This window comes from Bacillus rossius, chromosome 13, assembly GCF_032445375.1.
Source record: "Bacillus rossius redtenbacheri isolate Brsri chromosome 13, Brsri_v3, whole genome shotgun sequence".
Taxonomy (NCBI): Eukaryota; Metazoa; Arthropoda; class Insecta; order Phasmatodea; family Bacillidae; genus Bacillus; species Bacillus rossius.
The window spans coordinates 39,919,839-40,158,324 of NC_086340.1; the positions used below are offsets into that span (position 1 = coordinate 39,919,839).

Genomic DNA, 238,486 nt, shown 5'->3' on the forward strand with positions numbered 1-238,486 from the left:
AAAATACACTGAATTAAGGGGTGGACGGTTGGAGACGGCCAACCCCGTATACGAATGTCTCTACGCGGGTGTTGTGCCCACTGTGGTGAAACACGCACCGCAATTAAGTTTGTCCAAGCTCCCTTGCGGGTTTGTGGTCAGCGCCGTGCGCGTGACCTTAATTAAAGTTCTGTGAGTTGCGGGAGGCGGCCCGTGCCGTATACTGAAGATCAACCCCGCTGACCAAGTGTGGTGCGGGGTGTCTTTAAACTGATGCGGTCGGATTAGGTCCTGGACCGAAAAAAGGGACAGGGTACTCACGGAGAGGTTAATTAGAAAAAGGTTCTGTTAATTAGTGACTATATTTACCGGACATTACTTTCGATGAAGACAAAGGCTGTTGCCCCTCCGTGGGACGTAGGTCCGCCCCGGTCCGTGAGCTGTGGTGAACTGCCGAACTGGCATGGCGTCCGAGGGAGGCTCGGCCTCTCTCGCGCCAGGCGTGACCTCATTACGCTAGACTCCAAACGGGTGTGTCTGGAAGAGACTTTATTGTCGCTAAAATCCTAATTTAATGTTCCAGGAGGAATGGGTACCTACGGTTCTTCTCTTGTCTACTCAGGTTTTCGCGGGTTTGCCTTTTATTGCTGTTCGGCTCGCCTGACTCGGGTGGGCCATGGCCAGGGGTGTGTTCCGTTAGCGGGAGCGTATACTGGCGGGTGCAGGTCGGGCTCTGGGGTGGTCGTCGGCTGGACGACGTCAAGGTTACCATACATAATTATACCGAAGTCAGAAAACCACCCTTTTTGAAATGTAAACAAACATTCAAAAAATTAAAAAGACTTAATACTCGGGGAAACACAACATCGTACACACGTAGGACATATAAGTTTCATGACTATTGGCAGGCCTATCACTCTGTCGTAGATTATTTGTTTGAAATTTATTTTATTCCTAAAAATAAAATTAGAGATTATCTACTTGCATTGCCGTCACCTGGACTCTGTAGAAGGCCCGGGAAGTACCTGACGGGCGCTACGGGCGTCGCGGTGCTGCTGTAGTCCGAAGGCGCCAGGCTAGTAGAACACTAGGCCGTTGGTGATGGGTAGTGGGTACTCTGCCCCCACGTGCCCCGCCAGGTACGCGGCTTGAAATCTAACCTGAACTTCCCTATTTGGTTGTGAGGCCGGCGATGCGAAATAATCGTAAGCGACACCGGATATGTTAATTTGCGTTTAATTAACGGACTTCTACGGTGGTACGCATGGGTAATCGGTTCTTCCTATGCATACTCTACGCGGTGGCAGAATCGCTACAAACATTACGCGAATGCGCTATGAAGTGTCCAAGCCGTTGTACAGTTACATTAACATACGCTGATTACAGAACAAAACACGACGCTAATATAACACTATGAATTTGCCGTGGCAGTCTCGTGTGTCACGGTTATGAGTGCACCGGAGACGGCCAGTACCGAAAGATAACTGTCTTAGGGTGGCTCAGTGAGCGTGATCTTAAAATACACACACTTACTTGAGATTGCAGCCGGCAGGCGAATGCGCGGCAGTCTAGCATAAGCGTGTTGGCTGGAGTCGGCCAGTGCCGTAAGTGGTGTGGTCAGCGACGTGGCGTGGAACCACTAAGGAAAACGGTCGAAATAAGCCCGAGTCCGCAAAATACACGCCGAGTCGACGTGAGCAGCAATGAAGTACAAGAAAAGGTTTAAATATTAAAGTGACTACAGAATGAACGATCGGTGGAACAAAGTGGAGGGCTGCTCATGGACCCACGTCTTGACCCGGCGCAGAGTGGTTGGAGACTGCCGAACATGGCCGCCTCGCAATGGAGGGAAACTTTCACCTCCTTTGTGAGTCGGCACCAAAAACTTACTGACGTCGACCCAAGTGTCTCCCCGGCTCCTTCAGGCCGTTATGCTTCGTCAGCGTCCTCTCTTGCATAAGTGAAGTGTAGTGTGGTGGTTACGATCAGGGACGCACCCGTGTGCGACCTGGAACGTCCGTAAACGAATACGTTTTGTAAATAATTCCTTCTATCTTAATTATCGTGTCAGTGTATTTCCTGTTGTAAAATACGTTTTGTGTAATACTTTGTAATAGTTCTTAACTTGTGTTTACATCTATTAAAGTAATTCATAATGTTTCGTATGTCTTAAATAATATGCATTTAAATATTTTTGTATATATTTTGCAGTGCCAATGTTATCATGTAGAACCGCAAGCCAAGCCCGCGGCGCGGGTCGCATCTCCCACGCTGGCCTGTTTCCCTTTCCTCCCCTCCGCTTCCCGCGCGGGTGGGCGGCGGAGTGTCAGTCAGTTGCTATCAGGCTGCCGCGCGGAGCAGACCTGCTTCACTTCGCTCTGCTCCGCGAGAAGTAGTACGTTACGGAGTCGGGGCGCAGCGTGGATGAAACGTCCGTCAACCAACGTGGTCGTCCAGGCTGTGACAGGATTTCCAAAGGTAAATCTCGTTAACAAGATCGCGTTTTCTTCACTTCGCAATTCGCTCCGCTCGAGATGCACGCTGTGCACGTCTGAACTTTCATAACCATACGTTTCGTCACGGGACTGCCTCCGCAGTCACATCGAGTCGTGTTCCAGTTGTTTCCAGTATATTTCCGGGAGTCCGGGTTGCGGCGAGGGAGGAAGCTCGTCCCGCAACGCGTCGGCCAGGCTGCGATAGGGCTTTAAACGGAATAAAGGAGTTCGTGACCTTGCAACCTTCTACATTTCCTTCTTACCTATACACATTTCCCTCCCGGTCCCATGTTTCACGGTCCCGGCCACGTTGGCCTGATCTCCACTTTCTCTCCGACTGGAGCTACGCGGGCAAATCAGGGCGAGTCTCAGGACAATTCGCAACATGTACTTAGGGACCGCAGGCCAAGGGACATCATTACATTAACTTAATTTGCTCTATTTTAAGCTAAAAACACGTTCCAGATGTCCAATTAAAAGGAAGCACCTGGTAATTGGGTGCTTAAGGCTTAACAATTGTTTTAGAGTACCTATTTAATTGTTTGAATTGTGGCATCAAGTTGGTGACAGTAAATTTATTAACACATTGTCTCCCTGTGAACTGTATTAGTGGGATTTCTACTAATCCGACTTGATCATTGTCACGGGCACTTTAATTAAGGCCAGTGGCCGCTGTGAATATTAATGAGGTTCGTTGTCCGCTCTGTGGTTTTGCGGTGCTCGCACGGAGTGGCTACGACACACTTGTTTAATGCCTGTGAACTAATAATTGCATCCTAATCTTAATTGTTTTATGGGTTCGAACCCCTGGAGTTCCGTGCCCTTAGGTTTCTTTGAGTTGTGGCCAACTCCCCTTATACCGGGGTAGTTGCACACGCCCGCACTCACCACGCCAGTCCCGTGTACGCGTCATCACTGACATACTGATACTGAGAGTGTAAAGAAATTAAGTTTAACAGCTGCGCATCGACTGGTCTAACATTTGGCAAGTGCGCAAAAAAAAATATTAGCATACTAAATTTACCGACAGTCCTGGAAACTCTATCGTGATAGGTATAATAATGAATTACCAAATATAAGATGCTCAAACTTAAATACTGTAAAAAGGTAAAGGGACTTAAAAGGTACATTCTAGGTATCATTTAAATTGGTATAATTGAATTCAAGACATGTAGCGATACAGGCACTCTTGCACTATAATTAATTCTTATCCAAAGTCCCAAAAAAGTCTATTACGTAGGAGGGGGGGGAAATAATGATGTTCTTCAGCCTAATTAATCCTACCACTAAATCCCGTCGTCGCACTCTGTTTTCAAAACACATCTTCGCTAAGTCATACCAGCCGAAGAAAAAAGGTACAAAAAATCCAGTTCTCACACTTACTTGTTACTGAAGCATACCTCTGAAGCCGGTGACTGCCAGGGTCGGGTGTAAACCCGACTCACCTTTTTGCGCCTCTTGCATAGCACCGCTTCTGTGGCCCGTGCACTAGGCACACACTATCGCGCTCTCGTATACCACCACTTATTTCGCTTCGCCAAACGTGTCATGGCATTACCGTCGTATTGCCGTTAATTCTTGTTCACATAACGTAACACAACTTGCCCGTTACTCGGAAGCGATTTCTACTCAGCACGAGCAGTTCCCGGCCGGCGGTCAAACACACACTCTCCTCGCAAAAACTGGCAGCCGCCTCCCCTCGTCACGTCAGCTGACGTCACCCCCCTCCTCTACTACCACCCCTCACTCCACTAGATCGTTCTGGTTCCTTCTTGTAGGTCCCACTACAGAATAAGAGTACTTAACGTAAAATAAACCAAGTATACTATTAAAAAGTTACAATAAATAAATATTAACATACACCATTAAATAATATAAGCACATAAATAGTGTTATAAAAAATAACTCATCTTAAAATAAACTTTACGCAAAATAAAAGTAATAATAATAACCAAGACGACTGAGGCCGCCACAAGTGGCCTCAACCACCCCGACAAAAAAAAAAAATAGATAACTTCCTTGAGCCCTTTAACTATCAGGTCCGCGACACGTAAAGCCACCTAAAGAAACACGTTCAAGAGTAGAAAGAAACGCGAAAAGACTAAGAGAGAAAACTAAAAAGAAACTCGTAAACAACAGTAAGTAGACTCGAAAGCACAAAAAAAGGGAAAAGGCACGACCTATAGCCAAAGTCTCAAAAAAGTTTTACATCACCCAAAAAAAAAAAACTAAATTGAAATTTAAACGAGAAAAATACTAAATAAATTGATTATTACAGAATAAGAACTTACAGTTTATAAAATCTGGAATTACATTAAATGCTTTAAAGCTACGATCCTAAAGGCTACTAACTTCCAAAAAATCCGTTCGGAAAACTAACCCTTTTAAACAACTGCTGTAGCAATCCATAAAATCTTATCAAAAATATACGTATATAAAATGGCTAATGCAAAAATAAATGCAAAAGGCAAAACGTATCCTAAACATTACATACTATAAATCTAAAATTCTAAAACACCAAAAAAGGATAACAATAAGTTTATGCCACATAGTTCCTTAACTTATTAAACCAAACATTACAATGTACATCTTTTAGCAATTGAAGACACACGAACTCAATTAACTGCTTTTAGATGGCTAATGTGTGCCTTCTTTACTCTTAAGTTCTCACCTACTTTCTGTAATAAGACCGTCACTGGCCCCAAAAATTTGATTATCCGATAAGGCCCACCAAAGGCAAATTCCAACTTGGCAGTACGGAATTTACTTTTATCACTCAAATTATGTTCACGACACCACACCTCCTCCCCCACCGCGAAAGGATTTGGAGTCCGACCTTGATTATACTGTGAGCAAATTTTCTTTCTAGCCTTTTCTAAATTCATCGCTACATCTGTCCATACCTCTTCCAAACGTCTAGGGCTATGAATACTCAAAGTTTCCGGGTGTATTCCCCATACATTTAACAGAGGATGGCTCAAATCTCTCCCTAAAAACACCTCCGCGGGAGTATGCTGGGTGGAGTCGTGCTTATTCAAATTTAAGGCCATATTCAAAAATTGCAGATTTTCATCCCATCTCCGATGCTCCTTTTGACTAAAAATAGTCAAAGCAATCTTAATATTTTTGTTTACCCTTTCCACCTGATTCGGATTGGGGTAATAAGGGCTCGTAGTGAAGTGTTTGATACCCCAACTAAAGCACAATTGCTCAAAAACCTGGCTCGTAAAATAGGTAGCATTATCAGTGACTAAACTTTCAGGCGCACCGAACAAACCCCATACTCTCTCAATTAAAGCACTGACTACACGGGCGCTAGAAGTACCACCCAAAGGTAAAAAAAAAAAAAATAAAAAAAAACTTACTAAACCCATCAACCAAGTTCATCAAGTATACATTCCCTTTTAACGACCTGCGTAAAGGCCCAAAGATATCCAGAAAGACACGTTCCCACGGACGTTCAACCCTTTCCACCGCATATTCCCCAATTTTAGTGGTACGTGGCTGTTTTGCGGCCTGACAGATTTGACAACCTCTGACATACTTCTCCACATCTTCCTTCATATCGGGCCAATATAAGGACTCAGAAATCTTCACTAAGGTTTTCTGTATTCCCCCATGTCCTCCTACCACAGAATCATGATAATACCGTAGAACTAAATTTACTACTGATTGGGGCACGAAGGCCCTCCTCTTACCATCTTTCACATAATACAACAATCCTTTAAAAAAAAAACAAAATTCTTATACCGTGATTCTAATATTCCTTTCTTAATTTTCTTTACTTCCCCATCCTCCTCTTGCCACTTGCGTAAGTCTACAAAACTTTCTGGAAATTGCCCCAATACATTGCAACATTCATCATCTACTACCCCTTCTTCCTCATCCTCATCCCCTTTCTGAATAGGCTCATTCGATTCCTCCTCTTGCAGTCCTTCGGCCTCATACATACGAGATAAGGCATCGGCGACAGGATTCTCGTTTCCTTTAATGTGCTTAATCTTAAACCTGAATCTTGTTAACCGCATTACCCATCGACCTATTTTTCCTAGTTGGCGAGGATGGGTAAACAACCATGTAATAGCTTGATTGTCGGTACACAGATCAAATTCGTCATGCTCAATAAAATTTTCAAAACGCTCCAGGGCGTAAATGCATGCCAATGCCTCTTTCTCGTATACACTATATTTCTGCTCGTGTTTATTGAGCGTGCGGCTTATATACATCACAGGATGTAATCCTTTCTCCCCTTCTTGTAAAAGCACCCCCCCTAAGGCAAGGCTCGAAGCATCTACCTGTACTACAAATCTTTTGGTAAAATCGGGCAATGTCAAAACCGGAGGATTAGAGATAGCTCTTTTTAACTCTCTGAAGGCGTGATCCTGCTCTTTACCCCATTCAAATACAACTCCTTTCTTTTTTAGGTGATTTAGAGGACTGCTTAATTCAGCAAAATGGGGGATGAAACGACTAAAAAACCCAATCATTCCAAGAAACCTCATCACACCCTTTATATTTTTAGGTGGGGCAAATTTCACAATTGGGGCTATTTTTTGGGGGTCCATCTCCATCTTTCCATCTCCTGTGATAAAACCTAGAAAGTGTATTTTCCTTTGCGCCCAACAAATTTTTTCGGGGTTCAAGGTGAAACCTGCTTCCCTTAGTTTACCAAGTACGACACGCAAATGTTCCAGGTGTTCATCAAGGGAATTTGAATATATGCATATATCATCTAAAAAGCTCATAGCAAACTTGTATTGTACATTCTGAAGTAGTTTCCCCAATATTCTAGATAAGCATTGCGCCCCAAAATTCACCCCAAAAGGGACCCTCTTCCACTCATAGTGCCCCCATTGGGTTGCGAAACCTGTGTACTTTTGACTAGCGGGTTGCAGCAAACATTGATGAAAGGCGGCATTCAAATCTAGAATGGTAAAATATTTGGCTTGGCTTAAATATTGAAAAATAACATCAATTTTAGGCATGGGGAAAGGATCTACCCGGATCTTTTGGTTCAACATTCTATAGTCAAGAACTAAACGATATTCGCCAGGTGTTTTCTTTTTCACTAAAAAGGCGGGAGAAGCATAGGCGGAGTTAGATTCGGTTATGATATCTTGTTTAAGCAAGTCCTTAATTATAGCCATAAAGGCTTGCATTTTAGGCGGGGCGCATTGGTAAGGGGCACACTTTACTGGGACTTCATCGGTGACATTAATTTCATAAGGCTCCATAACACACTTTCCTACTTTCTTGGTAATAACGTCCTGAAACTCATTAATAATTCCCTGAATTTTCTCAATTTCTTTTTCACTAAGCCTTTCTCTCACCCCTTCAATTCCACCACAAATCACCTTACTTTTCCCCAAGGGTTTCACTAAACCTACTTTAAACCGGGGCTCAAAACCAAAACACAACTGTTGTTTCTTACAATCGATTACAGTTCTGGTGTCGCTTAAAAAATCCAAACCTAAAATCATCTTACAAATAAGGTCGGGGATTACATAAAATTCACGATCCCACGAAAATTTCTGAATTTTTATATGTAATTTAACCCTCCTATTACTTTCTCGCACTTTCCCATCAGCTAGCTGGATGGTTATACCCTCTTTAATAAGGTCACTTCCCTTTTTAACTAATTTGTTTTGTTTACAATGCTGATAAAACTCCCAACTTATGAAACTCTTACTCGCTCCCGTATCGACTAAGGCCTTTATCGACTCTGGGCCCACTTTAACAGAGGCATAGAAATTGGTAGATTCCCGCATAACCATTACTCTATGCTTATCTTTAAATCTAAAAAGATTATCTTGCCGTTTTAGCCTACACATCCGCGACCTATGGCCGCTTTTCCCACAATAGACACATAATTCACATTTCCGCCGTTGTTTACCACATTCTTTACGAAAATGTCTAAATTCTCCACAATAATAACAAATAACCTCTTTATTTTTATTGTTACTGTTATTCTTAATATCCCCGTCCCCCATAGATCCCTTTGAACGCCGCCAACAAAACTGTACCCAATGCCCTTTTTTTTTATACAAAAGACACATTCTTTTTTACTGCTCTCCCCATCTCTGTAGTGATTATTGCCTTTAATCACTTCAACCTCATTTTTAATCCCCCCCATACAAACCGTAGGATCAGGAACCGACTTGGAGTAAGGATCATCACCTGTCACTCTCGCATACTCTTCCTGTACAAATTTTATATTATCGACTTCTACAGCCCATTCATGTAATTCTTCTAAATTGCGTGGCCTCTTAATAAAAGAACATTCTCTCCTTATATCCGGACGCATGTTTTCAATAATCATATCAATGATTTCCACTTCAGAAAATTCTACCCCAAACAACTTTATATGTTGTAACACATCCAACATAAACACAACCACCTTCTCGTCGGGTTTCTGGAAACGTCCAACCCGTTTGTGTATTAATCCCAACTTGACCCGCCTAGGACATAAATTCCGCCATAATAACTCTTTAACCTTTTCCCAACATAACTTATCTTTTACACCACGAGTAATAATATGACGTGCTAACCCATAGCTTTTACCAATTAAGCTCCTCAACAACTGCGAATCACTATCAAAAATATAACTTTCTTGCACTCGATCCACTTCCCAGCAAAACCTAATTAATTCATCAATCATATTTTCTTTCAACACCGGAAACTTATCTAAGTCTTTACCAAATGAATCACACACAATCCGACCAGCCAAATCCTCCGCGGGGGGTTCTACCGCACATTCCGATACCAACATATCTCGCTCCATTTTTAAATTATACTCCGCCCATAGCAATTCTAAAAAAGGTACATCATCATCAGTTGTTACATTTAATCCCACTTTCCGTAAACATACTACCAAATCTTCGCGTTCCAAACTTGAATTCAAAGGTTTATTTGAGGTAGCCATTATGCTTGAAAACGTAATTCTCGCTATCACTGCAAAAACTAACAACAAGACTGCCCAAGCAGAGTGGCGCACTTGTGGCCAACTCCCCTTATACCGGGGTAGTTGCACACGCCCGCACTCACCACGCCAGTCCCGTGTACGCGTCATCACTGACATACTGATACTGAGAGTGTAAAGAAATTAAGTTTAACAGACGCACATCGACTGGTCTAACATTTGGCAAGTGAGCAAAAAAAATATTAGCATACTAAATTTACCGACAGTCCTGGAAACACTATCGTGATAGGTATAATAATGAATTACCAAATATAAGATGCTCAAACTTAAATACTGTAAAAAGGTAAAGGGACTTAAAAGGTACATTCTAGGTATCATTTAAATTGGTATAATTGAATTCAAGACATGTAGCGATACAGGCACTCTTGCACTATAATTAATTCTTATCCAAATCCCAAAAAAGTCTATTACATTGTAGAGGGGGGGGGGGAAATAATGACGTTCTTCAGCCTAATTAATCCAACCACTAAATCCCGTCGCCGCACTCTGTTTCAAAAAACACATCTTCGTTAAGTCATACCAGCCGGGGAAAAAAGGTACAAAAATCCAGTTCTCACACTTACTTGTTACTGAAGCATACCTCTGAAGCCGGTGACTGCCAGGGTCGGGTGTAAACCCGACTCACCTTTTTGCGCCTCTTGCATAGCACCGCTTCTGTGGCCCGTGCACTAGGCACACACTATCGCGCTCTCGTATACCACCACTTATTTCGCTTCGCCAAACGTGTCATGGCATTACCGTCGTATTGCCGTTAATTCTTGTTCACATAACGTAACACAACTTGCCCGTTACTCGGAAGCGATTTCTACTCAGCACGAGCAGTTCCCGGCCGGCGGTCAAACACACACTCTCCTCGCAAAAACTGGCAGCCGCCTCCCCTCGTCACGTCAGCTGACGTCACCCCCCTCCTCTACTACCACCCCTCACTCCACTAGATCGTTCTGGTTCCTTCTTGTAGGTCCCACTACAGAATAAGAGTACTTAACGTAAAATAAACCAAGTATACTATTAAAAAGTTACAATAAATAAATATTAACATACACCATTATATAATATAAGCACATAAATAGTGTTATAAAAAAATAACTCATCTTAAAATAAACTTTACGCAAAATAAAAGTAATAATAATAACCAAGACGACTGAGGCCGCCACAAGTGGCCTCAACCACCCCGACAAAAAAAAATAGATAACTTCCTTGAGCCCTTTAACTATCAGGTCCGCGACACGTAAAGCCACCTAAAGAAACACGTTCAAGAGAAGAAAGAAACGCGAAAAGACTAAGAGAGAAAACTAAAAACAAACTCGTAAACAACAGTAAGTAGACTTGAAAGCACAAAAAAAGGGAAAAGGCACGACCTATAGCCAAAGTCTCAAAAAAGTTTTACATCACCCAAAAAAAAAACTAAATTGAAATTTAAACGAGAAAAATACTAAATAAATTGATTATTACAGAATAAGAACTTACAGTTTATAAAATCTGGAATTACATTAAATGCTTTAAAGCTACGATCCTAAAGGCTACTAACTTCCAAAAAATCCGTTCGGAAAACTAACCCTTTTAAACAACTGCTGTAGCAATCCATAAAATCTTATCAAAAATATACGTATATAAAATGGCTAATGCAAAAATAAATGCAAAAGGCAAAACGTATCCTAAACATTACATACTATAAATCTAAAATTCTAAAACACCAAAAAAGGATAACAATAAGTTTATGCCACATAGTTCCTTAACTTATTAAACCAAACATTACAATGTACATCTTTTAGCAATTGAAGACACACGAACTCAATTAACTGCTTTTAGATGGCTAATGTGTGCCTTCTTTACTCTTAAGTTCTCACCTACTTTCTGTAATAAGACCGTCACTGGCCCCAAAAATTTGATTATCCGATAAGGCCCACCAAAGGCAAATTCCAACTTGGCAGTACGGAATTTACTTTTATCACTCAAATGATGTTCACGACACCACACCTCCTCCCCCACCGCGAAAGGATTTGGAGTCCGACCTTGATTATACTGTGAGCAAATTTTCTTTCTAGCCTTTTCTAAATTCATCGCTACATCTGTCCATACCTCTTCCAAACGTCTAGGGCTATGAATACTCAAAGTTTCCGGGTGTATTCCCCATACATTTAACAGAGGATAGCTCAAATCTCTCCCTAAAAACACCTCCGCGGGAGTATGCTGGGTGGAGTCGTGCTTATTCAAATTTAAGGCCATGTTCAAAAATTGCAGATTTTCATCCCATCTCCGATGCTCCTTTTGACTAAAAATAGTCAAAGCAAACTTAATATTTTTGTTTACCCTTTCCACCTGATTCGGATTGGGGTAATAAGGGCTCGTAGTGAAGTGTTTGATACCCCAACTAAAGCACATTTGCTCAAAAACCTGGCTCGTAAAATAGGTAGCATTATCAGTGACTAAACTTTCAGGCGCACCGAACAAACCCCATACTCTCTCAATTAAAGCACTGACTACACGGGCGCTAGAAGTACCACCCAAAGGTAAAAAAAAAAAAAAAAAACTTACTAAACCCATCAACCAAGTTCATCAAGTATACATTCCCTTTTAACGACCTGCGTAAAGGCCTAAAGATATCCAGAAAGACACGTTCCCACGGACGTTCAACCCTTTCCACCGCATATTCCCCAATTTTAGTGGTACGTGGCTGTTTTGCGGCCTGACAGATTTGACAACCTCTGACATACTTCTCCACATCTTGCTTCATATCGGGCCAATATAAGGACTCAGAAATCTTCACTAAGGTTTTCTGTATTCCCCCATGTCCTCCTACCACAGAATCAAGATAATACCGTAGAACTAAATTTACTACTGATTGGGGCACGAAGGCCCTCCTCTTACCATCTTTCACATACAACAATCCTTTAAAAAAAAAAAAAAAAATTCTTATACCGTGATTCTAATATTCCTTTCTTAATTTTCTTTACTTCCCCATCCTCCTCTTGCCACTTGCGTAAGTCTACAAAACTTTCTGGAAATTGCCCCAATACATTGCAACATTCATCATCTACTACCCCTTCTTCCTCATCCTCATCCCCTTTCTGAATAGGCTCATTCGATTCCTCCTCTTGCAGTCCTTCGGCCTCATACATACGAGATAAGGCATCGGCGACAGGATTCTCGTTTCCTTTAATGTGCTTAATCTTAAACCTGAATCTTGTTAACCGCATTACCCATCGACCTATTTTTCCTAGTTGGCGAGGATGGGTAAACAACCATGTAATAGCTTGATTGTCGGTACACAGATCAAATTCGTCATGCTCAATAAAATTTTCAAAACGCTCCAGGGCGTAAATGCATGCCAATGCCTCTTTCTCGTATACACTATATTTCTGCTCGTGTTTATTGAGCGTGCGGCTTATATACATCACAGGATGTAATCCTTTCTCCCCTTCTTGTAAAAGCACCCCCCCTAAGGCAAGGCTCGAAGCGTCTACCTGTACTACAAATCTTTTGGTAAAATCGGGCAATGTCAAAACCGGAGGATTAGAGATAGCTCTTTTTAACTCTCTGAAGGCGTGATCCTGCTCTTTACCCCATTCAAATACAACTCCTTTCTTTTTTAGGTGATTTAGAGGACTGCTTAATTCAGCAAAATGGGGGATGAAACGACTAAAAAACCCAATCATTCCAAGAAACCTCATCACACCCTTTATATTTTTAGGTGGGGCAAATTTCACAATTGGGGCTATTTTTTGGGGGTCCATCTCCATCTTTCCATCTCCTGTGATAAAACCTAGAAAGTGTATTTTCCTTTGCGCCCAACAAATTTTTTCGGGGTTCAAGGTGAAACCTGCTTCCCTTAGTTTACCAAGTACGACACGCAAATGTTCCAGGTGTTCATCAAGGGAATTTGAATATATGCATATATCATCTAAAAAGCTCATAGCAAACTTGTATTGTACATTCTGAAGTAGTTTCCCCAATATTCTAGATAAGCATTGCGCCCCAAAATTCACCCCAAAAGGGACCCTCTTCCACTCATAGTGCCCCCATTGGGTTGCGAAACCTGTGTACTTTTGACTAGCGGGTTGCAGCAAACATTGATGAAAGGCGGCATTCAAATCTAGAATGGTAAAATATTTGGCTTGGCTTAAATATTGAAAAATAACATCAATTTTAGGCATGGGGAAAGGATCTACCCGGATCTTTTGGTTCAACATTCTATAGTCAAGAACTAAACGATATTCGCCAGGTGTTTTCTTTTTCACTAAAAAGGCGGGAGAAGCATAGGCGGAGTTAGATTCGGTTATGATATCTTGTTTAAGCAAGTCCTTAATTATAGCCATAAAGGCTTGCATTTTAGGCGGGGCGCATTGGTAAGGGGCACACTTTACTGGGACTTCATCGGTGACTTTAATTTCATAACGCTCCATAACACACTTTCCTACTTTCTTGGTAATAACGTCCTGAAACTCATTAATAATTCCCTGAATTTTCTCAATTTCTTTTTCACTAAGCCTTTCTCTCGCCCCTTCAATTCCACCACAAATCACCTTACTTTTCCCCAAGGGTTTCACTAAACCTACTTTAAACCGGGGCTCAAAACCAAAACCCAACTGTTGTTTCTTACAATCGATTACAGTTCTGGTGTCGCTTAAAAAATCCAAACCTAAAATCATCTTACAAATAAGGTCGGGGATTACATAAAATTCACGATCCCACGAAAATTTCTGAATTTTTATATGTAATTTAACCCTCCTATTACTTTCTCGCACTTTCCCATCAGCTAGCTGAATGGTTATACCCTCTTCAATAAGGTCACTTCCCTTTTTAACTAATTTGTTTTGTTTACAATGCTGATAAAACTCCCAAATTATGAAACTCTTACTCGCTCCCGTATCGACTAAGGCCTTTATCGACTCTGGGCCCACTTTAACAGAGGCATAGAAATTGGTAGATTCCCGCATAACCATTACTCTATGCTTATCTTTAAATCTAAAAAGATTATCTTGCCGTTTTAGCCTACACATCCGCGACCTATGGCCGCTTTTCCCACAATAGACACATAATTCACATTTCCGCCGTTGTTTACCACATTCTTTACGAAAATGTCTAAATTCTCCACAATAATAACAAATAACCTCTTTATTTTTATTGTTACTGTTATTCTTAATATCCCCGTCCCCCATAGATCCCTTTGAACGCCGCCAACAAAACTGTACCCAATGCCCTTTTTTTTATACAAAAGACACATTCTTTTTTACTGCTCTCCCCATCTCTGTAGTGATTATTGCCTTTAATCACTTCAACCTCATTTTTAATCCCCCCCATACAAACCGTAGGATCAGGAACCGACTTGGAGTAAGGATCATCACCTGTCACTCTCGCATACTCTTCCTGTACAAATTTTATATTATCGACTTCTACAGCCCATTCATGTAATTCTTCTAAATTGCGTGGCCTCTTAATAAAAGAACATTCTCTCCTTATATCCGGACGCATGTTTTCAATAATCATATCAATGATTTCCACTTCAGAAAATTCTACCCCAAACAACTTTATATGTTGTAACACATCCAACATAAACACAACCACCTTCTCGTCGGGTTTCTGGAAACGTCCAACCCGTTTGTGTATTAATCCCAACTTGACCCGCCTAGGACATAAATTCCGCCATAATAACTCTTTAACCTTTTCCCAACATAACTTATCTTTTACACCACGAGTAATAATATGACGTGCTAACCCATAGCTTTTACCAATTAAGCTCCTCAACAACTGCGAATCACTATCAAAAATATAACTTTCTTGCACTCGATCCACTTCCCAGCAAAACCTAATTAATTCATCAATCATATTTTCTTTCAACACCGGAAACTTATCTAAGTCTTTACCAAATGAATCACACACAATCCGACCAGCCAAATCCTCCGCGGGGGGTTCTACCGCACATTCCGATACCAACATATCTCGCTCCATTTTTAAATTATACTCCGCCCATAGCAATTCTAAAAAAGGTACATCATCATCAGTTGTTACATTTAATCCCACTTTCCGTAAACATACTACCAAATCTTCGCGTTCCAAACTTGAATTCAAAGGTTTATTTGAGGTAGCCATTATGCTTGAAAACGTAATTCTCGCTATCACTGCAAAAACTAACAACAAGACTGCCCAAGCAGAGTGGCGCACTTGTGGCCAACTCCCCTTATACCGGGGTAGTTGCACACGCCCGCACTCACCACGCCAGTCCCGTGTACGCATCACCACTGTCATACTGATACTGAGAGTGTAAAGAAATTAAGTTTAACAGACGCGCATCGACTGGTCTAACATTTGGCAAGTGCGCAAAAAAAATATTAGCATACTAAATTTACCGACAGTCCTGGAAACTCTATCGTGATAGGTATAATAATGAATTACCAAATATAAGATGCTCAAACTTAAATACTGTAAAAAGGTAAAGGGACTTAAAAGGTACATTCTAGGTATCATTTAAATTGGTATAATTGAATTCAAGACATGTAGCGATACAGGCACTCTTGCACTATAATTAATTCTTATCCAAATCCCAAAAAAGTCTATTACGTTGGAGAGGAGGGGGGGAAATAATGACGTTCTTCAGCCTAATTAATCCAACCACTAAATCCCGTCGCCGCACTCTGTTTTCAAAACACATCTTCGTTAAGTCATACCAGCCGGGGAAAAAAGGTACAAAAATCCAGTTCTCACACTTACTTGTTACTGAAGCATACCTCTGAAGCCGGTGACTGCCAGGGTCGGGTGTAAACCCGACTCACCTTTTTGCGCTTCTTGCATAGCACCGCTTCTGTGGCCCGTGCACTAGGCACACACTATCGCGCTCTCGTATACCACCACTTATTTCGCTTCGCCAAACGTGTCATGGCATTACCGTCGTATTGCCGTTAATTCTTGTTCACATAACGTAACACAACTTGCCCGTTACTCGGAAGCGATTTCTACTCAGCACGAGCAGTTCCCGGCCGGCGGTCAAACACACACTCTCCTCGCAAAAACTGGCAGCCGCCTCCCCTCGTCACGTCAGCTGACATCACCCCCCTCCTCTACTACCACCCCTCACTCCACTAGATCGTTCTGGTTCCTTCTTGTAGGTTCCACTACAGAATAAGAGTACTTAACGTAAAATAAACCAAGTATACTATTAAAAAGTTACAATAAATAAATATTAACATACACCATTAAATAATATAAGCACATAAATAGTGTTATAAAAAAATAACTCATCTTAAAATAAACTTTACGCAAAATAAAAGTAATAATTATAACCAAGACGACTGAGGCCGCCACAAGTGGCCTCAGAGTCTATTGGGGTCACGCCCGAGTCGCTCGCCTGACTCATTCCGGCTGGGCTGGGGGTGCACTCCGAAAAGGGATCTGGTACTAGCGGTGCGGAGCACGGGCTTCGAGGACATGGTCGGGTCGACGTCATAATGTAAACATTTGACGTCGTCCGACCGAAGGCTACCCTAAAGCCCGACCTGCAACCGCCAGTATTCGGCCCCGCTAATGGAACGCACCCCTAGCCATGGCCCACCCGAGTCAGGCGAGCTACCAGCAACCAAGGTAGAACCCGGCCCCCTAATAAACAGACCGACATTACAGCCGACCACGTTGCAAAAACAAACACAGAATATTAAACAATATTATGTATAAATTAAAAGTTGATTAACGAAAGTGCGACGTAGGAGTGCCCGGGCACTCGCGTGTGTAAATACGTCGATACGTGTGTGAGTGTCCCCCTGGCGACCTTCTGCCTAGATTAGTTAATTAACCATGTGACATAATTATTAGCCCCTTGTGTTCTTATTAACCCCCACCAGAGCAGTCCGGCAAGAGACGAACAGTCGCTGGTGTGACGTATAATTTAGAGGACATAATCCGTAAACATATGACGTCGTACCGACGCTACCCTTAAGCCGGTTTCACCCGATCAGTGGCAGGTTGCCCTTTCGGAGCGCATCCTCTCCAAACCCCGGACGAGTCAAGTGAGAGCTCCGCCACGGGACCTAATTCGATGCATAACTTATAAACATAATATAAGTACAATGATCAGTCCCGTTAATTTCAATCACCACCAACACTTTAATTACTTAGTTAATCAATGCGCATCAGTGTAATTACGTGTAAACAACAGTCGTCCACTGACTTATATTTTCAAACAGTTACTTGCTAGTTTGTCATATATCAAGCCCTCAGCAATTAGTTTCCAGATACTAATTTGTAATTAAGTACCTGGAACGATTTTTTTACTTAAACTTATAGTTGTAAGGTGATATAAGTGTCTTGGCGCGCGGCGCGGGGTGGTGGGGGTAGCCCGGAAGCTACCCCGCGCGGCGGCCATCTTCCGGCAGTCTTCTCCAAGCTCAGGCCCGGGGCGCAACTAACGTTCCGTGAGCGGCCATCATCTTTGAATTCAACGATCACTCATTCTGCCATGTGAGTAATTACCCCAAAACTTCCTTTTATTAGCTGCCCACGTGTCCCCGAGCCCTTTTTCCGCGGATCCGGGACTATCCCGACCGGCTTAAAGAGCATCGAGTGCAACTGCGCCACTGGCTCCACTTGCGGTACTGGCCGTCTCCAGTGAACTTTTTAATTAACATGTCGTGCAAATGCCTGCCGGTATCACGAGCGAATAATTTGTAACGCCAAGCTTCGTAACGCCATCACGCGACCCCCCATGGTAACATACGGCACTGGCCGCCTCCAGTGAACTTTTAACCCGCAAGACTGCCGCGGAGTTAGATCGTAGCGTAATAATTAATTAGTGTTTTCATTGGGTAACCCGGAACTTGTACCGTGTACCAACGTAACTTGTCATTCGTGAGTAACGACTAATAAAGTTACTCAGAAACGTCCCCGTGTGTAATTTCAGTGTTCTTGTAATCCCATCAGCCAGGCATGCAACCCCCTATATTGCTTAGGGCGTATCCAGCACCAACACAGTAAGTTCGTCGTCATCGTAAGCCGACTTATCTAGCGGACCACGCTGGGGCAGAAAGAACCCACGATTCATCTCATGGTCTAGTTCAGGCTAGCCTGGCGCCCACCGGACATTCAATCCACATACACGTCACTGCAACCCGCTAGATATTCCCCCTCAGCTCCCACAGAGAGACGGGCGGCGGCAAATGGCGCCCCTGCGTGGTGCGTGACAAGAAAAACGAAATCAGAAAAATTCGAAAAATTCGCAGGAAAAGTAGGAAATTACGACGGAGAACGACCATTTTTAGAAAGCGAAGGGCGAATAGTCGCGGGCGTGACGTGGAAGGCAGACAAAGGTTTTTCCACCCCCCACCCCCTCAAGATTCAACATTCCAGCAGGACGTGCGACGCGGGCGGGCGACGTCACACTACCCCCACTCCGCGGCGACCGTTTCGCTCTCTGCTTTGTGCGGTGTTCCGGGCATTCCTCCTGCCCACCGTTCGTTCTCGCTCTTCGCTTCACACAGCCGGCGCGGCAGCCCCTTCCACCGACGATTTGGATCGGCGCGCGCAGCTCCAGCTGCCACCATTATCGGCCTCTGTTATATGCGACAGTCCGGGCACCTAGCTCGCGACCCGGCGTAGCGCGCACGCGGACACGCAACAAAACAGGCACGTACAGTGCGTGTCATCACACGGCCACGCATACGAGACGAAAGTTACGTGTTAACACTAGACATCATGTCATACCAGGGCGGCGGATTACCGGCTAATATGGATTTATTAACCGGACCGGAACCCGCCTGGGTACAATTCCTAAGTGGAAAGGGGAAAACGGAACCCACGACACAAGTTAACAACGGACTCACCGCGCCCGGAGCGACGGCTGTTTGCCCAGCGGCAAATCACGCCGAACACGTGCCCCAGTTACAAGACACCACGCGGTACATACCTGACTGGGCCACGGTGACCACACTCGCACGACCGAGCACTGGCCAGGCGATGTCGCTACCCGAATTCGGAGGGGCCCCACACGAGGACCCAAGCATGTTTCTCGAACAATGCACATCGCGGCTAACGCATAATGGCACACACCCTGCCGAATGGGCGGAGAGGGCCAGCGGGCAGCTACGCGGCGCGGCGCGGACTTGGTGGACCAGGTGGGGGCGCTTCGGAATGCCGTGGTCCGAATTCGCCGACAGCTTTACGCACCGGTTCGATACCGGATGCCCACTCATAGACTGCTCGGCGCAGTTTTATGGGGTTAGACAGCGAGAGGGTGAAGATGCGGAGGCATTCGTAGCCAATAAGATCAGGCTGTTTCGGCGAATTTCGCCTAACCAGGATCCCGCCCAAGCACTGCCAGTCGTGACCAAACTGCTTAGGGACGACCTACAGCCATTCATGCGGCTATACCAAACCACGTCCGTCGTGGACTATGCTCGACAAGCACAGGCCACGGAAAACAACCTCGGCGCCGGGAACCAGCGTCATCAGGCGTCCACGACCCCGCGACGACCTTCGATACTACCCCCACCGCCTCAGGCGACGCAAGATGTTCGCGGGCACGAGGAGCAGTCACGCGGGACAGCCGGACGAGCGCCAGACGTTAGGGTAACCGAAGCCCGGGCCCCCCAGTGCAGGTTAGGTTGCCCGCGCGGCACGTTCCATTGGCACAACGACTGCCCCCGGAGGAACGACTCACCCGGCCCACCGCCACCCACAGCACGACCGGACCCGCCCCCGCAGCGACAGACACCCCCGTTCGCCCCCACCATGTCGGGAAACGGGCCCCGGGGGGACCATTACTGAGTCCCCCGGCCGTGGCACCAGCTGTCCCGCCGAGCGCCCATCAACCCCTACCGACCCTGGGGCAACTGCACAGCCTGCCCGCCGGTCTTATGCGTGTGCTCGTGGAGGTCAACGGACACCCAGCCACCGCACTGATCGACACCGGAGCAAGTGCGGTCTTCGTGCGCCCCAACCTGGTGCCGCCTGGCACAATGCACCCGGAGCAGGGCGAACTACGCCTGGCCACCACCGCCCACACCGGACGGATGATCGGCCGCGCGGATATCAAGGTAAGCCTACGGGAGCTCGACACCAGGGTAAAGGCCATTGTAGTGCAGGATCTGAACGAGGAGGTCGTGCTGGGCATGCCGTGGTTAATTGACCAGGACGCCGTGCTTGAGCTACGTCATGCCCGACTCAACCTGGGCCGGACGGAACGCTACGTGGCTTACGCTATGGGACAGACGCCCGTGCCGGAAGGCACCATCACGACGTTAGCCGACATCCGTCATAATGTCCCTCCACAACACCAGGCCGACATAAACCGAGTGCTGTCGGGACGACCGGGCGTCTTCATGACAACAGGCCCGTTGAGACGCACCACGGTGGCAGAACACCGTATCCCGACCACCTCTGATCAACCAGTGTACGACCCACCACGAGGTTATGGTTTCCACGAACAGCGAGCCATCCGAGAACAAGTCACTGAGATGCTACTGAGCGGCGTTATCGAGCCATCACACAGTGCCTACAACTCCTGTGTCGTTCTGGCCTCCAAGAAGGACGGTACGAACCGGTTCTGCGTCGACTTCCGCCCCCTGAACGCCGTCACTGTTAGTGCCCCGCCCCCTCAAATCAGCGTCGAGGCCGCCGTGGCCGGACTGGGGAAAGCGTGTGTATTCAGCACGCTAGACTTAAAGTCCGGTTACTGGCAGGTGCCGATACGGCGCGAGGACCGGGAAAAAACGGCGTTCACGGTACCCGACGGACGCCGATTCCAGTTCCGAGCCATGCCCTTCGGACTGAAGTGCGCCCCAGCCACCTTCCAGACCATGATGACCAGGGTCCTGGAGGGCTACATCGGGGAGTTCGCCCTGGCATACTTAGATGACGTCATCGTGTTCTCGGAGTCGTGGGAGGACCACTGTCGACATCTGGCGCTGGTGATGGAGAGACTGGCCACCAATCACTTGACCGCTAATCCCGCAAAGTGCCACATTGGGGCGACCGAAGTCGATTTTCTGGGACACATAGTTAGCGAGGACGGCAACAGGCCACAACCGGGTCATCTCCGGCAGATAGCTGAAGCGGAAGTGCCACGCACGCGCAAACGGCTACAGCAATTCGTCGGTCTTATCAACTGGCTGCGAAACTATATACCTAATTTTTCGCAACGGATCGCGCCGCTTACAGACTTGTTGTCGCCCCAGACTCGTTATCGATGGACCCCGCCCGCCCAACTGGCCTTCGACGAGATAAAACAGGAGTTCACCCGATGCCACACACTAGCGCGCATAGACCCTGACCGGCCCTTGGTCCTACAGACCGACGCCAGCGCCCTCGGAACCGGCGCTGTACTGTTCCAGGTCGACGACCAAGGGGAGCGGCAAATAGTGGACTATGCTAGCGCTAAGTTTGGGGCAGCCGAAACACGCTACCACAGCAACGAACAGGAATGTCTCGCCGTCGTGTGGGCGATTAAGAAGTACCGCCCACACCTGGAGGGCCGTCCGTTTACGCTCCGCACGGACAACCGCTGCCTCACCTGGCTGCATACCATGCAGGGGCGGAAGGGGAAACTGATCCGCTGGGCACTGCTCCTACAGTCCTTCGACTTCGTCGTTGAGCACGTGCCCGGCGTCGAGAACCAGCTCCCCGACCTGCTCTCCCGTGAACCCGACACCAGCGAAGGGGTGGTGGATGACCACGACTGGGAAGACGTCCTGCCCCCAGACTACGCCACGGCACGAGGCGCCCAACAACCCGCCTACGCTCAGAACATCGTAGGCGAGGCCACGGACGACGCGCCTCCGAACACGGCCGCCGACGTAGACCGCCGCGTCTTAGAGGCCCAACAGCGATCTCCTGATGCCCACCGCCGTCGGCAATCGGCCGAGAGAGTGGGGCAGACGACCTGGCTCCTCCAAGGGGACAGGATAATGAATAGGTCTCCCGACCCGACGGGAACATGGAGGACCTACGTGCCACCGGAGGCCCGCGAGGCCGTGTTGCTGTTTCACCATGACCACGACCTCGCGGGACATCCGGGGGCAGATCAGACCCACCGGGCCATCGGGCAGTACTACCACTGGCCCGGGGTAGCTCGGGACGTCCGTGAATACATCAAGGGGTGCGAGGTCTGCCAGCAGCGCAAGGCTCGGCGTGGGGACGGGGTGCAACAACAACAACCCCGCCTACCGTCGACGCCATTCCAGACCATCGCCCTCGACGTGATGGGGCCCTACCCGCGCTCACCACGTGGCAAACGGTTCCTGATCGTCATCACGGACATGTTCACCAGGTGGACCGAGGCCTACCCCTGCGGCAACTCCCGGGCGGCAACCATCATCGGCCTACTGACCCGCGAGTTCCTTCCTCGTTGGGGCTACCCCCAATCCGCACTGACGGACAACGGCAGCCAGTTCCTGGGTGCACGTTGGAGGGACTGGTGTCGTGAGGCCCACATCGACCACCACACGACGCCCTCCTACCATCCAAGGGCGAACCCCACTGAGCGCCGGAACCAAGAGCTCAAGATCCAGCTACGACTCCGCCTCGGGGACGATCATGCTCAGTGGGACAGCCACGTCGCCGACGCGCTCTTCTGCGTCCGGAGGCGCGTGAACGCCGCCACCGGCATGACACCTGCGGAGATGGTACAGGGCCACAACCTCCCTCTGCCCGGCGAGTGGGCCACCCACGGCGTCCCCCACCCCGAGGAGCGAGGGGGAGAACGCGACCAACGGCGCACAGCTGAACATGATGCCGCCCGGCAACAGCAGGAACAGTATACCCAACATATCACCCCCCAGACCACCAGGGCACCACCCCCTCTACGGACGGGAGACCTGGTGTTCGTGCGGGTCCACCCGCTGTCCACCGCCCCGCGGAATTACTGCGCCGGACTCGCACCCCGTTGGCGGGGGCCCTACGTTGTCCAACGCCGCGTGGGAGCGACCTCGTACCGGATCAACCTGGGTGGTCGCCATGTCCGGAAAATTCATCGAGACGACCTCCGGCTAGCGGCCGTACCGGGTGCCCCGCCGCCCGATGGAGCGGATGACGACGGCCCAGTGGAACCCCGAGACGACGATGAAACAACTCCGGCCACCATGAGCCCGACGCCGCATGGGATGGGCCCCGCGGACGAGCCCCACCCCAACCCAAATGGAACCCCGGACCAGGCCGTTACCCCTCAAGGGGCTCAACGGGGCACCACGCGCCCCAAGAGGCTCTGCTTCGCCCCCACGACGGCAGGCGAAGAAGGCCACGGAGCTGGGCCCGCGTCTCAGAGGGGCGAGGGGTCGCCTGGCGAGAGAGTAGACCGCCCCCGCCGAAGACGACGCCGCCCTGCTCGGCGTCGGGGCTGTGTCCCCGACCGCGCCCCCGACGGGAATATGACGAGTCCCACAGGCGAAGTCCGCGTGACACGCCCAAGCGACGGCCCGGGAACCAGCACGGACAATCGGCTCGGCACGTCCGGCCCCGGGACGCCAACGCCCGGGACCCCCCCATCCGACCCGGCCACGGTCTTCATGGGCCCCGACGGGGATTCCAGCCGGAGCACGAATAGGCCACGACGGGAGCGCCACCCTCCGACGTGGCTCCAGGACTATGTGCTCGACGACGGCGAGCCAGGCGCCGCAACGCCGCCGCCCGACCCGGCAGCCACTGTCGCGTCGCCCCGCAGCGAACCCGCCGGACGTGAACACTCCCCAAACCGGGAGAGCTCCATCGCCCACGACGTGGCCCTACAAGGGGGAACGGACCGGGATTGGTCAGGCCAGTGTCGAATTACGGAGGCGACGCCGTCGGAGCTCAGGGACCTTGACGGGAACATGTCCGACGCGAACCCCGTCATCACGGAACCAGACGAGCCACTAAGCATTGCTACGGGAAGGCCACGACGGGAGCGCCACCCGCCGACGTGGCTCCAGGACTATGTGCTAGACGACAGCGAGCCGTGCGTCGCGACGCCGCCTCCCGGCCCAGCTGACATCGCAGGGATTGGGGCGGCGTCCCCATGCGCCGCGATGCTGCCTCCCGGCCCCGCTGCCTTCGCAGGGACTGAGGCAGCGTCCCCGTGCGCCACCGCTTCGTTCATCGCGACGCCGCCTCCCGGCCCAGCTGACATCGCAGGGATTGGGGCGGCGTCCCCATGCGCCGCGATGCTGCCTCCCGGCCCCGCTGCCTTCGCAGGGACTGAGGCAGCGTCCCCGTGCGCCACCGCTTCGTTCATCGCGACGCCGCCTCCCGGCCCAGCTGACATCGCAGGGATTGGGGCGGCGTCCCCATGCGCCGCGATGCTGCCTCCCGGCCCCGCTGCCTTCGCAGGGACTGAGGCAGCGTCCCCGTGCGCCAACGCTTCGTTCATCGCGACGCCGCCTCCCGGCCCAGCTGACATCGCAGGGATTGGGGCGGCGTCCCCATGCGCCGCGATGCTGCCTCCCGGCCCCGCTGCCTTCGCAGGGACTGAGGCAGCGTCCCCGTGCGCCACTGCTTCGTTCATCGCGACGCCGCCTCCCGGCCCAGCTGACATCGCAGGGATTGGGGCGGCGTCCCCATGCGCCGCGATGCTGCCTCCCGGCCCCGCTGCCTTCGCAGGGACTGAGGCAGCGTCCCCGTGCGCCAACGCTTCGTTCATCGCGACGCCGCCTCCCGGCCCAGCTGACATCGCAGGGATTGGGGCGGCGTCCCCATGCGCCGCGATGCTGCCTCCCGGCCCCGCTGCCTTCGCAGGGACTGAGGCAGCGTCCCCGTGCGCCACCGCTTCGTTCATCGCGACGCCGCCTCCCGGCCCAGCTGACATCGCAGGGATTGGGGCGGCGTCCCCATGCGCCGCGATGTTGCCTCCCGGCCCCGCTGCCTTCGCAGGGACTGAGGCAGCGTCCCCGTGCGCCAACGCTTCGTTCATCGCGACGCCGCCTCCCGGCCCAGCTGACATCGCAGGGATTGGGGCGGCGTCCCCATGCGCCGCCATATCTATGCAGCACACGTTCAAGTGCTGTATTTGGCTGAAGATACCAAGTGACGTCGGAGACTAATCGGCAAAACCGGGCTTCTCTAGGGGGGGGCGTTTGACGTCGTACCGACGCTACCCTTAAGCCGGTTTCACCCGATCAGTGGCAGGTTGCCCTTTCGGAGCGCATCCTCTCCAAACCCCGGACGAGTCAAGTGAGAGCTCCGCCACGGGACCTAATTCGATGCATAACTTATAAACATAATATAAGTACAATGATCAGTCCCGTTAATTTCAATCACCACCAACACTTTAATTACTTAGTTAATCAATGCGCATCAGTGTAATTACGTGTAAACAACAGTCGTCCACTGACTTATATTTTCAAACAGTTACTTGCTAGTTTGTCATATATCAAGCCCTCAGCAATTAGTTTCCAGATACTAATTTGTAATTAAGTACCTGGAACGATTTTTTTACTTAAACTTATAGTTGTAAGGTGATATAAGTGTCTTGGCGCGCGGCGCGGGGTGGTGGGGGTAGCCCGGAAGCTACCCCGCGCGGCGGCCATCTTCCGGCAGTCTTCTCCAAGCTCAGGCCCGGGGCGCAACTAACGTTCCGTGAGCGGCCATCATCTTTGAATTCAACGATCACTCATTCTGCCATGTGAGTAATTACCCCAAAACTTCCTTTTATTAGCTGCCCACGTGTCCCCGAGCCCTTTTTCCGCGGATCCGGGACTATCCCGACCGGCTTAAAGAGCATCGAGTGCAACTGCGCCACTGGCTCCACTTGCGGTACTGGCCGTCTCCAGTGAACTTTTTAATTAACATGTCGTGCAAATGCCTGCCGGTATCACGAGCGAATAATTTGTAACGCCAAGCTTCGTAACGCCATCACGCGACCCCCCATGGTAACATACGGCACTGGCCGCCTCCAGTGAACTTTTAACCCGCAAGACTGCCGCGGAGTTAGATCGTAGCGTAATAATTAATTAGTGTTTTCATTGGGTAACCCGGAACTTGTACCGTGTACCAACGTAACTTGTCATTCGTGAGTAACGACTAATAAAGTTACTCAGAAACGTCCCCGTGTGTAATTTCAGTGTTCTTGTAATCCCATCAGCCAGGCATGCAACCCCCTATATTGCTTAGGGCGTATCCAGCACCAACACAGTAAGTTCGTCGTCATCGTAAGCCGACTTATCTAGCGGACCACGCTGGGGCAGAAAGAACCCACGATTCATCTCATGGTCTAGTTCAGGCTAGCCTGGCGCCCACCGGACATTCAATCCACATACACGTCACTGCAACCCGCTAGATATTCCCCCTCAGCTCCCACAGAGAGACGGGCGGCGGCACATACTAACTCCAATTTGTAGAAGGGACGAGTGATGTTAATTTAGCCTTAATAATTAATGTAGGAATTTAGCACCCTTAAAATCTCTTATTAACGTGTCACATTAGAAACTAACATAATGAGGTCAACCCTGGCGCGAGGGACACCGAGCCTCGGCCGGGCGCCATGAAATCACGCCAGTACAGCGCGACTCGTGGACCGGGGCGGACGCACGTCCCACGGAGAGACATCATCCATTGTCTGCATTGAACTCACTTCTCGTAATTATAGTCACTTTCTCGAAACCTCTTTTTACTTATCTCTCCGTGCGTACCCGGTCAAATTTTCGGTCCAGGACTTAATCCGGCCGCATAACTTTTAAAACCCCCTGCACCACACTTGGTCTGCGGGGTAGTTTCAGTATACGGCACGGGCCGCCTCCAATCGCCCTCACCCCTCTTTTGAGTAACCAGGCTCAGAACCGCCTAGTGCCACGCTAATACGTAATATTTAGTAACTTTGTGCGACGCCTTGAATCTAGAACGTTTTCTTTTGTAAACTTGTGCGATGCACCACCGCGTAACATTCAATAAACTTGTGCGACGCACCTTCGCGTAACATTTTTTGTGAACTTGTGCCACGTCTTATTACGCAATTTTCAAACTAACTTTGTGTAATTGTGTAACTTCTGTATTGTGTGACGTCACCCTCTGTACGACGTGGCATGTAATCAACGGTATTACACCAAACCCACAGTCGCATGAATAAACGACGCACGTCATTTGTTGCATCACTTCAGCATCTGATTAATTAACCATACGACTCCCAACCACCGCCAAGTAGGGAATTCCCCATAACCCACGCAACACCGCCGACGGTCCTAGTGGGCCACGCAGGGCAACCGACCCCACGACCCACCTATCGACTAGAAACAGAGCTAGTCTGGCGCCCATCCGGAAACAATACATCGACAACAGCCATTCCCGCTAGGAGCCGCACCGGGACTCGAGCCCGAGACCCCGGACGACGGCACATTAACTGCAAAAGTGACTAATGATTAAGAGAAAACACAAAAACTTAAGAACTACTTAATTAGTTTAATAGTAATAAAAAATATAAAAAATACATAGAAAGGGTTCTATTTATAATTAATATTTTTGAGTATGATATGTGTTATTTCTATTGTAATTTCTTATGACTATTACCGCTAAATATTACAAGAACGATTATGAAACCCTGAACATGTTTGTAATAATCATCGATATTACTGTTATTAGTATTCGACGTGTGTGGTAAAACATAATAATAAATGTGTATAGGCTATTTTGATATTGATAACCATACGGATACATGTGTTTATTTTGTTGTTGTTGTTGTTGTTGTTGTTGTTAAGATATTGGGGTCGTTACCACAACGCCGAAATACCATAACGCCGAATGTCAAAATTGACCACAACGCCTACAGCTAGAAAACTGCTGTGTACCACACCATTTTCTCATATTACAATGTTTGTTTATCTTTGGTCTGTTGTGAATCATTTGTTTAACTCACTTGAAGCGATTGCAACAGATGTTTGAAAGTGTTTTAATGTTTTTGTTCTGTATTGTAAAGAAATTGTTATAAATACATTGGTTTTTTACTAGAGTAATTTGCAGTGAACGGGTTTAAAAATGAGAATATGTCTTGTTTCGAAAGTGTACATGGTTGTGGTTGTACTCTTGTCAGTTATAAACACTTCGCTAAATGCTGTTTTGAATCTGGAAACAAAGAAATTATACGATGACTTAAAATCTGGACGGGGACTTTATACTGGTGATGATAAGGTCATTGTTCTCAATTCCACAAGTTTTAAATCGTCTGTTTTTGGATCTAAGAATGCTTGGCTGGTTGAGTTTTACAACAGTTGGTGTGGATTTTGCCACAGATTTGCACCAGTATTGCGCTCTTTGGCAGCTGATATTTATGGTAGGTATTCATTACAATTACTATCCACAATAAATATTAAATAATAAATTGTGTAGATACATTGTTTTAGGTAATTTCTTAACCAACCGTTCAACCACTTAGCAGTATTTTTAATGTAACTAAAATAACCTTACCAACCATTATCACTATTGATGGTTTGTTAGCTTTGATAACATTAAAAACTAAGCAATCTAGAGTAGACTGTTGGTTAGTTTAGGTTTAGCTACATTAAAAATACTTAAAAATATGTTTTGATGGTTGGTTAGGTTAGCTTGTAAAATACTGTAAAATAGTTTGCATATTTTGTAGCAATGAATTGCTGTGATACTAAAATAAATAGTTTTAAGTATAGTTCTACAAACTGAACATCAGTCTGTAAACACTATTTTAGTAGGTTCTGATTACTTATGCAATTTTTTAGTAAACAGTAACTAAGGAACCCCAAAATACATTTATTAAAATTTTTTAATGTAGATTTATTGCAAGGATCATTTGGGTCAAGTTCAAAACTGGCCTTACTATTGGTCAGAAATAAAGTAGGGGAAATGTATGATGTCATGAAAGTTGGCTTATGATTACAAAACTGAAGTAGCACCAATTTTTGATAGTGCAGTGGAAACATTTTTTTTTTTTTTAGTGAGTTTTGGAGGGATTGTAGAACGAGGAGTTAATAAGTAGAATAAATGATGTTTATGAAGTGAAAAAACGAGAACTCAATAAGTAATATGTAGGTATGAGGATTTTATTGGATATGTGTGTGTAAATAAGTCATGAGAAAAGAGCAAGGTTGTGTTTGTTTATATTAATATAACGTTGCAGTGTAGAGAAAGTATGTGTGATTATACTAAACAGGAAAGCGATGGTTCATGTTTTGCGATCTAGAAAAAATAAAATGGAGGAATGGCAATTGTTTTATGTGTAAGTTTAATATCTACAAGAGAAATATTGACTGTAAACGACTATTGCCATAAAGCTAAGATGTTAAGTGGTTTTTAAAGGGTGTTAGTTTTTTGCAATTTGGAGTTGTGAATTTGTATTGATGTGTTAGCTGAGAGATGTGTTGTTTGTAATGTTTGGTGAAATAGTTTATTTAGTTAAGTGAATCATAAAATGTAGTAGGTAATGTTAAAAATGGCCATGCTTATGTTGGTCGCACTTAAGTTTTAAGCAAGTAAACTGTGCGCACAATCGTACAAAATAAGGACTCTATCAAACGTTTATATAGGTCTGAGGCTGTTGATTGTACTAGCGGGAATATATTTGACATTAGATACGGGAAAAGGTTGTCAAATGAATGTTGCAATGAAAAAAAAAAAAATCATTGGTCTGACAGAATTGGTGTGAACCAAGTGCTGATACATGAATAAGCACTTTAATTTTTGAAAAATTAAAATGGAAATATCCGGACAGTAATTTCAGTTTCACTGCCACTAAAGGATGGTTTGGAATGTTCGTGTAAAGGTACGCAACGTGAGTTGAAGGCCATGCATGCCAACCAGCCGACTGCCGATAAGTAGATAACTACTTATCTCCTGTTACGTGCTGATGTATTTGTCAGACAAAGCATTCAATGGAAGGCTTATAAAGATAAATGGTGTGACATATTTATTTTTAAGTGTTATTCTATTCATTTATATTATGTAAAGAATATTTCCTTACACATTTTGGAACACATTAAGTAAATTAACCTTGCTATTTATAGAGACAAATGCTTCAGAATATGCAAACTCGAATAACACAAACATTTTTAGGAACATGTTAGTTGTTCAAAGTGAGGGTTTGGTGTATATTTATGTTTACATCCTGATATGGTAGGGATTTTGATGAAGTCAACAATAAGGTTGTGCTGAAGTAATTACGATCTCTACGTTCTTACGGCACAAGTGCGAAAATGGGAATTTTGGATTGAGAATATTCATATGCTTGTTTTACAAAAGTTGGTGTTGATGAGAAAAGTAAAATAGTGTACAGAATATATTTTCTGTAACGTGTTTTCTGTAAAATGTGTTATCGCAAAATATAATTAACCGGGCAGGATTATAGTGTATAATACAATACCGTAGGAAATGAATCTTCAGTATCATGTTCAATACTTAAATATATAGGACTGAAGTATAGAACAGGGTACCGTGGAAAATATTACTTTGGTATCATGTCCTATACTAGAGTAGGTAGGACTGAAGTATAGAACACAATACCGTGGGAAATATTAATTCAGTATCGTATCCTATACTAGAATAGGTAGGGCTGTAGTATAGAATATGATACCCAAAAGTTAGTTTGATAGAGAAACGTGGTTTGTTCAAAACAATCATGTGAATGTTCCGAGCCCAAAACCCCCATATTCCCGTGCTTTTCCCATAAGAATGTAGTAGTGGTAATACGTCAACGTCGCCATGTTGGAGACGTCATCAGTATTGTTCAGTATCGAGATCTAGACTGCTAGTCGCTTTTTTCTAGATAATTATGATTATTTATTTTAAATCAGGAAATACATGAGCAATGTAATAGCTCGTCAATTTTTGCCACCATGCGATCAATGAGAATAAACAGTTCTTGACTCCCGCCAAATGCCACCCTACTCGTCTCTTATTGGTTATTGTGTCATTCATCCGCAATAGAAGTAAATTATATTAATTTCTCTCCTATGCAGATGACTGTTCTACCAACATGTAGTTTGTGAATTTTTAGGTTCGAATTCATGACTGTCAAATCTTGTGCACAAACACATTTTCTGTGTTATTGTTATTTTTAATATTATTAATTCACTTTTAATTTTTTTTTATACACAATTCTATGCATAGCAAATCCTTCCCCGCTGCCAGAGATGATTCAAACACGTGGCATCCACTCTGTTTTCTCCCAGAATCCTTTTGGTTATTGTTGTTTCTCCTCTGAAGGATATGGGCCATTCACACTTATACATGGCTATGTGGGGCAGTGATGAACTTTTCAAAATAGCTATTGCCCTTGTGATTCTAGTTGTGGTAGATTTTTTTAAGTTTTTAAAATTTGTCTGTGTTATGTGTAAACATATCTTTACTGATAGTAACTGCCTGTTAAAATGTTATAAATTTTTTTAACACAATATTTTTTTTTTTCCTGTGGGAAAAGTAAAACATCTAATTTTACACATTATGTAGGTATTTCGTTGCATTTTTCAGGTTTCGTAAATGTGATTTTAATGTTTTTCAGTATTTATATCTGCACCTAACATTTTAATTTGAGCACTTGGATAGGCCTAACTTGTCTAAATATCACAGCTTTATTATCAGGGTGTCTGCAGGTTATGGAAGTCAGGAAAAAGTAACGAAACTGAAGTTCTGGTTACTACTCGCGAAGTTACATTAAGTAAGTAATGACTGACTGATCTCGGTGGACACTTCCTGTTTGGCTATCAAGCCAGAAATTATATTCAGAAACATTCAGTTGCTTCTTTCGTTAGTTCAATTTGAGGCATGCAGTATCATGATCTCTATCCAATTTGAATTCCAAGCCAGAAATAAAAGTAATGTGTTTGATTTTGAAAGCTACATGTGTATTTATTAAATACATTTTTTAAAAACTCCTCGACCATTTTTTCTCAAGCACATCTACCTAAAAATTCCATTGGCCATACCTGCTTTCCTACCAAACAGTTGGACAGTTATCATCGGACCAAGTCACAAACATACAAACGCGGATTGCTTTAGTTGTTGTGGAGACCTCACTTCGCAGTAATGGGTGCTGAAAAACACAAAACATGAATTTCCACCAGCTTCTTACTAACTTGGCATTTTGTTATTTTTGTTATTTTTGTTATTTTTTTGCCCCTCACTTCAGTTTATAGTTGCATATCAAATATATAAATAGTTGAAGAATGAAGAATGTTCACTTAAAATTTGCACATTCCTGCAAATGGTAAATCTGTTTTGTACTATGTATAATTTTTGTTATATTAAAAAATGACTGTGATATAGGCTAAAATGTTCATGAAAATGTCTTGAAATTGGTTCACCAGGTAATTGTAGACACCCTGGTTTTTAGTCTTATTTTCTATACATACAGTAAAATATTGGGTGGTAATTTTCTAGAGTAGATCTTTAAGAAAAAATTTCTTAAACTGGTATTTTTGAGTTTCTCACATTTTATTTGATTATTTTGTAAAATTACATTGTAGTACTGGTAGTTCACTATTTTGAACATTTAGTTTTGTTATGGAGGCTAGATTTCAATTACTGTCAAACCTTGTCAAAATATTTATAATGGTGTGATCGATTAGCTAGATTTATAGTTATTTAAAGTGCTATTTATTGTTTTTAACTGTTGATTGGGTCAGGTAACGGACATTCAAGGTACTGAATGGTATTTTTTAGTGACAACTAGCACTCAAAAAACACCATTTTCGGATGATTTTTTTATAGGCAAAATTACGTGGTATTCAAACCTGTGTAATTTCGAAATTATTTAATTTACTGTATACAATTTAGTGTAGTATTCAACATAAATTTTATCAAATTTGTTTTGAAAAGGTTTTTAACGTTCTAACACAGAAGTGGGCATGTTCGTGCATGTTTATCGTATGAAGTAAATGACCCTGGGACATGAAGAAGCGGTAGGGAAGTGTGGTTGATGACGTGCTGGGTCTGTGCGGCAGCGTGGCGGGACGTGCTGAGCGTGGCCGCGGTGGACTGCTCCACCGACGACAACAACCCGCTGTGCCGCGAGTACGAGGTCATGTACTACCCCATGCTGAAGCTGTTCCCGGCGGGCGCTCGGCCGGCCGCCCTGGGCTCGGAGGTGGACAAGGGCAACACCGTGGACAGCATCCGGGGCTCCCTGGCCGGGCTGCTGCGGAGGGAGCAGGTGGAGGGGCGGGGCGCGGGCTGGCCCAACATCACCCCCTACAGGTGCGACGCACTTGACCGGCCCGGCTATGTGGTCGCTTGAGGAGCAACACCGCCCGGGGCGACGCATTCTGTTGGATGTTTGGCGAGGTCGCTTCGTGAGAAGACACTGAATGCTTAACTTGATGTAAATTTTGGACATACTCCATTGCTAAGCTATTTTCTTTTCCAAATTCCTCAGAGAAATACGCATACCGGTTCCATACCGGGCATTGATATTATCTTTGAAAGATTTGTGCAATGGGAGTGCATGACTTGATGTAAGCTTTTGGATATACACCATTGCTAATGCTTACTTTTCCACCGAGAAAATATAAACCAATTTTAAAAAAAATTTCGAGCAGTGTTGTGTCTCAAGCGACAATATCTTAGATACAAAAGGGGTATCTGATCTGTTTAAAAAATAATAATTATTGCCTTATTAGGTAGAAAACTAATATCTAACCTGTTTGTCACCTAAATAGGCAGTAATAATGTATGTTTTGCATTCTGCAATGGGGAAAAAAAAGTATATTTGCTAGGCAACCATGATAAAAAAAAATTGTTTGGTTAATAAACTGTACATCTGATTTTTTTTACTAAGATTAATCAAAATTAAGTGATTGAAACTACTGTGTATTAATTTGAAACAAATTTTTGTTTGAAACAATAATAGTGCTAATTTTAAATTGTGTAAGAAAATCTTTTATATTCAAAATTTGCATACCTATATATTTATATACGGAATGAGATGGTTTCCAGTACTGTTGATCACCTTGACGACACATAATAATTATTACTAAGTGACAATAAGTGACAAGGTAAACGAGCAAGTGAAAATAGTTACAGTAAACTCTCGATTATCCGGGCCTGGATTATCCGGTTTTCGGGTTATCCGCGCTTGATTTTTTTATGAAATTGTAAAAAAAATGACGGGGTGTAGCTACGCCGTGACTGCGCTGCACTTTTTTTTTTTTACTGCTGTGTCAGAAAGCTATTTATAGTAGGGCCGCGACGTCTTGGCGGGTCGACTCCCTAGAGCTCAGCGACCTTGTAATCGACACGTCCCTCCTTGTCTGCTCCGCAGATAACAACGGCCTGGAAGTCTCCATGCCGTTCCGAAAACATTGGTCGAGAACAATCTCACGTACGGTGCAACACAGCGCAGATCTTAATGATACAAAGATGCGATAATGATTTACGGTAATTTATTATTTAAAGGTAGTGCACCATTTGCTCGACTGGGCAGCTTAGTTAAACATAGTTAAACATAGCTATACAATTCTTTAAAGTTAAGAACTAAATTTGTAATTGTGGGTTGCTGTAGGAAACACAATTAATTAAGACTTGCATGTAACTCCCTCGCTGATGCTTACTTTTCCATTTGGTTTGGCTGAAATGTGAAGACGATCGACATGACACTTTCACGCACTTCAAGAACCTTACCACTTTTATGCACACGGGTTGGTATTTTTTCCATAACAGCACTCTGAAAGAACCATTTTAGTAATTTCGAGGGGTCCGAAAACCATATTTATAACAAACCATCCTCGCGTATTTTATAGTCTTCTGTTGTTGTGCTTGCTTTATAAACAAGATAGGCTCCAGGAAGGAAACCCTGCCTAGAACCAACGCTTAAAACTATCAGTCTGTGCGCTGCATTTCCTGTTGCCATTACCTACACCTTCAACGTCACCTTTCTTTTGCCAACATTTCTGAAAGGTTAAATTAGTGTCAACCCAGGATTCATCCATGTCAAATATATTCTTCCCAGCCTCCCTGCACTGTTTCATCTGAGTCAGCTACCGTTATCGCCAAGCAACAACGTCAGATCTTTCGAGAAGAAGCATTCGCTTATTTTGGCTTCTTCTCCACACAAAACCCATTTCTTTGAGTATTTTACGCAGCGATGTCTTTCCCTAACTCCATCCGATTTTTTCTTTCAAAACTGGCAGTAGTTTCCTTGTCGTTTTTTTTACTGCATAAAATTCGTGGCTAGTGTCTCTGATCACTCTTCTATCAAAGTCATCAACTGACAACAAACGTTTCCCAGTTTTTTTTTTTTTGGCTTGAAATGAATAATTAAACATGAGAGGCTGTTTAACGGTCAAATAAAGGAGTGATATATATATATGTAAATATAAACATATAAATTGTAAATAAATAATGTATTAATATAATATACATTAATATATATCATAAAATCATATATATCATAAAATATATAATGCAATATATAATGTATATAATATAATATAATATCATGTAATATAATGCAATATAATGTGTAGCAATATCGGCTACACTTGTAGATAAAAAATATTCAAATAAGCGGTGCAGAAAGTTTGGAAAATTGCCAAATGCAAAACAAACAAACCGCGGGTGAAATTACGGGGAATGCGTTGAAAAACTTATAATGTTGTTGTTTGTTTTTTATTTGGCGTCTCTCTGTTATGTTTTCAGATGCGCGAAACTGATCTTTGGCTTATACCTGTGTATCGCGCAGCTCTTTCGGTTGCATTTGTTAGAGGTACTAGCAGACATTTGTTGGCAGCTTCTTCATCACAACACTGGATTACACTACTTATAATTTCCCTCTCCCCACTATGTATTACTTTATTGTATCTTGAACGTCCTGCGTCGGGCTCCATTGTTCAATTCAGACTGAGAGCGTGGCGCCTGATGTTTTTGCTATGAACCGCATAGCGGCTGATGTGCGCGCGCAGCTGCTTCCCCTCTCATTAACTCTTCCCCGCTTCCCCGCAAAACGACACGCCAAGACGTCGCGGCCCTACAGTACCTGACCCTTCAGACCCTCATTCCCCCGCCACCTTCACCCGTCAATTTTTCACACTTTAAACCAAAAAGGAATGCCTTGACTGCTGATTCCGGCTCAACTCGCCCCCCCCCCCCCCCCTGGCCCCCTTTTCTTTTTCTTTTCAAGCGTTCTTTTCACAGCGCCCCGCTACGCTAAAAAAAAAAGGTCCCTCTACCTCTTTTACCTTCCCACACTCCTGACGGCTGGAAGAGGCATTTTTCACGCAGTTATTTACATCAGTTCTCCCAGGCACATTTGTTTTTGTAATCATGTCTGGTAATAGGAAAGGTAAAGTGCTGACAATAGCAGAGAAGTTAGAAGTTGTGGACAGGTTAAAAAAAAAAAAAAGAGAAACTGCCGCGCAATTAGCACAGGAATATGAAATTGGAATCCAAACCGTGTGAGACATTAATAAAAGTGAAGAAAAACTTTTGCAGTTTGCTAGTAGATCAGACAGTGTGGCAGGGCCTTCTAAACGTAAAAGCATGAAAACATCTACCCACGCAGATGTTGACAAAGCTTTGTATGTTTGGTTTAGGTTGTTAAAAGGGTGGAGGGAGATGCTGAGTTGGGACTGCCATAGCTCTCCCTCCCGTAGCAATAAAGGGGACAGGAGAAGGATGGTGGCAACACAGTGCCAGTGTTGTTTACGGTCCAATAAGCTGGGACACGGTATACAAAGACTTTGCTTGTACTCATAGAATTCTACTGAACAGACACTCTTTTGCCAGTAAATACTCCATTTTTAAGTGGTGAAGGATTATCCGGGTTTTTTTATGGGCATTCAATTATCCGGGCATCGGAAGGTCCCAATTAACACGGATAATCGAGAGTTTACTGTACTATCATTTCACCTGAACTGTCACTACATTGTGTGTGTATGTGTTGCCAACTGCCTGGCACACCCATCAGTAATCACATTCATACAACATAACACATGTCAAACAAATGCAGTGACTCTTAGCCAAATACTAGACTCTAAAAAATAACACTCTTTTCCGTACAGTAACTAGCAAACTAATCCATTAAATAATTTAAATATATATACAGTTATGCAAACCATTTAATGTTAAAAATGCTAAAATATATTCATATTTAATATAAAGTTTAAATAATTTAAAAATACAGGTTTGCAAACCACTTAATATTTAAAATGCTAAAGTAAGTTTCAGTATTTCTATTTATGTTAATTACTTTACTAAAAGGTAATCTACCTGTTACAGGAGTTAGATTTATTGTACGAAACACTGATAGTGATACATACATAAATTCAGAAATGTCATTAATTTTCTTTGTTTCCGCAATAAATAAATAATACTCCATAATTTCGTAACTGGGTCGCAAATCAGTAATAATTACGTGAAATCTGTAAAACTTGGCAGCACTGATATATGTGTGTGTTTTTAATGTGTTTTAATACACTGTGTATTATAATATACTTGTAAGTTTGTTAGAGGGATTGAGACAGGGAAAACAGGGAAACTGACTGAATTAAGAGTGTGGGAACCCTGAGCAAGAGATTGGGAATTATAATCTCATAATAATAAAAACAAATTTTAAAAATATTGAACATCAAAAACAAAAAAAATGGCACATGGGCTAGAATACCTCCGTTGCATGTATGTCGTGTTTGTGTGGCAAGGCCCACTTGTTTGCCTCAAGTTTACTGACATGAATGGATAGCCTAGGCCCTAGGGCATGTCTGTGGTAACTTAACGTTACACATTAACAATTTGTAATGTGAGAGACCGGGAAAATTCGCGGTTTCAATGAACTTCAGGATAGACTCCAATATCCTCTTCACACTCGGGCAAATGCTTACTGTTCATTGGCTGCTGACTTGTGCGTCGTCTCGACTGGGTGGCCTGTGATTCGACACTTCTATGAGTGAGAGTCTCTAATTGGACCTCAGTCCTCCAGATTAACAGTGAACCAATGACAGAAGCAGCACTAAGGTATAATTATTTGAATTTTAGCTTAACACGAAATGAACCCGCAAATTTTTCAGGTCTCTTTGGTGGGAGTGATTTAATGAATATGGTAGTCATTTTTCTCTCCAAGTACACCTCATCACTCTATACAGCCAATGAACTCTTACTTTTCCTGCAGCTATTATCATTTCTTCAATCAGCTCATCCGTCCCTGGACCTGTGCCATTCTTCATCCTTTTCAGTGCTTCCTCTGCATCTTTCCATGTGATATCGTCATCATTCCTGCTCGTGTTTCTTCTTCCTTCTCATTTCCATCTGTGTTCAGCAGCTTTTCAAAATAATTACCTACAGTACCTTTCCTGTTCTTCCATCTCTGCCATTCTTCCATCTTCATTTATCATTATTTACATGTACCAAATCATATCTATCGTCTGCCATTTAAGTTGTACCTTCAAACGTATCTTAATGTTTATTGAGATAATTTATATTAAACCTTGGATTTGGTTTAATGGTATATTTTTATCAGGACAAAGAATGTCTGGGTAACAAATGACTAAGCATATGTGCAGTTTATTGTTAAAATTTATAATTTATGTGGAGTTATCATATGGTGAGAAAGTATGGTCATAAACACCATTGTAAAATATTTGTCTGTAGCAAAAAACAAAACTGGTGACCTAAATTTCTCAATGGATTTCTTCACACACTTTGTAGCAAACTGGATAGAAGAATTTATCATTACTTGTTGTCTTCAGTTACTTTGGGATGCAGTTTTTGTACTGAATGATGATATTAATTAAAAAGTTTGTTAATTTTTTTTTATGTCGTGCAACACGCTTTATGTAACCTAGATAAAAATCACGGGAGATTATAATTTTTATCTCAATAACGCAGTCTTAATTTTTACATTTTCAAAAATTGCCTTAAGGGAAACTGGCCCTTGAAAAAAAAAATTGCTTCAGTGTGAATCCATCGGAAAGTAATTTTCATCATTCTGAAAGTTTTGCAGTATTGGTGTAGGAGGTATATAATTATTTTGGGAAATAGGTAAAAGCTTATTTTTTGGCATGGGTGAATTCTTGAAATTTAATTTAAAAAAAAAATTGCTAACTTAATATTAACTAATTTGATTTGAATAAATGTATACATTTGTAGTTGGATACCACTGAAGTGTATATATATTTTTTTTCAGGAGCAGTGATACTGCCAATTTGTGGAAAAATGTACCCGGAAATGTAAAGTACATTTTTTTGATCTTCGAACAAGCTGATTCGACAGCGGGCATAGAAGCCATACTGGATCTTCACTCCGTCAACAGTACTCAGATAAGACACGTGACGAGTGAGAATGAAGGCTTGGCCAAGTTGATGGGTGTGTCCATGTTCCCCAGCCTTGTTGTGTTGGATGCCAGCTCCACCGTCACTCCTCTCAAGGTCAGCGACGGCACCAGAACCACGTTTCGGCAAGCCATCAAAGCATTCCTGGAAGCCCACGACATCCCGGTGCCAAAAGAACAAAGTATCGTAGATCCGGGCGACTGGCGTCACATCAAAGCTCCCGATCTCTCGGAGATAATCAGAGTGGCGGAGGAAGAAAAAAAGACAAAAAAAAAGAGCGAGTTAGTCTTCCAAGCTGATTTAGAGAAGGCGGTGAAGTATTCGCTGGAGCACGAAGTGTCTATGCGTAAGTTAATATCAGGTGCTGCTCTCACGGCTTTACAAAAGTACCTCGCCGTCCTGGCCAAATACTTTCCCGTGAGGTCGGAGCACGGCAAGAGCTTCTTCAGCGACCTCCGTGCCAACCTGGACGTGCCCGGCGTGGAAGGAGAAGCGTTCTCGGCCGGCGTGAAGTCCGCGGAGAAGGGAGGGTCTCCCTTCGTGATCTCGGGGTCGCAGGACTGGGTGGGCTGCAAGGGCAGCGCGGAGCACTACCGCGGGTTCCCCTGCGGCATGTGGCTGCTGTTCCACACGCTCACGGTGGCCTCCGTCTCGCAGAGGGGCGGGGAGCCTGGGTTCGACAGCCTGGAGGTGCTGGACGCCATGCTGGGGTACGTCACACACTTCTTCGGCTGCCGCGACTGCTCCCGGCACTTCCAGGAGATGGCGGCGTCGCTGAGCAGCGAGGTGACCAGCCCCAACGCCTCGGTGGCGTGGCTGTGGCGGGCCCACAACAAGGTGAACCTGAGGCTGGCCGGGGACCCCTCGGAGGACCCAGCACACCCCAAGGTACAGTTCCCGTCCCCCGAGACCTGCCCGCCGTGCCGGGACCCCGCGGGCGCCTGGAGCGAGCCCCAGATGCTGCAGCACTTGTTCCGCGTCTACGCTCCGGAGAACATCGTCGTTCCCCGCGGGAAGGACGGTCGCCCAGGTAACACTCCGGGCTGGAATTTCAATGTGTTCGACCTGAGCTTGTGTGTTATGCTGTACATGTTCTCTGCTTCCATATGTATCCTGGTATGTATAAAGTTTGTAGTGAAGAAGAGGTATAGGAAGAAATCCTACGTCCACGACTTGTTTGGGAAAGTCTAACCTACTTGCTTCGCTGTGACTAACCAGTTTCTATCTTTTCTAGTTCAGGTCATGCTGTTGGCATTTTCATTTGGTACAGTCCACAGAAAGAGCCCAGGAAATATACCACGAAGACCACAGTGCCTTAAATTACACGTGTATTTGTTTCACTATTACGTGGTATTATTTACTGTTATAACATTTCCACTTTCACCTTGGATGCGCTAACGAGGGTTGAACAGGCCTAGTTTATTTCTTATGGTTATATTGGACTTAAAATTAGCCTTTTGTATACAATTTTTAATTTTTCTGACTGTTGAAAATAGTTTAAGAGGTCATCTTGACTTAAAATTATGTTCCAACATGGAGGTCATTAGTGAATGATTGAACAAACTTGCATGAGCTTGAAGCATGAAGTGGTTTTGCCATATTGGTACTACATCCAGAAATGAGTGAGTTGAGGTTAAACTTAAGCTTGCAAAGTCTATACTGTTTCCTTCACAGGGTGGTAACTTATATTGTTTTTCCTGTTCTCTTGCTAGGCATCTCCGACACGTCATGATATGTTGGTAATCATCTTTAAAAATTTATTGTTCTTCTTCCTCAGCCTGAAGTTGTAACTACTAACTAGTATATCATTGAATTACAAGCTATTCTTTGAGGTTTTAGAATTACATAATATTTTTTTATGAATTATAGGATGCTTAAAAAATTTGTCTTGCTGATTGCAGTTGAATTAGTAATTGCCAAGTGAGTGAAGAGTCAGTGAGTAAGTTAAATGAGATTTTGAGAGCTACGTTACCATGAAAAGAACGGGCGCTCATATTGATTATTATTATTATCATCAAAAACTACACCAATCCCTCACTTAGCACGACTAATGTGTTCCTAAAAACATTTGTGTTATTCGAAATCATGTATTCTGAAGCATTAGTCTCCATAAATAGCAAGGCTAATGTAATTTGTTCCAAAATGTGTATTCTTTACTTAATATAAATGAATGGAATAACACTCTACCTTAAATACGTTACACCATTTATCTTTATAAGTCTACCATCAAAAACTTTGTATGACAAATATGACAGAGCGTAATGGGAGATAACTATCGTCAGTCGGCTGTTTGACTTTTCCGCAAACTTTCCAAACCATCTTTTATTGGCAGTGAAACCGATGTAATTGTCCAGATATTTACATTTTAATTTTTCAAAAATTAAAGTGCTTATTTGTGTATCACTGCTTGGTTCACACCAATCCTGTCAGACCCATGATTTTTTTGTATTGCGCCATTCATTTAACAAGCTTTTCCATGTAAATCACCTGTTCATTTCTGTTCCGGTATCTATAATGTCAAATATATTCTTAACAGCATCAGACTTATATAAACGTTTGATAGAGTCCTTATTTCGTACGATTGTGCGCAGTTGACTTGCTTAAAACTAAAGTGCAATAAACATAACTGTGGCCTTCATGTCATTCTGCATGTCTCATAATACTTCTAGTTTTGTCTCAAATACTTGAACACGATACATTACGCTCTCACTCGGAAGCCATGATTCCAACTGCAGTTACCGGCAGACGAATAGGCAGACGTTGCTTGTTTTCATGCTAGTTCCCTGCCACTGGCTAGACTGAAGTTCATCACGGCCTGGTCTGTGGCCGGGAGACAACGGTACGGCACGGCGGCATACACGCGGACGTAAAAACATTTGGTCCTTTACACTCCATAGTCGCAACTTAACTTGCTATAGCTGATGTCTACACAACAGCCTATAGCGTAGACAGACTTCCCCCTTTGTATGGCCAACTGTATGCCACGATGCATCTGTTGTTTACCGAGTTGAGGCATACTTAGTGTCACGCCTGACTTTTTTTTGCCTGTGGTGATTTCGTGCTAAGTGAAATTTGCAGACATCATATTCAAGACTGGGGCAGTAAAATTAACATCATGCTAAATGAATTTGCACAATTTGAAGACATGCTAAGTGAGGGATGTGTGTATTTATACTAAAATTTAATAAAGTTAATTGGTGTTTAATGTGCAGTAGAATCATGAACTAAGCTGTAAATACCTGAAATTATTTCTGAATTCCAATTCCCTTGGTATTTCATTACCATTTATATACTGCTCATGAAGTCTTTTACAATCATGCTTGCACTAATGCTTTTATTCCTATTTTATTTCTTTGCTTTAGGGGAGCTTTCAGAATTTTTTTTTTTTAAGTTGGTGACATGTGTAAAGTTTACCTTCATCTTTGGCTTAAAAGTTTTCAATGGGTAACCCATTTTGGTACTTCAGTTGGCTGTTTGCCACCAGTTTCGACAACTTTCGATGCTGTGCATGGTCAGACTAGAGCCAGTAGACATGAAGCCAAATTGAGTGAACTGAATTTGTTTAGAGTTTTAATCACTATCCGGCGGAACTGTGTTGGCATTCCGGTTGTGTGCAGTTGGCAGGGATGTTGGTGTTGTCAAGTTATTCTCTTTGGCGCTGATGACAATTACTAACAAAATTAAATAAAATAAAATGTAACGAGATGCAAAAAATTCTCCCCCACCCCCAACAATCCAACTAAGAATACATGTATTTATTTTAAGGTTCTGTCAGACAGTTTGTGCTTCAGAAAGGTATTTCAAGCAAATAAATACATACTGGACAACACCCCATCAATTTTAACTTCATGCAAAATTTTTAAAAGTATTCTATAACTCTTTTCTAGGTAAAAAGCTATCAATATATATGGATAATTTTTTGTTTATTACTCACGCACTACTTTATAGTAACAGAGTGCAATTGGATTTGATCTATATCACTTTGAAAGGACGCTTCAACCTGCTAGTCACTGCACCCGACAATGGGCCAGCAAAAATAACAATATAGGAAAAGGGGGGTTCTTCTAGTAGAACCTGTTGCAGCTAGTTTAGAGGTGTACATCAAAGAGTATAAAATTAGACGGGATCATAAGGAACATGAGACTAGTATATTATTAAGTATCCTTATACACACACATATATTTATATTCTTTGGAATAATGAATACAGGTGAAAGTGCACAAGTACAAAAACAAGTTACTGATTATGAAGGTACATCGTGCGCCACAAGTGGTACTACTGAGCAAGTTAAACGCGAGCATAAATGAACAAATTTAAAGTGAGCACCTACGCTCGGACCAATTCATCACATTGTGAAAGCGCGTATAATTAGAAACAGTAAATATTGTATATTTCTTCCCTGCCGCGACGGCGAACCACGCAGTAGAGTCAGTGAGTGAGGTTTCCCGAATTGGGCCTCTGAACTCCGTGCCAGACACGTACGTGAGGGAAAACAAAGCTAATTTAAAAATGGCAAGTTTTGTTGCTGCATCTCGTGTGTCCCTGTTACGTTGTCCATGTGCTGTTTTATCACCTTTCAAAATATGATCTAGGAGTATTAATATTAAGTTTTAACCAATTTTCCAGAGGACAGTTACATTGTTAAATTATATAATAGCAAGTAGAAAACCTTATAGGTATGTATACAGTTTTCACCTAATTTTAACACCTTATCTATGCCACGTGGTAAATAATAATTTCACTTCTCTTTGTTTATGCTCTTGTAATACTTCAAATTTACTTTGCAGTAGTAATTTAAGTTCTGCGCTCTTATTAAGAATCTTATTCCAAAAACTGTTGATATGTAATGGTTCCTCTTATTTTTGAAAATGTGTGGTGCATGCTTTTCACTTTTAAAATCACAGCTCGACTCTTGTTCAATATCATTACCAATCTCCCATGGAGTCAATAAATTTAACTTTACTTTTTTTTGTCTTTAAATCCAGACTCATGCGTTAGGCTTCACAAAAGTTACAGTTTGTAATGTTGTTAGATTTAAAATTTTGAAGTTTTACCGTTCTAATGCTCTTTCTGTATAATCTGGTTGTATTATGAAAGTTTTGCAAATTACATTACAAATGGCTGGTATTTAAGGGTGCCTGAGAACCTAACTCTCCAATTTAACATTGATTTTATGGCATATATGTAATACAAATTTATTTCACGACTTTGCCTTCTACAATGTTAGAGCAGGACTTACTGTATGTGTCTAACGTCCTTTGCTCTCCTGCTTTTTATTAACGTATCCTATTTTAAGTTTTTGTTTAAAAAAATTTAATCCAGTGTTGTGATAAAAGAAAATCAGGTAAATTTATCTTACCTTTGCGGTTATTCATTTCTATGTTTAAATAATTAAGTTATTTAAAGTTTAAAATCTTCAAAATATGATATTAATCTGTTTCTTCAGAGTATGTCCCTAGAGATTTTAGGAGAATTTACAATTGGTGTACTGCATGTTATAAATACATTAATAGGTACATGAAGAAATAACAGTAGTGCAACAATAGCTGTTGGAATGATTGGGGGGGGGGGGGGGGGGGGGTGTTGGAGTAAGACTTTAGATGTCATTCATAGAGACATTTTATTCAATTTGTCGATTATTTGATTTTGCACAGTCAACATTTTAAATGATGTGCTACATAACAAAGAAATTTTTGAACTCTGGAAGTAAAAATGTTTTTAATAATCAGATTAGATATGTTCAGTATGGTTAAACAGTAGCTGTTCCAATTTAAAAATGTTATTTTCCCTAACAATGAAAGGCTGTAGTTATTACTCACAATGTCAAGTCACCTGCAGCTGATGTCAAGGCATCTGAGTACCAATGTTCACCCTCGTTAGATGTCTGTGTCATGACGCGCATTGAAAATATTGGTTCTGTTTATTTTTGAAGGTTTATTTGTCACAATCTCTTTTTATGTACTCCTGTTAAGAATCTACTTACCCACATATAGATACCCAAATATTTCAAATCAGATTTTTTTTTTCTATAGTGCAGGTAATACTGTAAAATAAATTTTATGCTTCCCAAAATGCAAAATTTTAAAGTTGCATGAACGTGGATTTTTCAAGTTTATAAATGAGCATGTGTGGATTTTATACTTCCGCATTGGTTTTTACTCAACTGAAACACTACTATGGCAGCTTTACGTAGCAAATCTATTCCAACAGCATGATACTGCGTGGTGTGCTCTGATAGGTTACTGAGCTTGTGGTGTGTATGGCTGGCAGTTTGTGTGTGGCCAACAGTAACCACGACGATGATCAAACAATGAACAAGTTTCTTATTGTGTGAATTCTGTTTGAACTGCTTGCTCGTACGGTTACACTGTTTTCCAACATTGACATTAGTTTTATGTTAAAACAGTTTTGACTGATACTCGAAAAATCATGAATACTTAATTGAGGTTTGTGGAAAACATGTGTCTATATTAAGTAGAAGTGTTGAAATACAATGAAAAATTGTAATAATATATGTTAAATGTAAGTTTTTACATTGATTAATTTTTTTTTACTTTTTTATACATGATTCTTTCATGCTACATTCCATCTTATTTTTGTCCAAGTTACAGTGCTTTTATTTATTTGTTTTAAATATTTGTTCATGCATCTAAGTGCTTGATTAATGTTAGTATTCTGTACTCAAGCAATGCCACGCTATTTTCAGAATTTTTTTTGTTTAAAATCTGAATTTTCTATATTTTTATTTTGTTCTTAAGTACTATTGTATAAAAGGCATTTAATATAGGACTTCCAGATATATTCAGAAGTATTAAATGTTTTTTTTTACAATTAGCATTGTTATTTGGTGTAATTAGTAGGTAATAGATTTTGAATACAATCATAGATTTTGAATAGAATTTTAAAGTTTATATTATATAAAAGTTTAAATTAGTTATACTCATTTTCCAAAAATTAGGCTAGCTGTGAATAATTGAAGGTTGTTTTATAATGGCTCATGAATAAAGACTCAAGACTGTATATTTTGAACAATGTATATAAGCATCTGGGTGATGTAGTGTAAATACATAATGTTATTGTGATTTGTGTGTGCACTTTTGCATGAGAGCTGGTTATAATTAAAGTTGGTGATTTATTGTTCCTATTCTGTGTGGTGAATCAAGAATTAATTTTTGTCATGAGTATGTTAGTTAATAATTTCATCATAAGTTGTATATACATATTTTTATATTTTCATTGATTATTTATTTATTTGTTGACAGCTACATCATCAGATAAAAACGTAGCTCCTGGAATGCATTGAACAAAAAGGAACAACATTAGCAGTTAAGTAGAGAGTGGATGTATTTTATGTAATTACTATACAACATTATCTTTATTGAAACTAGTTAGTGAATTGGGTAGCACAACTGTATGCTGCTACTTCTTGTGGAAGTCAGTAGATATTGAAAAGTGCTATAAAATTAGGGACAAGATTATATGGTGAATCGTGGTAAAACTTAAATAACATCAAAATGTAACTAAAAATATGAAAAAATTAGTAGTTTGACAAAACTAAACTCAAACTATAATATTTAATATTATACTATATACTATGGTAAATACAGTGGATATAATTTATTTATCTATATTTTGTACCAAAATGTATAAACTAAACAGCTTGGAAAAAATCAATATTATGTTGTTTGATCTTGCATCTCTTTTATAAACAACATGTTTTTACAGTAATGATGTTTGCACATTTTTCAAATAGACAAAAACAAAACTTAGCTGATATATTTTTCTGAGTAGTTCTGTTCTAGACAGGGTTATTTTATTACAAATGATTTTTTTTGTATAAGATAATCATGACTATCGGTGAAAACATAAATAAGTTCTAAGAAATATTTAAGTTTCATATTCGTTAAATAGTACATTATTTTTATGAAAAAAGACAATGTTAAAAATAAAAACAACACTGAAATCTCCTGTTTTACAAAAAAAAAATTATCTTATAATAAAATCATAAAATCTTGTCCTTAATTATAATCACTGTGACTCCTCAAGAATAATTACATAATTTTTTTTTGTTCTATACTTTACACAAAGCGAAAAAAATAAATAGTACAATTTAAAAGTGTGGCACTGTGACTTTCCTGGCGGTGTGGATTTTTTTTAAATGTGGAACAAACGACTCACTTGAAAAGATAATGGTTAAAGTGAAGATGTGGTAAGTGAACATGTAGGTTGGTAGCAGGTCACGAAGTAATTTATACACAATGTTCGATGTATTACCTGTTTTGAATTTCTACGAAATTCTTACTTCTGTTCCCACGGCGCAGCAATTTTCTCTCTCTCTCTCTCTCTCTCTCACTCTCTCACACACACACACTCACTCCAGTGACAGTGACTCACACGCCTAGCGTGTGAAATAAAGCCTCGGTCGTGGAAATAACGAAGGAGAATTACGTCAGCATGTCTTCCCACTCAAAGAAGACCGCAAAAAATAAACACTTCAAAAATAAACATATGCATTTTAAAAAATTAAAAAATAAACCCGGTGAATTACGTTCACAATAACTTCTAAAAGGAAAAACTTTACATCTAACCTGAAATATGACAGAAAATTTATAACAAATTATTATTACTGGATTGCATGAGGAAGGCTGTAATATGAGTTGTTACAAGTAAGTTACATAAAAATAATTTAGATAATTTGTTTGTTTTGCAAGCTTAAAAGCAATTAAATACCTCTATTTGTATGATTAAACTTTCTTGTTAAATAATTATGTACTTTTGAAACATAACTGAATTTATTTTATATTTAATAATTAAGTTTTGAAGTTTATTAGCTATTTTTTATAGTAATTACTTGCATGCCTACTGTCCTCTTGATATTGGTTTTTTTGTAAAATCACCAAATATCTAGATTGTGGGCTATAAATGTGTCATTACTATTATAATAGTTCTTCCTGTTAATTTACAGTATTATGATTCGTCACTTGATCACGAACTTGGCCATCAAATATTTATTAAAAGAAAAGTTATTTGTGAACTGTAAAATGTCATCCAAGTGATCATAATTGTGAACATTTGTGTGACCTTTAGCTCTTCTAGATGGCTTGTGGTAAATATCTGGTGATAAAACTTGGAATGAAATACAAAGTAATAGAGAGCTATCATGATAAATTTACGGTAATAGTCCTTTAATAATAGAAATGAGAAGAAAAGAAAATAACCAACGTTACATACGAGACTGTGCCTTAAATGTATTTTTTTACGATTGGAAGGACTTAATTATTTATTTATTTATCATTAAGCTTTACGTATTGTTGACAGCACGGTCATTGTAAACAACTCGCGACAATCATGGATATTGAGGAATCAGTCAACCATGACAGGACAAGATTATATGGTGACTTGTGACAACCAAAATAACACCGAAATGCCAGTTAAATCATAAAATTTTGCATTTTTTTAGAATGAAGGAAAAATTAATTTGCTTTGATTATTTGTCTCTTTTTGAGTCAATACTTTCTGATTACGACGTAAATGTATTTCTGCTAAGTGAAGTTTCAAACTACAGTAGAACTTGTTTAATTTAGTCTATAAATAAATAAATAAATAAATAAATAAATAAATAAATAAATAAATAAAAAAGGGAAAATAATTTTGAATGACTTAAAACCTGGAGCTACAAAGGGAAAAACATTTTCTTCAACTAAAGCAATTTTTAAAAATTTAAAAACCATTCACATTTGTTTCCGCCAACAGGTTTGCTTATTTGTTTCTTACTAAGCTAACTGCTATTGCTACTGAAGTCAGAGCTTTGCCTGGAGTGCACTTGAAAAACAGTGCAGTTGCACCTAGACTCAAAACAAAGAGCATGGAAATGACAAGACAGAACCTCGGAACTGTGAAATTAGGCGTAACACCGCAATATTGACTGTGGGACGACAGTTCTGGGAACAAACATGAAAAATATCCAACGTCTTTCCATCTGTGTACCATGCAGTCAATCACATTGTATTTCCGTGAGTCTTTTTTTTCACTACTTTAGACACAATTTTTTCCTGTTTCCTGACCATGTAACACATACAGGTTCAGATAGCAACACACCTGTGAAACATAACACACAAAGTTGGGAAAAAAAAGTGAAAAAATCTTAATGGCGAGCTTGCAAGTGACGTTTGAGAAACATCATTTTCACACCTGTTTCGATGTTGGCAGCCTAACATGGTGAAAACTTTGTCGTCTTACTGTATTAGAGCGTGTGGCTCAAGATTAAAGAAAACAAAGAAATAAGCGGACTTCCTGACTATGACAGGTTTGAACACATTTGGTCAGAGTTTATCCTTTATAAAAAAAAAGTCTGCAAGTGGTAAACAGTTTGTGTCCCCTTCATTGAAAACAGAATAAGTTGCCTCCACAGAAATGTAGCATGCTTTACTAGATTTTCTGGGCATTTTACTTTGAATTACCCAAATAAAACCTTGAACTAAACTAAGAAATTTAATTTAGATTAGATATTAAATTCAAGGGAACCAGTGAAACTTTCCAAAACATCTATTCTTTTGAAATAAACTAAACTGAGTTAGGTTCTAACATATTAAATTTTGTCAGTTCTGGTTTCTGACTAACTTACCACCATTCATAAATTACGTAGAGTACTGATACAGATGCAGTATATACATACTAAATTTAATGTATGATAATTGCTATATATCTCTTTAAATACAAAAACTTCTTTATGCCTTAAGTGGTTTATTATTTATGTTGTTAAATTTATTTTAGAGAAATAATATTATGTTTTATTTTTCGCTCAATTTTTTTTCTATTAAAATGGAAGATGGTTTTATTATTACAGCTTAAATGCTGTTATTTATTAACATGGTGCAACGTTCAACATACAGTATGTTAAAATCTATTATTTCAGTTTTATTGTAATTCATAGTAAAATATTATTTCTAGTAATTGTTAATATGTATCAAATGTTTTAAACAATTTTTTCTATTTTTAATAATAAGTAATCAGTGTACAGTGATGAAAATTTTGTTAACAGATACTTCCCATATCATACCATTGTCAAGAAAGTCACACTGTCACATAGAAATGTTTTTATGTCTAGTAGTCAGTGGAACAAAATAACTTGAAGCTTTTTTTTAATTTTAGTTGAATGAGTAGTTTAAGTACCGTAAAGGGGGGTTACATTGTGACACTTTTTGAAGTTTTACCAAAATATTTCCGAATACATACTTAGCTGTGCAATATTATATAATCTATTCAAGAGCCGTATCCTTTCTCTACAAGATGACGAAGAGAAATACACGATAAGACAAAACACTATATGTAAAGTACATCTGAAATTGTCACAAACTCACCCCACATTTGGGGGTGACTTTGTGACAACAGTAACTGTTATAAGAATAACACAGAAAAGTGCAAAAACATAAAGTCACCCCTTATAACTGTGATCTCAAACTTAAACTAGATATTTCCCACATGTAATATGTTGAAAATTAAAACATTTTAAAACACAAACTGGGTTTTACTTCACCATACATCTTCACTGTAAATGTTTGCTTCAAGCACTCTGAAGACACCCCGGGACCCCATTTGCTTTGGAGTGTTAATTAGCTGGACAATTTCATCTAGAGAATACTCGATCACATCCGGTACTGTGAGCCATTTCCAATTTTTTTTACTTTTCACCATTGCCTTAACCATGTACCCATTGGCAGTTTTGCTGGTGATAATCCCTGGATACAGACGATCCTCATGTGTAACCAGCACATATTTTCCTGGTTGTATGTCCACCTCATCAACATGTTGTTTGTTGGATGTACTGGTAATGGTTCTTTCGTCACTTGGTTCATCAGAATCATCCTGAAATGAACTGGTGTCCATGCCTTCATCGCTATTGTGCACAGAAATTTCTCTACTGCTTTTGTCGCCATCAAAGGAGTCCTTTTCTCGAATGTGTACTGATAATGCTCTCGGACATGTCATTTCACTAGTGCGATGTTGACTTTCAACATTTTCACATGCTGTGTGCGTGCTGGCAGGTACATCACTACACCAATATCGCTTGAGCCAATACTTTTCCCAGGAGGGACATTCAACTTCTTGCGCCTTTGTACTGTTCTTTTTTGTGTTGCTGCATTTCGTGTGTCTTCAAGCTTTTGAAGGAAACTATCTCCAATGACACCTGTCACATGATCCAATTCGTTCAAAATGTAAGATGGCATTCTCCTAAGGACTTGAGTCCTATCCAAAGAATATATATCTCTGACTTTTTGAAGCTTGCTTTCAAATTTGACCTACTGTTTCCAATGGCATCAATTAGGCTCTTAAGTAGTCTTGGGAACTGATCTTAGGTATGGCCGCACACTTACTACCATATGCACTCTGTTTCCAATCTGCAAGAACCTTTCGCCATTGGCTTTTCATAGGACGAAAATATGCCACATCTAATGGCTGTAGCAAGTGTGTCGAGCTAGGTGGTAGAGCCACAAACTTTATGTTGTTCTCTTCGCATAGACTTAAACCTCCAGGTTTATGTGTGAGCTTAAATTGTCACCGATGATGACCTTCACACCTTTTTGTTTTTTAAGAATGGGCAGGAAGAGTGATGTGAACCAATCTTCAAATGATTGGTGATCAAAGCAACCAGATTTCGTCCTGTTGTAGCGCGCACCTTCTGTCCATGTTGACCAGAGCTTTTCTGCTTTGTAGTTAACATATAATGGTGCTACAAAGCCCTCAGAATTACCACAAACCATTATCAATGTGCAGGTCTTTGATGCATTACATATTTGTTCCGGATACTTAGTCCCCTTTTTGTGAGAATTTTCTTGTTGCCTGGATCATCTACAAGATTTGTCTCGTCATAGTTCCAGATATTTGAAGCAGGAACATTCTGGACCTCTTTCTCAAGATTGTCGAAACAGTTGTTCACAACTTCTTGATCTGTTGCAGCTCTGGAATAACTTATATTCTTTGCTGTTAGTTGGGAGATTACATTTTTGTGTCTCTTCATTAATGATATTGCCCAATCACGGCCAGGAAAATTGTTGCGGAAACAAGCTACAGTCCTTCCACTGCGGTCAAGATACGCTGTAGCAACACACCTAAGATAAAATGATGTCACTGGGAAACCATATGTAGACATTGCAATTATATGTGACTCCAAACACTGTTCTTCCACCTCACTAAACACTGTTTGACCTCCGACAGTCTTTGTTGCTTTCTCCTTGGTTTTTAGCCATAGTGTGTTTCTGTGTATGCCATACCTGCAAACATACCACAATCCCGAAAATTAACAAAAGATACTTTTTGTTAGAATAAGCAAAAGACAGAGAATTTGAGATGGATACTTACTTCTCTGAGGGTAAATTTTTTTGATCTTACAGCATTCACTGCTTCTTCACGGTGATTCTGCGTGTAATTTTTATATGGCCGGGCACCCAGTCGTCTTTTGTAAGTTTGTGGCATGTTCCAGCCTACTTTACGTGTACTGAAAAGGAAAAAAAAATAATTGCATGTTTGAAAACATTTTGGGGTGACTTTGTGACAAGCAGTTTTTGTCACATAGTCACACCACAAAGTCACAATTTTTTGTTCCATCAATCATAAAAATTACAAACCTTGTGAGAATTAGTGCTGTTGTATTGAAACCTTTAAAAAAATATGTATATATTTCAATCTAAAATACCCAGTTTTACATATACATGACAACATTCATTGCCAGAGCGTAAAGTTTCCAAAATATGTAAACAATAACGAAAACTAATAAAGACATAGAGTGGACTGCTGAAGAATTGAAGTATAGGGTGTCTTCCAAATTTTTCCATGCTGGTGCGCCAGGTTACAGCGCAAATTCTGTAACAGCTGCAATGAAATATCTATGTATTTGAGCGCCATATAATTTTTATTACTGATTTTCACAAAGTCAACCCACCTGTCACAAAGTAACCCCTTTTTACGGTAGTGCTGTATATCTCTCTTTAAATACAAAAACTTCTTTATGACTTACTACTAATGGTTTATTATTTATTTTTTAAAATTTATTTTAGAGAAATGATGTGTTTTATTGCTCGCTCAATTTTGTAAACACTTGGCTAACAGTAAAGACATGTGTTCAGTTTATGTCAGTCAGTCAGGATTTCTAGATCATCATGAAATTACAATGTTGTAATCTTCCACTAAGAATCCTGTGTCGAACATTGTCTACAAATGTCATAGTTATGCAGTAGGGCTGGGCCGATACCATTTTGGTGATGCTCTTAGTACTGATACTGTGCTGCCAATACACATTGCTTGGTCCAAAAACCAAATTCACAGAACGTTCTTAAATACAACTATACTCCAAGATAGTTTCGCAAAAATAGCATGATTTTTATAAAGTAAACTAAATATATGTGAGGGTATCATCGTAAGGTCTCCGCAAAAATTTTTTCAGATGCTTCCGATACTGATAATCTCACTATCTGACTATATTGTAGTATTTTACCGGTCCAGCCCTAATATTGAATTCAAATTGTAAAGAAGTCATGTACAATAAATCTCTCTGAAAAAATTTAGCACTAGACCTATAAATACCTTATAATAAGTAAAAAATTTTTAAATACTCAGAGAAACTACTTAACAGAGATTTACTGCACTTGGTAATGAGTTACAATGATTTTAAACTTTTACACGAAAATGCCCTTCCATCTTGGATTGGTAATAGTTAGTTGTTATTCCTATTTTGAAACATCCATCCTATATGTTGGCACTACGAAACCTTATCTTCTGAAGATTATTTTGCACCATTATTTATGAACAGACTAGCATGTAATGACTGGGAGAAAAATCACTTATTACTTCACAGTTACGTCGGGCCGTAGCGGCATGCCTTCCACTGAAACCGTAATAATTTTCAGATTTTCCCCTAATTCCTTATCATAGTTTACCAAAATTTTACTGCAGTGCTATGAATAATAGGACATTTTTGAACCACAAATAAAATGTACTAAATATTTCAATTCTAAATGTACTAAAACTGTGCTAGAAAATTTTGGTTTGGCCGTCATTCTAGATCCGCTCTTGCTCCAACCAGCGCGTGGTTTGTCGAGCCGTGAAATTAAATGACACGTCTGTGTTCCGAGTCGGTGGGGCGTGATCTCCCCTCTCCGACGGTCGCAGCGAGGAAGCTTCGGCAGTCCCGGGTCCAGCCTCCACTCAGCGTCTGACGACTTGCTCGTGACGAGGCGTGAAGCCTGCATGTTCCATGCTGCGGACACTTAACCCTTTCCGAACCACGCAGTGTTTCCGTGTCATTTAGAAATGAGTCTGTGAGGCCGTGCGCCCAAATTTTATCTACAGATAATCGGTTTGGCCACAGTGAGATATGCCCTTATGATAGCAGGTCACAAAAATAATTTGAGGGCAGTACATAACTTATGCTTCAATTAAGAGAAAACTGGAAAACCTTATTCAGCCCATCAGTCAATAATTAAATATTGTCTGCTTGGTATCCTTTTGCAAAACTATTACTAATTTATGTTTTCCTCAAAAATGGGACATATCATTATAGGTATAGATTTATGCTTTAAGGAATGCAACCATTAGTGTTAGAAACTTCATGACATATGATGCAAATTTTTTGTAACGTAACCTTTTTTTTCTATTTCCGAGATTCATTGTATATTTGGGCGTTGATATGTTAATTAATTCTCAGTATTTCAATAAAAATGTATTGTTGGTCTGTTTTTTTTTAATTTGATTTTTTTTTTATTCAGTTGAGCAGCTTAAATGATGGTTCAACTGAAGGTCTCCTAAGACAAGTTGGTTTTCAAGTCATCATTTTCTATAGTATGGTTCTAGGGAGTGTTTGCCAGGAATTTAAAATAAATTTTAAAAAAAATCCAGAAGGATGGTTTCTAGCAATTGTAAGGGCTTGTTAATGTATTTTGATAGTAAAGTTAGAGAATTGGTTTGAGTCATTATGTTTGTTCATTAAAACACAAAGAAAAACCATGTGTTAACAGTTTAAAAATGTTTTTGTTTGTGTGATGCAGACTTGTTTTCTTTTCAATACATTATATGATGGTATTTTTCAAACTAATATTGTTCAAGCTTTATTGTAACTTGGTAAAATAATTCTCGTACAGAGTGGAAAAATTGTATTGGGTGTAGAGATTTACTGTATGTTCTACTTGCTAGACTATGTATTGAAAGATTGTGTGCATTGTTCATGTGTAGCCCAGATAAATGATAAATAACATGGTGATAAAGATAAAATATGCTTTTTTTTTTTTTGTGCTTTTTCGTTGTTTGTAAAAAAATGTTTTGACAAAGAGTATAGTTTGAAAGCACAGGCAGTGAAACTCCTGTTAGAGGCTCTGTGCAGTACCGAGATGGGAAGTGTGTGGACGCACCAATCACGTCCAATAACCGTCTGATCTGTGATGTAGTCAGTCATCCACTTAACATAATTGACTAGTAGCAAGGTCCTTGGGAACAGTTGTCTGAAACATCGCTGCCTCCCCTTGAAACCGTGCCACCGTGGTATTACCAACTTAGTCGCATAAAAACATAAATATTTTTATCACTTAAATAAACTTAAAAATATATTTGACTGGCCAATGATTCAATTGAGTTTATCATTTCATATAATTATTTTAGGTATGGTAAATATATATAAATCAAAAAAGTACTGATCACATTAAATGTTTATAAATAGATCCAACCAAAATAATTTGTATGTAATATTATTCCTTTTCCCTATTGTATAACTTGCATAATAGAATGAAATGGTCAATAAAAAATAAAATATGTATGCTTTAGTCACTTAAGTGGACAGGTTTCTTAACACTAATTCAAGTGCTCTGTGAAATAACAGACCTTTTTTCTTCACAAGAAAATCTTTTTTTTTTTAACTTTTATAATTCAGTCAGCACATGCAGTTAAATTTTATGGCATAGAAATTACAAAATTGACAGGTTTTGGCTATCCCATTTAGGAAAACAAAAAGTAATTTGTGTCCCTACTATCAGAGACATGGCAGTAAATGTAAACACATTCGCATGATATATCTTGTAAACATGCTAGTGACATGTCATGTAACAATGGCCAGTGATTGTTCAGACTCAAGTTTTGAAGTCTACCACTACAAATAGTGTTTACTATGTGCATAAGTCAAATAACCAAAAAAAAATTTAAAAGGCTGATTGCAGACGTGTTTCATAGTGAACTCCCCACACGAATGTCCTTGGCAACTTCAGCAAACCAGAGGACTGGAGTACTGTGTGACTTCAAGGATTTATATAAGCGGAACAATTACTACCACTCTTGCCAGTCGGGTGGCGTGAGGTTTAACTTTCATCAAATTCATACATTTTAAACCACAAAAATGACAGTACTATAGATTTTATTCTTAAAAAAAAATTAATTATTAATATGATTTTTTTACCTCTAACCCCAATTCTTCCATGTTAATTAAAAATTAACATATTCACATTTTCCATAAAATAATTACAAATGTATTTTATTATATTAGATTATGTGCTTTCTGTTTCGGTACTATGACCTAAGTAACCGAAACCCCCCAAAAAAAAATTTCTAGTCATCTTGTATCTGTACCATTCTAAATGTGAAAACTGTATTGTTGATGGATGTTTGCTGCTGTCCGCAGCGGCTGGCCGTGCAGTGTTGCGTTACACGACACAAACAGCATCGCAGGGAATCAAAATAGTTGTATAAATTGATGCAATGCCATTAAGGGTACTCGTACATTGTGCAGCAATTCAGAAGAACTCACACAATTAAAAAAAATTAGCGTGTGACTGTTTACGAAAAGCCTTTCAGAATATGCTGAGAGCAGATAGGTGGTAGAACTGTTTCTGTATTTTGATTTTAAACTGTATTTTTTAGAGAGTTAAAAAAATGACTAAAACAAATGATGTGAGTCAATTTTCAGGCATGAAACTCCCAGTACAGATTCTTGAAACTACTCAATGAACTAGCAGTCCACCTTTATCACCGTACCGCTCAGTTCTCAAGAGTTGCGCTCAGAAGCGACACCGCGCTAGAAGCACCAGCGAGCGTCGCACTTATCATCCCACCTCACTAACACACATACACCCCTGACTAGGAGTGTCTCTAAGAACAGTGTGCTACAGTAGCAGAGGGCAAGGTGAAGTGACGATGGTGGGGATCGTTCACACGTGCTGCGAGTGGCGGGGGTTGAGGGCTCGCCCAAACTTACGAGCTCCAAGTGGTTCTGAGACCACCGTAGGCCTCTGTGAATAATTGAGCTTCACCTCAACTAAAGTAGCTCAAGTAAATGATTTCACACTTGGTTCTGTGTGAAGAAAAATGTGCAAGTTTCACGCTGAGAAAAAACCTTTCTTTACCCTGATAACATTAAATAAGACTTTTAAAGCAGACAGTGCCTTAAACAGTAGCAGAGTATACTTGTAAATTTTGTTGAAGCACGTAAGGCTCCAAGTGTTAAAGTGTTAATCAAACTGGATTAATAAAATGTTTTGTTAAATATTAAAAATTATGAAAATTTACTAACCCATCAAATATTTATATACATATTTAATAGAAGCCACGGTAATGCAAAATAGGTTTTCTGTTTTGCTTGAATTAAAATTTGCTGAATGTACAGCATTTGTTTATATTGAAAATACATGAATTTTCAGTAATGAAATTTTTTTTTATTACGTTGAACACTGTAAGAGATAACTTGAGACATGTTCCTAAGCCTGCAGATAAAGAATGTGACAAAACTATTTCACCTTAATGAAATTTTGAACTGTTGGTTATGTTATGTTTGTTATGAGGTCTTCACTGTTTGTAAGAAGAACTAGAGCAAGAAAATGAAGATGGCTCCCTCAGCAATGCATGGGCAGAATCATAGTTGCAGCCATACTTGAGCAAGAAATCTCTGAAGACAGTCCTTCACATAATGTACCTACAAGTTGATGTTCAGGAAGTGTTCAGCATGTTTGAGAAGTGTTAGTGTAGACGTGAAGTGTGGTTGCATGTCTGACTTGTAGCGCTCTCTGTTATATGTGCAACTATCTGCTTTCTGCTAGTTTAGATTTTAACAGCATCCTCGAATGTGCCCAAAGGTTTTAGAAAACTGTAGTGCATCGCATGCTATTCACGGAATGCCTGAAAAATGCAGAATGGCTGTAAGTATCTGTATTGAATATCAGTTAATTCTATTTAGTTATTTACTTAATATTTTATTATTTTATGGTTAATCAATAGTAGTTAACTCCAGTTGTTAGGTAACAATTCACAAATGGTGTTATTTTTGTGTTTATTCGGCTAGTTAGTTATTTAAGTTGAAATCCATGACTGGTTGATACTTGCAAGATTGGTTAGAAAGTGATCCGATGATTTGATTGTTGGCTGTGTAGAGCCAGCTTCGCAGCACTTGACAGATAATCACTCCGGCAGGGGCAAACATTCTATGGAACCAAAACCTACTTTCAGGATAGGTACTGAATACTCAAATACATTGTTTCAGTACAATTGCTAGTTTTCAAACAGACGCACTTAATTTTTGAGATGACGATCTTTCTTCACTTGCTCTTAAATGCCACGATCCGTTGTCTGTTGTCCGCTTGCCACTTGAAACTCAGCTCTGTTATCTTCGCGTATCCCGATTGTACCTGGGAACCAGGCCAGCGCTGTGCTTCCATTGTGCCAACAATGAGAGTGTTTACAATGGTCATGTTGTAAAACCATTGACTTTATAACATATTACAACAAAAGTCTAGATCCTCAATACACCAAAATATGGTTGAAGAAGTAGTGAATAATGTACACTTATCCCTTGAGACTCTTCTCTGAATTTTACTGACAAACATTGGCTGCAGGTGCATCACGATAAAATAAAATGAAAACATCGGCAACTTATTGTATTTTATTGTAAATAATAGAGAAAGTAAGCTATAACACTCAGCACCTGAATTATCTTTTAAGGGAATGAAGTTCCTCAACCACCATGAATTTTGTTGTAGTAAAATTATTTCATTGGGAGCAACACCTTTATTTTCCACGTATCTTCGCGACAGTCCGCTGCAACATCCACAGCCCGGCCGAAACACTACACCTGCTTCATGACGGGTTTCCCTTATCAGCTTGGCTCTTTTTACCTTTCGTGTGTTTGATGAACAATACTGATATTTTATTTATGCTCTGTAGACTAAGATATACAATGAGCAAAATTATACTTTACGATTTTTGTGGTTGCAAGAACCATCTCACACCAAAACTACATGCCTTACAGTGCAGTCCAGGTTTTTCACTTCAAAAATTCTGAAATAAAGATTTCATTTTCCCTTTTGACTTTTTTAATGGATGTGTTTCGGCACCAATTAACCAAAATATGAAAATGAACTGGTGTGTCCACTTTGTTCTTATATAACAACCGTGTGACACCTTATATTCAGTGCTTAAGTAGCTACTTAGCAGAATGTGGTTTTGTTTCGCTTGCCGGATCATTAAACGGCATGAATAAAAATTCACTGCAGAAACTATTTGTTTCTTCATTTGTAATTGGATTTACCTGCTTTATGTTGAAGTGATATCCATTTCACCCTCCCAAAAGATAATGGGTACTGTAAAGCGTCGTATGAGCGATGTGTTTCTGAAACTCATTGAAATTGTGTTGTTGCGACGGTTTAAAATAATGTCACGTGCTTCAAACTCTTCACCAACATTTACTATAGCCACCTCATTTATTGTTGGTGCATTAAATCGTCTTCCATGTTGTCCAACAGGTCTTTTATCAGATCTAATAATAATGCGATAATCGTCAGCTGACATATTCTCTATTGCTGTTTTAAATAACTGAATGAACTCATCGTGTTCATGAAATATTGTTTGCAAGGAGGCAACAATTTCTCGTTTTGTACCAGGATTGTAGTTAAAACATTGATTGATTTGTTGTTCATCATCTCCCATAAAATAAATTTGAAGAAATTTGTCTTTGAATTTTGAATGTTGGCATAAAATTATCATGTACGATAGTGTTTGCACCAAGAGAAGTTATTTGAAAATATTAATTGTATTTACGAATGTTTGTTAAGAAATGCTTTGAATTTTGTGATACACCAGAAAGCAATGATGATAATGGTTATGGTTGTGAGCATAATATTGGCAACATAATCTTACCGTTTGAACAACACAATCCCAGTGCTTCACCGCTGAATTTTAACGCATTACAATATATTCAAATTTTATTCATTGGACCAATAATACATTCAGCATGTTGACTGGTCAATGGTGGTGTTGTAATTAGGTAAATGCGAGACAATCAAATAATGGCATGTTACGTCGTATTAAATTTCTTGAAAGATTATTTGCAATTCTTTGTTGTCAATCAATATTTTTGTTTGCTCTTGCCTGAGATACTGCAATACAATTATTTTCATTACGTAATTCTCTCTCTCTCTCTCTCTGTCTGTCTCTCTAGAGCGTAATTCATTTGTATGTTGTTGATTTGCAATTAATTTTATTTTGATCTTGAGATTCTGATGCCCTTGTTTGTCTGTTTCTTATTCTGGTGCTTTCATTTCGTAGGGCTCGTACTTCATCACTTTCTTATTCTCGTCAGTCTCATCCTTCTAGCAGCTTGGCTGTCTTGGCCAATTGATAGTTTTTGGCGTGGCATCGCAAAATTAACCTGTTAAAAAATAAGCTTCGCTATCCAATTAATATCCAAAATCAGAAAACCAATTGTGGTTACCAATTGTTTATTTTAATTCTGTTGTTCTTTTGTTATACATAGTGAGATTCAAATAAATTGGATCTATGATTCAAAAATTAATTAATTTAACTAAACAGCACAAAGCCATCTATCAGTTACCAGTGTAACCATATTAGTTGGTGTTCCAATGCTGCCACATGCATATATACAAAATTTCATATCAGTTTGACCTATGGTCCAAAAGATAAAAATCACAGCCACCAGCGCCACCAATCCGGCACTAACGTAACTATGTTTGTTGGAGTGGTCATGTCGCCCTGTATATGTGCGCAAAATTTTGATTGCACGTGGGGAATAGTAATGTACATGGTAGAGGAGACGGCAGGGGAGAGGTATAAATGACGCACCACACTTGCATACTTTCGCAATAGCATAATTTAGCACTTCCATCCTTGCATCCATTGTATATAATAGTATAACAGGCAGGCAATTATGTTACGCGTAGACTCCACGTACACATTATTTTTAAAGTTAATTATGAACAGATCTGTCATTGATCCAATTTATCTTCCTTTTTTTTTAAAAAAAATCCATCCAAAATAATATTGTGCATTCAGATCTGTAATGAAAATGTATTTTTTTTCGCCTGTTTTCAAATTCGAGTTTTTTTAAAATAACTTTCAAGGTATAAGCTGATTTTCCTTCAGCGAGAAACATTTTTATAAACGATACACCGTGGCAACACAGACGAACAGATAAAAGTTATAACGTTTAAAAATGTCTTTAAAAGAAAATTACACATGAGACTTCATATTTCCTTTAATTTAATTAGAGGTAATTTCCGAATAAATATTATATTTATACTTTCAAATACATTGTTTTATATGAAAAAGATACTTACACAAAGCGCTGGAAATCTAATAGCGGCAGCTAAATATAAATAAATATCATAGTTGCCATTTGTACGACTAGAATACTGTGCGCCAGTTCAGATATCACGCTAGAAGCACCCGACCAGACAGGGCTCTCTACGCCAGTAAAAAACAATCCAGCTTCAGTGGCATTGATAAGTGCAAGTAAAATAATCAAGGGTTTTACTCAAGTTGTGTTCATGAATCCTCTGTTGATTTACATAGCTAAAGATAAATACAGTAAGAGCTCTTTTTGACCTGTAATATCTAGTGTTTCTACCAACCCTGGAAAACCTGAAAAAATCAGGGAATATTGTAACCAGGGAATTTTTGTTTGGTAGGTTTTAGTTGGCAATACATTTTTTGTTTATTGATCAGCTTGCATTGACGTAGCATCTAGCGTATCCCCTCCCATTTTTATTTTTGAATGGTAAATAATGAACAGTTCCCACGTCCATTTTCTTTCATTTACCTTCGGATTCGGAAGTGGCGTCAAATCACGTGATACAAACTGGTTCAAGCTGGTCTGTTATCCTGCTGACGTACGTACTGCAGCATGTGCTTCCCACGATCTGATTATACCGACAGGTGCATTTCATCTATGGATGCCCTCAATGTAAACTGGGCATTTTTGTTAGCTTTGAAAATATGTATCACAGACACTTTTGGTGATGATTCGCCATCATTGCTTTAAAATTGGTACCTGTGGGCTTCATACGGTCCTGTAATTTCTGCTACACAATGGGACTTTGGTTAGTTTTTTTGAGGCACAGTTACTATTTGTTTAAGCATGTACCTGCAAGGAGGGCAGATTACATTAGAATAACTGGATCAGAGCTTTTTCCCAAGAAATTTTGTGCAATCAGATGGAATACTGCAGTTGCTGAGCATGCCATGAAAACGTTATCCCACCTAAAGAAATTTGTTAGTGAAGTTTATATTTCATCTGTCTCTTTCAGTGTAGTGAAAAGTGCTCTTGAAGATAATCTTCTAGAAGTAAATAATCTTCTAGAAGTAAAATTGACGTTCTTCCACTCTTTGGCATCATAGCTGGAGTTGTTTCTCACAATGTTCCAAAGTGAAGCACCCATGGCACCTTTTCTCTGATTCACTGGTAGGCATTTTATTAGCTTTGGCAGGAAAGTTTTTTAAACCAGAGGTATTGAAGAGCTTTAGAAAAAAACGCAATGTATCTTGATTGGATGAAGATAACCAGGAAAATCTATCGACTGCTAACAATATCAAGTTGGGTTATGCAGTACGCCATGCCATCAAGAAACAGAAAGTACCAGAAAAGTCTGTCCTGTTACTGAAAAATGTTAGGACTTGTCTAAAGGTTATGGTAAAAAAACTTCACGACAAATGTCCCCTGAAGTACAAACTTACCTGCTTATGTCCGTCTGTGGCTTTAAATTCGGGTGAGGAAACAGTTTGTGAAGTACAGTTTAGAATGTTGTCTTCAAAACAGGTGGCTATCAGGACAAGAAGCTGATAACATTGAGTGATCATATCAGTTGGTATGTTCCTCGCAAGATTCTGAAGCACTGGTCTCGTCTTTTTCTCGAGAAGATGGGCGCCTTGATCACTTGTGGGTGCTCATTCTTAAGGCACATACAGTAGCTGCTAAAACAGGCCTTCTAAAGTTTGTGAGGATGATGTTGGTACTTTCCATGGAAATGCATCATTGGAAAGAGGATTTTCAGTGAATTCTAATCTGCTGAATGAAAACTCTCAGGAAGAAACACTGATTGCACAAAGACAAGTGTACGACTTAGTTCAACGTTCTGGAGGTGTAGAGCACGTTGATATCACTAAGTTCATGTTCAGGGTGGCCACCCATTTGACATTTTGAAATTCCTGGTTTTTTCCAGGTTCTCTCAACTCACTGAAATTGCATGGCAACAAACTTGAAAATTATAAATCACAACAAACAATGGCTGTAAAATATTTTTAACGCCGTAAAATTATTGAACTACATAGGAATTATTACAATTAGGTATATACACTTAGAAGATAGCAGGAAATGGATAACTTACTTGTTACTTTCTTTTCATTGAAACCTCATCTTCAATTAATGTAGCTGCTTTTGCTGCATCTGCTAGCAGTTTAGCCTTCTTGGCTTCCAATTCCTTAATTTCTAAGGCTTTCCTTTTCTTTTCTTGGATAGCAACTGACTCTTCATGCTTTTGTTTTCGCTTGATTTCTGAGAGTTCCACATATTTCGCATGAGCATTCCGGCACGAATGGATAAGACTTTTATCAATTAGAACTTTTCCTATGCCCCCTAAAATTGATACAGAATCATACACCTGTCTTAATGCTATCAGGCTCTCTTCAAGTTGATTTTCAACAAGGCATTCTGCATTTACTGAAAAGCCCCTTTCCACCGATGCATTTCCATGGGACATAATCAGCATCATTTTAACCAACAATGTAAGATTTGGTGAAAGCTTATCAACATCAACCACTTGCATCCAAAATTTATCCAACCTTACTTCATTTCTTCTGTACGATTTTACAGATTCCAGCAGATATGGTAACTTGCATAGCTCCTCCCTAAATTCACTTTTTATTTTGTCTGCTAACAAACCAGCCAACCACCTCTTCTCAACAAGTGCTTCTAAAAGTTTTTGCATCCTGTGTTGAGCTAATGTGGGACTAGCACAAATTACTGCTGGATCCAAGCAGGATACATTCTTTGATAACCTAAATGAGAGAGGCGACTTAGAAAGAATCTTTTGTACAAATGATTTGTAGAATTTGACACAATCATGTTTGAAATGAAGAATATCTACTTCTTTCACATGTAATTTAGAGTTCTTTAATGCATCTTTTGTGGAAAATCCCAAGTCAACATTCTTTGCAAATATAAGATTGTCACTGAGTGTTAGATCTATCTTCGTGATATCTTTGTTCTCAATTATATCTCCTTTCACAAACCTTTCCATTACAGATTTGACCATCAAATGAAGAGCACTATACAGAAAAGGAGCCATTGGAGCTTCATTCTGAAATTCCTAAGGAAAGGCTCCACTTCTGCTGCCATGGCACTAAAAAAAGCTAATTTAGGCCCAAGAAGTTTGTCATTTAAAAATTCAGAAACAATTCTGTAGCTTTCACAATCTGGAACTTTCTTTTGTTTGGTAACATTGCTAGTGTACAAAAGTAAGTCAGGTAGCATAGCCTGAGCCCTGGATGCCAATTTAGCATTTTCCACCCATCTAACTGAACAGAACTTGTGGGGGAATCTGGATGAGTTTGGGTAACTTATAAAATCTCCTCTCCTAGAAGGTGAATTTTTGAACAAATTGTACAATGCCCTTAAAAACTGAACCAACTTCCAGCCTGTAGATGTAACACCTGTCTTAAAAGCATTATGCACAGTGTGCAGACCACATGTTCCTAATTGAAGAAAGTAAGGAGCATCAACATTCCCTTTATGTAAAACATATTCAAGGTCTTTAACTACTTTAAGATTTACATTTGGCCCATCCATAGAAATTTGAATGGTATTCTCAAGAAGCTGAGGAGGGACTAATTCTTGAATAGCTCCCAGAAGGTCACTAGCACAGGCCTTATTAAGGAAAGCAGAAGTGAAGTATCTACTAGTTACCTCATTGTTATCATCGTCCCAAAATTTGACATGAATGTCCATTTTCTGACGTTGGGAGATTTTATTCAAGCTTTCATCAAATGCCAAAACAACATATGGACAACTATTTAACTTATTTTTTAGTTTTTCAGTGAAATAAGGAGCTATTCCATGTACTACTATGTAAGCTAACTTTGTTCTCTGTATCTGCAATTTACTAGCTATGGTACTGTCAGCAAACATGATGGGTAGCAAAGATGCCAAACCAGCAGCACTCCTAAATGACAAATGAAACATAACACTTGCTAAACACCATAAAATCTCTGCCTTGGACGTTTCTTCGTTAACAAGAAAAGTTTTTAATGCCGGAACTACACTGCTCGAGCAAGGCAAATCTAAAGATGGTGTAAGTGTTACAACCGAAGATGTAGGCTTTAAATCTTGTTTTTTCTTAACAAACACATCTTGCAACTTTAGCATGACTAAGGGCGGTTCTACCCATACTACTAATATTGATTTTTCCATTACACAATTTGCACAATGCATTTGTACTACACTTGGGGTCCCTTTCCACCCACTCAAATTCATCTCTGTACTTATCATTGTACGTGGTAACGGAACACTTCGGCATATTAATTACACACTGTTGCAGATCACATAACCTTACTGTACAGAAAATAGTTATATTTACATCATAAAACAAATAGTAGTTACATCAAACTCTTTCTGTTGTTCACGTAAATAGGATATATTCATCATAAAACAAATATATGCAAAATCAAACTCAAATGCGGCGATTAATATTAAACAATTACTGTAAACATAAGACGGACTTGAGCCACGCACAAAAATACTTCAATTGATAAATCCTCAAATGCTGCGCGTATGGACTTCTAAACGTAATATTCCAACATCTAACACACTTCACTTGCGTAGAAAATTGTATAACCTTGTCCGAGCACTAAAACTGTACAACAAAGATGGCGAAGCGCGCGTGCGAACGAGGAAGCAAACAAGTCATGTGACTTGACTGCTAGAATGCATGCTGGGAGAAATATCAATCGATCGCTGTGCGCGTGCGTACCTGCGCAAGCACTCTCGTCACATTTTTTTTAATAGACATCGAAAACTGTGGTTACTCGCCATCATAATGCGTTATTTTAACTTACATTTAATAAGATAATTATTATTTAAAGAGTTTATACAACAAATGTATTGGAAAGTTAAGGTTATTTACTGCTGATGCGTATACATTTCATGATGAAAAATCCCGCACATACACGTTCCGACTCTCTACGAAAATTCCTGGCTTTTTCAAGGTATTCCCGGTGCTCACGAAAATTCACGGTTATTTCACGGATTTCCCGATTTCCCGGTTGAGTGGCCACCCTGATGTTACAATATGTAATAAATGCTAGTTGTAGGCATAAGGAAGCCCTGCAAACAAAACAAAAAGAAAAGGAAGCTACAGACAAGCCAGAAAATAAGAATAGTTGAAGAGATCAAGGCATTGCAGTTGAAGAAGGCTCGAGTGTTGGATTTGGCTCAATCTGAAGCAAATGCAATAGATGCAAAAGTTGAGTCACTGCGAAATTGATGGGAGCTTCCTTTTACTAATGTTTTGGCAAAAGTGTGTGAAATATTTGTAGCAACATGTTTTATTTGCCATCAATTGAGTCACTTTGGCCACGTCTGGAAGAAGGTAATTTTTTTACTAATTTAAGTGAGTTGAAATACTTTGAAACCAGTCAATGTACTGTTATGCAGTTTTTTCAGTTTCATGGAATGCCGTAATTGTGTTAAAGAAAACCCGGATTAATTCAGTTTTAGACCTGGAAAAATCAGGGAATTTCATTTACTAGATCTGGTAGGCACCCTGTATCTATCATATACATTTTTCACAATTGTTAACCTTAGCAATGTAACTGGAGGATATAACCATTTAATTAACTTTAAAAATAGACCTAGAATTTATATTGAAGCTAACACCTAGTGCACTTGGACCAACCAGCTTTGTGCAAGAGTTCTGGTTTCTAACTTCTTAAAGGGAAATGGTCGTATTAACTCTCCTTAATGTAGACTAGAACTTTAGGTGTATATTTTAGTAAAATAGTCATTTTAGAACAAACGATTAGGGGTAAAAATTTACAGAGAACCCTTCTATCTTCTTGCATGCTTTCTTATAACACCATATTAAAGTCGTGACATTTTCCCCTTACTGGTTAAGTTTCACAAATGATGCATTTTCTGCTTGACATTTGCTTTCTACTATTAAAATTAAATTTAAAAAAAAATTGGTTGTCTGTAAAGTCGGTTTACGGACGATAGTTTGTGATGTCATAACAAAACATTGATGAAATGATTGATCCAGAAGAAAAGGAAATATCATATTCGGCCTGAGACTGAGCCATAATAGGTTTTTGCAACGAAACCATTTAGGCATTAAAAATATTACCGTATTGGCCCGAATATAAGGCGACCCCGAATATAAGGCGACCTGCAGTTTCAGGAGGCCAAACAAATGTAAAAATAATTTTTGGTAGAAATTAATGTGAAAATTCATTAGACATACATTTTGTGTTGATAAATCGTTTTTGCATTTATGTATAACAATTAATTTATATTTATCACTTTACTTATTTAAAATAAGTTTGAATGGCCTACCCTAAAAGTCAAAAGAAAACAATTAGAAAATATTTACACTTTTAAATATTACACTAGAAATTTTTTCGTGTTTACTCTAATGAAGCTGCATAATTGTCATATTCAGAGCCTTTTATTTGTCTAGAGCTCGTTCCCCGCCGTTCTACCGATGTGTGATTGTTCATTTTTCACAGTTTACTGTATCTACGAATTTAAAATTTTTACAATGGCTATTAATCACTCTTAAAATACAGCATTTAACTTTCCGTTTGACTTAAGCTACGTATTACCACAGAACAAGGTGTATTACTATTTAGTAGTGTGTTAAACGTAAAAAAAGCAAACAAAGAATGCATCTTGCCGGAACAAAACAAGAGGCTAGCTGACATGATGAAGCATACGGCCATGAATAACTTCGGTTACGTGACCGCGTATATTTGTCCATATTACTCTCTGACAGAGAGAGTCTGTTCTATGAATTTGAAAGAATAATCTATTATAATTATGAAAGGTTTTTACATAAATAAAGAGTGGATTATTAAAATAGCTTTTGAAGCAACGTACCAAATTCCTGTTAATATGGCGTCTTCGAGCGTGTTCGGCAATGTTCGTTTTACAACAAAGAAATATTGTGGAAAGACAGTTGGCAGCCGTGAATTTCCAAACATTACATCCGAAATGTTTGTAAACGTAAACAATCGTTCTGAAAATAACTGTGATATTTTAGTACAAATATTTCAGTTAAAAATCTGAAGATAAATTACCGTAAATGTTAACACGCGATTGTACACAAAGTACAAATATGAATTGTGAAATAAAAGGTTGCCATTTTGAGATGCTTCAACATTCACGTTTTTACTCAAGAACAAATATTTTAATTTTCAACTTCAAACAATTGTAAATTACTGCAATATTAGGTGGATTTATTGTTTTTCCCCGTGTGAGGTAACAAAGTTTTAGTTAATATAAAAAATCGTGAACGTTTTGTTAAACAATGTTTCTACTGTAGCTTTCAGCTTGGAACTAATGTTTGCGGTTCTGACGTCTTGGGTGCGAAAATAAGGCGACTTCCAATTTTTGCATCTCTCGTTTATGTAAAAATGGTCGCCTTATATTCGGACCAATACGGTATATTCTTTGAGGAAGAATTTTTTTTTAATTTTCCAATCTTTTGCATGATAAAATCTACCTCTGCATACTTTTATGAATAAAAGTTAATCATTTTTATTGAATTATCACTATTTTGTATGGATACAAAGGAGTGAAATGAAATGTGCAATTGAATTAATAAATTTACTTTTATTTGCATTTATTAATTCAAATATATTTAATACTTTTGAAATGTTGCGTGCGCCATATTTATTTTTACAAGTACAAAAAAATTTTTCGCAGTTGCCGGGTTTCGAACAGACAACCTTTAGTTTAAGAGTTAGGTACGCTAACCACACACCCACGAGGCCATACTAAGGTAATGTTGTTTCAAATGTTAAATATATATATTTATAAAAACTTTGTTCACGGTAGGGGTATAATATTAACAAGATTTTATAACAAATACGCATCCCAAATACACCAAACTTATTTATAATGTGTTACAATATTTTTTAAAACATTGTGCAAAAGATCCCGGGTGTAATTTGAATTATATTGTTGGTTCAAAATGTATTTGAATTTTCAACATTACTTTTAAATAACCGTACCGATTGTGCTGAAAATCGGTGGTTGTTCCAATCGAGTGGAATAGATGCCACGCATGCGTACAATGAGCAAACGGAACACGTCCGAAGTGGGACACTTTTCGTGTGTGCAGCCGGCGTTCATTGATTTATTAGACGTCACGTCAAAAATATTTAAAAACTGAAATATTCCAACACTTACTACTTCCTGGCTTCTGATGTTGCACCCCTATCTCTGCACACCTTGGTGCAACAATTAACAAGGGCAATTAATTACTATTAGTTTCATTCTAATTTTATATTAAAAAGGTAGTTAACATTTCTTTCAAAGTAAATAATAATTACTGCTGATAAAAGTGTGAATCATAACATATAAACTGGAAGAGACCAGTGTTTGCCAAAAAAATAGCAGAAATCCATTCTCAATGGAAACTGACAGTTCAGTCAGACTATGCAAGCAGTATGACAGTGACCACACATGTAATATCAATTAAAAGTTTTCCTCATAACCTATTTACCCATATAGCAATATTTTTAATTACTTGTTTTGATGTGCCCTAACAATTCTGACAGCAAACAAAAGCAATTAAATATCCAGAAAACAAAATGTTTCAGAGAATAAAGAAAATGAGGTCTTTCTTTAGTTTACTTGAAAACCTGTATTTCCTTAACAATGCTAGGAAATAGCAAGTGTTTACGAACAATTGTACATGTTTCATTGCCTTAACTCATGTAGGCATACTTCAGAAGTGAAAGAAAGTAAGCATCTCTGTAAATGGTGGAAAGAACAGCAAGCATATAAATAATTTGCAGAGCATCACTGTAGTAATTAAAAAGATCCCACAATGTACTTTTCAAGTGAGTGACTTATTTAAGGATAACCTTCAGCAGACTACTCCATAATCTCACGATTCTTTTGTTGACAGGCACGTATTCAACTGGGGGTGGATCTCTTCATGCAACATCAACTGTAATTATCTTGGTGTGTGCAACAGTGCAGACTGCATGGTTTCACTGAGCTGCAGGCAGCATCTAGCAAGTTAATGCATTTATGAACATTCGTAGAATTGTGAAGTACTACATTTAATACAAAATGAGCACTGCTGGTACGTGATTTCAAACCTGCCGAGTTGGAATAGCTTTTATAATAACAAACCAATCCATTTTGACGTAAGTGTTTAGCGAGTTTTTTTTAAACAAATACATCCCAATACACAGCCATATTTATTTAAATAAAACTAGCACATTCCTACTGTAACAAATCATTTGGTAAATTATTAATAAAAAAACCTTTTCTGAAGGTGATTCTTAGACACAAGCTCTGAAATATGGGTGATTCCATTTGCAAATGGACTAACCAGCTTTTTTTATAATAAAAAAACCACCACCTGTATAACATTTGTAAAGTTTAATCCCTAATATTTGAATAACAATAGTGTACAATTCATATATTATAGACTTAGAACAATGCATTTTCAGTTCATTACAGTAAATTCCTGTTTAGAAATTTAGACTTATTGAAAAGTGTAAAATTGTATGTAATTTTGTCAGAGCTAATTTTATAAAACTTACTGCACTGGGAAAGAGGTGTAAAGGCTTTGGAAGATGTGACCTGTCATATTAAAAACCAAATAGTATTATGCAATGAAAAAAAAAATTTTGATTAATCTAAAATAAAGAAAATTTATTTTGTTTAAAGATTTGTTTTGGTTACAACACTTGCAAGAAAGTGTGATTTTCATCATGCAAGTACATCTCAGCTTGGACAAGCACACTCCCAGCACCAACTAAATGTTCAAACGTTTAGCTGATTTAACCTACCCATTCACTCGCAGCAATATTTCACTTTTCAAAATTTGACAACCGGAATTCAAGACCGATTGTTTGCAGGCAACCCTATACCACTGTGTTCATTATGAAATAATCTTTATTTTCATTTAACTTTAATTCAATAATCGGACTGGTACAAAATGCTAGTATCGATTTACCTGTTTATGCCTGGCTACCCCGAGAGTTGTGACTGGAAAATAGGCAACCTAACATTTGCATTTTCCATGGGCTTCATACTTTCGATTGGTATGGAATTTGTCTAATAATAAACCGGTGAAATGTTTAAAAAAAAAAAAAAAATGAATTCTTTAAATTATTAATTAATCATATCCTGGACTGAAATTTGCTAGGCACCCATATGCAAATTATTTATTGAAATATTAAATTGAATATGAAATACGTTTCATCAAATAAACATCTCAGCAAAGGTCGTTTTATATCAGGATCCTAGAATATGAGGTTTAAACCCATTCTCGAGGCACAAGTCAACCTTCAGTAACTGGTAAACATTGTGATTTGTGCTGGGTGAAACAATTGAACACTGCTTTTCCAAATCAGAAAAATTGTATCATTTAGAGCTTTACGCTACGATTCTCCACCTGCATTGATCGAATACTTGCTGCTCCAGATCGTAAGTGTGTCAATGCCGAAATCTTACGTCATGCTATTTTGACACTTTACCTTCAACTTCCTTAATTATTAAAATTTGTTTGGAACTGTGAAAGTCTTATTTATATCCACTCATCTTGAGAAATTAAATGTCCAAAATCATAGCCACAAAACGTAAACAAGTCAACAGAGCAATCGACACCAAATGTAATCCAAACTCAAAATCCAATAACAGCCACCTTCGTAAAATATTTCCTTAACCAAACAAAGACTAAGTGACAGTTTTCAGGACCAAATAAAGGGACACGCTTCTAGCTATGCACTGCACACGATTGTGCAACAGAGGAAGTGGTGCGAGTGTTTACCGGGAATGGACTATACAACCTGGCTGTTGTCGGGGGCGAGGAGCACGTTGACAGTTTCAAGCAGAAGGTTGCATGAGGGGAGGGTGAGACAAGATGGTTAGTTTTTCCGGGAGGACTGAGCCTTGAAGAATGTACAACAGGGGAGGGAGACGTTATGCTGCCACTGCTACCACCATTTTTAAACAGAATGTTAGAATTTTTCCCCTCTTTATTATATGGAACATTAATAAGAGAATTTAAGCCCAAACAAAATATACCGTATTTACTCGTGTATAGCACGCACCACGATTTTTGCAACTAATTCCAAAGAAAAAAAAATTGAAATTTTTTTTCCCATAAATAAATTTTACTAACATTTTGTGGTACCTGATTATTTAAATTGATGTGTGGTGATGCGTCAGGAAAATACATAGACTCTGCTGTGTAAACGGAAGATGAAGAGCTATATCGTCACAACTGGTACGTGGAAGGAAGGAAGGAAGGGAGGCGTGCCGCGCTACGTTGCTAAGCTGGCGCAGAGAACTAGATGACTCACCGGTGAGGAATGGAGGAAGCGAAGAAGGTGACGGGGGGGGGGGGGGGGGGGGGGGGGAACTGGTGTCAACATTCTCTCTCTCTTTCTTTTTACTAGCTTCTGAGCTGGCTTTCAGTAAAGGGGGGAGGTCTAAAAATAAACAAGAGACCATGATGTGCGAGCTTGCGTGCGTGCGTGTGTGTGTGTGTGTGTGAAAGAGAGGCCTTGTTGCTTGTGCGTGTGTGTGTGGGGGCTGGCCAGAAACATCACCCGGCAGTTAACTATTTTCACTCCCCCGCCTCCCCCCATCAAACTTTTTTTTTCCGTGTATAGCGCGCATCCTTATTTTTTTCCTTTACTTGAGGGGAAAAAAGGGCGCGCTATACACGAGTATATACGGTATGCTGCACAATAAAAATTTTTTTAAGCCTTCATTGTGATGTTTTCAATAATTTTGTTTTTATTTATAGTTTAATGTCAAAATTTCATACTTTTTGACGATCCTAATAATTTATTCATAAAATTGGGGTTCTAGTATATGTACTGAAATTTCATAATCTCATCCAAAGGTAATTTACTATTCATATTCCTTTCAACTAAAAAAATAGAAAAGTATTAAATGGTTTGCTAAAACTTTTTTAATTATACAAATGGCAATGCAAAAAAAATCTAACAATGTACAAGTAAAAAATTAATATAATTTAATACTATAACTACGTACAAAATTTCACAAATATTACAATTGTCAAATGGCTACCATAAAACCACAAGCCAAATGCATGTCTGAACACACACACACCACTGTATTAAAACGCATAGCGAGTTCTTATGTCTTCTAGTTTCTCTGAAACTTTGCTAGGAGTTCTGTCCAAATCATCAGCAATGCTCTTTTGCTTTGATACGTCAATAGAGTTGTACTGCTCACATAAATCTCCATCCAAGACATTCTGGAAATAGATAAAACAATTTTTTAAAACATGCACAATAATCTAAAGAGTAGTACATGAAAGCGCCAGGAGTGGGCGGTCACCTTGACGGGGTAGTAGTAGGAGCGGAACGACAGGTGGTCGCGGCCGCACAGCGGGGGGTTCTCCGACCGCATGTGCATCTCCAGGTGCTGGAAGAAGTCCTGGTCCTCGTGCGAGGTGAAGGGCACCAGCACGCCCACCGTGCCGGACAGCGTGGTGTACACCAGGGACTCGCTGCCCCCCGGGATCCACGTGGCCTTCTGCAACCAGCCATACACACACCGCTCACCGTCTGACTGCATCAGCAGTACATCCTTGCAGAGCTGCCAACCTCAAATCACACTCATCAGTAATGGCAATTAGGTATATGAAAAAAGTACGCGTAAACCATGCACGATAAATTTTTCCTGAGGCATTATAACACACACTCAAGATAAAACAAGGACAATAATATGCAAAAGAAAAAGAAAAATATGAATACAATGCAAATTAATGAATAAAAAAAATCTATTTGAACAATACAATCATCTGAATATGTAAGAAATATTAATAATTTTACTGGATATTTTGAATCTTCAATTCAAAGTATTCAAAGTTAAACTATAAAGCAACTGTCTTTTTATTTGCTTCTTTTTTATCCTGGTTGGATAAGAAATGTCATGTAAACAAACAAGAGACACACAAGGACTTGTAAACAATAACTGCGTTCGTTACTTTCGTTTCTTCAGATGTAGCAAAAAAACGAAGATATAGATTTATTGCTCGTCACGGCTTTAAAATGTTCTGAATGTTTCTTTGATTCAATATGCCGTCTACAGTCATCCCTTCCACCATGTGCAATCGAAAAGTCACACGTGCATACATTACAAAACCGTGGCGTTCCAAACATTTGAAAACGACAAGCATGGCCATTCTTTTGAATATTTAAGTCGAAAGTTCTGAAGACTTGCGTGTTTTTTTTCCCCCAGATACACATTATTCTGTTACACGCTTCATTTCTAAAACCGGCACTGAAGAACACAACACTATCGAAGAACATAAAAAACATTTCAAGTCTGTAGACACGACAAAAATGATGAAAAAAATAGCTTTCAAGAAATAAATTAACACAACACAGGCTAGCCAAAGTACCGTACAAAAATTATCGTGATTTAAGTAGCCTTCAAACGATAAGTCCGAGAATATGTACTAGTTGTATCGTATAACGGACGTAATACCATCCCATTATTATTTGAAAACACGAGAATTAATTTACTTATTTCGACAGTACATCATCGTACATGCGCACACTTACTAGTTCCGTTATTTGTGCAACCAAGCGATGTATTCAAACTGCGTTTCACGAAACAAGCACAGCAGAAACGGAATTTTCTCCGTTACCATGCAGCACAAAGCCTCGTTTCCGTAATAAACCAGCGATGTTCCGTAATTCAGGGTTAAAATCAGTAATAATTACGGAAAATCCGTAATGGTTGGCAGCTCTGTCCTTGTAACAATCCAGTGTAGTTAGTGAATAGAAACTAAATAACAAATTTTACCAATATACATATAAATGCTAGATGATTGCTACCAATATACTTGATAGGTTTTCTTCAGTATTGTGTAATGGCATTCACTCTGGTGGTTACACTACTACTCTCATCTCACAAGCCACAATTAATACTCATTAACAGACCTGCCAACATTCAAATTTAAAAAATCATGAGGTCCTCAATAAAAATTTTCAGGCCCATAAATACAGGTTAGATATAAAAAACAACAAATGAAAATCTTTAAATTTAAGTGACATACCTGTACATATGTTACATGGTCTCTGCTTCAAAATTTATTTCAACAAATTATAGGTTGCAGATTTAATTAAGTTGAACATAATTTAGCGCTGTTGTGTAGTGATCATACAGGGCCGCAACTAAAAAAGATGTAAAATAACATTCTGCTCGTGTAACATTACTATCACTGTTCACAGCAAAATTAATTTTTTTTTATTGGAAGCAATACACTTCACGTTAGTTGTATTTTTTTGTAGCGACATGTTTCACAATGTCTCCTCTTCCACTATGCGAGATAGAAAAATCAGCACGGCACACGCTACAAAATGCAAAATTGCTTCCTTTACGTGACTCGAGTATTGATGGCAACTAGTTACTGTAAGCTTTCGTAAAACTTGTTTTGTAACTTTTACAAACAAAATCTTGGGGCCCCAAAAAATCGTGAGGAAACACTATTTTGGCGTGAGGGCGTGAGATGGACCTTAAAATCGTGAGCCTCACTCCAAAATCGTGAGAGTTGGCTGGTCTGCATTAACTACAACAAAACATATTTTTATGAATTTGCTCTGCTCAAGTGTATCCTTTCTATGACATTCTTAGGTACCAGGGAAAAAAACAACTCTTAACAATTTTAAAGGAAACTTATAAGGAAACCTGATCGTACCTGCAATGACATGCATATCTCCCCCACGTGGAAGTTGGCTATGACGCTGGCCTTCTGCGAGGCGCCGTTGAGCAAGCCGCGGTCCCACAGGGCCTTGTTGCCGGTCGGATCCTCGTCCACATCGTCGGTGACGTTGCTGGCCAGCCGGATCACAGCGATGTTGCCGAACTTGTCCGCGGTGGCGACCGTGTCGTAGTCCAGCATCGTGGCGGCCGTCACCCAGCGAGGGTGAGTGTCGTCCGCGAAGATGATGAGCTGGTTCTCCTGTCGCTTGTAGCGCACGAAGTAGAGGCTCTCCTGCACGTCCGACACGAACACTCGCTGGCCCATCGCCTGGATGTTCACGATCAGGTTGGGGATGTGCTGCCAACATAACACACCACCATTCACCTCGTTGGACATCTTGCTTTCACCCGTAACTGCACATTAGGAACTGTTAAGTAATTCTACTTTAATATACTCTTTTGTTATACTAAGAGACCTCATATATAAAATTAGCAGAAATTGTATAGCACATTTAATGCTAATGCTTTCAAAACCATAAGCTGAGACAGAACAAAAACTTCACTTGTATTCTAATGCAGGCAGATATATGGTGCGACATATTCAAAGGTGACCCTTACGATTTTTATGACCCAAATTATAGGTGCAACCCATAGGAAGGTAGCACTCTACTGCAGGTAAATACGACTTATCTTTATTTTCCAAACAGGAATGACCATAAAAGTTTGGTTTTGCTGTTATCTTATAACAACATTCAAATTCAATTGACACTGCACATGATCAGAGATAGTTTGCATCAATTTATTCAGCAGTCTAACATGTTCAAAGCATCATTTCATGTGTAAGTAACAAAGTTTACCATCAATATGTATCTAACCTCAAGTCAGGTCTACGATGAAAGAAATGCACAATGAACGATTGTCAATCCAGTATGTTTGGGATCCTGGCTGTACCAGATAAGCGATTGCAGGATTATCAAAGTTTAAGCTGGATTACTTAAAAAATTAAATAAACGGTGCTAATGTGCATATGACCTAAACTCCTAATACATTTAATATCTCACTTCAAAATATTTAATACCATCACCGATATTATACACATGTTTTAATGAAGAAATTCAGTGTTCTCTGCATAAAGTATACTAACCAGAGTAAATAGCTACTGATAGTCTAGAAATAAGGTCTGTAACATTTTAAGTATCTATAGCAAACATTCAATTTACTATGCACACAATCAGTAATATATAGGTTGCATCAAAAAATTTTTAAGTGTCTTAACATGTGCATCTGCATGAGTAAATATGTACACAAAAGATTACAAAAATACCTAAACATAAATGTTTGCACCATACACGTAGGAAAATATTGGTGCTGATAGGATTGTGATTAGGGAAGGGCCGATCGAATCCTCGAATCCCACCGAATCTCTAGTATTCGAAAGATTCAAAATTCGAGGGAAAAGATTCGGGATTCGAGGAAAAATTTCGATGAAAATGTAGTACTCAAAAAACTTAAATGCTTACAATTTACTTGGCCTGTTTACGTTTTCCTTGGAACACATCCTATTGAGGTACAGTAGAACCTCGTTAATACGTGATGGTCAGGACCGAGATAATCACGGATTACCGAATTTCACGGACTAGCGATTAAAAGCCCGGAAGGTCTGGTCAAGCTTCTCAGACATGGGCGTGCAGCTGGGTTAAGGCCGTTCACGGTAAGGGCCTGCCGTCTTCGAATTAGTGTCTTGGCTTAAAAAAATACAGCACTGCTTAGCCATTATTTCACGGTAAAGATAAGATCGTGCTGACCTTGCACCCCCTCCCCAGCCCACTGTACAGCCTAATGCCAGCCAGACACATCACTCGCCAGGCGCCTTTGGTGTGTTGGTGGGTGGAAACAAACAAAGGGGGACGGGAAGCAGAAGTCAGGACATTCCCCTCAAGTTTAAAGAGTGACAAATGTGACAGCTGAAAGGGGGGCGACACAAAGGGCCCCCCTTGCTGAGTTTGGTGATGGCTTGTAGTGTTTGCCCTGACGTTAATTTTAAGCGCTGACAATTTTTACTTCTTTTTTTTCTTCTCTTTCAAATCATCCCAGATTATCCGATTCCCGAATTAGCGCATCACGGATTAACGAGGTTCTACTGTATTGTACTTTTAATTCGTTATTATATAAAAAAAATTATGAAGCATGTACTGATTTGGGAAACTTACTTTATATTCATGAACATGGATGCATTGTCACTACATTGGCATCAAATAAGGCATAAATCACATCACAGAATATGCTAAAAAATAAAATAAAGTACATTTAGGATCTAGACTACATATGAATCTTGTTTTTTTTTAAATAACTTTACCGAGAAAACTGTTACTTAGTAATACAATAATAATGCTGACTTTCATCACAAGTTACGGTCACACATGTAGTAATAACAATGAAATAATGAATGAAAAAAATTAATACATTATACAATTATTATTTTAATCGCAATTCAATTTTAAAAATTCTGATACACGTTCTATTTATGATTTTTTTTAGGACCAAGTTTGATTTGTGTAGACTACCAACATTAAAATATGTATTATCTGAGAATTCCATGATGGCCAACCAATAAATTTGTTAGCCAATCATTTTGAGCAACGTAAAAAATAACTTATATTAATATAAAAATTTTTAATGGGTAAACTAGAGAAAACACCCCGTCACTTTTAACTTTGGGCATATTAATCACTATGCTTTAGTGAGGCTTAATTTTAAAAGACGCACGACAATATTTCTTATGTCCTAAAACCATTGAAGCCAAGATGGCGCCTTTCAGTTTCCATCAAATATTTCAGGTAAGTGTTTATCTTCATTTGGGACTTAAAGAAATGTCAAGTTGGTAACTACAAAATATTGTTCCGTCGGATGTTTAATTTTGTTTTCAGATTTCCGTGGATACATGAATCACTGTACTCACAGATAATGCCTGAATGCCTTAAATCCACCATGTCGGATTCTACAGCAATTGATGAAGTGACCAGATTATTACGTGATCCTACAGTTAACCCAGAAATAAACATTCTCGAATACTGGAAAACTCAGTCTGCATGTTCACCCAGGCTACATAAACTGTCCAAAAAATATGTGTTCACCACCTGCGACAGTGTTCTCTGAACGTTTGTTCAGCACTGCAGGAAACACATGTGACCAAAAACGGAATCGTCTTGATACAGACCGTGTCAAAATCCTTGTTTTTTTTTTTTAAAATAAAAATTTAAAGGGTTAAATAATTCTGCATAATGTTTAATTTTTTCTCTAAACTTATAAATTATTTTATAATTTACCCTTGAGAACTGGATTCGGATTCGAGGGGTGGATTCGAGGTACTGTTTGGGATTCGGATTCGAGAAAAATGGGATTCGAACCATCACTAATTGTGATATATTAAAAATCTGCCTGGAAACAAGGATATTTAAACTAGTATATAAACAATTTTCAGATGGTATAAGAAATGTTTGATTTCAAAACTTACACTACAAAATAACAAATATTTAAGGAAGCAGTTTCATATAAGGACTGATTTTTTGTGTGTTTTAAACTATAGAGGTGAATTCAAGAACATTTTATAGATGAGCAGCTTTTGCAATTTAAGACAAATTAAAATTACAATACCATATTTTTTTACTTCCTGGCACATTTTTAACTCATTCTGTAAGAGAATTGTGATACTTCACAAGTAATTTAGTGTTTTAGTAACTGAGTAGGGTTACATATAACAAATACTTCAATATCATGAGAATGATCAAAAGATCAGCTGGGTTAGATGTGTAGTGTAGATGATTAGTTAGGTTTGGAGCTACATTAAAAATACTGTAAAATCACATTAATAGTTAGTAAGGAAATAAATATTTCAAATGTAAATAATTCAGCATAATAAAACCATTATTCCTATCTCATAATAGCTAAAATAACCTAACCAACCTATCTCACAATCTTATACTATTTTTAACATGCTTTTATTAGCTTAAATTGTAACTACGTAATCAAATTTTGTTGATTTTAATCTACTTCAAATTGCATTGATTTGAAACTTTACAAGTTTATAAAAAAAATAGATAACCTCAAAAAGGGTAAAAAAAAACCCTACTTTCATGCTAGGGGATATAACAATGCTTTTTGTATAACCATGACTGGGCAATTCAAAGTCTACAAATTCAGAAAATTTTTAAAAAAGATTTCTTTTGAGAGGTAATTTGCCCCATTTTTTTTAAAAGTCAGGACAATTAAAGTATGTTAATTTTGATGTGCTTCCGGGGTAAGAACAATTGCCCCCGAATTTTCAGGGACTTAGAAAATTGATTTTGTAGTGACTTTCGAGGAATTAAAAAAATATATAATTCAGTTATAGCTATGTATCCAAATCTTAAAATGTTATTTTTGCCTGCTTCTAATGTTAGCATCGATTTGAAGCTTTGCAAGGATACGAAATCCAGATGTCAATACAATAGGTAATTTAAAAAAAATTACATCTATGCTATGGACAATAACCATGCTTTTAGTGCATCCACAAGGCCAAAGCATGGTGGCAAATTAGCCCAGGGTAGGCTGCCCTGCTCCCCTCTCCCCGCCCCTCTATACTAGGCAAACCGACTCAGATCAACCCAGCAAAATTTCAAAAATAGAATTATTTTAGATTTGGATTGTTTCAGATTGAAGAGGCCGGAGCAGGGTGTAAAATTAGACAATACTAAAGAGATAGGTTGATTAAGTTAATGTTTCTTAAAATATTTAAGCAATTAAATTAATAATTGTGTCTAATTACACAGCCAGACCTGCCATCATTCAAATTTAAAAAATCATGAGGTCCTCAATAAAAATTTTCAGGCCCCTAAATACAGGTTAGATATAAAAAATAACAAATGAGAATCTTTAAATTTAAGTGACATACCTGTACATATGTTACATGGTCTCTGCTTCAAAATTTATTTCAACAAATTATAGGTTGCAGATTTAATTTAGTTGAACATAATTTAGCGCTGTCGTGTAGTGATCATGCAGGGCCGCAACTAAAAAAGATGTAAAATAACATTCTGCTCGTGTAACATTATTATCACTGTTCACAGCAAAATTAATTTTTTTTATTGGAAGCAATACACTTCAAGTGTTAGTTGTGTTTCTTCCACTATGCGAGATAGAAAAATCAGCACGGTACACGCTACAAAACGCAAAATTGCTTCCTTTACGTGACTCGAGTATTGATGGCAACTACAGTCAAACCTCTATCTATCGTTTTTCAGGGGACCAACAAAAAAATTCAGTAGATGCGGACATTCAATAGATGTGGACTTCACTCTTAGATTTTGAAAAAAATATTTCAACCTCAAAATTAGTGTCAGAAATATATCAGTTACTTGTCATTAAAGTTTAATCATTTGAAAAAAAAAAAATAAAAATGGAAGCATTTTACTTAATTCAATTTACACATGCAAAAAAAAAAACATACGCACAATAAACCTACATGGAAATTAAAGTCTTTTTCAATATCCTGAAGTCTGAAATGTTTACTCATGTCATCAATTATAGAGGTGTACTGAAGAAGCCGATTTTGCCAATATTTAGTTGAATCGGCATTTCTGCCGACTTCCGATATGCTTGTAAATTTAAAGTTTAATCATTTGAAAAAATAAAAAATAAAAATGGAAGCATTTTACTTAATTCAATTTACACATGCAAAAAAAAAAAAAACATACGCACAATAAACCTACATGGAAATTAAAGTCTTTTTCAATATCCTGAAGTCTGAAATGTTTACTCATGTCATCAATTATAGAGGTGTACTGAAGAAGCCGATTTTGCCAATATTTAGTTGAATCGGCATTTCTGCCGACTTCCGATACGCTTGTAAATTTAAAGTTTAAACATTTGAAAAAAAAAAAAAAATAAAAATGGAAGCATTTTACTTAATTCAATTTACACATGCAAAAAAAAAAAAACATACGCACAATAAACCTACATGGAAATTAAAGTCTTTTTCAATATCCTGAAGTCTGAAATGTTTACTCATGTCATCAATTATAGAGGTGTACTGAAGAAGCCGATTTTGCCAATATTTAGTTGAATCGGCATTTCTGCAGACTTCCGATACGCTTGTAAATTTTTGGCAGATATTACTGAAAAAACGACTGCCATAACCTAAAAATCCACGAGTACCCTTTTCACTTTTCGTAGTAGTACTGCATTCTTACAGATCGCATTATTTCTTCGCAAAATGTGCTAACCGTACATATAAAAATTTAACATGCTTTTTTTTTTCAGTAATGTTCTTTAATTTTAATATGTCTTAAATAAATACCGTATTGGCCCGAATATAAGGCGACCCCGAATATAAGGCGACCTGCAGTTTCAGGAGGCCAAACAAATGTAAAAATAATTTTTGGTAGAAATTAATGTGAAAATTCATTAGACATACATTTTGTGTTGATAAATGGTTTTTGCATTTATGTATAACAATTAATTTATATTTATCACATTACTTATTTAAAATAAGTTTGAATGGCCTACCCTAAAAGTCAAAAGAAAACAATTAGAAAATTTTTACATTTTTAAGTATTACACTAGAAATTTTTTCGTATGTTTACTCTAATGAAGCTGCATAATTGTCATCTTCAGAGCTGTTTATTTGTCTAGGGCTCATTCTCCGCCATTCCACCGATGTGTGATTGTTCATTTTTCACAGTTTACTGTATCTACGAATTTAAAATTTTTACAATGGCTATTAATCCCTCTTAAAATACAGCATTTAACTTTCCGTTTGACTTAAGCTACATATTACCACAGAACAAGGCGTATTACTATTTAGTAGTGTGTTAAACGTAAAAAAAGCAAACAAAGAATGCATCTTGCCGGAACAAAACAAGTGGCTAGCTGACATGATGAAGCATACGGCCAAGAATAACTTCGGTTACGTGACCGCGTATATTTGCCATATTACTCTCTGACAGAGAGTGTCTGTTCTATGAATTTGAAAGAATAATCTATTATAATTATGAAAGGTTTTTACATAAATAAAGAGTGGATTATTAAAATAGCTTTTGAAGCAACGTACCAAATTCCTGTTAATATGGCGTCTTCGTGCGTGTTCGGCAATGTTCGTTTTACAACAAAGAAATATTGTGGAAAGACAGTTGGCAGCCGTGAATTTCCATACATTACATCCGAAATTTTTGTAAACGTAAACAATCGTTCTGAAATTAACTGTGATATTTTAGTACAAATATTACCGTTAAAAATCTGAAGATAAATTACCGTAAATGTTAACACGCGATTGTACACAAAGTACAAATATGAATTATGAAATAAAAGGTTGCCATTTTGAGATGCTTCAACATTCACGTTTTTACTCAAGAACAAATATTTTAATTTTCAACTTCAAACAATTGTGAATTACTGCAATATTAGGTGGATTTATCGTTTTTCTCCGTGTGAGGTAACAACGTTTTAGTTAATATAAAAAATTGTGAACGTTTTATTAAACAATGTTTCTACTGTAGCTTTCAGCTTGGAACTAATGTTTGCGGTTCTGACGTCTTGGGTGCGAAAATAAGGCGACTTCCAATTTTTGCATCTCTCGTTTATGTAAAAATGGTCGCCTTATATTCGGACCAATACGGTACATACATTACCGTCACGGTAAATATACATCTCGGTTGTTACGGTAACTATAGTGCAAATGTGGTAGCTATCGTGCTTCTGTAGTATTATGGTATCAACAAAGAAGCTGTAGTTCTTTTTATGGTAATTATCGTAAGATAACAATTGGGTTTGTACTGTAGTTATGGTACATCATCCATATTTCTTCGTAAGTTGTTGTTCATTTGTCTTTTCTTCATGTTTACGTGCTCCATTACTCGGCTGCAGATATAAGGTGATTTTTACTTATACAATCGTTAGGGACCCTGAAAAATGGTAAATAAAAACTACCAATAGCGGTGCAAAAAAAACTAGTGAAAGCGGTGTAAAAAACCTGGTAAGAGCGGTGTAAAAAAAACCGGTAGAAGCGGAGTAAAAAGTCAAAATTTTTATTAAAGCGGTAAATAAAATTTGTTTCACTTAACACATAGTAAATTTATGGAAAAAAAAAAAAAAAAAAAAAAAGAATACAGGAAAAGTGAAAATAACTTACCTAACTGTTAGCTTTTAACTTTCATTATGAGATAATACATTGAAAACATCTTGCTATTTTAAACACTTTAACATTTACACATTTAAAATTGTAATATTTATATAAACCCTTGTTGGGAAGTTGAATAAAATGTCTTCAAGAACTGGTCTTCACTTACGCTATATGAATTATTGAAATTACATGTTACAATACACACACCTATGTCAATTGCCAAAGTACATAGAGACTATCAGTTCCATGTTTTCTGGTTTCAGATTTGTTCTCATATCGGTGAGAATATTCCCATATACTGAGAAAGCCCTTTCGCTGTCTACATTTGAAACTGGAATCCACAAAATTTTAATACAGGATTCTGCAAATTCCTGATGGTCTTTCTTTTAGCCCCAATAAAACTGATACTAAATCAACCGAAGTGGCACTGTCCAATTGGGATAAAACTTGCCTTTTGAAAGCAGAATAGCCTTCCAAAAAGAGTTTGGAAGAAATTTTCTTGATGACAGGAATATTCTTTGCTGCATTTAACAGGGTGTCATCTACAGTATTTATAGATATATTTCTAATGTCAAAAAGCTTTCCCATGCACTCAAAAAAAGGTTTAGCAGAAGGAGTGTTTTCTAAAAGTAAGAGGGATAGCTTCCTTTCACATGTAACACCCAAAACTTAAAGTTGCTGGGCTACTACAGATTTCATAGTAACAGTCATTGTGTCCAGTGTAGCATTTGTTGCTTCACCAAAATTACCCTGAGCAACACTTCTGAAACTATCTCGAAGATCTTGTATTTTTGCTTGTAACTTGTGGGCATATAGGTAAGACGAACCTTCAAGTTGAACAATTGTTTCAATGACAGACTGGCAGTGTTCAGACAAAAATTTTGCTGAAGCAATGATGTGCACAACTGCAATGTTTGTCAAATCTTTGAAATATTGTACTGCAGCCCCTCCATCATTGTTTGTCTTGAAATATTAAACCAAATCGCTGAGATACTCTGCAATGTACAATGCTGATTTGTACCAAGAATTCCATCTTGTCATAACTGGCGATGGAAATAGTACACACTTCTTTTCTTCGTTTGGGTACTTCTCCCTCAGAAAGGAAATGTATTTGTGTTTCCTCTTCCTGGTGTTAAGGAAAGCCACTTTTGCATTAGCAATGCAATTGTTAAGTTCAGGCAGTTTGGTGGACCAAATGTTCGCAACTAAATTTAGCTTATGGGCCCAACACTGAATGTGAAGTAGATCAGGACAAAGTACTTCACACATTTGGGCACAAAGAGTCATGTAGCGTGCTGAATCTGTAACGATTCCAACAACATTGTCGTACTTCACATTGTAGTCAGTTAGTACATCCAAAATAGCCCTGGAACACTCTGCAGCATTTGCATTTTGGAGAACTTTAACACCCGCAACAAACATCTTTTGTTCTTGATTGGGACATAAAGTTCTCAATAGCACAACAAAAACACAGCGCCCATCCCTATCTGTCGTTTAGTCGCACAATACAGTTACAAGCTGATCCTTGACCATTTGGCAGACGAACTCCTTCCGTTCCTGACGAATCTGTGGTACATATTTTGATCTTGCTGTGTCTGCAGAAGGTAGGTCCCCAGCTCCTGCAAAATACAAAAATTCATCTTTTTTTTTAAACAGTACTGCTTTGATTTAATCAAAATTTAGACTATGTTAAAAAATTAAAATAAAAAACATTGTTACTTTTCAATACCTAAGTTACTTTACATGTATATGGTTAATAAAATAACCTAACTATCTGATGATTAAATAACCTGACATCACATTATCCAGAAATGTGAAAAACTGCTTGCACAAATGTGAGTATTTATACACAAAGATACTATCCCTTTGTTAATCATCTTAAAAAAAAAATACCTACCTTGAATGTACTTTCTGAGCCATTGCTTGAGGTTAGGATCTTCTAATTTTTCTAATGGAATATTTGCTTTCATGAATGCAGAAACTGTGTCACAAATAAACTCTTCTTTCTCCGTTTTCATAGTCTTTGCTTTGTGAAGAGAATCTTGCACTGAAATCTGTCGCTTTGGTCCACTACTGCAGCCAGCAGTAGCTTTTTCTTTGTTTTCTTTGTGCTTGCTACTATCTTTCACATGCTTCATGCACGTGTCTCGTCGTTCCCAATCTATTCGAATGTTGCAAAATTTGCACATCATTATTTTTTTCTTTGCATCAAATACATAAAATCCGTCAGTTGCAAATTCCTGCTGACGGTTGTGAATTGATACAATTTTCGGCATGATTTAAACGCTTGTAACGCGTTTAGATATGGCGAATTTGCAATTGTATTAACTGTTGTTTAAATTACATGCTTCATTCGAGGGCAAAATACTAGATAAATTCACGAGTAACACATAAATCCACTTTTCAATTAAAAAATAAAAAGTGCGTATTTGACAATAAACAACTTCAAAACAAACAAGCCCGGAGTTTCTGAGCCAAAGATGATAAATCTGTTTTTTCCGGACGTCTCAGAAAAGACGAGATAAAGTGTGCAAGATTTGTTCACAATACATCAAGGACGTCATTTTGTATGGAAGGACGCCATGTTGGTAAAATTAATGTTCTTTTTGTAAATTACCGTAATTCGGTATTGACTTCAGATATATTGTGAATGTTCTAGAAATTTACTACGTTTTTTTTCCCCGTATAAATGGGTTTTGAATGAAAATAGTAAATATTCACAGCGAAAAATTATAAAATTCAACACGGAGTCGCTATGATAAAGTGTTTATGTACTTTCTTGTCTATGGCTTGCAATGGCCGTAAGGAAAACTGTTGGCCAACGAATGGAAACAAAACAGTTGTGTTATTGTTAGGTTAATAAACGTAATAAACCCGTTTCTTGAACCCGAGGGCGTTAAAATACGAAGTTATTTATATTATCAAATTATAAAGTGAAAAGATTATTTGCCTAGGCGTCGTTCTGTAAAATATTTTCGTGTAGTGTGGAGTTTTATCTTTGACTTGTAGAAATGTTCTTGCTCAAATCTTTAAAATAGTGATTTTAAATGGAGTATTTCGTGCGAAATTTCGTGAAATAGAGAAATTTAGCCCCATTTCGCGCAAAACGAGAAAAATAGCAAATTTCGTGAAATTTCGCGACGCATAAACGGTTTGGAACACCATAAAAATAACATAAATTGTTGGTATGTAGACCCTATATGCTTGTATAAAAATTTCGTGAATAAACCATTCGCGAAATAAAAGGGTCCCTAACAATCGTTACTGTTTTTATGACGGTTTCTGTCTAAGAAATGGTTATTTCTGCAAAATATTTATGGTTAATCGATCATCTAATATAATTTATAGTGACGGGACCACATATTTTGTACGATCAATGCGGACAAAACGATAATTCGAACATCGGTACAAGCGGACTTTTTTAACCTTAGTTGTATGACAATTCTGGCGGGACCGTAGAAAGTATACGATAAACACGGACAATCGATACACGTGAAATCGATAGATAGAGGTTTGACTGTAGTTACTGTAAGCTTTCGTAAAACTTGTTTTGTAACTTTTACAAACAAAATCTTGGGGCCCCAAAAAATCGTGAGGAAACACTATTTTGGCGTGAGGGCGTGAGATGGACCTTAAAATCGTGAGCCTCACTCCAAAATCGTGAGAGTTGGCAGGTCTGCACAGCTAACCTCACTTAACCTACCAAAACAAACAACCTTTTATTACAGTTCCTATTTACCCATTTTCAACATTGACATTTAGAAAATTTTCACAAACTACAAAATGCTGTGAAAGCCAATGTACCCTGTTTTATCAAATAAAATTAGCACCAATATTTTAGGGCGTCAAAATTTGGATAAAAAAACCTCCTGCGTTAAGTCACATGTATTTGGACCCGCTAATATATTCAGAGCGTTTTGTGAGGTGTTTTTCCATATAAAACAATTTATATTTAAGTAGAAATCCAATATTTACTCGGACATTACCACTTAGCATAAACAAAATAGAGTTTAAATTGTAAGAAGCAGATTGTAAGTACATACATTGTAATAAACAGGAATGTATTGCACTGTATCAAATGAAGTTAAAACAGGACTGAAATAAGATGAAAATAACAGGAAAACGTAAAGCAGTAAAGTTATATCAAGGTTCTAATGTATATATACGTAGAGAAAATCAGAGGTTCCTTAGAATTAAATTTGAAGTATTTAGAATTATGATTACATCATTTGTGCATATTAACCAATCAGAAACTAAAAACTTAACTAAACTTGGTGCAATCAATACTTCAGGCACAAGCATTTCTTTACAGCTTCATCCAATTTGGTCAGACCGTTCACTTTTAGGAGATAAGTACATCTCCATCACAGAAATACATACATGCTTGCCAATAGGTAGAGACATGCAAAAGGTGTGTTTATTTTGTGATGAAAAGTGGTGTTATTTTCCCTTAAAAACTGTGTTATTTTTACCTAAAAGTGGGGTTATTATTTTTTTTATTTTTACAATTTCAAGTGTAAGAAATATGAAGAGAACATTGTAATATAATTGCACCATCAATTGAAACATTTTAAATTAAAATTATACAAATATAGGTTAAAAAGACACAAGTTTAAGAACTGAAATTCTGAATTAAGTCAACCCAATAATTTCAGAACCAAAGTACTTTGACACAACATTTAACTTTCAAATGAAAAAATAGCCATTGTAGCTCAATTTTCTTGTTTCAAATTAGTTCTCTTGTCAGTGAGAACATTATTGTATTGTAACAAGAAGCGTTCCGAATCAACGTTTGCACAGAACATCCACACTGCTTCCAGGCACTTGTCAGAAAATTCAGGTTGTGAAAGTTTTAAAACTTGAAGTGCCACTACATCCACACTGCTTTCCTTCATTTGTTTCTCAACTATCTGTTTTAACTCTCCAAAACCGGTGATCAGCTCCTGGCGGTCCATTTCTTTCAGAGTAGAAACTTTACGCAACTAAGCAAGAAAAATAGGGCTCATGTCCGTAATCAAAATATTTTTTGGATTAAAGACAGTCCGTGTTTCAAAGTCAAGTCTGCTTGGATCTGTAGCCATCAAGCTGGTAAGCTGCACCAGAGATTTTGTAGACACTTGCACTACACTTATTTTCACAGCAGCTGCTTTCGTGGTGTTCATGTGGTCCAAAACTTGTTTTGTTTCATCAAAAAAATGCACTCCTTCATGTTTCCAAAGTTGCGCTGCACCTTGGTAAGCTCACTATGCAAAATATGAGCGTTTGGCTAGCTCCAGTCTTCTAGCCTCGTTATTAAAGTATTTTCGGATTAAAAAAATTTTTTTTAACACATATCGCCCAACTACGTATTTACCCTCGCATATAATCCACTATCACGAAACTCAGGCTCACGAAGTTTGGTGATTGCTTGAGGTTTCAGCATATTTTACACTTTCAAACCTATGCTGAGAAATATGAAGACGTTTTCTATCACAAACTACAGTTTTTATAAAATAGTTGCACTGAATACAACATTTTTAAACAAAAATTAAAATTCTTAAACATAAAATGTAATTGTTAAGTTTGTTTACTGTAAGAGAACAAAATTAAAACAGTTTGCACAGTCCATAGTACATGCAAGATGAACAGTTGTGTGTAATTTATAATTTGCTTCGCGACACAAGCGCTGTAACGCACAAAATATCCAACAAAATGGCCGTACATTACTCTTTGACTCTGTAAACGTGCCTTCGAGACATGAGCGTTTAGTGCACGAGTGCAGTTCGCCAAGAACGCGTCGTATCAAATAAATAATGAAACGTAAACATTGGCAAGTGTAGTCTTTACGTTGGTTTTATCAGTTGTGACAACGGCTATTTATTTACTTTTTTTAAGTTACCAAATAGCGGGAAAGTGTGGTTATTCGTGGTAAACAAACGTATTTCGCAAAAAAAATTCGCAGTATTAGAAATTATGTAAAAGTGAGGTTATTCGTGTTAAACTTACGAATTTCGCGTAAAAATTCGTTTTATCGTAAATGCGAAATTAGCATGCCCCTACCAATGGGGCAAACTAATCAAAACATTAAACACAACAGATTCAATGTAGTCCCTTTAATTCAGTCTCGTGTTGAAGTGGATAGTATGCAACAATAAAAATAATTAAATGAATAAACAGTAAATAGGATGAAGGGTAAGCAAACCAACCTTGTTTTCACACTTGCGCAGAAGTTTCTTCTTGCCGAGATCGTACAAGCGCAACATGCGACCAACGCCAATCAAGACCTTGCCCTGGAAAGGACAAATCGCCAGCGGGACTTCATCCATCACCGTCTTGTGCAGTAGTTCCATGTTGGTGCAATCTGCGTTCACCCTGAGGATCAGAACAATATTAAACTAACAACTTAACTTCAAACACCAGCTTTAATGTATACTTTATGTAGAGCACATCAGAGGTTCCTTAGATTATTATCTTCATAGTATTCAGATTTCAGTTCACATCATTTGTGCCAATCAACCAATTAATAAAATAGGTGAAGAATACTTCAGGGACAAAAGTGTATTTATAATATTCAGAGCTGCCAACCTCAAATCACACCCATCAGTAATGGCAATTAGGTATATGAAAAAAGTACGCGTAAATCATGCACGATAAATTTTTCCTGGGGCATTATAACACACTCACAAGATAAAACAACGACAATAATATGCAAAAGAAAAAGAAAAATATGAATACAATGCAAATTAATACATAAAAAAATCTATTTGAACAATACAATCATCTGAATATGTAAGAAATATTAATAATTTTACTGGATATTTTGAATCTTCAATTCAATGTATTCAAAGTTAAACTTTAAAACAACTGTCTTTTTATTTGCTTCTTTTATCCTGGTTCGATAAGAAATGTCATGTAAACAAACAAGACAAACACAAGGACTTGTAAACAATAACTGCGTTCGTTACTTTCGTTTCTTCAGATGTAGCGAAAAAACGAAAATATAGATTTATTGCTAGTCACGGCTTTAAAATGTTCTGCATGTTTCTTTGATTCAATATGCCGTCTACAGTCATCCCTTTCACCATGTGCAATCGAAAAGTCACACGCGCATACATTACAAAACCGTGGCGTTCCAAACATTTGAAAACGACAATCATGGCCATTCTTTTGAATATTTAAGTGGAAAGTTCTGAAGTCTTGCGTGTTTTTTCCCACAGATGCACATTATTCTGTCACACGCTTCATTTCTACAACCGGCACTGAAGAACACAACACTATCGAAAAACATAAAAAAATGTCACGTCTGTAGACACGACAAAAACACTATGATGAAAAAAAAAATGGCTTTCAAGAAATAAATTAACAACACAGGTTAGCCAAAGTACCGTACAAAAATTATCGTGATGTAAGTAGCCTTCAAACGATAAGTCCGAGGATATGTACTAGTTGTATCGTACAACGGACGTAATACCATCCCATTATTATTTGAAAACACGAGAATTAATTTACTTATTTCGACAGTACATCGTACATGCGCACACTTACTAGTTCCGTTATTTGAGCAACCAACCGAAGTATTCAAACAGCGTTCACGAAACACGCACAGCAGAAACGTAAATTTTTCCGTTACCATGCAGCACAAAGCCTCGTTTCCGTAATAAACTAGCGATGTTCCGTAATTCGGGGTTAAAATCCGTAATAATTACGGAAAATCCGTAATGGTTGGCAGCTCTGAATATTTCTAATACTGCAACATGATTCAAATTAGGCTTCACATAAATTTATTAAATAATTCACCAAACAATTTGCACTGCTAAAACAAGTACTTACTTGTACGTGTAGAGAAATCCTCCGCCGACTTGCCGAGGGTTCAACTGGTAATCCTTGGCCACTCCGACCACCACGTACTGGTTGTCAGGCTGGTTGGAGAACTTCACCAGAGCAATACTGCAAATGAGATCCCACTACATTTACTACCGTCTGAAACTACATAGCTAGCTAACAATGATCTTTGTGTTAGGAATACCGTATTTACCCATGTACCACCTGCACATTTTTTCCGAAAAACAACATTCAAAAATCGGGGTGCGGGTCATAAAAGGAATGTGAGGCTTTAAACAAAAATTAAGACTGAAAAAAATGGATTTATCGTACATTACATAATGCTGGAAGCATTTATTACAATGAAAATATAAGTATCCAACCCGTTACTATCATATTGTAGCGCGGGTGAATAGCAAACAAGCAATATTGTTAACTACGTCGTGCGCCGCGTGTACAGCTTGCGTCGCCCGCTGGGATGTGCCAAGGCGGCACCGGACCGTGCCGTGCCGGGCCGGACCGTGCCGACCTAGCATTCCAGGCAGCGCCAGACCATGCCGAGCAGCATCGGACCGTGCCGAGCTAGCATTCCAGGCAGCGCCGGACCATGCCGAGCAGCATCGGACCGTGCCGAGCTAGCATTCCAGGCAGCGCCGGACCATGCCGAGCAGCATCGGACCGTGCCGAGCTAGCATTCCAGGCAGCGCCGGACCATGCCGAGCAGCATCGGACCGTGCCGAGCTAGCATTCCAGGCAGCGCCGGACCATGCCGAGCAGCATCGGACCGTGCCGAGCTAGCATTCCAGGCAGCGCCGGACCATGCCGAGCAGCATCAAGCCAGTACCACCTCCACCTCCACCCGCCGTTATTGTTCTGTTAACGGTGAATAAGTAGTGAAAATGAATGCTAAGCGATTGCGATCATTCACTGTAAGTGAAAAACTGAAAGTGGTAAAAGAAGCAGAAGAAATTGGAAATCGTGCTGCGGGTAGGAAATACAACATTGATGAAAGCTGTATACGAGATTGGAGAAAAAAGGACATATTATCTAACAGTGCGGGCAGTCGGAGAGCATTCCGTGGAAAAAAATGTCATGTAAATGACATTATAGTGAAAAAATAATTTTTTCCTGGAGAGTGTGTTGAAAATTAGGGGTGCGGGTCATACATGGGGGCGGGTGGTACATGGGTAAATACGGTACTTAAGCACTCAAACATTCATAAATAATTACACGTATTTAATATAAAAAAGTATACAATGCCCAATTAACTAATTTCACAATGTTAGAAGCTTTTGAAATATGGCATTCCGAAGTCTACTCTCTTCACGATTCTTAAAAAGAGATAAGAAATTATAAATGCAGTACAGAAGGAAGGCAGCAATTTGAAATTGAAAAATTTGAGGGGTGCGACATATTAGGTGCTTCAAGTGTGCGTGAGAGATAAGATGAAGAAGGTGAAGAGGGCGATACCTGCCAGCCAATATATTTGTCGGAGGGGGGGCACATAAAAGAGAGCGAGCCCTGCAGTAAGCGGAAGTGGTCAAGGTCGTCATTTACAGTCACACTCTCGCTAGCTAACGATGCTGCTGGTCGCCAGCCTCACACACACACACGCAAGCGCGCGCCGCCAGACGGTGGCGACTGGCGAGTAAATGCTTGAGCAGCCAGCAGTTCCGCTCTCCTTCCCCTCATTTACCCGTCCACACGTGTTTTTTTCTTTTTTTTGTCTACGCTGTGAAGGGACGTGGAAAAGATAATTGCTTGAGCTGTCAAAATAAACATGACGGCAAGGACGGGAGCGCATCCTGTCGGTCTGTCGGTGTGATTATCTACTCCAAAAACATGTCACAGCATATCAGGATAGCATTGTTCTTATCTTTCGTTTATAGCCGAAAGTTTTCTACCTGATCCACACAAGTTCCTTCACGTTTTGAACGAAAATAACAACCAGCCGGCTAGCATAGCCGAACTCGCGTGACGCAAATTCACTAATTTATAAGTCAGTTTTTCCGGAAACCGTGAGGGGTCACATCAGCGGGATTCTACTGTATACCCAAAACACAAAATAATTTCCAAGGATAGTTTTAGTGTTTTCTTCACCGAAATCCACATACACAATGCACATGATCAGAATGAGTTTACATCAATTTATTCAGCAGTCTAACATGTTCAAAGCATCATTTCATGTGCAAGTTACCAAGTTGAATAAAAATTTTAATAATCAAGGGCTTATATGTAGTGATGGGTCGATTCTGATTCCAGGATCGGTCGGTTCCATTGATTTCACTATAATTGTGGGATTCAGAATACAGTAAAAACCTCGCTCGGTAGGGCCCCCGGTTTGTTCGTACAGATTTTCAGAAACCATGAAAAATGAGGCAAACAATATAAAAAAAATGAAAGTGTACGAAATACGTTAAGTTTATTAAAATACAGTTGTAATCTGTAGCGTTTACAACAAATACGGGCTCTTACACATTGAGTCACAGTAAAAATGTTTTTTTTTTTAAAAAAAGGCCGCAAATTGATGGAAATTTACCATCAATAGTGCGCCTTATGTACTCGGTCAGCTGTTCTTACGGTGCGGCGTAGCCACCGGATGGCTCTGTTCGCTGAGCTGCGCAGTATAACTCACTCTATGCTCCGCCCAGACTCCGAACCTTCCAGCCAATAGAAGCGAGCATAGCGGAAATAAATAAAAGCTCCACCTCCCGTGTACCAGTGTTGTCCAGTTCTAATACCAGTTTATTGGTATACGCACCAGTTTTCTCGTTGCCGTGACATGTTCAAGTTTACGTTCATCGTGATGTCTTGAAACCAATAATTAATTACTTACGATCCCCAGAAATAAATTGTTAGTTAATATGCATCAACTGTACAACACTTAAGAAATGATAAAATATGTATAAAACAGTTACCAAGACTCCGCTTATTTTATCTTGATAAGTTTACATCTCGTACCAGTATTTCGGCATAGTTGTGACATATACAGTATCAGACAAACAGCCATTTAATATTCCCGTTACGTTTTTCCCTTGTGCATTTTAGATTGTTTCCTGCTATAATTACTCGGACTTTTACACGCCTTGGCTTAAATTATTACATGTTTAGAAATAAAAAAAACTTGTCATGCTATAAAATATGTATATTTTGCGATTTAAAATGTTCATTGCCAATTATAAACGTTACTTTTTCACTATGTTTTTAGGCCTACTAGCTAATCTTATCTACACTTAAAGTACCCACAGTATTTTTTTTATTTCAGCAAATATATTGTGTGTTAATTAAAATTTTATTGATATAAAATATTTTAAAAAATGTAAACACGGGGCTTGCGACACTGCCTTCAGTGTCGAGATTTTTTTTTATGTTTACGTTCGATTAGCTCAAGTGTTATTTCTGCACGAATAGGTAGAACCACAATTATATGGTAATGCGCGATAAAACGAAATAACACCGAAAACCGCTTGAAAACACGTAATAAAACGAAATTGTGCGAAATCTGCGATATGTCACGAAAGTTCGTCTATCCTGATTATTTACGTTTTTTTTTTCCATTCTGTAAGGACTATTCACATCTTTAGCATAATCAAATATTTCTTACAGTAACTAGCAGCCATATATATTATATGCGTCGGTGATTCATTATAGATTTTAAAATGAAGTCTCGGAATTAACGTAATATTTTCTTTAAACGGTAATCTTGTGTACCATAATAATTTAAGATGTTGATAACTATGATACAATGGCCGCCGTTCACTTTCTGTAAATACCAAAATAACAAACGTCCAAAATATGTTTTTCTGCGATTACGTTTTTAATCATTAAAATATTACACACTAAACCGCTTTGCTTTTACTTTTTATTTAAAATAAAGTACGTAGGCTACGAAAATAAAATTAACCCTGCTTAACGTAACGATTGTAAATAATAAATACAGTAGAACCCGTTTATAGTGAACCCGCCTATAATGAATTCCCGTTTATTGTGAATTTCCGTCTCAGTCCCCGCAAAATGATTTGAGGTTATGTATTAATTTATTGGATATAGCGCACAACTTTTGTCAATGTTGATACGTTTTCCCGTGTACCACGAACAAATTTTGCCGACATAATGCACATTTATCTTAAATATTTTCATATAATTAAAACCTTTTTCACAAAACGTCTCTTCTGGATCACATTGAAGTTTTTCTCCGCAATACGCTACTCGATTGTCCACTGTTCATATTATAAACAAGTCGTATTCGAGTGGCCTCGGTAGGCTACGTGTAGCCAAAAATGGTGATCAGTTTGGTGAAAATAAAAAATAGTTTTCCCTGCATAGTTAAAGAATGGGCGAACGCGTGTACATTTATTGTTTTGTCAAAATTATAAATAAATTACCGCCACACAAATACGTATGTACATTATAGCAGCAAATTCAATATTTTTACGTCTCATTTTTATCGTTCACGTTTCGGACATTTTGATCGAGTAAGGTTCGTAAGACTACCACTAGATAGAATTCTTCGGACAAAATTTTTCCATAGAAAGTGAGAAAATTTCGTTCCAGCTTTAGCAACTGCGATACTAAATGATACGTTGTAATCTTTGATGCACCAGACTCGTTATTTTTCATTTATTTACTTTTGACGGTAAAAAGAATTACGTGTTATTAAGCTGCAAATGTGCTTCAATAAGAAGTACGTACATAAAAAAAGGTGAATACGCGGTAAAAAACGTAAGGCATTATCTGTGCGAAATAAACTGGACATTATTGAAAAGGGAGACTCCAACCCCACTGTCCCGCACGTGTTAATAGCAAAGGAACTGGGAATTGCAACATCCACATTAAGTACAATATTAAACAAGCTGAACAATCTTCTTTCTCAAGCTGCGATAACGTCACAGAGTATTAAATGCCCGAAAAAAGGATAATACGCAGATTTCCAAGAACCATTAGGTAATAGAAAGTGTAGTTCATTAAATATATTATCTGCATTTGCTCATAAAACTGTTGCTTTGAGTATTTTAATTCGTTCTTTTCATGGCTTAGGCCTATGTGTAGTTAAGATTTTGCTTTTGAGTATGTATTGCCAATATAAAAGTTTTCCCAGATATAAAGTTTCCCCTCTATAGTGAACATATAAACTACTCCCTTCAGATTCGTTATAACAGGGTTCTACTGTAGTACATGTTTATGTCGGTATTAATTTTCACGTACGTATGTTGGTATTCGGTATGTGTTTGTATTCACATCTATTCTCCATTGTTTTGATCTTTCCAACACGGCAAGTTTTTGCGTATTGAGAGGTTAAATTCTTCCTATGTGATTAAATTTTTTTTGATAATGCCTTGTGCCGGAAATTAGGCATTTCGTCACTTTTTTTAATTTATTCTATAATTTTAAAATTTTTTGGGGTTTCCATTTTTTTAAATTTATCTGGTGGTTAATGGGGGTGATTTACTTTTTGTTAGGCCGGTGTACGCCACCGATTTAAACTTGGTGCCAGTGGACCGAAGCCCCTTCCCAGGGGGCCAATCTGATATTTAGCTGTCTAATGTGGACATGGTCAGCCCGGTTGAAATTTCTCTCGCCTGCAGTCACGTCCCGAGTTTGTAATTTTAATTCCCTGCATGACCAAAACTGCTTTGAGCAGCTCCTGGGCTGCAAGCTGCTACCTTGTAGAGGCCTGCTGAGAAAAGCATGTCTCGTCACGAAGCAGTCTCCAGTGGAGCTGCGTTCCCACCTTAGTGGCCATTTCTGCCCCCCCTTCCTCTCTCTCCTCCTCACTTTAGTTCTGAGAAATTAAGCTAAGAGCAGTGACCGGACGGGACGATGACCTGATGCAAAAACCTTCTCCCGGGTCCGACAGACACATCCCTGACATCTAGCGGCAAAAAAAAGTAACCGCGGGCCTGGTCGCCAGCGTGCAGAGCTTACCCTCATGACACCTGGTGGCAAGTCTGCTCACCACCTCAAGTAGTTCCCCCTTACGCCGCTAGAAGGCAGCGTCGCGGTGCCATAAGGCACTATGCTTTCCTCTCGCGGCCCGGAGAAGTCGATTGTTCTTTGTTTTAGTTTCGGTCCGGTAGAGAGCGCGCATGTCGTGTTGTTGCCACGACCGCCTCGGACTCCTTCGGAAATTTTCGGCTTAGAACCGAACCTACCCCCTCCTTTGACCCGGGGCCTTACCGCCCGATTTAATTAGGGGTTTTGGCCGATTGCGGGGCACTCAGCCCTCTGACCTCGGCTACTGACCTCGTCTCACCTACATCCTCTGCGCTAAGAGGCTTTTTGCGGGAACGGTGATTTTCGCGTGCACGAGAATGTAGTCAGTTTGCTTAAGGGATGTGATCCCGTTTGTACAGTAGCCAGGCAGAGGTAGTTTTTAGAAAAGTCATGCGTAGTTAAATTTTTATTTCTTCTTATTTAATTCTAAAAATTCCGGTTTCGTCCGCGCATCCTGATTTCTCGGTCCGCGGCATCCTGATGTCGGCGCGAGACACCTAGTGAGCTCCGAACTCTACACCCTGGTTGGTGAGTAATTTTTTTTCTTTCCCCCCCCCCCCCCCCTTTCCCGTTTGTTGGCCTTTTGCGCCGACGGTATAGGACTGTCTGGAAGCAAGTCTAATTCGTTTTGAATTTGATTTGGGTTTCAGACAGGGTCGAAGTGCTGGAGAGAGAAATCGCTCCCAGCTCGTGGTCCTGCACCTCCACTGCGGGTCACGTTAGAAGAGAGGTTTCCGCGACCCGACGTTATTTGTTGAAGACCCGGGTGGTAATGTGAAATCAAAATCCCCCCCCCCCCACTTTCTAGCTACGAACTACATAAATTGAATGAATAGCCTACCAGCGAACAGTGCTTTCCTCAAGAATATGTAGAATCAATAAAACTAATCAGCGATGTAATTGTTGGGACATTCAAATTTGGTGCAATTTTTAAATTTTAATTATGTAATAATTTTTGCTAAGGTGTAACATGTACTGTTTTAATTACTCCTGGGGCGCCCCCTTTAACTTTGTTATTTACTAAGATTTTTATTGTCAGGTTTGAATAATACGAACACAAAATTCCTTAATAATAAACCAGGGAACCTATAGACCAAGCTACTTGTGTAGTGTTAATTTATTTATGATATACCTTCTTCCCTTAAAAGATCCATACTCCTCCCAAGTTGCTTGTGTCAGGGAGATCCAAATTATCTTGTTCTCCACCTCGTGCCACCTCTGGTCAATTACTTAATTTTCTTATTTTTCTTACCCAGCAAGTTTCCAAGGCTCTTTTTAATTAATTTAAAATAATTCAACTTTGAGGCACGAGGGGCGTTACAGCCTAAAACGAAGGTTTCTGCCAGTGACCGATCGAAAGAATTTTCCAGCGAAGGATTTTATATCAGTGATAAAATTTTAATGTGCAAATTCTGTAACTGCAGGCTAGACTACGAGAGACGCGATATGATTGTGAAACATGTCACGAGTGAGAAACATAAGCGTTTGAGGCAAAACTCATCTGTTAAATGACATCCTTGTCTAAGAGTCTTTAATGCCATTAATTTGCTGTTCAACCCAAGAAATGTGAGTAGGGTTAGCATAGAAGATGCAAACCTACAGAAGTCTCTGCATAACTTGCCTTCTGTTTCCCATCTTCCCATTGATACATTCATACATGGCTGTTGCTTTCAAAAAAATTGAGGATGAACTTTCATTGCCAGAAACAAGCCAAATTGATGTTGCAAAGGTACTTTGCTCCCTTAAAGGGGACTACAGTGAATTTGCTCAAGCCAGTTTAAGGGCAATCTGGTTCCCAACATCAAATGTTGATGCAGAACGTTCATTTTCCAGGTACTCACTGGTAGTTAGTAACAGAAGACAACGTCTCACTCCAGAAAATGCGGAAAATTTAACTATGATAGCATTTCAATAAAACCGTCTTAATAGTAACTTTGGAAGTGCTTAATTGTGTAATTTTGTAGTGTATGTGATTGTAATTAAGTCGTGAAATTTTTAGTAGTTATTTAAATGTTTGAATTTATGAATTTGCAAATGAACTTAACTATCTATGAATTTGCAAACGAACTTAATTGTAATTAGATCATGACGTTTTAGTGTTTATTAATATTTGTTTTAATAAATTTGCATGTCGTACAGGAAAGCAAGAAAATTTTGCCGTGGGTATTGTGAGCAAAAAAATAAAACCATATAACACCGAAATCTTTATTTCTTTACACCGAAATTTGTCTTAAAATAACACCACTAAATCTTGACTCTACGAATAGGATATAATATCAATCGTAAATACATCAGCATAATACATAGACATGGCAGGTCATTTACCATGGCAGAAGGACACGGCAACTGCAATTATTTTCCCGTGGTAGCGTTGTGGAAAATTGGTTGGGGGGGGGGGGGGGGGGGGGGTGTTTACCACAAATGGACGTAATTTGGCCTCGCTGGTTCGTACGTACAACTCGGTCGTAAGGACAAATTTTGGAGAACCGTGAGTGTACGTAGAATCGAGGTTTCACTGTACAATGATTATGGATTCGTTCATTGTTTTTGTAAGTTTGCAAAATACATTTCATACGCAACGTAAGAAAATATAAAGAAATAGGATCTATGTCCTCATAAACTTCATTGCTGTTGCTGTGATCTTCCTGGCATCTCTTATCTACAGTTCCAAGTCTCTGCTATGGGCACAAGGTAGGTATTGTACAACAATTGTTTGCACTTTAATGGCACCTCCCTCTTCCATCCTGTAGAATACATCCTCTTTTCCTCATCTTAAATATTTCCTCCTTGTTTTTGCCCTCTCCCTTCAATACAATTAATTTAATGCATCTTCTAACTTCAATTTTGTTCCTTGTGATGCCCATCACTAAACTCTTTTTAGTGTTGAATCACATACCTCACTTCCTCACTCCATGCCTTTAAATGCTCTTGCACTTCATCTTCCTGTTCTCCCCAGATTATCAAATCATCAGCAAATAGCAAGGCCTTCATCTTCCCTTCTCCAGTCTTATCTTTCACTATATTCAATAACACTAGAGACAAAACCATTTTAAACCATCGTTAAAAACCATTTTGTCATCCCTCTTCCAGTTCTCACACTCCTACTGTTTCCCTTATACATACAATTTACTTATTAACTCTTTCTTAATCCGAGCTTCTTCCATAGACTGCCAAACACACTGTCTTTTCACACTGACACACCAATAGTGGGAAAAAAATCAACAATGGTGTACAAATCAATAGCCACAGTGACTCAGTAAAAGCTTACCTGCTGTACGTATTAATGACGAAAGAGAAGCGACTAAAATACTAGAGGAATTGTGCCAAAAAAAATTTTTATCCGGCAGCTTTCAACCAGAATGCATGAATACCCAGAGTTAGAGTTAAAAAGTCAAAATGTGCTTATTCAATAGTCTTTATTTGAAATTGGATTAGATAAAAAGTTTCTGAAGAATTCTGCAAACTATGCACATGATCAGTAATATAAAGTTTTCATCAGACATGTTTCAGTGTCTAACATGTGCATATATAGTAACATCATCTCATGTGCCAGAAAAAAACCAAGAGGTAATGTGTATGTAAAGGATTACAAAAAAAATCCATAAATTCATCTAAATAAAAGTTTGCACTTAACACCTCAACAACTTTTGAACTTATAAACTAAGAAAACTGTCAAAAATTTATTTGAGCATATTAAAAAAAATAATACAAAATTAACCTTTTTAAATTAGAAGCAGGTCCCATCAGAACCCATTACACATTCCACTCTCTCTCAGTGTGGTCACAAATATTATCATTTATAATTTCAAGGACATTTCAAGGATTTCAAGGACCAAAACTGTGTTTTCAAAGTTAATTAAATACAGGAAAAATTATGAAAATAATTCAAAGCATGAATATATATGAAGATGTTTAAGGCCACTAAATGTTTTACAAGAAACTGCTAACCAACCGGTTGCCAACAGAGCGGCATGTGCATACATGTACTGATACTGAAACAAATACAGTGAAACCCCGTATTTACGTTAACGGTATTTACGTTTTCCCGTTATTTACCTCCTTTGTTTTTGGCCCAATTTATTTTCCATAAGGCAATATATGTCGTTTTCACGCTTGTTACGTCGGAAAAGTTGCTTCATTCCCGTTATTAACGTCTCGTTCAGTGTTTACAAACACCAAAACATGGCTGCCATAGAAGAAAGATACATCAAAAGCTGCGTATGTGAATGCCTTCGCGTCGTGAACAGTGCAAGTAACCTTGCACTATTCACAGTACTTCTATTTCCACAGCTTTCCGCTACGAGCGCTGGTAGTATAATTGGCTTTAGCGGTAAATGTATTTGACACATCTTTAACTCTTTGTAGTTGTTAATATCTGTGAGAAAATGGAGAAAGTGAAACAACGAAAAACTATTACCGTTGCCGATAAAATCAAAATAATTGCCAAATTCGACAAATATGTTGGATCACGTGTGGACCTTGCGAAAGAACTTTCAATCCCTGTGAGTACTCTTAACACCATCATCAAAAGCCGAGAAACCATCACTGCAAATGCCGCGCAATGTGGGCCAAGTGCTAAAAAACGTAAATATGTGAAGGACTCGAAATTCAAACAGCTGGAAGATATTCTTCTTGAGTGGTTTTCTGGTGCACGTGCCGCAAATTTACCAATAAATGGTACAATACTGAGAGAAAAAGCACGTGTTATTGCCTCTAGGCTGGGAATTCAAGATTTCTCAGCTTCCAATGGATGGATTGATCGGTTTAAGCAGTCACAATATTGTTTACAAGGTGGTTTGTGGTGAAAGCAAAAGTGTGGATGTGGAGACTGTGGAACATTGGAAGGAAATGCTACAGGAAAAAATTGCTGGGTTCGACCCGAAAAATGTTTTCAATGCCGACGAAACAGGGTTGTTTTTCAATGTTCTACCAGACAAAACCTTTAGTTTTAAAGGGGAAACGTGTCACGGAGGTAAGCTCAGCAAGCAACGGATTACTGTGTTATTGCTTACCAATGCAGATGGAAGTGAAAAATTCCCCCTTTATGTCACTGGCAAAGTGAGGAAACCTCGATGTTTTAAAAACATCAAGTCACTCCCAACAAAGTACGAAGCAAACACCAAAGCCTGGATGACCAATGCTTTGTTTCAGAGCCAGTTGCATGCATTTGATTCAAAAATGGCTTTGCAAAATAGGAAAGTTCTTCTTTTCATAGATCAGTGCTCTGCTCACAAAGCAACCATCCAGCTTCGCAACACTGATATTGTCTTCTTCCCAGCAAACTGCACGAGTGAGCTACAGCCCCTTGACTTGGGTATCATTCAGGCATTCAAGTTTTTGTACCGCAGATACCTAGTTTCAAGGGCAGTAAATCTGCTGACTGCATTGCATTTTAGTGCAAGAGCCTGGAAAGAAGTGAAAACATCAACAATTCAAAACTGCTTTGCAAAAGCTGGATTTATGTTCCCAGAAAAGCCTTACACTCTCAGTGAAGAAGATTACAGTGACATTGAAGATTTTGAAGGACATGAGAGGGTGTTGCAGGAGAAAATATTTGAAGATTACGTGGATGTGGACAGTCAGGTGATCACTTCGGAAGTGCAATATATAGAAGATATTGTAGAAAGCCATGTCAGTACTTCTCAACAGGATACTGACGAAGATGATGATGATGATGAAGAAGTGACAACACCCACGAGTAAAGATGCTCTTGCTGCTCTTCAAACTCTGCGAGACTACATTGGAGTATCTGCTGGTGAAAACTGTGATGGTGTTTTTGATAATTTTTATACTTTAGAGAAGCAGATCATGTGCATGAACACTCAAAGATGCAAGCAAACCAAGATTTCTGATTATTTTACAAAGAAATAGACCTAAGTTAGGCATGAAAGTTTTTGCACATAAGCCTACAAAACTTTTTTATGTTAACATTTTATCATGGCACACATTGCTTCAGTGTTGTATTCACACAATTTTATAAGTTATATGTTGTAAATTTATTTTGGTTTACATAGGCCTAATGAAGGATTTTTTAAGATATTTCGTTCACTGTGTCTTTTTTTGATGTCTCTGACTACTGAAGTAAAAGGAGTGCATTGAACCAGGTATGTTACATTTTAAAAATATGTTTCCCTCAATTTACACTTTCATGGTATTTACACTTTTTGACTCTGTTCCCCTGAAAAGTGTAAATAAGGGGTTTCACTGTAAAAATCAAAGCCGTCCATGCCAAGTATATCAGTAAACTGAATTATTTAAACTAATTTTAAATTCAATAACCACAAAAAAAATATTTATAAAAACAACACTAACAAAAACACAGTAAAAATTGATTCCGTTCAAAATAGATTGTGGCATTCTGAGTTTTTTTGCTATACTCCTTTTGTTATCAAAGTATTTGCACCAACTTCAGGTATTTTCAGTTTTTCTTCAAATGATGACGCCTTCTGTTGTAGATGCCATTATGCACTGTTTTTCAAAACACTAAATATTTATTATGCTTGATAAACTTAAAAACACTCCAAAAAATATCACTAACTAAAACCCCCTATTTGCAGATTATTGCTACAAAGTGTGTGGACTGCTTGCAAAAATAAAAAATGCAGACAGGCCAATGAAAAATAGCTGGTGGTAATTTGGTTTTCTAGCATGTGAAGGCTCACAAATAAATGGAGGGGTAGGAGGAATGGCTAATTACGTTCACCACTGCGCATAAAGCACCATAGTGTGTGTTAGTGTGTTGTTAGGTCAGCCAAGGTTTCCCCTTGTAGCTGTGTGAAATCTAAAAATAAAACAGCCTACACAGGATGGAAAGCCTACGCCCCACCCCTCCCTCCTTACGTGACCCCAGCAGTTATCTTAGGTTGCTCTCTCATGCGTCAGACCAATTCACTCTCGGATTCAAACTAAAACCATTGCAGATACGTCGGCCCACATGTTGTACCTGAGGGCGGCCTCGTTCTGGTCCAGCTTGACGACCTGCTCGGTGCGGCCCTCGACGGGGTCCAGCAGGCGGATGACGGAGGCCCACATGCCCGGCCCCGCCTTGGGCGCGCTGAACGTGTGCTCGGGCAGGTCCTCGTTCAGGAAGGCCTCTGCCATCTCGCGGGCCAGCTCCTGCTCCTCCTCGCCGGCCGCCTCCTGCATCTCCTGCGACCAGCACGCCCCGCCCCGTCACCTCTCTCCCTGCTGCATCTCTCCCCCCTCTCTCCACTCGCAAGGCCGCCCCGCACCGTCAGAACTGCAGGGGTCTTTTCATTACACTTCAAGTGCGTGTTAGCTGTCATCACCGGTACAGGGCCGTCACCAACAGTGCACGTTTCAAAACACTGCATTTAAGGCATCACAATACGGAAAAATAGTAGCATCTCATATCCCAGCATTTTTTCAAAAATAATACCTGTTATTTATCTGTGTAAAGCTTCAACTAAGTGAAACAAAGCTCTGTTAAAATTACTATTCGAATTCCTAAGGAAATTGGCTCTTCATTTTATTTTAAGCTTTGGTTTTTAAACTGGAAACCTAAGGTTTTCTCCTGAATATATTTTTATCTCAGTTCTGTGTTGCATATGCTTTGCACAAAAACATAAAATCAGTTAAAAATAAGCCTATACAAATATTAAATTATTTGCATTCAATTTGACCTCAAATACAAAAAAAATTTAAAAAAATAAATGCTCCTTTCGAACACAGTACAACTTGCTTAAGATGTCCCCATGCAATGTGTTTTCCCATTTATAATGTTTCAATTAATTGTTCTCTTATCACTCCCATATGTTCATTTAAAAAATAAAATAATTCAATGAAGTTCATCTCACATTCAAATAATATTTATCATAAAACTTTTAAACAATTGTCTCAAAACAATAACAAACATGACCGTCAAAAACTTTGCCGCATACTGTTGATATATGTTTTGAAAAATTATCCGCTTACATTCGTATCCTTGTAATGCTGTTTTATCTTTACACCATATCGAACATCCAGGTATAGCTGATGAATACACAACAAAACACTAACCATTCGTAGATCTATTTTGCGTAATTAAGATGTTTTGGAAATACGTTTCTCTGCATTAGTGGCACAAGAGTTCAGCCTTCTCGTTGACACAAAAAGTCAGTTCTTTTAACAGAAATATATTTTTCATACATCTTCATAGCTACAATGGAGTTCAGAATATAATGTTTAAATCATGAGACATTCAGAAACACAGACCAAGTGATATTCTTATTCATCATAACACCATAAGTAGCAATAACATTAATAGTCAAATTAATTGTGTCTATATTATATATATATATAGACACACACACACAGAGCTGCCAACCTCAAATCACACCTATCAGTAATGGCAATTAGGTATATGAAAAAAGTACGCGTAAATCATGCACGATAAATTTTTCCTGGGGCATTATAACACACACTCAAGATAAAACAAGGACAATAATATGCAAAAGAAAAAGAAAAATATGAATACAATGCAAATTAATGAATAAAAAAAATATATTTGAACAATACAATCATCTGAATATGTAAGAAATATTAATAATTTTACTGGATATTTTGAATCTTCAATTCAAAGTTAAACTTTAAAGCAACTGTCTTTTTATTTGCTTTTTTTATCCTGGTTGGATAAGAAATGTCATGTAAACAAACAAGACAAACACAAGGACTTGTAAACAATAACTGCGTTCGTTACTTTCGTTTCTTCAGATGTAGCGAAAAAACGAAGATATAGTAGATTTATTGCTCGTCACGGCTTTAAAATGTTCTGCATGTTTCTATGATTCAATATGCCGTCTACAGTCATCCCTTCCACCATGTGCAATCGAAAAGTCACACGTGCATACATTACAAAACCGTGGCGTTCCAAACATTTGAAAACGACAAGCATGGCCATTCTTTTGAATATTTAAGTCGAAAGCTCTGAAGACTTGCGTGTTTTTTTTTTTTTCCAGATACACATTATTCTGTCACACGCTTCATTTCTAAAACCGGCACTGAAGAACACAACACTATCGAAAAACATAAAAAAATGTCACGTCTGTAGACACGACAAAAACACTATGATGAAAAAAAAAATGGCTTTCAAGAAATAAATTAACAACACAGGTTAGCCAAAGTACCGTACAAAAATTATCGTGATTTAAGTAGCCTTCAAACGATAAGTCTGAGAATATGTACTAGTTGTATCGTACAACGGACGTAATACCATCCCATTATTATTTGTAAACACGAGAATTAATTTACTTATTTCGACAGTACATCGTACATGCGCACACTTACTAGTTCCGTTATTTGTGCAACCAAGCGATGTATTCAAACTGCGTTCACGAAACAAGCACAGCAGAAACGGAATTTTCTCCGTTACCTCGCAGCACAAAGCCTCGTTTCCGTAATAAACCAGCGATGTTCCGTAATTCGGGGTTAAAATCCGTAATAATTACGGAAAATCCGTAATGGTTGGCAGCTCTGCACACACATATATTTGTGTCTCAAACTAAACAAATTACTTAACCACAAAGCAGAATCTGCCTATTTTCCTTCAATAATAACTTCATGTAAGCAGTAAGCATTTTATCAACGTACTTTGAAATTAACACTTGTTAGCATTAAACTTATTAATAGGCCTGGGCCGACGCCGATCACAATAATCGGCCGCCCGTAGGCCTACAATCACGTATCAACAAAAACACGAATTTACAGTACAGTAGAACCTCGATGATACGTTCCTGTTTCATACATTTTCCCATGTCATACGCCGCTTAATTTTGGTACCGATGAAAGTAATATATTTACAATGGTTTATTTTCCCGGAACACACTAATTAAAGATTTAATTTCCAGTTTCATACGGTTTTACGAAGTGGAAAAGTCCCAAAATTCACAAATGGTTTGGTTTTATTCCTCCTTATAAACTATGTGTAATGCTTTTTGAAAAACGTCCATTGTTTGCCCTGGCAAACGTAAGAAAATAACTTTACTGCGCCATAGATATGTATAGCATCAGGAAAAGTGTGCACTTCGCTAGTAGCATCTATGACCAGCACCGAAGCGAGACTAGTGGCGCAAACTAGCAATGATTCTGAAACGGCACACGCTCTTTACCAAGGCATGGATCTCATATTTTGTGCATTCATTCATCTTTGAACTAATATACCTGTTTGTTATTGTTTCCTTATGATCTGATTGTTTTGTATTCTAAGTTTCTAAAGTTAAAATTTTATTGAAAATTGTTCTGTTGCATAAAGTTGTTAGTAAAATCAAACAAACATTTCTGATATTTTTTTTTCTTTATTTATAATTTAGGCTTGGTGACTTGTCTATTTTAGTGATTCTTTAAAGCACTTATTTTTAAGACCTGTGAAAAGTGTCGTATGGGTACCTTTGGTTTGTGGGGTGGGAAGGTGTAGAAATAGTATAAATAGCAACTACTTAGCTTACATTCTATTATTGTTCATTTTTAAAACCAATGAACAAATTGTTTTCTGTCAGAAGTGTTAAATAAATGGTAAGTTATCATAAGGTAACTTTTTATTAAATTTTTGGTTAGATTTTTATTATTAACATCAAACAGCCTATATATTTCTTAAATTGTCTGATCAGTGATCGGCTCCTATCATCGGAAGAAATGATCGGTATTGGAATGATCGGCAAATCTAGTGATCGGCCCATCCCTACTTATTAATATGATAAATTTAGTGTAGTGAGTCTACTGTAAAATTGTTTAAGCTCCCTATGTAAAAAAAACATCTAGTGTGATTTTCTTCACAGGAATTTATCATGTACAGTAAAACCCTGTTAAGAAGTTTTTCAAAGGACTGGATGCCTAAAACTTCTTAACAGGGAAAACTTCTTAAAAGGGAAAAGTAATTTCCAACGTAAAAATCGATTTTACTCAAATGACATGCTGTATTCACACAAAAATACACTTACTATCACTGGCATGCTGGAATAACAGAATAACTAATGACATATGTTTTATCAGTAAATTGAATTATTAAAACTGTATTTAATTTAATAAGCACATTGAAATTAGTATTATCAAAACACTAGCAAAAAAAACAATAACTAACATTGTTGTTTTAAAAAATATACGCAAATAATTCAAAGAAAGTAATAGCTGGCGGTATATGGTTTACTTTGTTTTCGTCACGTGACTTGAATTGGAAAGATTGGTGTACTGATGGAACAGCCTCTAGTCCCTGAGAATGCAAGCAGGTGATTGGTCGTGCGGCGTGCGGCACAGGTTTCGAAAATAGTTGGCGTTTCTCATTCGTCAGTTAAGCCACGAATGGGGAAAATGTTCTGCAGGTGAAACAGCCGCTTAGTCCACACAAACGCTGGCATACGATTCGTCGAAATACACACAAGTAACAGCGTGTGGCGTGCGGAGCAGGTTTTTCGATGGTCTTGTTCTGTTCAAATTAACTACCGTATTAGCCCGAATATAAGGCGACCTGCAGTTTCAGGCGCCAAACAAACGTAAAAAAATTTTTGGTAGAAATTAATGTGAACATTCATTAGACATACGTTTTGTGTTGATAAATCCTTAATGCATTTATGTATACTACATTTAACTTTCTGTTTCACTTAACCTACGTATTACCACAGAATAAATAAATATAGTAGTGTGTTAAATGTAACAAAGTAAACAAAGAATGCAGCTTGCCGGAACAAAACAAGTGGCTAGCTGCCATGGTGAAGCGTACGGCCATGAATAACTTCGGTGACGTGACCGCGAATATTTGTCCATATTACTCTTTGACAGTCTCTCTATCCTATGCATTTTAATGAATAATCTATGATAATTATGTTGTTTCGAAGATTTTTACGTAAATAAAGCGGATTACTGTGAAATTATTAAAATAGCTTTTGAAGCAACATAGCAAATTCATGTAAATATGGCGTCTTCGTGCGTGGTCGGCAATGTTCATTTTACAACAAAGAAATATTGTGAAAGACAGTTGGCAGTCGTGAATTTCCAAACATTACATCCAAATTGTTCTTAACATTTTCTTTTTGTAAACGTAAACAATCGTTCTGAAAATAGCTGTGATATTTTAGTACAAATATTTCCGTTAAAAATCTGAAATTAAATTACAGTAAATGTTAACACGCTATTGTACACCAAGTACAAATATGAATTGTGTAATAAAAGGATGCCATTTTGAGATGCTTCAACGTTCACATTTTTACTAAAGAACAAATATTTTAATTTTCAACTTTAAACAATTGTGAATTACTGCAATATTCGGTGGATTTATAGTTTTCCCCGTGTGAGGTAACGATGTTTTAGTTAATATAAACAATCGTAAACATTTTGGTTAACAATGTTTCTACTGTAGCTTTCAGCTTGAAACCAATGTTAGCGGTGCTGGCGTCTTGGGTGCGAAATATAAGGTGTCTTCCAATTTTCGCATCTCTCGTTTATGTAAAAATGGCCGCCCTATTTTCAGATCAATACGTTATTAAACATTTAGAAATATGTAAATTTTTTAAATTAACCTTAAAAATGGTTCAAAAGCTTAAAGATAAACAATATTATTTTATTTTTTCCCACAAACGCTGAATGTTATAAGCGGGAAGCATATATAAAGACAAACGTTATGAAAGGGAAATATTAGCATAGGGGATATATGGAAGTGATCAAGGGAATAATTTTTTGAACTTAATAAACGGGAAAACGTGTTACGCAGGAACGTCTTAAGCGAGTTTTACTGTGTGTGTTTGTCCAAATTATTTAATGAATATTTTTCCGTAAAACTTGCTTTAAGACACTCCCACATAATATATTAACTCGCCTATTACACATCCATACATCCCTATGTTAATTCGTTATTGTTTAAAATGTTTGCATTTAGAGATTCTGCCAGCATGTAACAATCGTTTTATGGAAAAAAAAAGTATAAAAAGTTAATTGTTTAACTATTTATCATTAAACTTTAAAAATTATTTCCAAACAATAGAAAAGAACACAACTGCCCAAATCTACTTAGTGAGGATGTTCCATCTGTACACCATGTACCTCATTTGATGAATAACATGTTACATCTGTACAAGATTGATGTTTTTGACTGGATAATCTCATTTTTTTAAAAAAGTGTACTATATTTACCAGCATATGGTGCACAATTTTTTCTAAAAAGCAGCATAGCACAAGTCCCTTCAAGCTAAGTATAGATCTCTTTAAAAACATCTGGTCACAAACTCACAGCAGACTCCTGAAGCCAAAACAACTCATGACTGGTTAGGTTTATATATAACAGATAAGATAGTATATCATGGGAATGATCAGTTGAGTTATGTATATTAAAATACTTTAGAACTAAGGAGCACTTTTACGAAACAGATAATATTTGCAGCAACAATCAATCATTTTCATAGAACTCTTACATACATTTGTGTAACTTGATCTTTTGACATTTTTGTTTACTAAAGCTGGTACACTATGTATACAGTCAAACCTCTATCTATCGTTTTTCAGGGGACCAACAAAAAAATTCAGTAGATGCGGACATTCAATAGATGTGGACTTCACTCTTAAGAATTTTAAAAAAATAATATTTAACCTCAAAATTAGTGTCAGAAATATGTCAGTTACTTGTCATTAAAGTTAAATCAGTTGAAAAATAAATAAAAATGGAAGTTTATTACTTAATTCAATTTACACTTGCAAAAAAAAAAAACATAAGCACAATAAATCTACATGGAAATTAAAGTCGTTTTCAATATCCTGAAGTCTGAAATATGTTTACTCATGTCATCAAATGTAGAGCTGTCCTGAAGAAGCCGATTTTGCCAATATTTAATTGAATCGGCATTTCTGCCGACTTCCGATACGCTTGTTAATTTTCGGCCGATATTACTGAAAAACGAGAGAGACTGCCATAACCTAAAAATCCACGAGTATACTTTTCAGTTTTCGTAGTAGTACTGCATTCTTTCAGATCGCATTATTTCTTCGCAACATGTGCCAAACGTACATATAAAAATTTAACATCCTTTTTTTCAATAATGTTCTTTAATTTTAATATGTCATAAATAAATACATCACCGTCACGGTAAATAGACATCTCTGTTGTTACGGTAACTGTAGTGCAAATGTGGTAGCTTTCGTGCTTCTGTAGTAATTATGGTATCGACAAAGAATCTTTAGTTCTTTTTATGGTAATTATCTTAGGAGAACAATTGGGTTTGTACTGTAGTTATGGCACATCATCCATATTTCTTCGTAAGTTGTTGTTCATTTGTCTTTTCTTCATATTTACGTGCTACATTACTTGGCTGCAGATTTAAGGTGATACTTACTACTGTATACTATCATTACTGTTTTTATGACGGTTTCTTTCTAAGAAATGATTATTTCTGCAAAATCTTTATGGTTAAACGATTATCTATTATAATTTATAGTGACGGGACCACATTTTGAACGATCAATGCGGACAAAACGATAATTCGAACATCGGTACAAGCGGACTTTTTTAACCTTAGTTGTATGGCAATTTTGCCGGGACCGTAGAAAGTATACGATAAACACGGACAATCGATACACGCGAGTTCGATAGATAGAGGTTTGACTGTAATTCACTAGCTGCAAACTGTGTTTCAGTCAATATATCTATAGCCAATTGTAATATTACGAAACTGTTATGTATGCTGAAAGTACTATATTTAAGAAGCACATGGAAAATACAGTAAAACCTTTTTGTTGCGACCCCATTTATTGCGACCACCTCTCTATTACAACCCGATTTCGAGGAACCGTGAAAAAATTGCCGAAAATCCGAAGATAAACAGACAGAAAATAAGTTTCTTGTGGTGAGTAACGTGTTGCTGCGTTTCTCTTGCCGAGTGCTTCCTGTCGACCGCTGTCAGCGCTTAACAACCCCCATTCCACGTCCCTTTGTCGGCAGGGTGCAGATAAAGGTTTTTGTGGCAACGTGTTTACGTTTAGCTTATTGCGAGTGTCTAGTGTGGTACGCAGTTAAGGCAAAGCTACCTGCTGGATTTCTCTTGATTTTGATTACTATCGGTTGACAATACACAGCGACCGACTGGATGCACGCCCGCCTCGACTTGTTTTAACTGCCGCAGCGATGTTTATTTTGACAGCTCAAGCAATTAATTTTTCCCGTGGGTTGATAGAAAAAGGTCGCTTCACCCAGCATAAAAAAAAAGGCTACGCCACTTATTCCCCGCGCAGGAAACACACTGGCTGCCGTCTGTCTACCCCGCATTTATCTTTCTTCTAACATTCCACGTTCTCCTCTCGCGCGAGCAATAACTAGGGCCACGATTATATGGTGAATCGCGAAATCGCGAAATTTTCCGCGAATTTATATGGAAAATGCGAAAAAAGCGATTTTTAAGAAAAACCGCTAAATAACACCGAAATTACACAATACAAGTCTCTTATATTTTAATGTGAAAAGCTTAATAGTCAAGACTTGCCCGGGTCCTGGTTGATAAGCTGGAAAAATTTCCTGCCTTGCATTTCTACATGCTTCCTCTAATCAGCTTTAGGGCGCCGTCTGGTCAGCGTGTGTGTTAGTGAAGCGGGATGATAAGATCGACGCTCAATGGTAGTTCTAGCGCGGTAAAACCTCTAAGTGCAAGGCTTCTGAACTGGCGCGCAGTCATCTCGTTCCCGTCAGATAACAGTGAAATTTGAGCGGTGACCATAACATTATATGGCGGAAAAATAAAGATAAAGGTGTAATGCATTTCCCTATGATACTTTCAAGAAATTTGTAACGGGTTTTTTACACCTAAAACTTCGAAAACATGTCTTTTAGCCATTTTATCTCAAAAGAACCATTAACAAATTCTTAAATGCTTTTCGTAAACAGACTCCAGTCGGATATATAGTATAGTTTGGAAATTGCGTAGGTTTTTCGTGGCTGTGCGCGGCACACGACTGTAGTTGCCATGCGTCACGCGCCGAGAATGTTGTCCGGCAGGAAGGGCGAGTATAGTTCATTTGCGGCAAAAATGAATACTTTTACGGCCCTGCTAAATTTTTCCATTAAATAAATTTTGAAGTTTCAGTGATTTTCCTTCAGAAATAATGTTGTGTAACTAACAAACAATTTGTATCAAAACAATTAACGGTAAATGGCTGTCGCGGGGGCCCTTAAAAATTTTTCATTTTACCAGAACTGGACTATACAAACCTGGCTTTAGTCGCACACAGTTTGGTGAAGGTGAGGAAGGATGTTGACAGTTTCACATGCCAAAGGACGTTGAAGTAGGAGGGGGAGAGAGACACGATGGTTTGTATGCCTGGGAGGGATGAACCTTGAAGTCTAGACAAGGGAAGGAGAGGTAAGCCGTATGACGTCATGCATCCGCCGCCTGTGCTGCCGCCAGCCTGTCTAGACGATATTCCCGCGCTCCCACTTACATTGCACAAGCTACTGCTGCCGTATTTTTAAAGGAAATGTCCCATTATTTTTTTGTTATTCTCACATGAACATTATTGGAAATATTAAAGCCGACACAAAAAATACGCTGTGTGTTAAAGTTAACAGATTTTAATAATCTTTCATTTTGTTTTGTTTTAAATTTTTTTTCTTCTGATTTTCACATTTTGGTCAAAATGTCCAATTTTTTGACGGTTCTCGAGAATGTATTCGTAAAATCACTGCTTCGTTAAATCCGGGGTTCGTGACATCGGGGTTCTAGTGTATTTAACTACGGCAAGCAAGAAATCGTACATGTAATCTAACCAGTAAAAATAAACTGTCTATTGACATATTTTCTTTAGAGGTGGCCTGTAGGGCGACGGACTTGTCATGAAGGTTTAAAGCACAGCCGTCTAGCATTGTGAGTGACAGCATCCTGCCATTGTATGGCTGGTTTCTTAGCGAGTAGCGGTTTGGGAAAAGGGGTTAGGGGGGGGGGGGGTTGAAATCAACTGAAAATTTCGGAAAACATCTATTACGACCCCCCCTCTATTCCGACCCTATTCCTGGGAACCGTGAGGGGTCGTTTCAGAGAGGTTTGACTGTAGTTATTCCACACTATACTGTTAAATTAGCGGAGACTTTAGGCAAAATAACAAATATTTGTTAATTAGAAGTAAAAAATTGTTTTAAAGCGTATATTGGGAGAACCTAAACTGCTTCCTCGTAGCAAGGAATTCGCTGTGTTAGGTTTTACTGTTTTACATTATGCGAACAAATATTTTTAGTAGGATTCTTAGGATTAAATATTATATTCTAGAATATTTTGATATTTGTATTAGCTTCAAACTAGAAAACATTCGCACATGCCTCCATGAAAACAAAGAACGTGCATCCTGTAGAGCACATATTACAAATTCAAAAATACCAGTGAAATAACATAAATTATGCACAATACCTCTGCCATTTGTATCCTCCTCTGCTTTTTTGTTTCCTCAGTGTATGCGTTGTGTTCAGTCTCTGTGATTATCAAATGAGAAGAATCCTGATGGATTACAAATTTCCTAGGAGTGTAGTCTACCGGAAACGACACCTGAAACAAGTTATAATTACAATTCCAACTCTTCAAAATCTAGGACACATAGTCGAAAGGAAAAAGCAAAGATTTTGCCTCACCTGGTTGAAGACTGCTCCAAGTTTTTCAAGCGCCAATATTCGAAGTGTGTTTGTGGAAATGGCTACAATGCCTTCAGGGCATTGCTCAGATGAGAAACCAGAAGCATACTCCAGAGATTCGTAAGACAGCGGTGTCAAGTGGAATCTGTTCTGGTAGTAGTAGCTCAGCCACGAGCGACTCGACATAGCAAGAACCTATAGGAAAAAAAAAATTAACTTATTATTATTAGCAGAAGCTATCCGTATTAAAATGTGAAGGAACAGCAGTTTGACTAAAAATTCACAGCTAAAAAACACTTTTCTTAAAGCTGTATGATTTTGACTGTACTTAAAAAAAGACTAAGGCCGGCATTTCATGATACAAAAATAAGAAATCAGGTGTTGAATATGCCACATTAGTAACCTAACTGTATTTCTAAAGCATATAACTGCTACCAAAACGACCAGTCCGTTATCTTTAGGGAACAGATTTTTGTGTCCTATGCGAGACCTATTTGTTGGCGAAACATCTGCACGTGCAGAGCTTACTTTTTTGGTAATTTCTTTAAAATGGCGGAAAAGCACCTGGTACCAGTAACTCATATATTCACTTTTTTTTAACATCAGGGAACTTACAAAGTGCAATGGCATGCCACATGAATAGAGACCCCGAAAAATGGTGAAGCGCGAAATTCACGAAATAACGCGAAAATTTGATACTTTAAACGAATTTTGAGACTTTCCTTTGAATTTGACATAGTCGCGAAATTCACGAATTTTCGCGCGAAATTCACGCTTTTTCGCACAAAATAATGTCCTTATGTCGTAAGTTCTATTTATTTACGCTATCATAAACATAGGCGTGAAATAAACATTAAATTAAAGACTAGTGCCGTGATATTATCTTCGTTTTGACACGTTACTAAAATTCACGTATTTTTATTACTCTGTTTACAAACAGTAAATATTGCCATCGCAAATGAAAACAAAATGTAAAAATTGTCAACAATCGATATGCTCGCACTACCAACATAACAAATTGACTCCACAGTTTTCGTGTTTTGAATAATGGTCGTTTCTGCCGCAAGGCGCACTGGTGTCGATTTTTCTAACCTAATTTAAGCGCATCGAGCTAAGATGGCAGTCATTTTTACGTGCACATATCTATGAGTGTTTACAACTACCGTCCACATTTTGTAAGTTTTGTGATACAATTGAATTTGTGGCTAAGATGCCGAAAACTTCGACAATGTTTGATCGCGAAAGAGAGATAAAATCGGATGATTTTATATTTTTGATCAGCGGGATAAAATTATGATGTGCAAGTTCTGCAACGTGCGGGTTGATTGTACACGCAAAATTTGACTGGTTAATGGAGGCTAGGGCATCTAACATCAACGTCTCTGGGCCGATTTTACAAGAAAAGGCATGCCAGGAATCACTGGGGATGGGAATTGATAATTTCCAAGCATCAAATGGTTGACCATTAAACAAGTGTATTCTATGTACTTTTTCATGTTTAATTCCTCATATCGTATTAAACAGTCAGAAAGACAGTTCTAGCCATTTATGTGAAGCTTTATGATGACTAGAAATATATCTAGGCGTCTGCGAGCAGAAGATTTTCACTTCGAGTAGAGCTCGAGCGAGTTTGCTAAAATACTCGCGAGTATCGAGTCAAGTTCGAATTTTTTTTTTAAGTTTATTGCACATAAATTTACTGTGATGGAGTAATAAAATGTGAGAACTTTTGAGAAAAATATGGAAATAAAAAAAGAAACCATTATCATTGTTAGCCTACTAAATTAAAAAATTCGATATTCCTAAAGTATTTGGAATTTCTTATCTCCGCCGGTTGATTTGAAAAGAGGAAGTGAAAGAGCATAGAATAAAAGTATTTTCAGATTTTTAGCATTTTTTCTTCGCATATACCGTTACTCTACATATTTACCAAATTGTTTAACCTCAAAATTAGTTTCAAATATCTGTAACTTGTCATTAAGTTTAATCAATTTAAAGTAATAAAAATAGAAGCTTTTTACTTAATTCAATTTACACTTGCAAAAAAAACTTACGCACAATAAACCTACATGGAAATTAAAGTCTTTTTCAATGTCCTGTAGTCTGAAATATGTTTACTCATGTCATCAAATGTAGAGCTGTACTGAAGAAGCCGATTTTGCCAATATTTAGTTGAATCGGCATTTCTGCCAACTTCCAATACTCTTGTTAATTTTCGACCGATATTACTGAAAAACGAAAGAGACTGCCATAACCTAAAAATCCACGAGTACCCTTTTCACTTTTCGTAGTAGTACTACATTCTTTCAGATCACATTATTTCTTAGCAACATGTGCCAACCGTACATATCAAGATTTAACATCCTTTTTTTTTCAATAATGTTCTTTAATTTTAATATGTCCTAAATAAATACATTACCATCACGGTAAATACACATCTCGGTTGTTACGGTAACTATAGTGCAAATGTGGTAGCTATCATACTTCTGTAGTAATTATGGTATCTACAAAGAATCTTTAGTTCTTTTTATGGTAATTATCTTAAGATAACTATTGGAATTGTACTGTAGTTATGGTACATCATCCATATTTCTTCGAAGTTGTTGTTCATTTGTATTTTCTTCATATTTATATTTACGTGCGCCATTACTGGCAGGAATTTTCATAAAAATGTTAAACGGGACTTTATATCACACATTTAATGGTATAAATGATGAGACCCCGGACAATTTAAATGCTTTTTACAGTAAAATGCGGGAAATGTTTCCGCATAAGGCGGGAAATACTTCCGCATAAAGCAGGAAAGTGATACATTAATGCTATGCGGAAAATTATAGAAGTAAAAAAAATTAATCACGGAAATTCGTAAATCCCGGGTACGTAAAAATGATGTGTTCATGTATACGGTCGATCATGTTACATTATAAAGTAAAGGATAATAGTGTTGTAAGACTTGTATTCCGATATAATGAGAGTTTTTTTTCTATAGGTACAGTGCAAGAAAAGCTCGCTCGAATTTCGAGTTGTTGAAAAGCCACGAGCTCGAGTTCGAGTATTACTAAAAAACTCGACTCGAAACTCGAATTTCGAGTACTCGCAGGTGTCTAAATATATCGTGCAAAACCTCCATTTAACAAACCCCTTTACAACAAACACAACAAATTTTGGTCCCTTGAGATTTGTTAAATAGAGGTTTCACTGTATAAAGAAGGGTCCAAAAACTGCATGTTTTGTGTAAGATAGTGTGTATTTAATGTAATGCTATTTTTATTATGAAACACTTTTAATCCTTTATTACTATAAAGCAACGCTAACTATCCTGCTCCTATTATCTTAGCATGGAGCCTTTGCAGCACCTACTGTGTGTAGTTACAAGTTTCCATTTTTGTGCAGTGCTGCTGCTATAACTATGATTTCTGCCGTGACACTTATAAGTAGATGTACCGTATTTACTCGTGTACAGCGCGCCCTCGTGTATAGTGCGCACCACGATTTTTGTAACAAATTCCAAAGAAAAAAAAATTAAATTTTTTCCCCCAAAAATAAATTTTACTAACATTTTGTGGTACCTGATTATTTAAATTGATGTGTGGTGATGCGTCAGGAAAATACTTAAACTCTGCTGTGTAGACGGAAGATAATGAAGCGCTGTATCGTCAACTGGTACGTGAACGCGAGGGTGGGTAGGTGGGTGGTAGGGAGGGAGGGAGGGAGGCAGGCAGGCAGGAACGGGACTATGACCATCAAGTAACCTTGACAGTTGACAAAATAAACACCACCACTCCCGTCACTTAGCTTCTACATAGATATTTCAACTGATAGTTAACACATTTTTTAGGGACACGCAAAATGAAGTGTGCCACGCTACGTTGCTAAGCTGGCGCGGAGGACTCGATGACTCACCGGTCGCTGCTGGGATGAGGAAGCGAAGGAAGTGGGAGGGGGACTGGTGACAACATTCTCTCTCGCTCTCTCTTTTATTTTACTAGCTGCTGTGCTGGCTTTCTGTAGAGGGGGAGGTCTAAAAATAAACAAGAGATGTTGATGTGCGAACTTGCGCGCGCTCGTGTGTGTGCGAGAGACCAGGTTTTGTGTGTGTGTGTGTGTGTGTGTGTGTGTGTGTAAAAGAGAGGCCTTGTTGCTTGTGCGGATGTGTGGGGGCTGGCCAGAAACATCACCCGGCAGTTAACTACTTTCACTCCTCGCCGCCTCCGCCCTAACTTTTTTTTCCCCGTGTATAGCGCGCATCCTTATTATTTTCCTTTACTTGAGGGGGAAAAAGGGCGCGCTATACACGAGTGTATACGGTATTGGCACCCAAGTCAAGTACAAATAGGCTGACTGTGTTAACAAAAGCTGGGAGACTCACGGCCTCGCTGCCCTGCATGCGGATGCGGAACAGCTTGACGGGGCGGGAGCCCAGGTAGCGCGTGCGAGTGTCCGCCAGGTCGCCCTTGGACTGGTCCAGCACGGTGCGCAGCAGCACGCCGTTCTGCAGCCCGATGTTGAGGTACAGCACGCCCCGGGCCCCCGGCTCCCCCTCGGGCCCCGCCTCGCCCGTGCCCATCTCCACTATGCACAGCGACTCTGGCGCCGCCGGCAGCGCCTGCATGCTCAGGGGCGACAGGCAGTCCTGCAACCACACCACCTCAATTACCTGCCACCCCATCAACAAGGCATTCCGTTAACCAAGATCTCAATTAAAAATAAAATATGAGGGGGGGAGGAGTGACGACAACGCCCAAGCCTACGAGTACATCATTAGTAGGCATTTGCGAGAAAGACTTTTTTGAATTCGAGACGAGATCGAGAAAGCAATTTAAAAATTCTCGAGAATCGAGTCGAGATCGAGAAATCTGTACTTTAGTTAACAGGATAATATGATCCAAAAAAGTAAAACTCAATAATCTGACAAACATACATAAATACACTAGAGTCCCGTTATACCGAGGTGTCACGGTTCCGGGTTTGATCCTCGCTATAACCGTGTCCTCGCTATAACCGAATTGGACAAATTTTGGCCCCCAAAAAATAAAATTTAACCGAAAATAGCATAAAAACTGTGTTTAAACCTGTATAATTGGAAAATAACAGGTTATATTAACGAAATCTTAATTTCTGTGAGCAGATGTGTGAATTTTCTTTAAAACGATACCCCATAAGTACGGATGCGATCACCGATTGCGTCAAAATAACCAGAATACCCTATCAAGCCACGTAAGTATAGCATCTCAGCCCGCGGCCGACGCAGCATTGTCCTGCTATCTATTGCTGACGCGGGCTGTCTGCTGGCGGCCATGTTGGTTCGGGAGTTAACAGGTGGTGCTAGTGTAGCGCAACGATTTAATTCCTTACAAAAAAGTAGGAGTGCGGCTGCGGCAACGCACGTACGCCTCAAACGTAATAGTCGCTGGAAAACTATACTTTTTTCATTTAAAGAAACCTGTCAACTTTTTTAGAAAATAAATTTGGGATTAAACTCAAACCACCACCACCCCTTTCTCGGACAGATACCCCAACAACTGACCGAAACAAAAGTTACAAGAAAACTGCCCTAGCGATTCGGAAATAAATACGGTAGTGCCGACTATAGAGGTCTAAAAGTAACGAAAAAATGCGTAACCGTATGTATTTGTTACTATAACAATTAGTACTCGTTACTATCGTTACGTTACTCGTTACTTCTGATACCGCATAACATGCTGTGTTATGTTGCAGCAACGAATCCAGTCGTATTGCGTACGCGTACAGTATGACGTCACGTAAATAATAATAAATAGAATTGAAACAATTAACAATATTTGATAATTAATAGTTTTTGTTAACCAAGAAACAATTAAATTTCATTAGAGCGGCTTTTTGATATTATCTCTTTTAAAATAACCAAAAAAAAAAGTGAAAATACGCGATTATAAAAACAAAAACATACATATTTCAAATTTGTAAAAAATACTTTCTTACGTTGTTTCTGTTCCAATCTCAATCTTTGTCTACACAAGGCACAGATAACTAACGGAAGTTTGATAAAAGAAAGGATGGGATTCTACAGTACAACCCTGTTATAACATTCTCCAAGGGACCAACTTAAAAAAAATGTTATAAACAGGAAAATGTTATAAGCAGGAAATCATAAAATTACATCTTCACTTTGTATAAATTACGTGTCGATTGATTAATTTAAAGAGTATAGGTAAAACAACACAATACAGGAGTAATACACTAAGTACAGCAATAGAGTGGAAAATTGGTTAATTTTATTTATAGATAATACCTAATAATATGCTAAAAAAAAAGTGTTGTACGATACAGTTCAGACACAAACAGAAATATTCAACTCTTTTGCAATCACAACACGCGTTTTGTTGGGGTTCCTGTCCACTAGTTAATAAACTGAATTTTTTCAGCTACAGAATATGATTTTCGTTTATATTTATCGGCCATCTTAGCCGTACAATAACCTGAATAAAATTTCAATACTGCGTATTTTAATTAAATACGACCGTGACTACAATAAGTGAAAAAAAAATTATGGTAAAGGTTAACCACAAACAAAAGCCGTGAATATATCCATAGAACATTTAACCATCTCAAGGTGTTAAACCTTTGAAACAAAAACCAGCACCATAGAATACAGTAGCACTGTTTCCGACCATGTATCAGTGCACAAAATGTGCATCATAAGTATAACGGAACAAGTCATAGGCTAACATGTGCGAACAGGACGCCATATTGATAGTTGATCCGGTGCAAGTTGTTTAGTGCGTGTGTACCACGTCTATGGTGAACTACACAAATGTAAACATCTGATGTTTGTATATGCGTGTTGTATTTTCTAGCTATGTTTTTGCTCTAAATTATGACTTTAAAGGAAGAGATACTGAAAATTGTGGCAGTTATCAAAGCAAATTTGAACGTTAAAGGCGGGAATGTAGAAATGTTAATATTGTTACAGGCGGGAAATTAAAGCATTGTGATAAATGGAGAAATGACGGGACCATGAAATTATGGTGTTATAGGCGGGAAAATGTTAAAAACGGGAATGTTATAACCGGGTTGTACTGTATTTTTAAGCCACGCACTTAGGTGGCGACTGCGCGGCTGAAGAATGTGACGCGTCAACGGCAAGATGTCTAGTGGCGAGCGAGAGGGGTGGAGATAAAGCAGACAAATAACAAAAGCGCGCTACAAGCGATCACGCCGTAAATTCCTCAAAAATACCTCGTTATAGCCGTGTTCTCGCTATAACGAGAGTCTACTGTATTCAATAATTTTATCAAGTATCCACAATTGCAATTACAACTTTACCTTTACACTCAAGTTTATTTGCCTACTGTCGTATGTAAACATACGTTATTGACTCCATAGTCTATACAGTTTCCTTGAGCCATGGACGGTACTTGATCATGAAAGTCTGAACATTCGCCACTATCGATATGTCACTATCGATACGGACCGCAATTTAAACATCATGTTGCTTGTTATATACTGCTGGCCGTGTGTATAACCTAAGGCCATAAAACAAAATGCAATCGCGGAAGAATTCTGCAGTCATGTTTATATTATTATTTTTTACCTTACCGTTTTACGTTGATACTTGATATTGATACCGAAAATGATTTATTTTTAACTTTAATGTTGGTTTTATTAACGGAAAATAATCATTTTCTTCTGTAATTTAATGTGATAACCACAGCACAATTCATTGTTTACGTTTACCATTTCATGTAGTGACTTGTGAACGGAAGTTGTTCGTTTTTAACTTTTTAATAATTTATTGTGTATACTAGCGTAACAAGTATATTTTATTTTATTCGATCTACGTTACGTTGAAGATATGTTAATTATTTCAACACGCAACACAAAATGCTGCCTCAATATATTATATTACCTAACCTATTTCTTGTTTACAAAATTCTCGAAAATTCCGAGCCAAAAAAATTATCTCGAGACGAGATCAAGAAAATTTCTGTCTCGACTCGTTCTCGATGATGCCGAGACTCGCACATCACTAATCATTAGGAAAGGGATTAGAAAGAAGTAAACCTGTCTTTTATTAGATCACAAATAATATTACATTAATACTTACTTTTAAAAATCAATAATGTGTCAGCAATACTTGTACATTTGTTTTATATAAATTACAAAATTTTGCTGTGTTGTAAAACTAAAGTACATTTGAATTAGATTATCCGTGCTGAACTTCCCTCCAGGTAATCAAGGTTCTACTGTATAGGTTAGCTACATCTGAAATACTGTAAATACATTAGGAACAATCAATTTAAAAATGTAGCTAACAACCTCGCTAACCAACAAGTACCGTATTGGTCCGAATATAAGGCGACCATTTTTACATAAACGAAAGATGCAAAAATTGGAAGTCGCCTTATTTTCGCACCCAAGACGTCAGAACCGCAAACATTAGTTCCAAGCTGAAAGCTACAGTAAAAACATTGTTTAACAATTTGTACTAAAATATCACAGTTATTTTCAGAATGATTGTTTACGTTTACAAACATTTCGGATGTAATGTTTGGAAATTCACGGCTGCCAACTGTCTTTCCACAATATTTCTTTGTTGTAAAACGAACATTGCCGAACACGCTCGAAGACGCCATATTAACAGGAATTTGGTACGTTGCTTCAAAAGCTATTTTAATAATCCACTCTTTATTTATGTAAAAACCTTTCATAATTATAATAGATTATTCTTTCAAATTCATAGAACAGACTCTCTCTCTGTCAGAGAGTAATATGGACAAATATACGCGGTCACGTAACCGAGTTATTCATGGCCGTATGCTTCATCATGTCAGCTAGCCACTTGTTTTGTTCCGGCAAGATGCATTCTTTGTTTGCTTTTTTTACGTTTAACACACTACTAAATAGTAATACACCTTGTTCTGTGGTAATACGTAGCTTAAGTCAAACGGAAAGTTAAATGCTGTATTTTAAGAGTGATTAATAGCCATTGTAAAAATTTTAAATTCGTAGATACAGTAAACTGTGAAAAATGAACAATCACACAATCACACATCAGTGGAACGGCGGGGAACGAGCTCTAGACAAATAAACAGCTCTGAAGATGACAATTATGCAGCTTCATTAGAGTAAACATACGAAAAAATTTCTAATGTAATACTTAAAAATGTAAATATTTTCTAATTGTTTTCTTTTGACTTTTAGGGTAGGCCATTCAAACTTATTTTAAATAAGTAATGTGATAAATATAAATTAATTGTTATACATAAATGCAAAAACGATTTATCAACACAAAATGTATGTCTAATGAATTTTCACATTAATTTCTACCAAAAATTATTTTTACATTTGTTTGGCCTCCTGAAACTGCAGGTCGCCTTATATTCGGGCCAATACGGTATTACAAAGAAGCACTTGATGTTGGTTAAACTTTTTTTCTTCCATTACTTTGCAGATCATTTAATTCTCCATCCTTGAAGCCAAACTTTATATTTGAGATAATTGTGATTTGACCAATCACTAGTTATATTGTTTTCAATTAAAAAATAAGTTCTTTGTCCTGCAGCTGCAAGACATTACAACTACTGATATGGTACTTCACCGGCTGCTCTACCAGCCACTCATGTTTGTCCCAACTTCAAGGCAATGATAGATGATTGAGTGTCTAGGTAACTTACAGCAGGATCAAGAGAGATGATGCGGACTGTGTTATCAGCAAGCCCCACTGCCAGAAACCTGGACCTCTGCTCGCCTGCAGGAACATTCGCCAGTGCCATACACACAGCTTCAGACGGCATCTCTTTCCGCTCCGTGTACTCGTTCAATTGGCCTGTCTGGAATAAACACAAACAAACTCAAAACTGCCCTATCAGAATGAATAACCCAGACCTTTCAGTGGTTTAAATTTTGATTTGACAACTGCAAGTACTCAAAATTAGAGTCGGAAGTTGTAAATACAGTACAACCCGGTTATAACATTCCCGTTTTTAACATTTTCCCGCCTATAACACCATAATTTCATGGTCCCGTCATTTCTCCATTTATCACAATGCTTTAATTTCCCGCCTGTAACAATATTAAAATTTCTACATTCCCGCCTTTAACGTTCAAATTTGCTTTGATAACTGCCACAATTTGCAGTATCCCTTCCTTCAAAGTCATAATTTAGAGCGAAACCATAGCTAGAAAATACAGCACGCATATACAAACATCAGATGTTTACATTTGAGTAGTTCACCATAGACGTGGTACACACGCACTCCACAACTTGCACCGGATCGACTATCAATATGGCGTCCTGTTCGCGCTTGTTAGCCTATGACTTGTTCCTTTATACGTATGATGCACATTTTGTGCACTGATACATGGTCGGAAACAGTGCTACTATAGTCTATGGTGCTGGTTTTTGTTTCAAAGGTTTAACACCTTGAGGTGGTTAACTGTTCTATGGATATATTGACGGCTTTTGTTTGTGGTTAACCTTTATTTGGTTTTTAGTTACTTATTGTAGTCACGGTCGCATTTAATTAAAATACGCCGTATTGAAATTTTATTCAGGTTTTTGTACTGTTATGATGGCCGATAAATATAAGCGAAAATATATTCTGTAGCTGAAAAAATTCAGTTTATTAACCAAGTGGACAGGAACCCCAACAAAACGCGTGTTGTGATTGCAAAAGAGTTGAATATTTCTGTTTCGACTCTGAACTGTATCGTACAAAACATTTTTTTTTCTTTAGCATATTATTAGGTATTATCTATAAATAAAATTAACCAATTTTCCACTCTATTGCTGTACTTAGTGTAATACTCCTGTATTTTGTGTTGTTTTACCTATACTTTTTAATTTAATCAATCCATGCGTAATTTTTACAAAGTGAAGATGATTTCCTGCTTATAACATTTTTTTATGTTGGTCCCTTGGAGAATGTTATAACAGGGTTGTACTGTACTCCAATGCAATGCTTTTCAAAACCTAAATTTCTTGTTCTGTACTTTACTAGACATGAATACAACCCTAGCATCCATTTCCTTATAACGTTAGCATGCATGATATACACAACATAAAAAATAAGATATAACAACATACCACTAAAGAAAAGTAAACTACACAAATAGTTTGGGTGTAACATTAAATAAATTGTAAGATTACATATAGTAAGCCAAACCAGCATCCACTACTTTTAATTATTTAATTTTTGATTATTAACCTTTTAAGGACGGATCCCGAAAATATTCGTACTTTTTTTACTATGGCCGAAAATCGGGCCCCGAGAATTTTCCGGAACAAAGTTCATGTCAACATGACGGGTCTCGAATTTATTCGTATAACGAAGTAAAGTGTGCTATACATCTTTTATGATGTCATCTATGGTTTGGCCCTAGAATACAAATACCGGAACATTGTTTCCGTTATTTACATCTTCTCTACACATGTTTATCTATGGCTATTGTTTGGATCCCGACCGTGGTGTGTTGGTAAATAAACACAGTGGAGTAATTATATTATTGTTGCTGTTGTGGAATATTCCATAGTTGACGAAACATGTTATAGTGTAAGTTATACTTATTTTACAGCTATAAAAACATTTTCCCGTGGGAAAGACTTGTAATTCCACACATGTCACGTAGGCCACTGCCGCCAAAAAAAAATCTCGGCGAAGAAATTTGTGTAAATGAAGAAAGTGAATGTAGCAAGACATTTTCGGAAGAAACAGATGCTGAATCAAAATTGGAGGATTGGGCGGCTGGAAAAGCAGGCCTACAGGTAGGCCTGCAGGCAGACCTATGGAAAATAATGTATTTACATGGAAAGAAGGTAACTTTGTGCCCACTGTACATGCTTTCGATAATAAAATGTCTGGAATTTTGGATGACAATGTTACTGAAAATACATTCTATCGGGAATTCTTTGAATTCTTTTTTTCCCCAGATATGTTAGGTTAAATAGCTGCGGAAACTAACCGGTATGCAATGGAAAACATTCAGAATATCGGTGATCCAGGAACTAGCAAACAAAAGCCATGGACTGATACAGACTTTGAGGAAATGTATGTTTTTCTTGAAGTTACGTTCCTATTCACAAGACAGAAAAAAACTCCATAAAAGAGTACTGATCCACTGATCCTCTCATACACACACCAATATTTGGTAACACTATCTCGTGACAGGTATATTCTGTTACTGAGATATTTGCATTTTTGTTTCAATGAACTGCAGCCAGTTGGAGAGAGACTATAAAATTCAGATGGTTATCAATGACTTGAAAAGAAATATGCGTGAGGTTTATTACCCATTTCAGAACCTGGTAATTGAAAAAGAACTTGTACTTTACAAAGGTCAACTATCATTTCAACAGTACATTCCCAGTAAGACATAGATTCTGCATAAAATTTTTAACAGGGTTCATCATAGACTTCAATATTTATACAGGTCAAAGCACAAACATCACCCTTTTAGTTATGCTAGGTACTTCAGGATGTTGCTTAGTTCTGTCCAGTCAGTGAGAAAAAGTACAAAATGGTACAAAAAAATTTTTTTTTTCAATTTGTAGACTTTGCATTGTTGAATGCATATGCACTTTACAAAATGAAAACAGGAAACAAAATAAGTCTGGCAGACGTTCAACTCAAAGTTGTCTCAGAACTCTTGGAGAAGTATGCAAAACCATCTGAGGACAAAGCGAGGTAGGCCATCACTGCGAGAAGCACCGACAAGACTTTTGGGGCAGCATTTTCTAGAAACAATACCACCTACTGAAAAGAAAATGCACCCTAGCAAGCCATGCAGAGTTTGCTCACAAACACAAAACGAAAGGAGACGCGATACCTGTGTGAACAATGTGCTGTTCCCCTGTGTCTGATACCATGTTTTAAGAAATATCACACACTCTCAAAGTTTTAAAATCAAAGACAGTAAATAAATTTCAACAGTAAATTAATTTTTGTATAAAATTAGCAAATTCCAAAAAAAATAATTTTTTTTTTAAATTTTTTGTTACCAAATTTAGCCTAATACATGTTTTTGTCACATGCCATAATCAGTACTTAAAGGGTTAATAATCAGAAAATACAATTTTAAAAATATTATCACACCATCTTGTGAGATTTAAAACAGTAACGGCCAAGTTAGAATATGTTACAGTTGAAAAGTTCGTCAAAACTACAGGGCAACTAGAACTAACAAACTTCAATGTGAACACATGTACTAAATTCATTCTACAGTTTTCTTTTGTAATTATTTGGTTTGTTTGTAAAACTAAAAAAAACAGGAAATATTGTTGGAATATCCCTAAGGCTACCCGACAGATATGCATGTTTACTACAGTGGGTAGTGATCTCTAGGGGTGGCCACACCAAATCTCATATGAAATTCCCTAACTTTTCCAATTTTTTTCCCGACCCTTATTCTGCACTCTTACGCTAATTCACTTTTAAAAATTGATCAGCAATGTGGTACTCCAAACATAAACAAGGAGGTTTTACAGATCATGAACTAATTCAGATGATATGACACCAGATGGTATAGTGAACACCTTATACTTTCAAAATTGCTTGAACAGAAGCAACATGTCATGGTCCACTTTGTAGAAAATGGAAGGGATTGACAATTGGCCAAGGATTGAACTACATCAGCAAATCTATGAAAGAACTAAAGAAATGTACATAGACTTCCAACATTATACAAGGTGATTCCAATTTTGATGATTAGTGTGTTTTAAAGAAGCATTGATATAAGTGGGACTGGTTCAGCATGTTGTATTGAGATTCTCAGAATATAATAAGAATGAACTACCATTATGATTCTAGATTCAAAGCAGTTTACTGAATAAATATGCAAAAAGACTTGCGAGTGAATGAAGTAAAGAAGCCCTAGAAATGAACAGATGTGCCATGCAGCCTACAATAAACCAAGTATAGCTACAAGCAGCAGGGACAGCAGCAATATCTGGTCTGTTTTATAGGAAATGAAAGAACAGCAGTTTTTCGACACCTGCTGAGTGTTGCTTCTATTCTATTCATTTTAAAACTGACCCAATACAATTAATTTTACAAAAAAAAAAATGTATAAAAACAGAGAAAGGTAGACTAGTTACTGTTGTGAGGACACTCACGGGATCCATTTCAAAATAGACCAGCTCGCCTCCCGTCAGAGCAATCACCACCTGGCGCTGGTTCACAGCACACTTCACAATCATCTTCTTGCCCGGAGTCTTCCACTCGTTTATACGCTTGTCTGCACGAATGTGTCTGATCCCATCGGGATAGATCTGCACGCAAAAAAAAAAGCAATTATTTGTAAATACACCATCTTAAAAACATGCTGCACACCTGTTTACTTAAACAATAAAAAGCATTTAGAATAATGACATCAAAGAATTTTGTCAACCTTAAATCTAGAACCGTGTAATCCCAGTTATTCCCAAAAAAGTGGGAATGTGGTTTTCCCGTAACATCAAGCTGGAAAATGTTAATTTTCCCTCTTCCTAATTTTATGCTGGTAGTGTACATGTCCATGAGCCAAACTTATTGAATCATTTCCAAAGAGAGCACTGTATTAATCTTAATACATCCACGGGACTATTTTCCGAAAACAAATTAAGAGGTAACAGAAATAGCTGGCAGGTATGTTGATGGAAGCAGTTAAATGAAAGAAATAAAAAAACCTTCTAACTTTGTGAGGTAAAAAAATTTCATCAACTTATCAAAAGTTAAATTTTTTTAAAACAGACCAACTAAATTTATAATGCTATCTAATTGGCTGCATGCCACCTGATTGAAGAATGGACAGGCGACAAATGGATGCGATGTATATTTGCACTAATTATTCTTTAGTACTAGGGATGGGGCGACCGAATCCAATATCCACCGAATCCTAGGGATTCGAAGCTTCGGCGGGTCTGATATAGGATTCGTCAAAGGATTCGGTTTTTTACTATTTACGGAAAAAAAAATACAGTAAAACTCGCCTACGAGGTCCCGCATGGTAGGTTTTTCCGTATAAAGCGTTTAAATTGCCCGAGGTCTCATCATTTACGCCATTAAATGTGTGATATAAAGTCCGTTTTTTTCTGAAACTTCCTGACTTAAATAATGGCGCACGTAAATATAAAGAAAAGACAAATGAACAACATACGAAGAAATATGGATGATGTACCATAGCTACAGTACAAACCCAATAGTTATTTTAAGATTATTACCATAAAAAGAACTAAAGATTCTTTGTAGAATACCATAATTACTACAGAACCATGATAGCTACCATATTTGCACTATAGTTACCGTAACAACCGAAATGTATATTTACTGTGATAGTAATGTATTATTTATTTATGACATATTAAATTAAAGAACATTGTTGAAAAAAAAAAAGGATGTTAAACTTTGATATGTACGGTTGGCACATGTTGCTAAGAAATAATGCGAACTGAAAGAATGCAGTTCTACTACGAAAAAAGAAAAGGGTACTTGTGGATTTTTAGGTTATGGCAGTCTCTTTCGTTTTTTTAGTAATATCGGCCGAAAATTAACACTCGTACTGTATCGGAAGTCGGCAGAAATGCCGATTCAACTAAATATTGGCAAAATACGCTTCTTCAATACAGCTCTACAATTAATGACGAGTAAACATATTTCAGACTTCAGGATATTGAAAAAGACTTTAATTTCCATGTAGGTTTATTGTGTATGTTTTTTTTGCAAGTGTAAATTGAATGAAGTAAAATGCTTTTATTTTTATTACTTTCAATTGATTAAACTTTAATGACCAGTTACAGATATTTATGACACTAATTTTGAGGTTAAGCAATTTTACTAAAGCATTCCAGCCAAGCAGGTTGCCAGCGAGAGACGCTTCTCTTCTGCTGGAAACACACTTTCTCCAATCGTAGAGCTAATTTAACTCCTGAACGTGCAGAACAAATTATTGTTCAGCATGATAGATTAAAGAACAGAATTTAATACTCTGTGACAATCTCTCAGAATTATTGTGCTGAAAAGTGGAAATGAAACAATGTGAATGTACTTTTCAAACAACATTATTTTTGGTGCTAAGTTTGTTGAAGCTCAGTAAGCACTCCAGAAAAATTGACAAGGATGAAATTTTTCCAAAGATATGTTACATTTACACAAACATATACTTGGTTATGTTAGTTGGATGATATCAGTTACTTATGAACCAATGGAAACAGGTAAGATTCAATAAAAAAAATGTTTGTTTTTTTCTAGCAGTGCAAAATGTAAACACACTCAGTAAATAGTTACCTAAAATTAATAAGCCCACTTCATTTTAATACTTTTTTCAACATTATACTAAGTTTAAGATAAAAATAATTTCCCAAAAGTGTAACTGTACCACAAAAGCTCGAGCTCGGCTCGAAGTAAAATTCTTAGGCTCGCAGACCTATAGCTTATTTATAGAAAAAATTCTAACCGCTAATCTGTACTAAAACTGAAATTTCTCAAGAAATTTTTTTTGTCTTTATATACACTTATACCAGAAATGTACCAAACTACATGTGATAAGGTCAAGGGACTTTAGTGCAAGCAGAATACATCTCACTTACATTAGATATGTGGACATCATCTGTTAAAAGATTCGGGTTTGGGTTCGAGATTCAGCAATTCCAGTCGAGGATTTGAGTTAGGATTCGGATTCGAGGAAATCAGGATTCGCCCCATCCCTATTTAGTACAAAACAGAGTGCACTATCACAGCTGTAAATGTATGTGAATAATGCCTAAATTACTATGTCTTGCTTAAATTCAAGATGAACACATGAGAACATTGCAGTGTTAATTTTTAAAATGTATAAGAGCACTTATAAACACAAGACACCAAATTGGCAATGAATAAATCATTTTCGGTCTATATTTTAAGGTAATACTAGCACTAACATGAACAGAGACCCACCACAAAATTATTCCAAACCCCACTTACGGATGTCCTGCCATCCAAAAAATTAATACATTTATTTTTCTTCTGCAGCAGAATCACTTTCACTTAGTTTTGCTGCCGCAGTTGTTTGATAGCTTTTGGAACGTGAGATGCAGATGTGGCACGTTACTAAAAACTGAATACTAAAATTTTGCCCTGCAAAAAGTGTAACATACAATAATTGAGGTTAACGTTGCATTTATGAAAAATATTTAGTATGCGTTTCTTCAGCTATTTATTTTAAATCACAATTTTAGGCTGTCAGAAGTAATGGAACACAACCTTACTGTTGCCATATTCTTTTTCATTGTATGTTTATTATCTTTCAACCAAATATGGAAAACATTTTTTCCAACGATAAAAAAATGCATACAGAAAAGGATTTCACTGCAATATATTACACAAATGACGTTTAAGACACAATGTTTCTATGGATTGTTACGTATATTTACTTAATTTTGCTTTTCTTTCTGTTTAAGTCTACTTGTTTTTTTTTTTGATGCAAGAAACAGGCAATCTGTTTTCATGAGCTGTTTTAAGGAATGAAAATATCAGCCTCTTAAGGTTTAAAAAGGAATACAAATGGATATTCTTTAAGTTAATAGAAAAATGTGTGATATTTAAGTGACCCATGTAAATTTTTTTAAAAATATTATGACTTTTTAATTAACAGTAAGAACTCCAACCCATGTTCAGGCATTAAAATGTGAGAACAGTGAAAGTTTCTAACTCTTTAGGGAGGAAAGTTTCAACATAATATTTTTCATACAAATAATAGGTTTTCACAAACCAAATTCACACATAAAAGTCCATCTACAAAAATGTTTGGCAACTTCAAAACTTGAAACTTAAATTTCACCTCAGACATTCGAAGCCATCACAAGAACAATAGTCTTCTGGTAGAAACCGCGAATGATTAGATTTCCTCATCACAGGTGAATTTTTTTTAATTTGTAACTAAAGTTCTAATTATTACTACAAAAAAATTTATTCTTACCACACACAATCTACACCAAAAATTAATGCCTACTTTAATTTCATCTCACATTCAAAGCCATCACAAGTCCATTCAAGTCTGTTGGTAGAAACAGCGAATGTTTGATCTCATCACTTATGAAAATTATTTAATTTTCATATACAGTGAATAACCATCTAAAGAAACCAAATTTATTCTAACCCCCACCCTCCTCACACACGAACTGAATTCATACCTTGAAACTAATTTCACCTCAGACATTCGAAACCATCACAAGAACATTCTGTCTTCTGGTAGAAACCGCGAATGTTAAGTTTCATCATCACTGGTGAAATTTATTTAATTGGAAAATATAGTTATAATTACCATCTAAAGAAACAAAATTTATACAACCATCTGCCCCTTACTACATACTAATATCACCTTAGACAATAGAAGCCATCAAAAGAGTCTTCTGGTAGGAATACCAAATGTCTGTTATCACTAGTGAAATTTATTTTGATAATATAGATAGAATAACATACCTGCCAACTTGGCAAGAACACCACCAGTAGGATTTAAAAAACAAAATTTTTTTATAAATCATACACAATGTTTCAATCAGTAATGCTGATATAAGATTCAATAAGTCCAGCATTATTCGAAAACACAATCGTTTAATGTATGCATTTGTTAAAATATTTTAAAAGCTGAATTTTTCAAAACAATTTTACTTGTAATAATTACTATATATTCATGTGTTCTCCATGATGTATGAAAAATTCTGAAAAATGCTTTATGCTTACAAGTGTTTAATTTAGTTTTTTTGATAGTTAATTAATGACTGAATAGAAAGTGGTGCAATAAACTAAATTTCTGATACCTATGTGTTATGATGTGAAATCAACAAAGGTTTCAGAACTAAATCAGTTTATAAAAAACCATCCTCTCAGTCAGAAGTATATATTGATTTAATTAATTCTGATAAATGATATAAGAATAAGTGAAGAATTCCATTAAAATTCACAAATAATTTAAATATATATCGTGGATTGTAATAAGATAATAGAACATTTCATAAATTAGTAAAAAAACAAACAGAATATTGCTTATATTCTATAGTTTATAAGATACAATAAAAACTACTATCCTACAAGTGAACTGACATAAAACTAGAACATTAAGATTAGTGGTGGTGTTTAGCAAATTAGTTAAGAAAGTCCACTGCGTTGACCAAGGGAAGGATCTAAGGAAGTGACTTCCAGCTTTGAATATATATACTGTATAGAAGTCGCCAGCCCAGGTTAAAATTTCTAATACGGTTTTGAGGTAGTTGGTTAATTCACCGCCGCAATCGCCACCATCTCTAGGGCATCAACTTGTGGTGGTCCCAAGAGGACAAGTGTCGAACTCTTCAAACATCCCTTCCCCCTCCCGTTGAACGACGTTGAGCTGCAGTGAATGATGGATGAGGGGTGCGGGGTATGACAGCAGGCGACAGCGCTGTGCTCTAACGTGTAAATAACTAAGACGATACAGGGCGTTACGACAGCGCACTGCAGCGGTGAAGTTCCCAAGCTGCTCATCATACGATTCTGAAAAACGTAGAGTAAAACCCTATCCACTCGCGACTTCTATACAGTATATATATTCAAAGCTTCCAGTGACCATCCTGAGAGCCATCTAAAGCTGAATCCAACTTCGGACCCAGTTCGTCAAATCAACAAATGAAAAACCCAGGAACCAGGACAGGAACGTGGTTCATGACTAGTACTGTTGCTGGAAGCTGCACGATACATAGATTGTTCTTCAGGATCGTTGAATAGTTCTGTTCAATATCACAATGCTAAAAATACTGTTTGATTATTAAAGGTTTCACTGGCCTGATATCCAAGCTAAATAAAATTCATGTCTAATGCTAATGAATTTGTAATATGTTAACTTCTTGGTTCAATCAAATCATTTTGCTACTAATGTTGCCAACTGATTCAACTTACTATTCAACCAAATGAGAAAAGCTAATCTTAAATGTTGAATCAGAATGTTGAATTTGCTTGTTCACATGAATTTGAGTAATTTAGACTCAGCAGTCGGGATCTTCAAACATTGAGCTAACAGATCATGCAATTATATTTTAGAATAAAAGTTTCAGAATAAGTAAACAAATTTTTAGATTAACCATTTAAAAAATATATATCTGTGATTGTATTTTTGGTACTGACAGAATTGTGCAACACACTGAAACATTAGTAATTCTGACACAAGTTGTATCTATTTAGAACTTAATATGCTATTTTCTGGTGGAAATCCCTTTGCGAACCATTAAATGGAAAATGTGTTGTTCAAGAGATAAAATTAAAAATAGTGATGGGTCGAGACTCGAAAAATCGAGCGAGTCGAGTCGAGCCGGCGAAACTAAACTCGACTCGAAAACCGAGTTGATTATGATCGTGTCCTCGAGTCTCGTCAAAGTTTAGTTTTTGGCTCGACCATAATGTTGCACAATTTCCAATCGTGAAGGTACTTATCTGAAACCATGGACTTTAAAATAAAATAAAATGTATTATTTAGGCCTACCTAGTGGAAAACCTCTGATCCAAAACTGAAAACCTTGAAAATAAGTTCGGAATATTATTTATTTTCGATCGTGTATAACCGCAAACAGTGCATCCCATCATTCAATATGCACTTAATATGTCTAATTCCAACAAAATACCTTTATTTAACTATAACGGAATTAAAAAATGTTCTCTAGATTCAGTCATGAACAAGACCGCGAACATCGTTAATATTTGGGCAGCTTTGGAAGTAAATAATATTTACTACTAAACACTAGATAGCCGCCATTTTAACTCTGGGCCAATGGCCTACGTAAGTCATCTTACAGCCAGGGAATGTTGCCATTTTGACAAATCGATATCAACAATAATTGAAATCTCCAACCAGTTTTCCATGGCCGAACGGAAAATTGAGGCTGTTGATGTTTATGTTTAAACTTGAAAGTAAGGTATGTTTGCGTCGCCAGCGTCGTATTAATCATAAACCGTTTAGTATTAGTGGAATGGATATGTTTGTACGGCTTGGGACGTCACAAAGTGACGAACAGAAATCAAGAGCAGAGATTTGGGAATTTTTTGAAAAAATTGATCAGACAGCTAGATTCAAGTGCTGCAAAAAAATTTACAACACTCCGTCATCAACAACTTCAAGTCTGATTCGTCACTTGGATGTGCATTGTTACTGAAGTGTCAGTATGAAGATAAAAAAAAGACAAAAATCAAAATGTGTAGTGCAACCTTCAATAATTATATTATATTGAGAAATATTTAACTTATATTTATTTCGCTCATCATTCTGCCACTTGAACCTCGACAAATTTCCATGAGTTTGGCTCGAGTTCAACTCGAAGACAAATTTCTATGAGTTCGACTCGAGCTCGACTCGAAGATAAATTTCTTTGTTTAACTCGAACTCGACTCGATGCTGAAATAGGGTGACTCGACCTATCACTAATTAAAAATACTTAACATCACAACTGAATTATTTGAGATAACTTCGCTAAACTTAAATTTCACCTCAGACATTCGAAGCCATCACAAGAACAATAAAGTCTTCTGGTAGAAACCGCGAATGATTAGATTTCCTCATCACAGGTGAAATTTGCAAAATGCATGGTTCGAGTCTTGTTCACACTTGGTGTAACATGGAAATGGTTCTGAATTCGCCGACCTAATACCTGTCCATTGTTTTTTTCCTGTTCATGGACACTATGAAAGCAAAAACATACTATTTAAATAATTTCATGCACAAGAATTAACTGCTGAACATGTACAGAACATTTAAATTGACCACCACATGCCACCATTCCCGCAACAGAACTAGACAATGTGAATAAATTTCCCTCTCTGTTTCACAAATAGGAAAGTAAAAAGGAATTAAACATCTGCTGTCCAGTTGGTCAGCTTGATATAGATCCGTTCGATACTTTTTGCTTTTTGTTTAAGTGGCAAAATGTGTCAAGATGAGCAGCAACATTGTAACGGACACAAAACAATAAAAAAAAATTCATTACTAGTAAAAAATGCTTCAAGTGAATTGTAAGCATGAAGAGTGTAAAATATTTAAAATTTCCATACAATCATAATCTAGATTATTTTATGTACATATTAAGAGAAAACTGTAAAAGTTGGCAGATACACAATTAAAAACAATATGTATAAACCAAATTTATTCTAACATCCGCCCCCTACACCTAACAGGTACTTTAATTTCACCTCAGACATTCTAAACCATCACAAGACCATTTAAGTCTTCTGGTAGAAACCGCGAATGATTCATTTCCTCATCACAGGTGAAATGTTTTTAAAAGGAAAACACATATTTGACATTAAAAAAAGTATTTTAACCACACACTTACTTCATAACTTAATACAGTGAAACCTCGTTTATTCGTTCCCGCATTGTAGAATTTCCCGGTTTTATTGTTCAATGTCAGTGGTCCCGAAAAAATCCCGCAAGAACAATGTTAAAAAAATCCCGTTTCCATCGTTTACGAATATTTTTTAACCCGGTTTAACGGGTTGAACTTTACAGGCTTTTTAACGATTTCACATTCAAATTCCCGAGAAATATTCCAGTTTACGCGTGTCTACACGACACGCAATACCATTTACATATGGCGGCCATTACTAAAAGAAAACGAATAAAGTGAGCATGATGCTGTTGCTAACAGGTTCACCAACTTCGATAAAACAACAGACGAAAGCTAACGCTTGCACGATAGTTCTTGCTTTGTGCGATAATCGACACAACAATATAACCGTGGTCGATATACTGTACATACTAGCCAAACGTAAACACGTTTCTATTTAGCGGCAGTGAAATCCTGCGAGAATAGACGAAATTGTTCATCCTAGCGTTTCCGTGGCCGGCCGTATATGCGCGAGATTTTCTTTGTTTACGGTAAATTAGCTTTACGCATTTAACTCTAATGCACGTGTGAAATTTGTAAAGGTTCATTGATATGTATCGGCCTACAAAAGAGGTTAAACCATTAAAGAGCGTTTAGAAATTATAAATGCAGTTGAAAAAAATCCAGGCGAAAAACGGGTTGATTTGGCAAAGCGCTATGGTATTCCTCCATCGACTCTTAATTCTATCTTCGCTAGAAGAAATGAGATTCGGAAACAAGCAAGTCAGTTCGGCCAGTCTTCAAAAAAACGGAAAATGGCAAGACAGTCGAAATACAGTGAGCTTGAGAAAGTTTTGTTTTCTTGGTTCCAGCAAGTTCGGGCATCAAACATCCCAGTGGATGGCACATTTTGTTCATTTAAAAAAATTAAGGAAGTAGTGAAACCCCTTATTTACGTTACCGTTATTTACATTTTCCCGTTATTTGCACTATATTCTTCAGGTCCCGTTTGGTTCCCATTTAATCCAATACAATACTTTCACGCGAATTAAGTCTCAAAAATCTAATCCATCCCGCTATTTACATCACGTAACAACGATAGTAGGCCTAAAAACATTGTGAAAAACGTAACTTTTATAGTCGGCAGTGAACATTTTAAATCGCAAAATAAACATATTTTATAACATGAAAAGTTGCTTTTATTTCTAAACATATAATAATTTAAGCCTAGGCGTGTAAAAGTCCGAGTAATTATAGCAGAAGGCAATCTAAAATGTACTCGGGAAAAACGTAAACTCACGAATGTATAAACGTTCTGTTACTATATTTATGTCACAACTTAGCCGAAATACTGGTACGAGACATAAACCTCACTAGATAAAATGAGCGGAGTCTTGGTAACTGTTTTAAACGTATTTTATAATTTCGGAAGTATTGTACAGTTGACGCATATTTTTTAAACTAACCATTTATATCTGGGGATCGTAAATAATTATTGGTATCAAGAAATAAAGGTGAACGTAAACTTGCACGGCAGCGAGAAAACTGGTGCGTATACCAATAAACTGGTATTAGAACTGGACAAAACTGGTACACGGGAGGTGGAGCTTATATTTTTTTCTGCTAAGCTCGCATCTATTGGCTGACTGCTGATGGAACGTCACGAGTCTGGGCGGAGCGTTGAGTGAGTTATACTGCGCATGCGCAGCTCAGACAACAGAGAGAGCCAGCCGGCGGGTACGTCGCGCCTTAACAGCTGATTGAGTACGATGACCTTTCTCCGCGCACGGCGCGTTATTGACCGTAAATGTCCAATTTGCGGCCCTTTTATATAAAATTTTATTACTGTGGTGCAATGCGTATGTGCAATGTAGCCCGCATTTGTTATGAACGCTGCAGGATGCGACTGTATTTTAATTAACTTTTAACGTATTTCTTACTTTTCCCTTTATTTACACTTTCCCGCTTTTTACACTTTTTTACTTTGTCCCCATGAAAAGCGTATATACAGTGTGCTCCTGGTATCAGTTTATGGAAATACCTAACTGATTCACTGAAAGTTTTTGCAATAGTACATACATTGTGCATTTGGTAACTTTAGAGTGTGTTCCCACATTGTAGGATTTCCTGGATTATCCGTTTTTTACTCATGGTCCATTGGAAAACGGATAATCAGGGTTTCACTGTACTTTAAATATACCCCGAGACATTTAAAGCTATCAAAATAATCTTCACAGCTGGTAGAAACTGACAATAAGATTCATTAATTACCAAGATGAATTAAACAGGTAGCTACCTGCATCAACGCCTCCTCTCCCAGAGCGGAGCAGGACAGGGTCGGAGTGGTCCCCAGGAAGCCAGAGTCCGTCACCTCCTCCACAGTCTCCCCGATAGACAACACCAGTGTCGCATTCACAAATGATACTATGATGTATGCGTCATAATCCTCTGCAACAGAACAGAAGTGACTCTTGCAAAACATACTGCTATGCATACAGTTGCCAAACTTATTTTAATATCCTTAATGTACATTTTTTTTTTAAGTACAGGATCACTCAGTACTCCACTAGGCGATGCAGAAACCACAATGAGCTTGCAGGCCCCATGACCCCTGTTCCCCTGTAACTTCATGGTGACAAGGAAAAATATCAACATTTGACAGCGAATCTAATGTAGCTAAAAAAAACTTGTAGCATCCTTTATGGCAGGAACTGCACTTTGTACCTGGTGTTTGTTCTTTAGGCACTGCAAGTGTTCTTGAAGCTGACCCCAACTTTCCACTTGACCGCAACACTTCCTCCAGAAGCCAACACTTCCTCTCTAGCGCCAATAACAATGCTAGCATTCCAAAACCATCGAAATATTTTGCATGGCATCCAAAATGTTTAGTTCAAGGTTTATGCTCAAGCTGATGAACTCAGTAACAAGTAGACAAGGTCATTAGTTCTTGACACTAAGGACAATAACGTAGTCAAAAGGTAAAAAAATCTTGTGTTAGCAGGCACACACATTGATTTCACTTCAGACAACTCAAACCCTTCAAAACAATATTCAGCACATCTGTTCGTAAGATCATGGCATGAGTCTTTCCAGTTTTACAAACCATTCTAAGAAATTATGGTAGTGACCCAGGCAGGTGAATGAGTAATCACAAGCCTGGTGATTTTTTCAAACGTAGAAGTTTCTGACACACGAAAGATCAACTATGTATTCCTCATTAGTTTCACCACAAATAGACCATAACACACACTTCAATGCCTTTCCTTCCCAAAGTACTTTCCTCCCTATCCAGCCAATTTCTTATTTTGTCAACACGTTTAAAAACATTCTCATAATTTCCATATTAATAACTTCAGGCTGTACAAACTGCAACCAATCTTTAATTTTGCTCACATCCACTTCTGTGACTCACCACATAAAAGTTTTCAAACCAGATTATTGCGAACCTTCAAACTTTGCAGCCAGTCATTGCTCAATTCTTAAAGCAATCCAGGCAACCATGTTCTGAACCAAAAGTCTCACAACCATCACATTTCTTGCTCAAAATTAATGGTACCAATGCAGTATATAGTATTCCAGAGTTTCAATTTTTACAGTTGTGACAATTCAAGACCTCTCCAACTAGTTATCTTAAGAGTTTGCAAACTCTTGCTCTGTCACGGTTGCTACACGCTTTGAATTCAAAAAAGTTCAAAGCTCTGTTCCATACTATCATTCTTCAAACTTGAGATAGCTGCCACAACACTTCTATTGTTGCTGTTAAAATATTCCCTGAACTAATTATGTATTAACTTGAAAATCTTCAGTTTCCGAAACCACCAACAGCACGAGTGAACAATTCTGGGTGATGTTCGTGAGGGTTGTAAAACATCATGATCATTTTCTTTTAAGCATTAATCAGTATGTAAAATAACTTAAAAATAAGTACTTCTTAAACCCTTCAAGCAAGGCATAAACAATAATTGTAAATAGCTTTTTTAATTGTTGACAGCATCTGGAAAAATGACTTAAACGAAACCTAAACTTAAAAGGCCTCAGAATGCTTACCATAACAGAAGGTAGGACAGCATCACTGTTAGAATTTTCAAGGTGGTGGGAGCATAACGTGTTTTATCGCATAATCGTTGCACATTTTATACTAAAATCAAGTTTGACAGTAGGGGTTAGAGCAGAAATTTTTTGTTTGTTATGTAAAGTCATTCATAAAAACAAAAACCATTCATGCAAGTACGTTTATTTAAAACATGTGGTATATAAAAGCACGCTGAACAATTAAAATTAATAAGTCATGCTATGAAAACCTTTCAAGTTTAAATAGAAAAACAAAATGTGAATGTGAGCCTAAACTGTAACTATCATCGCATTACACATAACGAAAGAGCGTGGGCCAACAAATGCTAAACATGGTTGCTACAGAAATAGAATCTTAGAATTCCCTGACTTTTCCCTGTTTTCCAGAAATTTAAGAGAAGAATTCCCTGACTTTCTTATGAAGTACATACCATAAATATTAACGTGCATATGATTAAATGTAATATAAAAATTTCAACATGAGTTAAAATAAGGTTTTTTTATTGTTATTTTGACGGCAGAATTGCGAATGTGTTTTTTTCCTTCGACATGGCTGGCGAGAGCTCTTCGGCCCATATTGCTGAGTTGAATACTTTTGTAGCACAAAGTGCAGTACGCAGAATTTTTTAGCAGAGGGTTTGATATGCTGAAACTGTGACTCATTGAGCCAATTCTCCTGAAAAGTACAGTAAACTCTCGATTATCCGTGTTAATTGGGACCTTCCGATGCCCGGATAATTGAATGCCCATAAGAAAACCCGGATAATCCGTTTCACCACTTAAAAATGGTGTATTTACTGGCAAAAGAGTGTCTCTTCAGTAGAATTCTATGAGTACAAGCAAAGGCTTTGTATACAGTGTCCCCGCTTAAACAAAACTGTTTTGCCGCCATCCTTCTCCTGTCCCCTTTATTGCTACGGGAGGGAGAGAGGGAGAGAGGGAGAGAGGGAGAGCGGCGGCAGTCCCAACTCAGCATCTCCCTCAACCCTTTTAACAACCTATTATCGGGGGTCACTACAAAATAAGGGATTGAACCACAGCACAATATTATACACCTTTTTTCCCCCTTACAGCTATTGCATTTTATTTTTCTACCTCGCGCGGCAAGATATTGTTTCTTGTTAATTCCGCCTATTAAAATTAGGATGCACTTTACAGTCATAACTACGAGTATGGTATACTACGAGACCTTCGAAGTTACGAGAGTTTTGAAATGCACCGTCAGTTTGACTACGTAAATAGTAATCCTAAACTAATCTGGTTATTACGAGTGCTTCCTTGTTGGCTCTTTCGTAAGAAAGAGTGATTTAAATGGCATCTTCAAACAAGGAAAAATACCATTAGTTGGAAGGAAAAAAAAAGGTTCACGCAATAAACAAAGGCTTCAAAGCCGTGGCTATGCTGGCGCCAGGGCTGGGGACCTGTGGTGGTGTGGGGGGAGGAAGGGGTGTCTGGTGGCGAACAAAATGCTCCCTTTCTCTCTCTGTCTGTCTGTCTGTCTGTCTGTCTGTCTGTCTGTCTGTCTGTCTGTCTGTCTGTCTGTCTGTCTCTCTCTCTCTCTCTCTCTCTCTCTCTCTCTCGGCGTTTTCAAGAAGCCCTCCCCCTCTCATTGTGTTACTGGCTGCTTCGGCCGGTAGAGGGGAAATTCCTAAACCAGAGAGCCCTGTTCCTTTTGTGTGTGTGTGAGACCTCGTTGCGTGCGTGTGCGTGGGTAGATGTTTTCATGCTTTTACGTTTAGAAGGCCCTGCCACACTGTCTGATCTACTAGCAAACTGCAAAAGTTTCTCTTCACTTTTATTAATGTCTAGCACGGTTTGGATTACAATTTTATATTCCTGTGCTAATTTCGCGGCAGTTTCTCCTTTTCTTAACCTGTCCACAACTTCTAACTTCTCTGCTATTGTCAGCACTTTACGTTTCCTTTTACCAGACATGATTACAAAAACAAATAACGCTTGAAAAGAAAATGAAAAAGTTGGGTTGGGGGGTGGGGAGGGGAGTTGATCCGGAAGCAGCAGTCAAGGCATTCCTTTTTGGTTTAAAGTGTGACAAATTGACGGGTGAAGGAGGCGGTGGAACGAGGGTCTGAAGGGTCAGCAGTAAAAAAAAAAAAAAAGCTACACCCCGTCATTTTTTTACAACTTCATAAAAAAATCAAGCACGGATAACCCGAAAACCGGATAATCCAGGCCCGGATAATCGAGAGTTTACTGTAGTTTTCTTCGACATCTCTAAGCTAAAAAAAGTACATATTAATATTTTCAGGTTAGGTTAAAAAATTATTGTTTATGAATTCTTAAAAAAATATTACTACACAAATACAAAAACTATTACAAATTCACACCTAGCAATATAACGGGCATACTTAGAGAATTACAATAGCAGCATTACAACATGCAATACTCTTAAATTCTTACAATGTTAACTAACGATTCTGGGGGAAAACATGTTCAGTTATGCATATTTTTTATACACAATGTAAGTGTCATGCAACAAAACTCTCAGATTATAACGGTTGAAAAAACATAATTAAAAAAATAGTTAGAAAAATGCAAAAACATAACCGCACACAAAAGCCACGTGTTTTCGTATCAGCTTGGTAATTTTCAAAATGAGAATTGGTATTGCTTCTTTATCAAAATGCACTTTATTTTCTTATGATCACATCAAAAAATAACTTCACTTGAAACGCCTTTAAATTCACGTAATAAGCTTTGTACTCATCTTATTCCACGTGAAAATAGCCTTCAAAAGATGAACGACGCCATGCCCGTTCTTTAGTTTACTGCATGGAACGGAACAAAACACAAAGTCTCAAGGGCAAATTAAAAAGGATCAAAACACGAACAAATGAAGGCCGGGTTCGCTAGTGAACAAACAAGTACCTGGATTGGCCAGAAGTTATGGTGGGTGGTTGTAACAGCCTATTGCAACGGACAATCGTAGACCAAGTAAAAAAAAAAAGTTGCAGTTGCCGTGTGCCTAAGCAGCAGCCTTTTAGCGGAGTCGTTCAGTAGCGGTACGAGCGTATCAAAACAAAGTTGTTTGAATTATAAGCAACTTTAAAATTTCCAGAATTCGTAGAATTTTCCCTGACATTTCCCGGAATTCCCTGACCATTTTAATTTCCCAGACATTTCCCGGTTTTCCAGTCCTGTAGCAACCATGAGTTAACTCAGCTCTAGAGAGAATGCGCGGTGCAAGCAATCGGCGAGATGCACGAGATGAATATGGCGGCGACCGAGGCCTCCACAAACCGGCGAAATATCGGGCCCTCGGTCTCTGCATATTCCTACAGAAGCAGGCATTCATCAGAATTGATATTCAACTGTGTGCGCCCTCTATGCAGGAAGCAACATAACCAAACATAAATTATGCCAACTAGCGCTGGCTACAATTTTATGAGCGGTACACCGTGGCAACGCAGACGAACAGATAAACGTTACGGTATAACATTTTTATAAGAAAATGTACACATCAGACAACTTCGTATTTCAGTTAATAAAATATGTGGTAAAGTCCAAATAAATACTAGATTTCTAATTTAAAACACATAGTTTAATACAGAAAAGATACCTACACAAAGCGCTCTGAATAATAATATAATAATAATAATAATTTATTTTCCCTTTTTTTTTTTTACATTTTGTTAACAATATTCACTTAACCATGAAATTTAGCACTCACGAAAGCAAGCTTGTATGCGAGTGCATCTAGTCACTTTAAAATTACATGCGGTATTTTGACAACATGTAAACGTATAATAACTGAGAAATATATAAAATATAACCTAAGAAACCTTATACTAGTTTTATTAAGATAAAAGTTAAAAAGAGCAATATATTACAACTCAATAAAAATTAGTATTTTAAGTAAAGTACAGGTACGTAGTTATAACAATATATAAAACTTAAAATACTGAAGCCATCTCTATCAGGTAAATCATCTAGCCAAATATTAAGACATTTTTTTATTTGAAAATAATTTTTAGTTTTTAGTTTTCCAGTAAGAAAAACAATTTTTGGAAGTAAAAATTCTAAAGATCTCTGAGATATTGTTTTATGAAATAGAGGGATTAGTAAATTTATATTTTGTCTATGCTGTGTAGGATAGTTAGGATCTATAAAATTTAAATGATTTTCCCTTCGATACTTATTATTGCAGCTCTAATAAACAATCTTTTGATATCAAATACATTTAATAGTTTAAAAAGTTCCTTGGATTTTTTTTTTAAATAACTCCTAAAATAAGTTTATGAATAGTTAAAAGTGGCTTAATAGACATTTTACTCATCCCTCCCCCAGCCAGAATGCCATTCTGCATAACAAACTGAAAAAGTAAACCATTCCTATACCTTCAATAGATAATACAGTAGAACTTTTTTTACGTACCGGGATTTACGAATTCCCGTGATTAACGTATTTTTTTACTTGCACTGTCACGTTTCCTATAGTATTAATGCATTATTGTCCCGTTTTATGCGAAAGCATTTCCCGCAAATTACGTTGCAAAAGCACTGCATTTAATAGCAAACCATCAGAAAAATTTCGAAGGAACAATGAAAGTTGAAAGCTAACAGCGAGTACCTACTTCATTTATTTATTTATGTTAATTGCAAGTTTTCTTGGTCACGGCAGCTTCGTTGGCTATTGTAAACATTTTTTTTTGTGCCACTGGCCCTGTTGGACCATACGGCCAGAAATATAAACTTTGGTGACATGAAAATTAAGTACATATTACTCTATCCCCTTTGAACTGTAATAAATAATGCATAAAAAATAAGTTGTAGGAATGGGTCTTTACATAAAAATACAGTTGATTAGTATTCACTCGCGTAATGTCCGCCCTCGCATAATGTCAGCACCCATTATTTATATATCCTTAAAAGAAAAAATTTAAAATCCGCATTACGTCCGCACCAGTCGACTACGGCGGGCAACACAACTTTGGCCACCCCTAAAGGACGCAGTACGAATGGAAAATTGACGGCTCTGAAAACAAAGCCGTGACCTTGAGCTCTCCTTTCTCTCCTGTCCTGAAAGGGTGGGGAAATTCGTTGAACTGAACAAAGCACGGTAACGGTAAACACAGCTGACCAACACACACGCAAGTTCAAGGCATGAGTTTCGCGTCGAGTTTTGTAGTGTAGAGTACAGAATGGGTAAATATAAATCCTTCACTGCGCGGTTTAAATTAAGAGTTTTTCGTTATGCTGAAAGGGAAATTGAAGTGCACAAAAAAAGTGTTCGTCAGTGGCGGAAAATAAAAGAACAGTTGCAGTCAACAAATGCAACAAGGAGTGGATCAGTCTTGTTTTCTGTTGAGGTACGACACGCAGCGCAGCGTAAAAGAAACGTCAACTTCAATTAGTGTGTACCCTGTTTTACGTGTCTGGACAGAACAGAACCCCTCTTTGTTTACATTTGGTTGGAATCCCTCCCTTGGCCTTTCTTACGCTCTAAATGTTTCCTTCTTCCTCCTTCTCTATGTCACGAAGGCCATCAGATTAACGGGAAGAGGGGGGGGGGGGGAGTACAGAGCGCAGCAGATGTGGAACTGGTGAGTCACTGCGCTGTTCTCGCTGGTTCCCTACGCGCCGCAAGTAAGGATATGGTACGGCCAAAATATTGCAGCTGTGCCGTTAATAGCCGTTTTAATCCATCACATATTAATCACATTAATAAGGCACACGTAACCACACTTATTTTAGTGTAGCGCGTATTTTTTTTAATGTTCCGGCAGGTGCGAGACAGTTACCGGTGGCAATTACAGCAAAGTAAACATGGTCTAAGCCGGGTTGTTTGCAAGCGATCCCGCAGCAATATTCTTTTAAAATAGCTAGTGAAATCCAAATTTATTTTAGATACGTTTTGTGCCTTTTTAGTAATAATAAAGACACAAAATTTTGTATTTTTTATTTTTCCTCGCATAATGTCCGCACCCCATTTTTTGGCCAAAAACGTGGTCAAATTACTGCGGACATTACGCGAGTGATTACGGTACTATGCTTTTATTAAAAATAACTTTAAAAGCAACGTATCAATTTCTTGTAAATATGGCGTCTTCGTGCATGTTCGGCGATGTTCGTTTTACCACAAAAAATATCGTGAAAACAGTAGGCAGCATTGGATTTCTAACATGGCAAACAAAATGATACGTTTTTATATTTAATAAAAATGGTTACGGTTTTAAAGTGAGTGTGTTTGTGTTAATTGTTGAGTTTAAACTCTAAATTAAATTGTATGCTGACACGGGATTATTAACAATGTCCGGAAAAAGTGTTACTAGAAAAACTCTCACAATCAAAGAGAAATTTGACATTTTAAGACGTTATGATTCGCACGTGGGAACTCAAGTTTCTCTTGCCAACGAACTTTATATTTCATGCTCAACATTGAACACAATTTTAAAAAACAGCAAGACAGTTGAAGAAAACTCAGTTAAGTGTGGGGCAACGACAGCGAATAAGAGAAATTATGTACGAGCATCGAATTTCAAAGAAGCTGGAAGAGATCTTAAAAAAAATGGTTCACTGAAACCAGATCAGCAAACATCCCCATCAATGGAGTGCTACTTCGTGAGAAGGCCCGGCAAATCGCTGATAGGTTAAGTATAAAAGATTTTACTGCTTAACGGGTGGATTTGTAGATTTAAAGAACGAAATAATGTTGTGTTCAATACAATCTGTGGGGAAAGTAGAAGTGTCAACACACAAACAGTTGAAACTTGGAAAACGGAGCAGCTACAACATCATCTCTCTGACTATGCACCAAAGAATGTTTTTAATGCAGACGAAACTGGCCTTTTTTATGGTGTGATGCTAAGCAAAACGCTCATTTTTAAAGGAGAACGCTGCCATGGAGGAAAACACACTAAGTTACGACTAACTGTTCTTCTCGCTACAAATGCAGATGGTAGTGAAAAGCTGCCACCATTTGTTATTGGCAAAAGCAAGACCCCCAGATGTTTTAGAAATGTTAAAACGCTGCCTACGAAGTTCTCTTCCAACTTGAAAGCTTGGATGACTGCTAGCATTTTTGAGAGTCAGCTGCATGCATTGGATGCTAAAATGGGGAGTCAGAACCGCAAAATTGTTCTTTTCATTGACCAATGTCCAGCACATCCAAAGCATGCTGAGGAATGTAAAATTACTATTTTTTCCTGCTAACTGTACAAGCCATCTGCAGCCCCTAGACTTGGGTATTATACACGTTTTCAAGGTGTTGGTGCAGAAAGCTCTGTGCATGATGGAATCTGGGAAAGACCCCAAGCCCATGAAGTTAAATGTTCTAGATGCACTTCATAACATTGCCTATTCGTGGAACAAAGTGCAACCAGAAACTATAGCTAACTGTTTCAAGAAAGCTGGTTTCTTTTCCTCTGGAGTGACTGGTGTTGAAGAGTTACCTGGTAATGAAAAACTTGATGAAGATGTGGCGAAACTCAAAGCTGGTGTCTCATTCGGTGACTTTGTACAAGTAGATGATGACATAGTGACGACAGACTGAAAACCTGAATGACATTGTGGATAACCATCTGGCAGCAAATGCTTCTGGTGAATGTCAAGACAGCGAAGAAGATGAACCAGTTCCAACGCAGGCAGAAGCAACTCGTGCAGTTTCAACACTAAAAAGATTTGTTTCTAGTTTTAGTAACACTGAAACCTTCTCCCAGCTCTGCAAAAACTTGAAGTGGACAGTGAGAACTTGTGCAGACTCCATTCAAAACAGTTACAAATTTGAGATTTTTTCAAGAAACTCTAAGTATAATATATTTGTATTAATAGTGCAGAACATTTGGGTTGTATATACGGCTATGTGCTTACTACTTTTATCAAACTTGATTATGTTGGTTATTTGCATTGTATATAAACCTTTCTTGTATATAAAAATTTGGTTTAGGTTAATAATCAAAATCTCTGTTTAATAATCTGAGATACTGAAGAGCTAATTATTGTGTAAAACTTTTAAATATCTGACATTTGATTTTGTTTTGTGTTTACCATCTGCTTCTAATTGTTTGCATCACATTTGAATAACAATAATTTTTATTTTTTTAGCATTTCCCTCATTTTACATATTCCCGCATTTTACATATTTTTTTCCTGGTTCCTTGAAATATGTAGAAACAAGGTTTTACTGTATTGATTTTAGTTCAACAAATTTATACACCATTTTACAAATGTTGTTTGTAAAATAATAAACAATTTTATCCCATTTTAGAAAAGAGTCTAACACTATACCAAGTACTTTATATCCTGTACTCTTTCTATGACACTACATTTTTTCACAGTTAACGTTTACTTTGTTACATACATGAATTTTTAGTTCATGTTCTATAGGTTGACCCAAAATGTTGGCAGAGAAAGTAATATATTTGGTATTATTTTTGTATCATATAATATTTCTTTGACTTTTAAGTTCCTTACTTACCGTTTTAAAAACCAAGGCCAACTGTCGGATGAATATAAAATTGCAGATTCTATCAATAGCCTTGGAAAGATCCAACATTGCACCAATACATTTTTTTATCTTGTTCTATGGCTTTGTGCACAAAGTTTGTTACTGCAATTAAAGCATCATTTGTACTTAAGCCTTTCCTAAACTCAAATTGGTTTACAAATAGTATTTTGCTGTTATCCAAATATGACATTGTATTTTAACACATTTTTCTATAATCTTAAAAATGTTGCTTAATATAGAGATTGGTCTAAAATTTGAGGATGCAAAGCTACCCCCTTTATGCAATGGTATGACAATCGCTTACTTGAGCTGTATAGGAAATGTGCCTAAATTTAATATATGAGCTACAGGTTTGCACAATTTAAATTATCAGAACTCATAGCACTGGAGTTTTTAATTTCAGAAATAATTGATTGTACATCATATTCCAACACAGGAGCTAAGAATACAGACCCTTGAACAATTTTTGTAACAAATGAATCATTTCTGGACTTATTACTAGAATTACTTTTAATAATTTCTGAAGCTATAGCATTTCCAATATTTGTCAAATAACTAATAGCGGGACCAAAAACATCATGTGACATTTATGCGAGAGGTTTTTTTATCCAAATTTTAACACCCTAAATTATAGGTGCAACGATTATGCGATAAAAAAGGGTATTTCCAGATGCAATATTTTTTCAAATATTTGACTTTCCCAATATACCACTGTTGCTTTCTTTCTGTACAATCTAATATCAACTTACTTGAACCTTCATCAGCATGTTGCATGTATGTAACACTAGCTCGTCGTTCATTCTTTAGTGAAAAACGGCCGACATTGTCAAACATAATATCGTCTTTCCCGAAAAGGGATGTTAGAAGTAATGTAACATTTAGTGTCATTCTTAAGGGGCCCGCCTCGTCAGGGGTGTATGTGTGTTAGTGAGGCGGGATGATAAGCGTGACGCTCGCTGGTGCTTCCAGCGCGGTATAGCCTCTTAAGTGCAAGTCTCTGAAATGGCACGCATTTGTCTCGTCGTCACAGGATAACTGTGAGATCTGAGCGGTGACCGTAACATTATATGGCGGAGAAATGAAGATAAAGGTGTTATGCAAGTCCCTTAAGTGCTTTCAAGAATCTGTACTGATTGTTTTATGCCTAAAAATTACTCTGAAAAACGCATATTAACACTTTTAACGCTTCTAAAAATACAGTTAAAAACTTAATCCGAAATTAAAAGTACTTTTCGGCCCTCAGTGAACTCTTAATTGCTATTTGTAAATAGGCCCCACTCGGATATCTTGAGTCGTTTTGAAATCGCGTTGTTTTTCCTGAAGCTATGCGTACTGTGTGTGTGCCCAGGTAGGCAGGGGCCTTAATGCTATAACAAAAGGAGATGCACTATGGCACTAGAACGCAGACTAATGGCAGTCATTTCAGAGGAAACACCTTGCCCCGGCAACCTGCGACTGCAATCAGTCGTGTCAAAGGAATCCCACCTAAGAAAACTAATTATTACATGTTAAAACAGAAATTTTGTGCACATAGAAAAACCAGTTTCATTTGAAATGCTAAGATAGCACCTTTACCACTTTAGTTACCCGAACTACCACTAACATACTAACTTTTTAAATATAGAATTCTTAAACCTAGAGCTGTAGCAACCTACATTTCTAGAGGATTCTTTGTTTATAACGACATTCCAGAAGAAAAAACACTTAAATTAGTTCCTCCTACAATGATAGAATTTATATCAACCACTTAATACTACAAAGGATTAAAACAAATATGTATTACATAATAAACAAAATGCTTAGCATTAAACAACTTAGCATATTCCCAGGAGTGTGAAAATGTTTTCCATACACAGAAATTTATACTATAATCCAATAAAAAAGGTCACTGGAGGCTTGGTGCCAAAGTACAACCATAATCCCAAAATTTTTAAGGGAACCGGCACACAAGACATGAACCAGCGGGGTAAAGTTATTAAATTTTTCCGACTTAGATGATAGCTTATAGTTAGGGAAGGGAATTTTTCGGTACTTTCAAGTGGCATAAAGCGGTATTTTCAAACCTAGAAAGCGGTACTTTCAGGAAGGGAAAATCGGTGTTTTCTTATTAAGTGTTTTAATGATTCCGCAATAGTTTTCTCATGATGTATAAACAATTTTAACCTTCTGATGCTTCCAATTGTGAATTAATAAATGGGGCAGTGTTTTTTAACTGAGGAAACGCCATAATTCATATGAAAACAAAGCAAATACGGTAACATTTAATTTATTGCAAATAATTACTAAAAAAAAGTTTAAAAAATACAGACAACCCTTAGAAAATACTTGTAAAATCAATGTAATACACTGAAACACTTGGAGAATAATATTTTCTTTAACAGTTTGGTTTTCACTCAACTTTTTTTGCACAAGAAACTGCAGTTCCTTGTACCCTTGAAGTAAAATGTCTTCACAGAGCTTGGAGAACAAGAAAAGCTTTTTCAATTTTTTACAGAGTTCGGGAGAGATGCTTACGAGCACCATTTCCGAGGGATCAAATACAGCAAAATGTTGATAAAATTTCTGAGAAGGATCACCTGCCTTTAATGACAGGAGTTTTGTTGATGCATGTGATGCTGCTGTCACCAAGGCAGATGTGATTTTCCCTTTGAAGACAGCTTTTTCACAAGCAATCAAGAGCTCATTTACTTTCTACCCAAAGTTTCCGCTTGTAGCAAACTGCAAAACCTGCTCTATTTTGCGGATTCCACCACTGAGTGTGCGACTGCAGGGATATGATGACCCTTCCAGTTTCTTGATAAGGTGTACAGTAGCCTCACACACTTCTTTAACAAAAACTGCCTGGATTTTCACACATTTAACATCATCCCTTTATGCCATAGTGAAGTACTCTACTCCAGTGTTGATACAGGAAATTTCATCACTGGTCAAAAATTCGACAATGGCATCAAGATTGTCGGCGAGGTAGGAGGCGGAGTCGTACCAGGAAGACCACCTTGTCAACACTGGCATTGGTAATAGGGGAATGTCCTCACATGGGAACTTTTCATCCAGGAACTTCTTAAACAAGTGTTTTCTCTTGTGTGTGTTTAAAAATGCTGACTTTACTTTGGCAAGAGCCTTCTGAAGCTCAGGGAGGTTTTTACCAAGCTCATTTACAACTAAATTGAGCTTGTGAGCCCAGCATTGCACAATGAGCACATGGTCGGCCATGATGTCTTTTAGTGTGTCAAAACACTTTGCCATGTATCTGGCAGAGCCCAAAACAAGCGCTAACACTTTGTCAAAGTCAATGTTGTACTTCTTTAGGGAATCCAAAATAGCCCTGGAGCAGTTCTTTGCATTGGCTGTTTCCAGAGTATGGACATCACCAACAACAGTATCAATTTTGTCACTGCTATCAATTACTTTAAATAGCACAACAAATACACAGCTTCCTCTTGAGTCCGTAGTTTCATCACACAGAATTACTATAAGTTTGTCTTTCACCTTTTCTCTTACTACATCCTCTCTCTCTTGCTGCATTGATGGAAGATGCTTTTCTTTTAGTACTCTTAGACAAGGAATATCACCAGCACCTTCAACAAACTTGTTCACGAAATCTTTCAGATGCGGATTTTCAAGTTTTTTTAGCGGAATATTTGCTTTCAGAAAAGTTTGTCACTCGTTTGCCGAGGTATTCAGCAGTTTTTTTCTTCTTTTTCACACCACTTAAGCATGTAGCGATTGAAGTCTGTAATTTTGATTCAGGGCAACCTTTTTCTGCACTGATGTGCTTGGCAGATTTTAGGTGTTTTTCTATAGAATCTTTACGCTCCCACGCAACCTGATACTTACAAAATTTGCACATTACGGTGCGACTATCTGAGCAATAGAATCCATTTTTCTGATATTGAAATGCCCTGTCGCGAGCACTTAATTTATTGTTCGGCATTTTCAGTACCTACTCTCACTTAAAATCACCTTTAGAATGTTTTTAATTCACCATGATCAAATTCCAGATATTTGCCAGTAGTACAAGACAATTTGTTTATTTACATCTACAAACGTACGTGCGCTAGGCAGGTTTTACCGTGACTGCTGTCGGGCAGGTGCACTGCGAAGGTCGTTTTGCTTCCCGGTTGGGTTGCGAGGGGGGTAGTGAAGTGTGTTGAAGGCGAGGGAGGCAAAGCTATTTTTAGAGTAGAGCAGCCAGAAAGATAGTGGCCTGTGCATTCCAACCACCCGCCTCTCTCTTTGTCACTATTGCCCTCTTCTCTACAATTTCATGCGCCAAGCCAGTCTGCGTCATCCCCTCTTTTCCACTTCCTTCTTCACCCCCTCTCTGCTGCTAAGCGGGAGAGGGCCGTTATGCTGGCTGCTGGCGCCGGCGGACAATGACTCACAGTTAGCTATCGAGAAAGAATGAAAGGGAGAGGGGGAGGGGGAGGGGGTCTGGTGGCGGACAATATGCTCCCTTTCTCTGTCTCTTTTTTGCTCCGCCATTTCAAGAAGCCCTTCCCCCCCCCTCCAACCTGTTCATTTACTGCCGCTTGGCTGGCTTTCAGAAGAGGGGTATTTCTAAAAATAACCCAGCCCCTGTGTACGGTGTACTAGAGCCGTGTGCCCTGTGTGCGTGTGTGCATGTGTGTATACGAGAGACCACGTTGCGTACGTTAGCGTGTTAATGGAGGCTCGGCAGCAAAAAAAAGCACTCTTCCTGTCTAGCTTTTCAGGATTTAATGATGCAATATTACGATAGCGTCTGAGCTTTTCCCCAAAATTTCCTGTGTCTTGTTGTAGTGTGGTGGAACCAGGGGTACCGGCGCTGTTGAAATGCGCCACACAAAGAATTCACTTTAATTAATAAACCCCTCACAATAACTTACATTCAGCATGCGACACCGGATTTCCCATCAGAAACGGCAACAGCATAAGGAGGGAGGAGGGCAGATGTCCTTCCCCTCTTCCCTCCCTCGTACATTTTCCTTTATCCACTCCACATCTCCTCTCCCCTCCCCACAACAAACCTTTCCTTCGTCTAGCACGGCGCGGCGACGGTGCCAGTGGTTACTTTGCGTCGCATAGCTCGGTCAGGAGTCAGACCATTTCATTCGTGATTAAAACAAAAACCGTTGAAGACAAAAAAAATTATACAGGCCTTTTCTATTCGAAATTTAATCTGCTTCAACTTTTATTCTATGCGTTTTTTCACTACAGTGCACCGTTTTGGAGTTATGGAGTGACTTTTAAACATTTTGGTAAGGTTCAGGATTTTAAACTAGACTTGAATTTTCTATGTTCGGTTATTACGAGTACTCGTTACGAGGATTTTTCTCTCCATTGTAAGCTCTCGTAGTAGCGAGGTTCCACTATGTTTAAAACTTTTTTATTAACAATAATGTGCAAGTTTTGCTATATTTTGTGACTAAGCTATAATTCGCATTTTGCCTCTGAATTCGCGCGAATTCGCGAATAATTTGCGACCGCGAAAAATTCCCTTCCCTACTTATAGTTTATAAATTATGATCAGACAGCTTTCAAGTGTAATCAATAGACTTCAGGTGAAACACGGACACTGTTGTCATCACATCACAATTTACAACTGCTTAAAATATTTTTGAACCAGGCTTGTTTTTGCAATACAGTACACTCCCGATTATCCGCAAAATTAAGTGGCAGGGCCACTGCGGATAGTTAATATCGCGGATAATCCTCAAAAGAGCCCAAAATGGGAAACAAAAAAAGTTAACACTAATTTCAAGTTGAATATGTAAAAATGTATTTACAGTTAAAGTTACAATTAACAGTAAAAATATGCTAAAATTTTAGTATTTTACTGAATAATTAATATACATTTCAGTAATGTAAACATAAAAGTGCTCAACCATATGACTAGAAACAAAGTGCGACAGAGATAAAAATAGCAACGCATATCAGCCTACTGTGTGAGTTTTGAGAAGGTCTGTGGCATTTTACCGTATACTGCACACAATACACAACACAGTAGAGTTCAAATTTGCTCACTTGTAATAAAAAACAGATTCATTATGTCCTGTATTTTTTTGTAGCATGTGCGGATAATAAGGAGTTAACTGCACCTTTGTTACAACTCAAAGAAAATCTTCTGCAACTTGAGCAACTCAATTTTTAATTACTAGGGAATGACAAAATGTGCAATGCAAAACCAGAGGTTGTCATATTGCCACATTACCAATAAGTAAATTAACTCTAAATTTGGAAAATGTATTTACTTCTGCAAATACTTGTGTTATAAACTAAAACATCATTGAATTCTCAAACATAAGGAACCAAATACATCCATTAATGCTCATTATTCTGCTGGTATTTTCATCAGGATTTCTACTAAAATTCTCTTTAGACTGCACATTTGAGATTTCAGCATAACTGTAAAAATAGTCAACATAATTATTACTTAATGTTACTTATTTCTGAATATTTTTTCAGCTAATTATTGAGTATTAAAAAATAATTAAATTCTATCTAAAAACTAATGAATATTCAAAACACTACTACAACTACAAAAAATGTGAGGATTAAAACTAAAAAACCTTTTCAGGTAAATAAGTATGTAAAACAAAACAGCAACGTTAGTATTCAGAAAACAAAAACCTTTTTTTTTTAATACTAGCTCTCTCACCTTAATTCCGGAACGAAAACAAAACTTCAATACGGCAACAGTGGTAACCCTGCAGGAAAGAAAAAAAATACTGCCTTTTTACAGACTTCAAAACTCACCAATGTTCATGTTATAACTTGATTAGATAGGTTATTTTTAAACCATGATCAGACAGAAAGTTTGTTGTAATCAATAGACTTCAGATGAAACACGGACACTGTGCTTGTCATCACGTCACAGGCTGAGGCACAGAAGCACGTGAGCGGAGGACGGAACTCACCGTCGGCCCTGCGCTTGACGGTCCAGACAGCATTGGGGTTGCCCGGCAGCTCCGACACTGCCATCTCCGACACCTCCAGCCCGTGGCGCAGCACCCTGACGGTGGAGCGAGGCCCGCGCCCACACAGCATGTACAGCTGCGGCGTGTCCTCGTTCGCTGCAACACCAAGCACATATTCACAAGTCAACACAGGTGCGCACCACACAGGATAAATATTAAATGCAAATCTTTTAACCACCCCCCTCCCCCAAAAAAAAAAACAACTAGTGTAAACTCTATATAACGACACTTAACGGACTGAGCAGTTTTCGGCGTTATATAGTGTGGTCGTTAAATGGAGAGATCTAAAAGATATCATTTTACCATTCTATAATATGTATTTACTAAAATAATACACATTTTACAAGCAAACATTAATATTCATACAAATAACACTTATTGCGTATAGTCTGTTATTTTTCCTTTGTTTTTCCATATTGTAGACACGGTAGAGCGGCTAAATCCAAAGTGTCTTCCAATATCACTGATCTTTTCTCCCACTTCTATTGAGCGTATTAATAAAGTTTTTTCGTCAATACACAAAGATTTTCGTTTAATCGCCATGTTTACAGTTCGAAAGTCAGTAAGCAACTGTGAAAATGATAACATGTAACAACGTGACAAAAGTCTAATGACCGAGGAAAACATGTGCAAGTTCATCATACAAAAACAAAATCTCTTAGAATCTCCGGTACGTCAGTCGAAGTAAACACGTGCTAGATAAAAAAAAAAAAAGCAAATAAAAAAAAGAATGTACACAGCTGCAGTTGTTATAAACTTCAGCAACTTAGAAAGTACTGCTTGATGATTTATATTGCCGTATTGTTGTCAAATAGAGTGAGCGTGATGCTATAGTGTATTATTGTATAGAAAATTAGGTAAACCAATCAAAGTCAAGCAATTTCGACGTTTTAAGGAGTGTCGTTAAATCGAGTGACAGAGTTTACACTGTATTAACACACTTGTTCAAAACAAAACGCTCTATACCGCCACGATGCTTTTACATATAATACTGTCATGCCATGCTTTAGCCAGTGTGTTTTATAGGACATGGCCAGACAAACACATGAAGACGTGAATTTTCATGCGTGCAAAATGGCAACTGAACTGGTGTAGCATTAAATAGAATGTAACGAAACAGACTCTCAGACGAGTGTATACAGCGAATTTTTATTTTAGGCCTTCCAACATGGCGGCATCAATTCTGCAGAGTATAGCTAGAAGCCTCCAAGGCTAGTTTACCTCATAGCTACTTGGATATGCTAGTGGCGAATCATGGCAGAAATGCAAATACAGTAAAACACGCTTAAGACGTTCCCGCGTAACATGTTTTCCCGTTTATTAAGTTCAAAAAATTATTCCTTTGATCACTTCCATATATCCCTATGTTAATATTTCCCTTTCATAACATTTGTCTTCATATATGGTTCCCGCATATAACGTTCTGCATTTGTGGGGAAAAAATGAAATATTGTTTATCTTTAAGCTTTTGAACAAATTTTAAGGTTAATTAAAAAAATTTACATATTTCCTAACGTTTATTACCGTATTGGTCCGAATATAAGGCGGCCATTTTTACATAAACGAGAGATGCGAAAATTGGAAGACGCCTTATTTTCGCACCCACGACGTCAGCACCGCAAACAATAATTCCAACCTGAAAGCTACAGTAGAAACATTGTTAAACAAAATGTTCACAATTTTTTATATTAACTAAAACATAGTTACCTCACACGGGGAAAACGATAAATCCAACCAATATTGCAGTAATTCACAATTGTTTAAAGTTGAAAATTAAAATATTTGTTCTTGAGTAAAAACGTGAATGTTGAAGCATCTCAAAATGGCATCCTTTTATTACACAATTCATATTTGTACTTTGTGTACAATCGCGTGTTAACATTTACAGTAATTTATCTTCAGATTTTTAACGGAAATATTTGTACTAAAATATCACAGCTATTTTCAGAACGATTGTTTACGTTTACAAACAGAAAATGTTACGAACATTTCGGATGTAATGTTTAGAAATTCACGGCTGCCAACTGTCTTTCCACAATATTTCTTTGTAATAAAACGAACATTGCCAAACACGCACGAAGACGCCATATTTACAGGAATTTGGTACGTTGCTTCAAAAGCTATTTTAATAATTTCACAGTAATCCACTCTTTATTTATGTAAAAACCTTTCAAACAACATAATTATCATAGCTTATTCTTTAAAATTCATATGACAGAGACTCCCTGTCAGAGAGTAATATGGACAAATATTCGCGGTCACGTCACCGAAGTTATTCATGGCCGTACGCTGCACCATGGCAGCTAGCCACTTGTTTTGTTCCGGCAAGCTGCATTTTTTGTTTGATTTGTTACGTTTATCACACTACTAAATAGTAATACGTAGCTTAAGTGAAACGGAAAGTTAAATGCGGTATACATAAATGCAAAAAGGATTTATCAACATAAAACGTATGTCTAATGAATTTTCACATTATTTCTAACAAAATTATTTTTACATTTGTTAGGCCTCCTGAAACTGCAGGTCGCCTTATTTTCGGGCCAATACGGTAGTTAATTTGAACAGAACAAGACCGTCGAAAAACCTGCACCGCACGCCACACGCTGTTCTATCTGTGCGCCGTTTCGAGTGACGAATGAGAAACGCGCACAATCGGTCGAAACCTGCGACGCACGCCACATGCTGTTACTTGTGTGTATTTCGACGAATCATATGCCTGTGTTTGTTTGGACTGAGAAGCTGTTCCACCTGCAGAACATTTTCCCCATTTGTGGCTTAACTGACGAATGAGAAACGCCAACGATCTTCGAAACCTGTGCCGCACGCCGCACGACCAATCACCTGCTTGCATTCTCAGGGACTAGAGGCTGTTCCATCAGTACACCAATTTTCCAATTCAAGTCACATGACGAAAACAAAGTAAACCACATACCGCCAGCTATTAATTTCTTTGAATAATTTGCGTATATTTTTTAAAACAATAAATGTTAGTTATTGCTTTTTTGCTAGTGTTTTGATAATACTAATATTAATGTGCTTATTAAATTAAATAGTTTTAATAATTCAATTTAATGATAAAAAAAGTCATTAGTTATTCCGTTATTCCAGCATGCCAATGATAGTAAGTGTATTTTCGTGTGAATACAGTACATGTCATTTGAGTAAAAACGATTTTTAAGTTGGAAATTACTTTTCCCTTTTAAGATGTTTTCCCTGTTAAGAAGTTTTAAGCATCCAGTCCCTTGAAAAACTTCTTAACAGGATCTTACTGTAGTATAAAACAAAGTAGGAAATTATGATGTTAGAATTGAAATATATCTCCTATATTAATGTTGTTAGTACCTACTTAGAGATGTTATACCTAAACCCTATTTTGTAAAAAATGAGATACATGAATTTTTTTACATTTAAATTAAGGTTGTTATATCACAAATAGTTAATCAACAACTATTGAAATGTACTTCAAATGTATTTAGACATATATTTGCACATATTGTTAATTTTAATGGGAGCCGCGTCTCAAAATGGCAGTCAGCAGGCACAATAACCTGTTTGAAAACAGAATTATTTTGATTAAAATACACTGTTATGGAAAAACTAATCTGATTAGCACTGTTCTAATTAGCACAAGGTATTCCTGGAAAAAATTACAGTTATTAAAGTTCAAAACCTAGAGGATTAGCACGCTGTACGGCCAGCAAAAGGTAGCGGAAAAGAATCAAATTTTTTATGCCATTCCATCACATAATTCTGCTAGTGAATGTTCAAGGATAGGGTTTGGAAATTCTGTCAGATTGAAGTCATTCTAGAGAAATTATCAGAAATGTCAAGAAAGGGACCACTTTATGTCTTTCATCTCAATAAGAGACCTCAAAAATTTGTGATTACTGTAAACTTAAAATAAGTGATTACTGATGCTTTAAGTAGAAATGTGACTACAGTAGAACCCTGTTATAACGAATCTAAAGGGAGTAGTTTGTATGTTCACTATAGAGGGGAAACTTTATATCTGGGAAAACTTTTATTTTGGCAATACATACTCAAAAGCAAAATCTTTACACATAGGCCTAAGCCAAGAAAAGAACGAATGAAAATACTCAAAGCAACAGTTTTATGAGCAAATGCAATATTTTTAATAAACTACACATGTACAAACTTTCTATTACATTATGGTTCTTGGACATTGGCGTATTATCCTTTTTTCAGGCATTATGTGACGTTTTCGCAGCTTGAGCAAGAAGATTGTTCAGCTTGTTTAATATTGTACTTAATGTGGATGTTGCAATTCCCAGTTCCTTTGCTATTAACACATGCAGGACAGTGGAGTTGGAGTCTTACCTTTTCAATAATGTCCAGTTTATCTCGCACAGATAATGCCTTACGTTTTTTACCGCACACTTGCCAACTTTTGAAATTCCCAATCCAGTAGAAATTTTAAATGATTAATTATAGCGTAAACCAAACACGGCAACTTGGTTACTCCACGATTAAACATAACAAATAACCAAATACTGTATATTTTATACTATCTAACAAAAAAGTACATACAGCTATTAAATTACCTAAACATCTGCATTGTATTATTGTGAATTTCATATTTCACACACATCTGACATAGAAGTTTACACAATATTGCACCCATCAGCTGCACTCAATTCATGTTCTTATCTAGGTATGTAATTAAATATAGGCCTACAAACTTATTTACAACACTTTTGAACCAGCTTTTTTTTTCTTAAGGAAAATGCTTCAGTGATGCTGCAGTAGCATTCTTAACTTTTTGAAGAAATTTCTCAGAAAACTTCTGATCATAGCAAAAACCCACTTGTCTGGGTCCTGTTTTTCTAGACCAAACTGAACACCCTCTAGCACTCTGCATTACTGTGAGAGATTGTGTATGGAAAACATTACTCTAGATAGTCTATCAAATTTCGGTTCCCCAATTATGCTTTTCATATTTGAGACACTGACACATTTTTCCACAATATTGGCACTCTTCTTCCAGCTGAAGGGAAATGAACTGTTTGTGAAGTTCATCCATGGCCATGCTCCTTGTTTCATTGTCTTTAAGTGGTTAACATTACAGGAAACAATTTCAGGAAGTACTCAACATTAGAGAAACCGACATTTTCAATGCCCTCAATGTTGGCAGCACTTGCTTTCATCAAAACTTTGTTCTTCAGAGGAAACTTGTTAACAATATAGTCACACGCAGTGATGAAATACTTTTTCACAGAGTGTTAAAAAAATTTTTGGCAGATGCTTTTAATTCACTTACAGTTTGTGAAGTCTGAAAACCAATAACCATACCAGAGTCATGCCTCTGATTTTCAACAGCATGATAGCTAACTTCAAGAATTTCCACATTCTTGATAGCAGCAGGCTTAAACTTAGATAATATCTCTTTCAACAAGTCACAGAGCATGTGTCGCAAAATGTGAATTTGCGGTTCTGATGCCTGGAACATTATGTTTACTTTTTCAAATGTGGGTATCACATGCAACAAAAACAAGCAGAAAGATCTATTCAGTGGCATTGAGAGAAATAACAGCTTTTCTTCAAGACTTAAATTTGGACTTTTACTTTTCAAAATAAGGTCAGAATCACTTACTGACAAGACTGCACCAGCCATTTTCTTGTAAGAGACCTTAGGATCACCATCTGCTTTTCTTTTACTTGACTTGTTTTCTTTCAAAATTAAAAGATTCTTTTGTTCCAGGCGGCTTGGTTGTCATGCTAGAAGGTGAGGAAGAACACGATGGTGAAAGAACATCTGACTTACCTACTGATGTGAAGTTCTCTTTGGGCAAGAGTGAAGAACCTGATGGTTTCTGAATCATGCCTACCCTCTCTCCAGATTTGTTACTCTCTTTCGGAATCCTGTAAGATGTCAGTGACGAACACTGTGGTTTCTGATGACTGGCTTCTTTCTTGAAGAAACTCAACAAAGGTTCCCACTGATCTACAAATCTAGTCAGACTTCTACCCAATGACAGCCACCTGGTACAAACATGTTTCAAAATCTTCTTAGCATCTTTATTGTGTAGGTTTTGAAATTCTGCCAGACTGTCTTTTCGTTTGCTGCTAAGATAATAATAAATGTCTATTAAAATTTTGTCAATTTTTACTGGCAAGCAACTTGGCCCCTTTTCTGCAGCCAAATTAATCAAATGGCACAAACATCCCATTATAAAAAATCCCTCCTGAGCATTTTTTAAAACAGCTGCCACACCATTTTTATGTCCAAGCATAACTGTAGCATTGACTGCAGAAAATGATGTTTTTTACGGGTACTTTAAGACGTTCCAATTCTGCCAACATCGAACTGCCGATATTACGACCTGTTGCATCGCCTTGTAAATTAGGCAACAAAAGAATCCACGAGACCATTTTTCGCACATTTTCGTCAAAAAAAGTAACCACCACTGAATACAGTTTGGAATCGGAATCATTACTCCCATCGGTTGACAAACAAAAAGGGCCATTTTGCAAATGCATCACAATATCCTCTGTAGCATTTGCAGACATTTCTTTAACAATAGCAGATATTTTTGTTCTGCCACAGCTATATTTCTTCTCGACGTCGGATGAAGGAAACATTTTCCTAAATAAAGGCCCGGTGTGGTCGACCACACTAAGCGGCAGGTTACGTTCCACAATGAAATGCGTGAACAAACACTAACTTCTAATGAAGGCATTGTCCACGCTTTATATTTTCACAAAATAATTCTGAATTTTCGTATTTTCTTCGCTACTTCTCATGTTCTTGTTGTGTTTGGTTGTTTTGCCATGATTTCTAATGTTTTTTCCGCCGTGTCCAATGTTTACATCGCAACGACAAACCTTACAGAAGGCATACGTATTACCTTTATCAGACTTGATAACATACGGAAACTCTTGCATATACACGTCTCTGAATGCCTGCGAGTACTGCTTGGTTTTTCCGCTCATATTGTAAACAATACAATCGTACTGATGCCACAAACGCAATTACAATACCATACCTGCCAACTTGTTAGGAGTGCAAGCAGTAAGATTTCCAAACTAACAAATAGCGTAAATCAGGCGCGATGTTTAAAATAAGTGATCCGGAAAACACGTGTTTATTTTGCATTGATAACACCACGTCTCTACCCAAAATACGAAAGTTAAATAGTTACTGTAATTTAGTAAAACTTCAGGTAAATATGTAGTTGGGCGGTATCTGCGAAAAAAAAATGTTAAAAATCCGAAAATACTTTTATTCTATGCTCTTTAACTTTCTCCATGGTTGCTACAGAAATAGAATCTTAGAATTCCCTGACTTTTCCGTTTTCCAGAAATTTAAGAGAATTCCCTGACTTTCTTATGAAGTACATACCATAAATATTAACGTCCATATGATTAAATGTAATATAAAAATTTCAACATGAGGTAAAATAAGTTTTTTTATTGTGTTATTTTGACTGAAAAATTGCGAATGTGTTTTTTTCCTTCGACATGGCTGGCGAGAGCTCTTCGGCCCATATTGCTGAGTTGAATACTTTTGTAGCACAAAGTGCAGAACGCAGAATTTATGTTTTTAGCAGATGGTTTGATATGCTGAAACTATGACTACTTGAGCCAATTCTCCTTAAAAGTAGTTTTCTTCAACATCTTTAAGCTAAAAAAAATACATATTAATATTTTCAGGTTAGGTTAAAAAATTATTGTTTATGAATTCTTAAAAAAATATTACTACACAAATACAAAAACTATTACAAATTCCCACCTAGCAATAACAGGCCTACTTAGAGAATTACAATAGCAGCATTACAACATGCAATACTCTTACATTCTTACTATGTTAACTAACGATTATGGGGAAAAACATGTTCAGTTATGCATATTTTTTTATACACGATGTAAGTGTCACGCAACAGAACTCACGGATTATAACGGTTGGAAAAAAAGTAATTACAAAAATAGTTAGAAAAAAAAACATAACCGCACACAAAAGCCACATGTTTTCGTATCAGCTTGGTAGTTTTCAAAATGATAATTGGTATTGCTTCTTTATCAAAATGCACTTTATTTTCTTACTAACTTCACCTAAAACAACGCCTTTAAATTCACGTAATAAGCTAGGCACTCATCTTATTCCACGTGAAAATGGCCTTCAAAAGATAAAAGACACCATGCCCGTTCTGTAGTTCTTGCATGGAACGGAACAAAACACAAAGTCTCAAGGGCAAATTAAAAAGGATCAAAACACGAACAAATGAAGGCCGGGTTCGCTAGTGAACTAACGAGTGCCTGGATTGGCCAGAAGTTATGGTGGGTGTTTGTAACAGCCTATTGCAACGGACAATCGTAGACCAAGCAAGTAAAAAAAAAAAGTTGCAGTTGCCGTGTGCCTTAAGCAGCAGCCTTTTAGCGGAGTCGTTCGGTAGCAGTACGAGCGCATCAAAACAAAGCTTTGTTAGAATTATAAGCAACTTTAAAAATTCCAGAATCCGTAGAATTTACCCTGACATTTCCCGGAATTCCCTGACCATTTTAATTTCCCTGACATTTCCCGGTTTTCTAGTCCTGTAGCAACCATGTTCCTCTTCATTAAAAGCGGCGGAGGTAAGAAATTTTAAATACTTTAGGAGATATCGAATTTTTAAATTTTATCATATGTAGTTGAGCGGTATTTGCGAAAAAAGATGTTAAAAATCTGAAAATACCTTTAGTAGATGCTCTTCAACTTCCTCTTTTCATTAAAAGCGGCGGAGATAAGAAATTCCAAATACTTTAGGAGATATCAAATTTTTAAATTTCATCACAATTATACCAGAGCATTCATGTGGCATTCTGCATTGTTTCTTGTTTATGAGTATCTATTTTTTTATTTGATATTGTCGTCACGTGATTGATCGTGATAGGCCAGAATTCAAATGAACCAATTACGTGATTATTTAGTTCATTTATTGTTTTAATACGTGTTTAATTACCGCCTCCAACTTAGGCGAGTTTTTAACGTTTCTAATTTTAAAGTCTTATTTTTTATTGTTGCGCAAGTAATAAGCAACAAAATTTTTTTACGTGAGTTGTTACTGTTCATCCTGTGTCCCGGTTTGTTAGGTCAGGTCAGTTACATTATAAATACTTTAAAACTAAAGAACCATTGAAATAATTTCATATTTCTAATGTACGCTTAGTTTCAAAGTATTTATAATGTAACTGACCTGACCTAATCGACCATTTTCATTAATTAGGCATTCACAAACACACGGCAAAATAAAAAAATGGCGGCGGTCAAATTATAGGTCTTGTATGCAAAATAAGAACGGCGATATCTCCTAAAGCATTTGGAATTTCTTATCTCCGCCGCTTTTAATGAAAAGAGGAAGTTGAAGAGCATCTAATAAAGGTATTTTCGGACTTAACATTTTAATACCGCTCAACTACATATGATGAAATTTAAAAATTCGATGTCTCCTAAAGTACAGTAGAATCCCGCTAATGCGACCCCTCACGGTTTCCGGAAAAACGGACTTATAAACAGAATGGTCGCAATAGAGAATTCAGGCTAATTCCCCCCCCCCCCCCCCCCAAAAATCCAAATAAGTAAAAAATAGCCTTTGTTCGTATAGATTTCATGTTCAAATAGTCTATGGTGTAAAAAAAGACAACTTTTTAAATTCATATTACACCTCGGACTAGCATACCCCGAACAATGGGTTCCGATAAATACTCACGGTAAGAGAACTCACGTTACGCGAGTTCGGCTATGCTAGCCGGCTGGTTATTTTCGTTCAAAACGTGGCGAAGGAACTTATGTGGATCAGGTAGAAAACATTCGGCTATAAACGAAAGATATAAGAACAATGCTATCCTGAAATGCTGTGACATGTTTTTGGAGTAGATAATCACAGCGGCAGACCAACAGGATGCGCTCCCGCCCTTGCCGTCAGCGATGTTTATTTTGACAGCTCAAGCAATTATCTTTTCCACGTCCCTTCACAGCGTAAAAAAAAAAAAGAAAAAAACACGTGTGGACGGGTAAATGAGGGGAAGGAGAGCGGAACTGCTGGCTGCTCAAGCATCTACTCGCCAGTCGCCACCGTCTGGCGGCGCGCGCGCATGTGTGAGGCTGGCGACCAGCAGCATCGTTAGCTAGCGAGTGTGAAGGTAAATGTCGACCTTGACCACTTCCGCTTGCTGCAGGGCTCGCTCTCTTTTATCTCTGTCTCCCCTCCCACGAATATATTGGCTGGCAGGTATCGCCCTCTTCACCTTCTTTATCTTATCTCTCACGCACACTTGAAGCACCTAATAGGTCGCGCCCCTCAAATTTTTCAATTGCACATTGCTGCCTTCCTTCTGTACTGCATTTATAATTTCTTCTCTCTTTTTAAGAATCGTGAAGAGAGTAGACTTCGGAATGCCATATTGGAAATTGTCTTATCCACTTGTTGGATCTCATAATTTTTCATTAGCGACAAATTGGCTCGCTTTATACTTATTTTCACGAATCCACGAGTCCGTGTAAAACGAGTCACAATCGTCAAACGGGACCGGGACGGCAATAGACGCACGCGTAGATGCTATCAGGTGATGCAACATTTTACCGGTATTGGCTAGCGTGGACAGTCTATAGAGCGGTGGTATCAATTTTTAGCCGTCTTTTGTATGCCTGCCTGCTTACAGTACAGCACTCGCCAAGATAAACGTGAACACACAGCGCCCAACAAAGTGTAACAGACTTGTTTTTCAGCCGATTTTACTCAAATTTTCGACTTTCTCTGCTCAAATTTTTCACGGTTCCTCAAAAAACGGTCGTATAAACGGAATGGACGCATCAGAGGGGGGTCGCATCGGCGGGATTCTACTGTACTTGGAATTTCTTACCTCCGCCGCTTTTATTGAAAAGAGGAAGTTGAGCGTCTAATAATAACATTTTTTTTCGCAAATACCGCTCAACTACATATTTACCAAACTTCATTATCATGGAGACCTTGAAAATCACGCAGCCTTTCCTTTCTTTTGGAGCTTTTTTCCAAAAAGTAATAAATGTCTACAAGTATTTCTTCCCCCCTCACTGGCAAACTTGCAGAAGCCTTTTCTGCAGCCAAATTAATTAAGTGGCACAGACAACCTATGACTAATAAATTTGGCTGCTTTTCTTTTAATACAGAAATAACACCATTTTTAACTCCAATCATAACTGCTGCATTATCACAGCCAAAACCTATACAATTATTAATTGGCACATTCATACTTTCAAGTTCTGATAGCAATAACTGACCAATATTTTTACCAGTAGAAGCACCTTCCAATGAAAGTATGACCAAAACACAACTACAGCAAAACCCCTTATTTGCACTTTTCATGGGGACAAAGTAAAAAAGTGTAAAAAGCGGGAAAGTGTAAATAAAGGGAAAAGTATAAAAAGGAGTACAGTTTACCTTATTTAGAATTTTTTTCCTTTTGTTTAATAGCACATACTACAATGCAGGTACAAACACACTAACAACAAATTTTACTTTAGTATTTAATCAATTATTAATTTACCACATTTGACAAAAATAAAAAAAGAATGAAAGCCAAAATGTTTTTCTGATTACTTCCTAAAAAATAAATTTGAAATTTTCTTCTGCTTGCTTTTTTGGCTGTTCAAGGAGATTATTTGCCTCTCCAAATTGCAGATGATACCTCCATTATAGTAACAGGCCAGACTTTACAGGAACTACAAAAAAGAATTTCCATAACCCTCAACCAAATGCAAACTTGGTTTACTGATAATAGACTGATTCTAAATATTCAAAAATCTTCTATTATATATTTTAACTCTCAAATAAATATATTAAATAATATTGAAGTGACTATTGACAATAATATTCTTAATACTGTAAAAACAGCAAAATTACTGGGACTGAATCTTGATGAGAATCTAAATTGGAATAATCATATATCTTTTCTGTGTCGTAGACTTAGTTCTCTTTGTTTTGCCATAAAAACTATTAATACTGTAACTTCACATAAAGCAGTAATGGCTATGTATTATGCAAACATATATTCAATAATGAGATATGGTGTTATTTTTTGGGGAAATTCCTTAAATTGGCTAAAGATATTTAAGCTTCAAAAACGTGTTATTAGAATTATTTATAATCTTAGTAAGACAGATTCTTGTAGGCCTATTTTCCTGAATAACAAACTCTTAACATTTCCAGCCATTTATATTTATTCGGTTGTCATTTATGTAATTCAAAATATTAAGTATGTAAAGAATAATGAAATACATAATCACTTTACCAGATCTATTTATAAGAATCATATTCCTTTTCATTCAACAAAAAAATACGAATTGAACCCTTTTTACATAGGCCTTAAACTAATAAATGTTCTACTGATATCCCTGTTAAATACAGCATCCCAATCACATATCATATTTAAACGACATCTCAAAGATTACCTACTACGAATAGCTCCATACTCTGTCAATGAATTCCTCAGTGCATCTACATAAATTGCTGCATTGTTTTATATTATCATTTTTTATTGTATCATATATTATTGTGTTATAATGTATTTTTTTTATATTGTTTTGTTAGTGTATTATGATGTTGTATTTTATTTATAATGTTGCTGACTAAACCTGGACATATGTACTGTCAAATATAGGACGCTAATAAATGAAATGAAATGAAAAAAAATGAAATAAATACAGTTGCAATCGGCAGGGTTTATAACAAATACGGGCTACATACACATTGCTCACAGTAAAAAATTTTTTAAGAAAAGGCCGCAAATTGATGAATATTTACCATCAATAGCGCGCCAAACGCGGAGAAAGGTCATTGTACTCGGTCAGCTGCTGTAACGACGCGGCGGCGCATGCGCACTCTATGCTCCGCCCAGACTCATGACGCCATCAGCCGCCAACCAATAGATGCGAGCTTAGCGGAAAAAAATATAAGCCCCACCTCCCGTGTACCAATTTTATCCAGTTCTAATACCAGTTTATTGGTATACGCACCAGTTTTCTCGCTGCCGTGACATGTTCAAGTTTACGTTTATCATGATGTCTTGATACCAATAATTAATTATTTACGATCCCCAGAAATAAATGGTTAGTTTAAAAAATATGGCGTCAACTGTACAATACTTCCCAAATTATAAAAGACGTATAAAACAGTTACCAAGCCACCGCTCATTTTATCTTGTGAAGTTTATGTCTCGTACCAGTATTTCGGCTAAGTTGTGACATAAATACAGTATCAGAACTTACAAGCAGCCATGTTTGTACATTCATGAGTTTACGTTTTTCCCTCGTGCATTTTAGATTGTCTCCTGCTATAATTACTCGTACTTTTACACGCCTAGGCTTAAATTATTACATGTTTAGAAATAAAAGCAACTTTTCATGTTATAAAATATGTATATTTTGCTATTTAAAATGTTCATTGCCTACTAGCTCCACGGTATTTTCTGGTTGTTTATGGTTGTTACGTGACGTAAATAGCGGGATTGATTCGATTTTTGAGACGTAATTCGCGGGAAAGTATTGTATTGGACTATATGGGAACCAAACGGGACCTGAAGAATATAGTGCAAATAACGGGAAAACGTAAATAACGGTAACGTAAATAAGGGGTTTCGCTGTAGTTACTAACCTGCAGTCAGGGTTGTAATAAGCTACCACGAAAGGATATAACTTATTACTTGTGTCATTGATCCATCAGTAGCTAGTGTATATGGGCCACTTTGCAAGCACTTTACTACTGAAGTTGTAGTATTGGAAGCCATTTCTTTTAAGATTTCTGCAGTTTTAGTGCGCCCACAGCTGTACATTTTTGCGATATCAGACACTGGGAACATTTTTCGAAACAAATGCCCGGCGTAGTCGGCGACGCTGAATGGAAGGTTATGTTCCACTAAAAAGCTTGTAAAATAACATTCCGCACTAATCACATCACTGTCACGGTGCACGGAAATGAAACTACTGATTATTTGTTTTCTTCTGCAAGCTTCGCGTTATTTGCATGTTTCAAGCTCTTGACGTGATAGGAAATACCATGCTTGCCGCCATGGGAAACAATGTTGCAACGACAAACACTAAAAAACGTAAAATTAGAGCCTTTTTCACTTAGTAATGAAAGGAAATAATTCTGAGTAAGATGACCGAAACACCTGTCCATAATGATTTTTTACTACTCGTAGCCATTATGAAATCATATTATCTTACGTTTCGTACAAGCGCTAACTTATAAAATATTTACCGCACTTGTACGTTATCACTCGTCTCCAGCCAACGAGCTGTGTACCAACAAAACTCACAAAAATTACTTTCTTTTCGGAACAATTTTTCTGACTTCATTATTCTCATATTATCGCGGACGCCATGTTGTTAAATAACAAATGCTGTGCTGCTCAAACGGTACATTTATATGGGTACTAAAATATTATACTACATTTTTGAACAGACAAAAATCGTAAGATGTTCCGAATTTCCGTACAATCGTAATATGAATTATTTTCCGTACAAATTACAGGAAAATCGTACAAGTTGGCAGATATGCAATACACGCATCTCAAAATAATTATTTACGCAGCATTACGCATTTTGTTTAATGCAAGCTAAATAAATAAACTATTTATATAACCACATTCAAATCACAACACTTTCTTCCGCGCTAAAATACTCCAAACTGCTAAAAAAAAATACATGCCCAAAAGATAAACACAACATAAACTACACGATGATTGGCTTGTAGCAACCAATGAAGAAAACAATTGACACGGACGTATTTTATTTGACCTTGATATCCCGTCGCTAATACGATACCAAAATCTTACAAACGTATTTTAATAACGTAAAAATGTCGGAAAACCAGTAAAATGACTGATATGGCCGTACAATCGTACAATAACATGATTTTCCGTACATTTTACGGGTAAATCGTACATGTTGGCAAGTATGTTACCGCATTTCCACCCATTTTTATGTACGTATTTTGTATTGAAGCACATTTGCAGCTTAATAACACAAAATTCTTTTTACCGTCAAAAGTAAACGAAAAATAACGAGTTTGGCGCATCAAAGATCACTACATATCATTTACTATCGCAGTTGCTAAAGCTGGAACGAAATTTTCTCACTGTCTATGGAAAAATTTAGTCCACAGAGTTCTATCTAGTGGTAGTCTTACCAACCTTACCTGATCAAAATGTCCGAAACATGAACGATAAAAATGAGACATAAATATTGAATTTGCTGCTATAATGTAAATACGTATTTGTGTGTTAAATGTACACGTGTTTGCCCATTCTTTAACTATGCAGGGAAACTTTTTTTTATTTTCACCAAACTGATCACAATTTTTGGCTACACGTAGCCTACCGAGGCCACTCGAATACAACTTGTTTATAATATGAACAGTGGACAATCGAGTAGTGTATTGCGGAGAAAAACTTCAATGTGATCTAGATTGGAGGTTTTGTGAATAAACTTGTAATTACAGTAAACTCTCGATTATCCGGGCCTGGAATATCCGGTTTTCGGGTTATCCGTGCTTGATTTTTTTATGAAGTTGTAAAAAAAATGACGGGTGTAGCTACGCTGCGACAGCGCAGCACTTTTTTTTTTTTTTACTGCTGACCCTTCAGACCCTCGTTACCCGCCACCTTCACCCGTCAATTTGTCACATTTTAAACCAAAAAGGAATGCCTTGACTGCTGCTTTTACCTTCCCACACTCCTGACGGCTGGAAGAGGCATTTTTCATGCAGTTATTTACATCAGTTCTCCCAGGCACATTTGTTTTTGTAATCATGTCTGGTAAAAGGACACGTAAAGTGCTGACAATAGCAGAGAAGTTAGAAGTTGTGGACAGGTTAAGAAAAGGAGAAACTTCCGCGAAATTAGTACAGGAATATGAAATTGTAATCCAAACCGTGCGAGACATTAATAAAAGTGAAGAAAAACTTTTTCAGTTTGCTAGTAGATCAGACAGTTTGGCAGGGCCTTCTAAATGTAAAAGCATGAAAACATCTACCCACGCACACGCACGCAACGAGGTCTCACACACGCACAAAAGGAACAAGGCTCTCGTACACACGTATACACAACTTACACAACGGGGGGGGGGGGTTAGGAATTTCCCCTCTACCGGCCGAAGCAGCCAGTAACACAATGGGAGGGGGAGGGCTTCTTGAAAACGCCGAGAGAGAGACAGAGAGAGAAAGGGAGTATGTTGTTCGCCACCAGACACCCCTTCCTCTCCCAAAAACCCCTACCCAACAACAGCCATCATTCTTTCTGGACAGCTAGGTGCGAGTCATGGTCCACAGCCCCCGCACCAGCATAGCCACGTACGGCCCTCTCTCGCTTTGCAGCCTTTGTTTACTGCATGAACCTTTTTTTCCTTCTAACTAACGGTATTTTTCCTTGTTTGAAGATGCCATTTAAATCACTCTTTCTTACGAAAGAGCCAACAAGGAAGCACTCGTAATAACCAGATTAGTTTAGGATTATTATTTACGTAGTCAAACTGACGGTGCATTTCAAAACTCTCGTAACTTCGAAGGTCTCGTAGTATCCCATACTCGTAGTTATGACTGTAAAGTGCATCCTAATTTTAATAGGTGGAATTAACAAGAAACAATATCTTGCCGCGCGAGGTAGAAAAATAAAATGCAATAGCTGGAAGGGGGAAAAAAAGGTGTATAATATTGTGCTGTGGTTCAGACACTTATTTTGTAGTGACCCCGGATAATAGGTTGTTAAAAGAGTGGAGTGAGATGCTGAGTTGGGACTGCCGCCGCTCTCCCTCCTGTAGCAATAAAGGGGACAGGAGAAGGATGGTGGCAACACAGTGCCAGTATTGTTTACAGTCCAATAAGCTGGGACACGGTATACAAAGCCTTTGCTTGTACTCATAGAATTCTACTGAAGAGACACTCTTTTGCCAGTAAATACACCATTTTTAAGTGGTGAAACGGATTATCCGGGTTTTCTTATGGGCACTCTATCCGGGCATCGGAAGGTCCCAATTAACACGGATAATCGAAAGTTTACTGTATATGAAAATATTCGAGATAAATGTGCATTATGTCGGCAAAATTTACTCATGGTACACGGGAAAAAGTATCAACATTGACAAAAGTTGTGCGCTAAATCTAGGGGCCTGTTCTTTTCGCGATCGCGATTAAAGGACGATAAACGCGAAATCACCGTTAAATACAGTTTTTATGCGAAATCGCCAGAACACAGCATTTTTACACGAAATTTTGTATTAAAACGCGAAATCGCAGTTTTTTTACGCGAAATTTAAATACTGGTTAAAAGACTTGTCTCGTCAATGGTAAACAAACACCGCAACATGGCCGCCAAACATTAATCATAAATGCACTAAAGCAAACAAAAGCTTACACACGATCACGTTATAGTGTTAAACCCAAAAATATACTGTAAAAATACGCAAAACTACGGCGTTTATTTTCCTTTCCGGCATAATGTTTGGATAGATAAGATAAACAGGCGAAGTTTTAAAGCGTACGCACACCACTCGGGGCACTGACGTAAGCTTGGAACAGCGACACCGGATAAATACAAAAGCAAGCAGATGATTGGGCGAACGGTGTTTGTAACAGCCTTACGTGAGTGGCCATATCACGTCAGCCGGGGGCACTGGCATATAGTTGGAACAGCGTCGTAGTATCAAGCAGATTAAATTGCGCCAAAAAGCGGAAAAATGTAAACAAACATTAATTTTCGAATGGTGTGACGATGATGATTAGTTGGCCAACAGTTTTTATAGATTTTGTTGGGTCGTTACAACAACGCGGAAATACCACAATAAAACCTAACCTAGCCTAACCTAACCTAACCTAGCCTATCCTAACCTAACATAGTCTAACCCAACCCAACCTTTGTGGCAGCCCTGTAATGACATTTTTTGGCGTTGTGGTACACAGCAGTTTTCTAGCTGTCGTCGTGATCAATTTGGCATTTCGGCGTTGTGGTGCGTCCTCGATTTTGTTAAAGGGATTAATAGTTTTCCAGATTAGTTTATGGGAACGAACTAATAATCAGGGTCTAAATCAAAAGTATTGTCATATAAATATATGTAACCTATTTGTTTAGGGTATTCAGTAATGAGTAGGTTCAAGTAAAATTATTTAACTTAAATAATTTTAGATATATTTACGGCAACACACGCTTTTTTTTCTATTTTTTATTTTTTAGCACCGCTTTTGTGTTTTTAAGTGAATTTTAGCACTGATTTTGTGTTTTAAAGTCAATTTTAACACCGCTTTTGGTAATTTTTAATGACGAAATCTGAAAATTTTATTTACCACCTTCAGGGGGCCCTAGCTATATACAATAAATTACCGTATTCACTCGCGTAATGTCCGCCCTCACATAATGTCCGCACCAGTCGTCTACGGCGGGCAACACAACTTTGGCCACCCCTAAAGGATACAGTACGAATGGAAAGTTGACGGCTCTGTAAACAAAGCCATGACCTTGAGCTGTCCACTCTCTCCTTTCCTGAAAGAGTGGGGAAATTCGTTGAACTGAACAAAGCACGGTAACAGTAAACACAGCTGACCAACACGCACGCAAGTTCAAGGCATGAGTTTCGCGTCGAGTTTTGTAGTGTAGAGTACAGAATGGGTAAATATAAATCTTTCACTGCGCGGTTTAAATTATGAGTTGTTCGTTATGCTGAAGAGCATGGGAACAGGGCTGCTTAAAAGGAGTTTGAAGTGCACGAAAAAAGTGTTCGTCTCGACGGAACTGAAGACGATGTAATCTGGAAAGATACAGATGACGACAGGAGCGATGCTGACGCAGAAAGCAGTAACGCCGAGACGCGTCGGTAGCAGATTAGAAAGTGATGTGTTGAGAAAGACATTTATTTTAAACTGTTAAGTGTATAATTTTCTTTTAAATTAGGTTTTCCTAACATTAACGATTTGAAATTGCAGTTACTAAAATGCAGACTAAATATTTTGAGTGCTGTTGCAGTATCATTTTTATTGGGTAAGTAAGTTCATTATTTGAACTGTTTTAATGTTATGTTATATTTATAAAAAAAAATTAACATCACATTTGCTGACATGGATCAGACTTGTTTTCTGTTGAGGTAAGACACGCAGCGCACAGGACAGAACAGAACCCCTCTTTGTTTACATTTGGTTGGAATCCCTCCCTTGGCCATTCTCATGCTCTAAATGTTTCCTTTCCCTTCCTCCTCTACGTCACGAAGGCCATCAGATTGCCGGGAGGAGGGGGAGTACAGTGCGCAGCAGATGTGGAACTGGTGAGTCACTGCGCTGTTGCCAGCTCGCTGGTTCCCTACGCACGTAAGGATATGGTACGGCTAAAATATTGCAGCTGTACCGTTATTAGCCGTTTTAATCCATCACATATTAATCACATTAATAAGGCGCATGCATACCTGCCAACTTTTTAGTTTGGTCATCAAGAAAACTTTTAAATTGGGAAAATGTATCGTAAATCAAATGCGGCAATTTTTTACATGCTTTATGTGCAATTATTTTCTATTTTTCTATTCCGTTTGGTTTCTGCTAATTTGCTAATGACATGAAGGGCATATCGATGGCCTAGAATGAAAACCTCATAGTCAATATTGTAAATGTACTGGGAAACTAAACCTATCCAGAATGTGCCAATTTACACAGTATGCATATGAAAAGCAAAATGATCCAATTTACACAGTATGCATATGAAAAGCAAAATGATCAAGTACAAAACAAAAGGAATATTATCCACTAAACAAGATTACTTAAAGACATACCTTGCTATATCACATGTTTGTTACATATTTCAGTCATCTCCTGATTATCATCCTTGATGCAATTTTAAGACTGAATGTGCCTTATTTGCTTTACCTAATAAATCTGAGGTAAACCTTTGTTCATAACAAACACAATTCCTTGATTTCAACACAGAAATAGACTGCAAAGTTTCAGATGACATGGAGGACCTAAATTGGGTTCTGTTTATTTTTTTGACCATACTGAAAATGCGCTCATATTCTGAATTACTGTGGAAAGCACGTTTTTCCTATGCTTAGGACACTTAATTTGTGTAGTTATGTCGGACCTACCTCCATGAGCAATACTAAAATCACACCGGCACATTGTGCAAAACACAAATTTTTCTCCTTTTTGCGATTTCAGAATACACGGGAATTCGTTGTTGTACGCAGCACGGTAAGTCTGAATATATTTATTGTTGGCTAGCTAACTCATGGTTCCCACCAAGTAAACACACACGGAAAAATAACGGTTGCACAGCACTACATTGGAACTACGAACAATAGTCAGCCATTTTGGCTATAATATAAGGAACAAGGAACAGACAAAGGAGGTAGGGCTGACGTCACAATTGTGGTCCGTTCCTCCGTTTAAGGAAGCACTTTTTCTTGCGGTAAGTGGAAAACGACCGTAGACCGTCCAGTCCAAACCATATACAAATAACTAACTATCTCTTGTTTTGTTTTCATTCTGTCTTCCGTCGGTGCATCGGTAACATGGCCAGTACAGTAAAAGTTGGCAGGTATACACGGCCGGTACAGTGAATGGTAATAAACCGCCACGCAAAAATAAATCCGTAAGATATTAAAGACGTCCGTAAAACCGTAAAATAGTATTAAAATCCGTAAAACTTACGGACAATCCGTAAAAGTTGGCAGGTATGCGCATGTAACCACAGTTATTTCAGTGTAGCGCGTAATTTTTTTTAATGTTCCGGCGGGTGCGAGACAGTTACCGGTGGCAATTACAGCAAAGTAAACATGGTCTAAGCTGGGTTGTTTGCAAGCGATCCCGCAGCAATATTCTTTTAAAATAGCTAGTTAAATCCAAATTGATTTTAGATACGTTTTGTGCCTTTTTAGTAATAATTAAGACACAAAATTTTGTATTTTTGTATTTTTCCTCGCATAATGTCCGCACCCCATTTTTTTGACCAAAAATATGGTCAAATTACTGCGGACATTACGCGAGTGATTACGGTAATAAATAACCTCACATGATTTTGCCGGGACTGACTGAAATTCACAATAAACGGGAATTCATTATAGGCGGGTTCACTATAAACGGGTTCTACTGTATTTCTTTTTTATCTTTCACACAAATTCCTATAAGAATTGTTTTTTTATTTTATTGTTATCAAATCACAATTTTCTCAGATAAAGTATTCCGAATAATGTGAATTTCAGAGAGAAAAAAGGAGAAATAAAATTAGTTTCACAAGTAATATTAAATTTAACTACCAACATTGTTGTATCATTAAACATTCTAAATTTCCATAACCATATTTTAGCCTTTCAGACCATTGTCAGCCACAGGAGACTGGTTGAAAAAATACACACTGCCTTCAAACTGCATGACTTACGCTACTTTTGACAGCCTTATGGGATCAGCACAGGAGTGAAAAATACGAACACTTTTCAATGAGTAAAGAGGAAAGCAATAGATACTAACACAACTTGACATTCCCAGCATAATCTAAAAATTGCCACTTTTCCCAGTTAGTTCCCAGTCAATTCAAATCCCGCAATTTCTAGTTTTACAATTCGGAGAAGTGCTTTCACATAAAGTGTTGTACGGCACAATATCTTCACCATACTAAAGACAAACTTACCCAAGTCTGCAACTTGACAGGCCAGTATGGGAGAGAGGGAGTCCATCTCATCCACCAAAACAAGATTGCGCAAAGGCCGCGGTGCGAAGAAGAATGTGTCGCCCTCTTCCAGAGGCATGGCAGAACTGAACTCTGGTTCGTCGTCATCATCTCCCAGGTGTGCAATTTGGTACAAGTAGCTGAAATACATTTCACCATTTAAATAGAGAATATAAATCATGTAAACTACTGTATTTTAATGTAGTTTAAAAATCTACTTGGTAAATGAAAGCATTATTTTGAAAATAAACATAACAAACAGACTAATTCACTTCCTACAACCCAGCACTCATAAAGCCTCTAATTTTTTATATTATGTTATAAAGAGTTTACACTGTATTTTGCAATTTCTGAAATAGTCCAGCCCAGGCCTGCCGTTTATACGGATTTTATCCGTTTTCACGGATATTTGAAGCTTAAAACGGACTAACGGATAAACGGCGACATTCACGGATATTTACGACGCTTCGCCGATATTTTCATATTTGAATTTCCTTCGTGTAAATATTTACATTCAACTACCTATTTGAAGTTGTCAAACCATATAAGCATCCAACAGTAAAGCAAACACAGACATTACGTGTAGCGCCATGGAACTTCCAATCGTTTAACCACAAACCAAAAACATTTACTCCCAAATAGCGTTTCATGAAGTACAATATCTATGGTTTCGGGGGAAATGTTTTTTGTTTGTTGAGTTAAACGTTAAGAAGTGTCATGGCGTCAGTAAACATTGTTTGATTTTTTTGCCGTTACAATGTTTTAGGTGCGGCATTTGTTTACAAACTTATTACGTGATTTAAGTAGTAGTTTTGGTCTTAGCTGATTGTGATAAAGAAAAAACGTAAGGCTTCGCCGGTCAGGTCACTTTATAAACAGCGTTATCGTAAAGAATGGGAGCAAGAATTGAAATGGTTGAGGCGTGGCAAAACTGAATTTTCCGCCCTTTGTTCGACTTGCAACTCGGAACTGAACGTGACAAAGGGCGGCTTGAAGACGCAAGTTCATGCGAAAAACCAACGAGCTGCTGTTCAGAGTTGTTCTTTGACGAGTTTTGTAACCAAACCAAATAAAATAATTGATGCGGAACTGTTATGGGCGAACTTCGTTTGTGAAAACAATTTATCTGTAAAACTCGGTGATAATTTCACGAAACTTGTCCCTCAAATGTTTCCAGATAGTGAAATTGCAAGAAACTTTCCTTGTTCTCATACTAAAACTAGCCAGATAATTATTCAACTTTTGGGTACATCAGCTGCAGATTATGTTACCTATGCAATGAAAACACAATTTTTCACACTGATGATTGATGAATCAACTGATGTTACAGTCACTAGGCAGGTTGTAGTGTTAGCAAGGTTATTTCCATCTGAGATTGTTGAAACTCATCTGTACAAAGTAATGGCTTTGAGTGGTGCTGCAACTGGAGAAAATCTGCTGTGGTAAGGGTTTTTTCCAGCAATCTCAAGATGGTTAAAACGGTTCACAGATTGTCAATGGAATCACCAATGTTAAATGTGCTGTTGCATTGCAGAATGAGAACTTCAAGCCCACTGACGAGATGCAGAAAAGAGCACAGAACATGAAAAAGTAGCTATTTAATGATGTGAAATACATTTGTTTTTTTTAAACTTATAAATAACTTCAGTTGTATGGATGTATTTATAGTTTGTAAATAAGAAAAGCACCAAAGCCTTAACTGAAGAGAAATTTTTAAATTACATACTTTTCATATTATTGTGATACCAACTATTAGTTTTGTAATATAAGTGGCAAATCTTAAAAAATTTTTTTACATTCATTTGATTTTTTTTTAAAATTATGTCAATTACGGCTATAAATTTTACAGGATTTTTAAATGCTGAAACGAGGATTTAGGAACCTAATTTGGTGGCAGGCCTGGCATAAAGCGTCACGGTATGAAATTAATCGGAAAACATGTTTTCCACTGCTTTGTAAACTTGCAAAGGCAATGCTTATTCTTCCACACAGCAATGCAGGGGTGGAAAGGATATTTAGTAAGCTCAACTTTATCAAGACAGCGCACAGGTCATGTCGAATCACCAATGCTAAATGCTTTGTTGCATATCTCTTCTAGGAAGAATATGGCAGAATTCCAGCCAACAGAAGAAATGAGGAATAGGGCAAAACATGTGAAAAAGTGATATTTAAATACTGCCAGTGGTGAAGTGTAGGCTACGTGTGTGTGTAAATACTTGTATAAAGTGTTAAAAATTGAATTGTTTTGATTGAAATATAGTTACGTACATTATGATCGAGTAATTTTCATAAAAATTGCATTTTTTTTTTGTATTTTTTAATGTACAGGATTTTACAGGATATATTATATTCAAAACAAGGATATTACAGGATATTTCACATTTCAATCAAGGATATTGTTTTTAAAGTGGTGGCAGCCCTGGTCTAGCCTCCATCCTCCCTTTAGCTGTGCTAATTCCTTCACTGCATCTGGGAAAAAAAGTATTCATAGTCCGGGTGATGGAATACCAGAGCATGACATTTCCCCCTCTAATTACTATTTGCTGAGGAATATTCATAACTTTTTCAGGTATTTTACATGAATCCCCCAACTTTTCCAGATTGTATACATCATGTTTGAGCTAAAAATAAAACAAACCATCTTATGTTATATTCAGTTAAAGGGAATTTGAACTTACTGATTGCCAAATTCTGATGCCACAAACAAAAAGCCTGTCTTCAGGACACACATTGCAGTGGCCACAGGGACAGTGTCAAAATACTTGAGCTTGATTTCAGTGACCATATCTTCATCAGTTTCTAAAGTGATCTTGAAGATGTCACCTTGCTCTGTTTGTGCCAAAAAGAAAAACATCGACTTAGTCTTGTGAGTGGCAGAGCACACAAATATCATCCCTCGTTCCGGATCATCAAGGTCATTCTGCAACACAAACATTGGGAAACATTTGGTATCACATTCATAATCTTACCAACTTTACAACCTCTTCCGTAGATTATTTGATACCACTACACATATTCTGAAACTAAACAAGTTACATATCTATCCAGAATTTTTGTGCATACATTTTGTTATCGTGCACAACCACATAAGCATTTGGCCATTGTAAATGTCAGTGAACTAGTAACATACATGCCAATTATCTGTATCATGAGAGGTTTCATAACGCAATTGTTCCCCAGAATTGTCATTTCCACATTCCATTTATTTCCCATGCTTTTAAATTCAAAAAATCATAAACAATGTAACCATCGCTTAAAACGCACATGTATTGCAGCACCTGTATTTGACTTACAGAAACTTTATAGTTTAGGTATGTTAAAAGCATGCATAGAAGAATAGGTGTATTGAAGTGCAATATGAAAGTAAAGAAATTTTTTTGTTGATCAAATTTTGAACCATGTATTGATATAATGCAAATATATTCTATTGTTAGTTATTTGTACCCCTAATATTTAATAAATAAAATCAGATACCAATTATTAATAGTACACAAATTTATACCATGTTTTAATTTTAATTTTTAAGAAGAACAAGATACTATATACAATATGAAACACTGCCAATAATGTTTTGAAATTTTACATGTTTTCCCCAGTCTATTTAATTCTCTTTTTTTTTTTTAGGGAACCCTGTAAATACCCTCGCGCATATTTCTCTACATTAATGGCCCAATTGTTTTTACCTTCCTCGAAAACACAAAGTTGATTCCTTCAACGAAAGAAACTTTATATAACTTAATGGCTACAAAGTAGTTCAGATTGTGTCGTGTTAACTTCAGTAGACATTCAGAAACACGGACCAATAATTTCATCATTACTCCATTTGTAGCATCAGCGAACATTAATAGCCATTTTATTTATCAAAAATTTTAATTCAAAAATTAGAAATTCTAAAATCTGCTTACTTTACGTGAAAATACATAACATGAACTATGTTAAGAATTAAATAAACTACCAGCAGTGTGGTAATTTTAACAATGCTTCATCAGCAAACTCCACATTCATGGCCTGGCTTCAAATTGTCAATTTCTGGAATTATTGCACGAGAAACCAATTTATTTAATTTTTTAAACTCAATTCTGAATTTATAATTAGGATTCAACAGGCTAACTCATTTTATTTATTGAAAGTGACATACCATGTTATATCACATAATCGTCGAACATTTTAAACTAAAATCAAGTTTGAGAAGTAGGGTGTGACATTTGTGCGGGAAAAATTTTTTTGTTAGGTAAAGTTGTTCATAAAAACAAAACCTGTTCATGGAAAGTACATTTATTTTAAAAAAGTGGAGTATACAAGAGCAAGCCATGCCAAACAATTTAAATTAATAAGTCATGCAACAAAAACCATTCAACTATTAATAGAAAAACAAAATCTGTGACCCGAACACGAGCCACTTCAACTAACATGTACCGTATTTACTCGCGTAAAGGCCCCCCCCCCCTTTTTTTTTTCCAAATTTTTGACTCCAAAAAAGGGGAGGGGGCCTATACGTGAATTTGGAGGAAAAAATAGATTTTTCTTTTTTTCAGACATGAAAAACTAACACTTAATAAAAGCAAAATGAAATACTGCCACAACTTATTTAAACGCCAATTAAATTTTGATTACAGTCAAACCTCTATCTATCGTTTTTCAGGGGACCAACAAAAAAATTCAGTAGATGCGGACATTCAATAGATGTGGACTTCACTCTAAGAATTTTTTAAAAATATTACAACCTCAAAATTAGTGTCAGAAATATATCAGTTACTTATCATTAAAGTTAATCAGTTGAAAAATAAATAAAAATGGAAGTATTTTACTTAATTCAATTTACACTTGCAAAAAAAAAAAAAAAACATACGCACAATAAATTTACATGGAAATTAAAGTCTTTTTCAATATCCTGAAGTCTGAAATATGTTTACTCATGTCATCAAATGTAGAGCTGTACTGAAGAAGCCGATTTTGCCAATATTTAGTTGAATCGGCATTTCTGCCGACTTCCGATACACTTGCTAATTTTCGGCCGATATTACTGAAAAACGAGAGAAACTGCCACAACCTAAAAATCCACGATTACCCATTTCACTTTTCGTAGTAGTACTGCATTCTTTCAGATCGCATTATTTCTTCGCAACATGTGCCAAACGTACATATAAAAATTTAACATCATTTTTTTCAATAATGTTCTTTAATTTTAATGTCATAAATAAATACATTACCGTCACGGTAAATATACATCTCGGTTGTTACGGTAACTGTAGTGCAAATGTGGTAGCTATCGTGCTTCTGCAGTAATTATGGTATCGACAAAGAATCTTTAGTTCTTTTTATGGTAATTATCTTAGGATAACAATTGGGTTTGTACTGTAGTTATGGTACATCATCCATAATTCTTCGCAGGTTGTTGTTCATTTGTCTTTTCTTCATATTTAGTTACGTGCTCCATTACTTGGCTGCAGATTTAAGGTGATTTTTACTACTGTATACTATCTTTACTGTTTTTATGACGGTTTCTTTCTAAGATATGGTTATTTCTGCAAAATCTTTATGGTTAAACGATCATCTATTATAATTTATTGTGACGGGACCACATATTTTGTATGATCAATGCGGACAAAACGATAATTCGAACATCGGTACAAGCGGACTTTTTTAACCTTAGTTGTATGGCAATTTTGCCGGGACCGTAGAAAGTATACGATAAACACGGACAATCGATACATGCGAGTTCGATAGATAGAGGTTTGACTGTAAATGAAACAGCTGGAGGAACGACTCACAAGTCCTGCGACTCACAGGTCCTGCGTCTTTCTTCTAATGAGGGTGGTTGGGGGAGGCAGCGACGTGGCAGGGGGAGGGGGAGGGGGGAGGGGGAGGGGGAGGGGGAAAGGGGGGGGAGGGGGAGGGAGAGAGGCAGCGCTTCAGCGGGGGAGGGGGGGGGGGGGGCGCTCCTGCCTGCTAGCCAGCCAACCAGACAAAGGAGTGTAGGTACCTGCTTCACCCACTTCCCTTCCTCCTCCTCTTCCCCTCTTCATCCGCTCTTCTACTGCATCAACCCCCCCCCCCCCCCGGGTCCAGCTTTCTTTATCTTTATGTCTTTTGAGATACGCTAAGACTAACTGCTTACATCTGGCATGCCTCAGGACAGTCCTACTGAGAATACTGACAAACTATAACACCAGTCTCTGTATCACTGCTCCTCCCTCCGCTTACAACACATGGCTTGCTGATTGATGCATGCCAAGCTGCCCTGCCCTCAGATAAACCCAGAAAAACACGTTTTTAAATTTTTTCTCAAAAATGTTTACAAAAAAAGGAGGGGGGGCGTATACGCGAGCAAATACGGTAACTATCATTGTAGTATACACGAAAGAGTGTAGGCCAACAAATGTAGTTAACTCGGTACTATATAGAGAGCGCGTTGTATGCATTCAATGAGATATCGATATTCTTCTACGTGTGCGCACTCTATACGGGAAGCAACATAACCAAACATGAATGACGCCAACTAGCACTGGCTACATTTTTTTAAGAGGTAAACAGCAGCGACGAAGACAAAAAGATAAAGGTTATAACGTTTAAAAATGCCTTTAAAAGAAAATTTACACATCAGACAACTTCGTATTTACGTTAATTAAAAAAGTGGTTACGTCCTAATAAATATTAGATTTCTACATTAAAATACATCGTTTTGTACGGAAAAGACACCTACACAAAGCGCTATGGTTACTGGTTTGAGTTTGTTTTTTTAAAATAGGAATTAGAGTTCTCTAAAATAAAAGGGATCGGTTAATTATTATGTACAAAAATGTAATAAACTATGCAACCTATACTTAGGCGGCGGGGGGGGGGGGGGGGGGGGGGGGGAGATTAATCCTTCTGATGGTAAATACAGTAATTTTGTCCATACCTATCCAGAATTTGTGCGCATAAATTTTTTTAGCGTGTGCAACCAAATAAGCAGGTGCAAAAGATATTACATAAATATGAATCATTGCCAACAATGTTTTACAATTTTACGTGATTTACCCGTCTTTTATATTCTTTCTTATTTTAGGGAACCCTGTAATTACCTCCACACATTTCTTTACATTAAAGACCCAATTGTTTTTTCCCTCCTTGAAAACATAAAAAACAGTTTAATCCTTCAACTAAATAAACTTTATATAACTTAATGGCTACGAAGTAGTTCAGAAAATGTCGTGTTTACTTCAGTAGACATTCAGAAACACGGACCAATTATTTCATCATTACTCCATCTGTAGCATCAGCAAACATTAGCCATTTTTTGTCAAAAATGTCAATTTGAAAATTGGAAATTCAAAAATTAAAACTTATTACTTTTTCGGAATCTGCTTACTTTCCTTGAAAATACCTAAACATGAACTATATTAAAAATTAAATAAACTATCAGCAGTGTGGTAGTTACGACAAGCTTATCAGCAAACTCCATATACATTGCCTGGTTTCAAATTGTCAATTTCTGGTTATGTATTATATTAAAGCAAGAAAAAAAATTTATATTATTTTTTTTTACTAAATTCTGTATTTTACCCTGCGTCGGGGGATGGGGCAGCGGATGTCGTGCTGGTCGCCCAGGTTCTTGTAGGTGAGGTAGTTCTCCGAGCAGATGAGCACGCCGCTGGGGCCGTCGTAGCCGCCCGGCACCGACACCAGGAAGTTGGCGTGCTCCTCCAGCGCCTCGCTGTACTTGCGCACCACGTGGTTCAGGCCCAGGTCCAGCTCGTAGAAGGTCAGCGTCTGCTGCGTCTTGTGGGCCGCCTCCCCCGTGGGGTCCATGTCCGCCTCCTGCAAGCCACAGCACAGCACCGTTCTATAGTCGCCGCACGGTAAGTTCATACTTTTAGGAAGCCCTGCTTCAAGCTGGGATCTATTTTCAAGGTGACTATGTATCCTTCCGCCAAATATCAACAATAACATTGCCATGTGGAAAACCATGTGACTACCACATGGCAATGTTTTGGTTGGGTAACTGTCAAATAGGGATGTAATTAATGGATGATAAAATTACACTGCAATTTTTATAATTGGTTAAATGTCAGTAGAAAATGTCATAACACCATGTTTAATAATTCAAATATTAAATATAAAAAAATCTAAGCAAATTTTTATAGTTTAGAGTTTAAACCCAGCGCGGTGCTGTGTCTTCACATAATATCTATAAAAATTGATGTTAAGTTTTACAAAAGAAATGTTGCTGCTTCGAGATTACTACAGTAGAACCCTGTTATAACGAATCTGAAGGGAGTCATTTATATGTTCACTATAGGGGGGAAACTTTATATCTGGGAAAACCTTTATATTGGCAATACATACTCAAAAGAAAAATCTTAACTACACATAGGCCTAAGCCAAGAATAGAACGAATGAAAACACTCAAAACAAATTTTATGAGCAAATGCATATATTATTTTTAATGAACTACACATCTGCAAACTTTCTATTACCTAATGGTTCTTGGACATCGGCGTATTATCCTTTTTTCAGGCATTTAATACTCTGTGACGTTTTCGCAGCTTGGGAAAGAAGATTGTTCAGCTTGTTTAATATTGTACTTAATGTGGATGTTGCAATTCCCAGTTCCTTTGCTATTAACACGTGCGGGACAGTGGGATTGGAGTCTACCTTTTCAATAATGTCCAGTTTATCTCGCACAAATAATGCCTTACGTTTTTCCCACGTTTTTACATTTTTTATGTACGTATTTCTTATTGAAGCACATTTGCAGCTTAATAACAGGAAATTCTTTTTACCGTCAAAAGTAAATAAACGAAAAATAACGAGTCTGGCGCATCAAAGATCACTACGTATCATTTAGTATTGCAGTTGCTAAAGCTGGAACAAAATTTTCTCACTTTCTATGGAAAAATTTTGTCCACAGAGTTCTATCTAGTGGTAGTCTTACGAACCTTACTCGATCAAAATGTCCGAAACGTGAACGATAAAAATGAGACGTAAAAATATTGAATTTGCTGCTATAATGTACATACGTATTTGTGTGGTGGTAATTTATGTTTAATTTTGATAACATATTAAATGTACACGCGTTCGCCCATCTTTAACTATGCAGGGAAAACTTATTTTTTTATTTTCACCTCATCACCATTTATGGCTACACTTAGCCTACCGAGGCCACTCGAATACGACTTGTTTATAATATGAACAGTGGACAATCGAGTAGCGTATTGCGGAGAAAAACTTCAATGTGATCCAGAATAGACGTTTTGTGAAAAAAACTTGTAATAATATGAAAATATTTGAGATAAATGTGCATTATGTCGGCAAAATTTGTTCGTGGTACACGGGAAAACGTATCAACATTGACAAATGTTGTGTGCTATATCCAATAAATTAATACATAACCTCACATCATTTTGCCGGGACTGAGACGTAAATTCACAATAAACGGGAATTCATTATAGGCGGGTTCACTATAAACGGGTTCTACTGTATATCACAAAGTGCTATGGTTGAAAGCATGAAAATTATGTCAGTATCATTTATGAAGAATTCAACTTTAAGAAATTATTCAGTATGAGGTAGTTATGTAAACTGTTAGTTTCCTAAAGCCGTGAGTGCCAGGCACATCACTGCCATTACATCGAGAGGTCATTTGTGAATAGAAAATAACAAGTTAGGTTAAATATGTAGTTGGGCGGTATTTGCGAAAAAAAATGTTAAAAATCCGAAAATACCTTTATTGTATGCTCTTCAACTTCCTCTTTTCATTAAAAGTGGCGGAGGTAAGAAATTCCAAATACTTTAGAAGATATCGAATTTTTAAATTTCATCACAATACCAGTGCATTAATGTGGCGATTATCATTGTTTCTTGTTTACGTACGAGTATCTACTTTTTTTAATTGGATAATGATGTCACGTGATTGTTCGTGATAGGCCAGAATTCAAACGAACCAATACGTGATTATTTAGTTCATTTATTGTTTAAAACAGTGTTTAATTACCGCCTCCAACTTAAGTGAGTTTTTAACGTTTCTAATTTTAAAGTCTTATTTGTTACTTTGATATTGTTGCGCAAGTAATAAGTAACAAAAAAAATACGTGAGTTATTACTGTGCATCCTTTGTTACGAGTTTGTTATGTAAGGTCAGTTACATTTTAAATTATTTAAAACTAAAGAATAATTAAAATTAATTCACATTATTTTTAATGTCGGCTTAGTTTGAAAGTATTAATAATGTAACTGACCTGACCTAATCAACCATTTTATTAATTACGCATTGACGATTCGCGTATTCACGAACACACAGCAAAATAACAAAAATGGCGTCGCTCGAATGGTTCCACAGGTCCTGTATTACAAAATTAAAAAATTCTATATCTCCTAAAGTATTTGGAATTTCTTATCTCCACCGCTTTTAATGAAAAGATGACGTTGAAGAGCATAAAATAAAGGTATTTTCAGATTTTTAACATTTTTTTTCGCAAATACCGCCCAACTACATATTTACCCAAGTTAGTAACACTTTTCTGGCACTACGAACCGAGTCAAGTATCGGTTAAAGGTTATGGCTAACCAACATGTGTTTTGTAATTAGAGGCATTATTTTCTATCAAGCAGAATAAATTTTAAATTCAAATTCTAAGTTATACATTAAACATTTCTGTAAGTGTGTATTTTTATGTGTCTATGTGGTTTGTCTCATATAAAAACTATATCACTTAAGTATGTACAATGCAGAAAAGAAATTGTTGCCATAAAAAACTTAACTTAAGAATCTGTAATAAAATAAATATATTAAATAAATTGAAACTCAGCAATAAATTATCACTACCATCAATATTATGTTATATCCTGTAATGAAACTAATGTTTAAGAATCACATATAAACACAGCAGAGAAATTACATATCACTAAACACGTTATCCAGAACACCTGTAATTAAAAAGCATACATTAGCACATTTACCCTGAGCATATATTCAAATGCTGTATTTATTTATGGTTACAGGTGTTAACAAAAAGTCATGACAACAACCTACGTAGAGTTGAATTTCTACTCAAGTTTTTTAAAATGCATTCTAATTATTGACAATTATGTTTCCTAACCTAACCAAAATTTACCAAACCTAATTTCATGTAAATAAACCTCATTTGGGTTGGGTTAGGTTACATTATGTTGGTTGAGGATAGGTTATTATCTGTGTACATGCCCTTACATTTAATATGTTTTGCTTGTGGGACATTACCTAATATATAAACGAAAATATAAGAACGTGTCTGTTTGTAATTTGCCCGACATTCAAAACAAGAAAGCTGCGAGAAAGGTACTATTACACTATTTTACAAACACGCCCCAACCTAACGGAATGTTTTCACGCACATACTTTCATAACGTGTTAATTAGTCACTCACTTTTTCACGGTCGTGACGCCCAGATCTAGAAGAAATGCTGTCATTTCTGCGACATCACCCTGTTCCAGTTGACCTGTATTTATTAACATCGTAACTTCGTGCCACGTTGATAATATCGTGCTGTCTCCTTCTTTACATTCATTTTAATAACCTAACAAACCGTAATAACTAACACAAAGTTACACTGTAAAAGCAATAGTTCACAAGTTACAATTAAGACAACCCTTTAAAATTAGAAAATTAATTAGTACACAAATACACGGGATGTTTTCGGAAAATCAGAAGTCGTTTTGAGCAAACAAAAACAAGCGTTCAACATGGCTCGGGCCGACACACAGTTACGTAGGTGATTCATCCGCAACAGCTTGCAAAGTCATCTGTAAACAAAATAACTTAACTTTTGTATATATTAAACAATATTACTCCAGGATCTGGAAGTAAAAATATGTGAAACATTTTCAGCAATATTTATCGTTATTTCAGCTGTTCAAAATTACATACTAAGGAACTATTTCTTCAAGTGTGTAGCCAACATACCGATAAATATCGTTGCCACGCGTGTTTAAAAACTTACATATAAAATTAACAAATACAAATTATTTCAGTATTCATATACACGTACGGAAACGTAATAGCTTGATAAATTATGTCGTCCTATTTTGTTTATTTATTTGTCAAACAAATTGCACAATAGTAAACCAAATATTCTTAGTTCCATTTTTCAACAGTTCTTCCCAAAAGTACGAACTTACCATGCGCCGACTATAGCATTTACTCAGCAACAATGGCCCCCCACATTTAAGATTTCTAATACTGTACGTTTTAAATTTCATGGCACAAAATGGTGTTAATTAGTTTTTTCATACAGACTAAATTTTTACCAAAATTATATTTTTTTATCACCATTAAGCATTTTCTAATTTGCACAGCAATAAATAGCTTATCGCTAGGAATCCCCCCCCCCCTCAAAAAGTACATCAATCTTTCCAAATGAGGTGTTAAAATAAGGCAAATGTGTCAAAACATTTTTGTATTATTTCTTACAATTGGTTTTCTTTAACTTTATTACATAAATTTTTATAGCAATGATTTAAACAGAATTCTTTTCCTAAAAAAAAATTGAATTAAGTCTACATCTCAATAGCCCTCAAATTTTAATGAACAAAATTTGTTCTTGTAACACTAAAAGCCACGCACTAACTCCTATTATATGACAAACAGGACAGAATGTACACAATATGAATGTTTTTAGATGTTATAAACTGAACTAAGTAGCACGTCGAAAAATGTAACTCAGGGTAAGATTGTTTTGAATACGAAGATTTTTCTTTGCACTTTAAAATTATTAAAATGCAAAATTAAACAAGGTAATTTCTTTGAAATTTCCCAGCAAGCAGAATTTTTTTCAATTGATTAATTACATTTGTATCACATCCCATGGCAAAAAAATGTAGTGTAAAATCAGGTTTAGATATAATATTCACATTAGTTTCACATGTAAACAAACTCATTCCCCTTCTTCACAAAATAACAAAAGATAATTTGCAGACCTGCCAACATTCAAATTAAAATAATCATGAGGTCCTCGATAAAAATTTTTAGGCCCATAAATACAGTATAGATATAAAAAACAACAAATGAGAATCTTTAAATTTAAGTGACATACCTGTACATATGTTACATGGTCTCTGCTTCAAAATTTATTTCTACAAATTATAGGTTGCAGATTTAATTTATTGAACATAATTTAGCGCTGTCGTGTAGTAATCATGCAGGGCCGCAACTAAAAAAGATGTAAAATAACATTCTGCTCGTGTAACACTATTATCATTTTCACAGCAAAATTAATTTTTTTATTGGAAGCAATACACTACACGTGTTAAGTTGTGTTTTTTTGTAGCGACATGTTTCACAATGTCTCCTCTTCCACTATGCGAGATAGAAAAATCAGCACGGCACACGCTACAAAACGCAAAATTGCTTCCTTTACGTGACTCGAGTATTGATGGAAACTCGTTACTGTAAGCTTTCGTAAAACTTGTTTTGTAACTTTTACAAACAAAATCTTGGGGCCCCAAAAAATCATGAAGAAACACTATTTTGGCGTGAGGGCGTGAGATGGACCTTAAAATCGTGAGCCTCACACCAAAATCGTGAGAGTTGGCAGGTCTGAATTTGTATTGCTATGCAATGCCTACATATCACGTGTGCCATCATTCACATTATCAAACAAAAAAATTACATTAGACACATTGAAATCAGAAAACATCAAAACTAATGACTAAACAAAAAAAACCTCTAATGTATTTTGACTCTAGTACCTATAAATTTAAGACATTAGCAATTTTCAGTTTATGTCAGGAAAGAAATTACAAGTTCCAATTCGAAAAACCTTTAAATTCTGAATTATTTTAATTTAAGCAATATCTATTTAACACTAACAAAATCCAAGTATGGAAACTCTCTTAATAAGAAAGCGAACCTAAAAATTTACTTACAATCTTGTCTGGGAATGACATGAACCAAGAAAATGGCACAATAAAAACCAAAGATCTACACAGATATCAATTCTTGGGATATAAATGAGATAATTGTAACATGTCCACCCACTTGGTCAGTGGCTAGCATGTCTGGCTGGGTTAGATTCCCGGCCAGGGAGGGGATTTATTAAAACTCCCTGGGTTCTGGACCGGGTGTTTGTGATGTCACTGTCACCTTCAGTGCATCAAAAGCAATGGCAAACCACCGAGGAATCATCCTGCCCTGCCAACACCATGGCATGGCCTGTATTCATGAGATCCAGTAATTGGTAAAACTAATCAACATCACGAACAATACAACACGACAGCATGGTACAGTAATGTCCCAAACCTCGTTTCACTTCGGTCAGGAGTATGATCCTAACCAAAGGCGACAAGGTGGAAATGATATGCGCACCAACATTCCTCGCACACTGCAGCAGTCGGCGTGCGAGAACTCAACATGGTGCAACGAGCCAGCGCTGGCACTCCTGCTCACCTCGTAGTCTATCTCCAGACAGGCGAACATGGGGTTCTCAAAGCCCACGTCCACCCCGACAGTGTGGTACACGAGGGTGTTGCTCTTGTGGGCCTCCAGGGGCGACGAGATGGTCAGCCTGGCCTCCGCGTCTCTGTTCATTATGTACACCAGCTTCTGCTTCTCCACTGCACCTGTTGCACACAACACCTCCCATTCTCAGTATTTCATTACACATTAATATTTAAAATACATAATGGAAACCCTGGAACTAAGGATAAGCAGTGGTGCTGGGACAGCAGTAAGGGGGTAGCGGATTAATGATTGGTGTTGCTGTGTTGTGCTGTGGGATCCAAGGGCATGCCCATATATGCTCAAGCAGACCAACTTGCCTTTGAGACAATGGAAAGTACAGTAAAACTCGCTTAAGACGTTCTCACGTAACAAGTTTTCCCGTTTATTAAGTTCAAAAATTATTCCCTTGATAACTTCCATATATCCCTGTTAATATTTCCCTTTCATAATTTTTGTCTTTATATATGCTTCCCGCATATAACGTTCAGCATTTGTGGGAAAAAAATAAAATATAACGTATATCTTTAAGCTTTTGAACAATTTTTAAGGTTAATTTTTAAAAATTTACATATTTCAAAACGTTTTATACTATATTGGTCCGAATAAAAGGCGACCATTTTTACATAAACGAGTGATACGAAAATTGGAAGTCGCCTTATTTTCGTACCCAAGACGTCAGCACCGCAAACATTAGTTCCAAGCTGAAAGCTACAGTAGAAACATTGTTAAACAAAATCTTCACGATTTTTTTATATTAACTGTATTCAGTTTTTAATATAATACTCTGTGAATATAACACTATGTTGTTTTATTTGCCTTTGCGATAGCTTGCGTTATCAATCTATTGTGAATTTGAATTACAATGAACAGAAAATATTTCACTATCAGTTTTAATGTCAACGTAAATATTCACGGACCTAAATCAATTGAAACACAATAATCAGGACTTAGAAGATTGTGGCAGAAGAGTTAAATTTTTCAAGAACATAAAATTCATTATATTTTGATGAATTTTAAATCATATGTTGCAGATATTTGTTGATTGTGAACCCCTGTAGCTAAACAGATGCTGCAGTAACTTAGCAGTTGCAGACTAAACATGATAATTTTAATACCAGGTGCTGATATGGTGTTGGTGTCTAAAAGAGAAAGGGGGATTAGTAACAGAAATATTACAATCAATACTTGTAAGGTTTTTAAATGTAAATTCTCAGAAAATGTATGTATATTTAGACTTCTTAAAAGTAATTCCTTAGTTTCAACTTTCATAATTTCATTCAGAAAGAAAGTAAAACTGGGAATTAGAATCAGAATCCAACCAGGAATCAAGGGAAATTGTGGAATTAAATCAAAGAAATGTGGAACTGACACATCCCTACTGCTTAAAGTAATTTTTTTACAGCAGATGCGTGGAATAATGGTAAATATTAATTTTGTTTAAATTAATTTTATGAATTTGTGGTTGGAAATTGGATTTTTAATAGCTAGCTTGTATTAGTTTTTAATAATACTGTCAAGAGTAGATAACAATAGTTTAGTAAAATATCTGAGCAGTGCACGTGAAGTACATTAAACTGTGCCATTTTGCCACATCTGTTGTCTACCGGCCAGATAGACGCTCGTGATGTGATGGCTGGAGGAGGATAAAAAATAAAAATAATTCAGCCAGCGTTAGTGTGTGCGCATTCTGTTGGATGCGTTAAGATGTGTCAATGATTCCCCCCCCCCCCCCTTCTCATCTGTCAGTTAACTGGCACTTCATACAATTTTTAAGTATTATCTAGACAATATTTTTTGTGAGAATTTCCACACCCTTTCCCCAGACCAGTTTAGTAGCACGTGCAGTTTTTTTTAGAAGCAACTGACAAAGTGTAACTTGCTGCATTTTCAATCTTCAGGAAAAAGATGGGTAAAAAAAATGTAAAACAGACAAAGGGAAAACGGGTATAAAAAAAGCAATCTTTTTTTTAAGTGCTGACAAGCTGAGACAAGGAACTAAGACTTCACTTGTATCTATAGAACTCTACTCAAGAGACATATACGTTGTGACCCATGTTCAAGAGCAACCCTAATGTTGAAGTTAGCTGTAAGTCCAAAACTATAGATGCAACCCACCTGCAGGTTAACATGGTAGCTGATCAGCGTGAAACATCAGAGCATGATTCAGATTGCTGAGAGACAATATCGGCAGATTAATCAATTGGAAATCTATCAGCATAGCTCTTGTTAGGACATAGGTGTCTAATAAAACAGAAAAATGTTAATGAGAAATATTCCAAAAGGTTTCCATGGTAATGCAAAAAGAAAATGCCTCATTCCAGGAGTATTAATTGAAAACAATTATCAGTCAAACAGTCCAGTACCAAAAGCAAAATTTAATTTTTCTTATATCAGGTCTACCCAAGACATTCAACAGATATTTCTAATAAATAGTTTACTGTAAATATAAGTAGAGTGGAGTTAAGCATGTAGTATCATCTCAACTTGGCTCAAAAGTCCAGTTAGATGTACTCAACGACATTCAACAATATTTACCTTTATCTGCAATACATATTAGATGTGTAACTAGCACAAAATCATGTGTCACTATTTTGCAAACACTTTACAACAAAACCTCATTTACTTTCATCCTATTTACATAATTGTTTTTAAGTACTCTTAATTTTAAATATCACAAGTTTAGATTAAAAGGCCTGATGTAGTTCAGATTGGTAACAGCCAACTAACTCCAAAATGTAAATATCTAGTTTAATAACTTAAGCATAATTTTTTCCCACCACAGCATCAAGTCACAGAATTGATTTTCAGCACAAGGAAATCTACTATTCTGAATTTATTTGTATAACCCAGTTAAATGCTACTTTATTAGTAAATATTAGCTTGAAATTGTGTGCCGTTTCAGTGCCACTTTCAGGCACAAATGTACGAATTTAAATTTAATTTTTAATTTTTAAAGAAGGAAACCAAATAATAAATTTGTAATTTTTATTTTATTAAATATTGTTTCCATTACTGTACACTCCGACGTAATCTTGTGCAACCCAGTGCACCTGCGCTTGTTCGCAGGCTTCAAACAGATACTGTTTGCTGACGATTTGCGATCGCAGCATCCCTGTCGCGGTTCGCGTCACGTCTTCCCTATGTAACAGAACGACTTTCGCGTTAGCGAACGCTACCCCAACCCCACTGCTAGCAACTTTCATTTCTCGGAGGCAAGCATACGTAAGGGTTTTGCAAGCACGCCTCTGGACCAAGTTACAGCCAGCGGCGACGCCTCGAGACAGTCCACATGACGCCTTTCCCAGACGACTTAGCAAATTTAAACCCCCCTTCCCTCATCACCCACCGGTGGCTTCGGGAACTCCAACCCGGAGCATCAACCCCCAGTGAACCCAGGCGGGAACATTGCCTCCCCGAGGACATTCCCACTTGTCAAACAGAGCCATCAGCGAAGTCTAGCGGCGGGAAAAATCCCTAACCTTGCTCTGAGCGCTGGTCGCGAGCGCGCCCACTGCACTCTAGCGGACGTGTCTGTGACCCTCCAGACAGATTCTCGTCTTGGCCACCAGAGTGCAATACTCTTCCCTCCCATAAGAGACAGCTTGTCACAATCGACCTTGGCAGCAGTCGCAGTGCGATTGCGATTTTAGTTCGCCTACGACTCGCGTGAGCGCAGCGAACAGGTTGTAGTCTGCTTCGCCCCTTCGGGCATATCCGGACACCTTCGGGCAATCACCACCACCCCCTTCTTTGGCTGGGGGCAGTTGCTTACTTTAATTAGGCGCCCCAACGCCATTTTTTGGAGATTCGGCGGGCAGCATCTGGTCTGTGCGGACCACGCGTCGCGATCCGCGAGAGTCAATCTCTGTTGTTCGACCAAGACTCAACACTACGTCATGTAGTCACCAACGTCAAGGCATAGAGGCCTCAATCTTCTTAGTTTTAAATTTTGCTGCCCGCAATAGTTTTTTTTGTGAATCTAAATTTATTTCATTTTCTCTAACCATGATTATCGAGAACTTCCGTGCCGCGAGCTGCTTTCCCTGCTCCTGGAGGCAGCCGACATGAACTTCACCCCGCTGTTTTGGGTAAGTTGTCGTCATCCCTACCCCCCCCCCTTTTTTTTGCCTTTCACTGGGCATAGTCTTGCCCAGGCTTAGCCGCCTGTTAACCAGTCTAAGTAATTTGGGACTTTGGTTGCAGGCGGGGTCCAAGTTGTGGTCCAATTTGAGGTCCAAATTCAGCCTCCAAGTTTAGCTCCAAATTCAGCCTCCAAGTTTAGCTCCAAAATCAGCCTCCAAGTCGAGCTCCAAGTTCCAAAATTAGCTGCAAGCTGCAAGCTCCACTCCAAGTTTAACTCCGAGTTTCTACTAAAAATGATTTCTTCTGGACGTTAATCTGCCGAAACCTCCGGTGCCAGGACACAGGACATAATTAATTTTTTTGAGCCTGCGAGCCAATTTAAAACCAGTATTAAATTCAAGAGGTATTATGTTGTTACTTATATATGTATTTTGTTGCCCCGGGGCTCCCTCCATTTTGTAATCAAGATGTTTTAATACCAATGTAATTAAAAGATAAAATCAAACGTAAATTAGTTAAGTAAAAGGGCACTTATATAAATCAAACCACCAGTCTTGTTATTTCAGTAGTATTCATCCCCCGATTCACATAGCCTACTAGAGTTGCTAGGAGGTTATAAATAAAATTCTTTTATACGACGTCTGGGCACCTCTGTGATTATCGTTGTTTTTGTTTTGTTTTCTGGGCTGAAGCTTCTAAGGCCTTAATTATAATTATTCACTTTGAGTGTTTACCTGCAGCCCAGCGTTCGTAATAATTGTTAAAAATAAAAAGGACAAAATAACAAATTCTATGCTTTAAATTTTAAAAATGCACATTACCCAATTCATAAAGGATAACCTTTTTATACTCTAACCCCAACAAAATCCACAGTAACCACAATAAAACTGTTGCACATCTTGTGATATTCCCTTGTGAATCACCCCACCGACGCAGACAATACACAATCACCACTACTTACTAATCATAACAGCTCTGCCTTTCGGATCAATAGCCAAGTGTTGGCCCGGGACAATCCTGCGGCAACCACTCTTGCCAAACGTCTCTTGGTGGACTTTCTCCAAGACATTCTTGGCTGGGACGTATTCCAAGATGACAATTCTTCCAGAATCTGATCCAACCACAATGTAATCTAAAAAAACAAAAAATATAGAAATTTTAAACTCATAATTTAAACCGACATTAGGGCATAAAATAATGCAAATGACTGTTGTAGAGTGAGTTCAACCAGTACCTAAAATGCTCTCAAATATCAGAATTAATTACATTGTCATAAATTAAAGTATGCTGATTTACAAGCGCAACATACATTACCACCACTAGCACATCATTGGTGTGGCACAATGACGGGGAAATATGATGAACAGGAGACAGGTGAAAAACCTTGGCGCGGGCAGTCACGGAATGGGTGCTCGTAAAGGTGGATGTGAAAAATGTTTGGCAAGTGTCGAATGCTCACGAGTGATTTTGTAGGCATCTATGCCTTGATATCAAACAAGACTTAAAACATTTTGTGCCTTTTTTTAAAATTTCAATATTTTAGCTATAAGAAAGACAATTGTTGGTTTAAGAACGTTTTGTGGTGCTAAAAAATGTTCTAATTAGAACGTTCTGATAAGTCTTGTGGAAAGGAAATTCATATTCAATTTTAAAGTGATATAACAGAATATAATTTGAATTATTGAGTTGTATAAAGAAGTTAATGTTCAATAATTATTACAATCAAAAGATATAACTTCGAGAATTATTAATATAAGACTTTATAGTCATAATTCCTTCTACAAACTGATGTTGTAAAATAAGGGTTTAAATGCTGTCAAGGATAACTGTTCTTCAAAGCTTGCTGCCCTTCATTATCTACTTTGTCCAAGTGTACTAAAAATAATTTTTGCTCATCTCTACGTTGTGTTACTGCTCTGCAAGTACTATCTACAGCTAGATTACACAACCGGGTGTCAACTCTGCATGTTTTGTTTGTTCGGATAATAATTGTAATTGTCTGTGTTACATACACTATTTATTGACAATCTCCATCTCAGATACATATTAGAATCACAGGTAAATATATTGTAATCTCACATTGATGCCCGACTATTTTGTGAACTTCTATGTGGGACAATTAATTTATGTCTTTACTGCTAAAAAAAAAAGTAACTAGCAAATATTAAAACTGGTACCAATAATGCTATTAAACAAAGTCTTAAAGCAATTATTAATTTTAAATAATAATTACTATATTCCAGAATAACTTTAAATTTGGTTACAAGTTATGTTCTAGTCTGGTGTGAGGATCATTCTAACCAAGTATTTTGGGGCAAGGCTCTTTCTAATCAAATTATTTTGAACAATATCTAAATAATAGGGGTGTGAGGCTTATTTGAGGGTGTGGCTTATTCCTGTAAATACAGTACAGTTTTATTATATGCAATAGTAAACTAATATTCACTTAAACTGAACTAAAGGTACATTTAAGTATAGAACCAAAAACAGTAAAGAAAATTACTAGAACAGAGCCTAAGCAGAGCACTTGTGCCAAGGCTTATTACCAAGCAACTGGGCGTAGAGTCCAGCTCCAACGATGCTTTCCTTGAAATATTTTTGCACTTTTTACGACTTGCATGTTACTAAATTAACAAGCAAGAGATACAAAGTGCATCAACCAACACAACATAACAATGGGTGCACATTTCAACATACATTACATACATAACTGATTGTAAAATGTTTTCCTACAGTACCCAATACACAGTTCATACTGCCATATCCATCAACAATGCCAGTCTTAAAACTAAAACAAACTTGTTTCATCAAACTGAAACCCTATATTGTTACCAATCAGGCCAAAGATAATATACAGTAGAACCTCGATGATACGTTCCCGTTTCATACATTTTCCCGTGTCATACGCCGATTAATATCGGTCCCGCCGAAAGTACTATATTTACAATGGTTTACTTTCCCGGAACATACACTTATAAAACCATTAATTTCCCGTTTCATACGTTTTTACGAAGCGGAAAAGTCCTAAAATTCGCAAATTTTTTTTATATTCCTCCTTATAAACTCCGTTTTAATGCTTTTATTTTGAAAAACGATCATTGTTTACATTTGCAAACGTAAGAAAATAACTTTATTACACCATAGATATGGATAGTATCAGGAAGACTGTGCACTTCGCTAGTAGCATCTATGGCCAGCACCAAGCGAGACTAGTGGCGCAAACAAGAAATGATCATGAAAATGGTGCACGTGCTTTACCAAGGCACGGATCTCATATTTTGTGCAGTCATTTATCTTTGAACTGAATATACCCGTTTGTTATTGTTTTTTTACTATTGGATTGTTTTGTATTTTACGTTTCTCAAGTTAAAATTTTATTGAAAATTGTTCTGTTGCATAAAGTTGTTTGTAAAATGTAATAAACAAGCAAAAATTTCTGATTTTTTTTTACAATAACCTAATTTTTTAAATTTCTAATTTAGGCTTGGTGACTTTTCCCCCCCTCCAAGAAAGGACTTCATAACATTTTTTAAGGCCACTGTTTCTCATGTCAGCTTTACTTGATTATGGACTGTATTTTACATTTCTGGTGGTTTTATTATATATGTATAATATAATGATGAATTCATATCTTTCATTAATGTAATGCAATTATTTACACATATGTATTTATGTTTAATATGGCATTGTGCTGGTATGCTAGATTGGAAAAAAATTTCATTATTGCCATTCCCTTTTCATACACTTTCCCGCATCATACACCATTTTTGTGCCCTCCGTTGAAAAGTGTATGACAGGGGTTCTACTGTATTTTATTGTGGATCAAAACAATACAGTCAAACCTCATTATTACAAACCTGAAGGGACCATATTTTAGCACTTTGTAATAACGAGGGTTTGTATTAACCAAACTATTGGGATATTATGACAAAAAAAATTGATTGAACTTTTAATGCCTATATTTACAATTATTAAGAAAATTATACACACCGTTGGTAGTATAAGCTGGCATCACTACATGCATGACAATATGTAAACACTGAATAAAACAAACACAATGCAACACTTACAGAATAAATCATAATACAAACTTCAATAAACTTGCATTCATGACACATTTTCAATTCAAACATTTGGTTTAAAAAAAAAAAGCATCAATTCTGGTTTGCACTATCTTTTTCTTATACCTAGGCATTGTTTACCACATTTAACTTTGGTCATATCTACTGCTGCCAACTCCCTACACATAGTTTTGCCAACAAGATTGTTGTGATCCTTAAACCGTTGTAGCCAACCATTGCTGAAATTCCTAACCTCAATGCTAGGTAGTCTGCCTTCTTCTGAATAATAGATCCAGAAATTGGCAAGTTTGCTGCACGCATTTCTTAAAACCACTGCAACAAGGTGGCTTCCATTTCTTGATGTTTTGGGCCTCGCATTCTTTTTCTTGTTGATAATCTGCACGAACTCGCAAAAGCCGATTCAATCTTTTCACGATTTTTTAATATTGTCGACGATGATTGCGGGATGTTAAATTCTCTCGCAATTTCAGTTTTCGTTCTCTCTCCATTGTCTACTTCTTCTATAATTTTAACTTTAACTTGCAATGTAAGTTCGTTGCGTTTACGTTTCGCAGTCATATTACAAAACAACTAACACTCAAAATTGAGGTTAAGATACACGTGCGTGAACAATGGAAAATATCAGAACTTTTTTCCATAGATTGTTTAAACTTCTACGTATGTACACTTCCGACGACTAATAATAATAATAAGGTATAGAGTTCTTTCCTTTTCGTTTTCAGTTTACAACATGGCATCTTTTCTAGTTTAGTTACTAACATCGCCACTAGAGTTGAACTTTTCATCTTGTTTTTCGACCATTTTGCGCTGTAAAATACATACATGTTCTTTGGAGAAACGTTTGTTTACATGACGGTTATGAAGACGATTTACTTTAGACTTAGGCGGTGAAATTCGTATTAACCGTTTACTTATACACGTTAACAGCTACTTGAGGGATCAAAACAACTTCGTAATTCATATTAACCGTATTTTGTATTAAAAGTACTGAATAGCATAGGAAATCATACTTTATTTTCCGGGACTGTGAAAGTACTTCGCATAAACGGGAATTTCGTACTAAGCGGATTCGTATTTATGAGGTTTGACTGTACTGTTGTTTGTGTAATGCTCAAAGTTAATTTTTACGTATATTTTTGCAAACACAAAAGTTATAAAATTTGACCTATCTTACATTTTTTTCCCTTTAAGTTATAGTAGACCATCAGATGGGTATTAAATATAAGACAATATCTACCCATCCTTCGGGTTTTAAAACCCTTTAAATATTACTGTATTAAAATAAAAATTTTCAACCAATCTATTCTTAACAGATCAGATGTGTTGGAAAATGTTCTGCAAATATAAAACATTTTTATGCAAATTTTTTTTCCGTTACCAACTATACAATTTAATAGTTTGATGTATGCTATACTAATTTATTTTTCTTCACATTGCTGGGTCCCACACAATTTTTAAATAAGTGAGCCATCAGGTGGTAAAGACTGACAGGAGCACTGACCCTTGGTGCCGCCCGTGAGCCGGAAGGACATGAGCGAGCGCACGATCCCGAACACCTCGACGGTGTACAGGGTGTGCACCTTGCCCGTGTTGGCGTCCGGCCGCAGCAGCTCCAGGGACTTGCCCCGCGACACCAGCACCTCCTGCTGCTTCGTGCCGCTGAAGTTGCCGTGCACCGCGTGCGTTATGCCCGTGGCGCGCTGCAGCGTCAGGTTGTACAGGTGCATGGTGCCGGCCCCTCACACCCCTCGCTGCCGCCTGCAGGCAGTCACCGGTACATGTACATTAGTAAACTTCAACTACCTTCTTCCCATGGCACATCGCTTGGAGAACAGAGTTGCCGAGAGCATCCCAGGTATAAAAAAAATTACTCAACTACACCACTATGTGACAGATATAACACACTGTTTAAAAACATTGTAGGTTGAATTAGCTTTGCTTCTGGGTTGTAGCAGTGTCCTTGGCTAATAATTCACCGACGTTTCGGTCAGCATTGCAGTCGCCATCAGGGAGAACCAGAACTTGGCTTCAGCAGGTAACTGCTCCCTGATGGCGACTGCAATGTCGACCGCAACGTCGGTGATTTATTCACCAAGGACACTGCCACAACCCAGAAGCCAAGCTAATACAGACAATGGCCGTGAAAGCCTGCGAACATTATTAACACTTTGGGTTATTTGAATGACTACAGTTTTCTGTTCCTCAAACACAATTACCTGTAGGATTTCAAAAGCCGTTTGAGAACCCCTGTGCTAAAGGGAGCTTGTGGTTCACAGAATCACAACTGCCACAGCCTGAGGCTAGGCAAATCTGCATGCAAGCCGCACCGAGGCCACAAGCCTTTGAAATCCAACAAGTATCCAGAACACCCAACAGTGTTTGCATTCCCTTCAATGCAAGGTGCAGCTCATTTCAGACTCACCAAGGCACGCCCAATGGGTACCCAGGCTTTTAGAAGCACCTCAGAAACATGATTTGGGAACAAGGTATTGTCATCATGAGACTGACAGCGAGCTGAGAGTTTCATCACAGGCACTTCTACACACGCATCGAGGCAAACATTTGAGAAGCTGCACCAAAATAAACTGTTTTGCAAGTTAAAAATAAATTGACAATCCATACCAAAATTTATAAAGAAAAAAACATTTACGACTACATTTAATGCGTCAATGCACTAGCAAAGCAACTATAATAGTGATGCGTTGGTTGTCTTTTTTTCCAGTTTTCACTCCTCAGTTGTTAGAATAAGCTCTCTTAAACTTGATTGACTTAAAATAAAAAAATTCACTGGTTTCCCTACACCAAAACAATCCCCAACTATTTCAACTTTTTCCCCCGGTCAGGTGGCCACCCTGTTACATAGTTAATAACTTCTACTGCCTTGAAATATTTTAATGAATGTAAGTTGCAGTTAGTAATTTAAGGGAATAAAATTTTCTACTTACAAATGACTAAAAAAATAGGAGTAAATGCAAAATATGGAGCAAAGGGCAAGACACAAAGCTGAATGTCAGGGAAGTACAGATGTATAACATGCTATAGATGCTGTCTCTAGTCATACTAAATTAAACAAAATCTGGTTTTAAAAACTACGAATGATGATAACATTGAAAGCAAACTACAATTTGCATAAACTGAATATCAACAACAGCTGTAAGCACCTCAGAAACAATTTTTGGGAACAGTGTCTCTCCTCATTATTGTCAGAATGAGCTGTATTTCATCACAGGCACTTCAACGCATACAGAGCTAGAATTATGCCTTTGCGCTACTTTCCTTTATCAAAAATAGGGCTTTTTAAGTGGAAAAACTGGAAATGAATACATACACTATGAATTTCTTTAAAACAAAACTTTTTTTAAAATTTGATTAATACAATAGTAAAAATTAAAATAATTTTTTGTGTATTTGTTTAGTTGTAAACTAGTTTTAAATAAAACTAACAAAAACAAAAGCGCAAAATTATGACCATAACCAGACAAGCAATTAACCAATTTATAGTGCATTCCTTCTTATCTCAACTTTATGGCAGCAACTGTGACAAAAAAGGTGGTAAGCTGGAATGAAGGTGTCCACAGATAACCGAAAAACAGTTACAGCAATGAAAAAACTGTTAAATAAATTTTATCCTGAATATCTAGACCATGGTTTCCCAACCAGTGGTACGTGGCAACATTGCAGGTGGTACACAAATAAATGCTGTCAAGTTCCATTGACCCTGATAGATAATGGACAAAAAACAAGTTTCCCTCTAAAAATAGCTGTTTTTTTATGTATTTTAATTTTTGAACTCCATTTGAAATAATTGTCTTAAATTGTGGTTTGAGTTGTTATACATAAAACAGCCATATTGCAATAGACATTTCATTTTTTCCTAAATTTCACAAATAACGTAGCTAAACTAAAAGATTAAGCAGGCCTAGAGACTAGTGGTACACCAACAATTCTAAAAATATCAAGTAGTACACAGTTGATAAAACTTTAATAACCCCTGATATATACAAACACTGTACCACCCACCCCTCAAATTAACACACAGGAAAACGAGATAATAAAAACAGCACTATTCAAATACATTTTTCCATCAGAGAGTATATTTATCAAAATAATTAGTTATCCAAACAATTAACAGTGCTTGCTGACTATCATTTTTAATCGAGACACTACTCCTGTTAAAATTAATTCACAGTACTAATATAAATGCTAAAAACATTTGAAGATTTAAATAAATAATTATTTAGAGATTAAACTTAATTAAATTTATATTTCACGTTCTGTGTTGTTTACGCAATAAAGCTCGGGCATACATTCCTAAGTATGAGCTACCAAACAATTCTGAGTTACAAAATGTTATTAATATAGGAGATATGTTTTACTTATAATTAACGTAATGTTTTCCATTATCAGAAATATTACTAATATGATATTGATGTTAATGTAATTCCCTAATGTAAATGTGTTTCTGCCATGATTTGCCACTAGCATATCCTAGTAGGCGCGAGGTAAAATAGCACTGAAAGCTTCTGCCTCCGATTACAATGACATGTGGGCTGGTGAACACACACTGGCGTCATCACAAATAAACACACAATGAAGTAAATAGCTATTCAAAAAAGAGCAAAATAATGTTTGTTGATTCATGTTGCCACTGTGCACGCATGGAAATAAAATCAAATATCTTTTTTTGTATTTATGCATGGTTGCTACTAGCTTGGCATTTCAAAATTCCCAGACATTTCCATACATAAATTGAAAAATTCCCCTGACTTTTCAAATACAATCTTGCAGCACCACTTAATGTCAACACTTTCTGCAGGAAAAGGTTGTAAATGCCATTCAAGTAACCCATTTTCATATTAAAAAAATATTTAGCCTACACCAAATTAAATTATATAATAAAACCTATTTTCTCGGAAGAAACTACTAGCACAAGATTTAAACTGCACTTATGTTTTTACTCAGTAGAACTCATCCTATTAAAATTAATTATTGGTCACTCTGAAGGAAAGACTTATTTCTGGAAAAAAGTTATGTTGCATTTTATCCTCACTATTTACAACCGTCCAAGTTTTTTACCAGTACAGTAGTTTACCACTTTGAGTGGTTAGGTTAGCTTTTATATAATACAATTGGTGTGATATAATGATCAGTTGGAATAGGTTGGGTACATTTATATTTTTTTTTAAATAGCGTAGACTAGGTTAATTACATTAAAAATACTTTGAATGTATTTGAAAGATTATGAATTACCCTTTCTACCTAAGCTAACCTAAAATTTTATGTTAAAATGAAAAGAAATAATAGTACTAAACTGGGAATCACTTAATAGAATAATGTGCACAGCCAAAATTGTTAAGTAATTTAAATTACAAATAATATAAACTATATTTATTTCATGTTTACCTGAAGTGGCCGGTTTCACAAGTTGGGGTTACCAGATTCCAATTGCCATTTTCCTCCCTACCAGCATCTTATGTACAGTCTGGTTATTAATTTCATATATTTTGTTTAATATTAACACACATGCCCTAACCTTTCATAAATTTCTCGCTATTAATCCATTATTGTAAATAAATTCTGTGATGAATTATTGACACACGCCCATACCTGCCATCTTTTTAGTTTGGTCATCAAGAAAACTTTTAAATTGGAAAAATGTATCGTAAATCAAATGCGGAAATTTTTTTACATGCTTTAGGTGCGATTATTTTCTATTTTTCTATTCCATTTGGTTTCTGCTAATTTACTAATGACATGAAGGGCATATTGATGGCCTAGAATGAAAGCCTCATACAGTCAATATTGTAAATGTACTGGGAAACTAAACCTATCCAGAATGTGCCAATTTACACAGCATGCATATGAAAAACAAAATGATCAAGTACAAAACAAAAGCAATAGTATTCACTAAACAAGATTACTTAAAGACATACCTTGCTAGATCACATGTTTGTTACACTACATATTTCAGTCATCTCCTGATTATCATCCTTGATGCAATTTTAAGACTTAGAATGTGCAGCAGTTGCCTTCTTTGCTTTACCTAATAAATCTGAGGTAAATCTTTGTTCATAACAAACACAATTCCTTGATTTCAACACAGAAATAGACTGCAAAGTTTTAGATGACATGGAGGACCTAAATTGGGTTCTGTTTATTTTACCATACTGTAAATGCGTTCACATTCTGAATTTACTGTGGGGATTGACAGAATTGATAGCATTTGACAAGTCTGTTATACTTCAGGAAGCCATCTACTTCACGAACTCTTGATAATTCAGCCCACTTGACATCAACAGTGCCTGCTTTCGTCACTTCCAACCCCGAGTGTGCAGTACTGGTGAAAAAGCTATCATCATCTTATTTTCTTCCTCAGAAAGCACATTTTTCCTATGCTTAGGACTCTTAACGTGTGTAGTTATGTCGGACCTACCTCCATGAGCAATACTAAAATCACACCGGCACACTGTGCAAAACACAAAAGTATCTCCTTTTTGCGATTTCAGAATACACGAGAATTCGTTGTTATACGCAGCACGGTAAGCCTGAATATATTTCTTGTTGGCTAGCTTACTCATCGTTCCCATCACGTAAATACAAACAAAAAAAAAACGGTTGCGCAGCACTACATTGGAATTACGAACAATAGTCAGCCATTTTGGAAATAATATAAGGAACAAGGAACAGACCAAGGAGGTAGGGCTGTCACAATTGTGGTCCGTTCCTCCATTTAAGGAAGCACTTTTACGTTGCGTTAAGTGAAAAACAAACGTAGAGCAGTCCAAACCATATACAAATAACTAACTATCTCTTGTTTTGTTTTCATTCCGCCTTCCGTCGGTGCGTCGGTAACATGGCCGGGACAGTAAAAGTTGGCAGGTATACAGGGCTGGTACAGTGAATGGTAATAAACCACCACGCAAAAATTAATCCGTAAGATATTAAAGACGTCCGTAAAATAGTATTAAAATCCGTAAAACTTACGGACAATCCGTAAAAGTTGGCAGGTAAGCACGCCCATCAAAATAAATGGCAGCATAGTAAATTAACAGTTTTAAATCAAAATGTGTTTGCAAACTATTACCATCAATTTGCCTCAAACTACTGAGTAAAGAATATCAAACACATATGTTAACATGCGTAAATGTTCCCCCCCCCCCCCTTAAACTGTGTGTATACAGAGAAAAGCCATGAGAAGTCACAAGAAAAAATCAACCAAATTTTGAGATTTTAAAATTTTCAGAATGTTTTAGGTGTCTAAACATCAATGAAAGCCATTTTCTTTTTTCACTTTTGTTAGCACAAGAATAAATTCCAGAAAAACATTATATACCCTTAACATTTTCAAGAATTCCTTGACTTTTCCCAGTTTTCTAGTCCTGTAGCAACAATGTTATGGTTTATCGAAGTGGAAAATGGCCAGACAACCTAACTATATCCCTATTTCTTTTCATTTCAAATATTTTGAATTATTCTCAATGTTCAGAAATCAGCAGGATCATATGAAAAATTGATTTTATTTGTATGTCACAAAACAAAAGATTAAGTACAGTGTTGTTTACTTGATACTAGCTGCAACTTGATCCTGTGGTTCTCCAGAGATCTTTAGAAACGTAGCGTAGCCGAGGCTATTTTCAAAAAGACAGGGATATTTAATGTCCGTACATTACAGCTGGGGGCCAAGACTGTTTTCCATCCTAATTATTTCCATTATAGAGCAATGTTGAACAATTTAACCTGTGAGTGACTAAGAAAACCATTACTTCAGGAATGTTAAAAGCACCTCAGAAACATGATTTGGGAACAAGGTATTTTCATCATGAGACTAACAGCGAGCTGAGAGTTTCATCACAGGCACTTCACGTATATCAAGAACAAGCAATCTGCACATAAGCTGCAATAAAAAATACTGGGTTATTAGTCAAAAATATCATTAAGTGATTAAATAAAAAATTCATTAAATATTTTGGTAAATATGTAATGTATGGATTATTATCAAAAATTTTTTTAAAAATCTGAAATAACCTTCATTATATGCTCTTTTACTTCCTCTTTTCATTACAGCCTGCGGAGATAAGAAATTCCAATTACTTTGGGAGATATCGCCGTTCTTATTTTGCAATAGAAGCCCTATGTAATCATTCGACCGTCACAATTTTTTTTTTCTGTGCGTGCGTGAATGCCTAAATAACTGAAATTTTTCATTAGGTAAGGTTAGTTACATTATAAATACTTCAAAATAACAGTAAATTAAAAATAATATCAATTAATTTTACTTGTATAGTTTTAAGTATTTATAATGTAACTGACCTGACCTAACAAAACGGGACAAAGGTAGATTAGGTCAGGTCAGCTACATTATAAATACTTGTTAACTGAACGGACATTAAAAATAATTAAATTAATTTTAATGGTTGTTTAGTTTTAAAGTATTTATAATGTAGCTGACCTAACCTAACAAACCGGAACAAAGGATTAACAGTAGGAACGAACGTAATTTTTTTTACGCACAACAATATCCAAACAAATAAAGCATAAAAATTTGAAACGTTAAAAACTCACCTAAGTTGGAGGCGGGTACACTTCCTTTGCCATAAGTAGGATATGATGTAGTCTTTCACCTACGTCGCGATACCTTCGACGGAACATGAATTCCGCAAGGTACGTGACGTAGTGGTCAACTCGTCGACCATATCGAGGTACATTCTGCCTTACTTCCCGCCAAAGTGTGTCTATTCTTTGGGTGTTCGCCCCTGTGCCGGGATCAACAAAGTTCATATTATGATTAACCTTCAGGTGAAGATAATCATGCAGAGAAAGACAATTAAAAGCACGCCAACAGTCGCTTATAATTGTTGTTCCAGGCAAAATGTACTTCTTTATCACGCGCAGGAGCGTTATGCTAGTACGATCTTTGACAGGAATGAGAAAAATATCACAATTTCTCTCGATTCCGCCAAAAACCCACCCCTTATTGTTCTTACGCTTACCAATTTTTGCCTCATCAATTTCGACAACTTTCACAGGCCCACCCAATTTCCCTACATTTACGTCCAAACTCCACTTAATTAATACTTCCCTACAAAAGGACGCCCAATCTACGACGGTTTTCAAACTGACATTACAATTCTTCTGAATGAAAACAGCATTTAAGTGATGAATAATCGTTTCAACCGAAAGTCTACTTTTGGAAAACCACGTGCTGGTTCTGAAAGATTTTTTGAAAGAACAAGTTACCCTTTTAATTCTTTTACTGGCACGAGTTACCGTTGTTTGGTGACATTGAAAAAAATTGCTGTCCTCTGCCAACTCAATTACCGTCCCACATTGGTAGCACTTTACCTCACTACTTAAAACTCCATGATCAACTAAAAATTCAAGCAAAAATTTCCAATCATCACACAAATGCACAAAATCGAATACATGCAAGGTACACCCGCCGCATAGCTGACTATTCCCAGAAACACAGGCCATTTCAAAGACAGAAAGTAACACGATAATGATACAATTCCAAGAACGACTACAACATCTAATGAACAAACAGCGGAAGTGACTGTTGTAATTACACATCGTTTTGAACAATAAATGAATAAATCATCACCTATTGGTTCATTTGAATATTGGCCTATCACGAACTATCACATGACAACATTATCCAATAAAAAACAATTGATACTAGTAAACAAAAAACAATGGTGAACGCCGTGTGAATGTACAGGTATAGTGATTAAAATTTAAAAATTTGATATCTCCAAAAGTAATTGGAATTTCTTATCTCCGCAGGCTGTAATGAAAAGAGGAAGTAAAAGAGCATATATAATGAAAGTTATTTCAGATTTTAAAAATTTTTTTGGCGATAATCCATACAATACATATTTACCAATGTTTTAAACCCGAATCAAAATTTCAATAACGATGTTAACCTTCACTCCCTTCTTGGTTCGTTGTCAACAAGAGAAATATTAGATGCATTACTTTTCATAACTGCTACAACTTGAATAGTAATCATCTTATTGAAACCACTGGCATAGAGTTCTTTAAACATTCATCAGAAACCTTTACTGCTTACTACAGGCACTACTAGCATTATATATTTGTGTCTTAATAAGCAAATGTTTTTCAGAAAGTTATGGTCAGGGCCAAGACGTTTCCACTTCAAGAAGTTAGTTGTGTTGGAGTTGTGTTGATAGTTGTCATGGAGGTGCCCATTGAAAAATAATGAATATAACTAACACTAATCGAAGATACAAATAATATTTATTCAAAATTCTATTGATTTTAATATCAGACCTGCCAACATTCAAATTAAAAAAATCATGAGGTCCTCGATAAAAATTTTCAGGCCCATAAATACAGGTTAGATATAAAAAACAAATGAGAATCTTTAAATTTAAGTGTCATACCTGTACATATGTTACATGGCCTCTGCTTCAAAATTTATTTCAACAAATTATAGGTTGCAGATTTTATTTAGTTGAACATAATTTAGCGCTGTCGTGTAGTGATCATGCAGGGCCACAACTAAAAAAGATGTAAAATAACATTCTGCTCGTGTAACACTATTATCACTGTTCACAGCAAAATTAATTTTTTATTGGAAGCAATACACTTCAAGTGTTAGTTGTGTTTTTTTGTAGCGACATGTTTCACAATGTCTCCTCTTCCACTATGCGAGATAGAAAAATCAGCACGGCACACGCTACAAAACGCAAAATTGCTTCCTTTACGTGACTCGAGTATTGATGGAAACTCATTGCTGTAAGCTTTCGTAAAACTTGTTTTGTAACTTTTACAAACAAAATCTTGGGGCCCCGAAAAATCGTGAGGAAACACTATTTTGGTGTGAGGGCGTGAGATGGACCTTAAAATCGTGAGCCTCACGCCAAAATCGTGAGAGTTGGCAGGTCTGTAATATTGAGCAAATAAAAAATTAATACTGATTTTGGTAAATATTTACAATCGCGGTAGATGCCAAAAAAAATGCTAAATATCTGAAAATACTTTTATTCTGTGCCCTTTCACTTCCTCTTTTCAAAACAACCGGCGGAGGTAAGAAATTCCAAATACTTTAGGAGATATCGAATTTTTTAATTTCATCATATGTAGAGTCGCGGTAGATGCCAAAAAAAATGCTAAAAATCTGAAAATACTTTTATTCTGTGCTCTTTCACTTCCTCTTTTCAAATCAACCGGCGGAGATAAGAAATTCCAAATACTTTAGGAGATATCGAATTTTTAAATTTTCATCACAATACCTGTGAATTCAGGCGGCCACCATTGTTTCTTGTTTACGAGACGAGTATGATTTTTTTTTCCGCGACGTAGGTGAACGACTACATTGTTGCTTGTTTAGGAGTATCTATTAAAATCTGAAAATACTTTTATTATAGTTATGTTATGTTAGCTACATTAAAACACTTTAAAACACTATGGACGGTTAGTTAGGTTAGTATAGCTACATTAAAATAAACAGATAAATATAAATATTAATAAATAAAACCGAGGTTGGCCGAAGGTAAATGGTTCGGGTGTAATCGGGAATGGCAGAACTTTATGTGCGTCTTGATTTACCGTTCGTGAATGCCTAATTAATTAAAATGGTCGATTAGGTCAGGTCAGTAACATTATTAATACTTTCAAACTAAGCAGACATTAAAAATAATATAAATTAATTTTAATGGTTGTTTAGTTTTAAAGTATTTATAATGTAGCTGACCTGACCTAACAAACCGGGACAAAGGATGAACGGTAGGAACTCACGTAATTTTTTTACTTAAACACTTATTACTTGCGCAACAAATAAAACATTAAAATTTGAAACGTTAAAAACTCAGATACGTTAGAGGCGGGTACATTCCTTTGCCATTAGTAGAAAATGATGTAGTCGTTCTACCTACGTCGCGAAAATAAAAAATCATAAACGTAAACAAGCATCAATGGTCGGTTCATCTACGCGGGAAAATAATCATACTCGTCTCGTAAACAAGAAACAATGGTGGCCGCCTGAATTCACAGGTATTGTGATGAAAATCTAAAAATTCGATATCTCCTAAAGTATTTGGAATTTCTTATCTCCGCCGGTTTTAATGTAAAGAGGAAGTGAAAGAGCATATAATAATAGTAATTTCAGATTTTTAGAATTATTTTTCGCAAATACCGCTACTCTACATGTTCAAAATTTAAAAATTCCATATCTCCTAAAGTATTTGGAATTTCTTATCTCCGCCGGTTGATTTGAAAAGAGGAAGTGAAAGAGCATAGAATAAAAGTATTTTCGGATTTTTAGCATTTTTTTTTGCATCTACCGCGATTGTAAATATTTACCCTGATTTTTATAATTTAATATTTGAAAAAAAAAAGTTTTGGTAATTTTCTTATGTCGCTGCTTTCCGTGAATATAATTAATTCAAAGAACACTTTTTTGAACACTAAAGATATTCCTCTATTGTAAAAACAGTGTTTCTAAATTCAGATTGGGTTTTGGAAATACCTGTGCATTGATACTGCCGCCACCAATAATTGCTCTCCGATATGGGACTGTGTGTTTGTTTACATCTTTAGACAATATAAGAATTCTTTTAATAATAAAAGTAGTAATATTCCAAGCAGACTGGAATTATAATGAAATATTAATGTTTCTACTAAAGATGTTTTTCGCTTTACCAGCGTGCACATTAAGAATAATAAATTAAAAATGAAAAGTTAAAACCACAGGGTAGAAGCCAAAATCAGTTGTCAAACATAAACCCAACAATGAACCTAATCAGGTATTATGGACAACATGACAGCAAAGACGAACACTCAAATATCAGATAGCAACAAAATACTGTGGAATGAATTTAGTTATGAAAAAATAATAGCACAGAAAACCAGAGTAGGCTAACAAGACGGTTTCAACAATAACCTTAAATACATGAAGACAACAAAACCTAGACTATGCAGCAAATATAGTGAAGACAACACAAAAGGTTAAATACGAGTTATAAAACACATTTTAATTTTTCAACTCAAAGTTAACTTGGTAAATATTTACTTGGGCAGTATTTCCGAAAAAAAAAAAATGTTAAAAATCCGAAAATACCTTTATTTTATGCTCTTCAACTTCCTCTTTTCATTAAAAGTGGCGGAGGTAAGAAATTCCAAATACTTTAGGAGATATCGAATTTTTTAATTTCAACATATGTAGTTGAGCGGTATTTGCGAAAATAAATGTTAAAAATCCGAAAATACCTTTATCATATGCTCTTCAACTTCCTCTTTTCATTAATAGCGGCGGAAATAAGAAATTCCAAATACTTTAGGAGATATCGAATTTTTTAATTTTGCAATACAAGACCTGTGGAACCATTCGCGCGGCGCCATTTTTGTTATTTTGCCGTGTGTTCGTGAATACGTGAATGCGTAATTAATAAAATGGTTGATTAGGTCAGGTCAGTTACATTATTAATACTTTCAAACTAAGCCCACATTAAAAATTATTTTGTGAATTAATTTTAATGGCTGTTTAGTTTTAAAATATTTATAATGTAACTGACCTGACCAAACAAACCCGGACAGACGGCGAACAGTAAAATGTTCGATTAGGTCAGGTCAGTTACATTATAAATACTTTCAAACTAAGGTGATATTAAAAATGTGAATTAATTTTAATTATTCTTTAGTTTTAAATTATTTATAATGTAACTGACCTTACTTAACAAACCCGTAACAAAGGATGTACAGTAACAACTCACGTAAATTTTTTTGTTACTTATTACTTGCGCAACAATATCAAAATAACAAATAAGACTTTAAAATTAGAAACGTTAAAAACTCACTTAAGTTGGAGGCAGTAATTAAACACCGTTTTAAACAATAATTGAACTAAATAATCACGTATTAGTTCATTTGAATTCTGGCCTATCATGAACAATCACGTGACATCATTATCCAATAAAAAAATAGATACTCGTACGTAAACAAGAAACAATGGTGCACGCACGCCACAGGAATGCACTGGTTTTGTGCTGAAATTTAAAAATTCGATATCTCCTAAAGTATTTGGAATTTCTAATCTCCGCCGCTTTTAATGAAAAGAGGAATTTGAAGAGCATATAATAAAGGTATTTTCGGATTTTTACCATTTTTTTTCGCAAATACCGCTCAACTACATATGAAGAAATTTAAAAATTCGATATCTCCTAAAGTATTTGGAATTTCTAACCTCCACTGATTTTAATGAAAAGAGGAAGTTGAAGAGCATAAAATAAAGGTATTTTCGGATTTTTAACAATTTTTTTCGGAAATACCGCCCAAATAAATATTTACCGTTAACTTATCTGTCAATTGGCTATCCATCAGATTAACGAGGTTATCTGAACCAAGCCGAATGTTGTCACTTGGTTCGTTTGGTTTTTATTTATTTTGAATCTAAACCACTGTTACATACATATTTTAAGCTATTGTCTTGTTTTCACCTCTGGGGAATTGTGTATTGCTGTTGCATAAGTTAGTAACTCAGCATTAAACTATAATTTCAAACTAATCCTATTAAGGTAGTTGTGGATTTTACCTTCAATCATCTATGCACTAATACATCGTCACACAAAATGTTTTTTTGTGAAAATTTTCAGTTTTTATATTGAAACACACTTGAACTAAGTTCATGAAATTAAGAATTAAAATAAAAACACGACTAAGCATGGTTATAGGAAAATTATTTTATTAAATAAATATAACACGTACAACTAAAATACTTTTAGATGGATCAATAAATGTTTAAGGATACCACGAAGATAGACATAAAACCCACATACTAATACAAACCAAGAACCGAAACGGTGCTTGTGTCTAGCTGAGCACACACGCCTTAGAACTGGTACGTAAACGAGAGGAAAACCGCTAAGATTCATTTAAGACGCAAAAACATAGAAAATAAATGAAATAATGTAACCGAAAATTACGATAGGTAAACAGGGGTTTACCAACGAATGACGCTTCATTCAACAAAGACCGCCAAACAAAATTACTTCGAACTAAAATACCTAAAAAAAAACAAATAAAATATTCACAAATACAAAACGATAAAATAGCTACCTTCTACAAATAACTTACTCAAAATGAAAATCACTCTTCTTAAAGCTTCATCCAACCGGATACATTAACATCTCTTCAAACCAGCGTCCATGCAACGTCAACCTCACAACATCAAGAAACTGAGAACGGAAAAGGAAACAGATTCTTAACTACTCAACCGACAGAGAAAGAAATAATGGGCCACTTTTATTGTTGGGCCAGACAAATCGATAGTGCTGCTCTCTAACGACCAGTAATGTAAAATAATATGTGAAATGTGATCAAACAAAACAAATTGAAAATGTAAAACTATTCAAATTATTATAAATCTTTTTCTTTATAAATTATGGAAAATTAAATTTCCAAAGGTTTTTTTTAAATAAATAATTTTAATGGTAATTTGACGATCTATAATTATTCAAAATAAAAAGTAACGAAAATTTCGTTTATTATTTATTTATGATGTTAATAGGCTATACCTCGGCGGTAAGCATAACCCATGCTATCCATTCAATTTTCTCGATTCGGATTTTGACCATCGAGTGCGACAGTTCACAGAGACTGTAATCTGTGGTCAGTCTGGATAGTGAATTACAGCATGATGTAAATTTGCAGGTTACCGAACATTTCACTATGGATGTGGATAATAGTAGTTTAACTAAGAGGAAATTGCTAACTGAGGAAGTTACTGAAGTTGATAGACAAGCTAAGGCTCATAAGATTGCAGATCCACAGCAACACAGTTCTCCTAATATCAGGTATGTTCATCGTTCAGAGTGTCGTTACCCCATTAACCATCCTGGCCCATATATTGTCCTGATAGAATCAATGCAACATAATATAGGTAACTTACACCCTTTGACCATTGGCAAAAAACTTCATCCTAACCCTTATATTGTCCAAATTCAGCGCTCGGGGCCTAACAGGCTGAAGATTACCTTCGCTACCCTACAGGCAGCGAACCAATTTGTTACCTCAGAGCAAGTCAAGTCACTTCAGGTTAAATGTCTTATTCCCCAAGGCCTAATCCAGCGGGAGGGATTGATCTATGGCATCCCTTTGGACGTGGCTGTTGACGATCTGCTAGAGGGTATCGAGTCCCCTCAACGCGTCATACATCTTGAGCGGTTGACTAAATATATAGCTCCAGATACCCGGGTGCCCATTAAACTGGTTAAAGTGACGTTTGAGGGACAAACTCTTCCCGATTATATTGCCATCTTTAAAGAGCGTTACATCGTCAAACCGCGTGTTCAGTCAGTCCTTCAATGCCATCGATGTCACCGCTTTGGTCACTCGCTCAAGTTATGTCGATCTAAGGCTCTATCCTGTGCAATTTGCTCTCAGGAGCACTCCTTGGATACATGTCCCCATAACGATTCTCCATTATGTGTCAACTGCCGGGGTAACCACCCCTCCACGGACAAGGTTAAGTGCCCTGCTTGGGAATTTGAGAGGGAAATAAAACGGGTAATGGCCTACAATAATCTCTCATATTCGGAAGCGAGACAGCAGGTACAGCGCGCTACTGGTCGGATATACACATTACCTAAAGATCGTATGGATCCCCACCACTTGCCGAGACTCACCAGCTTCCCCCCTCTGACGCAGCCTTCACCTATCGGTCCACAACACATTCCCATTTCTGATCACTCTTACGCACAGGCTCTTCACTCCGACTCCCCGAATCCACCCCTTCGACCGGATGGGTACAGGGTTTGCTATAAAGCAGTGCCACCGATCACGAATGTAACAAGTCAGAATTCTTTCAATCTTCAACATTATTATTCTCAGTTTCGGCCCTACACGCCTGACATCACCAATGGTGTGGCACTGCCGGGGCCTCCCGACGGAGGACTGTCCTCTTCTCCCCCTATGATGCATACGCGTCATCCTTCACAGGATGCCCTTCAGGACACTTCCTCTTCTGACGTAGCTCCACCTCCACACTCCACACGATTAAGGCTTAACATGGAAAAACTTAAGTCATTGGTCGATACCATTGAAATTATGATAGCTACAGCTAAAAAGGAAACTGATTACGCCTTCGACAAAGAAAGCCTCATCGCGGCTTTTGTCCAGGTGCTCGTTTAACAATGCTTCTCAAACACCCCTTCTTGCTTCTTCAGTGGAATGCGCAATCTCTTTCGGCTAATAGGTTCCCCCTGCTCCATTTTCTCTCTACAGTCTCATGTGATGCAGTTCTTCTTACAGAAACTCTTTTAAATTCAGGACATCATGTTACTTTTCCCGGCTATAACTTCTACCTCTCGAAAAAGTTGGATAGGGGTACGGCCATTCTGGTCTCTCGAAGACATCCCAGCACGGAAATTAACGTGTCCTTCCCTCCCTCTATGCAACGCGTAGATGCTATCGCTATCAGGCTCCTCCTTGATGATGTTCCCCTCACCATTGTCTCGATTTATGTCCACCCCCGATCTTCTTATACATCTCAAAATTGGGAAGACTTTTTTCAACAATTCGATGGTGCTGTGTTCATTGGGGGTGATTTTAATCCCCATCATGTTTTCTGGGGCAACAAATCTAATGATGCAGCTGGGATCAATCTTCTTGACTATTTACATACGTCTCCTTATATTCTATTAAATGGTACACAACACACCTGGATGGGTCCTCCTACTGCGTCATCTACTGCAATCGATCTCTCATTCATAACGTCTAATCTGGCTGGCAACTTTAAATGGGAGGTTCTTTCGGACAACTGGGGCAGTGACCACTTCCCTATTCTTATCACCACGTCACTCCCCACTACCCAATGGCACTCAGAATCACACTGGTATTATACTTTTCTTTCATCACGGGCCGATTGGACTTTGTTTTCTTCGTGGCTGGAATCTCGGACCGCTGCTACGTTCTGCTCTTCCAATGATGACCTCCTTCACTTATACTCTAGCTTCTATAATAACCTCTTCCAAGCAGCTTGCGCATCTATGCCATTCCGGTTAAAGGGTCCTGTACATAAACAAAGTAAGGCTCCCTGGTGGGATGAACACTGTGCCAGTGCCAATCGGCAGCGCTTAAACGCCTTACGGACGTACAAAACACGGTCTACTTTGGACAACTTTATACTTCTTAAAAAATCCCAAGCATTTGCTAAGTTAACCTGGAAAAAACGTAAACAAGCTCACTGGCAATCTTACTGTGAATCTTTTTCACGTTCTACCTCTCTGAAAACGTTATGGCGACAATTCAATACTTTTAGACATAGTCTCACATCCACGGCCTGGGCATCTCTGCCTCCCCACTTACTCCATGACTTCATGTCACTGGTCGCTCCTCCTACAGTTTCTCCTCCGCCTTTCCTCGAAGACGTTCCTCCGGTTCGCCCCACGTCAAAGGATAAGGACTGTACCTCGCTCCTACAAGACTTTTCTTTTTCAGAACTCTCTCAATGTGTCCAGACTACGCCTGATTCTGCACCCGGACCGGACTTGGTTACTTATAGTATGATCCGTCATCTTCCTGTAAATGCGCAGTCCTTCTTATTGCACATTTTTAACCTCATTCTACGGCTTGGCATTATTCCACCTAGCTGGCGCGAATTCTACATCCTTCCGATACTTAAACCAGGCAAGTCTCCTCTTGAGGCCACCTCCTATAGACCTATCGCTCTCCGTTCGTGCTTGGCTAAATTATTTGAGAAGTTACTCAAAAATAGGTTGGTGTGGTGGTTCGAGTATCATAACCTCCTTCGTCCAGAACAATTTGGCTTTCGTTCTGGTATGGGCACTGAAGATGCAATCTGCTCCCTTTACTCTCAAATTCGTTTAGCCTTTCAACGTAAAGAGATATTCTCTGCCATATTCATGGACATATCTGCGGCTTTTGATAATGTCCAACTTCCCATCCTGTACTCGAAACTATATGCATTAGGACTTCCTAGTCAGATTATCAGGATCCTTTCTGCCTTACTCTCTTCTCGTACTTATACACCGCGGATGGTACGACCTGCACCTTACACCCGCCAGGTGTCCCAGGGATTAGTGCAAGGAAGCTCTCTTAGCCCTCTTCTCTTCCTTCTCTATACTCAAGACCTTATATTTCACATTGGAACTTCGGCTAAATTAACTGCGTACGCCGATGATGTGGTGTTGTGGTATCGTGGTTCTACTATTCTTGACACTAGTACTACTCTTTCAGCTGCACTCACTAAGGCTCAACATTGGTTGGGAACGCATGGGTTCAGTCTGTCCCTATCGAAAACGAAGATAATTCACTTCACACGAAAACGGGTTACGACGCCTGCTCATGCTATTTCATTGGATGGTGTTCCCTTACCTATAGTCACGTGCATCAAATACCTTGGTGTTTTCTTAGATCAACGAATGCTCGGTATCGCTCACATTAATTATGTCATTGATAAATGCTCTCGTCGGTTACACCTCCTTAAGGCTCTAGCGGGGAAAACTTGGGGGGCTGATGTCCGTAGTCTTCGCTCATTTTACATTTCTACTATCCGACCGATCCTTCTCTACGGTAGCCAGGTATTAATGCATGCGTCCACTTCCCAGTTGCAAAGGTTGGAAACACTTCAGAATAATGCTATGCGAATCATCCTCGGTGCGTTTAAATCCACACCTATCATGTATATGTACATTGAACTAGGCCTTATTCCATTATCCTTATCTCGCCGTATGCTATATGCCCGCCATTGGGTTCACCTTCGTATCGTAAGGCTGCCAGGTTTACGACGGGCTATGGACGCCCTATATGACATTCCCACTCCAGTTCTTACTGCTGCTCGATCCATTGATCCCGGACTGTATTGTTATAAATACTGCTACTCGTTTGATGTTCTTACTTATGTCCCCTTGGTTCGTATTGAGGGTCATAAAGACAAACCCCCCGCGGTGCTTCGGCAAATATACTTGGAACTTCTTGCATCCTACCCCTCTGCCTCTCGCATATATACGGACGGCTCTAAACGTCAGGATGGTGTGGGTGCCGCATGGTTTGACTCCTCGCACGGTCGATCTGGACTTTACAGGCTTCCTGATTACACTTCCATCTACTATGCCGAAGCGCTTGCAATACTTATGGCCTTACAATATATTCTGTCGCACGTGGTTCCCATTCCCTTGATTGTTTCAGATTCTGCCAGCGTTCTCACGTCCCTCTGTTCTTCTCATCAGACCTCCGACTTGCTTCTCTTACGTATTAAACGCCTCTGCCTTCAAATTGAACCACATTCGGGCCCTGTTACGTTCCTTTGGGTTCCCAGCCATGTTGGCTTGGGGGGAAATGAAACTGTCGATAAGATGGCCAATTTAGCCATATCCACCGGTCACCTAGTACAACCCGCCTCGTACCAGCCTCTGCTCCCTCTCGTGAAGAGATACTTCAAGGAGATTATGTTCCAGGATTGGGTTGCTTATGCCCACACGCATTCATCGCTCTACCCTTCTCTCCATCCCTCTACGGTTCCAGTTTACAAAACGCTTCCCCCATATGCTTCTCGCCGTCAGGCGGTCATGTCCTTCCGTCTTCGGTCCGAGCATCTTCTGACTCCAGAGCACCTCTGTCGACTGAACATGACACCCCATCCGACCTGCCCTTGTGGGGCTCCTGTCGCAGATGTTCAGCATCTTTTATTGGAATGTCCCCGTTTGAGTGCGAGAACGCACCTCCTACGTACTTTTCAAGAACTGGAATTGCCGTCCCCACTATCATACCCTAATATGGTATACACCTCCACCCACGCTGCATATTTGGCAATCATCGCTTACTTTTTGTCCAATGGCATCATTTTGTAACCCTGGGGTTGCTCTTGTAACTTCCTTGGTGGCTGGCCCTCCCTAACTCCTTGTTCCATGCTCCACGGCCTACTCCACCCTCGGTAGACGGGCCTCTACCAAGAAGATGTAGTTTATTCTCTAGTCTCCTCTTCTGATTAACATGCTCCCGACACTCTGAACTATGGCCGTGGGCTTCATGCTGTAGGCCACTATCCAAAAAAAAAAAAAAAAAAAAAAAAAAAAAATTCAATTTTCTCCTGAATTGAGTTGCACTCCCTGCAAAATCATACCCTATTGTTCAAAACACTCCACTCCCTATTGTCCTTACAATCATAAAATTCCTTCCAATTTCCACCTATCTTCGCTCTATAAAAACCTTTATAAAGTCAACGTTTGTACTTTATAGAAATATTTATATTGATCAATTTTGGTGGTTGCAGAAGTCGAAACAAAAAAATTGTTTGATTTATGATATGCAAATCTTTACAAATTTTAAATAAGCTAAAACGTTATTTTGTCTCTGGAAGTATGCTTATCTTTGGTTTTTTTTAAAAAGGTAATAAATTTGTTGTTTATTACTATATTTGTAAAGAATAGGAGATTCATTTTGATTATATTTTGCCTGCGTTAAAGCATTGATTTTTTTTTTTTGTTTTTAAAGAAAAATTGTAGAATCGCGTGTTACAAACAAGGACAAGTAAAAATATTCTTTTAGAATATTCGTTTTGTTCCATTTTTCGGTCATTGATAATATGCGTCCGTAATTTTAGCAGCAAACTGGAAACTTCGTATGATTTGAATTAATACTTAAAAGAGATATCGAAGAGCTGTTTTAGTAACTGTAAGATTTATTTATCGATATATACCAAGAATTAAGTAAATTTATTGAAAATATTGTGTTTTGATAAGAATTGTTAATTATCGTCGAAGATTTCAACACTAAAATTCACGGAAGAACATGCAACGAAACTTTTATACTAGAACGAAGATCTGCCTAATTATGTTACCTTAATCGACGCAAAGAAGAACGGTTAAAATATCTTGAGGATTTGAGAGAGAGACAATTCAATTATTCAATCGACGACGACTGAACCACGTTAAAATAGGAAAGGCGCTGCAGTTTTGACGACACGAGCTAATAAGAAGACGTCTCGGGAGCCTAGCAGGAGGACAACCCAGCAGCCCGGTCCGCGAGAAGGACCGACTCGACGGCGCAAACTAAGAAGAAGGCGGCTCACGAGCCGAGCAGTAGAACAGCCCAGCAGTCCGGTACGAGAGGAGGACTGAGTCAACGACCTACCAGCTATCCAGAGCAGGAGAGCCAGCTACACGCGGATCGTCGCAGAGTCCTGGTCATCGAGGAAGTCAATACGTCTGTAGAGGCTATAACTGTCACTGAGGTCGGTTGTTTTTCCAGTCCCCGTACAGTCGTCGATTTGGAACGTTTCCCGTTTGTTGAATTTCACGAACATTATTTTTTTTTATAAAACATTGATTTCCGCCTGAAAGACTTACCAGCGGCATAATTTAAATCCAAATCTGAATCTCTTGTTCTATAATTATTAGAATAACTAAACTAATTAATTTAAATTAACTCTCGGGATCCCAAGACTATTGAATAGTAAATATCTGTTTGGAATTCTTTCAGGGCATTAAATTGGATATAAACGTTAGTCTCTGATGTAGTAATGTTTCACCAACACTCAGTGGTCCACGCTCACCGAGTGCTTTCAATCCTGGCTTAATACATAATTTTTACTTAATTTGAACTTACCACAACTTAACTTTCAACAGAAACATATAGAATTATTGAATCGTTTACATGATATAAAACAAATTGTTGATATATTTACACTACACTAACTTTGAATGAGTTTTTTTTTGTTTTGTTTTGAACTGGATAAACTTGTTACATACATACACAAAGAATTCCAAGCATTCTAGAATAAGTTAATAGTCTAGTAGGATAAAAATGTGATCAATGTATGTATAATAATAATTGTACCCTGCAACGGCTCTGCCACACTCACATTAGGTCTAAAATACACCTACTTTCGTTACCGACGCAATTTACTTTTATTTACGACACATAAACTAGTTACATTGATTTACCTTGATAATTTTAGCTGTTTGAACCAAGAACATCTAATTCATTTATTTTTAAACTGACGGAACTCGACGGTTGTGAAAATTTGTTAAAGAAATATAATCAATTTTTTTTAGCTTCACACACCCGTTGGTACGTCACCTTATAAGTTTTTTTCCCTCCTAATTTGTCATGTCCATCATTTTGGCCTTGACCGATACTAGAACACTGTCAGAACAATCTTCTTCCCAATTGTGTATTGTAGCCCTACACCATCTTTGAAAAGCTTAGTGTCCACATCCGCCCTCAAATGGCCATTGTAAATATTCATTAAAATAAATTGACATGTGACATCACCTGAGGTGTTGTATATTTGGGTTAAAAGGTACGATCCTCATATCCTCAAAGTACATGTTTTGTGTAAATGCATAGACTAGTGTACGACATGGTCCTATATGTAATTCAGACGAGCCAACCAATTCAGAGATTCCCACCCTAGAGCAATCTGGAAGGAAATAAAAAAACCTAATATATATACTAGTCTCGTATTATGTACAGCTATTGTTTTATCTCTCCATTTCTGACCTTTGTGGTAGCGACACTTCGGAGGCCGCTCACGAATTCCTCCTTTGGTAATGACCCTTCGGGGACCGCCACCACATACATCCCTCCTGGTAGTAACCCATCCGGGACAGCAATCATGGCCCCTTCATAAACCTTCCCAGTATCCCCTCACCTAAACCAATCCACCTGTGACAAGTCAACTTCTTGGCTTCCCCATCGCAACTCGAATCTCCAGCTCTCCCCAAAATCCCACACCACTTAGAACTTGGTACACATTACCTACACTCCCTCTGTCTTATGTACTTGAGGGCCTCTCTTCCCATTTCCTTCATCAGCTCTGCTGAGCTATTAAAACTTACTCCCTTTTTATCACTATTATTTATTCTCCACCTTTACTTCACCTACCTAACAACCCTCCTTTCCTGCTCCTTCTCAAGCACTGAATTATGTTGGTCCCACACTGCTGCTTCATGCTCCAGCATGAGGCGAACCATTGTTGTATAGGCCTTTTCCTTAAAAAAAAGATTCCTTCCCTAAACGCCCGTCCCAATGTGCTTAGGACCTGTCTGCTCTTCTTAACAACTTTCTCCACTTGCTCCCCAGCTCCATATTTAGTTGCACAACTATCCCTAGGTACTTATAGCTGGAGACCTCACCTATTACAAATCCCCTCCAGTGATCTACCTTCTTAAAATAACATTCGTCTTCCTAGTAAAACTTACCACTAACTTCTTGCCCTCGTTTTTCTTCATGCCAATTTTTCCCACCTCTCTACCAGCCTATTCAAATCCTCCTACAAACCTTCCTCCAAAGAAACCTCATACAAAACACAGTCGTCAGTAAATAATCTCATGTTCCCTATTATTCCCTCCCATAAATCGTTCACCAATATGATGAAGAGCAGTGGGCTGAGCATTTAAATTAATGAGCTCCTCTCTATTCATCAGCTTGTGTGTTAATGTGAACACCGATGGGGTATGCAGTAATGCCCTGCTATCTTCTGCCAATAAGTTGTTTATGATAATGTTATGATGAGGGCGCCAACAAACTCCATTTACGGGCCTGCGAGTTAATATGCAGTTTGACTTGAGACTTTTTTTTTTTTGAGCAGGCATATCTTTGCCTAATGGCCGATGGCCGACATACAGCAGGTGTTGGCTTGACAGAGAACCCCCACCTATTGTACCCACAAGGGAAGCTAAACTAAAGAGGACTACTAATTACTGAATTTCTATTAGGAGGTAACTCAGGTATGATTGTCTTTATTGGTACATGTGCTGCCTGAGGCATGGCCTGTATAGTCCTGGAGCCTTGGCGCATTTGGGCTCATACTAGTGACCATGTGGTCATGACTGACGGTGATGCAGTTATGGTGCTATTGGTTAATTGTGGGCCCTCTGGCCTTACATTTCATAGTTTGCGAGACAGGTGTTGCCCACATGCTGCATTGACATGAAAACAAAGAGAGACGTAACCTGGTTACACAAGGGCGGTAGTTTTAACACGCGATGTGCCTGAACATACATGAACTACATAGCACTTGAGTGAAGGGGCTATCCAGCAATAGCGACACTACAAAATAAAAGAAAAACACCTAAATCTTATACCAGTGGATACACAAAAGAAACCACTTGACACGTTGATAATTAATTACGTAAGCTGCATCCACTATCGTATTAAATTAAGATAATGCTACATGGGCAAAAGTGCATTCCCGGAAAGTCCTGGAGCCATATTAATTGAAAGTAGAGTTTGTTGCACTTATCACCTACAACTGTGACCCATTACAAGCGAAACTTAGAACGTCTTTTAAATGAAGTCCATTATGTTGACACCGCCGTCGGTGCTCCCTCTGAGAGCACAGGCCGTTATGTGTCCTCAGCACCTGATCAGGACAAGTGTAACAAATACGCCCGCGCGTGCCAGCAGATTAGGGTAGGGCAGTGCATCGAACGGCGTGACACTAGTCACAGCCGGTTGTGTTGCGCAAGCGCCCGGCCGGGTGTGGCAATGCGCAATATGAACATAGTGCACATGCAAATTTCATTAGGAGTAATAACTAAAATTTTTTTATGTATTTATTATTCATGAATAATTATTTCATGTTAATTGGTATGCTTTTATGTCACAAAAACTGGCCGTCACCATCTTCCCGCGTTCAGCAACTTTCCGCGGGAAGTCGAGCCCTCCCTGGCCGGCTTGCCAGGGAGAATCGTCAGTCGCCATCTAGCACTCACCCGGGCCAGCAGCCCCGCGCACGTGGAGCCTTCAACCTTCGCGCCAAAACCAGCATGTAGCTTCCATAGGTAAATTCTTGTAATCCGTTTTCATCCGCTCCACGGCCGGCCCTAAATCGACCGTACAATGTGTCGTGCGGTTTTTTATTAAGTGTGTTTGACTCAACTATGAGTCGTGTAGCGTATTACGTAATTTATATCTTTTGAGCAGCATGCCGATGTGCCAGTGCTTCACGCCATAATAGCTCCGTAAGGAGAATTGAACTTTGCCCACACGGGGCGGTGTTGTGCCAAATGTGAACAGTGACTTACTAACGATTCAGTTCCTGGGACGTGCCGCGGTCGCGAGTGAGTTTCCATGCCCTAGTACCATCGCGTCCGCTCCCAGCATTATGTGGCTCCACACCACCACGAGGATGGACCCTCGGTAACTATATTAATATAATCTGAGTAGTGTTCCTGTATCCGATTCTTCTGACCTACGGGATAATTCCAGGTCAGACTCTTTCTCCGATAGTGATGTTAGTATTAGTTTTCAGCCCTCAGCCAATCACGTGCGGATAATCCCAGTGGTTCAACTAAGTGATTTATTTATTAATTAATTGGAGTGTTCCTTTGTTTCACCGTCCCGAGTATCATTAGCCACAACCTCCAGACGCGCCACGCACCTTCATCGCCTCTACTACTGCTCTCAGGGTAGCCTTCAACCCTCGGTGGGGTATTTCTAGGGAATTCCGCAAACCGTGAATCAATACCGCCATTCGAGGGCTGTGTGTGCAGATATGAGAAGGTAGACGATGATATGGCCAGTTACGTGACGGTGTTCTGTATCAAGTGACGTAATGTACCGTGTGACATGTTAATAAATCAAGTTCTATTTACGTGTTATTTTAATCGTTTGGCATCCTGGGTGGCCTAAACAGCCTGGGGAGTCCTTGTCGAAGCGTCCCTGCCTGCAGCCACGAGGCAAAGAACCCCGCCCTTGAGTCAAAATCCTAGTTTTAATAAGTTAAATTCATTAATTTTAAAACAGGCAGCCGGGTCCGCACCTCTCATTCCGGCGGAAATCCATAATTACCTATTAAGCTAAAACCATCGTTGGGTGGGAATAAATAATTAAGTTAAGTAGCTGGTTGGTTCAAGCTACCCGTATGGGGCTAGTAGCATATCCGATGAATAATGATTAAAAAACTTACTCTATTGCTGAAAATATGGTAAGTGACGATAAATGGTTGAATCTCTGCTATGCGAAACGCGACTAAGTGGATGTCGAACTTGCGAGCTCTAAGGCTCCTTTCACACGAGGCGGCTGATCGCGGCGACTGAGCGTGGCGATCAGTCGCCTTTGCTGGCGACTGTGCCATTAGCGCAGGCAACTGGTTGCGGCGATCGCCGAGTAAAATAGATTTCAGTTCGTCATGGCGTCCAGGGACGAAGAGGTTCTGCTGCTCCTCTTGCTTCTCAAGAAGAGAAAGCGCAGATCAAGAAGAAGCATGCATGTGCATCCTATATTAAGGTCGAGAATAGAGTGGGGACTTTTTTACAGTTTATTTGACGAGCTGTTGTCAGATGGAAATAAATTTTTTTAATTACTTTCGTATGTCAAGAAATTCGTTTGACGAATTACTGTACTACATAGAATCCGATGTGCAAGGAATTGATACAGTTATGAGAAAAAGTATTCCTGCTAAAGAAAAACTTGCTCTTACTTTAAGGTAAGTAGTATGTGTAATCAAAGCAATATGTTTAATACATGGCATAAACATATCAGTATATTATTACTCATATTTTTATTTAAGGTGATTAAAAATAATAAAAAATAACTTTTAATGCTTCTGTAATGTGTTTATTATTAATTTTGAAGGGCCTACCAACCACATGAAACATTGTTCTCGTGATAAAGAAATAAGTTTTTAGTTTGTAGCAGTCACTAAATGTTTTGAATAAAGCACACGGCATAATACAATGTATAGCAAGTTACAGTATGCTTAAGGTTGTTTACTTGTGACTACAGTGAATAAAATTACCATAAAGGAAATGTTACAGTTGTGGAAAACAAATAGAAATTTAGACCACGCCACGAAAATGGGAAAGAGAGTAACTATTCAAAGCATATCACATCACTATACTGGCTGCCCACTGATTCTGTTGGTGAACGTAATACACGTGATGTTGTAGATGCAGGAGATGAAACATTGTAAACATAATCCCTCTGCGGTGCACAATTTATCACTGATGAATTACTTGGCAGACCGACTGGAGAACATGATGGACCATGATTGATTTGTGGAACAGATTGAAATGGGATGCCTACAGTACTGGTATTATTATACTGAAATTGTTGTGGCATCTGTCGCACTTGTTGAGCATTTGCAATAGCCAAAATTAAGTCAGATTTAAGTTTGAGCTTTCTTTCATCGGGAACTTTACGCATTTCCGAAACAAGAGATAGTAAAAAAAGCTATCCTCATCTTTTTCATCCGAAGCTGTACTTTCCATACATATATTTTTTTTTTTTTAGTACACTAATAAGCTCATCATTTTCTTTGATCTGTCTCTTCCGTGATGTTTTTTTTGAATATTTACTGGGTTTTCTTCTTGTTGTGTTGAAATATCATCGTCTACTTCTGTTTCAACACTAAGATCTTCGCCAGAGACACAGTCCATACTACTTGTTGTTTTCTTCGTCACAGTTTCTAAAAAACGCAATGTTTCAAAATATACATACTGCTTTCGGCCACTAGCCCCAGAACCACTTTTTTCTGTCTTCTTTTTCAGAAGTTCTCTAGCATAGCATGTCCGGATACTTTTCCACTTCTTCTGTATAGCAGCAGCTGTAACATACCGTTTACAAATTTGTTAGGACACATTCTTATTAGATTGTGTACATTTTAAATTTATTATATTTTGTTACAGGTACTTGGGTGCAGGTTCAACAATGACAGACCTTCACTTCCAATATAGGCTAGGAATCTCTACAATTTCTACCATCGTCCATCAAGTTTGCAAGGCAATCTGGATTCGACTGAAGCCGATATGTTTCCGTGAACTGACAGAAGAACTATGGTTGCAAACAGCAGCACAATTTTACGAAAGGACGAATTTTCCACATTGTATGGCAGCACTGGATGGGAAACACGTTCGCATAATCAAACCTGCTCATAGTGGTTCTTTATATTACAATTACAAAAACTACTTCTCAATACTCCTTCTTGCTTTGTGTGATGCATCGTATAAGTTCTTATTTATAGACGTAGGTGCATACGGAAAATCATCAGACTCCACAGTGTTTAAAGAAAGCGTATTTTTCAAGAAACTTTAGAACCAACAGCTCAACATACCGGTGCCACAAGAATCATATGCAGGATTTGATGGACCTATGCCCTTTGTCTTTGTTGCTGATGAAGGTTTTGGACTTTCTAATAATATTTTACGGCCTTATTCAGGTAAATTTTTAAGTGTAAAATAACGTATATACAACTACAGACTCTCCCGAGCGCGCAGATATATCGAATGCACGTTTGGCATTCTCGTAAACAAGTGGCGTATTTTTCATAGGCCATTAAATGTTGACTTAACCCTAGCAGAAGACATAGTCAGCGTGTGCTGTTTACTACACAACTTTGTAAAAGAAAGGGACGGGATTCGCTTTGAGGATACTTTAACAGTTGAAGGGCTCCTTGATATGGAACCCGCTGGACGACCAACACCAAGATTTGCAAGCAATGTTAGAGACACATTTGCCAAGTACTTCATAAGTGCAGAAGGTTCCGTCCCTTGGCAAATGGAACGTATTTAAGAACCATTTCAGAAAACGTTCGTCCTGAAATATAATTTATTATTGTTGAAAAATATTTGCTGTCGGTAGAGAAATAGTTCCGTATCACAACAACATTGCAAGTCAACAACGCTAGCACAAATTTCTCGAATATTAAAAGAACCATTAAACGCAAAACAAAATTTAAAACTATTGTAAACTATTTTCAAGAGGCTTTTATAAGTGTGGACAAGATATTTTCAAGAACAAAAAAAATATTTTCAGCCACTACTTTATTACGGAAGTACTTTTAGTGTAGTCACTGCCTCATACATTTACAAAGCGTATTATGTATCACTATATCTATAAACCATTACCGTAATGAAACTAATATAAAGTTTTATCTTACCCATTTCATTTTTCTCTGGAGATGGGTTTCATCGAAATCACCGAAGAATTTCGTTATTACTTTGTGCCATGCATTTCCTTTTTCAAGTTTATTTCCGTATTCTTCAAGTGTACTGTTCTGCCGTCGTCCGGGGTCTCGGGCTCGAGTCCCGGTGTGGTTCCTAGCGGGAGTGGCTGTTGCAAATGTAATGAGTCCGGGTGGGCGCCAGACTAGTTCTGGTGCTAGTCGATAGTTGGGTCGTGGGGTCGATTGCCCTGCGTGGCCCACTAGGACCGTCGGCGGTGTTGCGTGGGTTTGAGGAGTTCCCTACTCGGCGGTGGTTGGGAATAGCAGGTTTAAAGAAGCGTACGCTGAAGTGAGGTAATAAATGACGTGCGTCATTTATTCAGTCGGCGGTGACTCTGGTGTAACGTTGTTGGTTACACGCCACGTCGTACAGCAGGTGACGTCACAAGATACAAATTACACAATTACACGCAACTGAGTCTGAGAGTTACTGAATTACCGTAGCACAAGTTTACAAAAGGAATGTTACACGAGGTTGCGTTATACAAGTTTACGAATGTTACGTGGAGAGATGCGTCGCACAAGTTTACAAAAGAAATGTTACACGAGGTTGCGTTGCACAAGTTTACAAGAGAAAATGTTACACGAGGGTGCGTTGCACAAGGTTACAAAGAAATGTTACAAAGTCACTAATTATTCCGTATTATCGTGTCCCTAGGCGTTTCTGAGCCTGGCTGCTCAACGAGGGTTGAGGGTGATTGGAGGCGGCCAATCCCGTAAATCTGCGTATCGAGGCGGTGCTCGCGTCCACGGCAGTGGAGCGCGGACCGCAGCTAAATTCGCTCAAAAGTTCCCTTACGGGGAGTGTCAGTGCCGGAGCGACTGAGTTTAACTAAAGTTCTGTCCTCGGGAGTCGGCCCGTACCGGATAATGCGCCTACCCCGCGGACCAAGTGTGGTGCAGGGCGGGGTTTGATATTTATGCGGCTGGATTAGGTCCTGGACCTAAAAACTGGACCGGGTACACACGGAGAGATTATTAAAAAGGGGTTTGAAGAATGACTATATTTACCAGAAGTGAACTCGGTGTGGACAAAGGATGATGTCTCTCCGTGAGACGTGCGTCCGCCCCGGTCCACGAGTCGCGTTGTACTGGCGTCATGTCATGGCGTCCGGCCGAGGCTCGGTGGCCCTCGCGCCAGGGTTGACCTCATTACGTTAGTTTCTGATCTGATAAGTTAATAAGAGAATTTAATGATGTTAAATTCTTATATTAATTATAAAGGCTGAAACAAGGTCATTCGTCCCTTCTACGAATTGAAAGTTATTAATATTATATTTAAGAATTATTATGTTTGAATTTTTACGTCACACCAGCGACTGTTCGTCTCTTGTCGGATTGCTCTGGTGGTGTTAATGACGCAACACAAGGTTTGAATAATTATGTCATAAGGTCTGATTGATTGATTCAGGCAGAAGGCCGCCAGGGGAACACTCACACGCGTATTTATGTAGTTACACACGTGAGTGCCCGGGCACTCCTACGTCGCACTTTCGTTGACCAACTTCAAATAAATACGTAACACTGTTTAATAATCTATGTTTGTTTTTTAACGTGGTTGGTTTTAATGACGGTCTGTTTATTTTTTGGGGGGGGGGGGGGGGGGGGGGGGTTCTACCTTGGTTGCTGGTGGCTCGCCTGACTCGGGTGGGCCATGGCTAGGGGCGCGTTCCGTTAGCGGGGGTGAATACTGGCGGTTGCTGCTCGGGCTTTAGGGTGGCCTTCGGTCGGACGACGTCAGTTACAAATAGCCTCGTTGTTCTGTATTTTATAAATGAGGTCTTCAGTGTTTACTCTTTCTTCTATTAATTTAGTAATAGAACGGTTCACATCAACACGATGTGCCATGGTTCGGTCACTTCGCAACTATGGGAACGGCAGACGCCACTCGCCAGTCGCGCCGACCAGTCGTCTCGTGTGAAAACGTGTATCTGATTACATGTTTCATATCCAGTTACGGCAACTGCAGTTGCGGCGATCAGTTGCGATAGTGAGCAACTGCAAGCGACTGTCGCCTGCTCGAGCGACTGCAGTCGCCTCGTGTGAACGTTATCATACAAAACAATGCTCCACTAAAAGTTGCGGAGATCAGTCGCCTCATGTGAAAGGAGCCTGAGCTCTTCTAGTGTGCCACTAGAAGCCAGCATCTAGTGCAAAAGTATAGTGAACTGTGGTGTGCTTGTAATTGTGTATGATTGTGCGAAGTCATAATTAGTTATATTTAAGACCATTTATGTTGATGATAAAACATTGTCTTTTATTATTTACTTATTAACGTTTTGGCCGTATCATTCATTCGTTCGTAGCATTGCACTGAGTTGAACTGCGCTGCATTTAATGTGCATTCTGGTTGCACGCACTGACGTACATGCACTGTCAAGGAGACTGTGCAACTTAGCGACCTGTGCTGATCGAAGGATCACCGACGTTTTTCGTCAGTGGTAACTATCGCCGTCGGTACTTGCCTTTTCCGAGGTCATTCGCTAGCTCTAGTTAGCCCCTCTCTGTGAATTTTGTTTCGCCTCAATGCGTAGAACTGACATAGCTCGCCATGGCTCCGGAAATTGGTGAAAGTGGCTGACCTTCGCATTCTGTCAGCAAGAGAACAAGTCGTCATCCTCGTCATAGCTCAACTACACCAGCCTGCCCCACCGAGACTCAAACAAGCCCCACGTGATGCCGCAACAACTCATAAGGAGTTACGTACTCATCAGGTTACTCGCACTTGGTAAGCATCCGATTCGAACAGGCCATGCTAACCCGACTTGTCTACTCGGCTATACTCTGGATTTCTTGCACTCGCTGAGTCTTTGAGTTATTCGCTTGTCCAGGGATTCGAACCAGTCAAATAATTTGACATGCCTCGCCTCGCTTACACCCTACTCTCATTCGGTTACTCATATTCTCAAATCAACTCGACAAGTGAGTATTCACTCGACAACACTTGACTTGAACCTATGACCCTTGGCCCTGTACGTCACGCAAACACTTCAGCTGTAGTTCCTGGTGACAGGACTTACCTTCATGCTGACATCCGATGGCCGGCGGGGCATCTTGGCTGAGGTAAAGCTTTGCAGGTTCCCTCTCATAGGGCCAGTATCGTCTCTTGGCATGTCGGAATCCGTCTCTCTCGTCTCTATGTTGTTTATACCCTCCCAGGGACAATTATCATTATTATCCAGAATATTCTTTACTCTTTTGGTTGGTGTTCAAAAGTCATAAACAGAGGGCGATACTGCCGGGCCTGCATCACAGTCAAATGAATGAGAGTATTCCTCCTCCATCTGGCCCAAGCTCCACAGGTTGTCTAACCAGCAGGTGAAGCCTGACTGTCTTCGCAGTTCAGAGCACAGCGTGTTGCATCAAATCAGGAATTAAACATTACTCTTCTTGTATGAGGCAGTTTATAAAATGTGACGAGGTGCAAGAGAACACCCGTTACAAGCTGCACAAAATGAAGCTAAAACAATATATTACAGCAGCAGTGATATTATTATCAAACAGTTAATTCAAACGGGGGGAGGGGGCGGGGGAATATGTTCGGTTCAATGAATGGATATTACGAAGACAAATGTTTGGTGCATATTAGTTAATGACAGAAATATATTAGACCCTGCTCAATTTAGAAAACTTTTTAAGAATGACTCCCTCCACATTCAAAGAGCCTTTAAGAAATGTAAGCCTCTTAAGATTTATGAAACCTAAAAGATTGCAGGTGGCTTTTACAGTACAAGGTACATCAGGTAAGAAACAAATCTGTTACAGGCACAGAAAAGCCACTTTAACTATAAATAATAATAAAAAAGTTTTGTTGTTCATTGCACTGGTTTGGGCAGTATCAAAGCCCAGGTCCCAGTACCGACCACCACGTGCTGCTCTAGCGGAACACATCTGCTGGCAAACCTGCAGCGTCAAAGTGTTAATAAGCTGGGCTGTTAGTTTGTTTAGGTTAATGTTGTGGAGGAAGGAAGAGGGCGTAAATAAGGTTTTTTTTTGTAAAAGCCATCAAGACAAACTGGCACTGAGATATTTTACATTTGGTTGTTGTGACATCACTTCCCACCTGCTCACGAAAGGAGCATCCCTAGACTACCGGCTTCACTCCAGCTAGGGCCAATGTTGAAGACGGATCCTGTCACAGGGAGCTCCAGCATTTATTTTGTATAGGATGATCCTTAGTTTCAATTGTTAGCTATCCTTTGTAAAAACGTTTGTTTTTGAGCTTCTTGAGTGCCCCGACATTTTGGAACAGGGGACCTAATCCCTTCCTCCGGTGAGAAACCCTCGCTCTGTGTGGCACATGGACTGGCAGTTTATGTAAGGCACCGACCGACTCTGAACTTTTGTTTTATCTAATGACCACAATTGTGTGTTACCAAGGGTTTTTTTTTTTGACTGACAAGTGGTGCCAGTTAAAGATCTCCAAAATTTTCAATGTCACGTAGTGTACTGCTGTAGCAACATTAAAACCAACATCTCTTCCTGCAGAATAAGTAGTCCTTTGATCGATTCCTTTCTTGGCACTGGGTTAGGAGAGACAGGCATAATGTTCTGCCGATGTAGGGGTATGCTTGTGGGCCCAAACACACGAACCATCAAGTTGTGTCCTCTGTTTCCTGTCACTATCATTATCGGTGTGAAGGCATCTCCAGTGGTCAGTGCAGGCTGAACGATCCATGCACTTTACTCCACCGCGGCGGCCTCTCTAACAGGGCTGATGCCAGGCCAAGATGATAATGACTACCTTCAAACTAGTCGTCCGTCAGGGCTCCACGAGAGCTCGAGATGTAGCCTCATTATTTTGCGCCCCTTAACATGAGACGAGAACAATGGTGTTCTATGGCTGGTACAGCATAGGTATGCCAGCTGGGACGATTCAAGCTACCCCACTGCAGGTCACATGACGGTGCTACGTAGCCTCCCCCTTCCCCTACTGATACCCTTCCTGCATCATATTCGTAAAATTTTTCCACCAATATTCCCCACTGCTTTATCATGACATATCAAAGGTTGAGTCATGCAGTGGCGTAGCCAGGATTTGTGTATGGGGGGGGGGGGGGGGGGGGGGGGGTTAAAAAGCATGGTCCCCCCCCTATTAAAGCAGGGGGGGGGGGGGGGGTGGAATTTTTTTTGTTTTTAAGGTGTAAAATACTGCTATTTTAGCAGTTTTCGGTACTTGACTTTAAATATTGTAATGGTAAAAATATTATTAATTTTTTAATAAAAATATTGTTTGAGTGATGAAGTAAGAAATTAATTAAAGATATTTTTATCAATCCAAGTGCCTTGTTTACGTCCACTCAAAATTATAAATCATGCTCGAAGCTCGGCAATACAAAAAAAAAAAAAAAAAAAAAGAAATAAAAAGGGTTGGGTTTCGGCAGAAGTGATCTATTCCTGGAAACAATTAGCTTTAGCTTGAAGAGTTACATGACACCATGTCGTCGTCTCAATTCTATACACACACAGCGATCCTTACACTTTTGGAAGCCTAGTCAACACCTGCTTATAATTACCGGGCTGTTTAAACACAGTAGGTGTAAGATATTTGAAAGCTTGGGACCCGTCACGGCATCACAACCTTATACAGGGTGTCTACCAGATCTAGTAAATTAAATTCCCTGATTTTTCCAGGTTTTCCAGGTCTAAAACTGAATTTTTCCAGGTTTTCTTTAACACAATGTAACCAGTACAACTGTTTACAGTTATATATTATTATTTTTATTATGATTGTAATATTAATTGTATATTCCATGAGCGAATATTATGTATTTAATTGTTTTTATTGTAAAGAGGACAACCAAGGCATAACAAATATGACACATCTTATTACCATAGACGACACACTTTCAACTTCAGGGTCTTCTAAGAATTATTCCTTGGAAACTTTATTCATTTGGTCTTAGTTCGATTCTTTTACACTCCAACATCCACGTTTTTATTTCACTATGCTGCTTATTCTGTTTGCTGATATCGATAGCTCCTTGGTTGCTAGGGACGGCGAGTAAATAGATATTAGGAGGAAGAAGAGAGACGCCATCGCCATCTTGCGGAAAGAAGACGTTTCTCGGGCTGGGGCAAACCAAAGCCTTGGTTGCCGCCCGAGAA

The 238,486-nt window shown here is 38.0% G+C and overlaps 2 protein-coding genes and 3 non-coding genes across 8 annotated transcripts; 1 reads left to right on the forward strand and 4 right to left on the reverse strand.

Moving 5' to 3' along the window:
* Positions 1 to 28,067: 28,067 nt before the first annotated feature.
* Positions 28,068 to 71,828, forward strand: LOC134538460 (sulfhydryl oxidase 1). Of its 3 annotated transcripts, none has more exons than XM_063379789.1 (4): positions 28,070 to 28,663; positions 33,300 to 33,552; positions 39,470 to 40,644; positions 71,057 to 71,828. In XM_063379789.1, exons 1-4 carry the CDS (start codon positions 28,369 to 28,371, stop codon positions 71,146 to 71,148), a joined length of 1,815 nt encoding a protein of 604 aa, XP_063235859.1. In that variant the 5' UTR covers positions 28,070 to 28,368; the 3' UTR covers positions 71,149 to 71,828. The 3 variants fall into 3 exon arrangements, with proteins under 3 accessions (XP_063235858.1, XP_063235859.1, XP_063235860.1); XM_063379790.1 differs by lacking the exon at positions 71,057 to 71,828 and adding an exon at positions 46,877 to 55,877 and having other exon boundaries at positions 28,071 to 28,663; XM_063379788.1 differs by lacking the exon at positions 71,057 to 71,828 and having other exon boundaries at positions 28,068 to 28,663; positions 39,470 to 55,877.
* Positions 71,829 to 74,126: 2,298 nt separating this feature from the next.
* LOC134538461 (splicing factor 3B subunit 3) lies at positions 74,127 to 217,652 on the reverse strand. 2 transcript variants are annotated; one of them, XM_063379792.1, is made up of 21 exons: positions 217,543 to 217,650; positions 211,012 to 211,202; positions 203,951 to 204,207; positions 199,329 to 199,499; positions 194,231 to 194,403; positions 187,371 to 187,625; positions 182,504 to 182,745; positions 179,787 to 179,965; positions 158,097 to 158,252; positions 140,960 to 141,111; positions 130,477 to 130,632; positions 126,041 to 126,196; positions 120,754 to 121,017; positions 116,385 to 116,579; positions 116,167 to 116,301; positions 105,747 to 105,952; positions 92,819 to 92,935; positions 91,195 to 91,360; positions 76,850 to 77,212; positions 74,479 to 74,676; positions 74,127 to 74,395 (listed from the first exon to the last, which is right to left on the reverse strand). In XM_063379792.1, exons 3-21 carry the CDS (start codon positions 204,174 to 204,176, stop codon positions 74,255 to 74,257), a joined length of 3,651 nt encoding a protein of 1,216 aa, XP_063235862.1. In that variant the 5' UTR covers positions 204,177 to 204,207; positions 211,012 to 211,202; positions 217,543 to 217,650; the 3' UTR covers positions 74,127 to 74,254. The 2 variants fall into 2 exon arrangements, with proteins under 2 accessions (XP_063235862.1, XP_063235861.1); XM_063379791.1 differs by lacking the exon at positions 211,012 to 211,202 and having other exon boundaries at positions 217,543 to 217,652.
* On the reverse strand, positions 106,970 to 107,045 carry LOC134538648 (small nucleolar RNA SNORD18). The gene has a single exon (XR_010076185.1). It is a non-coding gene; the product is annotated as a small nucleolar RNA SNORD18 (small nucleolar RNA).
* Positions 183,576 to 183,645, reverse strand: LOC134538649 (small nucleolar RNA SNORD18). Its single transcript, XR_010076186.1, has one exon. It is a non-coding gene; the product is annotated as a small nucleolar RNA SNORD18 (small nucleolar RNA).
* LOC134538647 (small nucleolar RNA SNORD18) lies at positions 187,003 to 187,072 on the reverse strand. The gene has a single exon (XR_010076184.1). It is a non-coding gene; the product is annotated as a small nucleolar RNA SNORD18 (small nucleolar RNA).
* Positions 217,653 to 238,486: the final 20,834 nt, after the last annotated feature.

Excerpts from the sequence above, each read along its gene's own strand:
- LOC134538460 (XM_063379788.1), top strand. The coding sequence starts at position 28,369 with ATGAGAATATGTCTTGTTTCGAAAGTGTACATGGTTGTGGTTGTACTC. Across the intron at positions 28,664-33,299 it reads TTTGGCAGCTGATATTTATG|CGTGGCGGGACGTGCTGAGC; the intron begins GTAGGTATTCAT and ends TCTGTGCGGCAG. Across the intron at positions 33,553-39,469 it reads CCCAACATCACCCCCTACAG|GAGCAGTGATACTGCCAATT; the intron begins GTGCGACGCACT and ends ATTTTTTTTCAG.
- LOC134538461 (XM_063379791.1), bottom strand. The coding sequence starts at position 204,176 with ATGCACCTGTACAACCTGACGCTGCAGCGCGCCACGGGCATAACGCAC. Across the intron at positions 179,966-182,503 it reads GCATCAGAATTTGGCAATCA|CTACTTGTACCAAATTGCAC; the intron begins GTAAGTTCAAAT and ends AATGTATTTCAG. Across the intron at positions 74,396-74,478 it reads CCTACTACTACCCCGTCAAG|AATGTCTTGGATGGAGATTT; the intron begins GTGACCGCCCAC and ends ATCTATTTCCAG.